At 41.8% G+C, this 288,358-nt stretch overlaps 4 protein-coding genes, 1 long non-coding RNA gene, 1 other non-coding gene and 2 pseudogenes across 21 annotated transcripts; 5 read left to right on the top strand and 3 right to left on the bottom strand.

Moving 5' to 3' along the window:
* The first annotated feature begins 6,336 nt into the window (after positions 1-6,336).
* LOC107127581 (olfactory receptor 13D1-like) lies at positions 6,337-7,356 on the top strand. The gene is given in 3 exon segments (XM_015436743.3): positions 6,337-6,437; positions 6,439-7,118; positions 7,121-7,356. Coding segments are annotated over 3 exon segments (1,017 nt in total).
* Positions 7,357-31,020: 23,664 nt separating this feature from the next.
* Positions 31,021-32,469, top strand: LOC107127560 (olfactory receptor 13D1-like; annotated as a pseudogene).
* A 5,195-nt stretch (positions 32,470-37,664) lies between these two features.
* On the top strand, positions 37,665-38,295 carry LOC135967399 (interferon-induced transmembrane protein 3 pseudogene; annotated as a pseudogene).
* A 17,415-nt stretch (positions 38,296-55,710) lies between these two features.
* NIPSNAP3A (nipsnap homolog 3A) lies at positions 55,711-68,382 on the top strand. Of its 2 annotated transcripts, none has more exons than XM_045373552.2 (6): positions 55,711-55,880; positions 58,963-59,020; positions 60,895-61,053; positions 62,543-62,692; positions 67,354-67,440; positions 67,529-68,382. In XM_045373552.2, the coding sequence occupies exons 1-6, from the start codon at positions 55,821-55,823 to the stop codon at positions 67,603-67,605; spliced, it is 591 nt and encodes a 196-aa protein (XP_045229487.1). In that variant the 5' UTR covers positions 55,711-55,820; the 3' UTR covers positions 67,606-68,382. The 2 variants fall into 2 exon arrangements, with proteins under 2 accessions (XP_045229487.1, XP_005581202.2); XM_005581145.4 differs by having other exon boundaries at positions 58,963-59,173.
* LOC102119521 (uncharacterized) lies at positions 58,388-63,763 on the bottom strand. The gene is made up of 3 exons (XR_010581488.2): positions 63,665-63,763; positions 61,977-62,076; positions 58,388-59,216 (listed from the first exon to the last, which is right to left on the bottom strand). It is a non-coding gene; the product is annotated as an uncharacterized protein (transcript).
* Positions 68,383-76,784: 8,402 nt separating the features above from the next.
* Positions 76,785-105,380, top strand: NIPSNAP3B (nipsnap homolog 3B). 4 transcript variants are annotated; one of them, XR_012424499.1, is made up of 8 exons: positions 76,785-77,157; positions 80,905-81,115; positions 83,747-83,905; positions 85,702-85,851; positions 86,091-86,173; positions 87,695-87,781; positions 87,870-88,049; positions 102,496-105,380. XR_012424499.1 is itself a non-coding variant. In XM_065530277.2 (7 exons), exons 1-7 carry the CDS (start codon positions 77,098-77,100, stop codon positions 87,891-87,893), a joined length of 774 nt encoding a protein of 257 aa, XP_065386349.1. In that variant the 5' UTR covers positions 76,785-77,097; the 3' UTR covers positions 87,894-88,703. The 4 variants fall into 4 exon arrangements, 2 of the variants coding, with proteins under 2 accessions (XP_065386349.1, XP_005581203.3); XR_012424500.1 differs by lacking the exon at positions 86,091-86,173; XM_065530277.2 differs by lacking the exon at positions 102,496-105,380 and having other exon boundaries at positions 87,870-88,703.
* Positions 79,572-90,363, bottom strand: LOC141408623 (uncharacterized). Of its 2 annotated transcripts, XR_012424502.1 has the most exons (6): positions 90,161-90,363; positions 89,950-90,058; positions 85,140-85,234; positions 84,667-84,767; positions 80,974-81,158; positions 79,572-80,432 (listed from the first exon to the last, which is right to left on the bottom strand). It is a non-coding gene; the product is annotated as an uncharacterized lncRNA (long non-coding RNA). The 2 variants fall into 2 exon arrangements; XR_012424501.1 differs by lacking the exon at positions 84,667-84,767 and having other exon boundaries at positions 79,765-80,432.
* ABCA1 (ATP binding cassette subfamily A member 1) lies at positions 95,839-244,338 on the bottom strand. 11 transcript variants are annotated; one of them, XM_005581143.5, is made up of 50 exons: positions 244,107-244,338; positions 219,398-219,555; positions 203,879-203,972; positions 199,160-199,301; positions 197,771-197,889; positions 178,014-178,135; positions 174,538-174,714; positions 161,251-161,343; positions 156,105-156,345; positions 153,303-153,442; positions 152,853-152,969; positions 148,430-148,627; positions 147,470-147,675; positions 146,795-146,971; positions 144,750-144,972; positions 142,789-143,010; positions 141,519-141,723; positions 140,304-140,417; positions 138,345-138,516; positions 136,908-137,039; positions 135,471-135,613; positions 135,131-135,268; positions 134,208-134,428; positions 132,867-132,939; positions 131,702-131,904; positions 129,987-130,035; positions 129,678-129,791; positions 128,132-128,280; positions 126,354-126,478; positions 124,993-125,091; positions 121,772-121,961; positions 120,138-120,232; positions 118,783-118,815; positions 117,554-117,659; positions 115,992-116,066; positions 114,969-115,138; positions 113,217-113,394; positions 111,171-111,286; positions 110,916-111,060; positions 109,253-109,376; positions 108,045-108,174; positions 107,660-107,780; positions 106,813-106,875; positions 105,789-105,895; positions 103,284-103,425; positions 102,799-102,933; positions 101,743-101,846; positions 101,072-101,164; positions 100,169-100,412; positions 95,839-99,270 (listed from the first exon to the last, which is right to left on the bottom strand). In XM_005581143.5, exons 2-50 carry the CDS (start codon positions 219,461-219,463, stop codon positions 99,130-99,132), a joined length of 6,786 nt encoding a protein of 2,261 aa, XP_005581200.3. In that variant the 5' UTR covers positions 219,464-219,555; positions 244,107-244,338; the 3' UTR covers positions 95,839-99,129. The 11 variants fall into 11 exon arrangements, 7 of the variants coding, with proteins under 7 accessions (XP_005581200.3, XP_015292390.3, XP_073873054.1 ...); XM_015436904.4 differs by lacking the exon at positions 132,867-132,939 and adding an exon at positions 132,761-132,839; XM_074016953.1 differs by lacking the exon at positions 199,160-199,301.
* Between the last annotated feature and the right edge of the window lie 44,020 nt (positions 244,339-288,358).

Here is a 288,358-nt window from a genome sequence, read left to right as displayed (position 1 = left end):
TTTTGAGAGTTTCTTTGGTTAAAAGGAGGGAATCTGGGTGAGTACATATGTTTTACAGGCAAAATACTACTCTTTCTTATTGGTAAACATGGGGAGAAGGGTGAGCACTTCAAAATCATATTTCTCAAGCAGAGTTTGCTTTTCATCTATAGATGATATTCGATGCTGAGCATCAGTCTAAAGACCAAACCGACCCTTTGGAGAGAGATGTCCAGAAAAACAGAGAGCCAGGGGCACTGGAACTTTACCCCTTTTTGGAAGAAATGAAATCGAGGTAATAGTAATTGCTATTATTCTCCTACCCCTTCCCATCATGGGTATCTCCTCTGCCTCCTCTTTTTACTGTATGATACAGTTGGGTGTCTTATCATCCTACCTACACTGCCCACTTTAGCCACTTCCTAAGTGGTGAGCTCTAGAATCCTAATCCAAGAATTGGGACTGTGTTAGTGTGTCTTCTGAGTGAATATATTTGTGAAGTTGATCTCTTAAAGTCAGAACATTCAATGGCATTAAGTCAGTTTATGTCATAAATCAATAGAAAGCCTTTCTCCAATTTCCTTTCCAATAAACATTCTCACTCATTCTTCGGTATTAGTGAAAATTGGACCAAAATTCTTCAAACTCTCACCACTGTTTCCTTCAAAGGAAAATTTAAAATAATATGTATTTTTATAATCAGAAAATATACATTCTTTTCAAAAAATTAGAAAATGAGGCAAAAAGAAGAACAGTAATAATCCCTCCAAGTACCACATTCCAGGGGAAAAAACAAAACAAAACAAAACAAAACTAGTTAAGATTTCTATGTAACTTCTTTCAGTCACATATATAAAAACTGTGATCATTTATATGGTTATGAGACATTTTTTTTTTTCTTTTCATGAGACAGAGTCTCACTCTGTCGCCCAGGCTATAGTGCAGTGGCACAATCTCAGCTCACTGCAACCTCCACCTCCTGGGTTCAAGCGATTCTTCTGCTTCACCCTCCTGTGTACCTGGGACTACAGGCGCGTGCCACCACACCCAGCTAATTTTTGTATTTTTAATAGAGACAGGGTTTCACCATATTGGCCAAGCTGGTCTCGAACTCCTGACCTCATGATCTGCCCACTTCGGCCTCCCAAAGTGCTGGGATTACAGGCGTGAACCACCGTGCCCAGCCAAGACATTCTTTTTAACACAATATTATATCATGGGGATTTTCCTTTTCATTTACTATTCTCCAAGATTACAACTTTCATGGTTGTTTAACATATGAGAGGATGTATTCTTATGTGTATATTATAACCTACCAACCCCACAAACCAGAATTCCAGCAACCTGGAGGTAAAAAAAAGCAAAAAAGAAAAAGCACAGCAACTGTTTAAATCATGATTAAACTTGAAACATAATAGGACATATGGATCCAATCCATGGATATGCTATTCCATTTGGTTGGATCATTCTAGTGAAAAATTGTTCAAATAGTGCTAACACTATCTTTGCGAACTTTAAGAAAAAACACTGCTAGAGTTTCACCATTTTGAATTATGCTGCCCAATGATTTGAGAGTAATAATTTTTATCATCTTCATTCTAGATCCTCCTATATCTAGATTACTCAGTCTGACCAAGAATGAATGCTGTATTTTACCAAATGTACTTCAGCATCTTGTTAGAAGACCATGTGTTGGGTTTTTTGCTTATTTGTTTAGTAAACTGATAGATTTTCAAGTATTAATTTGGAATCTTATCAATCCATGAAATAAATTACATCACTTTAGTATATACAGTTTGGATGTACTATAATTATGATTTTACAACCATTCGTAAATAAGATTATCTATAGTTTTTGTCTATCTTTGAAAGTTTGGGAAAACAAGACTATTTTTGCTTGATAAAATGTTTCTACAAAATGTTCTGTAACTTTTTCACATTGAAACATATTATACAGCACAGAAATTTTTTTCTTGAAAGTGTAAAATAACTATTGTAAGCATTCTGCACTCAGTGCAAAATCCAGTCTTAATTTTGAAAGTCAAGATCTCACAATAGGATCTCTATTACCTACCAGAGTATACATGGCATAGTTTCTGTTGAATAAATGAAGAATTGTGCAAGACAGATAAGCACAGTTTTATGATAGTATATAAAAAGGGCATCCTCCTCACAATACGAGGTGAGAAAGCTTTCCTAGAAAGGGTAATAGATAAGTTAAGAACAGTCCTTCCAGTTCAAGAAGACAGCACGCACAAATGCAGAATGAAAATGCAGGCCGGGCGCAGTGGCTCAACGCCTGTAATCCCAGCACTTTGGGAGGCCGAGGCAGGCGGATCACCTGAGGTCAGGTGCTCGAGACCAAACTGACCAACATGGTGAAATCCCAACTCTACTAAAAATACAAAAATTAGCTGGGTGTGGTGGCAGGTGGCTAAAATCTCAGCTACTTGGGAGGCTGAGGCATGATAATTGCTTGAACCCAGGAGGCAGAGATTGCAGTGTGCCGAGATCGCACCATCGCACTCCAGCCTGGGCGACAGAGTAAGACTCCATCTAAAAAAAAAAAGAAAAAAAAAGAAAAAAGAAAAGAAAGAAAATGTAGTATTATGGGGAGACTGAACAAAACTCACCATGGTCAGTGCAGAGCATTTGGGGTATCAGTAGTGGCTCTAGAGTTAGAGAGAACCAGAGGTGACAACGTGATTAGAGGATGAACTAAAGGACTTTCCTTGAAGCTGCCAAGCAAGCACATATTTTCCTTTAAATTTCTCTATTAGGATGTCTTTTGTGGGGAGACTGATGATGATCATGGGGAAACAAAGTCCTCCTAGTAATTCCTCCTTAACACAGTCATGGGAGGAGACATGGTATAAATTGGAGAAAGATACCTAATAGGTTAGGATAGTCATGTGTAATGGGTTGATTCAGTGTCTTTGGTGAAGTTACTGTTTCCCTTTCTCTTGTTTTGTTCTAAATCCTGAAATATTTCACTAATAGTTACAAGCTGAAAAGAATAAGTTAAAATTTAAAATAAATTCTGAAATATGGACTTCTTCACCTGGGATCTTTTCTGAATAGAAAGAAGGACAGCCATTCTTCTTCCTTCACCTTTGTATTCTCAGCAACCCCACCTATAGGGTAAACACATCTGATAGCAATAAATAAAGCGTAACCTTAGAATTACTCTGTAATGGCAGAGGCACCCGAATGTGTGTTCCGATCTAGGGAATTTAGGAGTGGCCAACCCAGAGATTCGTTCCTTCTCTGTGATAAACATCTGAGTTCCCAGCCTGTCCTGAACGTGGGCCGTGCGGGGAATTGGGTCCCTAAGCTTTTGGTTGGATGAAGGTTGCCAGGTGGAGGTTGTTAAGGAGAGGATTAAGTGAAAATGCCAAATAAAACTGCATGATTTTACAGGCAGTTGTGGTTTTTCTGTCCAGTACACCACCCCTGGACTCTCTCCCCTGTATGTAATCCCCTAATAAACCCCATGTCTCCTTTGCTGACTCTGAGTCTCTTGGCCTTTTGAACCTGGTGCTAGCCCTATTGAGATTAATAGGGGTTTAGCATAACACCATCGTCCTAGATACAAGTGGTAAGTTTAGTGCTGTTTCTATACTAGTACAAATTTGTTTTTTCTCCACCTCTTCTTTCCTTCCACTTTCCTCTACTTCAAAGCAGCTATACTCTATCCAATTAAAACAGCTACCTTCACTGCCCACTTTGTGGGAACAAATCCACGTGCTGATGTAGACACAGGAAAAAGAGGTGCAGGACAAAGGGAATATTTTCCAATATACCAACACACTGGTATCATCTATTTTTTTAATCTCCTCCCAAATCATTGTCTAGGTAGTACTCTCTGAGAGGATATGGAAAGGGAATGGAGAGACTTTTTTCCTTCATATCCCTGGAACCAGTACTCCACTACTCCCTGGAGCCACTACTGATGCCCCAAATGCTCTGCAAAGACCATGCTGAGTTTCTTTCAGTCTCCCCATAATACTACATTTTCAACGGGGAGCTAGGAGGGCTTGCTATCTATGACTACCCAAAGACTAAGCATTCATCCTGTCTTCAAAGTCTCTGGATATGAAAAGGTCAAAGCAAAAGTGTGGTTGTAGGGTCAGAATAAGATCAGTAAGAAATATTCTCATTCCACAAGGAGAGTCCAGTGTAAATACAGTTCTTATGGCAATAGAGTAACAATGTATGAGACACAGCCCTTTATATAAGACATCTTAACACGGTATTTGGACATGTCAATGTAATGAATATCAAACAAATGGAGCACATTGAGTTTTCAAAGATGTGGCACTAACGTTATAAATGGGAGTAGTTTCTCAAAAGACTCTAAGTTGCATTTAGATTTGCAGAGTGAGGGCAGGGGCTATGGGATTTTAGGTATGTGACTGATAAAGGGAGAGGTGGGCCAGGTGTAGTGGCTCACACCTGTAATCCTAGCACTTTGGGAGGCTGAGGCGGGTGGATTACCTGAGAGCAGGAGTTCAAGACCATCCTGGCCAACATGGTGAAATACAAAATACAAAATTAGCTGGGTGTGGTGGTGCGCGCCTATAATCCCAACTACTTGGGAGGCTGAAGCAGGAGAATCGCTTGAATCTGGGAGGCGGAAGTTGCAGTGAGCGGAGATCACACCACTGAACTCCAGCCTGGGCAACAGAGTGAGACTCTGTCTCAAAAGGAAAAAGAAAAGAAAAGAAAAAAAGGCAAAGTTTATGAAAAGGACTTTTGCGTCATTATTCTTGATCACACTTTTTTTCATAGTTGTGAAACTGGCTTCTACACATAGAAAACTGAGCAGGCCAGGCAAGGTGGCTCATGTGTGTAATCCCAGCAGTTTGGGAGGCTGAGGTGGGAGGATCACTTGAGGCCAGGAGTTCGAGCCCAGCCTGGCCAATATGATATGACCCCCATCTCCACTAAAAATACAAAACTTAGCCAGGTGTGGTGAGGCATGCCTGTAATCTCAGCTACTCGGGAAGCAGAGGCAGGAGAATCACTTGAACCTGGGAGGTAGAGGTTGCAGTGAGCTGACATCACGGCACTGCACTCCAGCCCAAGCGACAGAGCAAGACTCCGTCTTAAAAAAAAAAAAAAAGAGAGAGAGAGAGAGAGAGAAAAGAAAAGAAAACTGAGCAGACCACAATCAAAGACTACAGGAAAAAGTAAGTGGTCCATATGATCAGAATCACATATGATCAGAATCACAAGTAAGTGCTGTTTGCTGTCTCACTGTATCCCAACAGAAGATACATTTTTGTAATAGTCTTCTCTTGCATGGAATCTATGTAGTAACCAGTGAGAGAGAGTAGTGTATTATGGGTAAAAGGGTTTATTCTATAGTGTATTGTGGGTAAAAGGGTTTACATCTATAGCCAGATGGCTAGATATTGAATTCTGGCTTTATTTATTTACTATCTGTATGACCTTGAGAAAGTTACTTAAACTTTTCTTTGTCTCTGTTTCCTACTTTGTAAAATGGGAGTAATACTACACTTAAGAAGAGAGACTCCCAGTCCCTGGAAAAAAGCTGTACATGCTGGGACCTAGACTCCTTAATCTCTGGAAGCTTCTACAACAGTCCTCTAATGATTCTCAGACTCCTAACAGGTTTTTGAAAGAAGCGCAGTAGAATGTCTTACTGGGAACAAAAGTGTTCACAGTCTGTCAAGTGTGGTTTCAAACTTTAAACCTTTTACCTTTAAAAAGCTAAATCTATTTTTTCCTTTTGAGATTGGTAGATCTAAATATTATACTATAATTCATAATATGCATGTATATAAAAATACATTTAATATTATATCTCATATAAGGTAAATATAATTATATTACATATATGCATACACACACACACACACACACGCCATGTTGGAACCATTAGGTTCTAGGCACCTAATATTTTAACTAATTTAATTCTAACTATAAGAAATAATCATTGCTTTTTCCAAGTTTACTATGAACTATCTGCGACTCAGAAAAATAAGCAACTTACCAAAGCTACATCCAGGTTAAATGATGTCACTGGCAGTCTATAAATAACATTTTAAACAGAGGCGAGCTTCATCAAAAAAAAACAGCTTTAAGTTCAAAATATCTTCTACATTGGAAAGGAGCATGTTCCTAAACTTTATTTGACACTTCCCAAAAGAATTCTGGCAGTATTGGTAGCTTTGACTGTGCTGCTGTGTAGTCCTAAGATATACTGGGTTTCTCAATGTCTCACTTTTCATAATCAATAAAACTAGTACAATATCCATACTGTTTTGCTTACTAGGAGTATTCTAAGAATCAAACACAATATTGGAAGCAAATTTGTGTTCAAAATATGTAGATGTACAGATTTACAGAGTTTGGTGTATCAAAGATTTCAATTTACCTGAATCATGTCCTTTTCTATACCCAGCAGGCAGGTGACCTAGAACACATGGAGACAAGTGACTGAATTCTTTCTGGTGGGGCTTTCCCAATATCCAGAGCTCCAGCTTTTTCTGTTCATGCTCTGCCTCATCATGTACCTGATAATCCTCCTGGGAAATAGCCTCCTCATTATCATCAGGATCCTGAATTCTCGCCTCCATACTCCCATGTATTTCTTTCTTGGAAACCTCTCCTTCTTGGACATCTGTTACACATCATCATCCATTCCTCCAATGCTTATTGTATTTATGTCGGAGAGAAAATCCATCTCCTTTACTGTCTGTGCTCTGCTGATGGTTGTGTTCCTTGGCTTGGGCTCCACTGAGTGTGTCCTCCTGGCTGTGATGGCCTATGACCACTATGTGGCCATCTGCAACCCACTGAGGTACTCCATCATCAGGAACAGAGTGCTGTATGTGCAAATGGCTGCCTAGTCCTGGATCATAGGCTGTCTGACCTCCCTATTGCAAACAGTTCTGACAATGACATTGCCTTTCTGTGGAAATAATGTCATTGATCATATTACCTGTGAAATCTTGGCCCTTCTAAAACTTGTTTGTTCAGATATCACCATCAATGTGCTTATCATGACAGTGACAAATGTTGTTTTACTGGTGATTCCTCTACTGTTAATTTTCATCTCCTATATGTTTATTCTCTCTTCCATCCTGATAATTAATTCTGCTGAGGGAAGAAAGACTTTTCTACCTGTTCAGCGCACTCAATTGTGGTCATCTTACTCTATGGTTCAGCCCTTTTTATGTACATGAAACCCAAGTCAAAGAACACTAACATGTCTGATGAGATTATTGGGCTGTCTTATGGAGTGGTAACCCCAATGTTAAATCCCATGATCTATAGCCTCAGGAATAAAGAGGTCAAAGAGGCTGTAAAGAAAGTCCTGAGCAGACAGCTGCATTTATTGAAAATGTGAAAAGCTTTGGGCATGCGATATCCTCAAAGGAGCAACAGAGCTTGTCTTTTGTATTTAGATACTGCAAAACCTACTGTCACGAGAGCTTGTGTGTTTGCAAAACCAAATATTAGATTCCCATTCTTTTCAACATAAAATTTTCATGGTCATGTAACCTTCTTAATAGTGCCTTATCTGCTGGGTTTATAGCAGTAAGCAGGTCTGCAAATTGGCCCTATAAAAATGTTGATGCTGTTCATTAAAATGAATCTCTCTTTCACTCAGTCTCCTCTTCTCTTCTCTTCTCTTTCCCGCCATGTGTGTGTCTCTCTCCTCTCCTCTGATTTTCTGTACTTTCTCTATATTCTGCTCCTCTCTCTCCTCTCCTCCATACGTTTTCATTCTCTTCCTTTCTCTTCTCTTCTTTGTTTCCTTTCTCAGTCACTTTGAAGTGGATATATATTGTTTTTGTTGTGCAGCATCCCTGCACAATATTGCCATCCAATTGACAGATCTGCGTAATATATATTAATAGAAATATGCATATTTTTCTTTTGATGAACCAACAGTCCCCCACTCTTAGTCTATGTTGTACATGGTGGGGCTGACCCAATCCTCTGAAAATAAAGATAAACATGGAAGAGGTCTTGACCCAAAAACAGAGGATGTCTAATTCCTCTAGCCATAGTGATTGGTATAGTGTAGGACGTGACCCGAGCCATACTAATCAGACTCAATCCCAGGAATGCTGCCTTTGTCAGAAAGACACACTCTTTTTTGAAATGGTGTCTAAACTGGTAGAACATTAACTCAGAATTCCTACTGGCAACCATTGTCAATATGTGAGGACAGCATGAGAATGAAAGCAGAGCTGAGATAGAGAGTGTGCTTGATGGTGTCACTTTAACTCTTGAACCCAACTGTAGCTAAAGCCGGATTCTCCATTGCAGATTTTATTTATGAGTCAAATTAGCATTTTATGAAAAACTAATTTGACCTGGATTTTACCACATATGACAAAATAAATCCTAATACATTCCTTTGTCCTATCTTCCTCTCCATCCACTTACATTTTAAGGCAATAATAATAATAACAAGGTACGTAATCTGAGATGTTCCAAGTTCTTCAGACTTTAGGAGTTCCCTTTCTCTTTAATAACTAAATTACAATAATCTAACCTCTATTCTGCATTACTTCAGGCATTTCAGTCATCTCCCCAATTACTTCTGTGGAGTATTTACATGTTTCTAATTTTTTGCTCTTATATTTTTCATCAAATGGATTTATGGACTTTTACCTTTTTTCTCTGTGCTTCAATCAATATATTAGTACTTGAAATAATTGCACTTTGCTTTTCTACATAATATTTTTTAGTTTAATAAACATTATCATTTGGTGGATTATGGTAGATTACTGTGTTACATGTAAATACACATAAGTAATAATAAGCCAAATTGAGGCAGAATTCTCTTAAACGTGTTGCATATCTGATTTTGTCCACTCTGGGGACCAGAATCATAACTCTAATAGATTAGACAGGGCTCATTTAATTCAGTTATACAGAGATATAATTCCTAGATTATATTGAACTGAGAATTTGACAAAAACAAAAATAAAATAAGTAATCTATTAATCAACAGGATAAAAAATTTTAAAGCCTGGTATGGTGGTGCATGCCTATAATCCAAGCTACTTTGGAGGCTGAAGTGGGAAGACTGCTTGAGCCCAGGAGTTCAAAACCTACCTGGGCAACATAATGAGATCCCATCTCAAAAAAGTGAGAGAGAGAGATTTTAAAATGTTTTAAATTCCTTACCATGGTATACCATATCCATGTAATCTTAACCCCACCTACTTTTACAACTTCATCTCCTACCACCTGACGATATTCATTAGACTCTCATTAGACTCTCATTTCACTATCTTCTTCTTGTTTCTCACATATGCCAAAGCCTTTTCCTTTATTATTCCATCTACCTGGGACACTCCTCCCCTCCATCTTCCAAGGGTTCTCTTTGTCATTTCAAATAAGTTTTTGCATAAATGTCTAATATATTCTTCTTATAAAAGTTGTAACATGTTTTTCTTTTTTTCCACAGCATTTCACTCCTTTAAACTGCTGTATATATTTATCTTTTTTATGAATTTATTGTCTATTTTCTCCATGAAAAGTTCCTTGTAGGCAGGGACTCTTCCTTGTCTATTGCTGTCTTTTCCTAGTGTGCAGATCAATGTGAGGCAAATAATAACTAATACATAAGCCCTGGATGTGAAAAAGCGTTTTGTAAAGCAATATTGTGCACTTACTTTGGAGTATATTCATACATAAAGGTAAGCCTCCTTCTGACTAAATAACAAGCAGGAACCCTAAGGCCAGTAGTTAAAGGACTATATTCTATACATTCCCAGTACTCTCTTCTTTCCATACACTTTTCAATCCAGGTTCTGTTGATTCTCTTATATATTGACATGAGCTTCTTGTTCCATACTGTCTGTGCTGAAATCAGCCACTACATCTTGCAGGAATTTGATTTGTCTCGAGAAAGTGATTTGTCATTGCATTTGAAAATATAAAGGCAATTTCAATATATGCTTTATTAATTGATTTATTAATTGAAAATGCGTTATTGATTTTATTTACTGATTAATTGATTATTAATTAATATATGCTTTATTAATATATGCTTTATTAATTGATTAATTGAAAGCATACAATTAATATATGCTTTATTAATTATAAAATCAATTGATTAATTGATTTTAATATATGCTTTATTAATTTTAATATATGCTTTATTAATTAATATATTCAATTTATTAATTGAAACAAATTGAAGGTTTTTTTCAGAGTGTACTGCAAATTACTGCATACATATTGCCCATTGCTATGGAAGTACTTTTGTTTTATTTTTCCCTTCTCTTTTTAAAACATCATATTAAATTTGTCTCAAAATTGATCTAAGTGCTTGTTATCTTTTTTGCGGACTCTATCATAGTCAATGTTTTCTTTTTTTTTTTTTTTTTGAGACGGAGTCTCGCTCTGTCGCCCAGGCTGGAGTGCAGTGGCCGGATCTTAGCTCACTGCAAGCTCCGCCTCCCGGGTTTATGCCATTCTCCTGCCTCAGCCTCCCGAGTAGCTGGGACTACAGGCGCCCGCCACCTCTAGAGACGGGGTTTCACCATGTTAGCCAGGATGGTCTCGATCTCCTGACCTTGTGATCCGCCCGTCTCGGCCTCCCAAAGTGCTGGGATTACAGGCTTGAGCCACCGCGCCCGGCCTCATAGTCAATGTTTTCTATTGTGCTGTTGGTTGGAGAGGATAGTAATATAATTCTATGCTGTACAGAGTCCCTTCTTGATTAAAGTCCAGGCAGTAAGTTTCCTATTTTACACTAACATACTACTTTCTGGGAAACTCCATTTGGCATACCCTCTGATAGAAATAATTCAGTGAAATACCAATTATTAATGTAGCAACTTCTTGAAAAAGTAGAAGATAGTATTACTAGACTCTAAAAACATTTAAAAATATAACATCCTTGGAAGAAGATTTGATTTTTGATTCCAAATATCTCTTACACGTAACGTTAAAGATATTTTACGTGTAAGAGATATTTGGGACAGGCGCAGTGACTCATATCTGTAATCCCAGCACTTTGGGAGGCCGAGGCGGGCAGATCACGAGGTCAGGAAATTGAGACCATCCTGGCTAACACGGTGAAACCCAGTCTCTACTAAAAATACAAAAAATTAGCCAGGCATGTTGACACGAGCCTGTAGTCCCAGCTACTCGGGAGGCTGAGGCAGGAAAATCGCTTGAACCCAGGAGGCGAAGGTTGCAGTGAGCCAAGATCGTGCCACTGCACTCCAGCCTGGGCGACAGAGCAGAGTTCGTCAAAAAGAAAGGTAAGGGAAGGGAAAAGGGAAGGGAAAGGGGAAGGGAAGAAGAAGGGGAAGGGGAGAGGAGGGAAAGGGGAAGGGAGGGGAAGGGGAGGGGAGGGGAAGGGGAGGGGAAGAGGAGGGGAGGGGAAGAAGAGGGGAGGGGGAGGGGAAGGGGAAGGGAAGAGGAGGGGGGAGGGGGGAGGGGAGGGGAGGGCAAAAGCTCAAATGTCTCAAAACTATAAATAATTCTTAATTGAGAGAAATATACTCACACCTTAAAAAACAAATCAACAGTACTAGAGATGAAGACATGTAAGTGAAAATTTTTAAATGTATCAATAATGAGGGCTACTTTTATAAGGGAAAACGCATATACTATTGTCAAGAATAAAAGCTTTTTACAGACTGATAATTTCAGAAAAAATTTGAGAAAGAATATACGTGTAAAAAAAAGACAACTGAGGCCGGGCGCTGTGGCTCATGCCTGTAATCCCAGCACTTTGGGAGGGCGAGGAGGGAAGATCATGAGTTCAGGAGTTTGAGACCAACTTGGCCAACATGGTGAAACCCCATCTCTACTAAAAACACAAAAATTAGCTGGGCGCGGTGGCGCATGCCTGTAATTCCAGAAACTCAGGAGGCTGAGACAGAAGAATCAATTCAACCCAGGAGGCAGAGGTTGCAGTGAGCCGAGATCGCACCATTGCACTACAGCCTGGGTGACAGAGCAAGACTCCGTCCCAAAAAAAAAAAAAAAAAGAAATAATTTTGGGTTGTCATGTTCAGAGTGAATTTAATAGTATTATCTCTAGTTTTTTTTCCTCCATAAACTGGATTATTTCAACTAGAGGTTTTACGGAAGTATAGGTAATTCCCACAATACATAAAAATACTTTAAATAATCCATGATAAATACTACATAAAATACTTTTAAAATAATGTGTATCATATTATTTTAAAACTGAAGCTAAGAATAATGGGTACCCTTGTAAAATCCTAATCTGAAAGAGAAAGTAATGTTAGCTATTATTAATGTCTCTCATCACTTATTTCTAGAGGCTGTTGTGTGGAACTCAGTCATGGGAAGAGTATCCTGCTTCTCATCACTTGTGTGCCTCGCTGTTTAAAAAGCATAAAAATCTAAATTTACAGCATTAAAAAAATGACAGAGGGAGGAGGGTAAGCTTCTTTTATATTACCTATAGATCTTTATTAAACTAGACTTCATAAGTGTTTCTGATATATGAACTTTTTCTTGGCATGTCATAAATGGTTTTCCAAAGAAATTTAGGATGATCACTTCCATTATGGCCATGTAAGCGCCTAACTCTACAGCATATAATAGTATAATGGATATGGATATGGACAAAGTACATAAAACAAACATTAGTCAATGTAACAAAGCAGACAGATTCAGGATAGGATTTGAAACTCAGAAAAAGGAAAATTATGAGTTGAGTTGGAGAAGAGCAAAGATCACCTGGTGGCCATCAAGCAGACCATCCAGAGGCAAAACTCCTTATCTGAAGAATTTAGAAGTTATCAGACTTCCCTATTATCTAAAGTAGGCATCTGGTACCAGGCTTCTTTCTCCCAAATTAATAAATAACTAGAATTTCTATATATCTCAAGAACGCATGCATGTCGAAACTCGTTGTGCAAACTTTGCTGACATCAAAGCACAAAAATGCCTACAAATGTAATCATTTATCATGATCTACAGGACTAATGAGGTTCATATCATCCTTAAACTTCCGCTTTGAGGTACACACATACCTCTAAAGAAAAATCCACTGCGGTGCACTCAGTCCTCTCTTGCCGAAGCGCCCTGCCACACTCTTCTGCAGAGCTCTCTCCTTCTAATAACACTTTCCTTTTCAAACCTATACTGTTGTCAGTAAATTCTTCTTACCACCTGTGAACCAACCACTTTCCACTGCCAGGGCTCTGACATCTTGCCCTGCAGTGTTGTTCACATTTATGGCTTTTAGCCCAAGGGCAGTCAATGCTGCATAGGATAAAACTCTGAGAGAAAATTGCAGAGGCAAGTATAACCACTTTAAAATGGCAGGGAAACCTGAAAAAGAGAAAGCTAGAGAGAAAAAGCCACGAATTGGGCAATATACACTCTGGCCAAATTCTGGTTGCCCCAAGCCCTGCATGCATGGGGAAGACGTAATAAGCCCAGCCACCATAAAGAACTGAAATAAGATTCAAGACAGAGTTTCTCATTTGAGTAAAATCAACTTAATTACTTGTTAAAACAAAAACATCAACATGTTTAAATAACAGATTCTACAGTCTTCACAACATTACATCCACAATGTCCAAATACAATCCCAAACAACTCCATGTTTAAAAACAAACAAACAAACAAAACAAAACAAAAACAGAAAAATGTGTCCTAATATAAAATAAAAGAGAATCAACTGAGACCAGTGTTGAATAGAACCAGATTAGCAAAAGATTTAAACAGGCACTTCACAAAAGGAGATATACAAATAACCAATAAGCACATGAACACATGAGTGTTCAACACTGGTAGTCGCTATGGAAGTGCAAAGTAAACCACAAGAGTTTCACATCATCCAGAATGCCAACAATTAAAAAGACTGACAGCACCAAATATTCATAAGAATGGGAAGTAACTCTCTATATTCCCAGTAAGAATGTAAATGGTACATCCACTTTGGGAAAAGGGCTAACAATTTCTTATAAAACTAAGCATATACCATATACCTATAATTCATCAATTATGTTCCTATGTATGTACCAAATAGAAATGAAAATGTCTTCAGAAAGACTTACACAAGAATGTCCATTGCAGTTTTTACTTAATAGCCAGTCACTCAATATAACCCAAGTGCCAATCAATATGCAAATGGATTCACAAACTATGGTCTAATCATACAACAAAATGCAACAATGTGAATGAATTTCAAAACCAATGCTAGATGGAAGAAGCCTTCAAAATAGAGTACATACTCAAGTTCTGAAATAGGTAAAAATAATCAATGGTATTAAAATATCAGAAAGGTGGTTGCCTTGGTATAGCTGGGGCGCAATAATTAATATGTTTTAACAAGCATGTTTAAGTATTTACATTTAGTGTGAATGTTTATGTTTGATTATTTCATACTCATTTGGTGTTTGTTTTTAAGATACTGTGCTTTTTAATTTTTTTGACAAGTTTCCTGCCTTCTATTGAATTGATGAGATTTTCTTTGCTTCCTTTTATTCCCTTGACTGCTTTAGGAGTATTATATCCTATTTTTATTGTTGTAATATTTCCCTAAAATTTTTATGATAGTTGTTTAACTGAGCAAATTCTCTAGTTAATATCTCTGCAATCCTCCTGAATATTATAGAACTTTAAGATGTTTATATCTGATTTCTAACTGCCACAGTCTTCCATGTTATTGATGTTTAAACTTTCATTTTTACTTTGTATTCTCCCCCAGTTTATTGCTATCTTTTTAAGTAAAATTAGTGACCATTTGGATTTATCCATATATTTACCAATTTGTTTGCATACTCTGATTTTTTTCATGCCATGACTTTCATCTGGGTACAATTTCTTTGGGGGCGCAGCATTCTATGTATGGTAAAAATCTCTTGATCTAAAAGATTCTTTATTTGGCTTTCTCTCTCTTGAAAGATGGTCTAGTCTGGTATAGAATTGTAGGTTTTCGGTTATCTTTCTTGAGCAATTTAAAGATATGTTTACTTTGGCTTTGGGCCCCTATTCTAATTGATGACACTTCTACTTTATTCTTTGTTTTAAACTATTTGACAAAATAAATACTATAGATATTACATGATATTAAAACTTAATGGGATTATTCATCATTAAGAGGAGTCTGATCCTCATTGTTTTTATTTCTATTTGGATGCTTTCATACATTGTTTTATTTAATCCTCAAAATAATCAGTATCTTCATTTCATACAGAAATAATAGTATATGGCCGGGCACAGTGACTCAAGCCTGTAATCCCAGCACTTTAGGAAAGGCTGAGGTGGGAGGATCACCTGAGGCCAGGGGTTGGAGACCAGCCTGGCCAACATGGTGAAACCCTGTCTCTAATAAAAATACAAAAAGTTAGCCAGGTGTGGTGGTGTGTGCCTATAATCCCAGCTACTCGGGAGGCTGAGGCAGGACAATCGCTTGAACCTGGGAGGCAGAGGTTGCAGTGAGTTGAGATCACACCATTGCACTCCAGCCTGGGTGACAAGAGTGAAACTCTGTCTCAAAAAATAAATAAATGAATAAATAAATAGGTGGTGGCCGGCAAGATGGCCAAATAGGAACAGCTCTGGTCTGCAGCTCCCAGCAAGATCAATGCAGAAGGCAGGTGATTGCTGCATTTCCAACTGAGGTACCCAGCTCATCTCACTGGGACTGGTTAGACAGTGGGTGCAGCCTACAAAGGGTGAGCCGAAGCAGTGTGGGGCGTTGCCTCACCCAGGAAGTGCAAGGGGTCAGGGAATTCCCTCCACTAGCCAAGGGAAGCCATGAGGGACTGTGCCCTGAGGAACAGTGCCTTCCAGCCCAGATACTATGCTTTTCCCATGGTCTTCACAAGCCACAGACCAGGAGATTCCCTCAGGTGCCTACACCACCAGTGCCCTGGATTTCAACACAAAACTGGGCAGCCATTTGGGCAGACACTGAGCTAGCTGCAGGAGTTTTTTTTCATACTCCACTGGTGCCTAAAACGCCAACGAGACAGAACCGTTCACTCCCCTGGAAACGGTGCTAAAGCAAGGGAGCTAAGTGGTCTAGCTCACTGGACTTCACCCCATGGAGCCCAGCAAGCTAAGATTCACTGGTTTGAAATTCTTGCTGTCAGCACAGCAGTCTCAAGTCAACCCAGGATGCCCAAGCTTGGTTGGGAGAGAGGCATCTGCCATTACTGAGGCATAAGTAGGTGGTTTTCCCCTCACAGTGTAAACAAAGTCACCAGGAATTCGAACTGGGTGGAGCTCACTCCAGCTTGGCAAGGCCATTGTAGCCAGATTGCCTCCCTAGATTCTGCCTCTCTGGGCAGGGCATGTCTGAAAGAAAGGCAGCAGCCCCAGTCAGGGGCTTATAGATAAAACTCCCATCTCCCTGGGACAGAGCACCTGGGGGAAGGGGTGGCTGTGGGCACAGCTTCAGCAGACTTAAACATTCCTGCCTGTCGGCTCTGAAGAGAAGAGTGGATCTCCCAGGACAGCACTCAAGCTCTGCTAAGGGACAGACTGCCTCCTCAAGTGGGTCCCTGACCCCTGTGTCTCCTGACTGGGAGACACCTCCCAGCGGGGTCAACAGACACTCATACAGGAGAGCTCTGGCTGGCATCTGGCAGGTGCCCCTCTGGGAAGAAGCTTCCAGAGGAAGGAACAGGCAGTAATCTTTGCTGTTTTGCAGCCTCCGCTGGTGATAACCAGGCAAACAGGATCTGGAGTGGACCTCCAGCCAACTCCAGCAGACCTCCAGCAGAGGGGCCTCACTGTTAGAAGGAAAACTAACAAACAGCAAAGAATAGCATCAACATCAACAAAAAGGACATCCACACAGAAACCCCATCTGAAGGTCACCAACATCAAAGACCAAAGGTAGATAAATCCATGAAGATGAGGAAAAACCAACCCAAAAAGGCTGAAAATTACAAAAACCAGAATGTCTCTTCTCCTCTAAAGGATCACAGTTCCTCACCAGCAAGGGAACAAAACTGGACAGAGAATGAGTTTGATGAATTGACAGAAGTACACTTCAGAAGGTGGGTAATAACAAACTCCTCCGAGCTAAAGGAGCATGTTCTAACCCAATGCAAGGAAGCTAAGAAACTTGAAAAAAGCTAGAGGAATTGCTAACTAGAATAATCAGTTTAGAGAAGAATATAAATTACCTGATGGAGCTGAAAAACACAGCACTAGAACTTCGTGAAGCATACACAAGTTTCAGTGGCCGAATTGATCAAGCGGAAGAAAGGATATCAGAGATTGAAGATCAACTTGATAAAATAAAGCATGAAGACAACATTAGAGAAAAAAGAATGAAAAGGAATGAATAAACCTCCAAGATATACAGGACTATGTGAAAAGACCAAACCTATATTTGATTGGTGTACCTGAAAGTGACGGGGAGAATGGAACCAAATTGGAAAACACACTTCAGGATATCATCCAGGAAAACTTCCCCAACCCAGCAAGAGAGGCCAACATTCAAATTCAGGAAACACAGAGAACACCACAGAGATATTTCTTTAGAAGAGCAACCCCAAGACACATAATTGTCAGATTCACCAAGGTTGAAATGAAGGAAAAAATGTTAAGGGCTGTCAGAGAGAAAGGTCAGGTTACCCACAAAGGGAAGCCCATCAGACTAACAGTGGATATCTCTGCAGAAATCTTACAAGCCAGAAGAGAGTATTCAACATTCTTAAAGAAAATAATTTTCAACCCAGAATTTCATATCCAGCCAAACTAAGCTTCACAAGTGAAGGAGAAATAAAATCCTTTACAGAAAACCAAATGCTAAGAGATTTTGTCACCACCAGATCTGCCTTACAAGAGCTCCTGAAGGAAGCACTAAACATGGAAAGGAACAACCAGTACCAGCCACTGCAAAAACATACCAAATTGTAAAGACCATTGACACTATGAAGAAGCTGCATCAACTAATGGGCAAAATAACCAGCTAGCATCATAATGATAGGATCAAATTCACACATAACAATATTAACCTTAAATGTAAATGGGCTAAATGCCCCAATTAAAAGACATAGACTGGCAATATTGGATAAAGAGTCAAGACCCATCAGTATGCTGTATTCAGGAGACCCATCTCACATGCAAAGACACACACAGGCTCAAAATAAAGGGATGGAGGAAGATTTACTAAGCAAATGGAAAGCAAAAAAAAAAAGCAGGGGTTGCAGTCCTGGTCTCTCATGAAACAGACTTTAAACCAACAAAGATCAAAAAAGACAAAGAAGGGCATTACATAATAGTAAAGGGATTAATTCAACAAGAAGAGCTAACTATCCTAAATATATATGCACCCAATACAGGAGCACCCAGATTCATAAAGCAAGTTCTCAGAGACTTATAAAGAGACTTAGATTCCCACACAATAGTAGTGGGAGACTTTAACACCCCACTGTCAGTATTAGACAGATCAACGAGACAAAAAATTAACAAGGATATTTAGGACTTGAACTCTGCTCAGGACCAAGTGGACCTAATAGACATCTATAGAACTCTCCACCCCAAATCAACAGAATATACATTCTTCTCAGTGCCACATTGCACTTATTCTAAAATTGACCACAGAATTGGAAATAAAATACTACTCAGCAAATGCAAAAGAACAGAAATCATAACAAACAGTCTCTCAGACCACAGTGCAATCAAATTAGAACTTAGGATTAAGAAACTCACTCAAACCTGCACAACTACATGGAAACTGAACAAACTTCTCCTGAATGACTACTGGGCAAATAACAAAATTAGGGCAGAAATATGTAAGTACTTTGAAACCAATGAGAACAAAGACACAACATACCAGAATCTCTGGGACATAGCTAAAGCAGTGTTTAGAGGAAAATTTATAGCACTAAATGCCCACAGGAGAAAGCAGGAAAGATCTAAAATCAACACTCTAATATCACAATTAAAAGAACTAAAGAAGCAAGAGCAAACACATTCAAAAGCTAGCAGAAGACAAGAAATCAGAGCAGAACTGAAGGCGATAGACACACAAAAAACCCTTCAAAAAAACCAATGAATCCAGAAGTGGTTTTTTGAAAAGATTCACAAAAAAAGATAGACCACTAGCCTGACTAATAAGGAAGAAAAGAGAGAGAATCAAATAGATACAACAAAAAATGATAAAGGGGATATCACCACTGATCTGATCCTACAGAAATACAAACTACCATCAGAGAATACTACAAACACCTCTTCAGAAATGAACTAGAAAATCTAGAAAAAATGGATAAATTCCTGGACATATACACCCTCCCAAGACTAAACCACCAGGAAGAAGTAGAATCCCCAAATAGATCAATAACAAGTTCTGAAATTGAGGCAGTAATTAATAGCCTACCAACCAAAAAAATCCAGAACCAGACAGATTCACAGCTGAATTCTACCAGAGGTGAAAAAAAAAAAAAAAAAAGGAGTTGGTATCATTCCTTCTGAAACTATTTCAAACAACAGAAAAATATGGACTCCTCCCTAACTCCTTTTATGAGGCCAGCATCATCCTGATACCAATACTTGGCAGAGACGCAACAAAAAAAGAAAATTTCAGGCCAATATCCCTATGAACATCAATGCAAAAATCCTCAATAAAATACTGGCAAACTGAATCCAGCAGCACATTGAAAAGCTTATCCACCATGATCAAGTCAGCCTCATCCCTGGGATGCAAGGCTGGTTCAACATACACAAATCAATAAACATAATCCATCACATAAACAGAACCAATGACAAAAACCACATGATTATCTCGATAGATGCAGAAAAGGCCTTCAATAAAATTCAACATCTCCTCATGCTAAAAACTCTCAATAAACTAGGTATTGATGGAATGTACCTCAAAATAATAAGAGCCCTTTATTACAAACCCACAGCCAATATCATACTGAATGAGCAAAACCTGGAAGCATTCCCTTTGAAAACGAGCACAAGACAAGGATGCCCTCTCTCACCACTCCTGTTCAACATAGTATTGGAAGTTCTGGCCAGGGCAATCAACTAAGATAAAGAAATAAAGGGTACTCAAATAGGGAGAGAGGAAGTCAAATGGTCTCTGTTTGCAGATGATATGATTTTCTATTTAGAAAACCCCATCGTCTCAGCCCAAAATCTCCTTAAGCTGATAAGCAACTTCAGCAAAGTCTCAGGATACAAAATCAATGTGCAAAAATTGCAAACATTCTTATACACCAATAATAGACAGAAAGCCAAATCATGAGTGAACTTCTGTTAACAATTACTACAAAGAGAATAAAATACCTAGGAATACAACTTACAAGGGATGTGAAGGACCTGTTCAAGGAGAACTACAAACCACTGCTCAAGGAAATAAGAGAGGACACAAACAAATGGAAAAACATTCCATGCTCATAGACAGAAAGAATCAATATTGTGAAAATGGCCATACTGCCCAAAGTAATTTATAGATTCAATGCTATCCCTATCAAGCTACCATTGATTTTTTCTTCACAGAATTAGAAAAAACTACTTTAAATTTCATGTAGAACCAAAAAAGAGCCCATATAGCCAAGAGAATGCTAAGCAAAAAGAATAAAGCTGGAGTCATCACACTACCTGACTTCAAACTATATTACGAGGCTACAGTAACCAAAACAACATGGTACTGGTACCAAAACAGATATATAGACCAATGGAACAGAATGGAGGCCTCAGAAATAACGCTGTTATTATCTACAACCATCTGATCTTTGACAAACATGACAAAAACAAGCAATGAGGAAAGGATTCCCTATTTAATAAATGATGTTGGGAAAAATGGCTAGCCATACGCAGAAAATTGAAACTGGACCCCTTCCTTAAACCTTATACAAAAATTAACTCAAGATGCATTAAAGATTTAAATGTAAGACCTAAAACCATAAAAACCCTAGAAGAAAACCTAGGCAATACCATTCAGGACATAGGCATGGGCAAAGGCTTCATCACTAAAACACCAAAAGTAATGGCAACAAAAGCCAAAATTGACAAATGGGATCTAATTAAAGAACTCCTACACAACAAAAGAAACTATCATCAGAGTGAACAGGCAACCTACAGAATGGGAGAAAATTTTTGCAATCTATCCATCTGACAAAGGGCTAATATCCAGAATCTACAAAGAACTTAAACAAATTTACAAGAAGAAAACAACACCATCAAAAAGTGGGCAAAGGACATGAAGAGACAATTCTCAAAAGAAGACATTTATGCAGCCAACAAACGTATGAAAAAAAGCTCATCATCACTGGTCATTAGAGAAATTATAGATACACTCAAGCAAAAAGCAATAAATTGACAAAGACTGACCATGAGATAACAGAGATGATACAATGAGCACACAAGAATTTTCAGTAGATATTATAGCTATGCTCAAGAATGTTTTAAATGTTCATATGAATAAACAAATATGAAATTTTAAGTAAGAAAAACCAAACTATAAAAAAGGAACGACTGAAAATTCTAGAACTAAAATGTGCAATATCTACTATTTTTAAAAAAACTGGAAAATTTAACAACAGAGTAAAGATGGCATAAGAAAAAAGTCAGTAAAAGTAGATCAACAGTATTTATGCAATTAAAAAACAGAGGAATAAAAAGACTTGCCAGAATTGCCTGTACAACAGTAATCTCCTTTCTGCCTTGAAAAACCTAGATTTTTTAAAAAAAACTATCAGGCAGCATCATGTTCAGGAACGGTGGAGCCAGAGAAGCATGACTATTTTGGGCTAATATGTTAACATCATCTCCTTTGTAACTGATGTTTTAGAGGTAGGCTTATGACCTAGTTCTGGAAAATGAGAATGAGAATGAATGAGCTGGGGCTTCTGGGAATGTTTCTCGCTCTGAAAAAGAGCATTAAACAGGTACATGACCTATGTTCCTGCGTCTTGAAGCACAAGGATTTGATTTCTGGAGCTGCAAGCGTACCAACAATAGCCAGGAAAAAGGAAAAGAAAAAAAAAAAAAACCAGCAAAAGCCTTGTGTCCTTGATGATTTTTCTGAACCTTGAAACCACCAAACTATGGACTTATTATGTGAGATAATAAATACTTCACCATACAATACACATTAAGGTTGCATTTTCTCTAAATTGTATCCAAGGAATCCTTGCTGACAGCAAAACTTACTCAAGGCCTACTTCTCTAAGAATTCATTGAGTCCCATGATCACATAAGGTGACAACTTCTTCCTCTGAGCCAGGACTTTTTCTTTTGAACACATGTCCTACTTTGTCTTGAATAGTCATGGTTTGTCTTTTTCCAGCGTAATTATTAATTGCATTCCCTTTCACTCTCAAAAAAAAAAAAAAAAAAAAAAAAACTGCATTTGGAGGAAACTTTTAAAATCTCCATATCTATTTTATTTTGACCCTTCTAATAGTTTCATTTTAGATTATCTTCTGCTTATTTATGTACTCCCCACTAAATGACAGGGCACGAACTTGTATTTTTTTGTTGTTCTATATCCCCACAACAACGAGTGAACATATTTGGCATCAAAATTTAGCAAAAGGTCTGTCACATAGTTGAATATTAAAAGAAAAGGTAAATAGAACTGAAACAGAAATGATACATATTCCATATAATTCAACCACAATTGTTACTCTTTTCAAATTATAGGTTCCATCCTCTTATTTCATGATGTATTTACTATAGATGTGCTGACGTTTTCACGAAAGTGAATGTTCTCCTAACTAAGGCCTACACAATTGCAGACATGCTGGAAAAACATGAGTGGGACGGAATTAAAACACTAAAACCTGGGGTTGGCACAGCAGGGTCAGGGGCCAGAAGAGGACAGAAGATAAGGAGAGTTAGAGGAGCTGGTTGAGAAGCCATGGCAGGAGTGTGTCCATTCCCTTGAGGTTGTGCTTTGGTTATTACACCCTTATGTCTGCTTCATCCCACTAAGAAAAAAATGTACATCACACTCATTTTCCATTCTATAAGAAGGACATTAGGAGAATTTCTGACAATGAGAATTGGCTTTTATTCAGAGAGAATTAGAATAAATGGAATCTCTGATTCCAGTCTTCCAACAGTATCTTACCTTCAAAAAGTCAAAGAAAAGTATAAAAGTATAAAAGAATTCTCATATTCTAAGAACGCAATAGAAAACGGTTTCACTTCCACTTGTTATATGTTTTTACCCTCTCCATTTTCCTTTTTAAAATATTATAACATTTATTAAAATTGCTTAATAAAATAACATGAGAAAACACATACAACATATTGTTTTTTGTTGTTGTTGTTTTGTTTTTTTTTTTTTTTTGAGACGGAGTCTTGCTGTGTCGCCCAGGCTGGAGTGCAGTGGCTGGATCTCAGCTCACTGCAAGCTCCGCCTCCCGGGTTTTTACACCATTCTCCTGCCTCAGCCTCCCGAGTAGCTGGGACTACAGGCGCCCACCACCTCGCCCGGCTAGTTTTTTTTGTATTTTTTAGTAGAGACGGGGTTTCACCGTGTTAGCCAGGATGGTCTCGAACTCCTGACGTCGTGATCCGCCCGTCTCGGCCTCCCAAAGTGCTGGGATAACATATTGTTAATGTTAACAGCAGGTTATAAAAAAGAATATGCAGTCTGCTTTTAAGGTTGTTTTGTTTTGTTTTGTTTTAGATGGAGTCTCGCTCTGTCACCAGGCTGGAGTGCAGTGGTACAATCTTGGCTCACTGTAACCTCCACCTCCTAGGTTCAAGCGATTCTCCTGCCTCAGCCTCCCAAGTAGCTGGGATTACAGGCACGCAACACCATGCCTGGCTAATTTTTGTATTTTTAGTAGAGACAGTTTCACCATGTTGGCCAGGATGATATTGCTCTCCGGACCTCGTGATCCACCCACCTCGGCCTCCCAAAGTGCTGGGATTACAGGCATGAGTCACCACGCCCAGCCTAAGTTATTATTATAGGTAGTATATGCATAAAAATATGTCAAAATATCAACAGTTATATCTGAAATTATGGGTGACTTTCATTTCCTCCTTTGGGCTTTTCTGAATGTCCCAAATTTTCTACAATGAATATGTGTTATTTCTACAATCAGGAAAAAAATGAATTCAAAGTTAAAGAAAAATTGCTGTTTAATAAGTAAGGTACTCTTAGGTCTTTGAGACATTATTCTTAATATATCTAAAAGTTGCCACCTTTATCGTGACTTAGTGATTCAACTTTAACTCACTTGTGGGATTACACAGTGTCTTAGAAGAAAACAAGGGAGGATTTAAATTGGCTACCAGGCTACTGGTGGGTCCTCTGGAAAAACTTAGGACCCAGAGGTTAGAGGGTTCTTAGGTCGATGCAGATTGATTTGCTATTGATTCAAACTTATGACGTGAATTTCTAATGGGGATGAAAGCTTTATTTTCAGTCTGCCCCCTCACCGCTACTAACAGACATCTGGAACTGAGGTATACTTGCCTACGGTTTCTACAGCAAGACTGTAGTACAGTGAGAAAGTCGCTATGATTCAAACAAATCTGAACACAAACAGCCACAGTGACTTCTGTAAATAGACAGAAAAAGATAGTGACACACTAGAGAAAAAGAATGCTGAAGAGAAATATCTGTGCTTATGTCTACAATGGCTTTGTTGTTTTGAAGACTGAAGTTGCAATAAGCCATATTATTTATTTATATGGCAAATTTGAGGATTTCTACACTGATGCCTAAATGAGGACAATTAGAGCAGAGTTTATTTTCAGAAAGGAGAGAGAATATGTGAACTAGGAATTAGGAATGCTTATTTTATTTGAAAAATCTGAAACACAACAGTGGAAAAAATCAAGCGAAATAAGGTATTACTGGATGAAGAAAATACTTGGATATTTATGCAGCTCACTTTAAATTAGTAGTTTTTCCTCACCATGGAAAATGAAAGAATAGAGGCCTTAGGAGATCGGATTAAACTAACTTTGTGTATGTGCAGTCCCTTTGTGCCAAGATCTTTCAGGTATGTTATGTTAATCCTCACAACAACCCTACAAAGTAGATACCGTTACCTCATTGTACATCATTCTCGCTTCCAACAAGACTGCTCTTTCCATTAAAACAGAGTACTTCTCCATAAAGATGCCTTACTAGCAGGAAGAACAAAGGGGTAAGAGAAATGGATCACACTAGGCTTCCACGGTGCAGCCCTAGAAATGATTAGACATAATATCCTGCATGTGCTAACAAATCCCAGAGGCATCCCCATGACTCAGATAAAGACTCCTACAACATAAGGGCTTAAAGCTTCGGCTGTATTCCTAGCAATGTTAGTGAAAAAACACAGAATAATCTTAAGGCTGTGTAAAGAAAGGAAAAGATAATTTAATTCTAACTCACCCAGTATTGCTTATTATCAGCTTCCTTCAGGGCTCGTAGAGAGTTATTTATTTGGACAAGCATTGGGGATCTCCTTGTTTTTCTCATATTGTGAACAGCAAAGTTGTTTTATAAACAGTAGGAAAAATCTGGATGAAGCAGGATATAGGATGTAATATTTAGTGCTGAAATTCCCTCCTGAAGAAACCTTTCCTGGTGGGTGTAACATACCCTGCTTCAAAAGGTTCCTTGGGTTAAAAATCAGGCAATCTGGGTGAGTGCTCATGTGTTACAACTACTCTCTCCTGCTAGTAAACATGGGAGAAGAAGGGTGAATGCTTCACAATCCACAGTTCTCAAGTGAAGTTTGCGTTCTTCCCATAGGTGATGCCTAATACTGAGAATCGATTTTTGATGGAGACTTTGGGGAGAGATGAATAAAATCCGGAGAATCAAGAAACTGAAATTCTACATTTTTATAACAAAGAAAAAACCAGAGGTAACAGAAGCCCCTGATGTTTCCCTAGCCTCCCTCCCACCCACCAGGCATTACCTCTGTCTTTCTTTTTCTTGTGTGATACTGCCGGATGCTCTACAGTGCTTCCTATTAGCACTGCTAAGTTTGATCACATTCTAAATGGTGGGTTCTAGAATCTTTTTGCAATAACTGAGGCTGTATCAGTATGTCTCCTGATGATGAATATACGTGTTAGATTCATTGGTGGATGTAAGAACACTAAATGGCATTGAATTAATCTATGTAATATGATATAACATAAAGCCCCTCTCCAACTTCCTGTTCATTGTCTGTTTTATTTCCTACTTGGTTTTTAGAGAAAACTGTCCATTCTACACATTTTTGCCACTATTACCTTCCAGGAAAAATGTGAAAACACTATTTCTGATATATATAATAATAACATATAGGTTAATTAAAAATTGTTTGGAAAATATGGAGAAGATAAATTATTAGTGCCCTAAGTCTCACATTCCAGAGAAAACCACAGTTAACATTTTGGTGTTGTTTCTTCAGACACATTAGTACAAAATTTCAATCATTTATATTATTAGAAACTTCTTTTTTTAAATATTATACATGTGCATTGCCCCTTGTCCTTACTATACTCCAAGACTACAATCTGCAGTGGTGGTACTATCTGACAGATTAAATAGTCTCACATGTATACCATGCCCATCACATGCCAGAGAGTCAGCATTCTAGAAGAAAAACTTAGAGCAACTGTGAAAGCATGATTGAACTTGAAATATGATAGTACATGCAATGATATTTTTTCTATTGTTGGATCATTCAAGGGAAGATGTTAAATAATAATGCATTTTTGAATGACTTTTAGGAAAATGCCTCTAATGTCTCACCATTTGTAATTATACTGACCAATTGTTAAAGAGAAATAATCTTCATTATCTTAATGAATTATTCTGCTAAGCTTACATTACTGAGACATTTTATTAAGAGTGAATGTTATATTCTATCAAATGCTTTTTGGCATCTAGTTAGATGACAATGTGTTTTACTTTTGTTACCTATTTGCTTCATATATTGATAGATTTCTAATTTGGAATTCCATGTATTAATAAAAACAAATGACATTATTTTAGTATACAGTTTGGATGTACTCTGTATTTCTGTACATGTATTTCATAAATTGGATTGATCATAGTTTTATTGAGAGTTTTCAGTAAAAGGCTATCTTAGGTTGGTAAAATAATTTGAAAAGTATACTATTAACTTTTTTTTACATGAGAATAAGTTACATAGCACATAAATTATTTGTTTCTTATAAGTATAAAATAATTATCAAAACCATTCTTTACCCAGTGTCCATTTTGGAAGTGTAGTACTCACAGCGGGACCCCTATTAGGTATCACACAGTATATATGGCATAATATGTGTGCAATAAACGAGTAAGGAAGGTTGCTGTGGGGGCAAAAAGCACATCGTAGAGACACCTACTCAAAGAGGTGAAAAAGTTTTCCTAGAAAATATCTAAATTGAGAGAAGTCCTTCCAGCTTAAGAAAAAGGCATGTACAAATGAATGGAGAAAAAGGCAGTATTTGGGGAGGGAAAAAGAAACTCAGCATGCTCATTGCAGAGCATCGGGCGTGTCAACAGGAACTTTGGAATTTCTACATTAGAGCGGCCTAGGGATGACAGTGTGGTTGGAGGATGAGCTGGGGGCTTTTCTTGAAGTTGTGTTGCATAGCAGGCGTACTGTTTTTCCTCAGACCATATTTCTCTGCTTACATGTCTTTTGTGGGGAAGCTGGTGAATATTATTGGGAAGCAAACCTACTCAATAATGCTTTCCTTGACATTATCATGGGAGAAGAAATGGCTGAAGTGGGGAGAAAGAAAGGGAACTGAAGGAGTTTTGTGATAGGTGAATGGTTTTTTTGTGAAGTTATTTTTGTCTTCTCTTCTTCTCCCTTAATTCTGGAAAAATATGCTCCCTTACCTGGGACCTTTTTTGAACAGAGAAAATGACAGTCATTTCTTCTTCACCCATTTCTCCTCAAGCACCTCACTCCAGGATAGAAGTATTAAGGTTAGTACACTTTCTTTAACAGTAAAAATTGGCTCCTTTTCCTTCTCCTCCTTCTTTTCTCCTTCTCTCCCTTCACAACAACTATCTTCCAACAAATTAAAACTGCTGCCTTAACTGATTTCTTTGTGGAAATAAGTCCATGTGACTAGAAACAGGAAAGGACGTGTGGAAGAAGGAAATATTTTCTAATATACTAAGATAGTGGTACCATCGTCTCTCTCTTCAACTTTACTAAAATCACTGTTCAGATGATATTCTCTAAGAGGAAGAGAAATGATACGGAAAAGGAATGAAAAGGAAATAACTTTCCTGTATTGTCCCTTATAGGAAGATAGGAATGCTGCTGTCTATGACCAGACAAGAAATAAGCCCCTCATCCACGTCTTCAAGCTCTTTGGATACAGAAAGGCCAGAGAAAATGTGTGGTTTGGGGCAAGGAGATGATCAGCAAGAAATATTTTCATTTACCACCAAAACCCAGGGAACTCTAGCTATGACAGAGACAGGCTAACAAAGTTACACACATAGTATACAAAGTATCCTTTATATAGTAAGTCCATACTTTTATGGCACTTAACAGAATAAATATGAAACAAATGCAGGATGACTGAGTTTTTTCTGGTTTGTTTTTGTTTTTGTTTTTTTGAGACGGTGTATGGCTCTGTCACGCAGGCTGGAGTGCAGTGGCGCGATCTCGGCTCACTTCAAGCTCTGCCTCCCAGGTTCACGCCACTCTCCTGGATGGCTGAGTTTTTAATGACATGGGGCTAAAGTTATAAGTAGGCAGAACTAGCAAAAGATGAGTCAGGATGGAAAAGGTAGAAAAGGCAGGTATTAGGACAATTAAAGATCCTGAAATGCATACTGATTTGCAGAGTAAAAACAAAGGCTAGAGGATTCCAGGTGTGTGGCTGGTAGAAGCAAACGTGATAGTAAGAATTCTCATGTCATTGTTCTTGATTATGCTAATTCTCATAATTGTGAAACTGCCTCCTACATGTAGACAACCAAAAAGACCACATAACAGCCGGGTGCGATGGCTCATGCCCTTAATCCCTGCACTTTGGGAGGCCGAGGCGGGCGGATCACGAGGTCAGAAGATCGAGACCATCCTAGCTAACACGGTGAAAACCCCGTCTCTACTAAAAAGACAAAAAATTAGCTGGGCGTGGTGGCGGGCGTTGTAATCCCAGCTACTCATGAAGCTGACGCAGCACAATGGCGTGAACCCAGGAGGCGGAGCTTGCAGTGAGCCGAGATCAGCGGAGATCACTCCAGCCTGGGTGACAGAGCGAGACTCCGTATCAAAAAAAAAAAAAGAAAAAAAGAAAAAAGAAAATTCCAAAGGCTACAAGAAATAAAGGGCTGTGATCCAGCTTTCAGAGTTTACTAGCATATCATGTGTAATCAGAAATAAAACAAGCAAGTGATGCTTGTTATGTAAGTTTAACACAGCAAGAAACATTTATGTAACTGTCTCTTGCTTGGAATCAGTGTAGGAATCTGTGAGAAGTAGTATGGTCTAGTGGGTAAAAGGGTTGACTCTGGAGCCAGGCAACTGAATACTGGATTTTGGCTTTGGGATATATTATCTCTGTGACCTTCTAAAAGTTACTTAAACTTTTCTTTGTCTCTGTTTCCTCTCCGTAAAATGGGAGTTAAATGTGGTATCTGTGTCAGTGACTTGCACTGAAGATTAAGTGATTAATACATTCAATGTGCTTACAGCAGTGAAATGTGCTTGCTAAAAAGTGCTCAATAAAAATTAGCCAGTGTCAGTTCTGTCACACATGGAAGCTTCCTGGCCAAAATTTAAATTAGTATGGAAGACCTGGGGATGCGTCCAAAGCACTAAATACAAAAATCGAAAGAAAAGTATATATTAATAAGTACTTGTAAATGATAAAAACTTGCCTGCAAAAGCATAAAATATGCATCAAAAAGGTAGAGAAAAAAGAATAGAGAATTTAGGCCAATTGGAAAATTACAAAAGTTAAGAAGAAAGGTAACACTTGGTGACTAATATTAAAGGGTGAATTCTAGGCCCTAAAGAAAGCTGTACATAGTAGCAGTCCAAGATCCTTAGTTCCTGGGAACTAAACACCAATGATTCCCAGACTCTTAACTGGTTAGATGTCCCCTTTGGATCAGAAAATTGTTCATGTTCCATCCATTATGCTCCCAAATTTCAATTCCCTTGCCCCAAAATTAAAAAGAAAAAAAAAATTTCCCTCTGACCCAGTCGAGTAGACTTGAAAGATACGATTTATAATATATATGAACATATATATACTTGCTGCTATTTTGATTCAATCATAATCTCTTTATAATTTTAGATGACATGCTGGAACCAGCTACTATACCTGCCACCTAATAGATGTTATCTAAGTTAAATCTCACAATAAACTACCAAAGAGTTATAGCTTTCCCCCCATTTTCCTAGCTGAAACTAGTAGCTTAGCTAGCTTAGACTCAAAAATGTTAAGTAACTTGAAGGTCATAGTGAGGATAACTGGCATGGTTCAAAATCTCCATGATACTTTAAATTAGATACATCTTTATAAAAATAAATATTTCAAAATATTCATCAATAGAGATTCTTATGTACCCACCTTTGAAAGTAATTTGTCCCTAAATATTATGTAATTAGAGGACTGGCACTTCCCAGTATAGCCTCTGCTACTGTGTGATACTAAAAAGTATTGGGCCGGGCACAGTGGCTCCCGCCTGTAATCCCAGCACTTTGAGAAGCCAAGATGGGTGGATCACGGGGTCAAGAGACGGAGACCATTCAGGCCAACATGGTGAAACCCCGTCTCTACTAAAAATACAATTAGGTGGTCATGGTGGTGCACGCCTGTAGTCCCAGCTACTCAGGAGGCTGAGGCAGGACAATCACTTGAACCCAGGAGTCAGAGGCTGCAGTGAGGCAAGATTGTGCCACTGCACTCCAGCCTAGGTGACAGAGTGAGACTCCATCTCAAAAAAAAAAAAAAAAAAAAAGTACTGATCTCAGTGCCTTTTTTATCATTAGCAAAGTTAATAGCCCTGCTCTTGCTGATGCCAGGGCATGTTCTAAGAATAAAACAAAATGATGAATGTGAAACTTATTTGATAACTCTACATCAAAAATTCAAATTTTCCTGACTCATGTTCTTTTGTAAACTCTGCAGATGACATGAACACATGGAGACAAGAAATTACTCTGCCGTGACTGAATTCTTTCTGGTGGGGCTTTCTCAATATCCAGAGCTCCAGCTTTTTCTGTTCATGCTCTGCCTCATCATGTACGCGATAATCCTCCTGGGAAATAGCATCCTCATTATCATCAGGATCCTGGATTCTCGTCTCCGTACCCCCCATGTATTTCTTTCTTGGAAACCTCTCATTCTTGGACATCTGTTACACATCATCATCCATTCCTCCACTGCTTATTATATTTAATAAGCATTATTACCCACCACCAGTCCCTCTCCACACTACTCAGCTGATGCTTTCTGGAAGATGACACCTCCTGGCAGGAGGCCAACCAGAACAAAAATAGAGCATTAAACCACCAAAGCTAAGGACCCTCATGGAGTCCATTGCACCCTCTGCCCCCTCACAAGAACACGCACTGGTATCCACGGCTGAGAGACCCATAGATTTCTGAGAGAAAATCCATCTCCTTCATTGACTGTGCTCTGCAGATGGTTGTGTCCCTTGGCTTGGGCTCCACTGAGTGTGTCCTCCTGGCTTTAATGGCCTATGACCACTATGTGGCCATCTGCAACCCACTGACGTACACCATCATCATGAAGAGAGTGCTGTATGTGCAAATGGCTGCATGGTCCTGGATCATAGGCTTTCTGAATTCCTTAGTGCAGACAGTCCTGACAATGGTGTTGCCTTTCTGTGGGAATAACATAATCGATCATCTTACCTGTGAGATCCTGGCTCTTCTTAAAGTCATATGCTCAGATATCTCCATGAATGTGTTTATAATGACAGTTGAAAGTATTGTTTTGGCCGGGCGCGGTGGCTCAAGCCTGTAATCCCAGCACTTTGGGAGGCCGAGACGGGTGGATCACGAGGTCAGGAGATCGAGACCATCCTGGCTAACCCGGTGAAACCCCGTCTCTACTAAAAAATACAAAAAACTAGCCGGGCGAGGTGGCGGGCACCTGTAGTCCCAGCTACTCGGGAGGCTGAGGCAGGAGAATGGCGTGAACCCGGGAGGCAGAGCTTGCAGTGAGCTGAGATACGGCCACTGCACTCCAGCCTGGGTGACAGAGCAAGACTCCGTCTCAAAAAAAAAAAAAAGAAAGTATTGTTTTATTGGTGATTCCTCTTCTGTTAATTTTTATCTCCTATTATTCTCTCTTCCATCTTGAGAATTAATTCTGCTGAAGGAAGAAAGGAAGCCTTTTCTACCTGTTCAGTGCACTTGACTGTGGTCATCTTATTCTATGGTTCAGCCCTTTTCATGTACGTGAAGCCCAAATCAAAGTTCAAAAAAGCATCTGATGAAATCATTGGATTGTCTTATGGAGTGATCACCCCAATGTTGAACCCCATCATCTACAACCTGAGGAATAAGGAGGTTAAAGAAGTTGTGAAGAAAATCCTCGGCACTTGCATCTGTGGAAAATATGAAAGAACTTGAGGCATGTGATGTTCTCGACAAGGGATCAGATCAGGTGTTTTGTATTCACAGATAAAGTCACAGAATCTGATATCAAGAGAGTGTGTATGTTTGTAAAGACAACTTTGGGATTTCCATTCCTTTCATCACAGAATGCCCATATACGCCTTCTGAATTCAGTGTTGTGTGCAGAGTTTCAAGCTGTAGGTGTCTATGCTCATTGATCCCATATAGGAATAAGGTTTTTCATCAAGATAAATCTCACTTTACTCTTTATCTCTTTCTCTTTCTTACTCATTTTTCTCTCCCTCTTCTCTGTCCCCTCCTCTTTCTTGACCTTCCTCCTCTTCCCTTCTTCATCTACTTCCTTTCTCTTTCTTCCTTCTGTCTTCTCGGTCTCCTTTATCTGTCATTTTGAATAGAACATCTATTGCTTTGTTGTACCGCATCCCCTCTTCTGGTAAAATAATATATCTTTTTTTTTTTTTTTTTTTGGATATATCAACAGTCCCTTCCTCTGAGTCTATGTGGTCTGCATGGGACTAACTCAACCTTCTGGATATAGTGGTAGATGCTGAACAAAAGCCTAGCCAATAAAAAAGCAAATCCCTCTCGCTACAGTGACTCATTCAGGGTAGCAAGTGAGCCAAGTCAGGCTAATCAAACTCAACCCAAGAACGCTGTGCCACTAGGGAAAGAAAAGAAAAAAGGCACTCTTTCCACTAGGGTTGCTTAACTGGAGAAATGTAAGCCTGGAGCCAATCTTTGGCTGTATGAAGAGAGAGCCTAACTGAGATGCAAAGGGGAGTTCAGAAGGAGAGAGAGGGTATCTGATGCTGTTAGCTCCTCAATTCAGCTGTGTCTAAAGCCATTTTCACATTCTTTTTAGTTCATGAGTCAATAAATTATCTTTATATGAAAAGCTAATTTTAACATGAGGGGGATCATGGCAGATGGGAGGCAAGACTAGATTGCAGCTCCGGACACAGCAGCATGCAGAGGCTTACACTGTGAATGTCAGCTCCAGATGGACTGCGTGAACAAACCAGCAATCCCGAGACGACCCACAGACCCTCTGAAGGAAGGGGACTGCTCCTGCAGGACCCAGGAGATGCCCCAATAATGTGGGTGCCCCAACTACAGAAATGGGAAAGGGAGACCCTCCTCTCCCAAACACACATCCCCACTAGAGAAGCTGAAGGTTTGTTTGCAGAAGTTTCTGATTTTACCTGGAGCTGACCTCAGTTAGAGAGCCGAGCGAAATACAGGCGTAGAGGAAGTGCAGAAAGGCCCCAGGAGCTCACTGGGTCCCGCAGCAGCCCATTCCTGCCTGGCACCACAGGGATCCATCAGCAGGGTGGCCAGAGAAGCACAGAGTAAAACACCACAGGGACAAGGAATTCTCTAACTGAACTTTGTAACAATTTGAATGGGATGAGAAGCCTTCTGGCCAGAACTCAGGGGAGAGTAGGAATCAGGTGTGCAGACTTCACAGGCAGGGGAAGATCTAAACCCTTTTCTCTCACAGCTGGGAGGCAGATAGCCTCGGGCAAGTTTTCAAGCCTGTCTCACCCTCTGCCTGGACGCAGACTCAGGGCTGTTGGGGGTGGCGGGGGCAAGGTGGGAGTGAGACCAGCCCTTCAGTTTGCATGGGAACTGGGTGACTGCCAGCCTTACCCACTTTCCTGACAAGCTGCGTGACTCAGCAGAGGCAGCCATAATCCTCCTAGGTACACAACTCCAGTGACCTGGAAATCTCACCCCCATCCCCCAGGGCAGCTGCAGCAAGACCCACCCAAGGAAAGTGTGAGCTCAAATGTGCCTTGCCCTGCCCCCACCTGATGGTCCTTCCCTATCGACCCTGGTAGTGGAAGACAAAGGGCATGTAATCTTGAGAGTTCTAGGGCCCCGCCCACCACCGGTCCCTCTCCACACTACTCAGCTGATGCTTTCTGGAAGATGACACCTCCTGGCAGGAGGCCAGTCAACACAAAAATAGAGCATTAAACCACCAAAGCTAAGGACCCTCATGGAGTCCATTCACCCTCTGCCCCCTCTCCAGAACAGGCACTGGTATCCATGGCTGATAGACCCATCGACAGTTCACATCACAGGACTCTGTGAAGACAATCCCCAGTACCAGCCCTGAGCTGCGTAGACTCACTGGGTAGCTAGACCCAGAAGACAGACAATAAGTACTGCAGTTCAGCTCACAGGAAGCCACATCCATAGGAAAAGAGGGGGAGAACTACATCAAGGGAACACTCCGTGGGACAAAAGAATGTGAACAACAGCCTTCAGCCTGAGACCTCTCTGACAGAGCCTACCCAAATGGGAAGGAACCAGAAAACCAGCCCTGGTAATATGACAAAACAAGGCTCTTCAACCCCCCTGCAAAAAAAATCACACTAGTTCACCAGCAATAGATCCAAACCAATAATAAATTCCTGATTTACCTGAAAAATAATTCAGGAGGTTAGTTATTAAGCTACTCAGGAAGGGACCAGAGAAAGGCAAAGCCCAATGGAAGGGGAAAAAAAAAAGATACAAGAAGGGAGAAATATTCGTGGAAATAGATAGCTTTAAAAAATCAAAAATTTAGGAAATTTTGGACACACTTTTAGAAATGCAAAATGCTCTGGAAAGTATCAGAAATATAACTGAACAAGTAGAAGAAAGAAATTCAGAGCTCAAAGACAGGGTCTTTAAATTAACAAAGACAAAAAAGAATAAGAAAATATGAACAAAGCCTCCAAGAAGTCTGGGTTTATGTTAAACCACCAAACCTAAGAATAATCGGTGTACCTGAGGAATAAGAGAATTCTAAAAGCCTTGAAAACATATTTGGGGGGAATAATCAAGGACAACTTCCCTAGCCTTCTGAGAGAACCAGACATCCAAATATAAGAAGCACAAAGAACACCTGGGAAATTCATTGCAAAGAGATCTTCACCTAGGCACATTGTCATCAGGTTATCCAAAGTTAAGAAGGAAAGAATCTTCAGAGCTATGAGACAGAAGCAACAGGTAACCTATAAGGGAAAATCTATCAGATTAACAGCAGATTTCTCAGCAGAAACCTTATAAACTATAAGAGATTGGGGACCTATCTTCAGTCTCTTCAAATAAAACAATTATCAGCCAATAATTTTGTATCCACCAAAACTAAGCATCATACATGAGGGAAAGATACAGTCGTTTTCAGATAAACAAATGCTGAGAGAATTCACCATTACCAAACCACCACTACAAGAACTGCTAAAAGGAGCTCTGAAACAAATCCTGGAAACATATCAAAACAGAGCCTCTTTAAAGCATAAATCACACAGGACATATAAAATGAAAATACAAGTTAAAAAGCAAAAACAAAGGCTGGGCGTGGTGGCTCACGCCTGTAATCCCAGCACTTTGGGAGGCCAAGGCAGGCGGATCACGAGGTCAGGAGATCAAGACCATCCTGGCTAACACAGTGAAACCTCGTCTCTACTAAAAATACAAAAAATTAGCCGGGCGTGGTGGCGGGCACCTGTAGTCCCAGCCACTCAGGAGGCTGAGGCAGGAGAATGGCGTGAACCCAGGAGGCGGAGCTTGCAGTGAGCTGAGATCACGCCACTGCACTCCAGCCTGAGTGACACAGCAAGACTCTGTCTCAAAAAAAAAAAAAAAAAAAAAAGGCAAAAACAAAAAACAAAACCAAAGTACACAGGCAACAAATAGCACAATGAAAGCAATGGTACCTCACATTTCAATACTAACAGTGAATGTAAATGGTCTAAATGCTTCACTTAAAAGTTACAGAACCACAGAATGGATAAGAATTCACCAACCAACTATCTGCTGCCATCAGGAGACTCACCTAACACATAAGGACTCACGTAAACTTAAAGTAAAGGGGTGGGAAAAGGCATTTCATGCAAATGGACAGCAAAAGCAAGCAGGGGTAGCTATTTCAGACAAAACAAACTTTAAAACAACAGTGGTTAAAAGAGAGAAAGAGGAACAATACATAATAGTAAAAGGCCTTGTCCAAAAGGAAAATATCACAATCCTAAACATATATGCACCTAACACTGGAGATCCCAAACTTATAAAACAATTACTATTAGACCTAAGAAATGAGATAGACAGCAACACAGTAATAGTGGGGACTTCAATACTCCACTGACAGCAGTAGACAAGTTGTCAGGACAGAAAATCAACAAAGAAACAATGGATTTAAACTATACCTTGGAACAAATGGACTTAACAGATATATACAGAACATTTCATCCAACAAACTCAGAATACACATTCTATTCAACAGCGTATGGAAATTTCTCCAAGATGGACCATACAATAGACCATAAAACGATCCTCAATAAATTTAAGAAAGTTGAAATTATATCAAGCACTCTCTTGGACCACAGTGGAATAAAACTGAAAAACAATTCCAAAAGGAACCTTCAAAACCATGTAAATACATGGAAATTAAATAGCCTGCTCCTGAATGAGCATTGGGCCAAAAACAAAATAAAGATGGAAATTTAAACATTCTTCCAACTGATGACAATAATGACACAACCTATAAAATAAAAACCTCTGGAATACAGCAAAAGCGGTGCTAACAGGAAAGTTCATAGCCCTAAACGCCTACCTCAGAAAGTCTGAAAGAGCACAAACAATCTAAGGTCACACCTCAAGCAACTAGAGAAAGTAGAACAAACCAAACCCAAACCCAGCAGAAGAAAAGAAATAACCAAGATCAGAACAGAACTAAATGAAATTGAAACAAAACAAAACAAAACACAAAAGATACACTAAACAAAAACCTGGTTCTTTGAAAAGATAAATAAAATTGATGAACCATTAGCAAGATTACCCAAGAAAAGAAGAGAGAAAATCCAAATAACCTTACTGAGAGATGAAACAGGAGATATTACAACTGACACCACTGAAATAGGAAAGATCATTTAAGGCTATGAACACTTTTATGCATATAAACTAGAAAACCTACAAGAAATGGATAAATTCCTGAAAAAATACAACCTTCCTAGCTTAAATCAGGAAGAATTAGATACCCTGAACAGATCAATAACAAGCAGCAAGACTGAAATGGTAATTTAAAAATTACCAACCAAGATTTTTTTTTTTGACAAATGCCAGGAAGAGGAAACTGCTGAGAAATCGAAACTACTGGGGAAAGGGAGGGCCCAATGAGAACCATCCCACTAACCCGACCACTACTGGCCTTCGCAGGACACCATGAACCACACGGTCCAAACCGTCTTCCCTCCTGTCAACAGCGGCCAGCCCCCCAGCTATGAGATGCTCAAGGAAGAGCATGAGGTAGCTGTGCTGGGGGCGCCCCACAACCCTGCTCCCCCGATGTCCACCGTGATCCACATCCGCAGCGAGACCTCCGTGCCCGACCATGTTGTCTGGTCCCTGTTCAACACCCTCTTCATGAACACCTGCTGCCTGGGCTTCATAGCATTTGCCTACTCCGTGAAGTCTAGGGACAGGAAGATGGTTGGCGACCTGACTGGGGCCCAGGCCTATGCCTCCACCGCCAAGTGCCTGAACATCTGGGCCCTGATTTTGGGCATCCTCACGACCATTCCGCTCATTGTCATCCCGGTATTGATCTACCAAGCCCATCGATAGATCAGGAGACATCATTCAGGCCAGGAGCTCTGCCCATAACCTCTGTCCCACGTGCTCCACCTTCCATTCCTGGTCCTGCCCCCAGAGCTGAGTCCTGTATCAGCCCTTTATCCTCACACACTTTTCTACAATGGCATTCAATAAAGTATACATGTTTCTGGTAAAAAAAAAAAAAAATTACCAACCAAAAAAAGTCCAGGACCAGGCAGATTCACAGAATTCTACCAGACATTCAAACAAGAATTAGTACCTATCCTTTTGACACTATTCCACAAGATAGAGAAAGAAGGAGCCCTCCCTAATTCATTATATGAAGCCACTATCACCCTAATACCAAAACCAGGAAAGGACATAACCAAAAAAGAAAACTACAGACCAATAGCCTTGAGGAACATAGATGCTAAAATCCTTAACAAAATATTAGCTAACAAAATCCAACAACATATCAAAAAGATGATCCACCATAATCAAGTGGGTTTCAGACTCGGGATGCAGGGATGGTTTAACATACTCAAGTCAATAAGTGTGATAACATAAACAAAATTACAAACAAAAATCACATGATCACCTCAATAGATGCAGAAAAAGCATTCGACAAAATCCAGCATCCTTTTATGATTAAAACTCTCAGCAAAATCGGCATATAAGGGATATACCTCAATGTAATAAAAGCCATCTATGACAAACCCACAGTCAACATGATACCAAATGGGGAAGAGTTGAAAGCTCTCCCTCTGAGAACTGAACAAGACAAGGATGCCCACTGTCACCACTCCTCTTCAACATAGTACTGGAAGTCCTAACCAGAGCAATCAGACAAGAGAAAGAAATAAAGGCATCCAAATAGGTAAAGAGGAAGTCAGACTGTCACTTGTTTGCTGATGATATGATTGTTTACCTTGAAAGCCCTAAGGACTCCTCTAGAAAGCTCCTAGAACTGATAAAAGGAATTCAGCAAAATTTCTGGATACAAGATTAATGTACACAAATCAGTAGCTCTTCTGTACACCAACAGCAACCAAGTAGAGAACCAAGAACTCAACCCCTTTTACAATAGCTGCCAAAAAAAATAAAATACTCAGGAACATACCTAACAAAGGAGTCAAAAGATCTCTACAAGGAAAACTACAAAACACTGCTGAAAGAAATCACAGATGACAGAAACAAATGGAAACACATCCTATGTTCATGGATGGATAAAATCAGTATTGTGAAAATGACCATAAGCGTGACAATGCTTAGGCCAAAAGCAATGTACAAATTCAATGCAATCTCCATCAAAATACCACCATCATTCTTCACAGAGTTATAAAAAACAATTCTAAAATTCATATAGAACCGAAAAAGAGCCCACATAGCCAAAGCAAGACTAAACAAAAATAACATTTTATAATGTGACTTTATTAAACGTTTTGTTAGAATGTATTTATTCAATGTGGCATAGTTTTTTAAAAGGAAGAAATGGGGACAAACTCTAACACTGTAGTTTGCTAGGATTATAAACTTTAACCTAGCAGAGTCTCCATTTCCCTTGACGTAAAATGTGGCATTTAGTCCCTAGCTTAAGGGGTCTTACGGGAATTGAATAAGGAAAAAAAATGCAAAATGCCTTCTTCAGTGTTTAACTAAATGTCATGCAACAAAAAATATACATTCCCCTTACATTTCTCCATATATATCTATCTTGCCTAACAGACTGAGGGGGTTCCCTGAGGGAAAGATATGAAAGTAGTATGTACTTAAGAGTCCTTGGTACCCAGAACAAAATAAGCATTTATTGTAAATGTGTGTTGAATGAGTGAATGCGTGATTCTCTTTGTTATGCGAAGTTAAACCATTTTATTTGCCATTGCCTGAATAATCCTTACGATTGCTGCATCTGCATTTTTGCTAATACCATTCTCTCCACCTAAAATTGCCATTCCTGTAATAATCTACTATAAAAATTCAAGGTTCTCCTCAAAAAAAGTTTCCTCTGACTTTAAAGCCTTTTTAAATCATCCTAGCAAGACTCTACTTTATCTTCCTCTAAGTTAATTTCTTATACATCTACTTAGGCTTTGGGGTGTTTATTATGTTTTTATTATGATTTTGTGATTTTTATTCCTTCAATTATATATACAATATATCTGTTATTTTATTCAAAGGTCATCAGACACACAGGCTGTGAGTTATGTGTCCTTATAATACCACAAATGTTAACAGTGGGCTTCAATGAATAGATTCTTTGGATCATTGCATTTTGCTTTGTTGTATAAAGTCTATTTGTTAATTAAGAGAATTTTCTTTTCATAGAATGTGAGCAATGTGACTGTATTGTATGTAATACATATAGCTAGCAATAATCCTGCTTAACATAATATTTCCTTTGTTGTATATATGCTTTTGTTTATTCTGGGCATCAGAGGTTTGACTGTAACAGATCAGCAAAGTCCACCTAACCTAGTTACACATAGATATAATCGGTGAACTACTTTTATTATGCTTACACTTTGACAATGACCAAAATAAAATATTAACTTATAGAACAGTGACTCCTATATATGTATCTCTAGCCCTGAGACACACTCTAGTAGGCATTTGAAATATAACATGTCCAAAATAGAAACCTTGATTTTCCTATCCCCAAATTACTTCTCTTCAAGTGTTCCCCATCTCAGGTAGTGGCATCAACATACACTCACATCCAACCCCCTAGTGAATTCTATCAGCTCTACATTCAAAATGTACTCTAAGTCTGACCACTTCCACCGCTACCACCCTGGTCCAAGCCATCATCATCTCACGTAGGCTACTGCAATGGCTTCCCAAATCACACCCCAGACTCCCCTTTCGTTCTCCTACAATTCCTTCTCTGCACAGCAGCCAAAGTGTTTTTAGAAGAGTGTAAACTGAAGTAAAAACAAGTTAATGGTGCTTTAAAAATTAGAACAGGGGCTGCCCATGTGGAGGCAGAGTTACAGCAGGTATCAACGGGAATGGGGAATGAGGACACTTTTCTGAGGTCGTGTTAACGTTCTATATCTCAGTAGCAATTTGAGTGACAAAGGGATGTATTTGTCAAAATTTAATAGTTAGGATTTATGAATTTCATGTATATAAATTTTAAATTAAAAAACCACAAACAAATATTAAACTCTAGTTAATGATACACACACTAAAGTATTTAAAAGTGTACAATATCTGCAATGTACTTCAAAAGCATCCAAAATTAACATGAATTTAATGGGAGGATAGAAAGATGAATAGAAACATAGATATGAGGCTGGGTGCGGTGGCTCACGCCTGTAATCCCAGCACTTTAGGAGACTGAGGTGGGCGGATCACCTGAGGTCAGGAGTTGGAGAACAGCCTGGCCAACATGGTGAAACCCCATCTCTACTAAAAACACAAAATTAGCTGGGTATGGTGGTGCACGCCTGTAATCCTAGATATTCAGGAGGCTGAGGCAGGAGAATCGCTTGAACTTAGGAAGTGGAGGTCGCAGCGAGCCGAGGTCGCGCCATTGCACTCCAGCCTGGGCAATAAGAGCAAAACTCTGGAAAAAAAGAAAGAAAGAAATGATATAAGCAAATCAAGTAAAATGTTAGTGGTAAAATCTAGTTGGTTGGTATATGATGTTCAATGTAAAATTCTTTCAGTTTTGCTTTATGTTTGAAATTTTTCATAATAGAGTGTTGAAAAAACTGTATAAAATCTATCAAGATTTGTCAAAGATCAGATGGCTGTAGATGTGTGGTATTATTTCTGAGGACTCTGTTCTGTTCCATTGGTCTATATCTCTGTTTTGGTACCAGTACCATGCTGTTTTGGTTACTGTAGCCTTGTGGTATAGTTTGAAGTCAGGTAGCATGATGCCTCCAGCTTTGTTCTTTTGACTTAGGATTGTCTTGGCAGTGCGGGCTCTTTTTTGATTCTATATGAACCTTAAAGCAGTTTTTTCCAATTCTGTGAAGAAACTCATTGGTAGCTTGATGGGGATGGCACTGAATCTATAAATTACCTTGGGCAGTATGGTCATTTTCATGATATTGATTCTTCCTATCCATGAGCATGGAATGTTCTTCCATTTGTTTGTGTCCTCTTTTATTTCACTGAGCAGTAGTTTGTAGTTCTCCTTGAAGAGGTCCTTTACATCCCTTGTAAGTTGGATTCCTAGGTATTTTATTCTCTTTGAAGCAATTGTGAATGGAAGTTCATTCATTATTTGGCTTTCTGTTTGTCTGTTACTGGTGTATAAGAATGCTTATGATTTTCACACATTAATTTTGTATCCTGAGACTCTGCTGAAGTTGCTTATCAGCTTAAGGAGATTTTGGGCTGAGATGATTGGGTTTTCTAAATATACAATCATGTCATCTGCAAACAGGGACAATTTGACAAGAAATGGGGAAAGGATTCCCTATTTAATAAATGGTGCTGGGAAAATTGGCTAGCCATAAGTAGAAAGCTGAAACTGGATCCTTTCCTCATTCCTTATACGAAAATTAATTCAAGATGGATTAGAGACTTAAATGTTAGACCTAATACCATAAAAACCCTAGAAGAAAACCTAGGTAATACCATTTAGGACATAGGCATGGGCAAGGACTTCATGTCTAAAACACCAAAAGCAACAGCAACAAAAGCCAAAATTGACAAATGGGATCTAATTAAACTAAAGAGCTTCTGCACAGCAAAAGAAACTACCATCAGAGTGAACAGGCAACCTACAGAATGGGAGAACATTTTTGCAATCTACTCATCTGACAAAGGGCTAATATCCAGAACCTACAAAGAACTCAAACAAATTTACGAGAAAAAAACAACCCCATCAAAAAGTGGGCAAAGGATATGAACAGACATTTCTCAAAAGAAGACATGCATACAGCCAACAGACACATGAAAAAATGCTCGTCATCACTGGCCATCAGAGAAATGCAAATCAAAACCACAATGAGATACCATCTCACACCAGTTAGAATGGCGATCATTAAAAAGTCAGGAAACAACAGGTGCTGGAGAGGATGTAGAGAAATAGGAACACTTTTACACTGTTGGTGGGATTGTAAACTAGTTCAACCACTATGGAAAACAATATGGTGATTCCTCAAGGATATAGAACTAGAAATACCATATGACCCAGCCATCCCATTACTGGGTATATACCCAAAGGATTATAAATCATGCTGCTATAAAGACACACGCACACGTATGTTCATTGTGGCACTATTCACAATAGCAAAGACTTGGAATCAACCCAAATGTCCATCAGTGACAGAATGGACTAAGAAAATGTGGCGCATATATACCATGTAATACTATGCAGCCATAAAAAAGGATGAGTTTGCGTCCTTTTTTTTTTTTTTTTTTTTTTTTTTTGAGACGGAGTCTTGCTCTGTCCCCCAGGCTGGAGTGCAGTGGCGCGATCTCAGCTCGCTGCAAGCTCCGCCTCCTGGGTTTACGCCATTCTCCTGCCTCAGCCTCCCGAGTAGCTGGGACTACAGGCGCCCGCCACCTCGCCCGGCTAGTTTTTTGTGTTTTTAGTAGAGACGGGGTTTCACCGTGTTAGCCAGGATGGTCTCGATCTCCTGACCTTGTGATCCGCCCGCCTCGGCCTCCCAAAGTGCTGGGATTACAGGCTTGAGCCACTGTGCCCGGCCAAGTTTGCGTCCTTTGTAGGGACATGGATGCAGCTGGAAACCATCATTCTCGGCAAACTATCGCAAGAACAGAAAACCAAACACCGCATGTTCTCACTCATAGGTGGGAACTGAACAATGAGATCACTTGGACTCGGGAAGGGGAACATCACACACCTGGGCCTATTATGGGGAGGTGGGAGGGGAGAGGGATGGCATTGAGAGTTATACCTGATGTAAATGACGAGTTGATGGGTGCTGACGAGTTGATGGGTGCAGGACACCAACATGACACAAGTATACATATGTAACAAACCTGCACGTTGTTCACATGTACCCTAGAACTTAAAGTATAATAATAAAAAAATAAAAAAAATAAAAACCTGTCAAGAATACAGCTCTTGAATGAATGTTGTATGAGTAAGTGAGGCAAGGGTAGAAATTGGATTAAAAATGGTATTATAAATTATCTTAAACATACTTTAGGAAAAAGTTCTAGTTTAAAAGGGTAAAACTTTTTAATAGGTTATTTACAACTCTTACAAGAGAGAAATCAAAAATAAATTTTAATGGTCCCTGTGAAACTTAATTTCCTATACTGAATGCTTTTCAGGGTTTCCATTGCTATTCCTGGGGGATGGGTACAAGGGAGGAGAGGGAAAGGAGAAATGAAATACATCAGAAGACTTACCAGAATCAGGTTGTAACGTAGTAAGAAAAAAGAAAACAGCAATTTTTGGCATAATGTGCTTTTTGTGATATTCCTTCATATATTTTTGGCTATTTCTGAGGGGATTACTGATTCCTCAGGCGTATCAGATAACCTTAGCAAAAAGAAATGTATTTTCTCCTACAACACTTATTCTGCAATTTGACCTTTTCAATACAATGAAAACAATGAATTTTTTGATAATGCCATTTCTATATATCCACATAATTTCTCATAAATCTTTTTTTTTTTTTCTTGAGATGGAGTCTCGCTCTGTCTCCCAGGCTGGAGTGCAGTGGTGCGATCTCGACTCACTGCAAGCTCCGCCTCCCCGGTTCACGCCATTCTCCTGCCTCAGCCTCCCGAGTAGCTGGGACTACAGACGCTCGCCACCACACTGGGCTAATTTTTTGTACTTTAGTAGAGACGAGGTTTCACCATGTTAGCCAGGATGGTCTCGATCTCCTAACTTCATGATCTGCCCGCCTTGGTCTCCCAGAGTGCTGGGATTACAGGCGTAAGCCACCACACCAGGCCTCTTACAAATCTTGTAACATTGCTACAAGATTGATGTACAATAACAAAGGCTAAATGAGGGGATAGATACCCCATCTTCCATGATACGATTATTACACATTGCATGCCTGTATCAAAACATCTTATGACCCCATTAATATATATACCTACTGTGTACTAACAAAAATTAAAAATTAAAAACGAATTTATACACAATTACACAATCATTCACATTTCCCGGGGCCTTTTCCAATCTGGAACCTTAATAAAAATTAAAAAGCTGAAGTTCAATTCAAGTAATCTCTAAATTGGCTGAGCTGTTTTCTATGCTACTCATATTTTCACACCAGATGTGGGACACAAAATGATTTAAAATGTGAGGCAATATTGGTTAAGGGCAATGTAAGTAAATAGTATTTGTATTATAATAATGATTCAGGTAGTTAAAGAATACAAATATTAATATGCATGTCATAATGTATAAGATTATTTTAAAATCGGAAGTGAGACTTTACTCAATATAGCGAGCACCTCTAGTGTTAGTGATGAAAGGACTACTGAGAATAAGTTTTACACTTTTGATCAAAAGCTTTAAATTTCAAAGCATTTTTTTAATAGCAAAAATGCATAATTCAGTCACTGAATAACAAACAAGAGAAATTATTGAAGTAGATCAATCAAGACAATTAAATGGCAAAGACCTTAAATCATATTTATCTTGGTTCAGAAGGAAAATATGTCTTGAGAAAAACATGCAGATTTAGATATCTCTGTGTTTAAAGTCTTTAACTTTCTTATAGGTAAACTGAAATTCTGGAAAAGAAGCTAACTTTAAAAAACAGTGGAAATAGAGACAAGTAAAATAATTCTATATAAAAGGCACAAGGCAAACTCTATATTTCTCAGCTTTGGGTTAGGCTGGAAAATTTTACCACATTTTGAAACTAATTATCTTACCATAACAGTGAAATTATTAAAAGTCCTAAGAATGATTGAGCAGACATATATAGTGTATGCAAAACTGCATTATGTTTCAATATGTGTGTATATTTATGACATTAGTATTTGCTTTAAATCTCTTCTCTAAGATACTGAATTATGAAAGACAGAATTTATTTTATTCTTAATTAATTAATTAATTTATTTATTTAGGAGACAGAGTTTCACTCTTGTTGCCCAGGATGGAGTGCAATGGCGCAATCTCAGCTCACAGCAACCTCAGCCTCCCAGGTTCAAGCGATTCTCCTGCCTCAGCCTCCTGAGTAGCTGGGATTACAGGCACCCAACACAACCCCCGGCTAATTTTGTATTTTTAGTAGGGATGGGGTTTCTCCATTGTTGGCAGGCTGGTCTGGAACTCCCAGCCTCAGGTGATCCACCCACCTTGGCCTCCCAAAGTGCAGGGATTACAGGCATGAACGACCATGCCCAGCCTCCTTTTTATTTTTATAACATAAAAAGAAAAATGATAATCATCAAAATAAACCTCTATATAGATACTTCAGAAGACACCTTCCTTTTTGTTCTTTTATGTCTGTCATTCAGTCTAGATTTTGCAGACTTATTTGGTAGGCACACTTAAATTTCAAAATCTAAAACTTACAAAAAGTGGTTTTCAATAAATATTTTTAAATATTTTTAAATGTTTACAATAAAGTATATCACTTTTTAAAATTAATATATAAATATATAAGCATATTTATAAATAAGCAAAATGGTAAAATGAGTATCTAAAAGGAAATATGGAAGTTGGTCTAAGAATGTCATAATGCTTCCCACACAGACTATTTATTACAGTTTTTAATAAATGAAGCATAGTCTGCTCTTCATAATGAATAATCCTATTATATTTTAATATCATATAGCATATAGTGTTTATTTTCTAAAATGCTTTTCATAAAGTAAAAATGCCATCAATTAAAACAGAAGGCAAAAATCAATGGAATACTATCTTAGATTGTTTAAGCAAAAGCAATGAAAACTAGAATTCTGTATAAAATTATCTTTCGAGAGAAGGCAAAATAAAGACAATTTTGGAAAAAAACGATTTTTTTAACACTCAGAAAACCCTTGAAAGAAAGAAACTGTCCCTTAATAAAATGAATGGAATGGAAATCACTTTTCATAGAAAATAAGGAAATTGATAAATACATGGGTAAATCCAAACTGTCACTGACTTTGTGAAAAAAAGAGAGAGAGCAATTAGGGGACTTAAAAACAAAATAAAAATGAAACCTAAGATACAAATAACATGGAATATGATGAGAGGGGTTAGAAATCAGAGATGAACATTTTGAAATCCTTCTACTATTCAGGAGGATTACAAATATATTAAGTAGAGATCGCATTAAGTTAAACACCCATCTTAAAAATTGCAACAATCTGTGTGCGTGTGTGTAACTCTGCTCAAATAGTAGAAACTGTTTTAAAATCCAATAAAATGTTTATAAAACTAAGGATGCATTGGGAAAGAAAGCAAGTCTCATTGAATACCAAAGAATCAGTATCATTCAAATCACAACCTATGTCCAAAATACAACATATTAGAAATTCATATTAAAAAAAGAAACTTGAAAAATGTCTTTTTTTTTTTTCTTTTTTTTTTTTTGAGATGAGTCTCACTCTGTCGCCAGGCTGGAGGGCAATGGCGCGATCTCGGCTCACTGCAACCTCCACCTCCTGGGTTCAAGCAATTCTGCTTCAGCCTCCTGAGTAGCTGGGACTACAGGCGTTTACCACCACACCCAACTCATTTTTGTATTTTTAATACAGATGGGTTTTCATCATGTTGGCCAGGATCTCGATCTCCTGACCTTGTGATCCACCCGCGTTGGCCTCCCAAAGTGCTGGGATTACAGGCGTGAGTCACCTCGCCCAGCCCAAAAATGTCTTTTAAATGTGGAAATTAAAGACCTACTTTTAAATAATTCACAAGTAAAAAAGATCATGATAGACATTTCAAAATATGTATAACTTGATAATAATTACCATAAAAATTTGTGATAAAGAAATACTGCAGTCAAATACATACACTAGGAAATACGAGAGATTAAAAATTAATACACTAAGAATCTGACTCAGAAAAAAAGGAAATGGCCTACATTCACCATATCTATTCAACATAGTACTGGAAGTCCTAGTCAGAGCAATCAGACAAGAGAAATCAGAAATGAATCCAAATCAATAAAGAGGAATTCAAATCGCTGCTGTTCACTGGTGTGATTGTATACCTAGAAAACCCTAACGACTCATCCAAAAAGTTCACAGATCTGATAAATGAATTCAATAAAGTTTCAGGATACAAAATAAATGTACAAATCAGTAGCATGCTATACACCAACAGCAACCAAGCTGAGAAACAAATCAAGAACTCCATACCTTTTACAACAGTTACAAAAAAATAAATAAATAAATAAAATACTTAGAAATATACCTAACCAAGGAGGTGAAAGATCTCTACAAGGAAAACTACAAAACACTGCTGAAAGAAATCATCAACAACATGAACAAATTGAAACACATCCCATGCTCGTGGATGGGAAGAATCAATATTGTGAAAATGACCATACTGCCAAAAGCAATCTACAGATTCAATGCAATTCCCATCAGAGTACCATTATCATTCTTCACAGATCTAGAAAAAACCATCTTAAAATTCATATGGAACCAAAAAAGACCCCATGTAGCCAAAGCAAGAGTAAATAGAAAGAACAAATCTGGAGGTATCACACTACCCAATTTCAAACTACACTATTAGACAAGGCTATAGTTACCAAACAGCATGGTACTGGTATAAAAATCGGCATGTAGGCAATCCGATTCACTGCCTGGGAGCATGAATGGCTACTGTGCACCAAAAAGTGTAAAGTTGACTCATTAATTCCACTTACAGGGATGTACCCAACGACATATCTACAAAATTACTCATTGAAGCATTATTTATAAACATGTGGGAATATTTAAGTATCAAAAGAGGAAAGAGGAACAACGTTTCAATATGCTCAAATATTGGATTGTAAGAGAGCAAATAAAATGAGCCAACCAGCTCTAAATGGCTTATTTTTTTACCTTTGGCAAACCTCCTAACTTCTTTAAGCTTCCTGTTTGCTGTGTGTTTTAGTCTAAAATGTAAATATCAGCTTTACAAAGTGAAATGAAAGAGAGTAAGAAAGGACTTAAGTAAAAGGTATACTACATAAGAGCATGTAAGAAATATCAGATATAATAAAATCTGATCCTTTGTCAGTAAACAGGCATCACTGACATTCTCTGAGAAAAAAAGGGATGAGAACCAAACATATGATTTGAGAATATTAAGTAAATATTTATTAAAACCTTTAAAACCCTTTACACCTTTAAAACCTTGCCTTTCGGGCAGCCAAGTAGGTATGAGAATTAACCAAAGAGGGTTCAGTTCTCAATAAACAGGTAATTATAAAAGAGACTTTAGTAATATGGATTAAGAAATATGCTTCATTCCAAAAACAAAAAAGAAAAAACAAAAAACAACAAAGAGGCAAAGGACCAATTGTTTTCGTTTGTTTTTGAAACTCTCACCCAGGCTGGAGTGCAGTGGTGCATACTTGACTCACTGCAACATCCACCTCCTGGGTTCAAGCGATTCTCCTGCCTCAGCCTCCCAAGTAGCTGGGATTACAGGTGCCCGCCACCACACCTGGCTAATTTTTGTATTTTTAGTGGAGACAGAGTTTCACCATGTTGGCCAGGCTGGTCTTGAACTCCTGACCTCAAATGATCTGCCAGTCTCTGCCTCCCAAAGTGCTGGGATTACAGGCGTGAGCCACAGCACCTGGACAGACCAACTGATTTTTAATAAAAATAAACAGGACTTATACTGAGGTACCCTCTAAAATTATGACTTTTATTAACTTTCTTCCCAGTTTTCATTTTGTGCTAAGTGAAAGCTTCAGATGACTCCAAGGGAGTATGAAAATTGGGAAATGTATTTTTTTTTTTTTTTTTTTTTTTTTGAGGTGGAGTCTCGCTCTGTCGCCCAGGCTGGAGTGCAGTGGTGCCATCTCGGCTCACTGCAAGCTCCACCTCCCGGGTTCACGTCATTCTCCTGCCTCAGCCTCCTGAGTAGCTGGGACTACAGGCGCCCACCACCATGCCCGGCCAATTTTTTGTATTTTTAGTAGAGACAGGGGTTTCACCATGTTAGCCAGGATGGTCTCGATCTCCTGACCTCATGATCCGCCCATCTCGGCCTCCCAAAGTGCTGGGATTACAGGCATGAGCTACTGCGCCTGGCAGGAAATGTATTTTTTTAATACTCAGTCTCTTTATATGAGAAGAAAATAATTTTGGATATGAAGGCGACTTCTAATAGCACTATTAAGTTATCATGAAAAGACAACTTAGAATGTTTTTCAGAGGGAATATTAATCTGAGAAGTTCTAGTTTCCCACAGACTATTTCTGTTAACCTTCAAAAGAGATAGTGAGGCATTTGAACTTAGATCAGAAAGAACGTATGGGAAAACCTTAGGCAGTATCCTGAAACACCTAACAAGGAGCAAAAGAGGCAATAGGCCCCTTTTGGTTGGACACAGCCTACTTGCCCCTTATATGAAAGTTCTAGCTCTCAATACAACATTGAGAATAAATAAAATACAACCAACTTAAAAATGCTATAAAAACAATCAATGAGGGCCAAGTAAATCTAACTCAGATTAGAAAGTTAATCAATTACCCAGCTAGCAGGTACCTGGGACAACTTGTGGAGGTAAAGAAAACACTGGAGAGCACTGAATAATGAGTGTTCATTTGGAAGAGGAACTTAATGAAAAAAATATGTACAAATAAAGTGTGTAAGTGCTTAAAGCTAGAAGATGTCTCGACTTAAACACCTAGAAAAAAAGCCATATATAATAAGAAAAATCTGAAACAAATATTAAAAGGTTCAGGAATATTTGTCTAATAAAATTTCTCCCCAACTCCAGTTGTGAGGCACAGGGATTATTCAAAGAAAAGATCTGCAAAGCCTATTTTAGGAAATAATTGTATTCACTGATGTCAGGTTTTAAAATGTCATTGGCCCTAAAATTCATTTTCCAATGGAAAACGTAAAGAAAGTCAATTAATTTTTATATATAGAAAGAGGTAATAGATATATAAACATGTTTATGTGTTTTAGAAATAAAAATACTTTATAAATAGAAAAAATTTAAATAAATTTCTAGTATATTTAAATATTAAGCTATTCACAAATCTTTACTGCTATTTACTCTAAGAACTCTAGTTGAAAAGAGACTAATACAGAAATATCAAGACATGCTGACCCCCTCAGAAAGCAGGAAACAGTGGTGGTTTTTTTCTTTTTTCTTCGTTAAGGCATTTAATTCAATGTTCAACATACAACAGGTGCTTAACAAATATTTGGTGATATTTTAGGTCTCTTTTTAAAGAAAACTGAAAAACATTGATTTGCATTTTTATTACTTTTTATTATTATTAACCCACTTTATTATTAGTAGTAACCTGCCTTTACAGAAGTTTTTCTTCTATACACAATCCAGTATCACACACAAAAAAACTAAGTCCACTCTATAAATACCTATAACTTACATTACAGGAACTCAAAAGTAACAGAAATAGACATATGCGCACAGTTGACGCCTAATGAAGGAAAAGTGAGTCTATGCCACCATCTAGTGGCTGCAGAATAATAAAGCACCAAAAGAAAGTATACCCAGGGATGTAGTACCAGAATATAAGCATCTAGAGTTTACATGTAGAGCTACTGCCCTACTATTCAGTTGGGCCACCATTGGCACTACCTGGCCTATTCGGTTGGGCCAGAATTGGGTCTACCTGCTTGCTTCTGCATAAGTCTGACCTTTGAAAAAACCAAGCAGGAACACCACCAAGTAGATTGTTTCCTTTGCTCACCTCATACAATTTCCACCATCTTTCAATGGATACCTATTTGTTATGAAAGGTAAAAAAAAAAAAAAAAAAAAAATGCATCTTCACACTCATCAGACCAGATGGGCAATAATAAAAAATTGGTCAGGAAAACCTCATAGACTGCTATCAAACAGTCTAGCACTATTTAGTGAAGATGAATATGTACCTCACTGATTACCCAGCAATTCCACTCCTGGGTATGTAATCCAGAGTAGTGATTTGTAATCTCCAGTACACAGATCCTGAGTGAATCTATGAATAGAATTCAGAGAGTCTGATAAGTTGGAGGGATAACAGTTCTGTCTTTATTGGCACCAACTTCTAACTAAAATTAACAATTTCCTTTGTTTGTGAAGGTAGGCAACAAACTACAATATTAGCAGGACCTGTGACTTTGTAACCAATAAATATCATAGATAACGTCAAATTCCATTTATAGTTGTTGCAAATATACAAAAATTTCTTCCACACTTATCACTACTTCAAAATTACGTCTTTTACCCCCACCATTAGATACTGTTATTTAGTGCCCTAATAAAGAAGCGTGTCTATTTCTTTTTTAAAAGTTTTCTTTTATATTTCATTATTCTAGTTCAATTTTTCATATTTGTTTTTTGTATTTTGATTATTCTAGTTCAAGTTTTTTTCACTGTATTTGTTTTCTTTGCAACCCTATGTATTTGTTACACATTTAAAAACATTTGGGGTCCATAAATCTCACAAGATTTTGAAAGGACTTTAAGACACAAAAAAAGGTTAGTAATACCTGCCCTAGAGAAATTCTTCTGGCAGAACCAGGACACATCTACAAATAAATTCAAACAGCTTTGTTTATAATAATCAGATGGACAAAACAACAAGGTATTTTCATGTAATAGAATAGCATATAAAAGGGATGTGAATTATTACAACTGCATTAATGTGGGTGATTTGCAAAATCCTAAAGTTACAACTAACAATTATGTAACAAAATAATAAAATTAGTTAATAAACAATCTAAAATAGGCAAACCAAAGCAATATACTCTTTAGAGTTATATACAAATGTAGTTGGATTATTTCAGAAAAAATCAATGTAATAACACAAAATTTGGGATCATGGTTACTTGAGGGAATTGGAGGAGAGGGTGGTAAGAAGAATGTGGCCAGGAATTAACATGTATTGAGCTTCTGAGTTGCTGGCAATACCCTTTTTCTGAAGCCTTGTGGAAAGAGCACAGATATTCACTTTTTTATTTTCCTGTAAAGTGTACAGGTATCTCATGTACACTTTCGTGCCTATGATAAATGTTTGATGTTACCTTCTTAGGTCATCTCTGTCTATCCAATCCAAAATAACTACCCAGTTACTCTATATCATATGAGCCTATTTTAATAATCTAGTATTTTTAGTATGATTTTTCTTTGAATTATCTATCCTTTGGACTATTTGTCAGAATGTCAAGATATGCAACAATAATTTTCAAAATATTTATCCTATACATTTTCCAGGCAGTTTAGGGCTATGTTTTTTAAAATAGCCACAGAACATTACATTTTATTCTGTCTAAAAGCTATTTTCCACTACAAATCTAAAATTACCTTAATAATCACATATCTTTTAATAATAAATGGTAAACTGAACTGGTTTTACAATTGGGCTTCAAAGTCTGTGCCACTTTGTAGCAATGAACCTGAGAAAATTCTCTCTTCGGACTTCACCTTTCTCATTTACAAAACAGAGATAAAGCTTAACTCACAGTATTTTGATGATATTTAAAACCCGTGAGAAAGTGAATAGGAGAATATTTTAGCTACTTAGTAGCACTTGACAATGTTTAGCCATCTCTAAATTGTAGCCATGAATTTTGCCCCTATCTGTATTTTCCTCTTGGAAGTTCCCTGTATCTTTCTGCTGAATGGATGAAGTTTATGATGAGACTAGGGAATGGCAAAGCTACAGGGTAGAAGCCTGGCTCCCTAATTTACTGTGTATAGAAGAGCTACCTGCCAACTAGAAAAACCCACTTTGTATTCTTATAAAAAAATAAAATCCTATAGTCTTTGAGTAATAATACACTTTTTTGTGTGTTGATTTGCAAGAGCTATTTAGTCTACCCTAATTAACATATAGTTAAAAGATACTATCAAATGCTGAGTGTTCTGACCTTCTTCCCTCCTCAGCCTCAGGAAACTGGCAGCAAGGCTTTTCCCACACAGATAGGATACTGGAAGTTTCCCGTCCCTAACACCGACTACACAAATAAATAACTTGCAGATAACAGTTTGGGGGAGGGGATACAGCCTTCAATGAAATACCCAGGTCAGATCACCTCACAGTGAAGCCCACTATTTGAAGAGATTCACCTGTGCTTACAGTGCTTTTAACATTTTTTCTCACCCCAAAACATACTTTTAATGTAAACATCAATAGATGCAGGAAGGAAAGTGTATATTGAGGGAGTGGTATGAAGAAACCTAAATCCTAAATATCCAAGTCAATAGCTAGAATCCTAAGCACTTTTAGAATTCCACTAGCACTTTTATTCTTCGTATCTTACTGTATTTTTCTTTATATTATTTGACAAGCCCTGATATATTTACTCTTCATTTGTTTATCTGTTTCCTCCAACCTGGATGTTCCAAGAGGACGGGACTTTGAATTTTGCTCAATTCTGTACCCATTTATGGAAAAGTGCCTGGAACATGGAAGGAATTTAGTAAATATCTGTTGAATAAATAAATGGATTGGCAATTACAGGGTTAAAAAAAGGTCTAATAAAATAATTTACTCCTACAGATCTGATACAAATGATTTCTTTAGTCTTGCACGGTTACAAATGGCTGTCTCTCTTCTAGAAAAACTGAGGCAACCCTTCCGAAATAACTAATTTTAAAAAGCCTCCCTTCCTGTGAACAGACAATTCCAAAGCTCTTCCACAAGGCACAACCAATACAACCACAGGTCATGGGCCTATAATACCTACCTAGTCCTCATGATGTAAGCAATATTACATTAATGTGTACAATAATGTAATTATTAGCAAGAATAATGTAAACATTAATATAGATTACTGTAAATTAATAATGTAATTACTGTAAATTAACGTAAGCACTATTAGATGCAGGATGACAAGTGAATTTGGGGGCAGTGGCATCTATGAGACAGACATAAATCCTCATCTGCCACAGAAGGAAGTCAACACATACTATCCATAACTGAAAATGCAAGAAGCAGCAGAAAATACTTCTTACTTAAAAATACGGAAACAAGCATTAAATGAAACAGCTTAAAATGTTGAAAGGTGGTTACTATGGGAACTAATACTCCAGGACTGGGAGGACTAGACCAGGGTATGTTTAACTTTGACTTTTCTATATCAGGCTCGGGGCTGCCATTTCTCTGAGTTCGTGGAAAATTTAATCTAAATCTTTATTAGGAGCCTTATAAGATGGAGAACACATTTATTGCAGAGAGGTCAGGCTCAAGTAACACGTCTATCACAACATCTAAAACTTAAGAAAAAACCTCCACGAGTTTAAATACAAAGCACTGCACATGCACGCACTCAACACCTCTCCTTCCTTCTCCACGGACAACACACCCACAAACCCCGCACATTTACCAATCTACACAACTGAGCATTGGAGCGAATGAGGTGAGGGCCCAGAAAGTTGCAGCAGGAACGATCCGAGCCCTTCAGTTAATTCTAACGTCACTTCTAACGTTTGGGGCAAGAACGTTTCAGGAAATCAAGGGGGACCAACGCTCAGCGCAGGAGAGAAAGGCAACAAGCTACTGGACCCGCCGCGCCTCCCGCGCCGGGGTGGAGCTGACCCCGCAGAGCCCCGCCCCAGCCTGCGTCTGCCAATGGTCCAGGAGCCGCTCCTCTCCACTCGGGAAACCTTCAGAGGAGTCTCAGAAAGGACACGGCTAGCTGCTTTTCTCAGCGCCGAAGCCGCGCCATGCTAGTCCTCAGAAGCGCCCTGACTCGGGCGCTGGCCTCACGTACGCTGGCGCCTCAGGTACCGGCCGCGGGGGCGCCCAATCCTTCACCCGAGGGGAGGGCAGGGGTTGTTCCGGGATGGTGCGAGTCATGCGCATGCGCTCTCCGCCACACGCGCCCAAACTTGGGGTCCCGCGCCGCGGCCGAGGCTCTAGCGCGAGCCCGGGAACCCCGAGACAGTGGTCCCCGGGACGCACGTGAGGAGGAGGCCGCTGCTAGGGGAATACCCCCAGCCGGGGTCGTCTCGCGGGCAGTCGCAGTAAGAGAGCTTTTCTAGCCTGGCTGCCACACCCACCGGGACACTCCCATGGCGTCGTTGCTGCGTTTTTGCCGCCCAGCTAGGTCGCGGCTGCGGCCCAGGGAGCGCTCCCACGTTGTCGTCTGGCGCTGTCGAGCCGCCGGTGGAGTTGTGGCTTTCCAAGCCTCCGCCCTCTCTAGACATCAGCTTGAAGGAGGGGAGGGAATTGCCAACCAGCCGCTCGCAACGAAACCGGCCGCCCCCTTTTAAATGAAACACAACTTCCGAGCATTTCTCGGAGACCCTTGAAAAGGAGGCCCAGGGTCCCGGTGGGGCTGGACCCTGCCCGCCACCCGCGCTCCGTGTGGCCGCTCCCCCAACCAGGTGGGACCGGAGCTTCCTATCAAATAGGACGATGACAGACTCTTTTAACCTTAGATGAGAAATGGACAAAATGGAGCTTGTGATTCTGCCCTAACTTTCGGGAGTGGCCTATTCTGTGGCTCCAACCTAGAAATTTCTTTTCCTTTTCATGTGTAGGACTTTACTCCTTTATGAAGGGGCAGGATAGGAAGGGGAGTAACCTATCCTAGAGACAGACTGAGGAACACTAAAGAACAGCAGCTAATGTCCATTCACCCCGGATTAACAATGCAGTCTTTACCCTAATGATTCTCCAGTGGCGCAGGGCCAGGAATTACATCCTTATGGCATGATTCTAAACTTTGAGTTTTTAAAAATGTCCATCAGTTGTTCTCTTGTAAGTGAAGTGGAGGTCGTTGCTGGTGGGAATCATCCCTAACTTGGAGATAAGGGAGAATGGACGACTCATGATTTCTGCCCTAGTAGTTGAAAGTCATCCCTGCAGCAAAATTCTCAACTCCCATCCGGGCCCCCCACCATACCCTGCTCCCCTGCGGTCTTCCTTCTCTGGCACCACCAGTCTACACCTCTCTCTCTCTCACTGTAGGTTCCCTACTATATATTAATACTGTCAAAAATTGTAAAAATGTGTACCTTTGATGAACTATGTTATCCTCCAAATACAAATTCCTCGAATCAACCTGAAATCTAGTTGTCACAAATGCCCCATTGGCCTATCTCCTGATATATTTTATTATAATAATTTTGAAATTATGGATACTAGGCACTTGTTTCTCTACCAACATTGTTACTAGAGTTTGGTTTAAAAGCACAAAAAGAGTGTCCATGAAAGTCAGGGGCAGCTGCAGTTGTTTTTGTTGGTAGGCTTAGTCATTTGAGCAATAAGAATATAACTCAGACACGAACAGAATTAACCCTAGATAATTATTATTAAGCCTTTTCATACACAGTTACATAATTTTGTATTTTGTAAACAAATATATCAGAGCAAAAGCCTACTGCTTTCAAACAGACATACTGGCTAGTCAATATAAGCCCTAATTTGTCCATAGCTTTGTAGGTATCAAAACTGTCTTAATAGATTATTCTGGTGTAATCAACTTCAGGAAATGGCACATGCTAATCAAACTTACATAAGATGGATTTTATAAGAATATCACGAGTGCCTGTGTGTATACCATGCATGTATATATATATGTGGGGGTGTGTGTGTATACATATTACACATAGATACCTACATAGAGGATAACCTTTGGTGAGGTATTTCTTACAGAAAGTTCAACCAGAACACAAATTAGAAATTTACAGTGAGTGTATGACTATTACAAAAGGAATTAATGGTTCTTAAGCAATATTTGTATCAATGTGGTATAAGTGGATTCATTAAATGTTGTTCACATTACATCGTAATTAGAAACTAATAATCAGAAAATTTTGACTCTGAATTTTTTTTCTCAGCATTCATGTTCTACCACTATATTACAATACAATTGGATAGGTCAGAGCTTTTTGTTGCATTAGTTACATTCCAGTCCTATTTTTGATCAGTGGTTTACTTCATTGCATTTAGGAAATACTTTGACCTGAATTGTAATTTCCGTTTTTTTCAAGAACCTAAAAGAGTTTTCTGCTAGTAAACATTTTTTTTCATTATGCCTGCAAAAAGTTACTTGCGTAGTTAATAAAGTTCTTTGATGTGCATAACTGTAACACATATGCTTTTGACTAAAGATGCAATATTGGCTAATAGGAAAACTTTTGTAAATTTGTTGGAATCCTAATTGTAGTTCTTGGATAAAGAAGTACCATTAAGATCTCAGCGCCTTCTTATGAGCAATTTCTGAAAAAGTGGCTAAAGTTGACAGTGAACCCCCACTAGGAAACAGTAACATACACTCAGCATATTTAAGAGTAGTTGTCTTTATTGACGCCTCTATGTAAACAAATGTATATGGGAAGCAGGAGAATAGGGCCTCAAGGCAGGGGACCTAAGGACTTCCTAGAACTAAAACACTTCAGCTATGACAAGAAATATCATCTTCATTTACATAGGGTGTACACAGAGTAAATGACTTTGTAACTTTATGTCATCCTCTTCATTTATATATGGCTTACACCAAGTAACCAATGGGACACCTCTAGAGGGTACTGAAATCCCAGAAAATTCTGTAACCAGGCCTCCTGAGCCACTTGCTCAGGCCCACTCCTACCCTGTGGAGTGTGCTTTCATTTTCAGTAAATCTCTGCTTTTGTTACTGAATTCTTTCCTTGCTTTGTTTGTGCATTTTGTCCAGTTCTTTGTTCAAACACCAAGAACCTGGACACCCTCCATCGGTAACATACTGAGAATTGACAACAGAAGTACAAACATGAGTAATGAGTCTATGAATGTCCCTTATACCAGATTCAGATTTGGTTTTAACACAGTATAATGAATCCTTTCTTCTCAGGGTATTTACATTTGTCTTATCTTCTTCAGGTGTGCTCATCTTTTGCTACAGGACCCAGACAATACGATGGAACATTCTATGAATTTCGTACTTATTACCTTAAACCCTCAAAGATGAATGAGTTCCTGGAAAATTTTAAGAAAAATGCTCATCTTCGGACAGCTCACTCTGAATTGGTTGGATACTGGAGTGTAGAATTTGGAGGCAGAATGAATAAAGTGTTTCATATTTGGAAGTATGGTAAAGAGTCATCCAGTTTTGGCGTTCAGTATAGATTTTCATTCTGTTAAATGGAACATAAAACTTAGTTCTTGGATCTATATTATTATAGATACATACAGGATAACTAAGACTTTTGAAAAGCAATACCAAAAAAGTAAATTCAGTTCTTATTCTTCCCAGTGGCATACCTCTAACCCCTTGCTTAAACATTACATTATATTACATTATAAATTGGAAGACATGGCGTCTCATATATCAAGCCATAAAATTGAGAACTAGACTTTAAACCTCAGAAAAATGTTAAAATGGTTTGCTGTAAAGACAGTTCATCAAAAATTTAGAGCAGCAATTTTTAAAGTCCAAGTGGGTTAAGATCAGAAAAGGAAAGGAGAAGTACCTTTTCTTTTTTTGAAGCTAGGGGACTGTATATCAGTATTTTAGCAGAAATACTTCAACCATTTAAGGGACTTTACGGATATGGAGGTTTATAGGGGATGATGGTTAACTTTCAGTCCTCACTGAACTCTGAGATTTAATAATTCTGTTATGTTTACAGACCACATTTGTCTCATATCTGTACCCCCAGAGTTTTGAAGAATTCACTGTTACACTACTCTAGGGAGGTAAAAGAAAAGGAATGAGGGAGAGTTCTTCCCGTGTTGAAACTAACCTACGCCTGGTTTAGTAGAGGAAGGAGAATAAGTTACAAGAATGCCCAGAATGCTTGTTACTCCAGTGTCTACATCAGGACTTGATGATACCTAAAGAATTTTTAATAATTTCATTTAGTGTTTGGTTTAGGGTTTTTCCCTATTATAATAGAAAAAGCCCCATTAAAATACAATTTATGCTTTAGATGTGGTACAAGTTGTGTCACAGCCCATTTAAAAAAACTAAGTTCTGATATACCTCACTTAAGTTGTAAGATAGGTATTCTTCCTTATCCCAATGTAAACCATATGAAACTCTCTTACCATTAGTATTATGAGGTCCTAACAGTAAATATAGTACTAGGCCCATATGTTGGCAAATGTATATAACTGTTTGGGTAACTTAAATAGAAGAAAAATAAGTGCTGGGGAGAAAGAATGGATGACGATAAGAGAATCAGCATTATTTCTTTGAAATCTATTTGTTCAAAGGAGAAGAGGCTTAAAAAGTACAGTTTAACTTCACTCATGTTAAATTGGATTCAAGGTGTTTTAACTTCACTCGTTAAATTTGATTCAGGGTGTATCTGGACTTGACTACCCACCACCACCAAAGGAAAACAGTCTTTCTCTAAACTAGCACTGTCAGTTAAATGCCTCAATCAAGTAAGAATAGTTCATATATACTGAGTATTAACTAGGTGCCAACCACTATTCTAAACTCTTTTCATGTGTTAATTTAATCCTCATACAACCCTGGAGGTAGATGTCTTATTATCTCAATTTCACAGAAACTGAGGCACAGAAAGATTCAATAACTTAACCTAATTCACAAAACTGCCTACTACGTGGTCGAGCCTATAAAGCTTATTATGTGACATTACAATTAGTTTGCATTTCTGCTGCCCTTTTTGTCCTTGAGCAACTTCAGGGCAGATGGTCACATCTGTTTAGTTGGTGTCGCCAAAGGCCTAACGCAAGGTTCTTATATGGCATCAATGACCATTGCTGATTTGAATGAAATCCAGAAAAGTATAGGTGATTTAAAACTGAATTTTTTAATTTTTCCTTATTCTTTTCTTCCCACAGATAATTTTGCTCATCGAACTGAAGTTCGGAAAGCCTTGGCCAAAGATAAGGAATGGCAAGAACAATTTCTCATTCCAAATTTGGCTCTCATTGATAAACAAGAGAGTGAGATTACTTATCTGGTACCATGGTGCAAAATAGAAAAACCTCCAAAAGAGGGTAAGTCCTTCCTTCTTAGTGAGTTTTGATGAACAAAATACTAAAGAACTTAAGTGATATAAACTGAAGTTCCTTTGGAAAAAAATAAAATTAATCCTTTGTTTTATATAGGAACATACAGTGATTGTTGAGGTAAAAATAAATGGGTGCTCTTACCCCATCCTTTAAAAAAATGAGCATAAAATAATGAGATATTTTTCAGATTGAGACCTTGCAGATTTGTAAGCTTAACTGTGTTATAGAAAAAGCTGACATGGTCAGTAGAAGTTGAGAATTTGTGCACTGGGAGCAGGGAACGTGTTGATAGGTAAGGGATAGCGTATGAAGTTTTGCCATAATTTTAAAATAATATGATCTTTAAAATGTGAAAGTATTTCCATAAATTATAACTAATCTTAAATCATTAAATACAGCTTTGCTTATAACATTGACTATTTGGGGGAAACAGATTAAGTGAAACTGCCAAGCTATATTACTTTAGTCTAACTTTTTTGTCTTCTTTCTTGTTTCTCAGTTTGAAAGTAATTGCTTAAGATTTGTCTTCTTGCTGATTTCACTTCTTGCTGACTTAAAGAAACTATTACCTCAATCCAGTTTTAAACAAAGGTCAGATTAGAAAAGCATAAACTCAGTTAAATGTTATTTTACTTCCCCCATTATTCCCAACTTTGTAGTGTATTTAGGTTACAAAAAATTTACAAACTCTTCTTTGGATCTTTACCTACTTAGGTGTCCCCTCAGTTCTCAGTACTATCTAAATAAAATAGTTCACTTCTCTGACAGTGTCAAATCTTAGTTCTCCTCCTCTGTGTACATCATTGCTTGGAAATTTCTGCATGTTTTTCCTACTTGTCCCAGAGTTTCTTTCTCTCTACCAGCTCTATACTTCTGTCCAAAGTGTACAATACTTTTCAAGTATTTACCTGGATATTTAGGACAAATAAAACCATCTCTTTAGGTTTGGTTTTTTTTCCTACAAAATTCAGAGACATCACTTCGGGTCCACTCTTTCCTTTGCTGTTCCTGTTAAAAATGGAAACTTATAGGGAGAAATTATATGAAGAAAAACATAGTGGAAATTGGAAAGAATGAAAATATAGATTGGAGAATTCTTCTTTTATTCTTTTATTTTCTAAAAGCATAGACTCATGCAGCTCAAAATTCTATTTCATTATACATTCTCGACAGTTTTTTAACAAATTTTATCGATTAAAAATATTTTAGATAATAGTTTATAATAGCTTCCAGTTCTTTTTCTTTGTCATCTGCATGATTAAGCATAACAACTCACTCTTAAACATGGGCAAGGACTTTCTAAGCATAAAAGCAAAGAAAGACAGTGCAAATATAATAAACATGTCTACATAATACATATGCATGTCTCGTCCTCCAAATCTGTGTGTGTAGATAGTGAAAGACTTTTCACTGAGAAACGTGATTAGATATTGCTTGAATGTTTTCTGAAAAATTCTTTTTCTCCCTATTCCAGGAGTCTATGAACTGGCCACTTTTCAGATGAAACCTGGTGGGCCAGCTCTGTGGGGTGATGCATTTAAAAGGGCAGTTCATGCTCATGTCAATCTAGGCTACACAAAACTAGTTGGAGTGTTCCACACAGAGTATGGAGCACTTAACAGAGGTACAGTTGTCCATTTCTTCTTATATGAAATTGTAATATATATTGTGACCTAAGTTCCTTGGGTCAGTTTCTCTCTTTCTCATTATAGAGTATATTTTATTATTTATTGCCAAATGTTTAGTTTTTTGTAATTTTTAAAATTGAGAAAATCTGTTTTACATCTTATTTATGTAGAATGTTAACTTATGAAACCTTTTTCAAATGCTGAATAACTATTTTCCCTGATACATCAAAATGATTAAAATTTTTAAACTGAAGGAACCTCAGCTGGGCACGGTGGCTCAGGCCTGTAATCCCAGCATTTTGGGAGGCCGAGGGGGGCGGATCACCTGAGGTCAGGAGTTGGAGACCAGCCTGGCAAATATGGTGAAAACCCATCTCTACCAAAAATAGAAAAAATTAGCCAGGCATGGTGGTGGGGGCCTGTAATCCCAGCTACTCTGGAGGCTGAGGCAGGAGAATCACTTGAATCCAGGAAGCGGAGGTTGCAATGAGCCAAAGTCGTGTCATTGCACTCCAGCCTGGGCGACAAGAGCAAAACTCCATCTCAAAAAATAAAAATAAAAATAAATAAATGAAGGAACCTCAAGAAATAATCTGTTACTTTCATCATTTCTTTTTCCTCTGAATGTACTTTACTGATATTTTTTTAAATAATATTACTTGGGGTAGGGAGATTATCTCTAAGTAAAAAGGTAATATATGTTTTATATAAAAATTAAAGCCCTTCATAAAAATTTACCCATTTTCCACCACAGCTTTATATATATCTATATAGATATAGTAAATATATATATATATTGAGGTAAATTTATATATGGATATATTTATTTAATAAAACACATATTTGGGGTATTTAACTTGTAATGTTGAAAAACATTTCAATCAGAATTTCAAGATTTGTGGCAAATTCAGAAAAACATTTGTAAAGTTTATCTGAAAGGATAAAAGAACCGAAGAGGCAGCTCACACCTGTAATTCCAGTGCTTTTGGGAGGCTGAGGCTGGAGGATTGCTTAAACCCAGGAGTTTGCAACTAGCCTGGGCAACACAGCTTGTCTCTACAAAAAAAATTAAGAATTAGTTGGGCATGGTGGTAAACACATGTAGTCCTAGCTACTTGGGAGGTGGAGGTGGGAGGATCTCTTGAGCCAGGATTTCAAGGCTGCAGTGAGCTATGATTGCACCACTGTACTCCAGCCTCTGAATGGCATAGTAAGACCCTGTCTCTTAAAAAAAAAAAAAAAAAGTAACAAAGAAAGGATAAATGTCTAAGAATAGCTAACAAATATTTGAAAGACTCATCATAGTATCCTGTTGCCTTTCTATTATCTATGTCCAATGGACATCTCAAACCTAATATACCCATCTTTATGCAGAAATTCAACTTTTTGTAATAATCTATCATAAGAAAATAGAATATATAAAAATAGATGTATATTCAGGTTGGAAAATACATGGAGGAGAAACTGTTAGGAAAATTATTAGAGGCCGGGCGCGGTGGCTCAAGCCTGTAATCCCAGCACTTTGGGAGGCCGAGGAGGGCGGATCATGAGGTCAGGAGATCGAGACCATCTGGCTAACACGGTGAAACCCCGTCTCTACTAAAAAATACAAAAAACTAGCCGGGCGAGGTGGCGGGCGCCTGTAGTCCCAGCTACTCGGGAGGCTGAGGCAGGAGAATGGCGTAAACCCGGGAGGCGGAGCTTGCAGTGAGCTGAGATCTGGCCACTGCACTCCAGCCTGGGTGACAGAGCGAGACTCCGTCTCAAAAAAAAAAAAAAAAAAATTATTAGATGCCTGTCTCAGACCATATGTGAAAATAAAGTCAAGCTGGATTGTGTATTTTAATGAAAAAAATTTAATCCATAAAATTGGTAAAACAAAATGTAGATGAATTTATTTAATAATGTGGATTGGGACTATATTTGTAAGCCAAAAGCAAATGAAGAAACTATGAAGAAAAAAAAAATCAATTTATGATTTTATTATACAAAGGCTCAAACTTTCTGGATGCCTGAAAATCACCATAAATGAAATTCAAAGGCAAAAATAAAAATAAAAATTTATGCAAAAGTAGACATGCACGTGGCTACTAAATATATATTAAAGAAAATGCATATTAAAACAATAATGAGATGCCATTTATTTACCTAACAAAAGGCATACTTACATGGATATAGTATTAGGTCAGGAAAAAATAAGTACTCAAATACTGTGCAGGGTTCATATTAGCTTAATCTTTCCCCAAAATTTGACAATACAAATAAAAGCCTTATTTTTATTGTTTTTGCCAGTATTACTTCTAGAAAATATGCCTGGGTGTGTATGTGTATAGGTGTGCTAAATTATATAGAAAAGAAATTTGAAAGTATATAACATACATAGTAGTCATATTTCAGTGAGATAAATGGTTAAGTCTCTATGTTAATATTCTTTTTTTTTTTTTTTTTTTTTTTTTTTTTTTTTGAGATGGAGCCATGCTCTGTGGAGTGCAGTGATGCGATCTCAGCACCCTGCAACCTCCGCCTCCCTGGTTCAGGAGATTCTTCTGCCCCAGCCTCCCAAGTAGCTGGGATTACAGGTGTGTGCCACCACGCCCAGATAATTTTTGTATTTTTAGTAGAGACAGGATTTCACCAGGCTGGTCTCAAACTCCTGACCACAGGTGATCCGCCTGCCTCGGCCTCCCAAAGTGCCGGGATAAGAGGCGTGAGCCACCATGCGCAGCCTCTACCTTAATTTTCTATACTGCACACATATAACTTTTATTTTTAAAAACAACTACTGAAAATGTGTGTTCATACACTTTTTCATCTTAAATTCATTCTCAGTGTTAGGAGAATTGGTAATCAGTACATCATTTCTGGAGGACAGTGTATACTATATACACTGTATGTAAGTATATATATATAAGACATGCTTCTCAGTTCTCTCAACTTAAATTCTACTTTATATTAAGGAAATAATCAGATTCAGACTGCCTGGATTTAAATCCCAGGTATACTACTTACTTTTTGACTTTGGGTAAGTAAACCTCACCATACCTTAGTTTTTTCATCCATAAAATGATAGATTATTATGAGGACCTAGATTATTATGAGAATTAAATGAGTTAATACATTAAAATGCTTAAAACTAGGCCTGACACATAGTTGTCATTCAATAAACATCAGTAGTTGTCATCGAAAGTATAATTATAAACATACAGTTGTGCTCAAATGAAGTTTATGTTAATATTGTTTACATTAAAGAAACATTGGAAATGTAGTATGACCTTTAATACATGTGTAATACAGAAATCCAATATACATGTACATCATATGATATATAAGCATAAGCAAATATGCTTATATATGTTTATTTGTATAAATATACAACTATATATAAAAATTCAGGCTAGGCATGGTGGTTCACGCCTGTAATCCCAACACTTTGGGATGCCGAGGCAATAGGATTGCTTGAGGCCAGGAGTTCGAGACCAGCCTGGGCAACAAAGTGGGAACCTGTCTCCACAAAAATAAAATTAAAATTAAAATTAAAAAATAAAAATACATATATACACAAATAAAGAGATACACCAAAAATAAAATTACAGTTTTTTATCTGCATTTTCCTGTACATCTAACATTTATATATTACAATTATAAAAACTTCATAAGCAATTTTGTACAAGAAGAACATTTATTCCAGTATTTTATAGAATACTGAAATACTGGAAATAGTCTAAATAGTCAACAATAAGGGCTGGCATAATAAGTTGCTGATTCTCTAAGGAGGAATTTATATAACCATTAAAAATTAATATTGCCATAGAAAATACTGTTGATTTTTAAAAACCTGTTACTAAATCTGTTATTACAGTATACATTCAGACCCTGATTTGGTTTTACTCATATTTTCCAAAGGAAATACAATAAATTTCCATAGACGTTTTCTCTATACTGTTAACATTATGCCACTTTTAATTTTCTTCTTTGTATATTGTAAATTTTTAATAGTAAACACAATTTCCTCATAATTTTGCTTTTTTAAAAATTAAAGGAAACTGTAGTAGGAAATCATAAAATTTGGGTCTTGTCTTGATTGTGCCTCTGTTTGACTTTAGTACTTCCCTTTTCCAGCCTTCTATTTCTTCATCTATAAAACCAATTTGATTAATTTATCAATTTCTCTAGCAAGTCTCTGACCCCTCTGAAATCTTATCAGTAACATATTTAGTTTTACCTTTTTGATATCACTATTTTGATTTAAAGAATAGGATGGTTTTGGCCAAGCACGGTGGCTCATGCCTGTAATCCCAGCACTTTGGGATGCTGAGGTGGGTGGATCACCTGAGTTCAGGAGTTCAAGACCAGCCTGCCCAACATGGCAAAACCCCATCTCTACTAAAAATACAAAAAAAAAAAAAAATAGCTAGACATGGTGGTGGGCACCTGTAATCCCAGCTACTCTGGAGGCTGAGGCAGGAGAATCTCTACAACCCAGGAGGCGGATGTTGCAGTGAGCTGAGATCGCGCCACTGCGCTCCAGCCTGGGTGACAAGAGTGAAACTCTGTCTCAAAAAAAAAAAGAATAGGATGGGTTTGATTCATTTTTCTGTTATTTCTTATTTGTTAAGGCCCTGTTTTTTTAGAAACTACTTGTGGTTTGTTTCTGCAGTTCATGTTCTCTGGTGGAACGAGAGTGCAGATAGTCGTGCAGCTGGGAGACATAAGTCCCATGAGGATCCCAGAGTTGTGGCAGCTGGTAAGCTGTTTGACTAGGCATGAATTATTTTTAGAACAAATGTGATTCAGTCAGTAACTCTATATGCCTTTCTGAAATGTTTTTCCAGTTCGGGAAAGTGTCAACTACCTAGTATCTCAGCAGAATATGCTTCTGATTCCTACATCGTTTTCACCATTGAAATAGTTTTCTACTGAAATACAAAACATTTCATTAACTGCTCTAAGATGTGTCTGCTAATGGTGCTTAAATTCTCCCAAGAGGTTCTCACTTTTATTTGAAGGAGGTGGTAAGTTAATTTGCTATGTTTCTTCCATTTTGAAGGCTACATCTGTGCTTTGTAACTACCACTTCAAAAAATAGTTGTGTTTACTTTCTCCACGGTATTTCAGTATCTGTCATACATTAAAAATACTTGTCACTGTTTTAAGATCTTGACTCTTCATTTGTTTCAGAATATCTCTTCTACTTTATTCTGACAACTCTTTGCTTTATAGCATTTTCTTGTACTCAAATGATAATGGTAACATTTCCATGCTTGTGACAGCATTTTTAAATAATATATTTTATTAACCTTTCCATCATGTCTGTTTTCCTGTTTTTTTGTTTTTTGTTTTTTGTCCAGTAACATTTATTTTGTAATACCAAATAGCATTAATGAAAATTAACATATTTCTTTACTGTGGAAAACTACATTGTCATTTGTGACATCTATATTAAATACGGTTTTCACATTAGTTATTTGTCACTTACTTGGAAAATGATGCTGTTAGGTCCTGGTATTAAAAATCTAGAAAAGATTTGTTGGTTTATATGCTGAAATGTCTTTATTTATAATTAATTTTAACTAATATTTACTTCATTTTGGATCCTGTTTAACAAAGATACTTGAGACATCCATTTGTTTTAATGAAATCTTTATGGATATGGAAATGTTTGCCCTAATAAAAGCCTACATATACATTCTGGTTCTTTTTATTAAGAGTTTTATATATTTATCTTCTCTGAAGCTATTGCTGTGTTACTGTAAGGTAATGAGACAGTACCAATTTACCATCTTTACTGTAAATATTGTTACCTCAAGAAAATTGCATACCACTAACCCCAGAATCAGTTTCTTTAGTACTGTCACAGATGTGGTAGGGTTTCCCTATAAACAACTTAAATTTTTGTTTTAATTGAGTGTTTCCTATTAAAGTAGATTTGGTACTTCCAAGACTATGAAATCTATATTTACAGCTATGTTACTTTTACATTTCTATGTTATTTTATATTTCTATTTTACACTGCTGTTACATATAGCAAAGGGAGTAAATTATGAATTAGCTATCTGAGGGAAATTGGAAAAGCAGAAAGTATAATCATCCCTCATTTATCTTGCTCCCTGGGATTCAAAGGACAGATGAGTTTCCTACTAAGGCAAAGAAGACCCAACACTGGAGGTAAAAACCTATCACGGAAGTTAGAGGCATTGGCTCTGAGTTTTGTCTAAGAGTCTTCCATCTCAGTGTTTATTTGGAAAGTTTTCACTCAGGAAATTTAAGCATCTAGAGTTTACGTGTATAGCTGCTGTCCTCCTACCCAGTTGGGCCAGCATTGGATACACCTCTCCTGCTTTTGCATGAGACTGACCTTTAAAAAAAAAAAACAATGCAAGAACACCATCACAATTGTTCCTTTTGCCCACGTCTTATAATTCCCGCCATCCTTCAACTAATACCTGTTTGTTATAAGAGGTGTAAAAATGTGTCTTCACAACTCATCAGATCAGATGGGCAATAATAAGAAATTGGTCAGGAAAACCTCATACACTGCTATTAAGAAAATACATTTATAGAACAGTTTGGCACGATTTAGTAAAGATGAATATGTACTTAACTTATGACCTAGCAATTCCATTCCTAGTTATATACTCTAGAGTAGTGGTTTGTACACAAATCCTGAAGGAGTCTATGGCTAAAATTCAGAGTCTGATAACTTGGATGGGTAAAAGTTCCATCTTTATTGGCACCAACTTCTAAGCATTTCCTTTGTTTGAGAAGGTAGGCAACAAACCACAATATTATTAGCAGGACCTGCAACTTTTTAGTCAATAAAAATCATAGATACTGTCAAACTCTATTTGTAGTTGTTGCAAATACAGAAAATTTATTTTACCTTGATCACTACTTCAAAATTATGGTATCTCTTACACCTACCATTAGATATTATTTAATATCTTACAAATAATAGGTCTATTTCTTTATCAAGAATTTGCTTTTAGCAGTCCTAAGCAAAAAGAACAAAGCTAGAGGCATCACATCACCAGACTTCAAAATATATTACAAGCTATAGTAACCAAATAAGCATGGTACTGGAATAGAAACAGAAACAGACCAGTGGAACAGAATATAGAACAGAAATTAATCCATACATCTACAGCCAACTGGTTTTTGAAAAAGTTGCCAAGAACATACATTAGGGAAAAGACAGTCTCTTCAAAAAATAGTGCTAGGAAAACTGGATATCAACATGCAGAAGAGTGAAACCAGACCCCCACCTCTCACTCGATACAAAAATTCAGCTCAATGGGTCAAAGAGCTAAGTGTAAGACCTGAAACTACAAAAGTAGTAGAAGAAAATATAAGGGAAACGCTTCGAGACATTGAACTGGGAAAAGATTTTACGAATAAGATTTCAAAAGCACAGACAACAAGAGCAAAAATAAATGAGATTATGTCCAACTAAAAAGCTTCTGCACAGCAAATGAAACAACAGAGTGAAAAAACAACCTATAGAATGGGGGAAAAAAAAGTATTTGCAAGCTATTCATCTGACAGGGATTCATATCCAGAATATACAAGGAACTCAAATATTTCACCAGCAATAAAAACCAAACAAGCCAATTTAAGAATGGGCAAATGATCTGAACAGATATTTCTCCAAAGGAGACATACAAATAGCTAATAAATATATGAAAAATGTTCAACATCACTCATCATCAGGAAAGTGAGAGTGAGGTATTGTCTCACCCCAGTTAGGCTGGCTATTACAAAAGTCAAAAAACAAAGCTGGTGAGGATGCAGAGAAAGGGAAAATCTTATACACTGTTTGGAATGTAAACTCTTAGAACTACTATGGAAAACACTATGGAGTTTCCTCAAGAAACTGCAAATAAGATAACCCATTACTGAGCATTTATCCAAAGGAAAAGAAATCAGTATATTAAAAAGACATCTTCCCTCCCCCATGTTCATTGCAGCACTATTCACAATAGCCAAGATACAGAATTAGCCTAGGTGTCCAGCAAGATTAATGGATAAAGAAAATACTATTCAGTAAAAAGGAATGAAATCCTGTCATTCACAGCAACATGGCTGGAACTGGTGGATATTAAGTGAAATACGCCAACAAGAGAAAGTTGCACACCACATGTTCTCACTAATGTATGAGCTTTAAAAAAAGTTGATTTCAGAAATAAAAAGTAGAACAGAGGATACTAGAGGATAGGAAGGATTAGGAGGAAGAAAAGGATGGGAGACATTTGTTAAAATTATAGCTAGATAGGAGGAATAAGTTCTAGTGCTCTATACCACTTTAGGATAACTATAGTTAACAATAATATGTAGTTTCAAATTGCTAGGAGGATATTGAATGTTCTCAACACAAAGAAATGATAAATGTTTGAGATGATGGATATTTTAATTACCTTGATCTGATTACTATACATTATATGTATCACATCACCATATAACCCATAAATATGTACAATGATTCTGTCAATTAAATAATCATCCCAGTTCTAAAACAGGCAAACCAAAACAATATACAGTCGGCCCTCCGTTTTGTGGATTCTGCATTCCTGGGTTAAACCAATCGCTAATGGAAGAAATTAAGGGGAAAAAATGGATGGTTGTATGTGTGTATTGAGATTTTGTAAAAGTGCAATAATGCAAAGCGCAATAAAACAAGATGTGCCTGTATACATTTTTGTACCTATGATAAATGCTTCATGTTACCTGTCTTAGTCTCTCTAATCTAAAATAACTACCCAGTTCCTCTATATCATGTTAGCCTATTTTAATAATACAATGTTTTGGTATGATTTATTTAGTTTTGGATTACCTATCCTTTGGAATTCTTGTCAGAAGTTCAGTATATGCAACAATAATTTTCAAAATACTTAATCCTGTATATCTTTGAGACTTTTTAGGGATTTATACCAAAAAAGAAGTCACAGAAAAACATTCTTTTTCAATGCGTTTAAAAGCTCTCTTCCACCACAAATCTAAAACTGCCTTAAATATCATGTATCTTGGCTGGGCGTGGTGGCTCACGCCTGTAATCCCAGCACTTTGGAAGGCTGAGGGAGGCGGATCACAAGGTTAGGAGTTCGAGTCAACCTGGCCAACATGGTGAAACCTCGTCTCCACTAAAAATACAAAAATTAGCCAGGCGTGGTTGCAGGTACCTGTAATCCCAGCTATTCAGGAGGCTGAGGCAGGAGAATCACTTGAAATCGGAAGGCGGAGGTAGCAGTGAGCCGAGATCGCACCACTGCACTCCAGCCTGGGCAACAAGAGCAAAACACTGTCTCAAAAAAAAAAAAAAAAATCACATATCTTTTAAAACTAAATGATTTTACCATCTAGCTTCAAACCCTGACTGTGCCACTTAGCAGACGTGAACGTGAGAAAATTGTTTCTTTCTTAGAACTTCAGTTTTCTCTTTTATAAAATGGAGACAAAACTTAATTCAGAGAGCTTTGAGGATAATTAAAACCCATGAGAAAATGAATAGAAGATTGGCTTAGGCACCTAGCAGTACTTAGCAATGTTTTTCCTCTCTAAGTTTTAGCTATGAATTTTATTCCTCACTACTTACAAGCATTTTCCTCTTAGATGTTCCCTCTACCTTTTTGCTGGCTGGACGCAGTTAATGAAGAGGCTCCAGAGACAGCAAAGTCAGGAGGCAGAAAAAGCTTGCATCTTTAATTCACCATATAAAGAGGTGACTGCTGACCAGGAAAACCCACTTTAGATTCCTAAGGAATAAGAAATAAAAACCTATTGTGTTTGAGACAATATATAGTTTCTACAGTCATCCCTTGGTATCCATGGGTGATTGGTTCTAGGACCCTCGCAGATACCAAAATCCACATATGCTCAAGTGCCTTACATAAATGATGCCTTACATAAAATGATGTGGTATTTTCATATAACCTAAGCACATCTTCCCATCAACTAAATTATAATAATAGATCACTTATAATACCTCATACGATGAAAGTGCCATGCAAATAATTGTTATACTGTATTTTTTATTTGTATTAGTTTTTTTCCAATTATTTTCTATTCCAGTTGGTTTAATCCATGGATACAGAACCCATGGATACAGAGTGTCACCTGTATATGTTACTGCAGTTTAGCCTATCCTAATTAATAGGATATGGAGTGTCAACTGTACTTGTTACAGCAGTTTAGCCTATCCTAATTAATAACAGTCTTGAAAAGTTGAACCACATGCAAGAATACCATATACAGGGGAAAGTATCTACCAAATATCAAATACTGAGCCAGCTTCCTTCCCTCCTCAGTCACAGGAAACTGTAACAAGGTTTATACCGGACACATTGGACACTGGAAGTTTCCACAAAGGGTAACAGACTAGACTAGGAGAAATGACAGATAATAATGGAGTGGGAGGGTCACCTCAAAAAGAGATTACTCAGGAAACCCTACAGTGGAGCCCACTAACAGGTGCCACTCATGTGCAAAGAGCTTTCAAATTTTTTTATTGTCTCCAAAAAAAAAGCTGATTCCCAATGATCATGAACACAAAAATATTTTAAGAAAAACTTTAGTACCAAAGGCAGAACATAAGTAGAAAACGTAACACAACTTGAACAAAACAGAAACAAAGCTGGGAGAAGACCTAAAACAGTAACTATTTTAAAAATAAAACACCAGTAATTCACATCCTCAAAGAGACAGAAATATTGAATTCACAAAGCAAAAAGAGGATACTCTTTCTGAAAACAGAAAGGAAAATACATTAACCTTCTGGGAATGGAGTACAAAAGAAGCTCTTGGAAATAAATGCAGTGAAAGTGGAAATTTAAAATTTCAATAGTTATAAGATAAAACTGGTATTTTCCTCCAAAAAACTAGACAGAAAACAGAAAAAAAAGTAGAAAATTAGAGAATCAAGTGGAGGCACATGTTTGAACAACATAAGTTAAGATCAACACAGGAAGAAAAAAATCCAATAAGTACAATATATTTTTCAATACTGAAGAGTGTCCATATGTCTACTGAATGAGGCACAATAGATGAAACACCTTCTCCAAGGCACATCATTGTGAAATTTCAGAATACCAGGGACACAGACAAAAACACAAAAGCTTCCAATGAGAGTAAAAAACAAGTCACATACAAACTATCAGCACTCAGAATGGTATGAATTTTTCACTAGAAACTATAATATAGTGGACCATTGCCTTAAAAAAAATGTGAGAAAAAAATATTTCCAACATAGAATTTTATACCCATCCAAACTGAGAATTAAGAGGGTTAGCAGGATAGAGGCATTAGAGATACAAGCTTCAATACCCTCTGCTAAAATCTGGGAGAAAAAAAAAAAGCTTTAACATCCTGAAACAGGATCCACCAAGAGGTGAATGAGATTCCCCAGCATATCAGTAAAAGGAGATCCCAGAATTACGGCCATGATATCTTAGAGAACTAGTCCACACTGAAGCAAGAGAATTAGGACTTTGGAAAGATTAGCTCCAAAAGAAGAAACTGAAACTGATTAACAGGTTTAATCACAGAGAAAATTTACACTTCTGGCAAATAATTTGGTAGTTAGTAAATGATAGCTAAAAGAAAAACTATAAACAAGTGAGAGTGAGAGAGAAGAAATATTCACCCTTGTGTTGACTAAAATTGTAGGTTTAAGCCATATAACAGTGGCTTAAACTAGAAGGCGATTTCACATGTAAAAGAAGTCCAGAGAAGGGCAGCCCAGGGTTCCTAGTATGGTGTTCCATGGTGTCAGAAACCAAGGCTACTTCTCTTTGTTCCACCATCATCAACATAAGCCTTCTACCTCATAGTCCAAGAACTCAAGGTATTACATCATATTCCAGCAAGCAGAAATTAGAAACAAGGTAACAACCCCTCCAGCACTCCTTTAAGGTCACTTCCAGGTCACTAATATGCCAACATTTTTCCACTGTCCAGGATTTAGTGCGGGGGCCACAACAAACTGCAAAGATTCTATTATTAATTTTTAAAAAGGGCAGGGGTTGGGCTAGGGGAGAGTAGATACTGAGAAACAGCCAGGAGTCTGTGCTACTTCCTTCCACCACTTTCTGTTCTCCATATCTTACTGTACTTTACTTCATACTATTTATTAATCACTGATCTATTTTCTCTTCATTTATTCATCTCCTTCCCCCAACCTGTACATTCCAAGAGGACAGGAACTTTGTCTTGTTCAGTTCTGTACCCCCGTTTCAGGAAAAGAGCATAGAAGGAATTTAGTAAATGCTGTTTAAATGAGTGAATGCATTAATTCCAGGGTTTAAAAAGTCCAAGAAAATAGGTGGGTGCAGTGTGGCTCACGCCTATAAATCCTAGCACTTTGGGAGGCAGGCAGATCACTTGAGGTCAGGCGTTCACTACCAGCTTAGCCAACATGGTGAAACCCTGTCTCTACTAAGTAGAAAGTACAAAAAATTAGCCAGGATGATGGCGCGCACTTGTAATCCCAGCTACTTGGGAGGCTGAGGCAAGAGAATTGCTTGAACCTGAGAAGCGGAGGTTGCAGTGAGCCGAGATCATGCCATTGCACTGCAGCCTGAGCGACAGACTGAGACTCCGCCTCAAAGAAAAATAAAAGAAGTCCAAGAAAATAAATCATATAGATCTAGTGCTGACACAAATTATATTTTGTTTAGTCTTACTTGGTTAGAAATGGGTATCCCTCAGCTGCAAAAATTAAGGCATCTCCTCTGGAATTGCTAATTTTAAAGAGCCTCCCTTCAAACTGATGATTCCAAAGCCCTTCCACAAAATTCCCTAGTCCTCGTGATGGGAATGTTACATTAACGTGTGCAATAATGTAATTATTAGAAAGAATAATGCAAACATTAACACAATGGAGATTTCTGTGAAATTAATATAATCAATTACTGTAAATTAACTAATGCAAGCATTATTAGATAAGGATGTATGTCTCATAGAAGCCACTCCCCCAGAAAGTGAATTTGGGGGCAGTGGCTTCTATGAGACGTAAATCCTCACCTGCCACAGAAGGAAGTCAGCACATACTATCCATAACTGAAAATGCAAGAAATAGCAGAAAATGCCTATTATTTAAAAATACGGGCCGGGCCTTGTGGCTCACGCTTGTAATCCCAGCACTTTGGGAGGCCAAGGCGAGCGGATCACCTGAGGTTGGGAGTTCCAGACCAGCCTGGCCAACATGGTGAAATGCCGTCTCTCCTAAAAATAGAAAAATTAGCCGGGCGTGGTGGTATGCGCCTGTAATTCCAGCTACTCTGAAGGCTGAGGCAGGAGAATGGCGTGAACCCGGGAGGCGGAGGTTGCAGTGAGCCGAGATCGCGCCACTGCACTCCAGCCTGGGAGGCAGAGCGAGACTCCGTCTCAAAAAAACAAACAAACAAACAAAAAAACAAAACACGGAAACAGGTATTAGAAGAAACAGCTTAAAATGTTGAAGGTGGTTAGTCTGGGGACCAGTACTCCGGGACTGGGAGGACTAGATCAGAGGTCGGCTGTTTTGCTGTTAAGGCTTACAGAACAATCTAGTTTCAAACTATGTTTAACTTCGACTTTTTCCTATCATGCTCGGTGCTGCTAGTCCTCTGAGCTCATGGAAAATTAAATCTTTATTAGGAGCCTTCCAAGATCACGCTGGGGTGGCAATGGGGACAGATAACACAATGGAGAAAAGCGAAGGCTCGCTGGTCTACAAATACACATCTATCACAACGTATAAAAGTTAACCCTGTCCCAGCCTGGCCAATATGGTGAAACTCCGTCTCTATTAAAAAATACAAAAATTAGCCGGGCGTGGTGGCGGGCGCCTGTAGTCCCAGCTACTCAGGAGGTTGAGGCAGGAGAATCGCTTGAACCCGGGAGGCGGAGTTTGCAGTGAGCCGAGATCGCGCCACTGCACTCCAGTCTGGGTGACAGAGCGAGACTCCGTCTCAAACAAACAAGTTAACCCTGTCAACATCTCGACTTTAAATGCAGAGCACTGCACATGCACACGCTCAACACCTCCCCTTCCTTCTCCAGGGCAACACACGCACAAACCCCGCACATTTATGAATCTACACAACTGCGCATTGGAGCGAATGAGGTCAGAGCCCAGAAAGGTGGAGCAGGAACGATCCCAGCCTTCAGCTAATTCTAATGTCACCTCTAACGTCTGGGGCAAGAACGTTTCAGGAAACCAAGAGGCACCCAGGCTCAGCGCCGAAGACAAAGACGCCAAGCTACTGGACCTGTCGCGCCTCCAGCGCCGGGGTGGAGCTGACCCAGCCGAACCCCGCCCCTGCCTGCGTCCGCCAGTGGTCCAGGAGTCGCTTTTTTCCACTCGGGAAGCCTTCAGAGAAGTCTCACAAAGGATTCGGCTGGCTGCTTTTCTCAGCGCCGAAGCCACGCCATGCTAGTACTCAGAAGCGGCCTGACCAGGGCGCTTGCCTCACGGACGCTGGCGCCTCAGGTACTGGCCGCGGGAGCGCGCCCCAGCCCTTGCCCGAGGGGAGGGGTGGGGCGGGGGGGGTGTTTCAGGAGCGTGCAAGCCACGCGCATGTGCGAGCCACGCGCAGGCGCTCCCAGACCTGGGGCCCCGCGCCGACGCCGAAGTTCTAGCGCAGTCTCCGGAGCCGTGTGGCGCGCAAGGAGGGGGCTGCAGACAGGGATCGTCCCGCCGGCAGTCGCAGTCAGAGGGCTTTTCTAGCTGGATGCCAGGGATTTTGTGTGTTTTGTTTTTGTTTTTGAGACGGAGTCTCGCTGTGTTGCCCAGGCTGGAGTGCAGTGGCGCGATCTCGGTTCACTGCAACCTCCGCCTCCCGGGTTCTGGCGATTCTCCTGTCTCAGCCCCCTGAGTAGCAGGAATTACAGGCCTGCGCCAGCACGCCCGGCTAATTTTTTTTTGTATATTTAGTAGAGTCGGGGTTTCGCCATGTTGGTCAGGGTGGTCTCGAACTCCTGACCTCGTGATCCGCCCGCCTCGACCTCCCAAAGTGCTGGGATTACGGGCATGAGCCACTGCGTCCGGCCTGATGCCAGCTGTTTTCTAGCCTAAATGCCACAACCCCCGGCCACCCCGTGGCGCCGGCTGTTGCGTTTTTGCCGCCCGGCTAAGTCCAGCTAAGCTAAGTGGCTGCGCCCAGCTAAGTGGCTGCGGCCCAGGGAGCGCTCCCATGTTGTCACCTGGCGCTGTCGATCCGCCGGTGGAGTTGTGGCTTTCCAAACCTCCCCCCTCTCTAAACATCAGGTTGAAGGAGGGAATGGCCAACCAGCCGCTCGCAGTGGAACAGGCCTTCCCCTTTTGAATGAAACAACTTCGAGCATTTCGCGGAGACCCTTGAAGAGGAGACCCAGGGTCCCGGTGGGGCTGGACCCTGCCCGCCACCCGCTCTTCGTGCGGTCGCTCCCCCAGCCAGGCTGGGACGGGAGCCTCCTAGCAAACAGGACGATGACAGACTCTTTTAACCTTAGATGAGAAATGGACAAAATGGAGCTTGTGATTCTGCCCTAACTTTCGAGATTGGCCTATTCTGTGGCTCCAAGCCAGAAATGTCTTTCCTTTTCACGTTTAGGACTTTACTCCTTTCTGAAGGGGCAGGATAGGAAGGGGGTTAACCTATCCTAGAGACAGACTGAGGAACACGAAAGAACAGCAGCTATTGTCAATTCACCTCGGATTAACAATGCAGTCTTTACCCTAAATATTCTTTCTCTAGTGGCACAGGGCCAAGAATTACTTCCTTATGGCATTATTCTGAACTTGGTTGAGTTTTTTAAAATGTCTGCCAGTTGTTCTTTTTTAAGTGAAGTAGAGGTCATTGTGCTGGGAATGAGCCCTAACTTGGAGGTAAGGGAGCACGGAAGACTTATGATTTCTGCCTCCAGTAGGTAGTTTGCTGTGCAAGAAAAGTCTCACCGCCCCACACATATCCCTCTCTCCCTGCAGTTAGCCTTTCCTGAGCTTCTCTATGATATATTTCTCCCGGGAAAGAGAATAAAAATCTGTCCATTTGACCACCTATTTTCTGTGAAAGTTGCAGATACCCAGATGAAATCACTTTTGTCAGATCCAGACAGAACAGACTGGGAGGGCAGGAAGAGAGGAGGCTCGTGCTTACATATCTGAGATAAGAGCTGTTGCCAAGGACTTTAATTTTAATTTTAATTTTTTGAGACAGAGGCTTTTTCTGTCACCCAGGCGATCTCGGCTCACTGCAACCTCCACTTCCCAGGTTCAAGCGATTCTCCCGCCTCAGCTTTCAGAATCGCTGGGATTACAGGAGCCCGCCACAACACCCGGCTAATTTTTGTGTTTTTAGTAGGGATGGGGTTTCGCCATGTTGGCCATGCTGGTCTCGAACTCCTGACCTCAAGTGATCTGCCCCACCCTCGGCCTCCCAAAGTGCTAGGATTACAGGCGTGAGCCACAGCGCCCAGCCCAAGGACTTCAAAACCCCCACAGGAAATCCTTTCACATCCTACACCCATCTCCTGCTTTGACAAAGTTTATCATTAGGCCTTCTTTAGGACTGCAGTAATTCAGATAAGATGTTCTTGAAAGACCGCTTTCCTGGTAACAGCATCTCTACCACTGAACTGGCAACTCTGGCTTTGAGTCTCTGGAACCAGTCAACTCTGTTTGTAAGCAACCTATGTGAATCTCTCGCTTTTTGCTGATAAAAGCTTCCCTTTACCTTTCCCTGACTGGATGCACTGATGGCTTTCTATCCCATACATTTGCATCTATAATCCTCATTTCTCATTCCCAAGTAAACACAACATGTTTGTAGATAATTTTTTTCTAATATCTTTTTTTAGGATAACATCTCTAGATACAAAACTCTGAAAATTAAAAACAGTTGTTTCAAATACCTCATTGGCCCATTTTCTGAAATGTTTATATTTTATATTATTTTTAAACTGTAGATACTAAACGGTTTTTTATTTTCAGAATTTGATTAAATTGACCCAAAAAGAATGGCCATCGAAAGAAAGGATAGTTGCAATTATTTTTTGGTGTGAAGAAGGGTTTTCCAAGAAAACTAAGACACTTGGACAATAAGGGTATAACTCATACTGGAGATGAATGAACTCAAGATAGACAATTATAATTAAGACGTTATGCACACAAACTACATAGACATTTGTATGTTGTAACCAAAAATATGTCAGTGAAAGATGCCTACTGAAACTGTTGTGATACATTATTCTAGGTAGTGAGCCTCAGGAAGTTGTCACATGCTAACCATATCTAAATGAATGGATTTGTAAACTAGAATGCCACGGGAGTGGTCTGTGTATCCACGTGTGTTTACATAAATATTTGCATGTACATACACACAGACTCTGGATAATTTCTGACAGGGCATTTGCTACTGAACATTAAGTTCACTCAGGCTCAGAGGGCCAGAATAGGACAGAAAATTTACCTATTTGGTGTATGACTATTACAAAGAGTGGTCTTAAAGGATAGTTCCATAAACTTGGTATAATTGGGTGCACTAAATGTGCATACTTCTTGATATTGCATCTGTAATTAGAAACAATGATGCAGACAATTCTGATTTGTTGAGTTTTTTTCCTTTTCAGCCTTTATGCTGTACACGCCCATAGTACAATGCAACTGGATAAGTCATAGCTTCCTTTTATATTAGTTACAGTCCAGTCCTGTTTTTGACCAGTAGTCTTCGTCAGTGGATTCAAGAAATACTTTGACCTGAATAGCCTTCCTGTTTTTTTAGGAACCTAAAAAAAAGAGGTTGTTATTAGTAAATGTATTTTTGGGCCTGCCAAAAGGCATGTGTACTTAATAAATTTTTTTCAATGTGTAACTAATACATATGGTATTGAGTAAGATGGAATATTGGCTAAACAGGGGAAAACCCTTTGTAAATTAATGAGACTAAGTCTTAAATGTACTTCTTGGGTAAAGGAGTATCATTATGATCCCACGGCCTTCTTATAAAGCAAATTCTCGTGAAAAAATGGCTAGAGGTAGACCCCTGCTAGGAAACAGTCACTATATATTCATCAGAATTAAGAGTAGTTATCTTTATTGACATCTCTATGTAAACAAATATATATGGAGAATTGACAACAAAAGTAAACAATGGATAATGAGTGTGTGTGTGTTCCTTGTACCAGACTCAGATTTGGTTGTAACCAAATCTGTAATTCTACCTTCCCAGGATATTTACATCTGTCTTATCTCCCTCAGGTGTGCTCATCTTTTGCTACAGGCCCCAGACAATACAATGGAACGTTCTATGAATTTCGTACTTATTACCTTAAACCTTCAAAAATGAATGCGTTCATGGAAAATCTTAAGAAAACCATTCATCTTCGGACAGCTCACTCTGAATTGGTTGGATTCTGGAGCGTAGAATTTGGAGGCAGAATGAATAAAGTGTTTCATATTTGGAAGTATGGTAAAGAGTCATCCAGTTTTAGTGTTCAGTATAGATTTTCATTCTGTTAAATGTAACATAACACTTAGTTCTTGGATCTATATTACTATAGATACATACAGGTTAAGTAAGACTTTTTAAAAGCAATACCAAAAAAATAAATTAGCAGATCTTCTTCCCAGTGGTTCACCTCTAACCACCCCTTGCTTGAACTCTTATGTTATCATAAAGAGAAAACATGGAGTCTCATATATCAAACCATAAAATTGTGAACTAGACTTTAATCCCCAGAAAAATGTTAGAATTGTTTGCTATACAGATAGTTCGTGAAAATTTAAAGCAGTAATTGTAAATGTTCAAGTGGGTTAAGATCACAGTTGGGCCTGCCAAAAGGCATGTATATTTAATAAAAATGTTTTAAATGTGTAACTATATATGGTATTGACTACGATGGAATACTGGCTAAATAAGGGAGAATGCTTTGCAAATTTGTGAGACTCCTAATTGCAGTTCTTGGGTAAAGGGGTATCATTAGGATAAGAGAATTTTTTTTCTTATTATTATTACAGCTAGGGCTGGATATCAGCATTTTTGCAGAAATAATTCACCCATTTGGGAGTTTTATAAAAATGGAGGTTTTTAAAGGATGATCATTAACTTTTAAGCCTTACCCAACTCTGAGATTTAATAATTCTGTTATGTTTAGAGACCACTTTTTTTTTTTTCATTTATGTACCCCAGAGTTTCAAGGAATTCACTTTCGTACTACCCTAGGGAGGAAAAGGAATGAGAGAGAGTTCTTCCCATATTGAGCTGACCTACCTCTGATTTAGTAGAGGAAGGAGAACAAGTAACAAGAATCCCCAGAATGTTTGTTACTCCCATGTCTGTTCTTAACAGTCCACATCAGGACTTGAGGGTACCTAAAGAACTTTTAATAATTTCATTTACTGTTTAGTGATCAGTGTCCAAGGTTAATAGTCATAAAGTAATTTAATATGAAAAGAGTTCATTCTATACTTGACGTAACTCTTTAGTTTTTCCCTGTTAATAAAACAGACCCTATTAAAACATAACTTATGCTTTAGATAAACCATAAATTGAAACATGTCCCATTGAAAAACCTACTAATAAAGTCTTTATAATTCATTTATATGCTTTAGATAAACCACATATATGATCCACTTATGTGCGTTAGATGAGCCACAAGTTTAATCATGTCCCATTAAACTGCTCATAAAGTCTTTATAATTGACTTAAGTTGTAAGATAGGTGTTATTCCTTGTCCTCAGCAAAAATTATATAGTTCATTTACTATTAGTCTTAGGAGGCCCTAAAAGTAAATATACTATAGTTTTCCCTCTGTATTTGCAGGAGGTTGGTACCAGGACCCTCTGTAGATACCAAAATCAGCTGAAGTCCCTTATATGAAACAGCATAGTGTTTCCATCAAACCCACACACATCCTTCCATATACTGTAAGTCATCTCTAGATTACTTTTAATCCCTAATACAATATAGATACTATGGGCCGGGCGCGGTGGCTCAAGCCTGTAATCCCAGCACTTTGGGAGGCCGAGACGGGCGGATCACAAGGTCAGGAGATCGAGACCATCCTCGCTAACACGGTGAAACCCCGTCTCTACTAAAAAATGCAAAAAAACTAGCCGGGCGGGTTGGCGGGCACCTGTAGTCCCAGCTACTCGGGAGGCTGAGGTAGGAGAATGGCGTAAACCTGGGAGGCGGAGCTTGCAGTGAGCTGAGATCCGGCCACTGCACCCCAGCCTGGGCGACAGAGCAAGACTCCGTCTCAAAAAAAAAAATTAAAAAATAAAAAAAAAAATAGATACTATGTAAGTAGTTGTTATACTATATTATTTCACTTGTATTTTTAAGAATATTTTTAATCTGCAGTTGGTTGAATCCATAGATGCAGAACCTGTGGAGAGGGAGGGCTGACTATACAAGGCCCATATCTTGGTAAATGTATATACCTGTTTGGGTAACTTAGAAAGAAGAGAAATAAGTTGTGGAGAAAAAGAACTACTGACAATAAATAAAAGAATCAGCACTATTTCATTGGGAGCTGCTGTTCAAAAAATAGGCTTAAAAAGTGCATCTTAATTTCATTTATGTTAAATTTGATTCAAAGTGTAGCTTGACCTAATCACCGACCACCAAGGAAAAATTGTCTTTATAAATCAAATGCTTCCATTTATTAATAAGAATCGTTAACATATACTGAGTACTAACTAAGGTGCCAAACACCATTCTAAGCTCTTTTCATGTATTAATTCATTTAATCCTCACAACAACCCTGGAGGTAGGTGTTATACTATTTTCTTCACAGAATAAGAAACTGAGGCACAGAAAGATTGAATAATGAACCTAATTCACACAACTTCCTAAGAAAGTCTTAGAGCCTATAAAGCCCATTCTATGTCAATTAAGTTCATTTTTTACATTTCAACTCCCCTTTTAGACCATGAGTAACTTGAGAGCAGTTGTCACATATATTTATGTTGGCATCTCCAGTGACATAATAACATGGGGTCCCCATATGGCCTTGCACATTTGCTGAACTGAGTACAATTTAAGTAAAAATATGGGCGATTTTAAATCAAAAAATTTTTTCTTATTTTCCTCCCATAGATAATTTTGCTCATCGAGCTGAAGTTCGGAAAGCCTTAGCCAACTGTAAGGAATGGCAAGAACAATCCATCATTCCAAATTTGGCTCACATTGATAAACAAGAGACGGAAATTACTTACCTCATACCATGGTCCAAATTAGAAAAGCCTCCAAAAGAAGGTGAGTTCTTCCCTCTTATAGACTATGAGTTTTAATGAGTACAATACTATAAATCTAAAGCTATAAAAAGTAAAGTTCTATAGGAAAAAAATATGTAACTCTTTGTTTTCTATAATAATATATGGTGAGTCTGGAGATAAAAATGAATTAGAGACTGGGCTCACACCTGTAATCTCAGCACTTTGGGAGGCCGAGGTGGGCGAATCACTTGAGGTCAAGAATTCAAGATCCACCTGGTCAATGTAGTGAAGCGCCATCTCTACCAAAAATACAAAAATTAGCTGGGTGTGGTGGTGCATGCCTGTAGTCCCAGCTACTCAGGAGGCTGAGGCAGGAGGATTGCCTGAACTTAGGAGGCAGAGGTTGCAGTGAGCCGAGATCGCATCACTGCACTTCAGCCTGGGCGATGGAGCGAGATTCAATCTTTAAAAAAAAAAGAGAGAGAGAGAGAGAGAGAATTGGAGCTCTAGAGCTCTTTGCTTATCCTTAAAACATTGAGCACAAAAAAGTGAAGTATTTTTCCGAATTGAAATCTAGCAGATGCCTAACAAAAGTTGACATGGTCAGTACAGGTGAAAAAGTGGGGCTTGGGAGCTAGGAAAACAGGTGTAGGTAGATGAGTCGTAGTTTATGAAATTTTGTCACAGTTTTAAAATGTATAAACTTTTAATATAAAAGTATTTTTCCACAAATTCAGCTAATCTTAAATCATTAAGTATATCTTTGTAAACTGACTGTTTTGGGGGAATGAATTAACTTACACTGTTAAGCTACATTATTGTAGTTTAACTTTTGTGTCTTCCTCTTTCTTGTTTCTCAGTTTGAAAAGATTTGTCTTCCTCCTGATTTCACTTCTTGCGCACTAAAGGAAATAATTACTTCAGTCTAATTTTAAACAGAGGTCAGATTCAAAAAGCATAAACTAATTTAAATTTCATTTTATGTCTCCCATAAACTCAACTTTGATTTTATTTTAGATTATACGAGATTTGAAAAGTCTTGTTTGGATTCTAATGTACTTAAAACTCCCCTCAGCTTTCAGCACTAAGTAAAACAGTTGGCTTCGCAGTGTCAGGTCTTACAAATAGTTCCCTTCCTCTATGTTGTTCATAATTCTTTAGTAACTTTGTATTTCTTTCCTTTTTCTTCTCCAATCTACCTTGTCCTCTGGTTTCTTTCTCTCCACCCATCTTATACTTCTGGCCAGAAGGTAGAATGGTTTTTAAGCATTTACCTCGATATTTAAGAAGAATAAAACCATCTCCTTGAGGGTTTTCTTTTTTTCCTTAAAGACTCAGACATGACTTTGGGTCAGCTAGAAATAGAATCCTATAGGGGAAAATAATACAAAGGAAAAAGTTATTTCCTCTTAAAATTGAAAAGGAGAAAGAAATGTAGGATATCAGAAAGTACTTCTCTTACTCATTTCTTTTTTTTAAAGTGTAGACGGGCAGCTTGAAAATTCTGCTCCATTATAAATTCTCAATATCTGTTTTTTTGACAAATTTTATAGATTAAAAATATTGCAGAGTGTAGTTTATATATAGCTTCCAGTCTCTTTTCTTTATTTTCTTTATGATTAATTTTAACAACTGACCCTTCAACATGCACAAAGACTTTCTAAACATAAAAGCAAAGAAAAATAATGCAGAGAATTAATAAATATGAGTGCATATGTATGTATACATGGATTATCCTCTAAATTCATTGGTTAGCCTTCTGATGGAATCAAGAAAACCTGGTTAGAAATTATTTGAATGTCTTCTGTAAAATAATTATTTTTCTCCCTATTCTAGGAGTCTATGAACTAGCTGTTTTTCAGATGAAACCTGGTGGACCAGCTCTGTGGGGTGATGCATTTAAAAGAGCAATTAATGCCCATGTCAATTTAGGCTACACAAAAGTAGTTGGTGTTTTCCACACAGAATATGGAGAACTCAACAGAGGTACAGTTGTCCATTTGTTTTATGAAGTTGCCATGTATATTAGATCAGTTTGTCTCTCTTTTTCATTATGGTACCTGTTTTAATTTTTATTTCCAAATTTTTAGAGTTTGTTGTTTATAGGACTGAAAAAACCTATAAACATCTTATTTTACATCTTATTTTTTTACAATGTTAATACTTTATGGAGCCTTTTTCAAATGCTGAACTGCTGTTTTTTTTTTTTTAAACTTTTATTTTAGGTTCACGGGGTACATGTGAAGGTTTGTTACCTAGGTTAACCCATGTCACGGGGGTTTGTTGTACAGATTATTTCATCACTCAGGTATTAAGCCCAGTACCCAATTGTTATCTTTCTAATCTTCTCTCTCCTCCCATCTTCCATTCTCAAGTAGACCCCAGTGTCTGTTGTTTCCTTCTTTGTGTTCATAAATTCTCATCATGTAGCTTCCACCTGTTAGAACACGTGGTATCTGGTTTTCTTTTCCTCCGTTGGGTTGTTGAGGATAATAGCCTCTAGCTCCATCCGTGTTCCCACAAAAGATATAATCTGGTTCTTTTTTATGGCTGCATGGTATTCCATGGTGTGTATGTACCACATTTTCTTTATCCAATCTGTTATTGATAGGCATATAGGTTTTCATGAAAAGATTCCAAGTCTTTGCTGTTGTGAATAGTGCTGCAGTGAACATTCACATGCACATGTCTTTATGGTAGAATGACTGATATTTCTCTGGGTGTATATCCAGCAATGGGATTGCTAGGTCGAATGGCGGTTCTGCTTTTAGCACTTTGAGGAATCACCATACTGCTTTCCACAGTGGTTGAACTGATTTACACTCCCATCAACAGGGTATAAGTGTTCCCTTTTTTTATAACCTCACCAGCATCTGTTATTTTTTGACTTTTTAGTAACAGCCATTCTGACTGGTGTGAGATGGTATCTAGTTGTGGCTTATATTTGCATTTCTCTAATCAGTGATATTGAGCATTTTTTCATAAGTTTGTTGGCCTCATGTATGTCTTCTTTAGAAAAGTGACTGTTCATGCCCTTCACCCACTTTTTAATGGTGTTCTTTGTTTTTCTCTTATATGTTTGTTTAAGCTCCTTATAGAGGCTAGATATTAGACCTTTGTCAGATGCATAGTTTGCAAAAAATTTTCTCCCATTCTGTAGGTTGTCTGTTTACTCTGTTGATAGTTTGTGGTTTTTTTTTTTTTTTTTTTTTTTTTTTTTTTTTTTTTTTTTTTGCTGTGCAGAAGCTCTTAAGTGTAATTAGATACCATTTGTCAATTTTTGTTTTTGTCATGATTGTTTTTGTTGTCTTTGTCATTCAAAATTAATATCATTGACATAGAAAATTATCACATTGTTGCAACATTTTAAAAAAATCTGTTACTAATACACAGTAAGACCCTAATTTGTTTTACTCATTTTTTTTTAAGGAAACACGCCATATGTTGATAAAGGTTTATCTAGGCACTTAAGGTTATACTAATTTTTATTTTTTCTTTGTATCACCTAAATTTTCTACAGTAAACAGTTTTTTTATAATCTGCTTTTTAAGAAAAAAAAATAGTAGGAAGTTGGGTCTAGTCTTAATTGTACCTTAAGCTGTGTTTCTTTGCATTCTCTCTTCAGCCTTATGTTTCCAGTTTAACTTACAAATTTATATCCCAAATTTCTGATCCCTCTGAAATCTTATCACTAACATGTTTAGTTTTGCCTTCTTGATATCACTAATTTGATTTAAAGAATAAGACAACATTTCTGATTCATTTTTTCAATATTTCTTATTTGCTATTGCCATATAGTTCAGAAACTACTTGTGGTTTGTTTCTGCAGTTCATGTTCTCTGGTGGAACGAGAGTGCAGATAGTCGTGCAGCTGGGAGACATAAGTCCCATGAGGATCCCAGAGTTGTGGCAGCTGGTAAGCTGTTTGACTAGGCATGAATTATTTTTAGAACAAATGTGATTCAGTCAATAACTATATGCCTTCTTATGAAATGTTTTTCCAGTTCGGGAAAGTGTCAACTACCTAGTATCTCAGCAGAATATGCTTCTGATTCCTACATCGTTTTCACCGTTGAAATAGTTTTCTACTCAAATACAAAACATTTCATTAACTGCTCTAAGATGTGTCTGCTAATGGTGCTTAAATTCTCCCAAGTGGTTCTCGCTTTTATTTGAAGGAGATGGTAAGTTAATTAGTTAATTTGCTATGCTTCCTGAATTTTTGAAAGTTACATCTTCTCCACTGCTTTAAGAAATAGTTCAGTTCACTTTCACCTTGGCATTTCAGTATGTTACACATTAGAAGTAGTTGTCACTACTTGGTTTTTTATTTGTTTTAGAATACCTCTTCTGTATTTTGATAACTCATTGCTTTATAGAATTTTCTTTTATTCAAATAAGGATTTTACATTTCCTTGCCCGACAGTATTTTTGAATTATTTATATAAAATATCTGTCTTTTCATCATATCTACTTTTCCTGAGATTTTTTTAAAAAATTGCTTAGTGAAGTTTATTTTGTGATATCAAATGGGATTTATAAAAATATTAGATTAAGTTTATTTCTTTACTGTGGAAAAGTACAATGTCATCTGTATTAATTATTGCTTTTACATTAATTATTAGTCATTCTAACTTGGAAAATAATGCAGTTGGGTCACAGTGTCAAAAATCTAGAAAGTCTTGTTGGTTTATATGCTAAAATTGTTCATTTATAATTAATTTTACTAATTTCTACTTAGTTTGGATCACTAACAGAGATCTTGGGACATTTATTTGTTTTAAAGAAATATTTGTGATTATGGAAATGCTTGCCCTAATAAAAATCCTACATATTCATTGTTGTTTTAAATTCATATTTTATACTTATATGATCTCTAGAGCTCTTACTATGTTGCTATAAGACAGTAATATAGTGATAATTTACCAACTTTGTTGAAAATGTTAAGTTGCATCAATAAAATAGCATGCTGGGAACATGAGAAGGAAGGTTTCTTTAGTACTGCCACAGATGTCCTGGAGTTTTCCTTGAAACATCTTTCATTTCCATTTTACTTGATATCTCTACCTTATAAAACTAGATTTGGTACTCCTGATAGTGTATATTTACAGCTATATTATTTTTACATTTTTACAGACTGTCTCCTAATAGTCTATATTTACAGCTATATTATTTTATATTTTTAAAATCTTATAGCTATAAAATAGTAAATTGTGAATTAGCTGTCCAAGGGAAGTGTGGAAAACAAGATGTACAGTTTCCTCTTATTTATCAGGCTGTAAGCGATCTGCAGTTTATCTGGGCTATTATGCAACGTCAGATATTATTTATGAGAGGCAGGCAGTGGCAGCTTAAACAGACATGCCGCCTCAGCATTCTTTTCCATGCAGAGTTCAAAGAGGCCTAAGACATCTCACATTTACGTGAAATAGTTGGGGCATAAGTATGTGGTTAATTACACATAAATTACCAATTAAAATTAAAAGTTAACTAAAATACTACAGAAGACATTTAATATTTTGCTTCAGAATGTTATGGTACCTTAGGGTTATGAGTATCAATTATTTTTGATCCATACCTTATTTAAAAGGAAGGGGAAGCTGACATTTTTATCTTTTTTAATGGATATACTCTAAGTTATCTTAAAGGCTTCCCTGGATTAAGCAAAAATAGAATTACATGGTTTAAATCATATACCATATTCTTCATACTTAGCTCCAAGTGGATTATGACTTTTTCTAAAACTTAACATGACAGAGATCTGCCTTCCAGGGGGTCTAATTTGAAGAGGAAAGTAATTTGCATGTACAGATTTATATCATAGCATTATGTTTTTCTCTATTTTATTCATTCTTTCATTCTCTTCAATGACTCCCAGCACCTGCTCTTCCATCTTCATTCTTAGCCAATGACCTTTCCTTTTACTTCACAGAGAAAATAACAATCAGAACAGTCTTCATAAGTTCCCACCCCGACCTGTGCCCGCTTTCTGCAGCCAACCCCGCATGCCCTGCTTCTCTCCTCACACTGTGGATGAATGACCCGTGCGCCAAGCAAACACAAACCCTCCACTTGAACACTCACTTGCTGAAGGATGTGGCTCAGGCAGTTTTCCTCTCTTGTTACCTGAAGCCACAGTATTCCCCTTCAACTGGATTCTTCTCCTCAGCATACGAATATACTATTATTTTTCCTATATTAAAAAAAAAAAGAATAAAATTACCCCATTTTTTTTACTTTACAATATGACTCAAAAAAGTAGTTCATACTTCCTGCCTCCATTTTCTTCCCTCACATTATCTCTTAAACATTCTCTGATCACGCCAGCCAAATTGTGCTTGTCAACTCATTTCCCAGTTCTCATTTTACTTGACTTGTTAGCAGTTGACCTCTCCTTTCTTCTGGAAACAGTTTCTTCGTTTCTCTGCAACACTGACTGCACAGGCCTTCGTATCTCCTAGTCTCCACCTTGTCTCCTTGACCTCCAATGTAAGGACTGAGTCCTTGGACCACTTCTCTTTTCTATTTATACTTACTCCCTATGTCATCACCCCCAGTCTTGTGACTTCAAATGCTATGTGTGTGTGGATGGCTCCAGTCCACACCTCTTTTCTTTTTTCAAATTCACACATGTGAATTTGAATTCCAGGCTCATCACATCCAGATGTGTTCCCCACACCTCCACCTGAAGGTCTGTTAGAAATCTCACACCCCTCTTGTCCACAACTGAGCTCTTGATCTTTACCCAGAAACTTGATCGCAGCTAATGGCAACTCCAGCTTTCTGTTTTGCTCAGGCCACAGACCGCAGAGTCATTCTCACACTGCCTTTTCTCTCTCACACCATTGTGTACCTGTCAGCAGATCCCAGATAGCTAGAATTTGATTGCTTCACATCCCTATAGCAACTATCCTGGTTCAAGCCAATCATCATCTGGATTTTTGGGAAGTGCTCTTAACTGGTGTCCTGCCCTTCCCCTCTGCTCTCAACCCTACTTTCAACATAGCAGTCAGAATAATCTAAAATATAAAGCAGATCATATCACTCCTCTGCTCAACAGCCCCTCCCAATACCTTCATCTCTTCCTCAGAATAATTGTCCAAGCCTCTAACTGTGGCCTACAAGTCTTTACATGATCTGTCCTGTTACCTTTTCCATCCTCACTCCAGACCTGGCCTAAGAGGCTTTTCTTTGAACCTGCTAAACATGCTCTTACCTGAGGGCCCATTCCCACTGCTTCTGCCTGGAATGCTCTTCCCTAGACAAGCATCTGCATGGATCATTTCCATGCCTCCTCGGGTCTTTGCCCCCATGAAGCCTTCCCTGACAACCCTATTTAAGATTGTAATTTCCTCCCATGGTGGCCCCTATCTGCTAGAGACCGAATGTTTTTGTCCCCCAAAAATTCACATGTTGAAGCCTTAATCTCAACATAGGAGGTTGGGCCTTTGGGAGTTAGTTTTAGATGAGGTCATGTGGGTAAGAGAATCGATGCATTTGTAAGGGCATAAAGAGTCCTCTCTGTGAGGAAACCAGAATGTAAGCCTTCACCACAACTTAATAATGCTGGCACCCTGGTCTTAGATTTCCCAGCCACTAGATCTGTGAGAAAAAAAATGTTTGTTGTTTAAGCCACCCAATCTATGGTACTGTTGTTACAGCAACCTGAACTAAGACACTATCCCTCTCCCCTGCTTTATTTTTCTGTTATCACCATAATTAATGTTTTACTTATATATGATTTGTTAATGTCTCTCTCTTCCCACTAGAAACCAAATTCTGTGACAGCAAGGGTTTTTGCTTTCATTGTTGTCATATTACCCTTGCCTGGCAGGTGATAAGCCCTAAGTACTTGTTGACTGAATTAACATATGAGATGTGTGAGTTTGAAAAAAGAAGTACATCATTCCTCCACTCTCATTTTGTGCCACCGTTAACAGTAGATTGCGTAATTGTTATTGGAGGTGCCTCACTACTACATATGGAAAGTATTCCTGGAAAACACGGCGAATGACTCAGTAGAAGTTTTGGCTATGGGGGGGTGCCATCAATAAAAATAATACCATTGCCTGTTGGTTATAAGTTTCTGTCACAGACTATGAAGGTATTTGAATTGTATTTCCAGGAAGAGAAACAGATATGCAACCAATCTGATTCAGTTCTACCTGCTGCCACAGAACTCCCAAAGGATAAGCAAATGCCACTTGTAGACTCAAACTCTGAACTTCATTCTCAGCACCAGCTTTTAACCTACTGAGTAAATCCTATGAGCCTGAGTAGTGTTGCAACTGAAGTTGTAGTACTTTCTGTCATCAAAGGAGTGTGAACCTGGAGTATGTTGGAAGAAGAGTTAGGTTCATTAGCGAGACCTCTTTCATAACTGCTGTCACCTAGAATGTCTGTTCTCTAAGAATCTTCTTGAAAGAAGCACATTCCCCCAGGAGAAGGAAATGGTTTGTTTTCTTTAGTGACAGATAGTTGGCCCAGGACCCTGAGGTAAAGGAGTATGGGCATTAGACAAAATGAGTTTTATAATAGTTGATTGGAAGAAATGGAAGTTTTTTAATCATAGGCTTCTGCCTTGAAAGGGCAAGTCTGTAGTGGTTGTGAACCAGCCAGATTGTGTACAAGCCTCCTGCCAGAAGAAATGCCTGTAGGATTAAAAGCAAAACAGCAAAATCAAAAAGGAAGGGCAAGATGATGCCCAGGTGCAGCCTATATTATTAACAGACAAGGAAAGGATCCAAATAAAAGTTCTGTAAACCAGCTGTTGTCCTGTTTTCTGCTTCCCTTCAAAGCAAAAATATAGATTTGTGTATATTTGCAGTCTCCCCTTCCTTGCCTCTCATTCTTCCCTGAAAATCTATTCCAGTTAGGTCTGCATCCTTGTCATGCTGAAATGACTCTTTTGAAGGTCACCAAGGACCACTGTCTTCTCAAATTCAATAGCCATTCCTGCCTTTACTCATTTACATTCCTTACTCATCTTCTCAGCAGTGTTGGATATAATTGATAACTTCTGCCTTCCTGAAACAGTAATTCTCTGCGTTACAATGTATGGCATTATACTCTTCAGATTTTCCTCTTTCTCACTGGCCAGTCCCTCTCAATTTCCCTGGCTGGCTTCTCTTCTAAATGTTAAAGGATCTCAGGCTCAAGAATGTTCCCTCTCTTCATTCTCTCCAGGTAATCTCATTCAGTCCCAAGGCTTAAATATATACATACCGATAACTTGCACATTTTTTTTTTTTTTTAGATGGAGTTTCACACTTGTTGCCCAGGCTGGAGTGCAGTGGCGCTATCTCTGCTCACTGCAACCTCCGCCTCCCAGGTACAAGCGATTCTTGTCTCAGCCTCCAGAGTAGCTCAGATTACAGGCATGCGCCACCATGCCCGGCTATTTTTTTTGTATTTATTAGAGACGGGGTTTCACCATGTTAGGCTGGTCACAAACTCCTGACCTCAGGTGATCCACCCGCCTTGGCCTCCCAAAGTGCTGGGATTATAGGCATGCGCCACCATGCCCAGCCAACTTGCACACATTTATCTTATTTTCCATCATTGCCCCTGAGCTTCAGACTGAAATACCAACTGCATTTTTAACACAGCCATCTACCTAGTTCAGGTCACAAACTAGAAGTCACCTTGCTAGCTCTCTTTCCCTCGGTCCCTACATGGAGTCTGTCAGCAAGTCCTGCTGGATCTGTCTCCAAAGTGGATACTGAACGTTACCATAGCTCCCTATCTATTGCTACCATCTTAGTCCAATCCACCATTATCTATTAGTCTTCCTACTGTCCTTTCTTCCCATAGTAGCCAGTGTTCTTTCTGAAACAAAGTAGGTCACACCACTACTGTTTAAAACTCTCCGGTGGCTCCTTGTTGCACTAACAATAAAATCCAAATACCTTAAAAAGGCTGGCAAGATCCTGTGAGACGTGGTCCCTGCTCTCTCTCCAGTTCCACCCCCTGCCACTCTTCTCCTTGCTAACTCAATACAAGAGACATTAGTACAGATATCTTTTACCCCCTCAGCTTGCCAAGCTTTTTACCACTGGGCTTTTGCAACACTTATTCTTTCTTGCGGGAATATTCTTCGCACCCACCTTGAAAGGTTGCTCCTGCTCTTTTTATTCGGTTCTCAGCATGTCACTCCTCAGAAAAGGCCATCTCTGACTTCTCTCCATTGTTATCCGATTACCATGTCTTATATTCTTCTTAGCACCGATTGCTGTCAAAATATATTAGGTGTGTTTGTCCACACATCATCTTTCACCACTGAAATATAAATTCATTAGAGCAGGAATTCTATTTTCTTCTACATTGTACCCCCAGTACCTAGAGAAATATCTGGCATACAATAAAGTTCAGTAACTATTTGTTAATGTATATTGATGCTGATGTGATTTTACAAGGTCGATTTTAACTGATACCTAACTTCAACAAAAAGAACCCTCTGCCACTTGACTGTCCCGGTACTTTTGGATGAGTTTCTTATCCACGGAGCTGTAATTTACTCGTATGTAAAATGGTACTTTTTACCTTATAGGGCAGGTATTGAGAATTAAATGAAGTGTATAACAACACAGTAAACACTTGAAAACTGAAGCTAAGGGTTTTTTTCGTACTTCATGTAGACATTACCATTACAAAGCGTCAAGTTTTTTGAATCTGGGAAAGTTCTTTTGGGCTTTTCTACAGATAGAAGAATATTTTGGTCAAGACTCATGGGTAGGGCCAGGCGAGGTGGCTCACACCTGTAATCCCAGCACTTTGGGAGGCCACGGTGGACAGATCACCTGAGGTCAGGAGTTCGAGACCAGCCTGGCCAACATATAGTGAAACCCCATCTCTTCTAAAAGTATAAAAATTAGCTGGCATGGTGGTGCATGCCTATAGCCCCAGCTACTTGGGAAGCTGAGGAGAACTGCTTGAACCCGGGAGGCGGAGGTTGCAGTGAGCCAAGATCATGCCACTGCACTCCAGCCTGGATGACAGAGAGTCTGTTTCTCAAAAAAACAAAAACAAACAAACAAAAACAAAAACAAAACTCATGGGTAACATTTTCATCTAAATTACCTGCCTTTTTATTTTTCAATAAAGTTTTTTCTTCTCCCTTGTCATTGTTCACAAAGAAACAGTGTTCTATGATTTCATTAGAGTCACTATAACGTAAACTTCAAGATAGGAGGATGAAGTTGTGATGCTGATGCTCACTTCAAGCTCACTTGAAGCCAAGATTTTTCTGCACACAAAGTTCAGATCTGTGCCACAGAAAAAGGAATGCTCACGACACTTTGTCACAGCCGTTCCCAAGGGGTCACAAATAGAGCCAGCCTCTTCTACTGCCTCAAAAGGACTGTTTGACAGGGATTCAAGTAGCAAAATAAGCAGACATCTTTTTCTGAAACTGATTCCTAATGAGCTATGAAAAATACATTTACATTGTCTCAGCACTACTCCTATGTTGTCTGCACAGCACTTATTACAGGAGAAAAGAATCACTGATATTAGTATCATTTCTGTTTCCACATCTACTCCTTCCTGCTCACCCTTGCCACCACCCCCTTGCCAGTATACCTGCTACATCGTGTCCTTATATTTTTGGTTGAATTAAAAAAAGGGCACTGAAGGCTGCCTTTGTAGCTTCCCCTATACCAAGTGAACATTTATTAAATAAGCTCAGCTACAGAGCATTTTCAGAAATCTCAGTGCAGCTTCACAATCATTAAGCAGAGTATTTATCTAAAAACCTCTAACACTTAATACCAGTTACTCAGTATCTTAACCAACATGAAAATACAAAACAACCTTTTATTTACGAGTAGTCCCCTCAGTTCTCTTTTATGATTAAGGGAACATTTGAATCTTTTCTCAAGTTTTTCCTTTTGATCCAAATCACTTCCCCTCTACTTTTCTAATGGCTTTATAACCCTTCAACAGTAGGTGGTGCCACAAATGCACAAAAGTAAATTTCTGTAGACCAACAGAACTGTCACAGCTTTATTTTGTGACTCATTATATTACAACATAGAAATATGCACTTTTTAATACTTCATATAAAGTTATTGACATACAAATTTTTTTTTTTCCTTTTAATGAAAATGATTTAACTTAGAAATCTGTTGTGAAACTTTTGTGTAGTTTTGCAATTCTCAGGTATTCCAGTGCAAAAATAGATCCCATTACAGACAGCGTAAAGTGCTTGGAATGAGGGCCAATGATGAACAAAGAGCACAAAAACAGCTTCATCTTGGGCTATAAGAAGGGATAATAGCATACCTAAATCCTTATCGACATAGAAACATTCTATAAAAGGGGATGCAACAATTTTGAAAAGAATTAGAGTAATATTTCTACAGCATTACATTATTACTAGTAGATAATAACAAGGGTACAAATTAATGTCTCAATATCAAAGTGGTTCAGTATTACATGACACATGGCTCTTTGGAAAACATTTTACCTGATATATACAACCACAAGAAGAAAACACAGACAAATCCCTTTAGTCAATGATTACTATACAGTGAATGAATGATGTGCAACATTTAATAGTCACAAAGCATTTGCTTTCAGTACAGATAATGAAATACAGTAGTGTGAGGTTTGGTTGTTTTTTAACAATGAATTGTGCTGGGCATTTATGTATAGAGGGCTTATTATTTTCTTCTATATTTACCATATTCACAGTTGTTAATTAGTTTTCTGAGGTGTCCAAAAGATGCACAAGCAGAAACTTTTGGACGTGTATTTTGAGAATTTCTGAAACTCACATAGTTATATCCCACAGGGAATACACAGAAATTTTGCTTGATTGAGTATGGAGTTAGTAAAAATTTCTGCCACAATTAGGTTTACACAGGAAAATGTAAAAGATTACTATTTTAAAAGGTAACACAGTATTAACGAAGATGTATAACCGTAGATTGTTTCTAGCTTCAGAAGAGATCCTTTCAATCTGTATTAAAATGTTGTGTTTTCTTCAAAATAGTTCACAGTGCCTTTTGATTTTTTAAAATATGGCCTTGAAGTCAGAGAAACTGAAGTAAGGAGTTGCTCATGGATTTACTATAATGAAGAATTAGAATATGATTTTAGTAAAATGAGAAAACCAACAGAAGTTTGATTTTGAAAAATATTAAATGAGGAGAAATTATTCTATAAATTCTATATTTTTGAAGATAGTGTAAAATGCAATGATGCCATATCACTAGTTATTGGAAATATGCCTTCATTACTTATATTTAAAATCAACATTGACTTTAACTTCTAAAACAATCATTTTTTTTCTTTTTCAGCAGTGGGTTATATAATATTCTGTAAATTTAAAAAATATATAGAGATTAATTTGAAATCTGAAGTCTTACGCCTTTAGAGTTAATATTCAAATTTTGGAAAAGGTAGAAGTTAGTAATGATATCGAAAGATCGCTTGAACTTGGCCAAACAATAGTTCTCTCCTATGTTTCTTTTCTCTCAAGACAGTTAACAGTAAGCATTAGTGAAACTATTTTAAAAAATGTTTACTGACTAGAAAAATAAGCCCAGGTTAGAAAACTGAAAAATGCTCCATATGGAAGCATTTGTTGTTTTAATATTTTTCTTGATTAGTGATTGAAGAGATGAAAAATTTGAGATTGTCAGATTTAATGGGGTGTCCAATTATTTGAAGGTACTAAATGCCATAAACAAAAGTTGTGTTTTTCAGCAAGTTCTCAAGCTAGCTGTCTTCCCTGCTGAAAAATTCATTGCTTATACTTGTGACCTTTATACTTTCTTGGCTTTTGCATTGTTGCAATTAAAAAAAAAAAAAAAAAAAGGCTGCCCAATATTGTTACAGTGGGCTCCTACAACCACAAGACAACCTATATTTGTAAACCAGTGAGCTGAATAACATGGCACAATCTACTGAGACTTAATTTCTCTCTATCCTTATACATACGTACATACTCTTTCAGCTACAGCATACACCCAAAAAATACTTGATTGATGGATTGAGATTAAAAGTATCCTAAATGATCTGAAAGAAAGTCAAATATAATGTCATGAGATCTTGACCATCACATTGCTTTCTAGGCACTAGTCATGACTGATATGCAAACTTACATAAGAAAATAAAAATAGTGGGGCAGTGGCCATACTCCTCTATACCACAGGGTTCTACAGAGGGGGCATTTTAGGATTCAGAAGTCACTGATAGAACTTAAAATTCCAAATAACATTAAAAAGTACAAAGATTTTCATCAAAATACAACTCCATCTTTTCATTTTCTAGATTAATTCAAAAAGCCAGAAATAATAATATACTTGTGTCAGATAAGAAACATCTTGAGGTGCAGTGTCCCATGTGAGTCGACAGTCAGGACAAATGGGTACAGGCTTCCTTAGGTTTGAACGCACAATCTCTTTAATCCCATGCCCTGGCTTCAGCAGCTTGCAGCCCCAACAGTTTGGCTGTTGATTCTTTGCCTCTTACCGGGATCTAAGTATATTTAAGAGTCTCATAAGGATGACCCTGCAGACCCATGGCTCGAAGCACAGGACAATGTAACAATGGCACCAAGTTTCCTGTGCCTAGAGACACCCACATTTTTGTTGCATGTTACTGCTACCAGAACAGCTCATCAAAGAGGGAATCAGAGCAGGATGTTAGCCACACATGGCACCATTTTGTCAACTGATATTTAATGATGTTGATAGACTCTGAGCAGAGCAGCTTTCACAAAAGTGAGCATGACACACCATGGTGCTTCAAACTTTCTGAAAAACTTGGCACTAATAATTCTGGCACACTCATTGCCAGCAATGGATGTGTCACCGGGAAACCAGTCTCCTGGCATGGCATGGCTTAGTGAATGAGGATGTGCATGCCTTTTGATTTTGATCAATAATCACTGGCCATGATTACTGGATGAATAATTGTTGCAACCCCAGTGAGAATACACAGGAACAACAAAAAAAAGTATGAGTTCAAACCCATATGTCCACTGGGTTCCATAATAGAGTTTCACATAGGTATAGGTAAAAAACTAAATTCAAGTCTTTCACTTGAGAGCCATGTAAGACATAGGCTACAAAGGCACTGCCCCTGTAATGGAATTTTGTTTTCATTGCATTGAATTGCATTGCATTGAATAGTATCAGTACAGTATCCAGTTTATTACTTCCCACATCAACTTCTGGCTCTTTTCTCCGGAACACTTCACATGGTGCAAAGGAAAGTCTAGTTCCTCTTTCAGCCACCCCGTATGAACAGGATTCTTCATACATAGCTTTCTTTCACTTTCTCATCCTGTAGAAAAGATGTGAGAACCGCAACATCCACTACTGTCTGGTTTTTGTGTAATGAGAGGTCCTTCAAGTGGTCATCATCACTTTGGTCCTTGGCAAAGTTCACAAATACCTGTTAAAAGATCAAGATGGACCTTTGTAAATACCACTCAACTTGTTCATTGTTTATTCCAGTTCTATTTTTCCCGGTGTTGAAATTAGGTCAAGTAGGAGCATACAGAATTGCATAGATTAACGAGAAAACTGTGTGTGAAGGAGGCGAGAATACTTGAAAAAAGCAATAACAACTTAAAAATTGACTTTCTCTTTTTTTTCTTTTTCTTTTCTTGAAATGGAGTCTCACTCTGTCCTCCGCCTCCTGGATTCAAGTGATTCTCCTGCCTCAGCCTCCCGAGTAGCTGAGATTACAGGTGCGCACCACCATGCCCAGCTAATTTTTGTATTTTTAGTAGAGACGGGGTTTCACCATGTTGGCCAGAATGATCTCGATCTCCTGACCTCGTGATCTGCCCACCTCGGCCTCCCTGAGTGCTGGGATTACAGGCATAAGCCACCATGCCCAGCCAAAAATTGACTCTATATATCGCCCCCCACATCACCAACTGCTCAGTCATCCATTTACTTTGGCACATACAGTCTTGATTAAAGGGAAGAGGGAAGAAAATACTTACTGAGTACCTATTAAGTGTCAGGACCAATTTGGTACTTTATTATCTAATTTATATAAGATTAGGCACAAAGTAAAATGCCTGGCCCATGGTAGGTACTCACTAAATGGTAGTTATTATGGTTATTACAATAAATTCTCACAATAATCCCATACAGTACATAGGCATCATCTCCCTTTTCAGGTTCAGAGGTTTAGTAAAAAGCATAGCTAGTAGTAATAGTAGATCAGGAATTCAAGCACCGACTCAAGCATACAAACTGCTCTTGGACCTATGGGCAGGAGTGCGTGGGCAGGAATCCACACCCTGAGAAGTAAATCTGTTTTGACACTCAAAGCTTACTTGGTCAAGTGTTGTCTGAGAAACAGAGTAGTCTTCTATGTGGAGTCGCTTTTTGCTCTGGGAGAGGATGCTGAATATCCTGGCCAGAGAAGATAACGAAGATGGAAGCTGGTATTGTAGCATGTTCCGGTGTTTCTCTTTTAGAACACTTCCAGGAAAGGCAAGTCCAAAGAAATCCTGGACAGGCTTCAGGTCCGGGTTGGACCCTGCTATTCGTACTACTATTGTATAACCATCTCCAAACCTGAAAGCAGGAAAAAAAATATCCAAATGGAGGATCTCCAGGAAACTATTTAAAAGAATATTTAAACCTGGGAACCCAACTTGTGCCATGAAAAAGGGCGGCCCCTGGCAGGCCCAGAAATAAGTTTCTGAGAGAAGGAATGAGTTATCATTTACTAAATACTTATTATATGTGAAGCGCCACGCCATGTGCTGTAAATACATGATCTCCTTTAATCCTCACCTGGACCCATGAAGTCTGACAGATGTTACAAAGAAACTGAGGCCCAGGGAGTTAGTCACTTGCCCATGGCTCAGAGCTCATAATTGGTAGGGCCAGGATGCAAACCCATTTGTGTTGGACTCCAAAGTTTGCGCTCTCACCAGTACTGGCACATGTAAATTTTTTTCATTTCATCTATAGAACAAAGCCTGGAGGTAGATCTTCCAGGGAGATCGACTCTTAGAGAAGTTAAGTAACTTGCCCAGGAGTCACAGACCAGTAAATGGTAAAGACAGAATTCAAATGCACTTCTGACTTCAAAGCCCTCATTCTTTCCGCTTTCCCATTTTGCTCAGTTTTATTTTCCTTTATTTTAGAGCCATCGTTTATATACTCACAAAAGAATAAATATCAAGCCTTCTCACTAGGCACTATCCCCAAGAAATTATCTTTGTTACCTATTTTTTAGATGCTGGACACTGCCAAGGCACCTGAACCTTCCATTGACCATAATTGCCATCCTAGTGCAAAGAGCTTCACATTCTTCCATACTGCGGTAAAAAAGAAAGAGGTTTTCATTTTAGAGAGATTCTCTATAACCATCAGAACATCACCATGACTTCCAGCATTCCAGCTTCCTAGGGAATCATATCCTGTTACAAGTACATGTGGATATAGGGATGATGCTGTTCACTGTAGTGCTGTTTATAATTGTGAACAAGTTGGAAATAATCCAAATGGTCTACAAAAAGGGGAATAGTTAAATGAGAGTATAGCCTAATGGAATACTATCCAGCTATAAGAAATGACACCTACATGCACTGACCTGGAATAATGTTTACAATATGTTAAGTGAAAAAGAGTGATATTTATACTGGGCATGCATTTTTCTAAGAATACATACACACACACACACACACACACACACACACACAGATTTGCATAGGAAAATTCTGCAAACATAAACAGCCCAGTGAAGACAGTAGTTGTTTCCAAGTTGTATAATTTCAGGTAATAATTGTTTTACTCTTTGCTTTTCTGTATTTTCTAATTTTTACAAAATGATTGCATATTCTACTTGGAAAGTTAAAACAGCCCACAGTGTAGAAGCCAAGACTTTACTACGGACCTATGAGATGTAAGCACTACTGATCTCCCCTCCTTGACAACACTTAGGGCACAATTCCACAAGAACCGCCGGGCTTTGGGATCCATGCCTGTGGTGGGTTCATCCTGTAATTAGAATAAAATAAGTCTTATTTGCTGGGGGAAAAAAAATCAAAGATAAATTTGCTTTTAAATGAAGAAGCATCTTTGAAACAGCTTAAATTTTAACTTACCATTCTGGTTATTCTTGATGGACCAAAGAATTAAAGTTCCAAATTCATTTGTAAACAAGGTCATCATTATAAATGTCTTATTGATGCAGGAAACTCAGATATTCTGAGTACTTTTTTATAGAATTAAACAAATTTCTCCAAATAAATAGGGAAGGAAAAAGCCCATTTAATTGTAATTATCTTTTCATGACTGATAAGTATATACTAAAATAACTTTTTGTCTGAAATCTCTATTGAAGTCAGTATAAGATTGGGGTGAAATTCCTTTTTTTTTTCTTTTTTATTCCAGCTCACTCAGATTACCCTAGTATATTGCAATTGTTAGCCTTACAGAAACAAATTCCAGACCCATGTGGTCTGGAATACATAAAAGCCTCAAAGGCTTCTTCTGGTAATAACATCAATGCTCTGGTCTACAAAAGAAAATGGGTCAAGGCCCACTGCCCAGTCTGATCTGTTTTTCATCTATCCATGTGTAAGGAACTATGACCTAGTTGCTACCCTGGGGATTTTAAAGCTGTGTCTACACTCTCCATTTTCAGGGAATGAACACAAAGATGATGAGAAAGAATGTTCCAGAGAAAGATCAAATCATATATCCAGCCTCAATCACACTCAGAAACAAAGTGCTTGGAGTGTCTCTATTTGGGAACATCTGCAGGCATGGTACAGTGCTCCCAGTGTATGCCAAGGGAGAAGCTTCCCTCAGCTTCTCCAAGGTGGCTCTGCTGTCCCTGGTGGGAGACAAGCCAATCACACAACAGCCCTGGACGTATAGGACTTTTGAAAAGTCATGTTTTCCACTCAGGCCGGAACAACAGTTTTCAATCCACAGTGACACTCACCAGAAACACCACAGGAGGCCCGCCGATCAAAGCCATGGCTGTAGAGAGCTTGCGCTTGTTGCCTCCACTGTAGTTACCAGCATATTTTTCTCCATACTTCACGAGGCCCAGTTTCCGAATCGCCCACTCACCAACCTACAGTGATGAAAAGCACCTTGACTTTGGTCTGGCTTGGGAATTTTATCATGCTGTCCTACACATATATATATGAAAGTTCTTTCACTGAGTAGGACTAGATTCTATCATCGTAACCCAACAACTGGTGAGGAGCCAAAACAGGGAGGAGCACTCCCTCTCTGCCCACCCAGCCCTGCCCCACCACCATTACAGGTTCCCACCCTGAAAGCAGATACAAAGAACCAGCATTTCGTGCTGCTGCATTCATGAGGAAAAACAGCCTGAAGTCGATGTGTGTGGAAAAGCCATAAGGTACATATTGTCAGGATGCCAAAGGAGACAGGCTGGCTTTCAGGTGCCCACAGTACCTTGCCAACTTCTTTCTCTGGGACTCCTCTCAAAAGGGCAAAGAACTCCACATGTTCTCTCCCAGTCAACAGCTCTGTGATGGCATCAAACTGAGGGCAGTAGCCCATGTTCTGATGTACTTCATGTATGTTTGATAAGATACTGCAAAGGATAAGAAAACTACTTAGATTTTAAGCAGGTAGAGATACTCTGGTCAGACAATCTGGCCTAATGTTCCTAGAAAGTATGCTTCTCCATTACAAAGATACCAGTACATCTGCTGCTACTTGAAAGGACAGCCTCTCTGCCCCCAGGATGCTAGTTCTTCCTGGCAGGCAGGGTTCCTGCCTCTGCCCTGCCCAGTCCTTGCACCTCCCTGGCTCTCTCAACACTTCAGTCTGCAGGTGCAGTCCCATTTCAGAATTTCTGAGGTCATGCCAACCACTGCACACTCTTAACCAACAATCTCAGTCACACTACCCTGGGGCTTTAACGCTAAGGCCCCATCCTAGACTTCGCTCATATGCACCATTCATACGCACCAAGTGAGAAGGCCCAGGAATTTTGGGCGTGAGCAACACAGAACCTAGAGACACAATTTATGTTGGTGGGGTGGCTTTTGGGTTCTATGAATCCAGTCAAGTGAAGAATCAGATGTGAGAGAAGTTCCGTGTCCACATTCCAGACTGATGACTGCACCTCAGCCACAGCGGCATCGCCATGAACCTGGCCTTTCGGCAGCATGCATTCCTCTCTGTGTATCTAATTAGCACTCCCAGGGTCAGCCTTTTTCAGAATTAGGATTGAGGCACACATGGACACCGTGCCAGGCCCTCACAGCTATACCAACCAAATCAGTTCTTACAACCAGTCCCTGTGCCAAACCTTACTATGAGCTGGTTATGACTGCCACTGCTATATGCGTCAGGAGCTTGGTACTAGGGTCGAGCCTAGGAAAGCAGTTGTGCAGCGGTAGGCCTGCTATTCCCAGAATGTCTGTTCTCTTAGGACTCCTTTACATTGCTACTGCAAAAATGTAAGAGACAGGAGAGGAGATCAGGAATACACTAATTTCCTTGCTCTTTTCAATTGGCTATCCCCCATCCAGTGTGCTCAAATTGTGAGTCATTGCTCACTAGTGGGTTGGGAAATAAATTTAGTGGGTCATGACCAGCACTTTTTTAATGACGCAGTATAAAGTAGAATAAGAAACAGCAGAGTGCACTACAATTAGTAACAGTAGGTACTGCTTTATGAAATTCTAGGTTATACACGTGAGTGTCTACATGTCTGTGTGTACTTACGAGGTTGAGATACAAAATGTATTTCCCACAAGGGTCATGGCCAGAAAACTTTGAAAGCCACTGCCTTATACTATCTCGCCACATAGTAAGTCCAGAGAAGCCAGGCACAGTGGCTCACGCCTGTAACCCCAGAACTTTGGGAGGCTGAGGCAGGTGGATCACCTGAGGTCAGGAGAGCTCGAGACCAGTCTGGCCAACATGGTGAAACCCCATCTCTACTGAAAATACAAAAAAATTAGCTGGGCATTGTGGCAGGCACCTGTAATCTCAGCTACTCGGGAGGCTGAGGCAGAAGAATTGCTTGAACTTGGGAGGTGGAGGTTGCAGTGAGCCGAGGTCGCCCCATTGCACTCCAGCCTGGGCAGTAAGAGCAAAACTCCATCTCACAAAAAAAAAAAAAAAAAAAAAGCCCAGAGATACCCCACGTAAAGTACTTAGAGTAACATTATCTAAGAGGCCTGTAAAATGTAGTTGTATTCCCAAAGATCAGATTGCTTTGTGACCTGTGCAGTCTCAGAAAATGGCCTAATGGTGTCTCTGTCAATGTGTATGCTCTTTAGAGAGGGCAATTTACTTTGTAGGAATTGTTCCTGAGGAAATAATAAAAGATGTATACAGGGACATGTTTACATAGTGAAAAATGGAAACTAATATGTGTCCAACATTTATAAGGAATTTATTAAATAAATTATAGGTACATGTACATAGGGAAATTTTATGTAGCAATGTAAAATTCTGTGTCTTAGGAAATGTAACCCATTGGGAAATATTCATAATACACTCATTAACAATAAAAGCTAATTTTAAACTCTATATACAGTATGATCTCAATTTTGTGGCACATTTATATGTGTATATAAGATAGATTTGGGGTGATGGAAAAGTTCTAAAACTGGATTGTGGTGATGGTTGCGAAACTCTCAATTTACCAAAAATCACTGAATTGTACTCTTAAAAAAACAAGTAAATTATATGGTATGTAAGTTATACCTGAATAAAACTGTTAAAAGAAGAGAATGAGACTGAAAGGAAAATGTAAATTGTGATTATCTCTAGATATTGAAATTGTGGATGATTTTATGTGCTTCTTTACCCTTTACTACATTTCAACATTTTTATGAACTCTAAAAGTACCACTGTAATCAAAAATAACAATCTATTTATTTAAATAAACTAAAAACAAAGTCTTTGCAGCAAAATACAGGCCACTTCTTTTCTCACCTATTTTTGTTAAGGAAAGCATCTCCTCTGGTAACAGTGGTATCTCCTGTTAACATCTTGAAAGTTGATGATTTTCCAGCCCCATTAACTCCCAGGAGCCCAAAGCACTGAAAAAGAAAGATTAAGTTGTATAAGCAAACTCTAAAAACATGAATATAAATGCCCCCTAACAGGTAACCACCTCAAACCTTCATTCTGAAATATCAGCAAATAATCAAATATTTTCTTGGTTTTAAGACATCGTATAGATATTTAAATATGTATTTCATAACGGGACTATTTTAAGTATGGCTGTATTTATAAATATTATTTGAGTTGTCAGGTTGAGGCCAAAGTTAATGTGTGAAAAACGGTAATGAAAGCCAGCTATCCAAATTGCACCACCTACTCTGGCAAAAGGGCATAAAAGAACACAAACAGAAACCAGAAAGGAGAAAATCTATTTTTAAAAATCAATTTGAACGTCATCACCACCTGAAATGTATCACAAAAGCATGTTTTAGATGTGCATGCTTTTTCTGTTTTTGTTGTTGTTGAGACGGAGTCTCACTCTGTTACCAGGCTGGACTGCAGCGGCGCAATCTCGGCTCACTGCAACCTCCCCCTCCCAGGTTCAAGCTATTCTCCTGCCTCTGCCTCCTGAGTAGCTGGCACTACAGGCACACACTACAATGCCTGGCTAATTTTTGTATTTTTAGTGGAGACGGGGTTTCACCATGTTGGCCAGGATGGTCTCAATCTCCTGACCTCGTGATCTCCTCGCCTCAGCCTCCCAAAGTGCTGGGATTACAGACAGGAATCACGCGCCCAGCCCCATGCTTTTTCTTAAATTGCATTGGATTCTCTAAAATCATTCTCTTGACATACAGGGTCCCTTTCTTCTCGATGACTAATTGCTCCATCCTGGCATAAATAGAGAAGCCTTTAAAATCTGCTTTTACCCCGTCTCAAGCATTGTCGCTTGACTGGGTAGAGACAGTCTGAATTAATAGGGACAAACACAATACAGACAGAGTGTCTTTACCTCACCAGGAGGAATGCCCACACAAATCCTGTCAACAGCAGGCTTCCGCTTCCTTCTATATATCTGCAACAAACAAAATGTAAACATTCGTGAGCCTCAGTGACTCACAGCTCTCCCAAGCAACTGTGGAAAGCAGGAGTATAAACCACATACACCACAACATAAGACTTGTCAATAAGCCTAAGCCATAGGCATATCTGATGTGCTAAGAGCCTAGGTCTGTGTTTGTCGCAACTGGCTTCTGAATGATTCTGAAGCTCAAAATAAAAGTGAACTTAAACTTTTTAACCTGTCTTTTTAGAACCATATTGTTCATTAATATCTACATAATTTTTCATTTATTCAACATATATATGTGTTGCAGGTATTTTAAAAATTAAATTCCACAGAGTAGAAATTTGTAATAAAAATATTGCAAATACTATACAGATTACAAAAAAGTAAAATTTGGAGATGCTGGCATCTGGAGAGCTGATATAGACCCTCTTGGGCACTGGCAATATAGCAGCTTTTTGGACTATGAAACTCAAAATCAACCATTTATTCTCCCTACCTCAGTTTTGACTAGATATACAATACTAGTATGTTTTAACAACTAACACATAAATGTAAGCATATAAAACCAATATATTCAAGAACGGGAATTCATATTACAAAAGTATTCTCAGTAAGAATTCTTTAAGAAGTCTCCATGGTGTTTTTAAAATAAAACCGACAGAACCTTGGTACAGATGTACATTTTGGGAACATATGCCCTTTTATTAAGCAAGTCAGCAAACTGCAGGGTTACAGCACATAAAGCTGAAAAAAAACTGAAGGTGAGCTATTGTAACCTTTACACTCTCACCTTCGTCAACTCCTTGATTTCTAAGATGTCATTCTGGCCTCCACCATCAAGAATTCTCTGTCTTTCCCGCCTCACATCTTCATCTTCATCATTCAGAGGAGGGAGCTTTGCATTTACAGGTCTTAGGGGGGAAAAATAAGACAACTGAACCTTTCAAACTATTTTTCAGGACAAAGATTCAGTCTCTAACGGAGTATCATAAAACCCACTCGCCACAGTTTCCAGGATGGGCAGGGAGGGGCTGTGGGATGCCCGCGCCAGGAAAATCAGTTTTATCACATATTTTGAGTTCGGTTCAATCCAACCCCCGTTGGTGAGTGTTTCCCTGTGCGCTTCCCCTGTGACCCTCAGCCACGTGCTCCATGGGTTCTAAGACAAAGCTCACCTGGGCCTGATGAAGAATCTGTACTGGATCAGAACAGTAATGAGGAAGAACACCACCCCTTCCACAGCCATGGCGAAGAGGTTTCGTCCCACCAAGTCCCAAGATAATGGTGACACAAAGCGGTTCTCCCCTAGTAGACATAATGCAGAGATCCAGTCAGAATGGAGGGATCAAAAACCATGGCCCTTCCTCAAATTTGGGTCTATGTTCCTAAAAATTCACCAATCTTCCAATAAACACCAATGGCTATCACCCATGACAAAGAGGAAAAAAAAAGTAACAAGCGAATGATCACTTTCCAAGTCTGATATGGGAAAACATTTTATGGCCCAGTAGCAATCAGAATTTCAGAGCTAATGTGTATTAGATTTGTGACTTCACCGAAGATATCTAGTATTTTTTTAATGAAACATGCCAAAAATCCTTTTAAAAAGGCAAACAACCCAAGTAATTTTTACAGTATTTTTAAGAAATTCTAAGTTTTAGTAATAAGAAATATTAGCACTTTAAGCAGATGCTCCTTTCAGGAGCATATATCCTAATGAATCAATTTAATCACTAGATTCCATTAAATCTAGTTCCATGTAAATATTCCTTACATTTCTTATATATCTCCTTTGTACCCCAAGTTGGAAAAAGCCCCTCTTCTATGACCACTAAATAGTATGGCCCATTTGACTATATTAGCTAGTGGATGAATAATAATCATATGGCTACAGGAGAAATATTTTTAACCATTCTAAATGTAGAAAAAGATGTAATACATTATCATTTTATAGACTGTGTAAAAGATAATATATGACCTCATCTGCAGACACATGATTCGCCTAATAGATCCAAAGTTAGCATCTTTCCTTCTGATTCCCTGACCTTCTAATTCTCAAAGCTGTGGTTTGACTTTTCCAGGGCATCTGACCAACCCAGTCAGTGGCATGAGCCAATGGATCCAAGCAAATGCCACTATTTTCCTTACCTTCAAAACTGCCCTTTGACTTTTCTCAATGCTATTGGAGACACAGACAAATGATTGTGTCACAAAACCCATGCCACAACCAGCTGTGTTGGCATGAGCCCTATCACTGGGCATGGGGGTGGGGGAACATCCTGTGCTTAGTCACCTGCTTCTTTCCAAAACAAAGTCCAGGGTACCAAGGCCTATGCAGAGTGCCATCCCCATTAAAGCATCCTACAACCACTGCTTCACTCACCAAACCTTTCCAGGGCATCAGCCATTGCCTGGTTTTTCACCATGTCAATGAGCCCTCGTCCCAGGCAAAAATGTGGGAAGATCAAGAACACAGACTTCAGGATATCATTGATATTATTCAGCTTCTAAAATAAAAAGAAAAGGGAGGGAAGGGAGGGCGAGGGAGAAGAAATGGAAGTCATTCATGGTTTATCCTAAAAATGTATCAAATTCTGAAATATGGGAGTGAAGAAAAATTTGATTCTCTAGGGACAAACTGGACCTTTTAATTCAGATACCAATGAAATAGCAGCAGGCATAGTGGATGATATGTGGCAATAAAATTCTCTTCTTTAGAAAATCTGGAGAAATGGTCTGAGTGTGGAGAAATCATGAATAAAGCTTAGAAACAGCCTATATTTAATCAGAAGCAAATCCATTAAAAATCCCTTAGCATTTTAAAAGCAAATTGCTCATGTCTGGGTCAATATTTGAGTTTCAGGATTTTGTCAGAATTTTAGAAATTCTTCTCAAATACATCAGAACGTATGACCCCAAAAGACAACAGTGGCCAAATATCTAGCAACTGAGTAAGGGGCTATATGCTGGATGCACTGTGCTAGGGCATGGGAGAGGCAAAAGTTAGTAAGAAACAGACTCCACTCCGAGTAGGAAAAGTATGTAAACAGGAAATTACCATGTAAGTGGATGTGCACTGTACTGGAGGCATGGACTGAGGACTCTGAGAGCACAGAGAAAAGAGAGAACACCTCCCAGCAGGTAAGGAAAGCTTCACATTTAAGCTAAATCTTGAAGGGTAAGAGATGTACTACTGGACCCTGTGACAGAAGAAGGGCATTTCAAACCAGGCTTACAGGAGCACGGTGGTTGGGGACAACTCATCTGAAGCTTACAGCTGGGGAAAGGGTGTGGTGGGTACGGACAGGAAGAGTTGTGCATCTGTAAAAGGCCTTGTGTGCTGTGTTTGGACAAAGGCAATGCCAACCGGAATGGAGAGGAAGCCTTATTTTAGAGGTCCATACCTGGAAGAACTGACAACACAACCAGTCGAATGTGGGAAATCTGCAACAGCAAAGCAAGCATCTAGGATAACTCTAAGAGCCAGCTTGGGCAACCGAGTGGATGGTAGTGCCACTGAGTGTGACAGGGATGGTAAGAAAAGCATTATGTTCCAGGGGCGAAGAAAACTAGGACCTGTCCAGTTTGGAGTATCTATATACTATCTAAATGGAGCACTCCACTAGGCAAGTGAGAATGTGAGATTAGAGTTCAAGGTTATGAACAAGGCTAAAGGCGTAGATCTTAGAGATAACAATAAAAACACCAAGAGGGGTGATGGTAAAAGTCTTGGGATTGAATGGCGTCGCCCAGATCTCATGTGCAAAGTGGAAGGCAGAGGAGCTACTCTTGGTAAAAGCAACACTGAAAAAAGAAAGAAAAAAAAAAACTGTCAAAAGAAACTGAAAGGCTTGACCAGCAAAATGTACGGCACAGCAAGAAAGAAAGGTGCTTTGCCTTCTCGGGGAAGACAGACTCTGAAGAAAGGACAAGGCAGTCAGCAGCGTCAATGCCACTGACAAGTAGAATAAGATCACAATTAAACACTGTCCTCTGGCTCCCAGAGATGCTCATCCCAGCAGGAGTGTTCTCTCTGCATGACTCACATTGTCGGTGAAGAGCTCCAACACAAAGGTGGCCACGCTGCCATTGATGCCGATGAAGAGGTTCACGCTGGTGAGCACCACATAGGCTGTGCTGGGGATCTTGAACACGAAGGAGGCTGGGTACATGAGAGGTGTGATTGACCACCTGGTGAGACACAAAAAGGTAAGTGTCTACTGAGTCCCCTGTCCTCCTTCTGACACTGGGCACCAAATGCCTTATCCACTGTGCAGTTCCCTCACTCAGAGGTGACTTACCCATACAGCAAAAGTAGAAGGGCTAGCACAGGCAGGTTGGTGGAGGACACATAGGACTTCTGCTGGAAGCAGATGAAGATGATAATGACCAGTGTGGCAGGGACAACGTAATTGCACTAAAAGTGAAAATAAAGACATACAGTTTACCCCTAAATCAAATACACAATGCATCACACAAGTCTTCACCATCATTAGACAAGAAAGGGCAGATAAACATATTGGAAAGTAACTCTGAATTAATGAAGCCATATAAACTATTAATCAAAATACCGGACAATACACTTTGACAAGCATTTTCCCCTTGGCTGATTTTATAAGCTACATGCCCTTTCTGTCTTTCCAACAGCCAAGCCAAGGTGTCACGCTCAGTAAACTGAACGATGGATTCCCAGTCAGAGTAATTTCAATTTCACAGGCAGCAAATAAGCTTCCATTCTTCTTCCCGAAGATGATTGTCTGTTTCATCATTAATGCTATATTACAGTCTGCCCAAGTTCAATCTCACATGTAATCTATTTATGAGGTAACTGCTCATAACATGAATGTCAGAATTGTTTCATCGCACTGAGAATAATTTTAAAGTCTGTCCTGACAGTGTATCAAGCAGTAAAATGCAGAAATAAAGACTTGACGATAGGACAATTATGAGAATTCATAGCTGGCAGAGCAAAGCACAGGCAGGGAAGTGATAGTGGGCTTGTTAGCTGCTAGAAGAACTGCAGCTTCTGACTACAGGACTCTGCCTCAGTCCTGTGCTACTTGATGTGTTTATCAACAACTTAGATGAAGACATGCTTCTAGCAAATTTCAGGAGCTACAGATAATACCCAGGAAGATAAGAGATGGGTTCAGGGACTTGACCTTTCATCTCTGAATCACCTATGCCTGGCATAAGTCAGACACATAGCATTCAGTCTGTGTTTACTGACTGGAGTAATTACTGAATCAAGCTAAAACAAAAATAAAACACATGTAATTTAATATGGATAAATATAAAGTTTAGGTTCAAAAAAAATGAATTTGTATAGAATGAAGGAGACCCGAATTTCACAATCATTTGTGTGAAATGGAGGTTTTTGGTTTACCACTAAGTTGCCAGTAAGACAGTGCTCCTTCCAAAATGCAAAGTCTTTGTGCTGTAGGAATAGAAGTGTGGGCTAAAGATTAACTCCCTCTAGGCTCATAACCATTCAGACCACAGCCTGAACACGAGGTTAATTCTTGGCTTTGCTTTTGAAACGGGACATTAACAATATAGAGCATGGCCATACAAGGACAATCGGATCAGAAGAGTGACAAAGTCTAAGAGCCTTGGTATGAACAGCAAAGACCTCATCATCATCTCCACCATCACTGCTCACATTTGTACAGTGCTTTGGAGGTTACAAGGTATATTCTCATATATCATCTTATCTGGGGAATACTCAGGTTAAATGAGAGTATGAGAGTTGTTTTTAAATATTCAGGGACTTGTTCAGTGGGAGAAGAATTACATTTGCTCTGTGTAGCTTATAGTTAATGGAAGTTACAGGAAGATATATTTCAACTGTACTTTACAACAATTAGAACTTTAGAATTCCTTCAAGTCCCCCATATTGGTCAACATAGAAGCAATATATTGTAGCCGGCACAAAAACATATTTGCAATGGATGGATAAGCTGCTGATAAAATGTATAGAGTTTTCAAATGACAGATCGCTTTCCTAGTAAGGCAAAGAACATTCTGACTCTGGAGGTTAAAACCCATCAGAAAAATTAGAGGCATTGACTTGGAGTTTTGACTTGCATCTCTCTGATTCTTGCAGCAGTGGTATTAATTTTCATCATTGTGTATAGATTTTTCCCTCTGGTGTGACATGAACTCTGGTACCCAACGCTGTGTTTGGTGTCATGAAAGTGATCACCTGCCTCTGGCTTTTCCTTTTTCATATATCTTTAGAGTAGCTGGAACATTTCCTGATGATAGCCAGGGCTCTTTTCTTCTTATCCCTGTGAATCCATGGCCCTGACAGACATTACAAAGATACAGCAGGCCTGTGTCCTTACCATATCCCAGACAAAATTAGAGAGCCAGTAGATGACAGGCTTCACGCCACTGATGAACTGTAGGTGTTTTGCTTTGCTGACCCGCTCCTGGATCAGGAATACGACAAAGCTGGCTGGGACGAAGGACATCGCAAAGATGACGCAGATGGACACAAGGACATCCACTGATGTGGTCATCCTGGAAAGAAAAAGGGTGTGAAAATCTGAGGGGTCTTTGATGCAATTGGGGCTCAATCAGCGAGGACACGGACACACGGACACACGGACACACAGACACACACAGATATGTGAGGCACAGCCCAAGGAAAAACATCTGTTCACCAGACACATTTTATTCAGGGTTAAGATGATTATTTTTAAGTCAAAAAATATGACAATGTAAATGCCAAACTGATACTACTGAGGTCAAGTTGTGATACCACTGCCACAATAAAACTATTGAAGGAAGTCAGAGTGGTTAATGGTATTCACTTTGGTCCACTGTTCGTGACCTTGTAAGAGTAGTAAGTTGTAAATTTTCACACACAACTAGTGTGTGAACTAGGACTAGTGGGGCTTGAAAACTAAATGAGAACAGAAATATTACTGTGCAACTACTCAAATAAATTAATTTTTTCTGGCTGTAAATCAACTTGAAAATAACAGTATGTAGCCTATTGATTTTTTTTTTTTTTTTTTTTTTTTTTTTTTGAGACAGAGTCTCGCTTAGTCGCCCAGGCTGGAGTGCAGTGGCGCGATCTCGGCTCACTGCAAGCTCCGCCTCCCGGCTTCACGCCATTCTCCTGCCTCAGCCTCCCGAGTAGCTGGGACTACAGGCGCCCGCCGCCTCGCCCGGCTAATTTTTTGCATTTTTAGTAGAGATGGGGTTTCACAGTGTTAGCCAGGATGGTCTCGATCTCCTGACCTTGTGATCCGCCCGCCTCGGCCTCCCAAAGTGCTGGGATTACAGGCGTGAGCCACCGCGCCCGGCAGCTATTGATTTAACACATACAAAAATTTTAACAGATTCTTATAAGAAGAATGGTCTTATAAGCCCATTACACGGGGTCTTGGTATAAAGATCCTAGTGTCCTATATTAGTATCCTGTAGGAGTTAAGCAGAAACAGGAACTGCCATGCTCCATGTACAGGAAAGGCATCTAATGTGTGCTAAATATCAACTCTGTGCTGAGTGCTGGGCTTGGCAATTTACATGAATTGCCTCAGTTAATATCATACATCTATAAAGTTTAGAGACCAGATTCAAACCCAGATCAGTATGACTCCAAAGCCTGCATACTTTAAAAACTAGCTCATCCTGGCTTTAAACTTCTCTCTCTCTTTCTCTCTCTCTCTCTCACACACACACACACACACGCACACACACACACAGCTTAACTTAGGAATTAAAGATACAAGCTAATAAAAACATATTCCACCAAGTTTAAAACAGTGGTTTTTAAACAAATCAAACTGATTAAACACTTATAATTAAATTATAATTTACTTAACAATTTTTGAACTCACTTTATATGAATTCACTAAATGTTATGATTTTTACATATCAGTATCATTTTCTCTTCTGCAGTTCAAGAAGCCCAACCAGCCAATTCGTAAACTTATCACTTCTGCCCAGAGCCTGGATCAACCCAGATTTATCATAATGTAATGGTCTCTGCAGCTGTTCCCCTACGATGAGCTTCATATTTTTCTGCCCTCCTCCATGACCCTCTCCTTGCCGCACTCCATCCATTCAGACACAGCTACACTTACAGAGCCACCTCTGAGAGCTGCTGTTTGGTGAGATTCAGGGGATGATTGAAAGCAGTAATTCCATAATGGCTAGGGTTCTCTCCCTTTTGCAGGTTGGCCCGGAGAATGGCATTGTTGATCACATTCAGAAAAGAGCTGATTGCATGCCAGCCCTTGTTATTGAACCACACCTGAAAGAAAACATACCAGGTACAAGGTAATGCCCCCAAACCCTCCTCCTGCAGGCAGGTGCACACACGCCAACCATGCACAAAAACCTCAGAAAGAAATTCTAGTCACGTACCAAAGCAAAACACTATGATCAGAGAACATGGCGAAGAAATTACAGTGTACAGGACACAGTGATCACTGACTATGTGGGTAGGCACTGTGGGGAGGACCTTCTACCTTTAACTCATTGAATTCTCACAACAGTTTAGAGAGAGCCATGATTATTGTCTCCATTTCACAGATGAGGGAACTGAGGCTTAGATAGGTTAAGTGACTTAGTCAAGGTTACCTGGTATGTCTGGTGGCAAAGCAAATTCTCTGAATCACTACACTATACTGTACTGCCTCGCTGGTAAAGCTAACAGTTTGCTCTTTTCTTTTTTTTTTTTTTTTTTTTTTTTTTTTTTTTTGAGACGGAGTCTCGCTCTGCCGCCCAGGCTGGAGTGCAGTGGCCGGATCTTAGCTCACTGCAAGCTCCGTCTCCCGGGTTCACGCCATTCTCCTGCCTCAGCCTCCCGAGTAGTTGGGACTACAGGCGCCCGCCACTGCGCCCGGCTAGTTTTTTTGTATTTTTTTAGTAGAGATGGGGTTTCACCGTGTTAGCCAGGATGGTCTCGATCTCCTGACCTCGTGATCCGCCCGTCTCGGCCTCCCAAAGTGCTGGGATTACAGGCTTGAGCCACCGCGCCCGGCCCAGTTTGCTCTTTTCTGTTCTGAATGCCCCTGCCAACTTTACCATGAGTTCAAAGTGCTCCGGGAAACATAAGGATTATTGCTCATCAAAAAGCTACTAGAACAAAGACAGTGGTTTACCTTGACATTATTTTTGGTGTCCAGTCCTGTCATAAACCTTCCCAAGCTGTTGAGAAATCGATCTGCAGAACTGTCCTGTAAACAACAGAAACCTGCCTCAGTTGTGACTGTTCACATAGATAAGGGGCAACAGTCAACCTGGAACCTGTGGACAACAGGACGGCCCTGTGAAGCTCAATGCCACTACTACCTTGTTCACTGAAATTAAATGTGAAGCCATTAAATAAACGGCTCCTGAGAACCAAGTGACCAGAAATCTACAACAGTGATGCTGCCATGATGCCACCAGTCTAGAAGGAATCACAGAGAAATCCAGGGATGCAAAGCCCCAAGATTTTAATGTCTGGTTATCACGGTGGGGTGAGGACTCCTCCAAGTGCTCCACCGGCATCATGTGAAGAGCCAGAATCATGCTCCGCCTGCAGATGTGCCAGATACATGGGTCCATCACTCAAAAGCAGAGCTGTGGATTCTAGGACTATCACTGGTGTCCACAATCCTAGGGTGCATTTTATCGGAGCCCCTTAATTCTCACTTAAAAATGGGACACTTGAGACAGAGAGAAATGAAGTGAGTACTTATCAGGTCCTGCAGACCAGCCTGCCAGCTTCAAAAAGAAAATGATTCATTTCCTATTTAGTCAGTGATTGTTTCAGCAAAGTAGGTTGGAAACCCAGTTTATTTACCAACTGGCCAAATTTGTAAAACTGGTTGTTCTGAGACCTTTTTTTGAGACGGAGTCTTGCCCTGTCACCCAGGCTGGAGCACAGTGGCACCATCTTGGCTCACTGCAACCTCCACCTCCCGGGTTCAAGCAATTCTCCCACCTCAGCCTCCCGAGTAGCTGGGATTATAGTCGCACACCACCATGCCCGGCTAATTTTTGTATTTTTTTTAAGTAGAGACAGGGTTTCACCATGTTGGCTAGGCTGGTCTCAAACTCCTGACCTTGTGATCCGCTCACCTCGGCCTCCCAAAGTGCTGGAATTACAGGCATACGCCACCACACCTGGCCGCTGAGAGCTTTTAAATCTCTGAATTTTTAAAAAATATTTTTTGAGACGGAGTTTTGCTCTTGTTGCCCAGGCTGGAGTGCAATGCTGCGATCTCAGCTCACTGCAATCTCTGCCTACAGGGTTCAAGCGATTCTCCTGCCTCAGCCTCCCAAGTAGCTGGGATTACAGGTGTATGCCACCAATAGCCCAGCTTTTTTTTTTTTTTTTTGTATTTTCAGTAGATACGGGGTTTCACCATGTTGGCCAGGCTGGTCTCGAACTCCTGACCTCAAGTGATCCACTCACTTCCGCCTCCCAAAGTGCTAGGATTACAGGCATGAGCCATGGCACCTGGCCTCTGGATTTGTTTTTGACCTACACTTTTAAATGTACAACTAAGTAATTCAGTTTTGTCCGGCTCAAATCACTAAATGCCAAAGATGGCTCTGTATGCCAACATATTCAGAACAATGAGCTGCCAGGTGATCCATTTAACCTGCCAACTACTCCTACATCCCAGCAGCTACACGCCCATTTTTCTGATACGTCTCATGATAGATATTGTACCTTGGCCAGCTTTAGGTGTTTCTTCATTTGTTTGATGGCATCATTAACTTCTTGACTCGGAGGAAGTGCTTGAGTATTACTGACACCCAGGGAAAACCCGCCATACCTAAAAGAACAGCCTGACATTAAAACCCAGACAGTGGGGTGCACATACCACTCAGCAGCAGACTCAGTGCGAGTGTGGACAAGGTTCACTGAGTCAAATTCCTATTCAAAGGAGGGCTAAATTTTGCCTCAGAGAAGTTACACGTCAGCTTCCTCTAATAAATGCTGGCAATCTCTTAATTCCCATGGTTTCTGCCCAGCAGGGAGGACCTGGCCTGATTACACACACAGTTAGATAGCTGAGACATCGAGGAAAGAATGGTGTTTCATCTCACAGATGCTCCTCCGACCCAGTGACTCGGGCGTGAACGTGGGTCTGGAGGCAAGCAGATGGGAAGTTGGGAGAGTGGGAACCCTGCACTGTCCAGAGTAGGCTACACTGGCCTTATACGCAGGTCCCGGCTCCTTTCTAGCCTGAGGGCTATTATAGGGGCCTGCGTCTGCTCTGCCCAGAGATCCAAGGGTCCTGGCCCTTGGGGAAAAGGCAGACGGAAAAGGTGGAAATCAGTAACAAGGAGCCTTCGGGCCCCCTGAGGTAGCCACATCAGCTATCTCATTTTTCATGATGGACAAACTGGCCTCTAGAATTCTTCCGTCCCCAGTCCCACCTGTTCCTTCAAAACCCAGATGGAAAAATGGGTTGAAATACAGTGCAAAGAGATGGTTTTGGTGCTTCTTATTTCCTCTAAGATCTTCTTAGTCCCTTGCTACATGCCTAGAAATTGTCCTTGAGTCCTTAAGAAGCCTTGAGAATCTGGTTTGGGGGGAAAGTACACGTAGGTATTCCCCTCACAACACTACTTACTTGAACTCCCTAGACACCCACAGGAGATTTCTGATTCTCCTCAAGGAAATCAGTACATCAGATATTTCAGAGGCCTCTGGAGGGGCCACTAGGCACTGAGCTACGATGCTCTAGGCAGAAGCTCTATAAAGCAGACCTAATCTAAATCTGTCTGTGCCCGTGTGCTCCACACGTTCACAGGGCTTCTGTCCTCCTTACGGTGAGGTGGCACCCGTTGAGTGTGTGAGTGACAAACAATCTCCAAAGCTTTCTTCAATCCAAGACACCTACAACACCATCCTCCTCCTGAGCTAAAGGTGCCAGAAAGACAGCAACTTACCTAAACTCATTCACCCAGATCTTGTTCTTTAAGCTGCAGAGACAAAGAAACAAAAAATCAGTTCAAAGAAAGCACTGAGCCTATTCCTGATGATGCAAAAGGAGTAAATACCCACCTGAGGATATAAGGAAGGGACAGAAATAATCCTAGAATCAGGCTGGCCTTGTAGGGTTGTGCCAGAGAAAAGAAGCCTGTGCTCAGGCCTCATCCAGCCTTCTCTCCATCATAAGTACCCTATTACCTATATGAGAATCAGGCCTTGGGTTAAACCAATTTACAAACCACCTTATAAACCAAGATGTAAGTGAACTAGAAGCTTTTTCTTTCTTTTTTTTTTTTTTTTTTTTTTTTTTTTGGAGACGGTTTCGCTCTTGTTGCCCAGGCTGGAGTGCAATGGCGCGACCTCAGCTGACTGCAACCTCCGCCTCCCGGGTTCAAGCAATTCTCCTGCCTCAGCGTCCCAAGTAGCTGGGATTACAGGCACGTGCCACCACGCCCAGCTTATTTTGTATTTTTTGTAGAGACGGAGTTTCCCCATGTTGGCCAGGCTGGTCTTGAACTCCTGACCTCAAGTGATTCACCCGCCTTGGCCTCCCAGAGTGCTAGGATTACAGGCGTGAGCCACTGTGCCTGGCCTAGAAGCTTTTTCAATTAACAATAATATTTCAATTGTGGATGACATACGGAGAAGTTATGCTTCTTTCTTGGAAACTCATGGTCACTATCATTCCAGCATGCCCGTGCCACTTAAAGGCACTGAGAAACTCCTAAGTGAAAGACCCCAACTGACCAAGTTGATGGGAAGGAAACCAGAACAAACATTTGCTGAGCTAAGCATTTAACACTAGACTGCCATGTCCCGGGAAGCTAGACGGCTCTCCCAAGGCTCCACAGCCAAGGCAGGCTCCTAAACCTTCCCAGGGCTCCCTCCATGAGACCACAAATTATCATGGAGTCCCCTATCAGAGAGTACCCAAGGCACTTTATGTACATCATTTAATTCAGTCCTCATAACAAACTTACAAGAGCAACATTAATATCACAATTTAGATAAACTAAGGCTTTAAAAGGATAACCAGTTACCTGGTCAAGTTGCTACTAAGTGGCAGAATTTGACTTTGAATCCATTTCTATTTTCATTCTAGACCAGGTTGCCTTAGCCTTGAAGCTGACAACTGAATGTTCACAGTCCCTCTCATCATCTTTTCTAGTTTGGGATAATATCCTAAACTTCCGATAGATGGAATCAGGCCATAATCTGGCACTTCCTCCACTGTTCCAGTCTGTTATTTGTAGGTCTTTAATTCCTCTAATTAGTAATAATAAGGCAGGGGACAAGTTTAGTAAAAAGTCACCTTTTGGCTATGATCTGCACATACGTCTTCACCAGATAATCCGAAATGTTTCTTCCCGTCAGGTCCTGAAGGATATCTGCAGTGTTTTGTTTTCTCTGTCATCACATGAAAACCAAGCATACGGGTCTTTATAGACAAGAATTGAAACAGAAAACAAATCAAGGACAACAGTGACCATGTCCACAGTGCGACCAGAAACCTGACTACAGGCCCCAGACACTGCCCTCAGTCAACCAGCACCGAGACTTGGTTCACCCTACCCCTCGGCACTGGTAATTCACTTACACCAAGCCAAGGTCTTTCCCAAGAATTTATTCTGAACATCTAACAATAAACATTGAAATGAAATTCTTTGTAGTCAAGAGATTTTTAGGAAGCATCATCATTCCCTATGCCTAATAAATCTTTTGTTCATCGGAGTTATACCGATGACTAGATTAGCTGTTATTTTATTCATTTTATTTTTTGAGACGGAGTCTCACTGTGTTGCCCAGGCTGGAGTGCAGTGGCATGATTTTGGCTCACTGCAACCTCCACCTCCCAGGTTCAAGCAATTCTCCTGCCTCAGCCTCCCAAGTAACTGGGATTACAGGCACATGCCTCCATGTCTGGCTAATTTCTGTATTTTTAGTAGAGACAGGGTTTCGCCACATTGGCCAAGCTGGTTCGAACTCCTGACCTCAGGTGATTCGTCCGCCTCAGCATCCCAAAATACTGAGATTACAGGTGTGAGCCACCCTGCACCTGGCCTAGCTATTATTTTAAAGAGTGGTAACCAAGACTTATTTTAGTTCTTGTACTCATTTAGAATTGCTTGTCCTCACCCTGCAATTTGGATGCTGATAAAAGCAGCAGAGAGCTATCATAAGGACTCCTCTTCCTGAAATTCTCAAAAAAAAAAAAAGTCTCAGGACTCCTTCCCAAACAGAGTCTCCAAGAATGCCAGAGTTGACATGATCCACAGGAGTTTTCTGATCCAGCCTCCCTAATTCAGAGGTGAAGAAACAGGTCCAGGGAGTTAAAGTGGCCTGTCAAAGGCTACCAACTCATTTGTTGCAGAGCCAAGATTGGAAGCCAGGCCTGTCACAGTCTGTCCTGTGACTTCACTGCTGTGGGAGAGGCATGGGCACAGTGTGGTCCAAACCCTCTCCCCTCAAAACTCACATGCTTTTTCCTATGACAAGAAGCAAGTTAAAGACTGAAACAGGGCTGGGCTCTCACCTGTAATCAGGGGTAAACAGGTGGCTCTCACCCGTAATCCCAGCACTTTGGGAGGCCGAGGCGGGTGGATCACCTGAGGTCAGGAGTTCCAGATCAGCCTAGCCAACATGGCGAAACCCCATCTCTACTAAAAACACAAAAATCAGCCGGACATGGTGGTGCGTGCCTGTAATCCCAGCTACTTTGGAGGCTGAGGCAGGAGACTCGCTCGAACCTGGGAGGGGGAGGTTGCAGTGAGCCAAGATCATGCCACTGCACTCCAGCCTGGGCAACAGAGCAAGACTCCACCTCAAAGAAAAAGAGAAAAAAGACAGACCCTCCCAACATGGCATCTCACTCATTCCTGCTTCCAAGCAAAGCTACCAGCCCACCCTCTACCCCTTCTGCCCAGTCACACCCTGAAAGTGACGTACTTGCGGAGGAGGCAGCCCCCCCGCCCCTGGGGGACACACGGGCAGCATCTTCTTGATTTTGTCGCTGCTACACTGGCATGCAGGTGAAGGATTCTGCATCGTCCAGTTCCCATTCTGGAAGAGGTCCTTGATGGTTTGGGGAACTGGGGCAGTGGTCCACTCTTCCTCCCCTGCCTGGCAGGGCATGTCTCTGCAAAGGGAAGACAGCAAGAGGAGGATTACCCGAGAGGGCCTGGCCTTTCTGTTGCCTCAGGAGCACAGGATCATTCCATAATGACCACAAACATGCATCTACTCCCTCACCATTTGGAAAAGACAAGCATGATCTCATTTGATTGCCTGATCCCACAACAGCCTTGTACACTGTGACATCATTTATATCATCATTATGTATCATCATTTTATACATAAGTAAAATAGAATGCAAAGAGGCCCTAAACGTTTACATACTGAACTCTGTTCAGTCCAATCAACCAACCATTTGCTCACACAACAAATATTCATTGAGCATCTACTATGTGCCAGATGCTGTCCAGTATATTTGAGGGCCTAAGGTGACAATACCTGCCTTCATGGAGGTATATGGCCATGGAGGAGCCGAACAACAAATAAACTAATAAGATAATCTTAGATGGCCCAAAATAAAGCAAAATAAAAAGACAGTGATTGGGGAGAATGGACCTACTGAAGAGAAGACATTTCAGTCAAAACATAAACAATGATGGAGAACAAGCTGGTCAAAGATTTCACGAAAAGAACATAATGAGCAAAAGCGATGGCAAGTGCAGGAACAAAGGCCCTAGGAAGAAATGCGTTTCTATTTTTGAGCGATAACAGGAAGACAGCACGGCTGGAGTAGGATAAGCTACGAAGAAGAGTAATGATAAACGAGGAGGAAAGGAGCCAGATGACAGAGGCCTGGGAAACAGTCTCGATCTTATGCTCGATGTGCTGAAAAATGAGTAGAGAGTGGCAAGATCCAATTTACGTTCTCAAATGAGTAGAGAATTGGGGGATGCCTGGGGTGAGAGTGCTCGGCACATAAAGAGCTAGGCTATCTACAAATTTTCCCTGGAGATAAGACACAAAGCCTTTAACCTTGTCTCCAGCTGTGAATTACTGTGGGACATCAGTAAGTTCCCTGCTCTTTTGGGGGCTTATTTTTTCCACTGGCAAAATAAAAGTTTAAAATGACTTGATTCAACAAGTCATTTCCAGTTCCCTTCCAGTTTCGGAATTCCACAATTTAAAGTAAAGCTACAGCGATTATTTCCTTATTATTAACTATTAAATATAATTGCCGGGCACGATGGCTCATGCCTGTAATCCCAGAACTTTGGGAGGCCAAGCCAGGTGGATCATTTTAAGTCAGGAGTTCAAAACCATCCTGTCCAACATGGTAAAACTCCATCTCTACTAAAATTAGAAAAATTAGCCAGTGTGGTGGCACATGCTTGTAATCCCAGCTACTCAGGAGGCTGAGGCAGGAGAATCACTTGAACCTGGGAGGCAGAGGTGGCAGTGAGCCAGGATTGAGCCACTGCACTCCAGTCTGGGCGACAGAGCAAGACTCCATCTCAAAAAAAAATATATATATATATATACACACACACACACACACACACACACACACACACACACACACACACACATACTTTTAAACTATTTCTTATTGTTTTCTTACGTATTAAAAATTCAAATGAACAGTTTTCCAGATTGATCTCTAATTGTCTCCTTAAAGCACCTGAACTGACTGGAAAAGTCACACAAAGACACGCTGCCCTCCTGAAGCTCACACTCTGAACATTCAGAAGGGGACTGGCTGGGACAAATTTAAATACTGTTGAGACATGCTCCTGTCAAATTTCTTTCATGTCTACCATTTTTTGGCAAAACCTAAAAATCTGAATTTCAGTAAGAGTTGCCAGGATAAAGGCCCTCCCTTCCGACCACCTCTGGCAGACTGTAGGTGGGGCTGTTTGAACCCTCTGATGTCAGGGCTGGGCCTATTTTGTCTCTACGGGCTGGCTCTCAACGCAGTTCTGGCTCCTACAGAGCCTTCCTAAGCTGGCATCAATCCATGAGTTCATATGGTTCAGCTGGCCAGCGACGAATCCAGATAACTATATTATCATCTCATCTCATGCTTCTATCTTTCCTATACAACCTTCGTGTGGAAAATCAAAGGCACCATGAAATCCAGATAGGCCATATCTGTGTCCTTCTCTATCCTGGCCATCTGGTTATTTGGGAACCAATATTGGCTGCTAAGATTTACCACCTATCACGTACTAACTACTAAGTACTAACAAATATTTAGCAACTATCCAATACTAATTAAGAACAAACAAGCACACAGTAGCTACCCATTTAGAAATCGTCTCTAGAACCTTGTATAAACAGGTTATCATGCTCACTGTTTTATGGTGTGCAGAGTCACCCATCTTCCCATTAAAACTTGAAAGTCAAGTTTACCCCCCTCTCCAACTCTCCAGCACCTTCCCACCTTGCCATAATTTTTCAGAGATCACTGTTGTTTCATGACCTCAGCTGAGATTCTGCCGAAGCCTGGAAACAGTAACCCACCTCTACTAGCCTTGAGCACTGCCTCATAAGATCCTCATCTCTCCACCATCTTTACTCACAGTGATTTAGTGACCTCCCTTCCCCCACACACACTTAAGAGTCATATGGATGCTTCACTGAATTTATTTACCCACTGCCTACTTTTGAAAAGGGGGTTTTGAAGGAAAGTACAATACCTTATACAATTTGAAAAGAAGAAAGTGTCATTTTTATAAAAATTCATATGTCATCTTTACAGATTATAAAAGCGAAGAAGCTGATAAACAAAACCTGAAAATTATATATAATGAGAGCCTACTGAAGCACTTAAGTACAGGGAATGGGAGAGAAAGAAAGGAAAAGCATTTGATCAGTAAGTCTAAAGTGCTATTTAAATTAAATATTAATGTTCTAAATCAGTAAACAAATGTCTGGAATGATGTGCTTTGCATGGTGTTAGAAGACTCTCCAAACGTTTGCTCCTAGATAATTTAGCTAGGTTACTACACTGGCTTTTTGTAATTAAAACATAATAATAATTCAAAGGGCAAATACTGGTGGTCACAATGTAGCATGCAGTTGATAAATGCAGCATATTAGAAATCAAACCAGGTGACAAGCACAAGAAGCCAGCTGATGGCTAAAGTGACACTCACGGGATGGGGTTTCCTTCCATACAGCGGGTGCCAAAGCCAGGGTCTTTCGTGAGGGCGTTTAAGAGTTCCAGGGTTCCCGTGTCCTCAGGAGCATCATTGCTGTGGGTACATAAGAGGCAACCAGCTTAGGAATTCATTAAAACCAGTCATCAAGAGATACAAATGTTTTATAAATTAAACACTTTAGGAAGCATTTCTCTGTGATAGGTTCTTAAAACAGAAATGAACAAAACACAGAAACCACCCAGAAGGATCTCAGACTCTGGCCCTGTATTCGGCATCAGGGTGACATAGAGCACTCCAAAGTGGAGCTTGTATAAATGGGCTATATGTATAAAGGTGTGTATGTGTACATGCATGTACATACACGTATACATTTATATATTTTTTAAATTTGAAGTAAATCAACTCATTAAGTATTTCAAAAGTGCTTTTGTGATTATCCCTTTGGCACAGACAAGCAGGATTTTCCAAGAAAGGGCAAGAAAACTTTGCACTCTGCATGCACAACTAGAAAGCACAAAAATAACAGGCACAAGTCACAAACACATGCTATGTTCCACGACCACGAGCAATACAGGGTCAGCAGCTGGAAAGGAAAAAATAAAGTAAACCTGAACTATGTAAGAAGAAAATGTGGGCTTAGAGAAAAAGAGGCCAATTCACATTTACATAAATATATATATATGTGTGTGTGTGTATATATATACATATATATATATATATATATTTTTTTTTTTTCCTAATGCTTCCCTTTTGTATCACTGATACAGTTCCCCCATCTACAGGTCTACAAATCCTTCAGGACTGAAGAAAGCTCCTGCTAACAAGACCCAGAAATATCCTTTATCCTTTTCTTTGATGTAATGTATTGTTATGGAGAGGAGGAAATTTTTGTCTAAAGAACAAACACTAGCTAACATCCCAAATATAACAGAATAGATAATAATTATATGAATTATACTTTGCAGAAAACAAGTCTCTGGAGGTTCTACGCTTTGATAGCGTGCCCTGTGAGTCAATTACAGAATTAAAACACAGCTCCACAAATTCAAATATTTTATAACTTAATCGTGGATTTTTGCAAGGGCAGATTATTTTACCTAAAACACATATGGCTGTTCCTGACAACAGTAGGATAAAGAGGAGAGAGGCTGAAAGGCTCAACAGAAGACTGGCCTATTATTCAGGGTTAGTTCGCTGCTGTTCTATGCATGCAGTATTAGCTTATACAGGGACCTGAGTCACAGAAGTAAAATTTATTCCACTGTGTAATTCTGAAGTCCATTCCCTTGGCCCTCGTAAACATCTTTGGTCTGCTTGAATCTTATCCCCTCCTGGGACATAGAAGACAAACATACCTGACAAATGTGTACTGTTCGTTGTACATCCAGGGCTGAAGTTCCAGGCTGGGGTACTTGCCAAAGGGTGGCACGATCAGGCTGAACACAAGGGCAATGCAGACAAACACAGCTGGCAAGACAATCTTTACCCAGGCAGTGGAGGGGGCAGGGGGACAGCAGGAAAATGGCAAGTGTTAGAAACAAGGCCAAGGGGCAAATCCCTACGAGTCCAGCCAGCCTCCCCGACCAACCAGCACGGCAATGAGGAGTGCAGAGCCTATGACTGTGCTGAATCAAGGCATTCTTGGCAGCTGGGAAGCAATGGAGCCTGAAAACTAAACCTCTTCTCTGGCAGCACAAGGCCAGAGGCTATGGCCACCTGGCAGAGGCACTAAGCCAAGAAGTTCACAAAGTAAATAGTGCTCACATTCAGGGTGACTCAGAACACTGGGTCCTGCCCTTCTTCCCCCTGAAGACAGAAAGACCACATTGGGCGCCATGAACCCAGGACCAGGAGCCAGAAGTCCTGAATCCTGGTTCTGTCTCTAGTACAGGTGCACCCATGTGAAGTCACTCTCCCCACTGGCCTCAGTTTTCTCACTTTAATCTGAGGTCTGAGAACACACGGCCCATTCAAATCCTACACTATCATAAAACCAACTCTACAGCAATGGCTCCAATCACGGACAACCATAGTCATTGTCTCCCGTGACAGTCTCAGAAAGAATAAATATCCAATTCCTTCTTCAACCTCCTAAGACTTTCTACCATATCTTCTCTGAAAAAAAAAAAAAAAAAAAATGACTTGGGCATACTTTGTCAGTAAACCCAAAGCTCCTCCCATTTATTGTTGAGAAATGTATCCCTTATAACCTTAAAGATTCAAACAATGCCCCCAATTCTAATGTTCTGGGATTTCAATGCAGAAAATTGACATTGAGTGAATAAGTCTGTATAGCAAGTACTATAATGAGAATTATCTCTGTTGTCATTATTTATGGTTGTGTTATCAATGATTATCATCAACAAACAAAGGTAACTGAGGATCAGAGAGATTAAGCAACTTGCCCAAAGTCATACGGCCAATAAGCAGCAAAGTCAGGATTTAACTCCAGCTCTGTATGCTCCAAACTCCTGCTCTTAACAGTATCCACATCATCAGTGTGGAAGATTCTCTGCAGACCTTTTCTCTACATTTCTTGATTTTACAGAGTGAAAAAATTTAACCCTTCTAACTAAGCAAGTTAGCATGCAAACACTGACATGCAGACAATAGTGTAAGAATCTTCTCTGTTGGCCAGCTATATTCTGACCTACCTTTTCTACCAGTTTGAGTTAAACATCAACTCAGAGAAAAATCAAGTTTCTAATAAGTTCACATGTCAAGTGCATCTGGGTATAAAAACTCTCATGTTACGACAGCTGAATACACCCGATCAGTTTTTCTAGACTTTGTCCTTTTTATGTTCTCCTCCAAAATAACATATACACACACAAAAGTAAGCACTTGCTCATGTCAGGCCCCATTCTAAGCACCTATTCGTTTTTATTTTCGTAACAACCCTGTACTGCAGGTAATATTATTATCCCCATTTTACAGATGAGGAGATTGAGGCATAGAGAAGTAACTTGCCAGCAGATACAACACTGGCAAGGAATAGAACTGGGATTGAAATACAGATAAATCTGGCTCCAGCATCCATATCTTGACCAAGATGCTATCCTGCCTTCACTGGTCACAGAGCCTGCAGCCCACCCATGAGGCCAGAGTCTCTAGCCAAAACAGCACATCTCACCTGAGCAAAGAATCCTTTCCGACTCCGTCTGGCAATTAGCAGTCTTTTCCACAAAAGGGCCACAAACTGTTGCTGTGTAAGCTTCCAGCCCTTCACCTGGTAGGAGCCTTTGCCATCCATCCCGCTGAGCAAGTCTGTCTCTCTGGACTCTGCAAGAAGCCAACACTGAAGGTCACCTATTATCTTAGGTGTTTTCGGCATTGCCATGCTCCTTCTTCTGGTGTCTTCAACAACTATCTTGGAGGCGTGTGTCTGAAGCTAAAAGTTTCTCAGAAGTAAACTTTTAGGACAAAGCTATGTCCAAGGAAGAGTTATGACTCAAAATGTCTAACAGGAGCAGTCTCTGCCTTTCAGTCCTTGTCTGACAAGTACAGAAAACAAAGGTGTCTTGAGACAACTGAAAAGATGTGTTCATGCATAACCAGGTATTACAGCCAGCCATTCGGATGAATTGAGTCATCAATTTCTTATAGACTATTCTATGAAACAGGCCATGTACATCGCTTGACATATTTGAGAACACACAATGGCAATTAGCTTCTCAGCTTCTCACCCTATTATATTTTGGTAAAACGTGGACACATTTCAAATGATCTAAGTACTGATACTGTATGAAGTCAGGCAATTATATATAATGTAAGAGCCATGCACTCTTGTGAGCAGGGGTGAGAGAACTGGAAAGTTTTCTGTTCCTAAACATTTTCTAGAAATCCTTGTCTTAAATGAATGATACCTAACTGATGTGCTTTTACATCTTAACAATATTTGTTTGATGCCTTATCTCTCCTCTCCATCTCAGTTAAACACACAAAGACACACTCATCTAAAATATCTAAGTCTTTTTTTTTTTTTTTTTTTTCAGATGGAGTTTTCACTTTTGTTGCCTAGTCTGGAGTGCAATGGCGCAACCTTGACTCACTGAAACCTCTGCCTCCCAGGTTCAAGCGATTCTCCTGCCTCAGCCTCCCAAGTAGCTGGGATTACAGGTATGTACCACCATACTCAGCTAATTTTTGGTATTAGTAGACATGGGGTCTCACCTTGTTGGTCAGGCTGGTCTCAAACTCCTGACCTCAGGTGATCTACCCACCTTGGCCTCTCAAAGAGCTGGGATTACAGGCTTGAGCCACCGTGCCCGGCCTCAAATATATAAGTCTTAGGGTACAATTAACTCTAACAGCAAATTCCCCTTTCTGACTCTTTCAAAATAATTCATCTACTTGAAAGAATATTTGTTCAACAATTAAACACCTAATATATACAAGAAACTAGGACCCTGCAGAAAAGATAATAAATACATGGGTTCAGAGGATTGAGGCACCATCTTTACGTCTTTAAAGGAAGTGATATGGATGGGCTCTTTCAGGTTTGATCACATGCACAACGCTGCAAAGAACAAGGGGCTTTTATCATTTCCTCACATCTCTTTGGTCTCTGTAGGGATCTATCACCTTGGCTAAAGGCCATCCCAAGAAAACAGCTGGGAGCATGAGAGAGAATTTCACATTCAAACAGTGGGACACTGATTGATCTTGCCCTAACATACCTGGGTCTACGTCAGAATCATTTGGATCAACAGCATCATCTTCAGTGAACGGGCGAAGACAGCTCTGCTTGTCCCCGAAGGCCCGCCTGTTTCGTCTTGCTGGCAAGGTACCATCTGAAGGCACAAGGAAAGAATCCCATACTTTATTTTATTTACAACAAAACAAACTTCCCCCATCTGCAACAAACCTACACTCTCCAAATGAGAATGCAATAGAACAATTCAAAGGGAAAGGAACAATACTCATGCTCTGAGAAAGCCAGCTGGAGGCACTATCTTAAGTGTGCCATTCCCCCTCAAGGCAGTTACCTGAGGTCTCAGCATCCACCCCACTCTCTTCAGCCACCTTGAGGAATATCTGCAAAATGAGAGCAGGTGAGAACATTATAAGCACCAACATTACGAAAGCAGTCATCACTGCCATGATTATTACATTATTGAGTGGCATGTTAGCCCCTTAAGACAGAGAAAGTAGAAGCCACATTTCTTAATAACACTTTGTCAGAGTCACTTGGGAGAGAAGCCGTTTTTGCCAGAGAACATTTCCTCAGTGGTGAGAGCTATCAATCTAGACAATCATTTTTAAATTAAAGCTATGGCTGGGCGCGATGGCTCATGCCTATAATCCCAGCACATTGGGAGGCCGAGGCGGGCTGATCACCTGAGGTCGGGAGTTCGAGACCAGCCTGACCAACATGGAGAAAACCCGTCTCTACTAAAAATACAAAATTAGCCAGGCGTGGTAGCACATTCTTGTAATTCCAGCTACTCGGGAGGCTGAGGCAGGAGAATCACTTGAACCCGGGAGGTAGAGGTTGTAGTGAGCCAAGATCGCACCACTGTACTCCAGCCTGGGCGTAAGAGCAAAACTCCCATCTCATCAAAAAAAAAAAAAAAAAAAAAAAAGCTATGACAGTAGGACACTGCAGCAGAAGAAATTTGTTCTGAACCTACAGGGAATGAGTCAAGTGGCTTCTTTCAGGACTGTGGCTCTAAATCTTTGAGTAGGCTAGCACTATGACAAGTTATCCAATACAGAATGAGCAGGAGGAAATAGAGCACTAGAAATACGATGGCAGAGATTCAAACATCAGAAGAGAATCTGAATGAGCGCAATAATTTCCAAACTTGAGTCTATAGACCACTGTGTCCGAAGCATGCAACGGAAGTACAGACTTCAAGGCCTTACCTCCAGAAATTCTGATGCACAGGCCCTGAAGCCAAACCTTAGAATGTTTACTTTTAGTAACATCCCCAGGTGATTCTGCTGCACTGTCAAACTTGGAGACCACTGAGCCAGACAGCTTTTATATCCCCTTCAGCCCTCAAGGTCTGTGATGTTGGATCTCTAAGGGGAGGCATTACATGGATAAAGAGAGGATGGGCTTTGAAGCCCCAAATCCCTGATTCTGAATCTCATGTCAACATTCCTGAGTGTTCATTTTTTCATCTTTTTATGAGAATTAAATGAGGTCACAGTGATTTAAAAAAAAAAAAAACAAATCTCAGCACCTCGCATAAGTAGACTATCCATTCATAAATGTTGGTCATTTCCTATGTATGAGAATCCAGTTGATACCTGGCTGTGACACAGTCACACCAGGGAATTGCTCCTGATTCTGATTCAGTAGGTCTGAGCTGGGCCCAAGTTGCTGAATTTCTAACAAGTTCCCAGGTGATCCTGATGCTGCTGGTCCTCACACTGTACTTGAGTAAAGAGGCTCATTAAAACATAAATAAGTGGATAGGAGTTTAAGGTTGGGATGTAAATCTGTTAGGTACCACTGTTTTCAACATACAAATAAATCTCAGGCATGTACTGTGGTACAGAGGAAAATACTTCTTTCCTGCTGTCTCCCACCACCATCTTAAATGGCTAACTGGAGTCAACATTACTCAGATGTCAATGACCTAAAAACCCAATGACTAACTCCATGATAATCCTGCTCCCAGTGCAGGCTACTGGCCTGGCCTTAGGACATTTGGCCTTGCTATATATTCCGACAGTCAGCCACTTAACTTACTTCTTCCAGGGTCGTCTCTGAGATGCCATAACTAGAAATGCCCAGGTCTGAGAGCCGGTCATCAATCTCATGAAAGAGTTCCACAAAGGCCCCCTCCTTAGCAGCTTCATATGGCAGCACGTAGGTCAGCTCATGCCCTATGTCTTCCACCAGCCGGGCTTCAGACACATGCTTCCTGATGAGATTGGAGATAGCAGAGACATCTGCAGGGACCAGAATGCAAAGATGGCTCAATCAATGCAGAGGGGCTCCAGAGTGAGGGCTGGCCATCCCCCACCCTCTCCTCAGAAGCCTGCTGCTCATACACCACACCTGTTCCAGGTATTTTAATCATTCCACATGTTCATCTCTGGTCTGAGGGTTGGGGGCAAAGGAAAGGACTATGTCTTATTCACCTTTGTATCACCAAAGCCAGGCACATTGTAGGTACTCAGTGTAGGATGGGTGGATGGGTGGATGGGTGGATGCGAGGATGGGTGGGTAGGTGGATGGATGGGTGGATGGATAACTGAGGCTCAAAGTCTGGTGTCTATTGCCTAAGCTCTGGGATTCTTCAACAGAAAACTTGAGTAAAGGAATCTTAGAAGATTCTTCACCCTTTCCTATACTTGAAAAGTAGGCTCCCTCATTTACCTAAATAGAGGGTTAATCTAACAGTTCATGGAAGCAGAAGGCTTCCTGGGAAAAGCCAGCCATTAGGACTCAGCAGAGATGGCAAGGGTCAAGACTTCTGTTCCACATATGCTACTGGTGACACTGGCCTCCTACACACGCTACCCAAGAAAAATCTGGAAGGCTGTGCCTGATCTCCTGGGCTCTCACTCTTCTTATATACTAGACTCAAATCCCAGCCCACTGGCTTGGCCCTCAGCTCCTCATCCCCGGTATTCAGTGTCCACTCCCCTAAGGGATTCCCCAAATCCCAGTCATCTCAGCTCTCTGGGACACTGCCCTGCTAGCTCCCAGACTGAGCCCCAGGCACCCCAGCAAGCATTAGGCCAACCCACCACCAAGCTGCACCCGCCCCCACAGCCACCCAGCCCCAGCCCAGCAGCAAACCTTGAGTCAGCGCCACCAGCCTCTGCACCTCTCCTCCTCTGCCTCCACTCTGCCCAGCTGGGGGAAGCTCAGGCACCACCTGAATAAGAAACCCCAGAGTCCTTACCGATGGTCAGCGTGTCACTCTCATGGTCGCTGCCCAGGCCAGCATCAGAACTGCTCTGAGAAACACTGTCCTCCTGATGGCAAAGAAGGAGGTGAGAACGGATCAGGGACTGAGCAAGGCAGAGCCACCAGCACCTTCGCCAGGGAGGGCTTCCAAGCAGCTCTGTTGTGTGAGAACTAAAGGAAAAAGCTTTCCCTGGGACACATGCACTGGCAGCCGTGGCTTCAGAGGACCCCGTCTGGCATGTGTGTGCTGTGTGAACAGCCTTGCTTCCTGAGGGTGAAAGGTCAGGAAGCAGAGTTGCCAGAAGAACTGTGGCCTCCCAATGAATGCTGCAACAAGGCCTTTGCCAACCATCTCAGGCAAGGCCTTTACCTGGCTACATGTCTACTCTTCAATGCTTCTCAAGCTTCAATGTGTGTTCAACCACTTGAGGACCTTGTTAAAATGCACAGATTCTGATTCGGTAGGTCTGAGCTGGGCCCAAGTTGCTGAATTTCTAACAAGTTCCCAAGTGATCCTGATGCTGCTGGTCCTCAGACTGCACTTGAGTCAAGAGGCTCATTAAAAGGTAAATAAATGGATAGGAGTTTAAGGTTGGGATGTAAATATGTTAGGTACCACTGGCTTCAACACACAAAGAAGTCTCAGGCATGTACTGCGGTACAGGGGAAAACATACCTGGTAATTGAGTCTGGTCCTACCACTGTTATTTACCTGCTGGGTGACCTTGAATAAGCTACCAAATCCCTATAAGCCTCACTTCCCTCATCTGGGATAATAAATATAGTTACCTTCTTCCCAGGGTTTCTCTGTACTTTAATTGAGATGATAGAGGTTTAAAAAAAAAAAAAAAAAAAAAAAAGGTTGTAAATGGTAACAATGCTATATAAAATTAATGATTATCATTATTTTCTTTTATGCCCAGAGTCTCTCTGGCATGAAATCAGTGCCTAATAAATATTGGCTGTTTTATAGTTTAAAAGTTAAGGTCAATGAGATTGAAAAGTAATGAACAGGAACACCAGGTCATTTGTAGCCAAGGCTCTTACCTCTTGACAAGTCTCTTTTCTTTGACATAATAATGTCCTATAAGGACCTTCTCCATCACTCTCTGTGCCTCATAGGAAAAGGAAAACGGGATTCAACAGAACTAGCACAATAGGAACAGAGGGCTCCTTAGCTTTCCATGCCTGAGGTATGATATGATTTCCAAGGGGCAGAGCAGGAAGATGGTGGCTTCAACATGGCAAAAGGAGTGGAGGTGGGGAAACCATTCACAGCCAGCAAGTCCTGACTGCCCAGACCCAACACCAGCCCAGCACCAAGACCGCAGCTCACCTTTTTCAGGTATGACACAGTGCTACTACTGTTTCTGCAGGAACTGAGGGAGGATTCCACATCTTTCTTGACCAGGGTCAGGTAGTAGCCTGTTCCCAGCTGGTTCTTCAGAAACAGGGAGGAGCCCACACAGCACAGCTTCCCATGGGAGATGATGGCAATTCTGTCCCCCAGGATGTCCGCTTCATCCATGTGGTGTGTGGAGAGAATAATGGTGCGGCCTGCCAGGCACAAACACAAGGATGTGGGATAGGTGAGGCCTCTCAGTTCTCATTTATCACAGTGGCAGGGACTAGAGAGAGATTAGCAGGGGTAAGCAGGGCAAAGAGACCTGGAAGCCACCTTTAACCCTGTATGGCTGTGACCCCTAGAATGGCAAAGCTTTGGATATGTATATAGGTACCGCATCGTGACACAGGTAAGAACAGTAGCATTTATTTGGGAACTTGTTATATGCCAGGCATTGTGCTAGGTGGTTTGTGTGCATTCTTATTTAATTTAATCTATGACGTAAGCACCACTATTATTATCGGCAAAGAAAGTGAGGCAAGTTGTGACTTTCCCAATGTCTCAGGACCAGCCAGGGTTGGCTCAAAGCCTGCCTGTGCTCCTCATACTGTACCACATCAGATCTCTAACCAGAGAGCCCAATCGTCTCCCCGTCCCTCTCCCATTCCATTCATTTATGCATCCACCCTTTTGACTAACCATAAATTTAGTACACCATGTTGGGGACAAAAAGATGGATAAAGACACAGCATCTCCTCTCAAGAATCTCAGTCTCAATGCCCTTTATCTCTTCTGTGATAACAGAAGAGAATCCCATGGCTTCACAGAAGAGTAGCCAAGCGATACAACCATACTTCTTAAAAAACCCCGCTCTCTCTCAGCCCATTTACTCAGAATAAATATACATCAGGCACCTTGTCGGTATTTCAGCAGCAGCTCCCATATTCCCCTGCGGGAGTAAGGGTCCACACCAGCTGTGGGTTCATCCAGAATGACGACCTTGGATCCCCCGACAAAGGCCAATGCCACAGATAGCTTTCTCTGCATTCCACCTACAAAAAAAAAACAGTGAGACAAACTCCAGGACCAGCCCGTCAGTGAGTGAAGGCAGAGGACCTGGGGACACAGCCAGGGACAAGTTTCTATTACCCACCTCACCCAGCCTGGGACCCTGGGGCAGTGCTGATTTTCCTCTGCGTGTGTGTAGCTGGAGGAGGAGGGGAGAGGAACAGGGAAGGTAGCTCTGGGCCGCACCTGACAGCTGGCTTGTTTTGCTTTTCAACTTGCTTGATGGCAAACCAACATCCAGGGCCATCTGCTCCATCTCCGCCTTCACGTGCTTCTTGGAGAGCCCTTTCAGGCGGGCATAGAACCAGATGTGTTCTTCGACAGTCAGCCTGGGGACAGGGAGGCAGGTCAGCTCTGGGCTCTACTGGATACCCCAGAATACAGTGTCCCCTAGCTCAGAACAGATGAGAATAGGCATATTTTCCTCTCCCCTCACTTTTTTTTTTTTTATCAATTTCTGAAAAACAATCTTCAAGATTCAAAGTAGAACAACAGTGAGCAAACACATGAGCTGCTCAGGAAATCAAAGTGAAAGGTGACAGATCGCTTCCAACCTGTTTCCAGCAGGCCTGGCCACCATGCACCAGGCAGTTCCAACTTTCAATTTCAGTGCCCCAAGATGTTGTCTTTAACGGGCTGTCCCCACAGCACGTCCACCAAGAAGTCAGCTCAGCACTCACCTGGAGCAGCCCTCCTGAACCTCAGGGGACCCCAGGCTCTGAAAGCAGGGAGGACCCTGCACGTGAGCCCCATGTGTTCACTTTAGATGAGGAGGGAGCATATGAGCCCCAGCTGTTCACTTTAGATAAGAAGAAACATAAGGGAAAAGCCTTGCCCAAGATTGCAGAGCTCAGGTCTCTCTCTGGCTCCATCACACGGGCTCCCTGGGGGCCTTATTGCTGATGGGACAACCTGAGTGGGAGCAAATGTCTTGAGCAGCAAATACGGGTCCATCATACCAGGGCCCTGAATCACTACCAGGTCTGGGAAGTCTGCTCCAGGCCTCAATAAGGAGTGTGGCGGGGGAGAGCATGGGCTAAAGGGCCCTCCAGCATGACAATAATGGAAAGCAATGTTTCCCAAGCCCCCATCCACTGGCTGTGCTGAAGTCACCTCTCAGCTCAACCATTCACCTCCCACTTCTTCTAAAATCAAAGAACAACTAGGTCTCGAGGTGTTCAGGGAGGTGAGCCTGCCACATTCAAAGAAAGTAAAATGCGGCCAGACGCAGTGGTTCATGCCTGTGTTCCCAGCACTTTGGGAGGCCGTGGTGGGCAGATCACAAGGTCAAGACATTGAGCCCATCCTGGCCAACATGGTGAAACCCTGTCTCTACTAAAAATACAAAAATTAGCTGGGCATGGTGGTGTGTGCCCAGAGTCCCAGCTACTCGGGAGGCTGAGGCAGGAGAATTGCTTGAACCTGGAGGCCAAGGTTGCAGTGAGCACCACTCTGCACTCCAGCCTGGCTACAGAGCAAGACTCCGTCTCAAAAAAAAAAAAAACAAAAAAAAAGAAAAAACAAAAACATAACAAAGTAAAATGCCTAAGTCCCACTCCTCCCACGATGGCATGACAGACACATCCAGAAAGGGCCTATTCTTAACGGGCTGCTGGTACTCACATGTCAAACAGCACATTATGCTGGGGACAGACCCCCAGGTTCTGCCGGATAGTGCTCATCTCAGAGCGAATGTCTTTTCCCAGGATGTAGGCTGTGCCCGAGGTCGGGGGGAACAACCCAGTCAGGATTGACCTGAGGACAAAAATTTAGAAGTACAGGAGTCAGGGTTGACCTACCCTTAACTCTAGATGCTCCATTCAGGCTGCAGAGAGAACAGAAAACCAACCCTCCCACCAGCCCCATTCCTTTCTAATGAACCCTACCAGACCCAAACAAAGCAAAGCAGTCCTTTTACTTCAGTAAATAACTACAAGTGGGCCTATGTGTTAGAAATGCCAATTTTAGTGTGAGCATTTTTTAAATGAAGTTTCCAATTTGCAATGAAAGTATACTTTAAAAAATATATTTTGTATGCCTAACATCGCACACACGGAAAATGGACAAACAAGAACATATTATTCAAAGATAATTTTTTTTTTTTTTTTTTTGAGACGGAGTCTCGCGCTGTGTCACCCAGGCTGGAGTGCAGTGGCGCGATCTCGGCTCACTGCAAGCTCCGCCTCCCAGGTTCACGCCACTCTCCTGCCTCAGCCTCTGAGTAGCTGGGACTACAGGCGCCCGCCACCACGCCCGGCTAGTTTTTTGTATTTTTAGTAGAGACGGGGTTTCACCATGTTAGCCAGGATGGTCTTGCTCTCCTGACCTCGTGATCCACCCGCCTCGGCCTCCCAAAGTGCTGGGATTACAGGCTTGAGCCACCGCGCCCGGCCAAAGATAATAATTTTTATGTTAGGTAGTAGGATTTCTGATTACCTTTTAAAAATCTTCTGAAAAGCTCATAATATATTAATTTTATGTTTTAACAAAAGATTAAAAGGAAACAGGAAGGAATGTCACCCCCCAAAGGTACACCCTTTGGAACGGCTGAGGAATCATGCTGGAAGCCACTGAGGCTAACGCTGGTGCTTTACAGTCCCTGATCCCTCCTGACACTACCTGCTGTAAGGTCCTTGAGGTCCCAGGGAAGGCAGTCAAGCCAGTTGCCCAGCTGCTTCTCACAACTGCTTAGAGACAGAGTTCCTGGGAATTGCCAACTCCCTCCAACATATGTAATCTATCTTTTCGTGACTGCAGGTTCCAAGACCACTGCAGAATTCTGTGAACTACATGGGAAGGGTCATCTGAGGCCCCAGCCTGTTTTAGGCTGAAGAAATAACATCTAGAGGCCCCAGACTGTTTTAGGCTGAAGAAATAACATCTAGAAAACTAGCACGTGGAAAGACACTCGTGATTACGTAATATTTTCACACTCGGCAACTCCTCACGTGCTCCTCCCCTTGTCCCAGGGACCAGCATGGTTTCCTAAGGTATAAATTTCTAACTCTACTGCAGAACCCTCCTGTGGCTGATTCTGTGGGAACCACACCCTCTTCTTACATGGTGGTCGTCTTCCCCGCTCCATTGTGGCCCAGGAAGGAGGTGATCTGGCCCTCATAAAAATTCAGTGCCAGGCCATCGACAGCCACCTTCATCCCATCTCGGTAGACTTTTACCAGGTTCTGAATGGACACGCCCAGCTTCAGATGGGTGGGCTCCTCCTCCATGCAGACTGTGACAGGAGAGAGGACAGAAATGAACCCACAGAAAGCACTGAGGAGTGGAGGGTAAGGACGCATGGCGCTGCGCTCGTACTCTCAGCAATGCCTTCTCTCCATGTCCACCCTGGTTTCACAGGCAGGCAGGAGGCTACAAATGTTTATGTAAGGCCTATTTGGATACTGATGTTGGTGATGGGAATACAATGATAAAGGAGCATTCAGAGTCTGTTGGGAAAAGGACTTGATGAACAATTAAAATACAGGATGCTGAAAGTTGTTTCAAAAATACATCTAAAAACGCCATGGAACTGTGATATCTCCCTCCCAGGGAACACTACTTAGCAGTGAAGAGGAATGAACTGTTGACACATACAACTTGGAAAGATCACAAGGGAATTCTGCTGAGTGGAAAAAAAAAAAAAAAAAAAAAAAAGCCAGTATCAAAAGGATACCTACTGTGTGGTTCCATTTACGTAACATTCTGGAAATAATAAAACTGTAAAAATGAGGAATGCATCAGTGGTTGAGAGGTGTCAGGAACTGAGGAAGAAGGGAGGTGGCTGTGGCCATTAAGGGGTAGCATGAAGGAGCTTTGTGACAATGAGACATTTCTGCAGCTTGATTGAGCTAGTAATTACATGAATTCACACATGATAAAACTGCATAGAACTAAATACACACACACACACAAATGAGTGCACATAAAGCTAGTGAAATCTGAAGGTTTGTGAATTGCACCAATGTCAATTTCATGGTTTTGATATTATTCTATAGTTACGCATGGTGCTACCATTGGGGGAACCCCCTCATGTAGCTTTTATTACTTCTTGTGAGTCTATAATTGTTTTTAAAAACTAAGATTTTCTTTCACATGCCATGGAAGTTCAGGGTAGAGAGTGACTGACTACCTGAGAACCAAGGAGGGATGCTCAGGGGTGGGGATCCTGAACTAGATCTTGGAGAGAAAGGAGGAATTGAGAAGATAGGCAAGTTAGAGAGAAGGTTCTCCTGTGAGAGCAAACAGTACATACAAAGGCATGGGGGTGTGGAAGAACATGACATATTCCAGCAACTGTGAGCATTTCTAGGTGACTGAAATAGGAGCTAGGTGTAGAGAGGAGGTAGGAGAAGATGATTAGGAACAGCAGGCAAGCGTGCTACATTCAGGAGCATCATACTTTTACCAAGGGCAATCAGGGGATGGGCACAGAAGAGACTGGCAGAAAAGGGACCTATTAAACACTTAGGAAGCCACTCTAAGCACAAAGAACCCAGAAGGCAGAGCCTTTGATGAGCTGTGGACTTCTCTGCCTGCAGTCAGGAGCCAAGAGAGGATTAGGGATCTACGTAATGAAGGATGATTACGTTACGAAGCATAGGCTGAGCTCTGTGGTAGCCACTTGGTCTCAGCCCACACAGGCTCACACACAGGTCACCATGACAAGGTAGGCAGCGAGGTTACGGTTCCACAATCATGCTTGTCTTTACCTCTTTCTTCTAGTTTGTTAGGAGAGCACGAAATGTGCGTTTGGGAGGGGGCAAGTAAAAGATACTTTTCTAGAAGCCAAGACAACAAAGAAAATGTCCCTCAGGGATCCAGACCGTGAACTCCCAACAGGTCAACAGCATTGGACATAAATGGCATGGGAGGATTTGGAAAGGGACACTGCATGTGATTTCTCTGCCCCTAGAGTGATTTCAGAGTCTTTTAGAAAGGCAGGAGACGTCGCTTGCCCCAACAGTTAGCAGAGGCAGCAGCACTAGGTTAAAGAAAGAGCAGGAAGTCAACAGCACTTACTTTCTGACATTCTCTTCTGGTTGGAACCAGGGTGGCTCTTCTCATCACTTTCCTCACCAAACCAGTAGGACTTGGTGCAAGGAAAATACCAGGGCCTGGGAATTCCGTACTGGCCTGAAAGCAAAGCACAGGTATGAGCCAAGCTCAGCGCCATCCCAGTATTCTGAGGGTTTCCCAGCCAGGTCCATTTCCTCCTTGACACATCTTTTGGGGAAGGAACAGATTGGAATGGATGTAGGGAAAGGGGGAGCAAACATTTGTTGAAACCTGCTATGTACAACATACATTCTGCACCTCTGTAAGTCCTTCCAACAACCCATGGGGCAGGTGCCATCCCCATTTTAGAAATGAGGAAAGTGAGGGATAAGGAGCCTATCCAAGGTCCCTCAGCCAGTAAGTTCAGGACTCAGAATTTAAATCCAGAATCTGCATGCTGCAAAATTGCATATTCAATGAATGAAGTTCAGGCAGGAGTAATAAATATTTCATGTACACCTCCTTAGGGGAGGATCAGAAGGTGAACCAAAAAGAGTTAAATCTTGCTGTCTCAGAATTTGATCTCATATGAAAGTTTGTCCCAAGGCAGGTTCCTCTTGGACTTGGTCGAGTAGATGTATTAAGAAAGAAGTACTAAAGAAAAATTCAACATGAATTTTTACTGAATGCTAATTAAATCACAGGCAGGCCTTAGAGCTAGTATATTTAATTATTAACAACCTGTACTCAGGAAACAGAACATCTCCTAGTTGTACCCCCTCTGGGGACACAGAAATACAGAATTGGGTGAGCATTGAGAGGATTTGCATGGGCTTATGACCCAGTGTAACCAAAGTGGATTCTCCTCCATGTACCAACACTTAACAGTTGTGTGACCACAGCTGGTTACTTAACATCTTTGAGTCACAGTTCTCTTATTTGAAAATTGCTGGTTATTATAGTAACTACTTCAGAGTAGCCTTGTGAGAATTAAATGAAGCAATGTGTATAAAACATTTTGCATGCTGCCTTGCACACAGTTTTCAAGAAACAAGTGCTATACAAGTAGTGACAATTGTACTTTCAGCATCAGCTGCCTGTCCTTAGACTATCTGTTTACTATAGATCTTTAGCCCAAACCACTTCCCAGGGAGGCCCATGCACTGCAGAGATTCTAGCACAATGAAAGGAAAATAGCTAGAAGTCATATTTTCCTAATAGATGCCCAAAGCAGTGTACCTGGAAAGACAGCCTCGATGTACCAAGTCATCACCCCATAGAGGAAGGTGTCAAACAGCATCATGGAAACTGAAGTGGTGAGATTGAAGCCATCTTCCTCCATAGGACTTTCAAACAGGTTGTCCCATTGCACTCCAATGCCCTGCTCCTCAAAAAGGGCAAAGTACTCACAGCCAAACCCGAAAGCCACAGGAGACAGCAGGCTCTGTGAGAAACAGGCAAAGTCACCTATCCATTTTCTGGTCTCTCTCATTTTTCTATCTCTTCTAGTGTAAATTACACCTGGAGAAATTTGAATTTGCAAAATGGATCAGTCATAAGGTACAGAAGTAGTATTTACCTATGGAGTCCCTTTAGGGGAGTGGTGGGCTACCAAGTAACATATAAAATGATTCAACTTGTAACCACTCATTATACACAAACATTTCAGAAATGCATATACAATGAAGTATAAAACTTTTAAAACTTTATGTTTCCAAAGATACCCCAAGGCTCAGCAATCCTGTTCCCCCGCACATGTGTGCATACCCACAGTCCTCTGAGGCTCCCTGCTCAGCCAAGGATGGCTCAGGATCAGAGGTGCCTGGCTGGGGCTGCTGATGCCCACGGAGCCCAGACTGAGGCATCAGGAGCATCCTATGAGTGATTCACAGCTTTCCTTATAAGTGACCTGGGGACATCTGACAGCTTGCACTTGTAGGGGCTCACACACTATCCAAGATTTCCCCCTGCTCTGTACAAGGGAAGGAAGGGTCCAAGTCAGGAATTTGTGGGAAGATGAGGCACTCGCTCCTCAGTTGTGTTTAGTTCATAAAATATTACTCAAGCAAACACCATACTGGACACAAGGAAGACAACAGAGGCCATCTCTGACCTCAAGACTTTTCAGTTCTATCTGTGGCCTTGACTTTGTCATGAGCTGAACATGGCCAACAGAGCTGGGAGATAAAGGGGCAGAGACGGTTATCTGTTGCCTGAAGCCATTCCTCAAGGCCATTTATCCCCAGCCCAGTTCAAGATGAAGTCTGGCTCTCGGAAAAATTCCATTCAATTCAATTCAACCAGGATTCACTGAGAAGACTAAAGGTAAACAAATTAATAAAACACAATCCTTGCCCTTAACCCTTAAAGAGCTTAGAATCTAGAGCAAAGGTTCACGTCCCATTGGAAAGAGACTATCAATTCTGTTCTCAACTCGCTGCTTTTATTCAGGGACCCCAAAGGAAGGTCAAATGCCTACAGCCACTGAAGAAAGACCAGAGGTACTTACAGCGAAGATCTTGAGTGTGAAGCCCACATAGTCCTGCCACGCCACACACAGAACGTAGGGCAGGTACAGCGTGAAGTAGATGATGCCCCCACAGGCTGCCGCCAGGTTGGCTCTGGAGAAGAGTGTGCTAATCAGAAAGCACTGCAGGATGGTCACCACAGCAAACACGGACAGGAAGACAAACACCACGCTGGGGTCACTGTAGGGCAGCAGGTTTCCTAACTGGGAAGGAAGAGACACATCAAATGCGCTGCCTCAACAATCCCGAGCACTCACTTGTATGATCTACAGAAAAAAGACAGGGTTTATTCCTAGTCATGTTAGAGACAACGCAGAGGTGTAATGCTGTTCATCTTTCTGATGAGGAAACTGATCATAACCATCATAAAGAAGATAAGTGATTTACCCAAGACTACACAGAAAAATAATGGCAGAGTTATGAAGACAACAGACTCTAGGGCTTTCTACGCATCTCAGTGGGCGAGTTTGCTCTTTGTTTCTTCAATAGGTAATTTTAACTGGTTTCTCCTTATATAAGGACTAAGACTGGTGGCACCACAGAAGAGCTGTGGGAGATAATGTCCCACGTAACTTTTCTCCCTAAAAGTCAAGGGAAATGGCCCGGCAACTTGACTTTCCCCCTTGATCACTGTGGATTCTGCATTCCCACAATCATCCAAACTCTTGTGGATATTTTGAGCTTACCTCTGGCTGATGGGTACACAACTGCAGGACCCACCATCATGCAGTTGTCTCAGAGCAGCTCTTATGCACCAATCAGGGGACCACCACCCCTGCCACTGACCTCGCCCTTGCAGTTAGATATCAGAGCAGGAGGGAGGGGTTGCTTTCAGCAAGAACTGTATCCTGCTGTGGAACCTCAGTAAAGTCCTTGACCTTCCTGAGCCTCATTTCCTTATCTGTTAAAAGGGTTAGTGAGGATAGAATAAGACAGCTCATGTGATGTGTTTAAACAGTCCTTGGCAATCAGTAGGAACTATTTGCAACAGATGGTATCTAGTATTAAATTAGTTAGTTCTTATCTCTTTGTACTCCCTTTGCTTTAAAAACATTTATTTTTACCTGATGCATCTTTATATGAAATGCTTGCAGACAGAGAAAATTTGGATATAAATATATTAATGTATGGTGCAGACACAAAACTGCACTGCCCAGAGTCCCCATTCAGGGAAGGCTTGCCCAGCTGAGACGGCCTCAGGCATCAGCAACTCTGGGTTTGTCACAGCAGCAGAGAGCCATGTAGGCCCTGGGGCATGACCTTCCCAGGGCAGCCCACATCCAACAATTGATTGCGAGGGCTGGGGTAGGTGGTGTCAGGAGGGAGGCCTTGGGGGAGCACAAAGGGCTGGATGTTTCAGCTCGATGAAGAACAACTCCAACAAGCTTCATATTCTCTAGAGTGCCCCACGGGGTTAGCCCTGTATCACAGTTCAACTCCTCCCTCTGCCCAATCCTGCATCTTCCATATCCCTTCCACAGGTATTGAGCCCTCGTAAATACCCATACATCAAACTCTATTTCAGCCTCTGCTTCCAGACAGTCTAACCTGCAACAATATATATCCTTCTGATTACTGTTCTTAGAAACTTGGGAAGAATCGCCACCCAATATATCTAAGAAAATAAATAGCTCTCAGATGCTGCCATGAACCACTACCAAGTAGACAGCATGGCACAATTGAGCGTGTGGTTATCTGGAAAGCATGAACCCTGCACTCTCGTCCTGCTTAGCTGCTACCCAGCTGGGTTGACCCTGGGCAAGTCACTGCCCCTCTCTGGGCTTCACTTTCCCCAACTATAAATTGACGAAATTGCAGAAAATGATAGGTATGACCCCTTCTCTACACGAGGCTTCGATTTTTTTTCTTCTTCTCCTCCCTTACCCTGTGTTGAGCTATTTTGGAGTTCCCTGGCAGGGAACAGGGGGTGAGGCTGCCTTACCTTCAGGATGACCACCAGCAAGCCAGCGCTCACAAGAAGAGGAATGAGGCTACTAATGAACCAGCTAAACCAGAGGATGCTGTTGTCCAGGCCCATGATCCGCATGGTCTCTTTCAGCCGCGCCTCCTTCTCATACACAATGCCCTTGATGATCACGGCCACTGAGTAAATCCAGGCCAGTGTCATGAAGAGGGGCATTGACCGGCTCATCACCCGCAGAAAGCTGGAGGCCCCAAGGAAGGACAAGGGGAGAAAGACACACGTGAGCCAGGGTGATGGGCCAAGGCCTCTGAGCCTGCATGCTAGAGGGAGCACCACATCTGGGCCACAGAAGGAAAGGTGCTCTGGACTCCGAAATGTACATATGACCCAATGCTTCATAAGCAATGCAATGTAGAGAGAAAAACGAAGCTAACAAAATGTTGCCAAACCAAATCTCTTTGGGGGCTTGCTTCAGTAACTAGGTAACTGTGAGCCATACTTAAACTAAAGGTAGATTATTTTAAAGTACTAAAAACCAAACCAAAATACCAACTCATTCTCTCACAAAAGTTCAACATCTCAAAAGTCATCTCACTATTGACTTGCTTATCGTAACTCTACTCACAGCACAGACATACACTTCAGGCAGCTCTTGTCAGTAATGTTGCAGATTCCAAGCTAGAGTAGAAAATGCAGATGTGCAAAGTAAAAGGGACACAGATTCTGGACCCTGAACTTGAGGCTCAGGTTAAAGCTTTATCATGCAGGCACAAACTCACTACATGACAACAGCCACCAGCTCTTAATGCATGTAAACTCCTGTGCCCTGTCTTAAGACATCCTTTCTAGAGTAAACCTTGGCTTAGGGGTCTTTGTAAAAATCTTCCTTTGAAAAATTCCAGCTAATTGTTTAGAAGGTAAAAAACAGGATAATTTCTGGTGACCTGGAAAAGCTACAGATAGCCATACAAGGAAACAGACTGTTCAATGCAAAACAGACAGCCAATATAAGGAGAACCCTGCTCCTCCTGCATCCTGATCCTCACACACACACACACACACACACACACACACACACACACACACACACAGGCACACACATACACACATCCCATCACCACCACCATCGCCAACAATAACAGGGAATAAGAGAATTTCCAGAATCTGGAAGAGACATTACATATTTCAGATGTTTGCAATAACTACACCTCTGCCCATTCTCTTAGAAGAAATCATTACATCCAAAGGCATAGTTCCCACAATGAGAACTTGGCAGCTTAGTGACTCAGCACTAAAAGATTTTCTAAAAAATCTAAGAGGAAGAAGCTTTGTTCAGTTTTATTTGGGTTGTTTTGAAATGTGGTTTACCACCTAGGGAGAAGTGCACACATTTACATAAAGTGTGCTTTTTTAAGTTTAGATGCTGTTTCTGCATCTGGAGGTATGTGTGAGTATGTGCTTGCATGTGTTTGTCACGACACATTTTAAGCTTGCAGATTGAGCAAATTTTGACCAAAAGGGTAGAGTGTAAAAAATTGAAGTGGTGGGCTCGGTGTGGTGGCTCATGCCTGTAATCCCAGCACTTTGGGAGGCTAAGGAGGGTGGATTGCCTGAGCTCAGGAGTTTGAGACCAGCCTGGGCAACAGAGTGAAACCTCATCTCTATTAAAATACAAAAAATTAGCCAGACGTGGCAGCATGCACCTGTAGTCCCAGCTATTGTGGAGGCTGAGGCAGGAGAATAGCTTGAACCTGGGAGGCGGAGGTTACAGTGAGCCAAGATCAAGCCACTGCACTCCAGCCTGGGCGACAGAGCGAGACTCCATCTCAAAAAAAATAAAAACAAAAAAAATAAAAGTGGCAACTATGGATGAGAAGCAAAGAGGTTTACTAGTGTGTGCACATATATGTATGTCTGTCATATGGCTGCAACTGTTGACAACTTACATCAGGCATCTTATTTCCAGATCATTCACACGTGCATGCACACGCTCACACACATACACACACCCCCATCTGGCCCAGTATAAACTGGTTAAATACAGTGGCTTGCAGGTAACTTACATGTCATCAACATAACAGGGATAGGGCATCTGTTGCATATAGACACCAGTTTTCTTCTCGGTGCCTGTCAGCACCCTGATGATTGCCTGTTCCACCACATCCTGCAAGTAGGAGAAGCCGCCCCAGACGTACCGCATGTCCTCAAAGGGGTCAGCTCGAGGACCAGGGTCCCAGTACCTAAAACCAAACCACAGGTAATCAACCATTCCTTTGGAACCATACAATAAAAAAACCAATCACCCGAAGTCCCGCTAGCCTTACCAAGCCCCTGTTTCTATTTTTGTATCTTTTTTTTTTTTTTTGAGATGGAGTTTCACTCTTATTGCCCAGGCTGGAGTGCAATGATACGATCTCAGCTCACTGGAACCTCCACCTCCTGGGTTCAAGCGATTCTCCTGCCTCAGCCTCCTGAGTAGCTGGGATTACAGGCGCCCACCACCAAAATTCCTGGAAATAATTCCCTTGAGTAGAAATGCTAAATCAAAAGGTACTGACATTTTATGAGCTTTGAAAAACCTTCCAGCAAGGCATGTACCAATTTCACCAAAATCATGACACCAAGTTGAGTTTTTTTGTTGTTGTTGAAATTTCTACCAAATTCTTAAAGTACCTTTTTTCCTAGTAGGTGCTCTGGACCTCCCTAAGACCAGGCTGGTGTGATGGGATTCCACTTACCCATCCTTGATTTTATTTGTCCTCTCCACGTTGTCAATGTCCATTCGGATCTTGTACTTGACATGGTGGGGCAGCTCAATGCTGCCTGGAGTAATTCCAGTGAACACAATACCAGCCCAGAACTTCCTCTCATCCAGCAGCTCCATGGACTTGTTAATGAGCCGGACTTCTGTTGCTATGGGTTCCAGCTTATTCAGGTTGACACACTGGTAGAAGAACAGCCTTCGTGAGAATGCTGGCAGCCAGGACAGCAAGCAGTGGCTGAGACAAATCCTACCCTAGGAGGCAAGGGCTGACTACATGACTGCTTATCCTCCCTCTCTAAACCTCTCTAACGTAGTTTTCCAATCGTCAACCAAGGATGGAGGATTTTGGTTTTTCACTGTAATTTAAGAGAAATTCTGAGAATAATTTAGAGATATGTTATTTATTGACTTTATGGAGGAAAAGAGGTCAAAACAATGATCTTATCTTACTTTTCTGTTTTCTTAGCAATTCTGAGTCACAGCAACTAACCAGCCAACCAAACAGACCAAAACACCTCTTACCCATCCCTACTGATATAATTTTTAATATAAAATTTAAAAAATTTAATTGACCTGAATTAGATTTTAGGTAAGTTTCACAAATAATGCCTTTTATTAAGGGAATGCTTTGCTGCCATTAGTCACTGAGATAGGAAAACCTAGAAGAAAATGGGTAGAAACATTCTCTTGAGCCTATATAGAATAAAGCTAGAGTTCATTTACTAAAGCTAGAGTTTATTTACTCATTCAACCACTCAACTAACATTTATTGAGTGCCTTTTGTTACCAAATCCTGCGTTAGGCTTGAGGGATACTTTTGTAAATGAGACTATACATTATTTCTAAAATTGCCTCCTGCCTGAACCTTATTGTAACGTCTCAGAGAAAGCAGCCATTAAGTCTTTTCTAAATGATCCAAGCAACAGATTCTCACCTCCATGAAGCGAGATATGGTCCGGATTGCCTGGTTAGTCTCGTTGAAAGCTTCTCTCCAGGTGTACACAGAACCATTACTGGACTGGACATCCTCTGGGTGCTTGGCCAAAAATGCCACAATGTCTTGGGCTGTCCAATCTAAGCCATCCAACTGCTGTTCCCAAAAGTGGTCATTGCCCCTGCTGTCCAACAGCGTCTGCCATTCCAGTGAGAAAGCACAAGAAGTAAACACCAACTAAATGTTGATGAGCACTATATAGCTTACAAAATACTTGCATATACACTGTCATTGTTTTATCCTCATAGAAAACTGTGAGGTAGATGACAGTGTCCCTATTTTACATGTGAGAAGACTGGGGTTGAAGAAAAAAGAGTATGATTTTAACGAGGACTTGGTCATAGTATTACTAGATATGGAGCTGGGACTCAAAGTCAAACCAGTCTGAATTCACAGTCCAGGTGCTTTCCACTATACCAAACAGCTCACTTAACAGTATTAACTACAGTAACAACACTACTTCCCTTATATAGTTACTATGTTGAATAGTTTATATGCTTCACCTCACACAAGTCCATGAAGAGGGCACTTTTATTTTCTTGCCTTTTGTTGTTGTTGTCGTCATTTTGAGACAGTGTCTCGCTCTGTTGCCCAGGCTGGAGTGCAGTGATGGAATCACAGTTCACCGCAGCCTTGACCTCTCAAGCCCAAGGGATCCTTCCATCTCAGCCTACCAAGTAGCTAAGACTACAGGTGCACACCACCATACCTGGCTAATTTTTAAATATTTCATAGAGACAGAGTCTTGCCATGTTGCCTGGGCTGGTCTTGAACACCTGGGCTCAAGTGATTCTCCCACCTCAGCCTCCCAAAGTGCTGGGATTACAGGCACAAGCCACCAGCACAGTGAGTATCCTTTTAATATTTCCCATTTTATAGATGAGAAAACTGAAGTTCAGAGAGGTTAAGTCTCTAAGATTAGGTTACACAGCTATTAAGCAGCAAAGCCAGAATGAAAGCATAAGCCCTCTGTTTCTAGTGCACCTCCCCTCCGCACTGTGTTCTATCACCTTCCTCTTTTGAGACCCAGTCTGTTGATCCTACATAAAAACCCTAACCCTAGACTCAATTCCTTCTTACTGCTTAGTTTAGAAAAATAATGCTGTTGGTTAAACCAACTAAAGTACAATCTTTTCCTACTGCAGGACGTACAGGTCATGATGCAAACGAGGCCTATTTCCATTTCTTGTTCCCTTGCTGGTTGGTTCCTCACATAGGTCAACGCGAAAGAGAAGGACAGATCAATCCGCTGCTCAATCAGCAGATCCAGAGGGGCCGAGGCAGAGGCCTGCACAGATGTGCTGCCAGAAAAATAGCAGCTGCAAACTCAGCAAAAAGCAGACGCAACTCCTGTCACAGCGTTGAGAGAGAAGATGAAGCCCTGGTTCTACTGAACTGGAGTCTCCAAGGGTCTGAAAACTGCTGCTTTATAAAAAAATCGGTCTCATTTTCACTAACATTATAAGCTTTTCCCCATTTGCAGCTTTGTATTTATTATTTTAATGAGAACATAATGACTTTATAGAGTATATATAATTTCGTTAATTATTCCTATAGTGCTGAACATTTAGTCTATTTCCAATTTCTCACAATAACAATATAGCAATAACATTTTCTCTCATACAGTGACTTCTTTAAAATTATTTCAGTAGGCTACATCCCTGGGGTGGGTGGAATGGAGGTATGCAGGATAGGCACGTTTTCAAATGGTTCTTGAAATTTTCATTCCAAATTGCTTTCCAGTAGAGAACAGCAATTTATACCATCACCAGAAAGATATGCATGTATTTTTGTTAACATAACAGACACAAAATTGTACCTCACAAGTTCACAGAGGCCAGGGTTAGCAATTTTGAAGCCACTTTATTGGGAACAAACAAAAGCAGAGTGAAGAGACGCAGCCTTTAGGGTGAAGTCGGCCCTGCCCAGTAAGGCTTCTAAAAAGAACAGCAAGACTAGAAAGATGTGCCCATTGAGCTCACTGAGCACGTGGCCCCTCTAGGGTGCTTGCGAAGGGCAGGAGACCTAAGACTGCCCGCGGGACTGGAGGCAGCAAGAAATCAAGGTCCAAGGATGAGGGGCTAAAAGCAGCTCAGAAAAGAGAGCAAATCAGTGTCAGAGGGTTCCAGGACTCGCCCGAGAGAGGTGCCCTGGGACCGATGGGGTGAGGCAACAGGGGTAGACAGTGCCAGAGACAGCAGAGAGATCAGAGCTACCCCCGAGCAGAAGCAGAAGCCTCAGCCATCACCTCGTGTAGGAGATGCCAGGCTGCAGGGGGTGACAAGCTCATGTTTGTGGAATTAAATAAACACTCTTTAAGAGAGGGAAGAAAGGCCAGGCATGGTGCCTCATGCCTGTAATCCCAGCACTTTGGGAGGTCAAGGCAGGTGGATCACCTGAGGTCAGGAGTTCAAGACCAGCCTGACCAACATGGTGAAACCCCATCTCCACTAAAAATAAAAAAATTAGCCAGGCAGAGTGGCATGTGCCTGTAATCCCAGCTACTCTGGAGGCTGAGACAGGAGAACTGCTTGAACCCGGGAGGCGGAGGCTGTGGTGAGCCAAGATCATGCCACTGTATTTCAGCCTGGGTGACAGAGCAAGACTCTGTCTTAAAAAAAAAAAAAGAGAGAGAGAGAGAGAGAGAGGGAAGAAAACAGTTGGAAAAAGTTCCCTTTTCTTCCACCCACCGGCTGACAACTCCCTCATCACCTATCTCCAGCCCAACCACCCTCCTCCACTGCAGACCCCAGTAGCCACTGGCCTACTGGACATCCCTACCATCCATCCATCCAGAAATCAAGACTTATTTTGATGCCTCCCTCTCTTTCACTGTTCCACAGCTAAGCAATCACCAGGCCTCACTTCTTGCTTTATGCCTTGGCCACTTGGAGAGCCTCCTCCCTGGTCTCTGCCTTCATTCTTCCCTCATCCTTCGATTCATCCACCCTATCAGAGAAATGTATCTACATCTCCCCTGCCTGGTCCCCTAGAGCTTAAAGTAAAGGTCCTCAGCTTGACACACAAGTCCCTCCAAGGCATAGCCCATGCCTTTCTCTCCAGCCCCAGCTCCCTCATTTCCAAGCGCACACACTGGATTTTCCCAGCTAGACTCCTAATAATGCCACTGCCATGTTTACAAGGGTCTTGTCCTCTAAGAACTGGGAACTTGTGAAGAGTTGGTGCATCTAAGGCAAGCTCTCAATTTCAGACTAGGGAAGCATCTATTTGCCCACAAATCAAAACTCACTGAGTCACTTCACGGACCTCCTATCATCCTCTGAGAGCCAGAAAAAGAGAAAAAGTCCAACTAGTAGAAATGTGGACTCGAAGAAGAAGACCAGGAAGAAAAGGCCTGAAATCACACTTAGGTCTACATGGCTAGATCATATAACCCTCCTTTAGAGGAGAGACCCACACTTGAATGGCATGAGCTATTATTATTAGTCAGTGTGAATCCATACAAATCACTGTTTATGCTTTTCTCAGTATAAAGTCCTTTGTTTTTAAAGGGACTTCCTCAGTAACCTGCCTCCCAGCGGATCAGGGACTAGTACTAAACTTCGGAAGTGTTCCCTCCAGGTAGGTACAGCCTTTAAAACCCAGCTACCCTTAAAGTCAATAAGGTTCAAAACAAGAAACCTGGCAAAATCCTCACCTGCTTTTTAAAGGGAGCAGAGACAAAAGGAAGAGGCCTCCCTCACCATGGAAATAGGAAATAGTCTAACGATTCTCTGACTCAGCCCAAGGCAGGAAGATGAGATTAAACAGCACTCAGGCTCAGGCAAGGGAGACATTCTGTTCTTGCTCAGCCTGCTCCACATTTCAATCCAATTGTCTCTAGAGCACTTACCCCTTTCAAGTGGCTCTGAAGCATTAAGTGCATTTCCCCTCCACACAGTAACAGCAGCTCATCATTCACACAGTGCCCTGAGAATGAGTCTCTCAGGCCAGTCTACATGTAACATGATGCTTTTGCTCCCACACCTCTTTCCAAAACCTACCAAGGCACAGGGAGGTAAAGAAGATGCTGTGGCTGGCTGAGAGGCCGCAGCCAAACATGAAAATAGTCAGGGTCCTGCAATTACCCAACTCTACTTCCGAACACCAGCCCTCACTAAGTTTTGCAGAAAACTGCTATTTGACCATGAGTGGCATGGATGCTGATATGCACAATATTTTCTCTGCACCATGGCCTGTACTTCTGGAGAGGTGGTGCCCTGTGACTCTACCTATGCTCACTACATTCCCCCAGCTAGATAAACTGAAAGAATTCTCACCTCAGTCACACCTGGGAAAGTGACCAGAAACTCACCTCTCCAGTATCAAGCAGGCACATGCTAATAATAGGAGGGACACTCACCCGGACAAGGTCCATTTCTTGGCTGTTCTCCATGAAGGTCCAGATCTTGGGGCTGAGTTCCTCCCACATGCCTTCCAGATCATGGAACACAGCCAATTCCTGGAAGGTCTTGTTCACCTGGAGTCAGGTGGGGAGCCAGGGACCGCAGAAAAAGGAGGAGAAGCAGAGACGATGAGCGCTTTGGCTCCTCCCTGAAAAGATACCCCATCACAGCAGCCCTGTGCCAGTCCTCCCCCATCGCCAATAAATGCCTGCTTATAACTATGATTCTATACCCAGGGCTGGGGAGCTGGCCCAGCTCTGGTTGGCATCAGACTTGAGGTTTTCACTCTGGGAATCCCAGAAGAGCCATAAAAATACTTAGTGCACACCTCTGAAGCTACCTTGAGTTTTTTGCCCCCAGTTCTGGGAAGATTCTGGGGAGGGAGTCTTGGGCTGGGAGTAGCTTACCTCAGCCATAACCTGCCTTGTGGCTGGAGTGTCAGGTGTATACAGGATCTTCCCAACAAGCAGAGGCTTCAGAGCTTTCCAAATAATGCGGGAAAGAGGACTAGACTCCAAATTCTTCATCAAATCATTGCAGTAAGGAGCTACAAATAATAGGAGAGACAAATGCTCATATGCATGGTCAGATACTGATAGAAACTTACAAGGGCTTTGGAGCCAGACAGTTCTGAGTTCAAATTCCAGCTCTACCACTAATATAATAAGTAACTTATCTGACCCTCAGTTGGCTCCTCTGTAAAAGTAAAATTCGTAACATCTATTTTGAGAGATGTGGAGAAGATTACCTCAGATTAAACTGATATATTATCTGTAAAGAATGCAGCTTGATAAATAATCAGAGCTCATTATAAAATCAATGATGGATAACTCACAACTGAGCTCATCTGGAAAAATGTTTTCACAAAGCACAAGCCTTCACAACTCCAGATTCACACTCTTATGACAGCCTTGCCACTGTTTTCACTGACAACATGACCAACATTTAAACCAGCTCTTGAGGGGCAACCACAAGACTCACTTCAGCCCTCAGTTTTAAAGCAAAAACCAAAATTTGGGGCAGGGCGCCGTGGCTCACACCTGTAATCCCAGCACTTTGGAAGGCCAAAGCGGGCAGATCACCTGAGGTTGGGAGTTAAAGACCAGCCTGACCAACATGGAGAAACCCTATCTCTACTAAAAATACAAAATTAGCCGGGCATGGTGGCACATGAGGCTGAGGCAGGAGAATCGCTTGAACCCGGGAGGCAGAGCTTGCGGTGAGCCAAGATCGTGCCACTGCACTCTAGCCTGAGCAACAAGAGCGAAACTCCGTCTCCAAAAAAAAAAAAAAATTCTCTTTGATTAACATAAGCAGTATATGTACACTTAACAAAAACCCAAATACAAAAGTCATAACAGGCAAATGGGTTTGATTATCTAGCAGGATCCCTGATTTTTAAAAATTCATTCAAAGTTTTTCAGGGTTTTTTAGATACTAAGTGTCCTCTATACGCTGGAAAGATAATCAAATTTTTTTCTTTTTAATGAGGCTGTCCTCACAATTATGTCTGTCATGGAAATGAAGGCTTCCTTGGGTCAACTTGCAAGCTGGGGGACCGGAGAAGATGGGATTTCATTAAAGCTGCCTACAATCCCATCCTCTTCGGGCTTGTAAAGCAACTTGCGAATGTCTGGAGTGCTTTACTCCAGAGAAGAAAAGGTTCTTGTGTTACAAAACCTGCCTCATGGCCGGGCGCGGTGGCTCACGCCTGTAATCCCAGCACTTTGGGAGGCCGAGGCGGGCGGATCACAAGGTCAGGAGATCGAGACCACAGTGAAACCCCGTCTCTACTAAAAATACAAAAAATTAGCCGGGCGCGGTGGCGGGCGCCTGTAGTCCCAGCTACTCAGGAGGCTGAGGCAGGAGAATGGCGGGAACCCGGGAGGCGGAGCTTGCAGTGAGCCGAGATCGCGCCACTGCACTCCAGCCTGGGCAACAGCGTGAGACTCCGTCTCAAAAAAAAAAAAAAAACCTGCCTCACTCAGTGTCTGAAAGACACACCTGTGGTTGGAAATGGAGAAAGGTTCACCTGCATCAAGTTTTCAAGGAAAAGGATGCCATTGCCTAAAACTGTAACACTGGATCCCTGCTGCCACCAGGCATATGGCACACGTGCCCACAAAAGTGCTTAAGTGTGGGGAGTGGATATGGAGATACAAGGTTCTTTAACACTGCCTTGCAGCTAAGAATGGGAAACAAAGAGCAGATCAAATATCTGACTGTGAGAACACACACACCACCACTAACAGTTATTTTAGAGAGCATAGATCCAGGCAGATTTGGGCTTGAATCCTGGCTCTTGTGGATTAACTCTGATGTGGCTCTGACCAAGGCACTTAACCTCTCCAAGCCTACGAAATGTGGGGTTAAAGAATCTTCCCTACAGGGTTATCATGACGGTAAAATGAGATAAACAGAATGCAGGGTGCATAAGAAATTCTACTTAAATGTTAGTTTTTTGTTGTTGTTGTTGCTATTATTACTGTGTTTTTTTTATGTTATTATAAAGCTTATCTCGATGGTAATATTAAAACCAGTATATCATCCTTTTTAAAAATGTTTTTCCATCTTTTTTGAGTGATAAGTGACAAATAAAAATTGTATATTTAAGGTATACAATGTGATGTTTTAATATATGTATACACTGTGAAAGGATCACCACAATCAAGCTGTTAATAAATCTATCACCTCATAGTTACCTTTTTTGTGTAGTCTGAACACTTCAGATCTCCTCTCTTAGCAAATTTCAAGTATACCATACAGTGTTACTAACTATAGTCATCTCAATGTACATCAGATCTCAGGAACTTATTCATCATGTGAAACTGACACTTTGCACACCTTATATATATTCCATACATAAGTGAGATCTTGCAGGATTTCTCCCTCTGCCATTATCTCATTCTTGACTGCTCTGGAAGCCACCTTTCTACATCCCCCAGAAAACCAGGAGGCTGGCTGTCAATCATTCATTCCATTGATAAACACTACTGTGCACCTGAGAAGTGCCAGGCTGCGTTCAGAGCACTGGGGATAGGTAGCTCATCAAGAGAAGCCTCTCTCCTCCAGGAGGAGCTCAGTCTGGTGGGTAAATGGGCATGCAGACATCTAACGCTGCTACAGAGGGAGGAGACGACACAGGCCAAGGCCAGAACTAAGGTAGGGATGGGGTTGGGGACAGGTCTGGGGTCGGCACAGACACTCACTTGTAGAGTTGTCGTAGAAGGTTTCAGCATCTTCCTCAGTGCCATTGCCTCCGAAGAGGGCTTTGTAGTTATTGTCCTCATACCAGTTGAGAGACTTGATCTTCAGCCCCCCTCCCTCGGGATGCCCGCAGACAATACGAGACACAGCCTGGTAGATCTGGGTGGAAGAGCTGGAGCTGTTCACATTGGTCAGAAACATCACCTCCTGTCGCATGTCACTCCAGCTTCTCATGCTGAACAGCTGGCGTCAGGGATAGGGAGAAAAAGGCGGGTAGGAGAAGGGAGAAAAGGGCAGTGCAAGGGTTTGGGATGAGAAGAGAAAGAAACATCTTATTTTCTTGACCTCTCAAAAGCCATGTCCCAGAACATATTTTGTCAGATGTCATCTCAAAGCCTTGGCATGGGCTTGCCAGAACCTGGCTACCCAATCTGTGGTCCAGGGACGAGCAGCATCAGCATTACTGGAGACACTGTTGGAAATGCAGATTCTACGACCCCTCCGCCGACCTGCAGAATTCAAATCTACAGCCCCACAAGATGCCCAGGTGATTCCTATGCTCACTAAAGTTTGAGAAGCACAGCCTGGAGTTAGTGAAGGCCCCTGGAGCTGGGCTTTGTTTCACTGGGATTATCTTCCAGTTTATAGATGAGAATGCTTTCTCTGAACAGCTACATCTGAGGGTTGTTGAGCCTATCAGGATCTGCTCTCACCCTCGATAACTGACTCACTTCTAAAACTCCTCGAACTCCAGTGTGGAAATTGAGTAGCCCTGTCCCCCTTGGGAGAAAAGGTACTGTATGTGAAGTTCCCTATCTCGGTCTCAGTAAAGTATCAGGCAATGAAAAAGCATAAGACGAAAAACTCGAGTCTAGGCCAGGCGTGGTGGCTCACACCTGTAATCCCAGCACTTTGGGAGGCTGAAGAGGGTGGATCACCTGAGGTCAGGAATTCAAGACCAGCCCGGCCAACATGGCAAAACCCCCTCTCTACTAAAAATACAAAAATTAGCTGGGTGTGGTGGCATGTGCTTGTAATCCCAGCTACTAGGGAGGCTGAGGCAGGAGAATCACTTGAATCCAGGAGGCAGACGATGCAGTGAGCAGAGCACCACTACACTCCAGCCTGGGTGGCAACAGCAAGACTCCATCTCAAAAACAAGAAAGAAAGAAAAAAAAAAAAAAGAAAAACTCGAGTATGAACCCTAGCTACATCCCTCGTCAGCTTACAGTCTTTGAAAGGTCACACCGTGTCTCTGAGTGCTCAACTTCTCCATCTTTCACGGAGCTCGCTGAGACACAACTTGGCTTGGTTTTGGCAGACTTGGGGAGCAGTAGATGCTTATACCATGGTCTGGACACTGCCCTCTATTCATCATCAAGACAAGAAAGCTAAAACAGTGTGTGATGAGGCATAAATCCTATGCCACACATGAGGGTGCCCTGCAGAGAACAGCTCCAACAGGGTGAGTCAGAAACCGCAGGCAGCCAGGGGTGCGTCTGTGACTGCCACTCAACAAATATCAATGAGCCGGGCGGCGGCGCTCTGTCTTACATACAAATGTATTCCGGCACTTTGTGGAGTTCTCGGCCCCAATGCTATTATGAAATATTTATAGAGCACTTTGTATTTCCAAACATTTCACAATAAATCATTAATAAATCCCTGCATTCCTTGAAATGTCACTGCATGTTCACACCGCCTGGGAAGACTGAGCTATAGAGCACAGAGGGGAGGGGCCACGAGGCCCTGCACCCAGCCTGGAAAGCTCTATGTGCCTAGCTTTCGACCTCACAGCCTGCTGGTTCCTGTAAGTGGTGTGGTCCAGCACTCTCTAGGTCCTAAGCTTTGCCCCTTCTGCCTCCCGATGGGAACTAGGCTCTCCAGAGGCGAGTCAGAGGTGGAGAAAAAGGATTTTTTTTTCTCCAGAGAGGGGGCATCTAGCACACTCCACAAGAACCCAGTTAGGTGACGTGGACAGCTTTTCCCAACTTTATCTTTTCATAACCTGTAACAGCCCTAGAGATTTTTAAACAATAGTGAGTCAAAGCACTCACTTCTCTTTCCAAAGGCAGCCTCACCACCATCCCACCACTCCCCAATCAAATAAACAAATTTCTTCCCACATAAAGCCAGCAAATCTTTCTAAAGAAGCACCATAAATTACTGAGTTATTCCAAACCATTGGCTCTTCCCAGCACCCGTTTTAGGGGCAAACTCTTGCTCTTTCTCCTACATCTCAGCTCACACTCCAGACTTTATCTGGGAAGGGCTCCCTGACTCTCAGGGAGGGATGGCTCTTCATCCTTTAGCCCACAGATAATGGTGGTATTTGAACATCATCAGTTGAGTGAATGAATGAAACTGACTTACTGCTTTCTCAATCCAGCACAGTGTCCTTTGTCCTCCCGTTCCCCCATCCCAGTCTCTTCTCAATCCAACAACCAGAGTGTAAACAGTCTAAACTCTAGATCACATCATGTCCCCCTCCCTCAAACCCTCCACTGGATTCCCATCTCACCCAGCAGGAATCCAAAGTCTTGCCAGGACTATATGGAACTCACCTCCTCCTGCTCTGAGCTCCTCTCCTCCCCGCACCACTTGCTCACTTTTCCTGGTCCTTAAACACATTCCTTAGGCACGCTCTAGCATCAATGTCTTTGTATCTGCCATTCTTCCTGCTTGGAGTTTCCCTCCCTCTCCACAGACATGCTGTCATCTCCTTCAGGTTCAACTGTCACAAGAGGGCTTCCCTAATCACCCCCTTTAAAATAGCACCTTCTCATGCTCTATACCCCTTACCCTGCTTTTTCTTCACTGCATATATCCCTCCTGTGGCATTGTACACTGACCTGTTTGTTTCTGTCTCTCACTCCATATGTGCCCCAAGAGAGCAGAGAAGTTAGTGTGTTCACTGCTAAGTCCCCAACACCTAGCAATGCCAGGCAGCTGGTCGGTGCTGGGTGGACATCTGAGATGCTGCCTCCCTGTCCTCCCATCCCATCACCCAGATGTGAAACTCATGTCAGCTTTCATTCATCTTATTCCTCAAGTCCTCATTTCCTCCCAATTTCCAGGTTCTGCTAGTGCATATTTTCTTTCTTGGAAGGGTCTCCTTTCTATTCCAGTTCCTACTGGAGTTTTTCACGAAGCAGGCAACAACACAGGCTTTGGAATCCAACAATTCTGGGTTCAAATCCCAGTTCTGTCAATTAACTCACTGGGTGACTGGAAAAGTTGCCTAACTTTTCTAAGCCTTGGTGCCATCTGCAAAATGGACACAATGAGACCTACTCAGGTTTGTCACGTGGAGTATACAGGGAAATGGGCGACACTGCCTAAACCAAGGCAGCTCCTCAGAAGACATTCACTCCCTTTTTCTTTTCCTTTCAAGGGTTGTGCTTTGGTCAAAATTATCAACTTTCCACACACTGACCGGACAAACAAGGGCATTTACTGATCTTCTCCCATTTGTCTCACAGAAATAGCAAGTTAGACAACGAGTAACTTGTGATCAAAGGGACTTGGAGGTGTTCTATTGAAAGAAGCAGATGGTCCTTGCTTGTCCTGGACCAGGAGCAAGCAGGGCACAAGAAGCAGCTGCCAAGAAAAATGTATATTGTTCACTTGGAGAGTCTCCAGCACATCAGCAATGGGGACATCACCTGCTTCCAAGTTTTTTTTTTAATGCCAGAAAAAAAAAAAAAAAAACAGGGCCAGTGATGTAAGTGAAAACAGCTGTAACCAAACCCTGAGTTTAGAGGCATCCTCCTGCGTTACAGCCTCTGCTTTGCTTTCTCTAAGGCCAGAAATGAACAAGGGACAGAGGGCTGGGAGGGGATCTGCAGAGCAAGGCAAGGCATGTCAATGTCAGCTAACAGGGCCCTAGAGAAATAGCTACGGACTTGCAAAACAGTTTATCCTTCTCATACTCCCCCTGGAAAAACCCTAGTTGGTCCAGCTTCTCTACCTAGTAAAAAAGGTCACAAGCCTTCATAACCAGGGTAACAAATGGCAAGCTGAAAGAAGGCTTCTCCTCTGGAAAGGGAACCCAAAAGTCAAACCTCGTCAGTCAGAAACACGTGAGCAGAAATCAAAGAAAGAAAATAGAACAGGATAGGAAGAAATACACTAAGGGGTCAATAGTGTTTAATCTCAGCATTTTTGGTATTTTCCAAGTGTTCTGCATTTTCCACAATGAACAGGCAATACTTTCACTGTTAGAAAACAGAAAGTTCATTTTGATATTTGAAAAAATGATGCAAGCACCAAAAAATGGGTAGGTTAGATACAAGCACCAAGAAAGGAAAAATGAATTAGAGAAGCAGCTAAAAATAAGGGTGGACCAAGCCTGAGACATTTTCCCCACAAATTATTATTTTCCAATATCCTATAAGTTTAAGTCTATATTGTTTGTGACCACTGCCCCCTGGCTCAGCTTCTTATGCAGGGGGACACCAGACAGTTCCTCGCTTCCAAGTCTAATTTGAAACAAGGCTGGGAGTCAGAAAAGTGGAGTGTGCACTGACTGTGAGTCAGAGCTAACTGCTTTTACAAGTGCCTACAGGCCCTCTGATCCTAGGACAGAGATTACAGATTACTCTGATATATTTGTCAACATGTGGACCTAAAAGGCAAACTCAACTTAACGTTCATTAAGAGATCATATTCCCACAGTTGAACCTCAGAAGCCAGATGCCTACAAGGGAAAGGGCTGAAATAGGGGCACCATGTTATTCCTGTTAGTTAGCAAGCATGTGTGTTGGTAAAATGATTGGCCTTGCTACTGAAGAAGCAATATGAAGCAGTTGCTGGTCAGACAAAAGCAGTGCATGGGCGGTGACAGAGATAATTCTCCTCTTTACAAATGTATGATTACCTAGGGGCAAAGAGAAAAAAGGGAGAAGGTTCTAACCTAGATATCCAGCTGTTAGCCACTAACTAGCTCTGAGACATCTATGCGTTTTGGTTGCTTCATTTCTAAAATAAGGAAATCAAAACATTATTTTCTACATCACTTATACTTTGAAAATTGATATTACATCCCATGTGATATTCAAATCCAAAGGACCTCTTGCCAAACTCAGGAAATGAAAAAAATGATACAGCGAACCGTCCGCTTTCTGGTACTGGAAAGACGCAACTTACCTCCTGGGCCAGAGTCCCAAGACTATGCAGCAATGTTTTTGTGGCTTCAGCCAGCTCCTTGCTTGGGAGGGGAGATGAAGAGTTTAGTCCTCTCTGTAATGAGAAAGAAAACTGTTTTTGAGTTCAAATGTAAACCTGAAATCTCTATTGGAAATAAACAAGTGAATTAAAACTGTTCACAATCTTGAGTTTAACAAACAAGTAACCAACTCCTAACCAAAACTAAAGACACTACAGTTATTTCTAACTGTAAGTTTGCATTGTGTTTATTTTCAAACTCATTGTTTGATTAATGGTTTTAAACGAAGCAGGAATATTGTACTTAAAATTAGTTAATATGTAATAGATAAAAAGGATCTCATGTGGGCTGGGGGGATGTGTCCAATACAATTCTGACCGCAAATTCCCAAATCTGTCTGAGTCCACAAGATGAGTAATACGGGAATGGCTTTGAGAAACAAGTTAATGATGGCTCACAAGAAAGGAAGGAACTATAAAGTTTAAAGCTGTCAAAAACAGGGAAAGATGGAATTCTGTCACTCTGTTCAAGTCAGCACTGTTTCTAACACTGGAAATTTAACGTAAAACACTTAGTTTTACACCGAGTTTTAGTCAAATCTTTGTATGTACCAATTCATATATTTAATTGCTGTTATATGTCACCTAACTGCATAACAGATACAGGACAATAATTCATTAGAACAGGGAAAAGATAAATTAGGGCAGAAAGCATAAGCTAAAGAAAAAAAACAATAATTTACAGACTATGAAGTCAGAATTGCTATAGCTGAGGAGCCTCAAGTTGGGTTCTGAGCGTTCAGGCTTCCAAAGAGAAAAAGATGAGTCAGTTTCATTATTCTTATTTGTCAAGTAGGAAAAAAGTATCCAGGGAAAATCCACCTTTCTTGATGTTTCTATGAGCATTGTTTTATTCAATATCATATCAGACATCTCTGAAGTTTAGAGAAGGTTGGGCTATCTTGACATTTGTAGTATCAGAGACTGCTGTGAAATTATAATGTAGACTACACAAGAAAATGTCTAGAAGTGGTTAGGACTCACTATCTCTTGAGAAATAGCAGCCTGGGATGTTTTCTTTTAAAGAGAACTCCAAATGCAGAAGGGATTGAGTATCATTCTGATCAAGCATAATCCTGAATGTGCATTTCTGAGAAAACCTGCCTAAAGGTTCTATGAAAGAACTTGTCCAGCTGATTCATCTCTTCTGGAACGGGTTCTTCACCAGAGTCCCAGTATTCCCACATTCACAGTCCTCAAAGGGACCCACGTGGTCTCCCTAAAATGCCAGACTCATGTAGACCTCTGTGACACACAGAGGTGTTCATGATTGTTCCTTCCATAGAAAGCAATTCATGAGCAAAAAACAGGTGAGGTGTTTTGTTTCTACTTTCTCTCTTTGGGTTCACTTTATAACTAAAGGTTAACACACTAGAAGCCGAACCTACGGAGAACTTGCCTGAAAAACTATTACAAACACAAACTGAGAGATCTTAATTGAAAGCTATAGGAGGTAAAATGTTTTTGTGTTTAACATTAGGCCTACAAGATGACAGATGTTCAAGATTGTGTAGCAAAAACAAAACAAACCCAGGACAAAACAAGAAATGCCCGACTGACGTAATGTAAATTTAAGTAAAAACAAAATGTGGTAGTTAATCCACTTCTTTTATAAAGACTGAATGGAGATAAGATTCTTAGGATTCTTGTCACTCACTCTCCCCTGCCACCCTGTGCCCCAATTCTCCAGTCATGGGAACCTGGGGTAGCTATAGAACCCTGGGCAAATGACTCAAATTCCCCATCCTTCCATTTTCTCAACTATACAGCAAAGTTTAAAATGCTGTGCACATATCACAGAGTTTTTATGAGCACTAAAACTAGAGGATATGTACAAAGCCCCTCGCACAGTGCCTGGCGCATGGTAAGTGCTCACAATTGTCAACAATGTCATCCCCTGCCTTTTTCTTCCCTTGCATGAAAGTTTACTGCCAAAACTGGAGGGCTTTTGTCTGCAAACAGGGTTTTCAAGTTCTTAAAAAGACAAAAATCCTTTCTCTGTTTCTCGGCAAGGTCTTGAACTTTTTCTTCTATTGAAATGTCCTTCCTCTGCTAGGCAGAGACTACAACTACCATCACACAGCACATCAGCCACACTCCAATGTGCTGTCTCTAATAGTATAATTACTCCTCACCGCAAGGTGAAGACATCCTCATCCTAATTCCTGAAGGCTTGGGATAAAATGTCTTTCTCCCCTTCTAACCCTTTTCTTTTACTGAGCATTTGCCAAACTGCAAAATAAAAGATAATACTAAGTGGATGAAATATACATGATATGCATAATAGGTTGTGTATAGATATACTATATGTATTCATGTATGTATTTATGTATAGGCTTATATGTATAGACATATACACACACATATATCTTACACATATTAACTGACCTCAAAGTTGACATTTAAGTTGAAAAACCTGAAGGAAAACTCATTCCCTATGGTAGATATGTGTATGCTTATATGTGCACACACACAGACATACACATTTTTATCTTAATGTATATTCATTATGCACCTTCTCTTTAAAGCAGGTGATGTTTTTACAGCAGTGGTATAGCTTCCCTTGTAATTAAATTTAATTATCCAAAAGAAGTGACTTTATTTTAAAAATATATTAACTAAAAATGGTACCAGCTGCACTTGACTATGACCAAAATCATGGCAGAGTTGTGAATGACTGGGATTCACTAACACCATGAGGTTTGGGGAGCTACTGTATCAGAATCACCTGTGGTGCTTGTTAAATATGCAGATTCAGGCTGGGTATGGTGGCTCACGCCTTTAATCCCAGCACTTTGGGAAGTCAAAGTGGGTGGATCACCTGAGGTCAGGAGTTCAAGACCAGCCTGGCCAACATGGCGAAACCCCCTCTTTACTAGAAGTATAAAAATTAGCTGGGCGTGGTGGCATGCGCTTGTAATCCCAGCTACTAGGCAGGTTGAGGCAGGAAAACTGCTTGAACCTGGGAGGTGGAGGTTGCAGTGAGCCAAGATGGCGCCAATACACTCCAGCCTGGGCATCAGAGTGAGACTCGGTCTCAGGAAAAAAAAAAAAAAAAAAAATGCAGATTCTCAGCCACCTGAGACCTACTGGATGAGAAGTTTAAGAGTGTGATCCAGGAATCCTCAGGAGATACTTTTGAGCGCTGAGGTTTGAGAACCAGCACCACGTTCACAAAGTCTCCCTTCCCAGTACACTTTGCGCCAATGTGCTTGGTGGTACATTCTGTGTCTGGTCCACATACTATAATCTGCTTCAGACTCTGAAGTAGTGAAGAGGCCACTCAGTTCACCTGGCCCTAAGTAGGATCCAAGATGGTGCCAAACACAAGGGGTGCCAGGTTTATCACACCAATTAGATACAGTAGTCACCAAGTGCAGATGTTTCTAAAAACCCCAAACCCAACATTCACCCATTGCCACCATTACCAGTCATCTGTCTCCTGAAGGGTACAAATCAGTGAATGGGTCTGTTGTTTTTACAACATGTCTTCTCCATCTGAATAAATTTAAATCTTCAAGGGCAACAGTTTTTCCAACATCTTTAGGATTTTTAGTTTACATTTCTTAACTCTGGAGCAAACTCTGGAGCAAGTTTATTCTTCTTGTCTTAAAAGCCCCACACTTCAGCAAAACTCCAGGCACACAGCAGGGCCTATAGCCTGACTGTTTAACCCAGGAATGTAGTTGACCATGGATGTAAACATAGGTCCCTGTTAAATTTGCTGTGGGCATCAGACCTTTACATTAGCAGACACCAATTCAATGCCATATCTTATGATATGACCTCCTTATCAGTAGTCTGTATGTTGGGTTTGATTGCTTGTTTGACTTGACTGTTTTTGGTTTTGGTCTCTAACAGAAACGTTGGCTCAACCCACCCATAAGTAATAAGGTGGAACAGTCAATGCCATTGTTAGAATCCTTTTTAAATTAGTTCTTTATTTGAGATTAAGTGCTCAGTATTCACTAATAATATTGGCAATCTGTAGTCAATACAAATTTCCATTTTCAAAAGAATATTGGTTAGAGTTACACAATCAGGCATGGATTGACATCACAGGGTTCACAAAATACACACAATTCAAATTTAGCATCAAGTTGAAAGCTTGGATTACCCAGATATTTTGCTCATGACTTAATTTTACTTTTCTGTGCAACAAAACATACCATAACCTGAAAAAATAAGCCAAAGACTAGAAGCATGAATTTTTAAAAGTTTAGTATAAAAATAGAATATTACGGCAAAAATTAACCAGATTCCACATGTATCAACACTGATAAATCTCAAGAACATAATTCCGAATGAAGTGGCAGGCCACTATGCACACTTACACAATGTGAACACATTTAGGCCAGTACCAAATAGTGTTATTCATAGAATGTAAGTATACATGATATAGAGGATTAAAACATCCAACTGCAAGACAGGAGTTATCTTTGAAGAAAGAGCTAGGGAAACAGAGGTGGCATCAGCTGTACCTGTAATGTTTTATTTCTTAAATAGAACCTGGAGTCAGCATGGCAAAATGATGGATGACGGTACAGGAGTGTTTTTGTTTGTTTGTTTTGAGATGGAGTCTCACTCTGTCACCCAGGCTAGAGTGCAGTGGTGTGATCTCAGTTCACTGCAACCTCCCCCTCCCAGATTCAAGCAATTCTCCTGCCTCAGTCTCTCAAGTAGCTGGGATTACAGGTGCATGCACCATGCCTGGCTAATTTTTGTATTTTTGGTAGAGGCAGTGTTTCATCATGTTGGCCAGGCTGGTCTCCAACTCCTGACCTCAAGTGATCTGCCTGCCTCGGCCTCCCAAAGTGCTGGGACTGCAAGCATGAGCCACCACGCCTGGCCAGAAGTGTTCTTTATGTTATTCTCTGTACCTTTTTTCATGTTGAAACTATTTCATAATTTTCTTTTTAATTCAATGAAAAGATAAAAGAGGAAGGATAGTTCAGCAGGAAGAAAGGAAGGGTAAAGAATCTATGTTGGCCTGAGCACATATCAGATCTAACAGACAGATAACTTCCTTGAATAAAATTAACCCCAGCAAAGAATTCATGCCTTGAAACTAGACCACAAAATACAGCCTGAGAATCATGTGTCTGCACCTACTATTAACTGTGGTCTCCTGCTCATGCTTACTTGCCAAATCCTATTTCCAAAGAGCTTCAGTAAGCAATTCACAGCTTGGAATTCCTACTATTATTTTTCTAACCAAAAACATTCTCTTGGCTATGGATGAAATATGACTCGTACAGGTCTCCACTGCACCCAGGAGGCAAATGACTTTCTTATACGAAGTAAAGGAAATGGGAAAATGAAGGAAAATAAAACCTTTAGTGAGGGACTATATTTTCTGAGTTAAGCTAACAGGAGTTCATGTATGACTCAATATTTTCAGATCATAACTCATTACAGTTAGATCCTAACTGTAATGTCATTACAGGAAGAATGCACAAATGCTTATTGTTATTATTTGAAAGCTCCCACCCACTTCCGCAAAATGTGTTAGTCACAACATACAACGTTTCCTAAAAGCATGACGTTCGGCGACTCTGGCCCCAGAAAGACAAAGGCTGTTGTGCCCCATTCTTTCTAGGTCTAAGAGATGGCTTCATTATATTCTTTCCATCCTCATTAGCTTATGAGTTAAGTCGAGAAGGACTGAAAAATTGTTTAAAAGCTATAAGCTGGCAAAGTCAATTTGGCTTTAATCTTTGAGATGGTGTCTTATTTCAACTCAGTATGTAGCACAGTTCTGGGCACTTAACAATTAGATACCCAGTAAGTGTTTCTAGAAGAAAAATGAAAAAGAAGAGAGAAGTGCATGAGTCATGGAGTAATGTGAGTTACTCCAAAAGATGGAGTAATGTGAGTTCTGCTCCAAAGGCCATTAACATTCACAGAAATGCTCTGTTTCGTATTCACCTCATCAAGTCACTCAGCCTGTGGAGCCTTTAATGGCTCCCCTTGCTCTGAGAATGAGGCCTATATCCTCACATGGCTTGTGAAGAAAGACCTGCCTCAGCCGATCTTTGCCCACCTCCGCAGCATCATATTTCATCATTCCTTCTCTCATCAAACTCCCCACAGCTATATCTGCTCCATGTTGAACTATCTCGATTAGGTACAGTTCCCCTAAATGCCACCATCTCTTCCCTCTCCTCTCTGGACCAATGCATATACTATGTCCTCTACCAGGAACATTCTACTCCCTGTTCTTTACTTGGCTGACATCCATTCTTTAGGTCCCCATTTAGAGGATGCTTCTTTTCTGACTGGAAAGACCGCAGCAGGAGGCCCCATCAAGGCCTATATCGCACCCAGCCGAGGGTCTCCTGCTCCATACAGCAGCTGCTCCTTTCCTGGTCTGTCCCACCCATTCCCCAACCAGGACAGAAAAAGAGAGGACTGGACCTTGCACATGACTGCCTCCCTGGCCTAGAGCATGGCACTGATTAGGGCTCAATAAACGTTTGCTAAGTGAATGAATGTGTTTGTTAATCCATTATCACTGCACAAAATGAACACTGGAAGATAATATTACTAATGCATTAGGAGGCACAGCCAAATAGAAGTAGAAAACACATCTGTGCAATTAAAATGCAACTGAAAATATTTTCAATTTATAAAAATCTCATGTACATTCCAATTTTTCAGGAATTCTCTGACAAAATGAGAAGTGGGTATACATACATTGGAATAATATTTTCAACACAATACACAATTTTGTTTTCCTCCTGGGAACGCATGTTACAATGTGTTCACTGAAACATTTCAAATGTCCTTTAAATGTCTTCATAAAGTAGACACAAATCTCTACTTCACTTTGCCCACATGCAAAATCCAACTCAGGCTGGGATTAGTATGTTTAAGTTCAAACTGAAAACAAGTAAACCACAAATCAAAGACTGTCACCACCCAGAAGTCATCGCTATCTCCTTCTGGTGATTTCTATGACAGTAAAGATTTCCTCTGGGAAACATTTTAATATTTTTTATTGAAATAGGAAATCATAAAACTACTTTTCTAAGGAACATTCTAATCTTTTAATAAATAATTCAACAAGCTAAATATTAACTTTTAAATTAGATGTGTTTAAGGCATCCAAACACTTCATTTTTTGCTGTTTCTAAACATAAATACATCTACTACCACATAATTCAGAGGAAAAAATTAAACCTGTATCTTAGATATGGCAACAATTTTCAATGAAGAAATAGTATAACTGCGGTGAAAATGTCTGTATAAATGGAGTTGAGCAGTCATATTAACACATTGCTATATCTACCAGCTAGCGCTCTTCTTTTCCCATAAGAATTAGGTGAACACAGAGTCTGAAGAGTAAATCTACACAGTGTGTCATTCCACCAATGACCAACCAATGAGGATTGCGGCTGCTTGCTGGGAGAAAGTAAGTAAACAGGTGGGCAGTAAAATCACACAAAGCCAAACAAAATCTGATACTTTCCGACAATGTCTGGGTTCCAGACAGGAGAACACGAAGAGCAGGTGTTCTCTCCTGCAAAAACCCACACAGACGCTTTAAGGACTGCATGTAACAAGTTGAAGTATCTAGCCCTAGAAAGCCATGAGGCTGAAGGTAGCAACGAGCCCCATCTGTATTCTGGGTCCTTGTCTAACAGTCAAGAGGAAGCTAAATAAAGACCCCTCAAGACAAGGATGACTTTGTTCACTCCTTATCCATCTGCTTCTTCGATCTATACACAGCCCAGCTGTGACATTACTTGTCTTCTGGGAGCCTCAGGGCACCCTCACTTTACCACCTTCTCTCATGAACCAAGATCCACCTTGGTGGGAATGTGCTGGGCACACTGGAAAACACGTGGACAGTTTCTGTGGAACCACTGGTTCCATGAAAACAATTTCCTTTTTTCCCCCACGTTACTGAGATGGAGATAAATCTGCATGCCCGGACTTCCAACCTTAAGGAGCACACACCATTTTCACATCACTGAGGCAATGGTGAGTCAAGGATAGAGCCCAAATCTAGCTCATTCAACCCAACATTCCTCCCACTACAGCCCACAGTGTCCACGTTGGCAAAGACTGCCTTGAGGGAGCTGGTCGAGAGGTCATCAGTGAAACTGGAACGAGAGGACAGTTCTCACTCTGCAGACCCAGGACCTACGAAGAATTCCTCGAATTCCCAGACTCAGCCTTCAGCCTGGTTCTCAGTGTCCACTAGAATGAAAGCTCCAAGTGCATCACATCTGCCTTGTTCGTGGTTGAACTTCAGTGCCTAGAACACGGCTGGTATAAAGCCGACATACAATAAACATTTGATGGATTTTTTCGATGAATGTCTCATACCTTGTTCAGAGATGTTCTGCTCCCAAAGTCACCTCTGTGTGGTTTGTACCTTAAAAACTCTAATAGGTAACGCTTATTATGCTTTACAGTCACTTTCTGAATATGGGCAAGAGAAAGTGGACAGCTGCAGAGGGGTCAATAAAAGCCAAAGGCACTGAGGGAACACTTCAAATACATGCTAAACTATTCCTTCCAGGCAAGAAAGCTGTAGCAGGCTGAATATCCCCCGCAAAGATGTCCACACCCGAATTCTGGAGTCTGTGAATATGCACATTTCATGGCAAATGTACTGTGTAGATGTAATTAAAGTTATGAACCTCAAAATAAGGAGATTATCCCGGATTATGTGAATGGGGCCAAACTGAACACCTGAGCCCTTAAAAGTAAAGAACTTTCTATGACTGGAGACAGTTCAGATGAGACAGGAGGCGTCAGAGATTTAAAGTGTGAGAGACATTCAACCCACTTGTGGGAGAGGGGTCACACGAAAAGCGTAAGAAGGAATGACGGCAACCTTTAGGAGCAAAAACCAGTCCCTGCTGACAGCCAGCAAGGAAATGGACTTCAGTCCTACAACTGCAGGGGACTGAATTCAGCTGATATCCTGGATAAGCTCCAAAGCAGATTCATCTTCAGAGCCCCCCTAAAAAACACAGCCCCACAAACAGCTTGATATCAGCCCTGTGAGACTCTAAGAAGTAGACCTAGGTACGCTCTGCTGTACCCAGACTTCTGGCCTTGTGAAATAATAAATTTATGTGGTTATAAAATGCTAAGTATTTGGTGACTTGTTACAGTAGCAATAAAAAAAAAAATTAAAAATACAATCAGTGAGGACCCTGACAACAGAAGTAAATCAACCTCTCTGGCCAAAATTTGCTAGTCCACTACTATGGCTCCTTCCTGCAGTCCAAAACAGATTGGAGGTTTCTGTGGGACAGAAGAGTGGCCCTGTCCTCACTCTGGGAAAGGTACATGCTGCTTTAGGAAGGACCCAAGGGAAAGTTAGGAAAAGTTCACCTGCCCAGCACACCCTATAGCCAAATACACCTTGTTGAGCAGCAAGACAATAGAAGCTCCTGCCAGGTGGCCCTGAGCTCCTCCTAGAAGTTGTTAACTCAACAGTACAAATGCAATGAGCACTCCGTAACAAGTCTCCCTCATGACTAAGCGCATTTATCCCACAGATAATATTTCATACATCCACCTACCTTTGTTCTCATCAAAAGGGTATCTTTTGAGTTGAGTCCAGCTCCCAGAAAATACCTGACACATAATAAGAACTCAACAAATATTGCTCAATGCATGAGTAAGATTTTTAAGTAAAAAGCAGAGAACACCTAATGGAAACTGCTCTTAACCCCAGGGAACTTTAAAAACACAACAGCATTCTGAGATCCAGTATTAATCTTCACACAAGGTACAGACTAGGGCATAAATAAGAATCTTTGGGTGAAAGGCCTTGATGATATCTGAGCCAGAATGCAGTTTTTCATGGAAATATTCGCCAGGACCACTTTGCTTGGTATGATCTAACACTAATCTACAGAAGAAAACTTCCATCTCTTTTGAGACAGTCTCACTCTGTCACCCAGGCTGGAATGCAGTGGAGTGATCTCAGCTCACTGCAATCTCCACCTCCTGGGTTCAAGTGATTTTTGTGCCTCAGCCTCTGGAGTAGCTGGGATTACAGGTGTGTGCCACCATGCCTGCCCGACAAATTTTTGTATTTTTAGTAGAGAGGGGGTTTCACCATGTTGACCAGGCTGGTCTTGAACTCCTGGCCTCAAGTGATCCACCCATCTCAGCCCCTGCAACGTGCTGGGATTACAACAGACATGAGCCACTGTGCCTGGCTGAAAACTTCTATCTTGAAGCAACTGTTTTCAAGGACATAATTTCTATTACTCACGTCAATTAAATTATCAACTTCTATTTATTGAGCACCTATTGTGTGCCAGGCCCCATGCCAGGCTCTTCATATGTATAACCAATAATCACAACAAAGGGTCAAATATATTAAGTGAATGTAGAAGAAGAGATAACTGAGGCTTACGGGGACTAAATAACTGATCCGACGTCAATGCTAGTAAAATATTCGAATGCGATACTCAAACCCAGATCCAGCAGACCCTCCCACACTGCCACACTTTCCCCATGTTGCCAAAACACTGCTTTCCAGAGCACCCAGATTCTGAAAGAGGCCCAGGAGAAAGTCACAATACCCTTGGCTGGAAACAGGGAAACACACACAGACACACACAAAAGAAGTAGATATGTTTCAAAATATGTCTCTTATGAAATTCCACTTTTGGTTCAGAAGCACATATTGAAGGAAGAGTTTCTCTCCCTGTCATGTTGGGCCTTGCATCTGCTTGCTGCTACTGCTGCTGTTCTTGGCGCAGTTAACTGCCCATGTGCAAGTTACCACATGTCACATCCATCTACCGTCACACATGTTGAAATTACAACCAAACAGCAATAGAAAAAGGCTGCTTAATATAAATCAAGTATCAGTCCCTGCATTCCAATTAAGGCCATGCTTAATTCAGTAAGAGTCACATTTCAAAATGTTTGGAAGTCATTTCATCCCAAAGGCTTCCTCAAAAATCATCTCTACACAAAACAATCCTGATAACTCATTCTATTCTAACTCAAGAGCCCCATTTTGAAGAGAGGTCTCTTGGTAACAGCAGAGGGGTAGAAGCAGAACCTGAGATGCTCCACAAACCCAAGCGATGTGCAGAAATCACCTGGTAGCAGCCACCTTAATCAACACTTGATCATAAACCAATGGATCCACAAGGCACAACCACAACACAGCAAGATGGGACGCAGTGTGGCTGATGGTTCTGAAGGTGCATTACCCTGCACTCTGTCATGCTGCTAATCCTCCCAGAGAGCTACTGTCAGGTTGAAACGTGAGCTGTTAACTGTCAGATGATGAGGGTTAAACAGTCATTCTACTATGAGTGTAATTCAGGCATTACGGGAGTGGAGGGATTTTACTGGGTTGTGTACACAATAGGTGTTTAAAGAGTAAACACAAATGAAAGGGAATGAATGGGCACAGCACCAGAACAAATTATGACGTCTTCTAACAACACCCATCTTTTCCAAAATTTCCATCATTCCAACTGAAAGGGTGAGCATTCCGGTCGTGTAGTGAAGCAGCCCAAAACAGTCCAAGAAAATGGTTTCGTAATGAATTTTTTTACCATTCATAATAACCTTTGACCCTCTATGACTCGCAGCACAAAAAAGACCAACAGGCTGCAAACGTCTGCACAAGTCAGCTTCCCTAACTTTTTAGGCCAGTTCCTTAGGATTGCAAAGATCCCCATAGAGAAATATACCTTAATTTAAATTATAACATGGGACCGGGCACAGTGACTCATGCCTTTAATCCCAACACTTTGGGAGGCCGAGGTGGGCAAATCACTTGAGCTCAGGAGTTCGAGACCAGCTGGGCAATGTAGTGAAACCCTATCTCTACTAAAAATGCAAAAAATAGCTGGCGTGGTGGCAGGCGCCTGTAGTCCCAGCTACTCAAAGGCTGAGGCATGAGAATCACTTGAGCCTGAGGCGGAGGTTGCAGTGAGTCGAGATGGCACCACTGCACTCCAGCCTGGGCAACAGAGTGAGATGGATCTTAGCTCACTGCAACCTCCACCTCCCAGGCTCAAGCAATTCTCCTGCCTCAGCCTCCCGAGTAGCTGGAATTACAGGTACCCGCCATCATGCCGGGCTATTTTTTGTATTTTTGTAGAGACAGGGTTTCACCATGTTGGCCAGGCTGGTCTCGAACTCCTGACCTCACGTGATCTGCCCGCCTTAGACTCTGAAAGTACTGGGATTACAGGCATGAGCCACTACGCCTGGCCAATACAAAAACTTTTTGATTGTCAATCAAGGGTATGAATCCCGAGGTATGTTTCCAAGGTCACATTCTAGGGTATGATCTGGCAACAGGGTCCAGAAACTGAATATTCTTAATTCCCTGGGAAGACCAACTCTCTATAAAGAATTCGTGCTATACACAATCCAAGAGTATTACAATTTCATTTTATTATAATAAGGAACATCTCTTTCCAGAGACATTCTTCCTCCAGGAATCTTCCTCTGGTTTTAAGAGAATCTAGCTGGTGAGTGGAAAATCAGAATCCCGGATATTAAATTATGATGTTTGGGGTAAGGAGAGGAATTTCACCAGAGTTCTCAGAACACCTAGAGACATATTTGTTCTGGAACTATACAAAACACTCTGATCGCCAAACTGCTCAGGCTCACCTGCATTTTTTGGTTAAGAATGAATGGGTATTCTCACAGAGTGCTTCTCTGAACTATTGCTTCCTAGGCTGAAAAAACTTTGTTGGATTTTTTCCTTGCAATTTTATTACTAATTAAGCTAATTAGTGTGGTCTCATCTAATTCCAGGGCCTTCCAACTGTTGACAGCCCCACCATGTCATCTTTATGATGGGTTTTTAAACATAAATAGATATCCATCTTCCCATCAATGGTTTCAAGACTTTATTTTTTTAAATATGAAGAACCTGTTTTCAAAAGAACTCTTGCTTAGTATTATAATAGTAAAAACATGAAAATGCAGGTCTTCTCTGATGGAAATAAGCACAAAAAACTTTTGGCTTAAACTCAGCCACACCCAGCTTATTCCTCCCATTCACCCTTTGGGAGATGGCCCAAAAGTCTGAAAGAACACTAAGAACACTTGGAATACCACTGAACTAAATTATATCACAGACTCCCAGCCAGCCATACTTTTCTACAAAACAAAGTCATGTTGTCCAAGGAAAAACCTCACATTCCAAAAGCATTAGTGTTTGAAGTTTCTCCACTGAGCAAGTCTACTCACCAGGATTGGCTTCAGGATGTCCACGTTGGAATGAAGTACTTGCCCTGCTGCAGCCAGTTTCTCCCTTGGTAGGCCACAAAGCTCGGAAACTTCTTGGTCACCAAGTTGAATCACCTCTTCTGATTTTGATCCGTTGCACAGACTGGTCAAATGTAACTGGTAGCCTTGCAAAAATACCTGGAAGCATTTCATGCAAAGAGAGACAAGCACAACAGGATTATGAAGATCGGAAGCTGGGTCCTTGAAGTCTTTGGGAGAACTTCTTATCGATACAGCTTTGAAGATCTTAAAACAGGTACCATTGCAACAATCCAATGCATCAGGTCTCTTTACTGAACCTCAGAATGTGTCAAAGCACAAGGCACAATGACAGGACACTTAAAACCTGCAGGTTGCATTAACTCAATACCTCCCATACTCTTGTCCCTCTTGCAAAGAAAAATCCAGAGTCCAACTCATTTTCTTAAGAGTGGGACACATGATTTGGCAAATAGGAATCCAGAGTCTGAATTCCTGGAACCACTTTTATTAGAGGAACAACATCCTCACTATTTTGCAATTTATGTTGTCTTTAAGTAGTATTGGGCTGAAATATGGGGAGAAAGCATTTATGCTGTTTATCTGTAAGTATAGATACTTAACTAAGACACAGAACTATGTTCTAACAATTTCAGAATTTGGAATTCTCCATTTTACTTGCCCTAGAGCATAGTGCCAGAAAGCCAGGCCTCGTATCATCTCATTGAGAGGCCAATTCTAAGTCATTCTTATATTTTCTTTATACCAAACCCACTAGAGAGCCTCTTCTTGGTCATATTTTACTTAACTGCCTTTCTGGGCCTCAACAATTCTTCTTCATACATGGTCTAATGGACCACAAGCTTTGAAAGAAGAAGAGCCTATTTATCGTGCTCACTTTGCATCTACAGTGCTGAAACATTATAGCCAGTATTTGTTGAATGAATGAACAATGCAGACTCTTTATTATACCATTACTAACTGCCCTGTTAGTTTAAATTGGTGCAGGCTGCTGTGCTTATAAAACCACCTAAGGTAAGCGATGGACCAAAAGCCTCTCAAAACCCATGTAGCTTCTGAAATACAGCAGAGCATTTGGCCTACCATGATTCCCATTAAGTTTTTGCTGACTGCCAGAGACACTCAAGCACACTTCAGTTCTACTTGTTTCTTTAACTGGTCCTTGCCGCTAGGCTGTCAGCCTACAGTTAGCGTCTGTGTTTAAGAATACTGACAACAGGCCAGGTGCAGTGGCTTACGCCTGTAATCCCAGCACTTTGGGAGGCCGAGGCGGACGATCACCTGAGGTCAGGAGTTCAAGACCAGCCTGGCCAACCAACATGGAGAAACCCCGTCTCTACTAAAAATACAAAAATTAGCCAGGTGTGGTGGCGCATGCCTGTAATCCCAGCTACTCAGGAGGCTGAGGCAGGAGAATCACTTGAACCCGGGAGGTGGAGGTTGCAGTGAGCTGAGATCATGCCACGGCACTCCAGCCTGGGCAACAGAGCAAGACTCCAATTCAAAAAAAAAAAAAAAAAAGAATACTAACAACAGAGGGCCTTTGTTGATGTTATCTTCTGCCTCTGCCCAATCATGCTTTGTTCCCTTTCCTTTCCTTACACAAGTACTGATCCCAAGAATTTTTCAATAAATGTCTTGTGTGCTCAAAAAAAAGAATACTGACAACACAGAAACTCCAAGGACCATTCAAGGACCATCTCCATGCTTAGGATGCCCCTTATTTTAAACTAATTAGATGTGACAGATATGAAATTGGAAGAGGGCAATGGAAATTATGCTAAATGCAACTACTTTCAAAAGCCTGATGCCTTTGGCCCCTCTCCTGACCACACAATTGGTAAACATAAGGCATATTTTCCTAGTTTCAGAAGGGCAAGCAGTAAGCACATTTTTCTAATTTTAAAAATTCTAGATCATGTGAAGCAAAAAGGTTATTTGCAAGAATAAACATTTCCACTACTTCTGCTTCTTGTAAAGACAAGCTAGTATGCAGACATGAGACAGGGGAGGAAGCAGTTCCCCTTTCTGCCAGAGAATATGCTCGAAAAGTATCTCTGAAAAATCAATAACCATGCAAGCTGGGTCTGGTGCTACCCATTGCACAAGAGCTGCCTAATAATGATGCCAGAGGAAGTTTTCTATGATTCTAAAGTTAAAATTCAACAAAAACACTAATATTATTTCCTGATTTTATAAAAATTCCTTTTTTTTTTTTTTTTGAGATGGAGTCTCGCTCTGTCACCCAGGCTGGAGTGCCGCAACAAGATCTTGGCTCACTGCAACCTCTGCCTCCCAGGTTCAAATGACTCTCCTGTACTTCAGCCTCACAAGTAGCTGGGACTATAGGCGCATGCCACCATGCTTAGCTAATTTTTGTATTTTAAGTAGAGACGGGTTTTCCCATGTTGGCCACGGTGGTCTCGAACTCCTGACCTCTAGTGATCTGCCTCCCTTGGCTTCCCAAAGTGCTGGGATTATAGACGTGGGATTATAGACCTTTGAAGTGATCTCGCCCATCCCACCTGAGCTTTGTGACACTAGTCCATTCATTTCTGTCTCCCCAGTGCCGTCTCACAGAGCTAAAATTGGAGAGATTTAAAGCCTTATTCCCACAAGCTGCAGGGACTGATCTATTTAATGCAAAGCAAGCAACGGTTCTCAACTCAGTGCCACTGCATCTGGCCCTGATTTTATAAAATTCTTAAAAGTCGGCCGGGCACGGTGGCTCATGCCTGTAATCCCAGCACTTTGGGAGGCCGAGGTGGGCAGATCACAAGGTCAGGAGATCGAGACCATCCTGGCTAACATGATGAAACCCCGTCTCTACAAAAAAATAGAAAAAATTAGCTGGGCTTGGTGGCGGGCGCCTGTAGTCCCAACTACTCAGGAGGCTGAGGCAGGAGAACGGCATGAACCCGGGAGGCGGAGCTTGCAATAAGCCAAGATCATGCCACTGCATTCCAGCCTGGGTGACAGAGCGAGACTCCATCTCAAAAAAAAAAAAAAAAAAAAATTCTTAAAGTCTCCAAATATACCCTTATCTAAAGTCTCCTGTCTTCAATTTTTTAGACAGAGTTCCTCCAGATCAATAATCCTTAACCATGGTTATTGTCTCAGAACTGTGACTATTTTAAGTTTAACTCAACTTAAAATATATCCCTTGTAGGAGGAAGTCATCACAAATGCCAAGTGACAAGCCAGAAATCAATTTTATTTCAACCAGCTGGCCCATGACACCAGGTTGCATATTCCACTCCTGGATGGTCTGGCAATTCCTGCCTGAATAGGGAAGTAAAATTAAGTGAAGTTGAATTCGAACCACCTCCCTCCCCTTCACCACCATTACGAGGACAGGGGCTTATTCATTTCTTTCCAATAGCTGCACAACGTAATTGCCATCAGCCCCACTGAGGAAGCTGGAGGCGTCAGCTTACCTTGTGGAGAATGACATCAGCCCTCAGCATCTTGTCCACAGTAGACTTTGGGAGAGACAGGTTATGATACAGGAACCCAGAGAAGGTTTCATTGTCCACCAGGAAATCCTGAAGCTTCAAGTCTATTGAGAAATAGTGTTTTGTTTTTATTTAGTAAGTAACTCCAAAAAAAAAAAAAAAAGAAAAAAGTGGGCACAACGGGACAGTGGAGAAACATATCATAATATTGACGATCAACAGTCGCCTGGCTAAGCGCACACAGGAATGAGACAGGGGAGCATTGCCGTATCAAGAGAGGCATGAAAATATTGCTTTCTGGTAACATGTTGAGCCTCACCCAGCATGTGCTCCTCAACTCAAACAGTGTGATGGTGCCATTACACACACACACACACACACACACAGCCTTTCCTTTTCTTTTTTTTAATTTTGAGATGGAGTCTCGCCCTGTCGCCCAGGTTGGAGTGCAATGGTGCGATCTCGGCTCACTGCAACCCCCACCTCCCGGGTTCAAGAGATTCTCCTGCCTCAGCCTCCCAAGTAGCTGGGATTACAGGTGTGCACCACCATGCCTGGCTAATTTTTTTTTTTTTAATCTTTAGTACAGACGGGGTTTCACCATGTAGGCAGGCTGGTCTTGAACTCGTGACCTTGTGATCCACCTGCCTAGGCCTCCCAAAGTGCTGGGATTACAGGCGTGACCCACCACACCCAGCCTTCCTCGCTTTTCAAGCAAGAAGTCAAAACTTTGAAATGATCTCGCCCATCCCACCTGAGCTTTGTCACACTAGTCCATTCATTCCCGTCTCCCCAGCGCCATCTCACAGAGTTAAAATTGGAGAGATTTAAAGCCTTATTCCCACAAGCTGCAGCGACTGATCTCCTACTTAATGCAAAGCAAGCAACGGTTCTCAAACTTAAGTATGCATCAGAATCACCTGGAGGGCTTGTTAAAATGCAAACTGCTGGGCCCCACCCCCAGAGTTTCCAATACAGCAGGCCTGGGATGTGACAGGAGAATCACTTACAGGTGATGCTGATGCTGCTGACCTGGAGACCATGTTTTGGCAAACACTGGCAGAGTGCATTATGCATATCAAAATGCCTTCACAGACATGGTCTCATTTTAATTCCAAACATAAAACATGTGATACAAAGCTCTAAAACCCAGGTCTGCCGGGCTTTAGGAAAACACATAAACATATATTTAAACCATCAGCCCTATTGAATGATTTGATTGCTAAAGGATTTCATACAGAATCTCTCTAAATAATAGGACCTCTTGGTACATTTAGAAAAGGCTTCAATCCAGTGCAGCAAAACAGAAAAAGCACCACTAAGAATCCAGAATTGTAGTCCCTAGAGTTGGAGGCTGTGTCTGGTGGCGTCACTGTGTACTTCATGTCATCTTTTTGAACCTCAGTTTCTTGATCTCCAAAATGAGAGGTTTCTGACCAGATGCTTGGTAGGAGCCCTATGACTCTGAAACAGTATAGTTTTCCCTGACTCATTTGACTGTCTACCTCTCCTCCTTCCAACCCACTCTCCTAACAGCCTAACTTCTTTGTAATAACGATGAAACCAGCTCATCAGGACCACACGAACTGAGTCCACAGGCCCAGGCACTAAGCAACCTCTAGAGGGCAAACTTTGCAAACTGAAATCATTTACTGGAAGAGAAACAGGTTTCATCTGAAAATGGGGCTACAGTGTGAGGCTTAATGAGGACAGGAGTTAATCCTCGGAGCTAAGAGGGTCACACGCAGAGATAAAGTAGCAGGAGGGCCTGACAGCCCAGCCAGTCTCTCATCAATGCTGCATGACCCAGGTGTATTCTGCTATAGGCAAACTTCAGTAATATTGAGTTATATAGACAGGACACATTGAGCAAGATTCACATCGCTAGAGAAATGATTCACTGCTACCCCTCTATGGCTAGCTCCTAGTCATCCCTCATGACAGCCAGTAGCTGTTCCTAGACCCAGTTAGTGTCCCTCAGAATCAGTGCTCCTGCAAACTGCTACGTACCTGATGCTTCCCATCACATATGACTGTACACTGTTACCATCGGGTTCTCTACTACAGCTGTCAAACCTCAGAGCACCTGAGCTTCATTTAGAGAGCATGCTAAAATGCAGTTTCTTGGGCCCAATCCCCAGAAATTCTGAAATAGTGGGTCTAGAATGCAGAGACCACGAATCTACATTTTGAATAAGTATCCCTTGCACTTTTAATGTTCAGGGAGGGAGGTGTGGAACCACAGTTTAAGGAACATTGTTTTACTTGCATGCTGCCTCCACCAGACTGTGCCTACAGGATAGGGAATAAGTGTTCTCAGTACCACCAGTGCCCAGATCAGACCTGGCACAGAATTACTGCCCAGTGAAGGGTAGCTGAATACTAAATACTAGGAGATGGGATTAGGGCTGACAAGGTTCCAAAAGTATCTGAGCACCATCACAGGAGATTTCCTTTTAGCTGATCAGGTCCAGGAAGAGCCCAGGGATGTCAGGACCATCCCCAGGCCACACCCCAGGAGTGAACAGGATGGCTAACCACTAGAACTGCCTTCCCAGGAACAGCAAGCGACATCCGGGGTCACTTTCTGTTCTTGGGAGAACTAGGAAGGAAGGTGTAAGCTGGTGGCTTCAGCTGAGGACTGGTGTGAAAAGGTAGACACTGATCACTGTACAACCGTGGACAAAGCACCACCCTGGGAATCAGAAACCTGGGTTCTATATCCATTTATTTGTCGGGTCATTTCATGTAGTTGTGCCTCCACTGCCTTACCTATAAAATGAAGGGTCAAAAAAGGCCTCTGTGAAACCTCAACAGAAACAGAATACAGGTATTAGCTAACGCTCACTGACTAGGTGGGCCATAGAGTCCTCCTGAGCAGAGCCAGAGCAATACATCATATTACACCAGGGAACTTCGAAACAGCTCCCTCCTTCCTAAGCAGGGTGGCAGAAGTGTGGGAGGGTGACCCAGGCCACCCTTGCAATGGGCCTAGGTCATCCTGCAACACTCTCCAGACCAGTGAGTGTGCTCAGCATGTTTATAAGACTATTCTGTTCCGAAGATGAGAACATCTGGATGTGATCAAGCTCCAACCTCCTATCAGTGAATTCCCCGATAAGACATAAGAACCCAGAGGCTGATTAAACAGTCAACAACCCTTGGCTGTGCACGTGCGTGGTATGGTAGGTTCGCTGGGTGGGGAAGCAGCAGGGAGGGCCAAAGATCCTCAGCTACAAAGAACTTGCAGCCTGATCACGTGGAAATCCACCCGTGTAGGCTTCGAGTCACGCACTAGCACCAACCTGTGTGAAAACAGGAAGGCAACATGGTGTAGTATACTGGTTCTCAAACATGACTGCCTGTTAGACTCAGCTGGGGGCTTCACAAAAATCCCAAAGCCCAGGCCACACCATGGAGCAACTAATGAGAACTGCTAGGGTAAGACCCAGGCATCAGAATTTAATAAAACTTGACTGGGCACGGTGGCTCACACCTGTAATCCCAGCACTTGGGGAGGCCCGAGGTGGGCGGATCACTTGAGGTCAGGAGTTCGAGATCAGCCTGGTGAAACCCCGTCTCTATTAAACATGTCAAAATTAGCTGAGTGTGGTGGTGGGTACCTGTAATCCCAGCTACTTGGGAGGCTGAGGCAGGAGAATCACTTGAACCTGGGAGGCGGAGGTTGCACTGAGCAGAGATTGCACCATTGCACTCCAGCCTGGGTGACAGAGCGAGACTCTGTCTCCAAAAAAGAATTTAATAAAACTTATCAGGTGATTCCAATCAAGTCTGAGAAACAATGATGTGGAGGAAACATCAGGGTTTGGGACCAGAAAAACCTCAATTTGATGCCGTACTCCACTGTGAAATAGCTGTGTGATTGTGAGGAAGTGACTTTACCTCCCTGAGCACAAATTCTCTTACCAATTAAGTGAAGGTAATAGTATCCACATTTCAAAGATATGAAGACCAGAGATATTCATCATGGTAGGTGCTCAATATATGGTAATAATTTGTGATTACCAAAAAGATGCTTTCATTCAACTCTACCACTGTACGACACTGCCATTTATAGAAAAGATGGAACACAGTCCCTGCCTTTGAGGAACTTTCAAGGCTGAAAGGGGAGATAAAGAGGCAAATCAATTCAAGAAGGCAGAAGGAAGGATAAGAAAGCCAAAAGGAGACAGTAAATGGAAGCGCTGGCCCAAGATGAGGTTTATCTGTAAGTGCTTTATGGGGAGCAACCAGACTGGAGCCAAGTTCTGGAAAAGGACAGAGTCAAAAATCACTGGGAGCTGTGGCTGGACAGGAAGGGGCAAGACCTCTCATGATGACAATGACCAGGGCATTTTGTGGTCATAATGCTATGCACATAGTAGATTCTCAACAAATGAATAAACAAGCAGATAATCAGAGGGGAGATTTCTCAAAACCTCAGATTTGGGTGGTAGGAAGGGGAGAAAAAAGGAGGGGGTGAGGACAGAGTACAGTGGCTTTGTACCTGCTGGTCTCAGTCTTCTCCACTATGTTGCTGGCAGGAAAACGGGTGAAAAGCCAAGAATATCTAGAAAGTCAGATGTCTGAAACGTACCTTCTCCTCTGACCTCATCCTCATGACATGGTCCATGAGTCACCTCCTCCAGGAAGCCTGCCCGGGCCTTCCCACCCTCAAGCTGGGTTAAGAGCTGGCTCTTTTTTGTGACTTTCTTTTTTTTTTTGAGACAGAGTTTTGCTCTTTCACCTCGTGTGAAGTGGCCTGCTCTTGGCTCACTGCAACCTCCACCACCTAGGTTCAAGCAATTCTCCTGCCTTGGCCTCCCAAGTAGTTGGAATTACAGGTGCCCACCATCACACCCAACTAATTTTTTTTTGTTTTTTTTTTTGTATTTTTAGTAGAGACAGGGTTTCGCCATGTTGGCCAGGCTGGTCTTGAACTCCTGACCTCAGGTGATCCACCCACCTTGGCCTCCCAAAGTGCTAGGATTACAGGTGTGAGCCACCGCGCCCAGCGTTTTGTGACTCTTTTGTGCCCAATATCCTATGTTTCCCACTAGTACCACACAGATCAAGCTGCAGTCACCGTGATATATCCTGCTCCCAGAAGAACAGAAACTCCTTGAGGGCCAGAATTTGTATTTCCAAAGCCAGCAGTGCCTGGCACAGAGGAGGCACTCAGTGAATTGGATGAATGAATGAATGGATGAATGGATGAACTAATAAATGAATGAATACAAATGAGTGAATAAATTAATGACTTGATGTGATTTGGGGAATTGCCAATTGCAGAGAAGTAAATTCACCTTGCAGTGAGTTAGGGAAAAGATGAAGCAGGACATGAACTTGAAACAAACCAGGTGAAGAGGACGCAAGAGTTCCGCTAAGCCCACTCAGCTGCGTCAGCCCAGGTCAACAGGACAGAGGAAGGCTGAGTTAATTAAATGATAAAATGGAGATGACAATAGCATCCGCCTCATTGGGCTGAGCTAGGTGTTAAATGAGAAAATGTACCTGCAGACCTAGTATAATCCAGGCAATGAGTAAGGTACCAGGTAAAGGATGGCTAATATCTTCATTTTCAGGAATGACTGATCTGAACAGATTTGTGGCTAATTTAACCGTAAAGCATATTCAGAATAGACAAGACACAGAAGTGGCTTTGGCAGCTAAGCTGAGATGTTGAATTTGTGATCTAACGTATGCACATGTGTGTATGTGTGTGCATATGTATGTGTGTATTACAATACATATTAGCCTGGCTGAGTTCCTAAGACAGAGTTATTGAGTTCTTTCTGCTGATACTATCTATAAGGTAAAGGAAAGGTTGAAGCTGACTGACTTGTCTATTCATAACTTTATAAAAGAATAAATAAATCTAATATTTTACAGGGAATCACCAGGAATGATCATATCTGCCAGTCACTGGAAGGACAGATATAGGTGGAAGGTGACCTGGACAAAAGACCAATCATTCCACACAAGACAGGGAATACTTCCTGAACAGGATAGTCATTTAGCCATTTAACTTTGGCCAACGAGTTAATGCAGACCCGGATTTTATAATCAGTAAAATGTGTGGGTTGGAGAAGATGATCTCTGAGATCTTCTCAACCTGACATTGAAAGGAACACAGGGCAAAACAAAATCAGCACTGGATGCAGCATCGGAGGGTCTGAATTCAAGAGTCAGCTCTGCCATTTCCTGACTGTGTAATCATGAAGCTTACTTTCCCCCTTATTTAAATCTCCTTAAGCCTCAGTTTCCTTGGATATAAAATGAGGCTAATACAGCACTTTGGGAAGCCGAGATGGGCGGATCAACTGAGGTTGGGAGTTCGAGACCAGCCTGACCAACATGAAGAAACCCCATCTCTACTAAAAATACAAAATTAGCCGGGTGTGGTGGTGCATGCCTGTAATCCCAGCTACTCGGGAGGCTGAGGCAGGAGAATTGCTTGAACCTGGGAGGCAGAGGTTGCAGTGAGCTGAGATCGCGCCATTGCAATCCTGCCTGGGCAACAAGAGTGACACTCTGTCTCAAAAAAAAAAAAAAAACAAAAAGGGGGCTGATAACATTCACAGGTTGTTGCGCAAACCAAAGATCAAGAACGTGAACGTGCTCTTTCAGGAGAAAAAGCTGACTTGCTCCAAGTGTTTGCTCGGGTAACTGGAAGGTATGACCTCTGTCACAGGATGCGGAGCTGGGCTACTGCTGCCAGCAGAAAAGAAAGTCACTATCCAGCAGAAGGTCAGGAGAGCTCTCCCACCACAATCTCTTCAATACCGAGCAAAATACTCGATCTGCTGAGCTCAGCCTCCTTGGTTTTGCCTGGAGGAGCAGTGGCCTACCAACTAGCCAAGAGCTTCGCTGTGTGCACCATAAAGTGGGGCAAAGGAAAGGAAAAAGCACAAAGCACAGGTGAAATGTGTGTTTGTGGGCTGGGGAAGAAACGAGGCAGAACCCTCAGTTTCTTGCCACACATCTAAGCCTCTGGGACCAAGCTGAGGAACGCACTTGCACGTGCAGGCGGAGGGGTGTGATGTGGGGTGGGGGCGAGGTCCTGCTTTCCCAGCCATTCAGTGTTCCTTCAGTTCTCTGAGCATAGAGGACCAGGAAGGTGGGAGGAGGGAAGAGAGGGAGGAAAGGGGTTAGGCTGTCTGCGGGGAGGCAAGAGAAGAAGGAGGAGAGGAGAGGAGGGAGGGCAGCTCAGGAAGGCGGAGGAGGGAAGCCGTTTGCTGAGCTGAGCTGAGCCGAGCCAGACGGGGTTACTCTCGGTCAGTGCCCTCCAGTCCCCAGCTCGGGTTTCAAGATCTCTGTCTTCTCTTTTGCTCAACATGAAAAGGAACCAAAGCAATCAGCTGCTTTAGAAGTGGGTGGAGGAGGCAAATGAAAAAACAGAAGTAGGGAAAATCGCATCAGTATCCCAGGTCCAGATGTCTTCTTCAATGGACCCCCTGGGGTGGGGGTGGGGGTGGGGTGGGGGTCTCCCAGCCTGCTAGGAGCTGTCAACTGGGCAGGGCCTGGGAGGGGGAGGCAAATTCTAACTCGTGGTTTTAATCACACTGAGTTTGTCCAGCCTTATAAATAAGACCTTGAAACCTCTGCTACACAAGGGCTAGTAACAAATACAGTCCAGTGGCTTTATGGTATTTTTTAGTGTTTTGTTTTCCTGATGCTCTGCTGTCTTCTTGAAGAACAGATGCTGCCTGCTTCACCAATAGCTGAGCACTCTCTGGGAAGACCAGGTTGGTGGGTGCTCAGGAGAAGGGGTGAGGCAGGGTGATGCAGCTGCTCCTTCAGGTGACTCCTTAGGGCAGGGGAGAGTAGGCCAGGGGTGTGTGGTGCACGCAGCCTGAGGACACCCATGCTGTTCATCCCAGCCTGGGCTTTCCAACCCAGGAGATGCTTCCTTCTCTACAGAGAAGGCTTGCCAAGGGATACCAAGACAGACCTGAAAAAACTCAGTTCCAGAAATTTCCAGTTATATGACCTTGGGAAAGTCAGTTAGGCTCTCTGAGGGCCCCTATAAAACGGCTTGAGGGAGTGGCTCCAGTTCCTTCTGCCAGTTGAGGAAATGCTGTTTGTCCCCTCCTAAGAATGCAGCAACAAGGCACCATCCTGGAAGCAGAGAGCAGCCCTCACCAGACACCAAACCTGCCCACACCTTGATTTTGGATTTCCCAGCCTCCAGAACTGTGAGAAGTAAATTTCTACTGTGTATAAATTACCCACTCTCAAGAATTTTCTTCTAGCAGCACAAACAGAATAAGACAATACCCACGTCTTACTGAGAAGAGGGAAGGTGGGAGAGGTTACTGGAAGCCCCTAGAATGAGGGTTGAAGACCCTGAATGTAACAAGTCCCCCAAAGAGCCAGTGCAGCCCCAGAGGGAAAGGATGTCCTGGTCACACTGGCCAGGGCGTGGAAGGACACAGTCAGGCTGGCTTGGAAGCTCAGAAGGAAGTGGAAGATAACACTAAGACATAACATTGACCCAAATGAATTTTGGATCTGAACAGAAAGAGAAGAAGAAACAAAGAACCAACATCAGAAAAAGAAAGAAGATAGCTGAGAAGAAAACTCCGCCTGAAGACCAGAGAGGCAGAAAGACGAGAGGACACGTGGAAGACAAAAGGAGTGAAGAGAAGGTAAGAGATAGAAAGTATGAAGAAACAGAGTCCAGAATCAGGAAAGACTACATCAAACAGAAGAGGCAGAGAGAAAAAGAAAAGAGAGTTTGAGGCATTGAGTTCTCAAGGATGAGCTGGTCTCTGACTGAAAAAAGGGGCCAGACACTTCAAACACCACACAACATGGGACTAGAATCAGCCTGCATGGCCCTGAGAAATCCAGGCACAAAGAGAATGGAAAAAAGATGAGTTTACAAGTTAGGGATGAGATCCTTCCTAAGGCTGGTCTAAGGAAGAATTAACATGCACAATGTATAAATAGTTTAATTTTTTTCTAACTTTTAAAATTAACGGGCTGGACGCAGTGACTCAAGCCTGTAATCCCAGCACTTTGGGAGGCCCAGACAGGCGGATCACGAGGTCAGGAGATCGAGACCATCCTGGCTAACCCGGTGAAACCCCATCTCTACTAAAAAATACAAAAAACTAGCCGGGCGAGGTGGCAGGCACCTGTAGTCCCAGCTACTCGGGAGGCTGAGGCAGGAGAATGGCATAAACCTGGGAGGTGGAGCTTGCAGTGAGCTGAGATCCGGCCACTGCACTCCAGCCCTAGCGACAGAGCGAGACTCTATCTCAAAAATAAATAAATAAATAAATAAATAAATAAATAAATAAATAAATAAATAAAAATTAACAAAATGTATTAAGGGACATAGTAGTGCTTTGTGGGCATAGAAAAGTGACTCATATTTACTAAGCATTAGGCACACTATTAGCATTATTTTCCAGAATCTTTAAGAACAGCTTGTAAACAAAGGTATTATTATTCCCATTTTTCAAATGAGGAAACAGATCTGGAGAATATCTTGCTCAGAGTCATAGAACAAACAAGTGGTAAATTTGAACCCAGACAGCTTTGGCTGCAAAACTTTGGTTCTTTCCACTATATCAGCAATGTAATGGTATGTTTTAAAAATGCTTCATCATGATTTTGGCCTCAAAAGCTGGGGATGGCACCTATGCTTCCTAATGTTGGAATAAGCAACATGGCAGCATAGTGTGGGGAGAAAATGCTGAGTCTGGGAGTCAGACAGATCCCGATTCAATGTACAGGTTTACTCTGTAATCTTGGACAACAGATATTACCCTTTTGAGCCTCAGTTTCCTCACCAATGAAATGGAGATAATAATACCAATTTGCCCCTGCTAGTGCTGTTTGAAGCCTTCAATGTAATAATATATGAAAAGTGCAAAATGGCATCATTATCCAGTGCAACTCAGTCTGTTGAACAGTGTCACTGAGATTGCCTTTTGGTGCCTCAACGCAAGAGTGACTAGAGGACCAGAAATGGGAAAGCTTTCAATGAGAAACAAACTGGACTCCCAAATTGCTCTTTGCCACCCACAGAATAAATAAACCTTATGTTGGAAAAGCAGGAGACATGCAACACTGTTCTTGATGTTAAGAATTCAAAACCTTTTAAAGGCAGTCTGATATTTGTGGGGGTTCATGCTGTTCTGTAATCGAATGCAATTGTGTTTTCTATTCGTGTCTGAGTAAAGCTGACCTTTGATTTGATTTAGTTCAAGCAATATTTCAACATTGCAGTGGAGCATTGCACCCCACCCCCACCTGCTTACAGCCCAGCTGAGGCCAGGCCCTTGCCCTGGATGGAAATCAAGGACCTGGTTTCTGAGATGCAGCCTGGCTTTGACAGGTCTGGGAAAACTCATGGTACGTGGAAAGGTTTCAAAACATATAATTCTAAGGCCTCAAATCAAAACTTTTGACAAGTGCATACATATAGAATGTGAATTGCAATCACCTAAAGATTTCAAAGAATTTCCATTTTGATGACATTATGTTGACACGTGTGTCACCAGATCTCCCAACAAGATGACACACTGGGGGTCCACAAGGACAGAAAATATAGTCTGAGGCTGCAACCTCAACTTTAGCGGCTGCCTGAATGGGTGAGGGGGTTCAGGCGGAAAATGAGAAGTGACTGTGAGTCACAGGTTGTTCTTTCTAGATGGGCCTTGGGAAACATTCCAACAGTGCCTGAAGACAGGAAGGGGAGTGAATCCGCCATTTCTTTCCAAAGCCCTCTTGTCTCCTTTCTCATCCCAGCGAGTCCATACCCCATGTCCTGTGACTTTAGGGAAGCTTCTGGCTACCCAGAGCTGCTCTCTTTAGGATATAACAACAGAGCATGAGAAACTGAAATTCTGGTCGTACTACTGCTGCTTGCCAGCTGTGCTTTCTTCGGCAAGTTACTTGGCCTCTCTGAACTTCAGCTCCTTCATGTGAGTATCCCCTACATTTTACGATGATTATGAAAAAGCAGTGAGCTAAAGAACAAGCCTGGTACCTATGCTGGGCCAGGCACTGTACTAAGTGCTTCCCCTTATTAGTCCATTAATTTGCCACGACAGTCCTGAGGGAGGTACTACTGTTATCCCATTTTGAGGAAACTGAGGCACAGAGATGTATGGAATTATCCATGGTTACACAGCTGATAAGCATCAAGCCAAGATTTGAACCTAGAGCAATCTGGCTGCCAAGTCTGTTCTCTTAACACCAAATTGTATTTCCCAGGGAATATTTACAAGACGTTAATTTTCTACCCACTTCCTTCAACTCCCTGCCACAGCCAACTATCTTGCCATGTCACCAAAGCCACCCTGCTCCCTGGAGCTCATATCTTTTTGATTTTCAAAAATCAAACCAGAATCAAAGGTCCAGAATCAAACCCCACTGAGTCCTTAGTACTATCAGTAAATCCAACAGCCAGAGAGGCATGACCTTTTTCCCTAAGTAAAATCCAGTATAACCCCGGGGACTAACTTCCAAAAAGTATTAGTCACAGCCATATCACAAAGGTCAAACAGGCCGGGCATGGTGGCTCACACCTGTAATCCCAGCACTTTGGGAGGCTGACGCACCTGACGTCAGGAGTTTAACATGACAAACATGGTCAGGAGTTCAATTGGTCAACACGGCATAAACCCCGTCTCTACTAAAAAATATAAAAATTAGGCAGGCATGGTGGCTAGTGCCTGTAATCCTAGCTATTCAGGAGGCTGAGGCAGGAAGAATTGATTAAACCCAGGAGGCAGAGGTTGCAGTGAGCCAAGATCGTGCCACTGCACTCACGCCAGCCTGGGTGACAGAGTGGGACTCCGTCTCAAAAAAAAAAAAAAGGCCAGGCGCAGTGGTTCATGCCTGTAATCTCAGTACTTTGGGAGGCTGAGGTAGGTGGATCACGAGGTCAGGAGTTCGAGACCGGCCTGACCAACATGGTGAAACCCCGTCTCTACTAAAAATACAAAAATCAGCAGGGTGTGGTGGCACACGCCTGTTATCCCAGCTACTCAGGAGGCTGAGGCAGGAGAATCACTTGAATCCGGGAGGCAAAGGTTGCAGTGAGCTGAGATCGCACCACTGCACTCCAGCCTGTGCGACCGAGCAAGACTCCATCTCAAAAAAAAAAAAAAAAAAGAAAGAAAGAAACAAAAAAGAAAAAGAAAGGCCAAACAAGCCAGATTCATGCCATGAACATAAGGGAAGTGGCAGCTGAGCCACTGACTCCACACAAAAGTCTGGCTGAAGGGAGAGAGAAACTCCAGACCCAAGTCAGGATGGCAGGCTGCTGCCCCGGATCTCTCTGCCAGTCCTGTCCCTTGCCGCCCCTTGACCTCAACAAGTGATATGTCCTCCAAAGGGGTCCTCTCCAGCCCAGTGACAAAACGTCCAAAGATATTTTTTATCTTTTCCTGGCAAAATCCTTTTAAGCTCCAGAGAGCTTCATATCCTTAAAAACAAATATTTCAGAAGCCCCCAAATCAGGAGCCATACCAGGCCAGTTGCAGCCCTAGTCCTCACTGGAGAAGGCAAGATAAGGAACTCCAGGCCATGGAAGAGAACCATGTATGTTGTACGCTATCCAACTCAAATCATCACAGTTCTCACGCAGAGTGCCATTCACACGGACTGCAGTATGTATGTACCCCCAGAAACGGCTTGTCAGCCCTAGGAACAGCTCGAAAGCCACCCCTACCTGTTCTAGCCAAATTCAGCAGGTCTAGAAAATGACCTTTGCGGTCCCACACAGCACTCACTGGGCTTCTGGAGTTAAAAGGTACTGGTGTGGCCGTAACTTCGGACAGGGCAAGACACCTGCAGAGCTAAGATCTTGACTCAGAAGTTGCTGAGTTCCATGTACAGTAGAGAGAGAGGCTACCTGGCTTCCAGCCACACCACAGAATCCACAGCCCTGCCCACACCACTTGGGTCATGCCAGCTATAAAAAGATGGAGAACTTCCCCAGGTGCCCCACAAGTCTAGGTTCTGTTTCCAGACCAGCACAAGCAATGGCAAGGCTAAGGGATTGGCTATGGGGGATGTAGCAGTGGACAAGGGCCTCGCTAAATGTGGAAATGGGAAACAGAGGGGAGCTGGGGAACTTCTCAGAGGGGATGTAAGGATGGCCTACCACAGGAAGGCAAGAGGCTTCAGCTCCAGCATATGCACTTCCCAACTATGAGCCAAGGAGGACGTCCTAACCACTGTAAGGAGGTACCTGCTCAAGAGCGGACTGTGTGCACAGTGCAACTTGGAGTTGAAGGAGAGTCTGTAGTCAAGATTTCAGGATGTGGGAGAGGAGCAGGCCTTGGGACCAAGTGGATGTCTGAGCAGAAATGTTCAGTAGGAAGCAGGCTAATGGACCCATTAGGTATCACTAAGCAATACATTTTAAGTAGCTGAAAAGGAAATATACAGTAAAAATAAGACAGCAAAGGGTCCTCTCCTTCTCCAGCCCAGCCATGATTCTCAGCAGCAACAACCCCATCAGAAAGGCCTTAGCTTGGGTCAGTCTGCTTCTCACCCCACCTGAGAATGCCAGATTCACCAGAGAGGGGGCACAGCGATGGCAGGTGGCTTGGAGTGCGGAGTGAGGATGACTCCAGGGCAAGGGAAGAAGCTTTGGAAGGGGAGCAGTGCTTCTTGGCCCACCATGCCCTGGCAGGAGCAGATGCAGATGGGGGCCTGAGGCTGACACAAGTTGGTAGGGGGCTCTCTTTTAAAAAATATATATATATACACATATATATATTTTTTTTTAAATCCTACTTTTGCAAACTTTATAAAAACATACCGCTGTGTAAACATATTGCTAAGACCCCCAGAGAGGACCTTGAAAATGAAAGGGGCTATGAAAAATAAAATATTTTTAGCTTCCCAGTAAATCTACTTTAGGCCTCTGGGTTCATGGCTGCCCTTCTAGTAAAGTTCTGGGAGGCAATTTTGTGAAAGAAAGAAGACCAAGACTTTCTGAAGAACTTCTGTCATCATTATTATTCGTAGGCTCTGTTGACCTGGGTTCACACAAGGGAATAAACTTTATAATACAATTTTTTAAAGCACTTTTACTTGACCCTCACAATACCCTGCCGTGTGAAGGGCAGGTATTTTATTTTCTCCCACCTTCATTCCACAACGATTCACTAACGGCTCACCATGCACCCACTACTGTGCTGAGGCTTGGGATGGAACCAGGAACAAGGAGCCCACCACCTTGCCCTCAAGGGGCTATAGTGTAGCAGACAAGCCCACATCCTGGGGTAGTCCCAGGTGATCCCCCATGCAAGTACTGACCAAGTTTCTGGGCTGAAGCATTTTCTGGTTGTTTCACCAAAGTTCCAATTTCAAGGCAAAGAAACTTAAGGCCCAGAGAGGCCGAACAAATGGCAAAGGCCAAACAGTCAGCCAGGAACAGAAGGGGAAGCAAAGCAACTCGAATTTATTATGTGTCAACTGTGGGCTATGAGCTTCACTATCAGTCATTCACAGACATCATCTAATTTAATGCTCAGTGACCCTCAGGGCAGCTAATCTTCAGGTAAACTCTAGGTCAGAAAGCATCAACACACGCCCAAAGTTCACACTTAATGAGGGACGGAGCATGGATTTCTTCCCAAAATGAATCTTAATACAAAGCCCCACACTTACTTTTATTACAATGTTTTCCAATCTTCAATCATTTACAAACTACTCTCACAAGTTTTACCATATTCACATAAAATGTTTCTTTTGAATTAACTTTAATCATATTTTTCCTGCTGAACATCCTCCTAAGCAATAATTTCCATGAAACTGCAATTTGATGTGGGTTAAAATTAAAAGTTCTCATCCACGTACTGCCTAAAATCATCCCAGATACCACACAAAACTCACCCAGAGAAACACTTATCTGTGTCAGTCTGCATCTCACAGAGACAAAATACAGGCATGTCACTTTCCCTAGGGTTTCTGAGGATTTATCCAATTTTTACATCTGAGTTGCAGTCATCATAGGGATTTAAGATGAATGAATGCTTTTCACACTGCCTTGCAAACATTAATTAATTTAGCCACCACTCAACTTGTGTGCCTGTACTCTGGTTTGGAAAGAAAATAATAAAATGTCTAAAAGGTTCCAGTGATGAGAAAAGTGGGTGAGGCACCCTGTAAGACTTCCTCCTTGGATTTCTTATTAGGATGATTTCAAGGATAATTCAAAGATTTGTCCACGGCTTAATTCCTGCAACAGGAGTTCTTCCCAGTTGAAAGATTATTAAAACAGCACAATAGAGCACTGTAGAAGGAGAACTGCCTGGAGCAGCAGGGGAGTTTAGCCATGATTTATTCCCAAAATATCCCTTCTGTGGGTTGTGTAGACTTGGGACAGTCACTTCCCCCTTCTGGGTCAGATCCTTCTCTAGAATAGAAATTCCATACGGAGAGGAGCCATATTTGTTTTGGACACCTCTGTGTCTCGGCACTTAGAACAATGATTGGCATATAGGAGATGCTCAATAAATAAAGGTTGAATGATTGAATCAACTCATTTATCTGTAAATGAAATCACCGGTCTCTAACGTCTCTTCCAATAAGCGGAAATAAAACAATGTTGTAGCCAAGGAAGTCATGAGAGTATCTGTGTAGAGACCCCCATATCTACAGATCATCTGGGGATAGTCCAATGAATTTAGCAGATGCAACTGAAGGAAAGAACAGGATAAACTTTCCAGCTGCAGCACAGAAGCAGGAGCTCAGTGGCCCGGCACTGATTACAGCATAGGCCTGAGCGGTAGAGTCTACAGGAGAGGTTGGTCTCCACTGGACTGATCCAAGCTTCGAGTCTTTGTCCCCCAGTTACCAATGACTTGAATGAGGCCAAAGAGAGTTGTTTATCACATCTCTAGATGACAAGAAAGGAGTAGCAGATAAAACACATGGCAAAATCAGAATCTAAAATGGTTTTGGGAGGATGGCATAGGGAATCCAAACATGTAAAACAGAAAAAAAGACATTTTTCCCTTTAGTCCAAAAAGCCAACAATACAACAAAGAAATGGAGACCAAGTAACTTGCAATTCTGCATATTTAAAATAATCACAATTTTGTTTGAGTACACACGGAATATGAGTCAACAAGGTGACGTGAATGCCAGAATGCCTAATGCAATCTCAGACTGCATTAACGGAAATGCAGCACTCAGAACAAGGGAGGCAAAAATCCCTTTCTCCTCTGTGCCAGACTACTTTTGTAATTTCCAGTAAACTTCAAGAAGCACACAGACACACTGAAACACAACCAGACAGGCAGAAATGGGGAGGAAAAACATTCCGGAAGAGGAAGGGAGGCCATTTCGCCTAAAAAATCATGGACTTTGGGAAAACAGTGAAAGAAAAACATGAGAGCTGTCTTCAAATATTTCAAGGAAAATAAAATTAGACTTGTTCTCTAGAAAGCATAACAGGGTGGTGAATAGCTTCTAACAATTAGAGATGTCAACACTCAGGATGAGCTACTTAGTGAGCGGTAGGTCCCCGCCCTGGGAAGGTGGGTGTGTGGTAAACAAGGTGAATGAGGACAAAGCTCCAAACCAGATCAGTTTCAAGGATCCTCCCAGCCCTGAGAGAGACAGCACAGGAGGGCCAAGTTCATCATGCTGTGATGGGGGGTCAGTGCAGAGAAACACAGGTCTCTAAGTGGGGATCCAAACTGACATACGCCAGTCTCGGCTTCTCTCTGAAATCAGCAGAGTGCTATTCACAATCAGCAAAAAGTTGGCCAGGTGCAGTGGCTCATGCCTGTAATCTCAGCCCTTTGGGAGGCCAAGGCAGGAGGATCACTTGAGTCCAGGAAGTCGAGGTTGCAGTGAGCTGTAAGTGCACCACTGCACTCTAGCCTAAAAACAGAAAGAGACCCTGTCTCTAAAAAAATAAAAATTAAAAATAAAAATAAATTTAAACAAATAAATAAGTAAATAAAAACAAAATCAGCAAAAAGTTACTGATTTCCTGTAGGAAAAGGCAGTGTTTCTGTGTATTTCCCCCTATACTGAGGCCTGCTTTGTGCTACAAGACAAGCAAAGAAAGAAGGAATTTAAGAAACAGCTAGGCTGGGCCTGGTGGCTCACGCCTATAATCCCAGCACTTTGGGAGGCTGAGGCAGGTGGATCATGAGGTCAGAAGTTCGAGACCAGCCTGGCCAACATAGTTGAAACCCCGTCTCTACTAAAAATACAAAAAATAACTGGGCGCAGTGGCAGGCGCCTGTAATCCCAGCTACTCAGGAGGCTGAGGTAAGAGAATTGCTTGAATTCGAGGGGCGGAGGTTGCAGTGAGCCGAGATCACGCCACTGCACTCCAGCCTGGGTGACAGGTGAGACTCCGTCTCAAAAAAAAAAAGTTAAAAAAGAAAGAAACAGCTGCAGGGCAGAAAAGGGGACATACTTAGTGAACAGAGAGATATGAAACAAGCACCAACATAATAATACACTCAAAATCCAAGGGACCTGCTCTCCTCAGAGCTGTGCACACAACTGTAGAGTTTTTAGACACAGATTTGGCTTCTCTTCTCCACCTAACTCATGTCTCCAGTTTCTCAAAGAAAGCCAGGTACAGTGGCTCACGCCCATAATTCCAGCACTTTGGGAGGCCAAGGTGGGCGGATCATGAAGTCAGGAGATTGAGACCACCCTGGCCAACATGGTGAAATTCCGTCTCTACTAAAAATACAAAATGTAGCTGGGCATGGTGGCACATGCCTGTAGTCCTAGCTACTCAGGAGGCTGAGGCAGGAGAATCGCTTGAACCCAGGAGGCGGGGGCTGCAGTGAGGCGAGATCGCGCCACTGCACTCCAGCCTGGCGACAGAGCGAGACTCGGTCTCAAAAAATAAAAGAAAGAAAAAAAAAAGAAGAAGAAGAAAAGAAAACTAGTGGTGTTTTAAGGCAGTCTCCTCCCCTAAGATCAGAAAGTCTGCTTGACTACTTAACCCATCAGCCAGTCTATTTCAACTGCCACACAAACTGCAAGGCAGAAGAACAAGGCCAGATGCTTAGAAATGCATCGCTGTCTTATAAGAATACTGGCTCGCATTTATTGGGAATCTACTATGTGCCAGATACTGCATTAGGTTTTATAGTTTACACTTCAAGTTAGCTGCTATTTTATAGTTGAGGAAATTAAGGCTGAGGGGTTAAATGGCTTGGTTGAGATGTCACCACTCCAAAAAAATCATAATTCATATTCACTAAGTGCTTCCTATGTGCCAAATATTGTTTTTAAGCAATTACATGTGTTATCTCATTAACAGGTAAGAAGAGGTGTCTGAAAGGGTGCTAACTAACTTATTCACAAAGTCATGCACCCACAAGGTAATTGTGCTAGCACTCTTTCCTCTGCACCATGCTGTCTCTTGCTACAGAAGTAAAGGAAATATCCCCAGTTCTGCGTCTGGTCAACCAGCAGGGGCTCTCCAGTAAATAAGGAAGGACTGAGGCTTTGATCAGGGGTTGCTACCTCTCTGTCTCCTGCACCAGAAGAAACGCCCATGTGCAAGACCAGGACCTGCAGGTCCAGGAAACAGCATCTCGATGGCCTGGCTGTGCAGCCACAAGTGGTGTCAGTGGAAGCTCCAAGCATAGCCATACCTCTCTCTGCTGTGAAGCAGCACCTCCTCCATGCCACCCCTAAGACAGCTTTGCTTCCCTTTGTCATCAGGTCCCACATTGCCCATTGCCTCTTTTCCTGCCCGAGGAAAGCACAGTTCTGTGTGCCTTTAAAAAAATCCCTCAAATCAGAGTCTGGTTTAAACTCTAGCTTTACCATTTCTTCTTTTGCCAAATGGAAAACAAACTGGTAGGCCTTTCAGCAAAGGCCAGCCAATTCCATCCCTCCCTAAGAACCAAACAGAATAAAAAGCACTTCCCTGGAGCAGTGGTAGTCATTGGTCCATGATGGGGAGGAGTAATTTATCACTGACATTGTTTAGAACCACCGGCGCATGATAATAATAAAATGCAAACCAACTTTTATCGGCTTCGTTATTGCTTCTATATTCTCTACAGACCATGCACGTGCCATTACTGACTGCACTCAGCCAGCTGCTCCCACCAGCCTCTGTCCCCTTGCCAGGCCACTGCCTGGGAGGCTGCTCTGATGCTATGGCAGCCAATGCCTCAGTCAGCAAATGCCCACTCCTCAGATACTTCCTGGATGGCACGCAATAAATTGCCTGGATACTTACCAGATCAGAGGTACAGATTTCACTTTTTAAAGATAACAAGTTCAAATGCGCATCAGACTAATTTAAATGACTAGGGGAAAATGAATTGCATGTTCTTTTTAGACATAAGTGCTTAACTTTCACTTATCCATATCAAGTTGCAACTTTAATTGCTCTTATATGCACAGAAACACCCTGTCTATAAATCTATCCATTCATTGCAACCATATGGCCAACTCCAAAAAAATGCAGCAGGCAGCAATCTGTACCCCTAGCTGTCCCTAAGGCCAAGACTGTAATATTCTTCTCTGGGGACTTTTCTTCCGTCTTCCCAGAGGAGATTAGTACATCACTGTCTGTGGCAACCAGCTCCCCTAGTTTCTTCACCAATGCCTCCTGCAGAGGGGCCCTACAGGCCAGCCACCAAGGAGAAAAACCCCTTGGGGAAGATCTAATGGGAACAAGCCCCAGACACCTGGGCTACTCTCTTTCCCCGGTGCAGGTCAATTTCCAATTATAAACTGATGCAGAGAAGGTTTTCGCTTACTTGAGCTGGATTTCTTGATCTGCTGTAATGTTCTCAGAACTTTGCGCATGTCCTTCATGCTGGTGTCTTTCCGGCTGTATAAAAGAAGCTTGCGAGCATCTGAGAACAGGCGAGACACACTGTAAAGGGTACAAGAAAAGGAGAAAGGCTCTTGTTAGGCCAACTGCCTCTGCTGCTTTACAAAAGTGACTGCCAAGTGCACACGACTCAGCCTGGCTCCCAGGTCCTCCACAGTCTGGCCGTGGCCCACTCCCATGGCTCCCCACACCCAGCTCCATTCATCACCATGTTCCCTCCCTCACCCATCATCAGGGCCCCAAATGTCCTTCTCCATTGGTCAACATACCCAAATCTTACCACCCTTCAAGGCCTGGCTCATCATGTGTGTGCACACACATGCATGTACACACATGCCCCCAGGGCTGACTTATCCATGAGGCACAGTAGGCTCAGTGGCCTGGGCCTGGGATACTCTTAAGGGCATATTAAAATGTTTTAATTTATTTTAAAAGCAGAATTAAAAGTTAATACACTAAAAATGTATAAATAATCATGAATCTGGTCTGGATTGTATTCATCTTTATACCAATGCAGTCATGAAATACAATTTTTAATACTGTTGTATGGAAGGGGCCCGTGGAGGCTACAAAGCCAGTCTAGGGTCCATGAACATGACAGTGTGGCCCTGCGTGCCACAGCTGCAGCTTTCTCAGGATTGTCCTGAGCCACATCCCATAGTCCTTAGTCCATCCTAAGTCACATCACGGTCCTGTGCATTTGAAGAAACCTCAATGTCTCATTTGGGAGACATTTATTATGCCCATACTTATGTCCAGGCACTGAAGCCAGGAGCCAGGAATACAAAGGGAAGGGGCAGCATCCTGCTTTGCTCAGGGAGCTCACACTCAGGGGAGAAAGACCTGCAGACATTGTAGTCTGATGGGGCAGTGACAGAGGTGAGAGAGGTGATCTGATGCAGAGAAGACAGAACTCCCCTAGCCTTGGCTGTCAGCTCCTCGTGGGCAAGGACCCTTCCAGCGTGCGTCTCTGTGCCAGCCCCTACCCCCTAGCTCCTAGAGCCAGCCCATTCAGATGCACGTCTGCTGAATGATATCATTAACAACATATAGTATATTCCAAAATAGCTAGCAGACAGGACTTGAAATGTTCACAACATACAGAAATGATAAATACTCGAGGTGATGGATACCCCAAATACCCCAAATTCTCCCCAAATTCTCCCTTCCCTCATTCTGCAGACTCTATCACACAAGCATTTACAAAAGCAACTTCACTTAAATCCAGCCATTCAAAATTCTCCAGAGGACAAGAAGGGAAGGAAAAGGATTAACCGACAAGTTTGGAAAGAAAACCTGATCTGATACTTACATGGATTTGTTAAAGTTTCCAACAACTCCGGGAGCCTCCCCAGGAGTCGGGTAACGGAAACAGGGGTTGTTGGCATTACAGATAATCCCCTGAACCCAAGGAAGTGTTCCTGCAGAGGGCATGGCTTTATTTGGAAAATGGCCTGTTGAAATCGAGGAGTAGAAAAACACAGGGAGAAACATTAATTCTCTGAAGCGATTCTGAGGCTCCATTTATACAATGCTTCATGCCAAGTCTGTCCGTCCCATTCCCCACATCCCAGAGACCTGTCTCTTCTGAATAAATCTGACTCTCAGGTGGAAACTTGGCCTTAGATGTCATTCTTAATCTAGCGGACATCATCTGTAGAACGGAGTTCATGACACCAGCGTTGGAGAAGTGATGACAGAGGTCCTAAGCAGAAAGTCCCTGGCAGCCTTAGTTCCTCTTGATGGCCAGCCTCAGCGTTCAGACATGGAGGGGACTTGGGGATGCCCTAAGCCTATTTTTTCATACTCTAAGGAGGTAACTATGGTAAGATAAAGTGGGCCGGGCACAGTGGCTCACGCCTGTAATCCCAGCACTTTGGGAGGCCAACATGGGCAGATCACCTGAGGTCAGGAGTTCAAGACCACCCTGGCCAACATGGTGAAACCCTATCTCTACTAAGCATACAAAAATTAGATAGGCTTGGTACAAAAATTAGATGGGCTTGGTGGCAGGCACCTGTAATCCCAGCTACTTGGGAGGCTGAGGTAGGAGGATCACTAGAACTCAGGAGGCGGAGGTTGCAGTGAGCCAAGATAGCGCCACTTCACTCCAGCCTGGGCGACAAGAACAAAACTCCATCTCAAAACATAAATAAATAAATAAGATAAAGTGACTGACAAAGAACACTCGCGGAGTCAGCTGGCACAACTGGGAGTAGAACCCCCATCTCCATGGTCCCAATCCAAGCCTCTTCCTCACACCTGCAGTTAGACTGGAATTTAGCTCATATCACACCCCTCTGGTACTCTCCTCAGTTTGCCAAAGATTTGTCAGTTTCACCTCCTCTGCCAGCTCTAAAGCTCCTCAAGGGCACCAGAAAAACACACGGGCTTGGGGTCTGACGTCATCTGTGAAGCTTCGGTGTTTCATTGTTACTATTGTTGTTTTGTCCCTATATTAAAACAAGGAGGCCCCATGCACTAGGCCATCCTCTTGCTCTTTCTGTCTTTCTTACAATGAGCTTCTTACCAAAAGGATGATGGGACATATTTGGGCTCAGTCCTAGGATTCAATTTGGCACAGTTGGGTTTGTGGCCGTAATACATGGATGCTGCTTATAAGGATCAAGATTAATAGGCCCTGGACCAGGGGTTCTTAACCCAAGGACCTGTTCAGGTGTGGACAGAAAGGCCAGAGCTCCAGCTTCTATCATATTCTCAGGGTTATCTGCAACCCCAAAAAAGTTCACAGTTATCAAGAACCACAGCTCTAGGTGGTGAAGAACAAGTAGCTTCACAAACCAATTGGAATTCACATCCAGTCCCTGCAGCTTGCTAAGCAGCGACTTTGGCCAAGTCACTGGCCCCATACCCTCAGTTTTCTCATCTGTAAAGTGGTGATAAAAGTACAATTAACTTCACAGAGCTGTGGTGAGCATCACATGAGATTTTGCAGGCAAAGCATTTTTGCAGAGAGCCTGGTGCAGGACAAAGGCTCAACAAATGGGCCTATGAGGATTTTTCAGGCACTGTGGGAGTGAATCTACCTAAGAGCACTTAGTCTGCTATTGCCCAACAGAACACTCCTTCCATCTCACAGCTACCACCTCCCTCGAAAGTGGGAACCTTGTTTTATTCATCTTTTTATTTTCATACAAATGCGCTGAGTCTCCCCAGAAGTTAACCCAAAGTCAGCACTTGCCGCACTTTGCATTTCAGTATAGGGTCTTTCTCTTCTATCCATACTCCAACCAGAGAAGCAACATCCAAAGCAAGGATGTGACAAGATCTGATCACTGTGGCCACCCTCTGCAGGGACTCTGGCCTATGGAACATTTACACAGTTAATCTCCCTATCTTCCTGTTAATAGTTCAAGGAAAACCAAACAAGGCCCCTTTGCCTAAGTCAGCTGCTCTTCATTCAGGGAGATTTATGTAACCCAACCAAATACTCAAAGGACCAAAAGATTCTCCCCTTTCAACGCCAGGAGATACTGGCACTGTACACAGAGTGGCATAGGTGAAAAGCAGCACAGGGCAGTGATGGTGAAGGTATTTCAGGTTATCCCTTAGCAGGGGCGGCAAAGGCCCTTCCTCGTACGTTGTACCCCATCCTATTTGCAAACAAAAGTAGGATCAGGACTAAGCAGTGAGTACACAGGAAGACAAATAATATAATGGACTCTCAGGACCCAGGGAAGGTTTTAAGACCTTGATAACTCTGGTTTGAACTGGGGAAGATTTACAGAGAACTTCACACCAGTCCTTTGTTCCTAGGGACAAGACACCTCTTCAAGTTTCGCCTTAACTTTTAACACTGCTCTTCCAACTAGGTCCCTGGAGGGTGATGAGAACAGAAGGTAAGGTTGCAAGAAGTACATGGATGTGGCTGGGCATGGTGGCTCATGCCTGTAATCCCAGCACTTTGGGAGGCCGAAGCGGGCAAATCACCTGAGGCCAGGAGTTCAAGACCAGCGTGGTCAATGTGGTGAAACCCTGTCTCTAGTAAAAATACAAAAATTAGCCGGACGTGGTGGCCCATGTCTGTAGTCTCAGCTATTTGGGAGGCTGAGGCAGGAGGCTCGCTTGAACCTGTGAGGCAGAGGTTGTAGTGAGCGGAGATCGTACCACTGCACTCCAGTCTAAGCGACAGAGCGAGACTCCGTCTCAAAACAAACAAACGAAGTGCATAGATGTAAGGAAAAGTCTCATTTACCATCTATATATACAAGAATTTCAGAACTTTTCTGAAAATTTATGATCTGGAGTCAGAGGAATCTAGGTTAAAACTCAACAACTTGCCCAAGCTCACAACCTCGGTGAATGGCAGAGGCAGGACACAAACAAACTCCAACTTGTCTGATGCCAAAGACATTTGCTATTTCCACTACACCATCCTGTCTGCTTGTAATCATTCCAGAAAGAATAGTCCAGTAGATGAAAAAACTGAGTTTGCCCTTGAAACTTATACTTCAGTGGCGCTTGGCATAATGCTTAAATAAAATCTAATATGTATTTGCTCATCAATCAAAAAAATCTCTTTGGGGTTCCAAAAGAGAAAACAATTATCTCACAGGCATATAAATTGTGTATAAATTTCAGTTTATGCTTTTTTTTTTTTTTTTTTTTTTTTGCGACACAGTCGCGCTCTGTTGCCCAGGCTGGAGTACAATGGCATGATCTCAGCTTACTGCAACCTCAGCCTCGCGGGTTCAAACAATTCTCCTGCCTCAGCCGCCCCCCCCGAGTAGCTGGCATTACAGGTGTGCGCCACCACGCCTGGCTAATTTTTGTATTTTTAGTAGAGATGAGGTTTCACCATGTTGGCCAGGCTGGTTTCAAACTCCTGACCTCAAGTGATCCACCCACCTTGACCTCCCAAAGTGCTGGGATTACAGGCCTGAACCACTGTGCCTGGCCCACTCTTTTCTTTTTTGGTGAAATCAGGAAATCATGTCTGAGAAAATGTTTTTTGAGCGGGGTGTGTGTGTATGTGTGTGTGTGTGTGTGTGTGTGTGTGTATTTCATATGACTATGTGTGATGTGCACTAGATAATTAGCAAGTAAATACTGTTGCTGTGTATTGTGAGAAAGATGGGACCAGGCCAAGAAACACAATTAAAAGGTGGCCCTGGCCCCATTGCTTTCCTGGAAGAAGAGTATCTCGTAAGCTTGTGGGTCTCGTAGGGGTATGGACTGAGCTGCTTAGCAGTAGGAAAAATCACTGGGGCAGTGAAACTGAAGTCCCAGCTACATTTCTCACATAAATATTGATCCTTTAGATTTAGCCATTTCTGCAGTGTCAATCCACCCACTGAGCCCAGACCTAAGAGAAAGACTGTGATTGTAAGATGATACACTGACAATAATAATATGAGGTAGGTATTACTATTCCCTTTTTAAAAGAAGCTGAAATCACTTGTCCAAGGTCATATGCTTAGTGAATGCTGACACCAGAATTCATACCCAGGTAAGCTGACATCTGGAGCTTGCGTTCTTAGCCACTACTGTATTTTCTATGCTCACTGTAAAGGCTGTTATCAAAATACATGATCGACAGTCAGATGATCTCAGTTCTATTCAAGGTTGTTATGCGAATAAAATAATATTAGTAAAACTGAGAAGTTCTACACAAATGTTGCTTAAAATGATGTGTTCCATGATTTGCAATGTGTGATTAAGACATCATGCATATGGAAAAGACTAGGTGTTAAGGCATTATCTTAAATGTGCTTTTGAATCACCACTTTCTAAAATTATCAGTAAGGTTATTTTATTTTCATGGTTTAAAAATGTGTAAAAGAGATGTTGGCTATTGTTATAATTACAATTATCACCATTCACTAGGACTGAAAATAGTCTCCTGAGTTCATGCCTTATCAAAAAATGAGAAGCCTAGGTTTTTCTGATTCAAACCATGCGTGATGTTTCTCAAAGACGGCATCTTTGGAAAAGTCCAATTTAGCCCACGTTCATTGCCTGGATTTTCCCTGCCATTGGTGAGTCTCAGGTAACATCCACAGTTACTTACATTCATGTTGTTCATAGGGTGGGTAGCTCAGCCGAACAGAGATCAGGATCAGGAAGATAAATAGAGGCCAGGCCACTTCCAGCAGCAGCTGACACTGAATGGAAAATAAGACAGAACACTGTAAATTTCAAAATAACATGGAGGTCCAATGCTACTGGGATTTAGGAAATCCACAGAAAACTTCATCTACTAATTAATCAATTTCTCCAGTCTCTCCCACCACTCTCTAAACTTTAACAGAACTGTTTGGAGTTCCGACCTTTTAATACACCATTCCATATACCTCTGTGTCTTCCCTTAGGTAAGGGAAGATGCTTCCTATCCTGCTTTATCTGGTTCACTTCTACTCATTCTTCAGGATGCATCCTGGCATAATTTCCTTTACTAAAATCTCAGCCTGAGCTAGAAGCCCTTTTCCCGTGCTACTCCAGTAACCCAGGCACACTCCTCCTGTAGCATTTTCCTGGAGCTCTTGAAATCATCTGTTTCTATTGCTGGCTTCCTCAGCACACTGAGCACTCTGAAAGCAGGCACCCATCCGAGTCTCTCTGCATCCCCAGCCTTAGCACAGTGTCAGGTACGTGGTGACTATGTTGAAAGGACAGGACCAGGGCAACCTGCTGTGCTAAATACACACAACCCTTGCTCCTCTAATTGCACAGAAAGCTGCTCCCTATGGGGCAGAGAAGAGGGCTCTCAACGACAATGAAAATTCACACATAGTTCCATATTGACCTGTGTGCACGCAGGACTGTAAAGAGAGAGGGCGAAGTCCTTCCCCATCTGTCCAGGTCTGGTCACCATCTTCTCCAATGAGTTAAAAGATCATTGAACTTATAAGCAAGCATGATACACTGGTTAAAGCAATGAGGTTTCTCCAAAGGAAAACCCTGCCTCAGTGAGTTACTAGGGGATAAATCAGCAGAAAGACAAGATGGAAATCACTAGACGTAATGTAACTGAGCCAGTAGTGTTCAGACAACTAGTTACATTGCCTGAAGTCATCACCTCTCCCATTCCTTTCATTTCCGTATTTCAACATTGTAATCAACATAAATACCAAAGAGCCCAAAAGAGTCACGGGGTCTTGTGTTTAAGAGTAATTATACCTTATAACTGTGGCTTCAGAGTCACAGAGCCAAGAGAACACTGGTATGAAATCCCTTTTTGTCTTATTTTTTTAAAAAAAAGCAAAAGATTGGGCCGGGTGCACTGGTTCATGCCTGTAATCCCAGCACTTCGGGAGGCTGAGGTGGATGGATCACCTAAGGTCAGGAATTCGAGACCAGACTGGTGAACATGGTGAAACCCTGTCTCTACTAAAAATACAAAAAAAGTAGCTGGGCATAGTGTTGGGTGCATGTAATCCCAGCTACTTGGGAGGTTGAGGCAGAAGTGCTTGAACCCAGGAGGCGGAGGTTGCAGTGAGCTGAGATTGTGCCACTGCACTCCAGCCGGGGCGACAGAGCAAAACTGCGTCTCAAAAAAAAAAAGCAAAGATTTTTTTTTTGAGACAGGGTCTTGCTCCACCGTCCAGGCTAGGCTATGATCTAGAGATCACAGCTCACTGTAACGTCAAACTCTTGGGCTCAAGTGATCCTCTCCCCCAGGGCTCCCAAACTGCTGGGATTACAGGCATAAGCCACTGCACTCAGCCGATGCAGAAATTTTTCTTGATCTTCGAGTCCTTATATTTTTACGGAAAATTTGAAAATAAAAAATACAGAAAAGTTTAAAAAGGTAAATATAAATCACCTTAATCCTACCTCTAAGAGATAATCCCTAGTAAACTGAACTAAAAATGGTTCTCTGTTAATATCTTTTGTCTTTTTTCACGCTTACATAAATAATATTTTTTCTCTACAATATTGAGACTATGCAGCACATATACTTTTGTATTCTGCTTTTTCATTTAACATCATACTGGGAGAGCATTTCCCATGACATAAAATATGCTCTTAAAACATGTCTTGTAATGTCTACTTGATATTCCACTCTGTGAATAGATCATAATTTAACTTTTCTGCTCAATTGCTGGTGCTTGAGATTGTTTTGGGTGTTTTTTTTATTATTTATTTATTTGTTGTTTTATTTCTGATTAAAAAAAAAAAAACAGTTTTTTATTTCCAAAGACCTCTGATATGGTTCTACATTAAACTCTTTTAAAAAATCTTTTCGGGGATGGATGCAGTGGCTCATGCCGGTAATCACTTTGTGAGGCCAAAGCAGGTGGATCACCTGAGGTCAGGAGTTGGAGACCAGCCTGGCCATCATGGTGAAACCCTGTGTCTACTAAAAATACAAAACTTAGATGGGCATGGGGGTATACGCCTGTAATCCCAGCTACTTGGGAGGCCAAGGCAGGAGAATCTCTTGAACCCAGGAGGCCAAGGCAGAAGAATCGCTCAAACCCAGGAGGCCAAGGTAGGAGAATCACTCGAACCAGAAGGCCTAGGTTGCAGTGAGCCGAGATCACGCCACTGAGTGATCAGAGTGAGACTGGGCAGAAGGAAATATAGCAAGATAAACAGTGGATGTACTAGGATGATAAGAATATGGGTGTGGCTGGCACAGTGGCTCGTGCCTATAATCCCAGAACTTTGGGAGGCCAAGGCAGGCGGATCACCTGAGGTCAGGAGTTTGAGACCAACCTGGCCAACATGATGAAACCCCATCTCTACTAAAAATACAAAATTAGCTGGGCATGGTGGTGCATGTTTGTACTTCCAGCTACTTGGGAGGCCAAGGTAGGAAAATTGCTTAAACCTGGGAAGCAGAGGTTGCTGTGAGCCAAGATCGTGCCACTACACTCTAGCCTGGGCGACACAGCAAGACTCTGTCTCTAAATTTAAAAAAAAAAAATGGGTAATGTTTTTAATACTTTCCTGTCTTTTCTAAATTTTCCACAATGAGCATGTATAAATTATCTCGTGGTACAAAAAAACACTGTTACCATAAAACTATCAAGAATAGTTGGCACAGACAGCACAACAGAACGAAAAATAAAGGCAAATGGATCCCTGTCTGGAAGAAAGCATGCTGACAGTGGAGTACTCAAGACCAAAGATGGGGCTGGTCTTGCTAAGATTTCTGTAAATAATCCCAAAGAGACAACGTACTCCAAAGCTTGGGAATGACATTCAACCTTTTCTTTCTTTTCTTTTTTAATAGCAAACACCTTTTTATTCTATAGCTTATTCTTTAAGTTCAGATACACATCACATTCCATATCTTAAAGATATACAATTTTTATTTGTCAATTATACCTCAATAAAGCTGGGGGTGGGGGTGGGGGTGGGGAAGAAAGCAATTTTCTTTCTGCCAAAGAACAAAACCACGACTCTATGAAAATAAACTTTTCTCAGGCCGGGCGCGGTGGCTCACGCCTGTAATCCCAGCACTTTGGGAGGCAGAGGCGGGTGGATCACGAGGTCAGGAGTTCGAGACCAGACTGGCCAACATCGTGAAACCCCGGCTCTATTAAAAATATAAAAATTAGCTGGGCATGGTGGCGTGTGCCTGTAATCCCAGCTACTCAGGAGGCTGAGGCAGGAGAACTGCTTGAACCAGGACCCGGGAGGCAAAGGTTGCAGTGAGCCGAGATCACACCATTGCACTCCAGCCTGGGCAACAAGAGTGAAACTCTGTTTCAAAAAATAAAAATAAAAAAAGGAAAGAAACTTTTCTCCCAGCTGAGACAGGACTCCCTCATCTCAATTTCCCCAGGTACTTTGTGTCTGTATCAGCTCTTGGTACACCTGAGACCCTATTTATATATGAGCTTCTCCCTTAGGGTCACTTTCTTCTTACTAAGCCTACCACATGATAATGGCTTTGAAAATGTTTGGTGAGTAAGTAAATGAGCTGAAGTTTAGAAAATAATGAACATGGGGCCAGGCGCGGTGGCTCAAGCCTGTAATCCCAGCACTTTGGGAGGCCGAGACAGGTGGATCATGAGGTCAGGAGATCGAGACCATCCTGGCTGACACGGTGAAACCCCGTCTCTACTAAAAAATACAAAAAACTAGCCGGGCGAGGTGGCGGACGCCTGTAGTCCCAGATACTCGGGAGGTTGAGGCAGGAGAATGGCGTGAACCCGGGATGTGGAGCTTGCAGTGAGCCGAGATCTGGCCACTGCACTCCAGCCTGGGCGGCAGAGCGAGACTCCGTCTCAAAAAAAAAAAAAAGAAAATAATGAACATGGAAATATAAATCAGTTGAACCCTTTGGGAAAGCAATGTAACAACATGGATTCAAGAGCCATGTTTATCCCATTTGCCCAATTACTATTCCTGGAAATTTATCCTAGGAAACTGAACTTAAGATACCAAAAAACTATATGCATAAAGTTATTCACTCATTGAAACATTGTAATTGCAAAATATTGGAAACAATTGCACAGCAATGGGGAAATGTTTAAAGTATGGTACATCTACTCAACAATATATCATGCCATCATCACAACAATGTTTATGAAACACAGAAATCATTAGCCATATAATATTAAGTGAAAAAAGCAGAACATAAAATTATATGCCGTTCCAAGCTTGTAGCTAAATAAAATCACTTACAAATATTAACGAAGACAGGAATACAACTATTTTTTTGAATGGTATGACTGTAAATAAATTTAGAAAATACTAATGAGGCCGGGTGTGGTGGCTCACACCTGTAATCCCAGCACTTTGGGAGGCCGAGGCGGGTTGATTATGAGGTCAGGAGTTCAAGACCAGCCTGGCCAACAGGGTGAAACCCCATCTCTACTAAAAATACAAAAAATAGCTGAGCTTCATGGCGGGAGCCTGTAATCCCAGCCACTCAGGAGGCTGAGGCAGCAGAATTGTTTGAATCCAGGAGGCAGAAGTTGGAGTGAGCCCAGATCGCTCCATTGCACTCCAACCTGGGAGACAATGCAAGACTTTGTCTCAAAAAAAAAAGGAAGGAAGGAGGGAGGGAGGGAGGGAGGGAGGGAGGGAGGGAAGGAAGGAAGGAAGGAAGGAAGGAAGGAAGGAAGATAGGAAGGAAGGAAGGAAGGAACTAATGAAATTAGGGGAAAAAAACGAAACTAAACAAAGAGTATGAGTAAAATAAATAGTCATCAACCTTGAAGCTCTGAAACTACGATTTGTACTTTCAGGATAAATAGTAGCTACCGTTTATTTAGGACCCAATATGTACAAGGCACATTTTATATTAATTACTTAATTTAATCCCCAGGACAACCGTGTGAGATAGGAGACATTATTGTCTTCATTTTATATGTAGCAAGGCTAAAGCTGGAGGAAGGGTAAATCACAGAGATAGTCAGTAGCAGGGTTGAGATAAGCGGCCAATTCTACCCAAGTCAGGAGGCCACATGACATTCTATTTGACACCATGGGAGACTCAGGTAGGAAATGGCCCCAGTAGGTGGCATGGTCTAGAAATATCAACAGGATCCACAGAGGTAAGATGAATTCACAGCTTGTAGATTTAAAATACTTACAGCCAATACTGGGCACCTACTGTGTACTCAGGACGTTTTGTGTATCTCATCTCCAGTATTTAATTCATAATAACTCTGTGGGGTAGGTTGTATCATTACCATTTTAGAAGTGAAGAAACTGAGGTTTGAACAAGATATGAGCCATAAGAAACTGCACCAAAGTTTGAACCCAGATCTACTGACCCTTTAGTGTGTGCTTTTGTACCCACCATGCTGCCATCACAAAGCTACGTTTGGGACATATACCTATGCCACTTAAAAGAAACCTAGCATTTGCCAGTCCTGCTGAGCAGTGATCTGACCCAATGAATCAAGGCTTATGTTCCTGGACATCTCTACAGCCCCCATATCTAGGATCCTGTAGGGCAGCAGATGCTCAAAATATGTTGGTTGACTGAAAAAAATGAATGGATCTTCCCCATGGCAACTGACAGCAAAAGGCAAACAAAGAATCTTACAAGCCATTTGTAGCAGCTGAATGGCGAGTGTAAGCAGATCAGGAAAAGGGGTTAAAAAAAACTGATGATGATAATAATAATGGCTAACACTTAAAAAGGTCTTACTATGCACCAGGGTTGTGAGTGCTTTATATACATTAACTCATTTAATCATCAAACAATCCAATTAGTACTCTTGTACACATTTTACAGAAGAGGAAGCTGAGATTTAAAGAGTACTGCCCGATGGTCCAAGATTGGCAAATGGCAGAACCAAGATTCAAAGCCACTCTGACTGAAGGGCTCCTTTCTCTTCGCCATTATGGACCCCAACCTCCTTATGCACTTTGCCTTCACTTACCAGGGCATACAGACGCCTGCTCTCTCAAAACCCTTGCTGAGCTGAGACACTAGCATGTATGACTGAATTAAAGAGACTGTCTCCAAAGTTCACGCCACCTCAGCCAAAGAACTCACGAGAGACAAAATTCAATCTTTGCCCTTTTACCTTGGACCTCTAAAATTCTTCCCATCATTGAACCTAGAACTCACCTTCCAAACTCAGGGGAATGTTCCATGTATTTCTTTTCATAATAGCCTCCCTCTAGAAACCAAACTTGACTTCTGCCAGGATATGCCATTGTGGCTACACTCATTAATAAAATCAGATTTCTCCTCCATCTCTAAGCTTAGCACTTTTCCTAAACATAAACCCTCATAAATAGCTTGGAAATGAAGTTGATCCTTTACCATTATAAATTCCTATAGAAAACTCTTCTAAACCTTGCTTTGGTACCTACCCACCCAACCCCACACCTCCCCATGGGGTGGGAAGATGGGGAAAAACATTGTTTTCAAAAGGCGTTTCTCACCAAAATCAAAGCTGCTCTAAGAGTACTAAAGCACCACTTTGCACTTCCCATCTTGTTATTTCAACATGGGGATAATATGAGTAGGCACCGCTGGAGCAGATTTTCTTGACAGCGACCCTATTGACATTTGGGGCCAGATAGTTGTCGTGAGAGACTCTCCTATGAATCCTAGGAAGCTTAGCAGCATCTCTGACCTCAACCTCTAAATATCAGCACACACATTCCCAGGATTGTGACAACCAAAAATATCTCCAGATGTTACATCCCTGGTTGGAAGGGTGAGGGTGGGGTGGGGTAGGGGGATAACTGCCCCCACTTGAGAACCACTGCTTTAGAGTTATTATCAGAATTAAATGTATTTCACATAGAAGGCTTACCACAGAGTCTAGTACTTATCATCATGTTATTCAATATGCATAAAATCAGTCTTGAATCATCATTCATAGTTATGCCAACATCTCACACACTACAGATGTTCACTGTCCACTTGATTATTCACGCCTGACTTTTGCTGCTGGCTGCAGAAGTTCACAGACCACAATCCAGTCACTCTGAACCCATTTCACTACCTAGCCTGCGGACACAGTCACGGTGCTCTTAAATTCTTGAGATTTATCCACGTTAATTCAAGGTTAGGGCAGCGCAAGGACCATGGACAAAGAACAGAGAAAACTAGCAGAATAAAATTGGGCCTTGGGCAAGAGGCTTCTGAATCATGGTAGCCAAAATAATGCACTCCATGCTGAAAAATGAAGTCGCCATTTCTTAGTATTGAGAGATTCTTGACAATACAATGGGGCATGAAAAAGGAAACAAGAAGAATAAACATCAGAAAGGAAGAGATGAAAATATCCTTTCTGTTTATAGCATGGTCATAAATCTAAGAGAACTCACAAAGTTAACTAAAAAGCTGCAAATGATTTGCAAGTATGGGCAAATTAATCAGAACCAAGGTAAATTCTCCTAAATAATAGCATTGCTATAAGCCTGTGAAAACAAGTTAAATTAATATAACGTGGGGAAAAGAGAATACTATTCACAGTGACAACAGAAACATAAACAAAAAAACCTAGGTATTAACTTAGGCAAACATGTGCTTCTTATATAAAAGAAAACCACAGAACTTTAGTAGGAAAAATAAAGGAAGACGAGAATTAAGGAGAGCTAAGCTCTGCTTCTTGATGAGATCATTTAATATCCAAATTTCCCAAGCTAATTTATAGATTTAGCACAATTGCACTTAAAATAGCGATAGGGTACTTTTTTGAGCTTGATAAGGTAATAACACTCAATGGGGAAAAAATAGATGAAAATACGAAAAGATATTCTGAAAGGCAAAAAGGTAAGTGGGGGACAATGAGCTCCTCCATATATCAGAATGTTCATCAAATTGAGGGCACATTCTGGGCTCTATCAGCACCAAAACTAAAACTACATATCAAATGACCAAATGAGTAACTCCCAAAATTGCTCCCTACATTTTTTTTTTTTTTTTTGAGACAAGCTTTCACTCTGTTGCCCAGGCTGGAGTACAGTGGTATGATCATAGCTCGCTGCAGCCTTGACCACCCAGACTCAAGCAATTCTCCCACCTCAGCCTTCCAAGTAGCTGGGACTCCAGACAAGTACGGCCATGCCTGACTGATTTCCTTATTTTTATAGAGATGGAGTCTTGCTATGCTGCCCAGGCTGGTCTTGAACTCCTAGTCTCAAGCAATCCCCCCACCTCAGCCTCTCAAAGTGCTGGGAATACAGGCATGAGCCACCATATCCAGGTTTTAATAAATGTCCCAAAAATAACTAGAAAAGGAATCACTATTTAATCAATAGTGATTATTTATTAAATAATCACTGGGATGACATGATATGAATATGAAGACAAATTAATTTTAGACCCATCCCTAATAGCATACATGGCAATGAGACCTGGGAAAACTAAAGTGAAATCTGAAGGATCACATCAGAAAAATGCTAGAGAGGGGAAACGATTTTTAAAACCAGGCCTGCCTTCCCTGAACCACAAAGTCTCACACATTGACGGTGGCTACTTAAATTGGCTGGATCCTCTGGAATGACATCTGATCACATACTTCACGGGCCATTTCCCTTCAACCTAGTAATCCTGTTCCTCAGATTTTGGCCTACACCAATGATACAAAAATAATAAAAGATTAAATGTATAGAATCTTTACAGTAATTTATTTGTAGCAGCACACATAGAACAATCTAAATGTTGGCAACAGGGTTTCAACTTCTAAAAACTGTGTTGATGGATTACTGCAAAGCTATCAGGAATGTCAAAGGCATCATCCTACAGCAGATTTGGAGCCAAAAGATCCCAGCCCTCCTCTTAGCAACCTTTTTTTTTTTTTTTTTTTTGAGACAGAGTCTCACTCTGTCACCCAAGCTGGAGTGCAGTGGCACAATCTTGGCTCACTGCAACTTCCACCTCCTGGGTTCAAGCGAATTCTCCTGCCACATCCTCCCGAATAGCTGGGATTACAGGCAAGTGCTACCACGCCTGGCTAATTTTTGTATTCTTAGTAGAGATGGGGTTTCACCACGTTGACCAGGCTGGTCTCAAATTCCTGGCCTCAAGTGATCCGCCCACCTCGGTCTCCCAAAGTGCTGGGATTATACGTGTGAGCCACAGTGCCCGGCCATTAACTTATTAACAATACTCTTTTTATCTGTGAAACAGAAATTGCAATGCACACACCTCAGAACTGTTGTGAGAATCAAGAAAATAATGGATATCAAAGTATTACTTTCAAAACTATAAAACACAGCCTACACATCAGAAATCATTATTCTAAATAAGAAGATGATTTAGAAATATGTGAACATGCACACTAAATAATGTTAAATGAAAGAAGAAAACAGAGCATAAAATGGTCCATGTATATGTAATGATTACAATTGCTTTCTTGGGCCATTGTCATTCAAGTTCCCTCTATCCCAAGAGTCACAAGACAATGTGGCCTATCTCAGGGGATCCTCTTGCATATAAAATAAAAGTAAATTCTCGCGGGGCACAGTGGCTCACGCCTGTAATCCTAGCACTTTGGGAGGCCGAGGCGGGCGGATCACGAGGTCAGGAGTTTCAGACTAGCCTGGCCAATATGGTGAAACCCCATCTCTACTAAAAATACAAAAATTATCTGGGCATGGTGGTGGGCATCTGTAATCACAGCTACTAGGAGGCTGAGGCAGGAGGATCGCTTGAACCCGGAAGGCAAAGGTTGCAGTGAGCCGAGATTGCTCCACTGCACTCCAGCCTGGGTGACAGAGCTAGACTCCGTCTCGAAAATAAATAAATATATATATAAATACATAAATAAATAAATACTAAATTAAATTCTCCTTCCCCAGTTTCAAGGCCCTGAATGATCTGGTCATGTCTATTACCAACTCATCCCCAGTCAGTCTTATTCACTCCACCAGTGCCACTGGTTTTCTTCTGTTCCCTGACCTAGGGGACAGGCACCCCCAGTCTCTCTGCCGGGAATGGATTTCCCTATCTCTAGGCCTCCGATCTTTGCCTGGCTCACCATTGCTCGAACTTCAGAGCTCTCAGCTTTAATGTCACGATCTGTCATTCTAAATGAAATCCATAACCACATCTGCTAGTATCTAACACCAGTACCACAGTTTGTCGGTTTTTTCCCTTCATAATCCTCATCACAGTTTACAGTTATATCTTTACTTGCATGATGATACGTTTCACATCTGCTGGCCTCACTGAACTGTAAGCTCTATGAAAACAGTACTCATGCCTGACTGCTTCACCACTAGATATCCAGCTAACCATCCCACAAGTAATACGTGCTTAATAGATATTTATCCAAATGAAACAATAAATTTCTATTTGTTTTAACTTTCTTCATTCCGTAGAAAACTAAAGCTCTGGAGAAAGGAGTTTTCCTAGGCCATTGAGACAGATGGTGGCCAAGCTGGGATTGGAATCATGACCACTGCTGCCGGTCCAGGAGTAAGGACAGGGAAGAAATGTGTCAGGTGAAACCAGAAGTGGGGAAAGGAAGCAGAGCGTTTCCATCTACTCTGCAAAATTCTCTAAAAGCTCATAAGTGAGGAGTTTTAATTTTTGGATAGTTCATTCTTTTTCATTAAAGAATGCCCAAATAGTGGTACTCTGGCTGGGGGTAGTGCCTCATGCCTGTAATCCCAGAACATTGGGAGGCCGAGGTGGGTGGATCACTCAAGGTCAGGAGTTCGAGACCAGTCTGGCCAACATGCTAAAATCCCGTCTCTACTAAAAACACAAAAATTAGCCAGGTGTGGTGCTGTGCGTCTGTAATCCCGGCAGGCTGAAGCATGAGAATTGCTTGAACCCGGGAGGCTGAAGCATGAGAATTGCGTGAACCCGGGAGGCAGAGGATGCAGCAAGCTGAGATCGTGCCACTGCACTCCAGCCTAGGTGATAGGGTGAGACTCAGTTTAAAAAAAAAAAAAAATCACAATTAACTACTTTCCCAGCCACATGACTAGTCAGATCTATTTAAGAAAATTAATAATAAAGGCAAAAGAAAAGAGGCGATATGGCCACTCTCACTTTGTCCAGTTTGTTCCATGGGGACCTTGGCCTCTGGATCAGCCTAAAACCAGATGAGGATCCCGAAATCTCTGACGTTTTCTTCCCTTTCCTGTCCCCAGCCCTGTTTGTACTGAATACCTACCACCCACACAAGTTAACTGTTACTTTGGAACCAAACTGAGCTTTGCACCCAACTTTCACAACTCAATTCAATTTATTCTTTGCCTAACAGAAACAGCGGAAAACTAACCCTGGCTGATGGTCCCCCGTGAGTCTGCATAATGGGGGCACAGGAGAGGGGGGTACCCAGGAGTTACCAGCAAACCAGGACACAGAATGAAAAGGCAAGCACTGCCTTTCAATAGGGTTGCTCTGGGGTATACTGTTCGGCTCCAGGCCAAACATAGTGTTTCTATGTTCCTGGCAGCAGCAGACAGGCTTTACGTATTCTTACTATTCTTCCTAGTGCAAGGGAGCCTCCTCAAGGCCTACAGACTAATGGGCCTTAAGACATTTCCCACTCATTCAGTAAATACTTACTAAGCATGTCCCAAGGGCCAGGCTCTGTGCTGGGCTCTGAGGCCAAGCGTATACACTCCAGGATCTCAAGAGACAGGAACTGTGCAATGAACTTCCATACACTGCAGGCAACAGCTATCATGGACTGCTAACTTCTTCCCCTACCTAATGGGCAGGGCTGGTTCTCACTATGTGAGCTAACAAGGTGGCCCCACAACCCTTAAGAGGTTCTGATGTCTAAACAATATAATCTAGAAATCTAAACCAGGTGGATTGGGAAGCAGCCATCAGTCAAAACTTGAGATTCCGAGACACAGGAGCTTTAGCATACAGAGAGAGCAAAGCAAAAAAGGATCTGCAACTGGAGGGCCACGAGGAGACTGGTTCTGGTGCTACTTTCTTGACTGACCAACGCTGGACACCAGTGCCCCCCTGAAACCCAGTTCTGTCAATTGTACAAGGAGCGAGCCAGATCTTTCCAACTCTAACAATCTAAGCATCAGCAACCTGAAATAAATCACTTTTCTTTCTGATTCAGCAAAATACACTTCCTTTAGAAATCAGGGGCCGGGCGTGGTGGCTCAAGCCTGTAATCCCAGCACTTTGGGAGGCCAAGACGGGCGGATCACGAGGTCAGGAGATCGAGACCATCCTGGCTAACACGGTGAAACCCCGCCTCTACTAAAAAATACAAAAAACTAGCCGGGCAAGGTGGCGGGCGCCTGTAGTCCCAGCTACTCGGGAGGCTGAGAAAGGAGAATGGCGTGAACCCGGGAGGCGGAGCTTGCAGTGAGCTGAGATCCGGCCACTGCACTCCAGCCTGGGCGACAGAGCGAGACTCCGTCTCAAAAAAAAAAAAAAAAAAAAGAAATCAGGAAGGGAGGTAAGGAAAACAGGCTAGCAGGCAGTGGTGTAACAACTTAAGCCCCTTTGTGTCAGGGTGTTGCATCCCACTTCCTTCTTTAACAAGAACTCTGCCATAAGGCTACAAACTGCCTTTGGCTAAACCTGCCTATCTCTCTAATCCTAACACTTCTAAACCCATCTGCAATACCCAGCAAGAAGCAACAAGACCAGTGGAGTCTGGCCCAATTTGAATGACCCAACCCCACATCCTGTTGCAGGATTCCTTCCCTGGCTAAGCACGGAAAACCTCTTCTCTGCCCTTTCTGCTACCTTCAAGTTGCTATGCAGTTGCAAAAAAATAAAAAATAAAAATAGTTTGGAGGAGGGAAGAAAAGTCACTGTGATGGGACAGACTGAGGCTTGGCCCTAGTCCTAGGGATCTCAGCTTCTGGTTGCAGCTCAGTGGCTGGCTGGGTGACCTTGGCGAAATCCCTTTCCTGCTTTGTACCTTAGCTTTCTCATCTGTAAAATAAGAGGTTCAGACTAGACTACCCCAGAGCCATAGCCCTCCTTTCATTGCCAAGATGATAGGATTCTTCCCACTACTCATTAACAGACACATAACGTGGATAAACCATGGCAGAGACAATTTCCCAGCAAATGGGCCCCTTCCACCAGGATAAGAAGGGGCAGGAGCCCTGGACCACACCATAGTGAAAGAATAAGAGTAATGACGGACATAGAGGACTAGAACACCAAGACTTGGGAATAACCATGGAAGGCAGGGAGAAAGGCAAGGAAGGAATCAGAAACTTCAATATTCTCAGATGGGGGATAGGCAAAATAATGATACCACTGCAAAGCAATCTGGCACAGTGAGTTAGAGTGCTCGCTCCAGAGTCAGATGATCTGGATTTGAACCCTAGCTGTGCTCCGTGTTAGTAGTGTGGACCTCAGACAAGTTATTTAACCTGAGTAGCACGTTTCCAAATAACAGTACATTACAGGGCCTTAAAAGGAATAAATCTAGTTAATAATGCCTAATCAGGTAGTGCCTCGCACATGGAAGCTCATTCTAAGTGTTTGCTTTTATTATATTAATATAATATTATCTTATTATACTTTACATTACAGAAAACAGATAGGATCCATAGATTCTAGTCCATGTTCTCTCACTAGAGACCTGCGAATTCAGGTTCCCCATTTGTAACAGGAGAGGCGGAACACAATCAGTTTTTCTCAAATGAAGACCTGTATACACATTGCTGAGGGATTATATTTAAGTTCTCTAGGAGGATTTTAAACACTTTATTTTCATTTCAATCGTCACCTAAACCAAGTCTAATAAACACATATGGATTTTTTAAATGCTTACTTTAAAGCCAAGTTCTGGCACAAGATTTCAAAGCCCAAGTCTACATTTGTGTTTATGATTGTGTTGGCACCAGTATAATTGTAGCAAACTCATGAGAATGGAACAGGTGCGGACTCAACTTATAAAAGATGAGACTGGACCCAATGAAAGCCAAATACCATCAAATTAAGGTTGTACAAGTAGAAACATGGGTGGAGAATTCAATCATTAGTACATGATAATATAGACTAGCCAAACTCCAAACGTTCAGCACGATGGCATTTACTGCCATGCAACTTATAATTTGGTTTCGGCTGAACAACAACTGCCTCACCATATTTAAGGTATTAATTTGAATGGTATTGATTGGATAATTTTGTTTGCACTTAATTTGTAAATATGTGTGGGTCATGTAGTTGTATAATAATAGCCTATAAGTTTATATCTACTTTTACATATGTACATATTTAAGTAACACTATAATAAAAAAGAAATTTAGTGAACAAAAGGGTGCTTTGACACTTTTGTTCTTTTACAGACAGTGCAAGCATTATTCTAGTTTAAGGAAAACTGAATGAAATTCTCTCCAAAGTCCCGTGTAGCCCTTTGAATCTCAGAAAGATGATCATTTTTGTTACAGACATGTGAAGCTGCATTAAGATAGCCAAGTGGGGATACGGGCTTAGAATCCAATAAAAATAAATAAATAAAGGCGGACCAGGAACAAGAGACGTAGAAACTAACTACAGAGAAATGCATCCTAGAGATGGGATCTCTAAGGAAGGGTGTTCAGAGATAGAGAGACAAAGAGCTGACGTCTGAGCTTCAGGGAGTTCACTCTGCCCTACAGCCCTCACATCCGTCTGTGGAACAGTTCCATTCACCTGCGCATTAAACATGATCTCCAGATTACTCAAAGCATTATTGGCTCATCTGGGAAGTGAATGGCTTAGAACCCTCCGCAGAAATAAAACAAGTCTCAGTTATTATATTCCTCCAGGCCTGACACAAATCTGTAAGGAAAGAATCCAGATTGACACCAAGATACCCAGTATTGATCTCTAAGAGTGGGGCCATTAACTCGCTTTACTCACAGCTTTCAGAAACACAGGGGCACATTAGGGGCTTTTGGAGAGCCAGGTGGCTCCCAGGGCTGCGGCAAACGGAAAAAGTGGGGTGGTCAGGCAATTTGGTGCCAGGTCTTAGGGATCAGAACTCATGCCTGGGCACCAGCACAAACCAAAGCTACTATTTCTACCTGGCTGTAAATCTGCCCTCTATGATAAGCCACACGCCATATCCGGACCACACAGTCCTCTGTCCATAAGAGCCAGATTCCATCAATCCCTGTGTGAAAACCAAACAGCTTCCTTCCCTCCCTCCCTCCTCCAATTCGCAACTCAAAACCACAAAGAAGAATGACAGAACCCCCCCGAAAAACCCAAACTTACTGTTTGTCTTTTTCTGAAAGTGAGGTTCTTCCACAGCAGCAACCTCAGCTGAGGCCAACAAGCCATGTTCCCTCAGCCAGCACCCACAGCGTGTGGCTCAGGAGCCCTGGAAGGCAGCGGCCAGAGCTCACAGCAGGGATGCCGTGGCTGGTCATTAACTGAAAGATAAAGCAGGAGGGGAAACAGCCGTCAGTTATTGCTGCAAAGCCATACACCAGTGAGGACTGCTAATCCAGCCCTCTCAGCTGAGACCTCCAACACACAGCTCTGCGTCATGACTGCTTCTCAATGGGTCATGAGTCCCCAGCTCCCAGCCTCTGGGTTCACCCACAAAGAGGGATTCGGGAGGTGTTCCGACAGCAGGCTAGAAGCTAGTTGTTAGGGTCCTAATCATTTTAGTTCCATGGATGTTATCATTTGGGAATGAAGAATGCATTTCTGAAAATAGACCTCTCTCAGGTGGCCAGAACACTGAGGATGGAAATGGCATAGTGGAATCCCAGAGATCTAACTCTTCTCTAAGAAAATGCCTCCCCTTACTTAGAAAGTCAGCAGCATTTGTAAATTTTGCCTCAAGCCTGGAGTGACTTATACTATTCCCTGAACTTCCTTACAGACTAAAGTTTCAGTGGGTTACACAACTGAGTCCTTCAAATGATAAAAAGCACCATTGACCAGGCATGGTGGCTCAAGACTGTAATCCCAGCACTTTGGGAGGCCGAGGCAGGAGGATCATGAAGTCAAGAGATCAAGACCATCCTAGCCAACACAATGAAATCCCATCTCTACTAAAAACACAAAAATTAGCTGGGTGTGGTGGCAGGCGCCTGTAGTCCTAGCTACTCGGGAGGCTGAGGCAGGAGAATCGCTTGAACCCGGTAGGTGGAGGTGCAGTAAGTCAAGATAGTACCACTGCACTCCAGTCTAGCGACACAGCAAGACTCCATCTCCAAAAAATAAATAAATAAATAAATAAATAAATAAAGCACAGTTTTGTCATCTGGAAAGCCACAACATGCCTTAGATGAGTGTGAGTAAACACCAAGAAAATGCCACCAATACCTGGCTCTCAGGTAATAAGGACAACCCTAGAGCTGTGTCTCTGGAAAGAAAACAGTATCCCATGGAGAAACAAGTCTGCTACGGCAGGCTCAGGGCATCAACTGTGAAACCAACAAACAAGCTCCCACAGTCAGCACATATGCACACTTCTGGCCTCGTTCCACCTGCACCTGAACACACCGCCCCCTACTCCGTTGGGTGTCACAGGTGACTCCTTGGAAGACTGTTTGCCATGCTAGGGCAAGAAGGTCTTCTCATGAACAAGGGATACTACTTTCTGTGTGTCCCAGCCACCCATGCAGCAGTTGCCCTTATTTAATGCTGGAATAGTCCCAAGTAGTTATACTAAAGTTAAAGCTGGGGATGGGGCAAACGATGAAAAATGGAAGGGAGGACACACAGGTGAAAATTCGGCCCCGCTGGCACTTGGTAGCCATGAACTCTCCTAGCTCTGCTTATAAAATGGCTCAGTGAATCACTGTGGCCTCTAGAGGAGTCGGGGCAAGGGTAGGGTGGGACACTGGGCATGAGGAACAAAAAGCAGAAGGAACTAAGAATGCAGTAATGAGGTATGGATATAAAATCAAGCACTAGACTAGAAATCTGTGAGTCCAAATGAGATCTCCATGCCAAGGTCAGTCTCTAGTAGAACGATACCCTTTTATCTCCCACCCAACAAGGACTTGAATTAAAACTTCTAGAAAAGTCAAGAGATTGGAGGAAATTGCAGTGTCTCAGAAGAAAAGATAGCCTACCACTATGTATTCTAATTCATTCACTGACAGTCCAATAAATCAAGAAATTCTCTGAAACAGTCAAGCCTTAGGACCTATTTCTTTTCTTTACCATTTGCTCAGCAAAATTCTAGAAGGACACACACCTCCAAAGTTTCTTACTCCAAAAAGAGGACGAATTAAAGCAGCACTGCATCAGTTTGTTCAAAGATGACAACTAGCAGCACAGCACTGGCAGCCAGAACAGCATTGTGAGACACATGCTTGTCATCCCAAATTGTCTTCTAAATGGCTCAGGAAGGAGCTTGCATTCCAGAAACACTGAAATAATTAGCTAGATTTTTCTCATACGGAATCTGCTCTCCAGGAATCACTTCGTTGACTTAGAAGCTACATGAACCTTTTCAGATCCCCAAGGTAACATTGAGGAGGGTACAATTAAAAAAGGAAAACTACCAGAAAGAGGCCAGGCATGAATTAGCCCCAGCTTCCCAACTATGTGCCCCTGGCCAAGGCTTTATGCTCTCTAAGCATCAGTTTCCTCATTGTAAAATGATAACAATACTTACCTTGTATGGTGTTCTGTTGATTCAACATGATAATATAAATAAGTTCCCAACACAGTACATGGCTTAATGTAAGTGCCAAAGCAATGTGAGTTCCCTTCTCCCCATTTATCTTTCTTCATTCCAACAATATCCTCTAGTTGAGAAATGGTTATATCCTGTCTAAACAGGACTTTCCATTATTTCTAGCAAATCCATTGTGGGTTTCTGGAAAGGTAGGAGGGGCAGGAAGGATGAAATCTAAATAGCTTAATGTTGCAGTACCCAGAGCCAAACCCAAATACAGAATATCACCTCCCCTAAACCCTGAGTGGAGAAGCTCAAAGAAAGAGAAGACACACCTCTACACAATGTTCATGAGAAGGAGGGAAGGATGAGTTTTCTTGGATGGCATTTTCTTGGAAGTAAAGTGTCTGGGTTTCCAAAAAAAAAAAAAAAACAGGTTCTGACTCCAAGGACTCTCCAGGAAGCACACGGAGAAGGTTGGTAAGAAGTAGCATAGAGCCACAGTAGAAAGTTCTACTGTGGCTTTGCTGGGCACAAATAGGCACGCTTCCTGCTCCAATTCCTCCTGCCCACCTTGGCACTGACCTGGCCTCCTGCACAATTTGCTCCCTCATCTCAGAGCACAATGATCAATAGTGGGAGCAATTCTGTCCTAAGAGGAGGGATTGGCAAGGCCTGGCCCCTTCTGCTCAGGTAACTGAAGCCAAAGGGACATTTCCACATCAGTTTTCCAAGTTAGTGAACAAACAAACCAAAACCAAAAAAAAAAAAAAAAAAGAAAGCTATAAAAGAAACAGTACTATGTACTAGATTTCTCAATGTTTCAAATGCAGCACACTCACTTCTGCCTTTATACACATTTCCAGTTACTGGCTGGAAAGGATCCCACTTCACAGACATCCCAGTCAATAGGCCACTCTGATCCTGCTCCTAGATGACCACAACCGCCACCTCACTGGTCTCCCATCCATTTGCCACAGAGCACCCAAAGTTACTCAGCTAGACCAAATATCTGAATATGCCACTCCCCCACTTAAAACCTTTTGCCAGCTCCTCAGCACCTGAACATAGAGTCCAGTGCTCACCAAGGTCTACCTGGCCTCCCTTCTGGGACTCCAGCCTACTCTCTCACCACTCCCTACCTGCTAAGCAATGCCCTGGGTGTGTGTACAGGCTCAGAATATGCTGCACACTTTCCTACCACTGGGACTTCACTGGTGGCTTCTCTTGTCTTAAGACACCTTTTCAAGCACTACTGGCCTGGCTAACTCCTAGGTCTTAAACTTAGGTCTCCACTTCTTCAACATCCTTTCCTGATCTCCTCCCCCGCAACTGACATGTGGGTTCAGAGCCCTTCCTACGTGCTCCCTAGGAAGGCTTGGCTGTGAAAGAGGATTTCTACCTTTTGAGTCAGAGCAGGGACCATTCCTGCTTCCTTCATCCCTGTTTTCCTTAGTATGCAAAAGGGTCCTGGCTTGTCGTAAACTCTCGGGGATGTCTGCTTAATTAATTAAGAGATGGACAGGAGAAATAGGGTACCAGAATTCAAGGGTGGTGGCACTCCTGGGCCTGTGGTAACTCATTTCTCAAGCTTGATTAAATGATTTGGGCAAATTATCCCCAGAGAGGGAGCTCTGTATTCAGCAGCTTCTACCATATGCTTGAAAGTCACAAAGGACTGCTGAGCTGCCCAGGTGACTCCTGGGGCATCCGGAAAAATGCAATAGAATCTAAGTCTGCTTCCCATAACCGCCAGGTTTAGCTAAGGACTGGGCAGCCCCCAAGGCCAGCAGGGCTATGCAGTCGACTTTCCGCCCGTCCTCACCCTCAAGCCCAAGGCGCACTCTCTCTAGGTCTCATCAGTCACCCAAGTGATCACCCCTTTGCCAAAATGTGACCATCTCCACACCTCAGCCTTGTTTCATACAGTTTGGGCATGGCAGAAGTGACTGCTGGAAACCTTTGGCCAATTTTTTAAAGAAATTTTAACTGCAAATGCCACTGATATTTTGAAGTTCTTAATATCTACAGAATACAACAGACTGCTAAATTAAAACCTTCCCAAATAAGCAAAAACACTCATCATTAGTTGCAGAGAAATGCAAATTAAAATCACAATAAGGTATCATTGCATGCCCACTAAATTAAAAATTAAAAGTGCTAGCGTGTGTATGGAGACACTGGGACTCAAGACACTGTGGAATTGTAAAATGGAAGAGCCACTTTAGAAAACAGTTTGACAGTTTCTGCTAAAGTTATGTACAGTATTATGATATGACCCTGTCATCCCATCCTTGGTATTTGTTAATATTCATAGAAGCCTTATACAGAATAGCCAAAAACTGGAAACAATTAGTTGTCTAAAAGACCATCAACTGGTGAATAAATAAAACTGGGGCCAGGCGCGGTGGCTCATGCCTGTAAACCTAGCACTTTGGGAGCTGGAAGCGGGCGGATCACCTAAGGTCAAGAGTTTGAGACGAGCCTGGTCAACATGGTGAAACCCTGTCTCTACTAAAAATACAAAAATTAGCTGGGCATGGTGGTAGGCGCCTGTAATCCCAGCTACTGGGGAGGCAGGAGAATTGCTTGAACCTGGGAGGCGGAGGTTGCAGTGAGCCAAGATCGCGCCACTGCACTCCAGCCTGGGTGACAGAGTGAGACTCCTTCTCATAAATAAATAAATAAAACTGGGACACTTACTCAGCAAGAAAAAGGAACAAACTACTGATACATGTGACAACCTGGATGAATCCCAAAAGCCTAATGCTAAGAAAAATAAGCCAGACACAAAAAACTACACACTGCATGATTCCATTTATATGACAGTCTGCAAAAGGTGAAAAGAAGGGGACAGAAATCACTGCAGTGGTGACCAGTGGTCATGGGTGGAGGGGACAACAGACTGAAAAGGAGCATGGCAGTGACAGATACACATGTGTATCCATATTTCAAAACTCATCATGCTTTTGTAAAGGGGAAGTCTTACTTTGTGTAAATTACATGTCAATAAATCTGAACTAAATAAACTGCCTTCCATTATCATAATTAACATACCTCACAAGTCATAACTTGTAAGACCTAAGAACTGGATAGTATAAAGCCTGATTATTGTGTGATCTCCTTGGAAGAGGAATAGTAGATAAATATTCATTACCACTTATGAATTCCACAAACAACTGCAGCATTAACTCTGCAGGGCTCCCATGAGCCACAACAAATATTTATCGAGTGCCTATCACATGCCAGGTGTGTTCCAGACCTCAGAGATTCAGTGGTGAACAACAGCAGCAAAGTTCCTTCATTCATGGGGCTCCTATTCTACCAGGGATGGGGAAACAGACAAATAATAGTGGGTTGTTCAAGCAGTGGGTGGTGGTGGTAGGATTGATGAAGAAAAATAAAGCAGAGTAAGGGGACAGAGGGTAATGGGGCGGAAGTCATTCCTTTCTGATGAAGCATCTTTAGGACAATGAACTGAGACAGTGGACCATATGCTACCCACAAAGGGGTGGTTTAAATGACAGCTGGGATTATAAATTATTTTTACTTTTCCCTAAACCAAAACCTGGAATACCAGACAGCAGACAGATTCAGTGATGCTGGCAAAAGAAACACACACACACACACGTTCACAGGAAGCTGGCTGGGAAGGGAAAATGATGACCCTAGTTACCATCCGTCACCTGTTCTCCCACTTCTTCCTCACCAAAACATTGTGCCCTTTTGAACTTGACATGAACGTTTCCAGGAGAGATGAGAGATGAGAATTATAAAGAAGAAGAAAGGGGCCAGGCGCAGTGGCTCACACCTGTAATCCCAGCACTTGGGGAGGCCGAGGCAGGCAGATCACGAGGTCAGGAGATCAAGACTATCCTGGCTAACACGGTGAAACCACATCTCTACTAAAAATACAAAAAAAAAAAAAAAAGTAGCGGGGCGTGGTGGCGGGCGCCTGTAGTCCCAGCTACTCGGGACGGTGAGGCAGGAGAATGGCGTGAACCCGGGACGTGGAGCTTGCAGTGAGTCGAGATCCCGCCACTGCACTCCAGCCTGGGCGATAGAGCGAGACTCCGTCTCAAAAAAAAAAAAAAAAAAAAAAAAAAAAAAGCAGCAGCAGCAGCAAGGGGGAGAGAGGATGACACCAAAAAGACAAGCTAGGAGGAATTTTCCCCATTTGGCATAGCCAAAAGAAAAACAGGAACTCCTTCCCGTGACCGCCCTCTACCCTTCTGCAGCACTAAATCTGTCTAGGGAAATACAGTGAGGAAAGAAAGCGCATGTGTCTGTACAGCTACCAGAAGCTGTTTGCTTGTGCAGTAACAAAAGGGCTGGCCGGTCTTCTTCCTTCCTGCAAGAACACTGTCAACACGTGAGCTTTAGTGCTGAGCTCCCATCTAAGGGTGACAGTCAGCCCTCATGCCTGAGCCAGGGCAGGTTCCAGAAGAGGGAAGTCTCCAAGCAGGGACCATACAAGTGTCACATCTCACTGGGACACAGAAATGGGCCCCTCCGGGTGGAAGAGGAGAGGCTTCCACAAAGTCATGCTCCATTTGACTGTCGTATTAGTAGATAAAATCTCTGAAGACTCACTCCCACTACACCCCTGCTGCAATCTTATAGAGAGAGCAGCTGAGGCCTCCCCCAAAGCAAGTGACTTGCCTAGCATTAGAGCTGGTTTCTCAAGAAGTAACTTTTTCAACAACTCTTATATGCCCCTTCCCACTAAGCTATGATTAGCTTATTTATTTTTGAGACAGGGTCTTGCACTGTCTCCTATGATTTTGTTTGTTGTTCTGAATGCATTTCTCAGAGTTCTATCCAAATAGTTCACATACCCAAAATGTACAGTTGGCAACTAATTTTCATCTTTCAAAAACAATGATTATATGACGGCTATTTCATTAAACCTTAAACAAATAAAAGAGTGTGTGTGTGTGTATGTGTGTGTATTCCACTTTGTTCAAACTTCCAAAAAGTTACCAGAAGTGAGATGGAAGTTGAAATTTCCAACAACAGCTATCAATATATCTCTTTTTTATTATTTTATTTTATTTTATTTTTGAGATGGACTCTCACTCTGTTGCCCAGGCTGGAGTGCAGTGGTGTGATCTCTGCTCACTGCGACCTCTGCCTCCCTGGTTCAAGTGATTCTCCTGCCTCAGCCTCCAGAATAGCTGGGATTACAGGTGACCACCACCATGCCCGGCTAACTTTTTTGTACTTTTAATAGAGACAGGGTTTCAACATGTTGGCCAGGCTGGTTTCGAACTCCTGACCTCAAGTGATCTACCCACCTCAGCCTCCCAAAGTGCTGGGATTGCAAGTGTGAGCCACCACGCCTGGCCTCAGTATCTCTCTTGATGAGATTGCTTCTACATGTCTTTTTCGTAATTGAGGTATAATAGAGAAATGAAAATGTTACATATTTACAGTGTTCTAGATGCCTTATATCAAAAACAGCTTGCCAGTAAACTACAAAGCAGGAGGTGGATTTCAGTATACCAGATATGAACTGAAAATACATTGGTGCCAAAGCTCTGATTGCCTATTCATGAGATGTTGATGCAAAAGCAAGAATCACAGATGTGACTCATGTGCCTCATCTCCAGAGAGATGCACAGGGTCCTACAATATTAGGACATGAAACTTCTAAGCCCAACAGAACATGCTTGCTTTGGAAAAGGTCGGTTTTCTAATTGCCTCTCTGATCATGTGTCTTTGGATCGGTAGCCACGTTCGGGGACAAGCCTAACAAGGTTACAGAAGGCCAGGAAACCTGGAAAGAACCCATGATTGAAGATGGAATGTGGCTGCTGCGGGGGCGGGAGGGGATTTTGAGTCATCCTGCAATTTCTCCCAGTGTGACCCATCAGCTTAATTGAACCTGAAGCTAATTTGACTGCCTCAGTTTAACTTCTGGTCTCCAGATGCTACTAGGCCCTCTATCCCTAAGCGTATCCTTGCTGGGATAGCCTTAAATTGCACCTCCTCACACTCCCAAAACATTCCATAGATCACGATTCCAGGGAAACTGCCTTGAGTTAGGAGGCCTTGCAGAAGGGTCATGGGCTGGTACTCTCCCCTGAAACTATGTTCCTACTTTTAACGGCAGCATTTTAATAGTCAAATTTGAGAAGCCAAGAGGGGTAAGAAATCTTCCAAGGTAAAAGTCAAGGATGAAGTGAAGTTATCCAATCATTCCAGAGGAATTCTATCATTCTAAAAGAGGTTCTGCTATCACACTGCCCATTTAAAAATATATAGATCCAATGAATTGTATTAATTCCAATAATCTGTAACTTGGGTGCAGTTTTTAAAGTACTAAATGCATCATACTTACTTGTTAGTTACAACAAGATAATAGGTAACTGTACCTCCTTCTTTCACTTGAATATATATCCAATTTCCTAAACAAAATTGTTGCTAATAGCTAATTTTCAAAATAAAGGCTATGAATTTGTAAAAACTGAAACAAGAAATCCATGAATATTGTACAAATCTATAACTAACTTGTGAGAAGCATAATTCTTCATGTTGTCTGTCAACAATATAATTTTACAGGAGATCCTGACCGGGTGTGGTGGCTCATGCCTGTAATCCTAGCACCTTGGGAGGCTGAGGCAGGAGGATCACTTACGCCCAGGAGTTTGAGGCTGCAGTGAGTTACGATCACGCCACCATACTGCAACCTGGGTGACAGTGCAAGACCCTGTCTCAAAAATAAACAAACCAATAAATAAGGAGATCCTAAAGGTTTAACTCCATCTATATCATGTCACTGATACTTGGACAACCAAAGATCCTATTTATCACCCTCAACATTCCCATTGCCACCAGCTAAAATGGTCCCAGGGCTTCTAAACCTCACAAGAGCCAGGATTTCTGAAAGCAGATCTGTCCTGTACCCAAGTCCTTGTTTCATCACTGTAGAACTACGAAGAAACTCTAACAAAATGTTAGAGACAGGCTCTCTTCCCCTGCTGATTTCCACTAAGCAAACACGGAGCAACCTTCAAAGGAAGACTTCAGCAAACAATACCACTATTTGCCTTTTCCCTGGTCGGGGGTATGTAGCACATAGAAAAAAAGAACCTTTCCTCCAGAAAAGAAATCAACCTTTCAACATTCTATGTCATAGAAAAAAATCAATTTTTTTCAGCCACAATCATAACACCAGAATAAAAGAGATCTGAAGGGAAGGGATTAGTGAATTCATAAACACCCTAAGCTACAGAAACACAAGCAGGCAAGCCTCTATCAGCAATCCCTTATTTGCAGAAAAACTTGGTTGGATAATGTTCCCTGCTGTTATAGGATGGTTTTCCAAGAGAATTTTGGGAGAAATGGTTTAGTGACTGTATCACCAAAGATCATTTTGTTTGGATTACATCTCTGAAGAATCAGTGTCTTCAGATGTTCAACCTTCTCTCAGCCTGAAGGATTTATATTCATTAAAGTGCTCAAAGCATTTCGGTGGGACAGGCAAACCCAAATCTTAGTCACTGTCTTTATTTCTTTTCCTTTGGGTCTATTCTACTATGCAGAAAACTCCCCAAATCCTTACTCCTTTGTTGTCTTGAGTTAATTGTTTCAGCAGGAAGAAAGGAGGTTTTAGAGTCAGAGAAAGCTGGGTTTGAATCCTGACTCTGCTACTTACCAGCTCTGGCACCCTAGGGACTCTGAGCCCCTGTATCTTCTCCAAAAAATAGAGCTGATAATGTATGTAAAACATTTATCCAGTTCCTGGAACAAAGTAAGTGTACAGTAGCTATTATCATCATTAATGCTGCAGTATTCATCAAAGGTGGGGCAGAGAGTGGATGGTTTATTAAAGGAATCTCTTTTCTGTCGTCTTTGTCCACAGAAAGACACTATGTCTCTTAAGGGCCTTTCCAGAGCAAACTGGAGCACTCTCTAGTACCCAGTGCATTGGTAGAGGTGAAAGCATTACAGGGTATCCTGTTGCCACTTCTGACCATTGTTTTACTATAAAACCCCCTCTTGGGGGTCCTCGCCACTCACTTATCCTATTTTCTCTACATTCTCACGGAGGTTGCTCTTACTTTTCATAGCACACTGCCACCTTCCTACACGTTTTTAGCACCTGACTCAGTTTTCCTGTCCATCCCATTTCTTCCAACCTCTATGTCCATTAGAAATCTCTATTAGAAATCTGAGCCTTGGCCAGGTGCAGTAGCTCATGCCTGTAATCCCTGCACTTTGGGAGGCTTAGGCAGGTGATCGCCTGAGGTCAGGAGTTCGAGACCAGCCTGGCCAACATGATAAAACTCCGTCTCTACTAAAAATACAAAAAAGTAGCTGGGCATGGTAGTGGGTGCCTGTAATCTCAGCTACTCAGGAGGCTGAGGCAGGAGAATCACTTGAACCCGGGAGGCAGAGGTTGCAGTGAGCTGAGATCATGCCATTGCACTCCAGCCTGGGCAACAAGAGTGAAACTCCATCTCTGAAAAAAAAAAAAAGAAATCTGAGCCTTATAATTTCTCCATCTTTTCAGCTCTGCCTACAGTATTCTCTAGTGTACTAACTTATCAGTGATCCCTGATAAATTAAGCCATGTGCAACAAGCTACTGTGTCTCACCATCTTCCTACTCTCCACTACACTGAGCCCACGATGACCCAGTGCTCCACAAACATGTGTAGAATGGAAGTAAAACTTCAGGGATAAGAAAAGATAGTTAAAGCAGATTCACTACAGTAACAAACCAATCAAGAAATTGCAATGAAAGTAAAGGTTTGGGTGATAAAATTTCCAGCTGTGTTCTAAGAAACATAACTTCAAGCAGGAGTGCATTTAATCTGATTTTCCTCAAAGCCTCTCTAATTTGTAGGGAAAGGCATTCATTTTCATTAACTTCATGTGAGCTACAGAGAATCTGTGACTGAGGCTCTAGAACCCCTGGTAAACATGCCAGCAAGCAAGGGCACCTTCCCTGGAGGTTCAATCTAGAATGTAAGACTGTCAGCATTGGTAAGGAGTCTTGAACTCTAAACCCACAGGCTCAAGTCAGGAACGCAGGAAGCCTATCAACACCTGGATACAATTTTGCCACCTTAACACTTTATTCCCTTTACTGGTGCCAAACTGAGTCATCCAGTCTCCAGGCTCTTGTCCAGTTCTAGTTCATACAGTATCAGCAGCCTTCTCCAGAATGTCCTTTCACCAGCCAGCTCTTGAAACAGTCATATGTCATATGTGCAAGACACTTCTATTTCTGCAGCCCGGCGACGGCCAGCTAACTCGGTTAGTGAGAATTTAATCAAAGTTCCAGGGCAAGCACAGAGACACAGAGTCTAAGTCTTGCCCTCCAAAACCTGCAACCAAACTCCTTCTTTAGAAAAACCAAAACAAACCTTCTCGCTGGCTGCCTCACTAAATTAAGAGAAGAAAGGGGAATAAGATCACAGGTTGAAATCCACCTACTTGTGATTCTGAAAAACAAAAACTTAAGGGTGTTTTTCTTTAAACGTTGACAACATGAACTCTATGAGGTCTGAGAGGATCCTACAAAAGGATCTGTATTATTTCAATATTATCAAGATTCCGAGTGTTCCTTATAGAAAGAACTACTGTTATTAAGATTTTCACAAATCAAACATTCTGTGTGCCAAAGAACAAAGTGGGAAAAATGAAACTGAATTATTGGGTTGCATTTTTGCTAGCCTCCTTTTCTCAACCGTAGTTCTGAAAAATTCACACAATCCAATCCCCCAAGCAACAACATGCTCTCATCAGGTGAGAGCTGGTGTTGGTCACACACTCTATGAACTAGAATTGGACAATGTCCCAAAATGGAGTGCCATCTGGGGTCAGAGTGCCATGCTCTTCTCTGCAGACTCCAGGGACATGTCCACTCTGCTTAATGGAAGCCACTGGAACCAAGTGTCAGACAGCCCTCTATTTGCTCCACAGAGGAGAAAGCCACGCTCTGATCATGTGAAATGTGACTGGAATTGTAAACTGAAAAATGGCACTAATTTCACTAAATTTGCAAATCCTGCAACAAGACCAACAACTGAATAAACAATACTTGACCAAAGGCTTTCTTTATCGTGAACTTAAGGTTTCTACTATAATTAACACAATCACTGAAGTAAAAAGTAAATAAATAAAAACGCTGCCTTGATTCACAGTTAATTTTAAGCAGCCAACATCAACATCAGGTTCCATGCTTTTGCATAAAGAAACAGCCTTTAGGAAACCCTCAACATTCAGGATTTTGTTCTGATTCAAACTTACAAAGAACAATTTGTATTTGAGAGAAACAAAAAATTCCAATTGAAAAAATGCCTTAAGATTCAAATTGGACCAACAGACAGGAGAAATAAATGAGGCCAGTCCATTTAACATTTGAGTGTCCATTTTAAGCTGAAAGGAACAGACGTCTAGAGACACAATTTCTTTTTTTCTCTCCTATAAAGGGCGCTGTAATAGTTATCCTAAATTCTGATATAGTATGAAGAAGCCTGGATTAAAGAGGCAAGAGACTAAGATTTTAATTTCCAGTTAATGGCATCTGGAGAATAAATTTAACAAGCCATTCTACCACTGTGGGTAATGGAACACAAAACAAGTCTTTTTTTTTTTCTTTTCTTTTTCTTCTTGACACAGAGTTTTGCTCTGTCGCCCAGTCTGGAGGGCAGTGATGCAATCTCGGCTCACTGCAACTTCAGCCTCCTGGATTCAAGCAGTTCTTCTGCCTCCACCTCCCAAAGTGCTGTGATTACAGGTGTGAGCCACCATGCTCAGCCAGAAAACAAGTCTTTTTGATGAAGAAGCTGAAGTGGATGATCTTCTGAGTCTAAGAAAACTGCTTGGGACTTGGGTATCCAGTAGCCACGGAATATACATCCCAAAGAGCATAAGAAACTGTAACACTAGACCCCAACATCAAAAATATGTTGCTATTTCCTCCCACATTGTTGGTAGGGGTGCAAACTGGGACACTTTGGCAACTTACATTAAAATGCTATGAGAGAACAGGGGAAGCATTCCTTAAAAGTTCTAGGAAAGGTGTTATGGAGGAGGTAGCATGAGAAATTCAGCCAAGTGGGAAAAGCACAAACTTGGGAGTCAGACAGACAAGAGTTTGAATCTCTGGCTCTGCCATTAGCCAAATATGGAACCATGAGCAAGTTATTTAACTTCTCTTTGTGTCAGGTACATCACCTGAAATATGGGGCTAATATAATAATAGGCAAGCTCAGTATTTCCTCAAATGTGGGAGAGTTACACAGGATGAATTTAAGTGATATTCAGAGGATTTTAGGAGATGAACAAGCACAATATTAAACATTGAACCACATCATGAGAAAATATGGTTCTTTTCAGCACTTCTTCAGCCTATATAACATTCTTATTACATTAAGGAGTAAACGGCCGGATGCGGTGGCTCCTGCCTGTGATTCTAACACTTTGGGAGGCCGAGGTGGGTGGATCTCCTGAGGTCATGAGTTCGAGATCAGCCTGGCCAATATGGCGAAACCCTATCTCTACAAAAAATACAAAAATTAGCTAGGCATGGTGGCATGCACCTGAAATCCCAGCTACTAGGGAGGCTGAGGCAAGAGAATCGCTTGAATCCAGGAGGAAGAGGTTACAGTGAGCCAAGGTGGTGCCACTGCACTCCAGCCTGGGCAACAGAGCAAGACTCGTCTCAGAAAAAAAAAAAAGGAGTAAGCTTTTGTTTAGTCTTCCTTTTGACACCTCTTTAATGCTTACTAATTCCCTTTTCAACAAAGTAAGTTAAGTCTCATGGTCAGCTGGGGCCTTTGGGAACCAATAGTTTATCTTATACATACACTGTAAGAAAAATAATTTGTCTTCATCCTAATTATGTTTAAAATTACCTTTCGTTTGTAACTGATACTGGTTTTCCAATTACAGGTCAAATATAAAGTTATTTTTAAATATATTGATGATTACAAAAATGTGAGTCAATTTCTATAATTTGAGTGGGCCGAAATGTTACCTATCTCAGAGTTCCAGTGAAAATTAAATGAGATCATATATAAGAAGAACCAGCCCATGCTGTGTTCCATCACCCACGGTCTGGGTGATGGGTAAAATTTCAGTAGGTGAGGAATATGAGTAGAGGATCGAGTGTGAACCAAGGCAAATACAAGAGATGGACATGAGATTCCAGAACAATGAGGAGCCAAACAATACCAGGAAGGGGTTCCTAAAGTAGAAGATGAAAACCTGTAGAGAGAGACTCCTTTAACAGGTACCAAACCACACTTATGTTAATCAGTCTGGTGAGAAAACCAGCTATAGTTCCTTCAAGCATGTGTCTTACAATCCAGGACATAACTGCCAAAATGGGTCACAGCCTTATTTCAAAGAGGCTTGAATGCCAAGCAAAAAGAGATAATCAATGGTGGCAGATTCTTAAAAGTCTTCCGACCTCTGTCCAGCACCTAGTACTTTCCACAGTACATGGTGTTGAGAGGTGACAATGTGCTAGCAGCCCTCACTCTCAGCGGCTCCTCGGCCTCCGGCCTCGGCGTCCACTCTGGCGGCGCTTGAGGAGCCCTTCAGCCCGCCAGGGCACCATGGGAGCCCCTCTCTGGGATGGCTGAGACCAGAGCCTCCGACCTCTGCTTGCAGGAAGGTGTGGAGGGAGAGGCGCGGGCAGGAACCCGCGTTGCGCTCGGACCAGTGTGAGTTCCGGGCGGCGCGGGCGCGGGCGCGGGCTCGGCGGCCCCGCACACGGAGCAGCCGGCCTGCACCATGGCCCAGGGAGTGAGGGGCTTAGCACCTGGGCCAGCAGTTGCAGAGGTTGCGCCGGGTCCCCCAACAGTGCCTACCGGCTGGCGCGCCACACTCAAGTTCTCGCTGGGCCTTAGCTGCCTCCCCGCAGGATAGGGCTCGGGACCTGCAGTCTGCCATGTCTGAGCTTCTCTCCCTGCAATGGGCTCCTGCCCGGCCTGAGCCTCCTGCTCCGTGGCTCCGCCCCCTCCTCCGTGGCGCCTGGTCCTGCCGACAGCCCAAGGGCTGAGGAGTGCAGAGTTGGCTCCACCTGCAGCCCCCATGCAGGATCCACGGTGAAGCCAGCTGGGCTCCTGAACTGGAGGGGTACTTGGAGAACTTTTATATCTAGCCAGAGGATCCTATGTGCACCAATCAACACTCTGTGTCTAGCTGAGGGGTTTGTAAATACACCAATCAGCACTCTGTGTCTAGCTCAGGGTTTGTGAATACACCAATTGGTACTCTGTATGTAGCTAACCCAGTGGAGACTTGGAGGACTAGCACCCTGTGACTCCATGTCTAGCTCAAGGATTGTAAACGCACCAATCAGCACTCTGTCAAAACAGACCAATCAGCTCTCTGTAAAACTGACCAATCAGCAGGTGGGGCCAGATAAGGGAATAAAAGCAGGCTGCCCTAGCCAGCCAGCACTAACCGTCTTGGGTTCTCTTCTGCGCAGTGGAAGCTCTGTTCTTTACCTGTTTCTAATAAATCTTATTGATCCTCACTCTTTGGGTCCATGCTGCCGTTATGAGCTATAACACTCAGGGTGAATGTCTGCATCTTCAATCCTGATAGCAAGACTACGAACCCACCAGAAAAAAGAAGTTCCAGACACATCTGAATGTCTGAAGGAATAAATTCTGGACACATCATCTTTAAGAACTGTAACACTTACTGCGAGGGTCCGCGGCTTCATTCAAGTCAGTGAGACCAAGAACACACCAATTCCGGACACGGTGTTTAACAAACATTTGCTGAACAAATAAATTTCTGTTTAATAGCACTGTGTATTAGTGCATTTAATTTTAATATATATATATGTATTGTTGTTGTTAATATCATATCTTCCTCTTCCTTCTCTCTCCCAGTACCAGAGAATAGCCTAACCCCAACTAAGGTAAACTCTGCCACCAAACATGCCTGGGAGTGGAGAAGGGTCTGCAGGTCAGTGTAAGCTCATCGGTCTGGGCCTTCACGTTCTCCCTGCCTTTCCAAGGAAAGCTGCTGCTTGCTTCAGTGTTGCCTTTATGTCAAAGTGGATCACCTAAATACCAGATCCAACAGATTTCAAGCCACCACCCTCCAAAGACTTGCTTCTTCCAGAAAACAAGCTTGGTTTGACTCTTGTCAAAAAGAATTATTCCCAACCTGGCATCCTATAAGAAGTTTGCAAAGCAAGGGTGAACAGGGATACGACATCCAAACATCTTCTTAGCGGCTCCTTCCCCCTCCCTGCCCCTGGCCAGAAACCTCTTCCTCCTTTTACTCCTCCTCCTTATGATCTCTCAAACAACAAATTCAAGACAATGCTTTAGAAAGCTTTGTGTCTTACCCACCTACCCCCAGTGAGGGTCTTCTGAGATACTTAAAACTATCCTCATGAGGTATAGTCCAATTCTCCTCCTAGGATGGGTACTAGCATTCTATTATTGAAGGATGAATGAGCCTGAAGAGTTGCTTATGTTTTCCTTTGATCACCTATTGGCTTAACAGGACTCCACTATAAGAAGCAAAACTTAGGCTGGGCGCTGTGGCTCACGCATGTAATCTCAACGCTCTGGGAGGCCGAGGCGGGCGGATCACAAGTTCAGGAGTTCAAGACCAGTCTAGCCAACATAGTGAAACTCTGTCTCTACTAAAAAATACAAAAATTAGCCAGGCATGGTGGCACATGCCTGAAGTCCCAGCTACTCAGGAGGCTAAGGAAGGAGAATTGCTTGAACCTAAGAGGCGGAGGTTGCAGTGAGCTGAGATTGCGCCACTGCACTCCAGCCTGGGCAACAGAGCGAGACTCCGTCTCAAAAAAAAAAAAAGCAAAACCTATACCCAAAATGATGTCTGAGATGGAGAGTCCAATTTTATTTTAGAGAGATTTTCCAAATGGTGAGTCAGAAGCAAGAACAGTATCTCACTAAATCATGTTTACTCAGCTGAAACTTATTGAATTAAACCAACTCCTCCTTCCTTTGCATTTCAGATGAGAACCCCTTCTGGTTCTATGATTCAAATCTTCAGTCAAAGCAGGTAAATAGGAAATTTCAACAGTTTTCTCTCCTCCCTCTCATTCCTTTCTTCTGTCATCAATCTAATCAGGAATGCTCTGAGGCATTCCCTGGATATTTCTTCTTTACCTCTCAAAATCCACATGGCATGTTACACTAATGCTCAGCATGTTCCTCAGATCTCTAGATGGCTCTAATTAAAGGATCACGTCTTCTTCTAAATACAGACCTGGGGTTAGAGGACATAAGAGCCTGAAGGACTCTTTAAAAGTCAAGTAGTAACATTTTATAGACCAATAACCTGAAAAACAGAAAAGTAAAATGACTTGTCCAAGGTCACACATCTTCTTAATGAGTTTGTGGGCATTCACGAACACCCTGTAATTACACATAAAATTTGGATTATATGAGCTCATGTGTATTTTTTCTTTAGAGAAAATCCAAATCTTTTTTCAAAGAAGTCAACAATCTCTTCCCCAAAATATAGTAACCACTGACAATTATATGCATATTTGGAATAAAGTTTAACTAAAATCTAATTGTTCCAAGTCTGAATAGTAATATGAATTGGTGATCTAGAATAAGAGTGGAACCTAATTTAATAACTGTTATTGTTATCATCTTTTTTTCATGTCTGGGACATCAATGCAAGTAACATGGGATAAAGACAATTTGATGTGGAAGTAAACTATAAAGCAAGCTTTTTTTTTTTTGAGATGGAGTCTCGCTCTGTGCAGTGGCACGATCTTGGCTCACTGCAATCTCTGCCTCCCGAGTTCAACCGATTCTTCTGCCTAAGCCTCCTGAGTAGCTGGGATTACAGGGTTGTGCCACCACGCCCACCTAATTTTTGTATTTTTAGTAGAGACAGGGTTTCACCATGTTGGTCAGGCTGGTCTCGAACTCCCGACCTCATGATCCACGCGTCCTGGCCTCCCAAAGTGCTGGAATTATAGGTATCAGTCATTGCGCCCAGCCTAAAGCAAGCTTTTAAAATCACTGAAAACACTAGTATGAATAAATATCACTATAGGCCAAGCATTATATTATATGGTTCACATTATACACACACGCAAATGCCTATTTTACAGATGATGAAACTGAGGCAAAGAGTGATCAGCAACTTGCCTAATGTCAGATATCCATCAGTAATAACCAGAATTCCAATCTATATTAATTTGATTCTGAAATCCATGTTCTTTTCCACCAATATTTGCATCTACACTTCAAGATGTCCTAATACTAATAATATATTCTATTTACTTATTTAGGAAGAACTAAACTCTCTAAGGTAGCTTCAAGGAAGTCTTTCATAAACGGTTCAACTACTAAAAAGTTCTTCCTGGGAAATGTCATAAACTAAATACCAGCTATCACAAAATATCTGGACTTTAAGACTAGCCAGATAAAATGCTTTGACTTCCAAATGCTTCTTGGAAGTTGGATTTGGCATAGAAAACACTGGAGAATGTTAAACACCCCCCAAGAAAAGACTTCAGAGAAGAATAGATCCAATGCATATGAAGTTACTCTGTTTTTTTAAAAAGTGTTTAAATATCTAAATTACTTAGTGAGTCATCTCACTCTTATTAACAAAAATAAACTAATATACAACTCAAAGTACTTGAATATGGAATGCCACAGACTAGAGCATTTTCTTAAATCACAGCTGCCTCAGAAACGGAAATGAAACTGAGCGAAACAGAAATGTTTGTTCTACAAAAAGTAACCTGGCCTAAATAACTTAAGTATGCACTAAAATTTCTTAATCTAACATAAACCTAGCCTTAACTACAGTTGTTTCTCACATAATTCTATTTCTAATGCTTTTCTGTGATTATCCTGTTATCTCAAGTAGTCTTTTAGAAGACAGGAAGCAAACATGAGTTTCCCACTCTCCTTGTTGGACTTACTCAAGTCAGCATTTATTAAACTTTTTCCATATTAGGTGGGATGAATTAAGGCCAGGGGAGAATGAATCAAAGACCTTCCTCTAGAGAAGCATACACTCATGAGGAAGACAAATAAACGTTAACTATAATAAAAAAACAGTATTAAATACAAGACACAAAGAGTGCTGTAATCCAAGTCTAACGGAAGTAAAAAGAAGGGGATGTTACTTTCAACTCAGTGATGGGAAGGAGTGGATCCAGAAGAGCTTCATGAGGAGGGGAGCATTTAAATTGGGTCTTAAAGGAGGTTTGCAGAAGCTAAAGGGTTTTGTACCAACTTTGTTTTCAACATGGGAAAGACAGGATTTCAAACTTTGTTTTGTTTTGGGAACCAAATCCGATGCTCCTCCGCTGCTGGAATAAATGCTCTTTGCCTGAATGCTATTTGTGGTCTTCGTAGAATGGAGAGTAACAGAAGGCCCTACTGGAAATCAATTTTATGTAAGCTTTTCATTCTCTGGCTTCAAGTATTTCTAAAATGTACCTTTCTATGCAGGCTACTTATTCAGGCAACTATTTTCAGGTGAAGATACTCAAATGAAAATAGAGAATCACTTTTGGCCTTTTGCTAATATTTCATGCATCAAAATTTTGATAGTCTGACAAAGTGTTTACCATGAGATTGGTAAACTCACGGAAGCCAAACTGTCTGGGATGCAACTTCAGCTCCACTACTTACAAATTCCATAATCATCTACCTAGCCTGCCTATACCTCAGTTTCCCCATCTATAAAGACAATAACAGCACCTATCTCACATGGTTCTCTTGAGAATGAACTGAGTTATTACATGAAAAACTTAAAAGCATATCCAACATACCATAAATCAACAGTAAATGAAACTATTTTTACCAAGAGGTGTTTTCAAAGAGTTTATTTCTAATTTGCTTTACCAATTAATAAGAAAGGCACTTTCTCATCCTATTTCACTTTTACAAGGCAGACATTTTTTTTTCAAGACAGAGTCTCACTCTGACGCCCAGGCTGGAGTGAAGTGGCACGATCTCGACTCAGTGCGACCTCTGCCTCCCAGGTTCATGCAATTGTTCTACCTCAGCCTCCCAATTCCAGTAGCTGGGATTACAAGCACCCACCACCACGCCCAGCTAATTTTTGTATTGTTAGTAGAGACAGGATTTCACCGTGTTGGCCAGGCTGGTCTTGAATTCCTGACCTCAAGTGATCCTCCTGCCTTGGCCTCCCAAAGTGCTGGGAATACAGGAGTGAGCCACTGTACCCAGCCAACAAGGCAGACTTTGAAACTGTGTATATTTTCCAAAAATATATATATCTTAAGAAAAAACTAAATTTGATTTCTAAACAATAACAGCAGTAACAGAGAAATAGCTTATTTCAAAAAGTCCACAACATCATCAAGGATAGGACAAGCAAGAATCATATTGTATTATAACAAATTTTGACAATCACCAAAGTTAGGATTTACAACTAAACTAACAGTTCACTTCTCTTTTTCCTGTGTTTCTTATGCCCTTACAGCCTAATACTCTTATCATTCCATTTTCTATAGATCACACGGGAAAATGTTTTGAGATCACACAGCTATTCACAAACATCTGACTGAAGCAATAGTATAGTTTTCATTATGAACCAAGTAAAAAATTAGAGTTGAGTAAATTTTATGCTATTATTTCCAGGATGTTGCAATCCCTACGCAACCAAGGTTTCAAGTTAAAGAGAATTTGGCTGATCCACTCACAGCAACAAGGAAAATATGATGCAGGCTGTAGATTCTGATAAGGAATTATAGCAGATGAATGTAGAGAATGTGGTGAGCATCCTTGAAAAGCTCCCTGGTTGCAGCAGCTGAAATGTTAACACGGGAGTTAAGAACTCTGGAGTTTACTGGCTGCGTTCAAGTCTTAGCTCTACCTCTTGCAAGGTATATGGCCAGAGACAAATTAGCCTCATCATTTACTTAATCTTTTAAACTAGGGACAATAAATGGTTTTGTTGTGAAAATTCAATTAGCATTTGATGACCTGCACAGTGTCTTATGCCTGTAATCCCAGCACTTTGGGAGGCTGATGTGGGAGGATCCCTTGACCCCAGAAGTTCAAGACCAGTCTGGGCAACATAGTGAGACCTTGTCTTTACAAAAAATTTAAAAATTTAGCCAGGAGCAGTCGTGCATGCCTGTGGCCCCAGCTCCTTAGGAGGCTGATGTAAGAGGATCACTTGAGCCCAGGAGGCTGAGGTTGCAGTGAGCCTTGTCTGTACAACTGCACTCCACCCTGTGCAACAGAGCAAGACCTTATCTCAAAATAAATACAATAAATGAATAAACTTGTGAAAAACATTTCAAATAGTACTTGCCACACAGTGCTATATATGTATGTATTAAACATTGCAATAACTTTGGCCATTCATGGTGATACCCACATGTAGATATGAAGATGGTTGCATTTTTTAGAGTAGGCCTTCTCTCAGCATAGTTAAACAAAACAAGTGTTCAGAATGATCTTTTAAATTTTGATGCTAAATGACCATAACAACTATTATAATCATATTATTTATTTAATATCTGGATAGTTAAAAAAAAAATGTATTTGAGGCCAGGTGTGGTGGCTCATGCCTGCAATCCCAGCACTTTGGCAGGCCGAGGCTGTCGGATCACTTGAGATCAGGAGTTCGAGACCAGCCTAGCCAACATGGTGAAACCCTGTCTCTACTAAAAACACAAAAATTAGCCAGGCGTGGTGGTGTGCACGTGTATTCCCAGCTACTCAATCGCTTGAACCCAGGAGGTGGAGGTTGCAGTGAGCCGATATCACGCCACTGCACTCCTGTCTGGGCAACAGAGCTAAACTGCGTCTCAAAAGAAAAAAAAAAAAAAAAAAAAAAAACGTGTACAGGGTACATTATAGGACTGCACTCATAGAAATATGAGGGTGGAGATTTCAAATGCTCATCTGCAGAAGAGACAACATATCACAGGTGTCCAGGTTACAGTCAGCTATGTCATTCTGGAACACTGTGCAGGTGGCTCAAATACAGACTCTTAAACTGCTCTGACAACAGTAGCAATTCTAGTCCCTTAAATGGCTTATAGTCATCATGAACGCTGAAGACCCTCTTCCCCGGTGGGTCTGATCATACTGTTGGTTCTCAAGCAGATGCTGTGTATCCAATGTTTTCCTAAAATTCCCTAGCATTAATTATTTTAATGGTTTGTGGAATGATTTAATGGTTTGTGGAAGCACTGGGGAAACAGGCTGACAATGGAAACTTTGTATTTGAAAAATATTGTAATATCTGTAGAGGTTCTACTCAGGAATACTTTCCATGCTTCCATACTTTCTCTGATTTAGGAGAAAGTTTCTCAAGAGAATGATATTCTCAACAGAAATGGAAAGTTTCTCAACAGAAGGCCTCCATCATTTTTGTGGTAGGTATGAGAAGAATAGGCTGAAATAAAAGGGGAGATGAAAACTTAAGGACTTTAAGTTTTGTTTGAAAAGAAGATCATAATTTAAGTCTGGGTTCTAAACTATGACCGTTAAAAAAATGAAAAAAAAAAAAATCAAGAAAATTCCACTCTTTAACTCGGGGGAAATTTTTGTGAGGTTCTCTTCGTGGGAAGCAGGGATTCAGCCATGGAGGACAAGTGACTTGCTGATTTCAGTACCCAGAAAGTTTTTTTAAATATGAACTTTGTCCACTGTGAGATGAATGTGTATATACTACCCATTCTCTTCTTGGGATGTCATTGAAAAGTCGGATTTTAAAAGCTAATGGTATCAGTGCTGCAAAGGCAGGCCAATTACAGACAGTGGCATACAATTTTTTCTTTATTTTCTTATTTTTAATCTTATTTCTTTCCTTCTTTTTGATAAAAGATATACCTAAAGAGGCACCTACACACAACCCTGGCACCGTCCGCCGCCCCAAGAACCTTCCTTATTTACCAGCGGCCTGGGAGTTGGCAAACACGCTAACAACAACAACAAAAAAACCAAACGGGCTTTCGCCTCAACCTCATAGTTCCTCCCCATCTGCACTCACCGGTCTTCACCGGATTCACAGCGAGCAGACACCTAGTACAGCCGGCCGATTCCTAGGTCCTCCGGCCAGGAGGCGCTGCGGGCTAGTCTCCGGGGGCCACCGCAGCCCGCGCGCCCAGCACCCCCACCCTCAAGGCAGAGCCCAGCCCAGCCCCGCGGCGGAGCTCCGAGTTCTGCGCCGCCCGCCGGGGTTATTCCCGGTCATTCCACAGCACCACCTCGCCCCAGCTTCCCCATCTGCGCCCAGGCAGAAGCTGCCCCAAGAGACCAACGGCAAGGGTCTGGAAGATGGGGCGGCAGGGAACGTGGGGGAGGGAGGATTGGGCACCCCACCTCCGGGTTTCCGCAGGCTCTCCTAAGTCTTGTATTTAGAAGAAACAAAACTCGGCCAGGCGCGGTGGCTCACGCCCGTAATCCCAGCACTTTGGGAGGCCGAGACCGGTGGATCACCTGAGGTCCGGGGTTCGAGACCAGCCTGGCCATCAAGTTGAAACCTCGTCTCTACTAAAAATACAAAAATTAGCTGGGTGTGGTGACGCGCCTGTAATCCTAGCTACTCAGGAGCCTGAGGCAGGAGAACCGCTTGAACCCGGGAGGCAGAGGTTGCAGTGAGCGGAGATCGCTCCATTGCACTCCAGCCTGGGCGACAGAGCAAGACTCAAAGAAAAAAAGAAAAGAAAGAAACTCGTTCCGCGCTCTGCGCCAGGGACACCAGCTCGGCTGAGCGCACCGAGACTGTAGGCAGGACCTCCCTACCCCTCAGGTCACAAAGCCCCAAGGCCTCTAGTGAGTAATAGCACCACGGACCCCGTTTGGGACACCTCCAACTCGAGTTCTCGGGAAAAAGGACGCGCTGCTCCAGTCCCGGGGTGCATACAGCAGATTCCCAGGTCAGAACAGACCAGCTTCTTAAGAACCGAGTGAGAACTCAGTGCTGGCATTTGTCTCCGTAGGTACTGGCCGACCCGCAACCAGAGGGGTTTCTAGCCAACTCAGGCCCCTCCGAACAAAGAAGCGCTCCGTGCCGGACCTGCAACTCTCCCCACCCGGCAGCAGCGACCTCAGCATTCCCGGGCACCCCCGACCCCTCTGAGCCCGGGGTACTGCGCCCGGGTCTCCACGCCCAGAGATGCTCCCCAGTCTCCACCGCCGGGCGAGTCCCGAGCGCAGCAGCGCAGTCCTGGGGTCGCCAGAGCTCGTCCTAGGACATCCTCTTCCCATTTACGCCGCCCCGGGTCCCATTTGGGTTGCAAGTGGTGGGCATGCGGGGCTCCGGATCAAAGTCCCCGAAACCGAGAGCTTCCCGAAGCTTCCTTGGCCTCGCAACAAAACAATAACGCCCAATAAGTCACTGGAGAGCCTCTTACCTGTTTTCCACTTTTGTGTTTGCGTCTCTTTCTCCTACCCCTTGACAAGCCTTCCGGAGAAGGGGAGAAAACAGAACGAGGGGAAAAAACAAGGAGCAAAGCGCCCTGAGAACTAGTCCTGTTGGTGCGCAGAGCCCCCCGCCCTGCTCTGCCCTGCCCTGCCGCAACCCGGGAGAGAAGGGTCGGCTCGGCTATGCTGGTCCCGGCCCCACTCACTCTCGCTCGCAATTACGGGGTTTTTGCCGAGACTAGTTCCTTTTATAGATTCGGCTGCCCGGAGCGCAGAGGTTACTATCGGTCAAAGCCTGTTCTCGCCTTCCTCCCCGCCCCCTTCCCGGCCTCTGTTTATGTAGTTCAGTCACTCAGCAGAAAGCACGTGGAGCCGCGGCCCGCCTCTTAAACGGGCGACGTTCAGCCGCCCGCGAAGCTGCTAGGGAGTTGGGAGGAGGTGGGTGGGGTGGGGGTGGGGGTGGGGGTGGAGGGTGCATCAGGTGTCTCAGGGTCCGCGGTCTGCGCCCCCGCTCCCCGCCCGGGCCCGCCGGCCTAAGACCCGCGGGAAGCGCTGGGCTCGGGGCTGCGCCGCAGACTCTCTAGTCCATGTTCCCGGCAGCCAAGGGCACCAGTGGAATTTGCTTCCCCTAAATCGTGCTTTCCGCAATCTTTTTTTCCTTTGTTAGTTTCCTCAGCCGGAGGGAGGGATTGGGGGAGAGCGAGCTCCATACTGAATCCCCCTCAGGACGCCAATCATTTTGTCTTTTGGTACCTTTCAAAGACCTAGGCTGGTCCTCTGGGTAACCGGCTGCTTCCCCCCCCGCCCCACAACAAACCTTGACTTTAGTTTTTGATAGCGGCCTACTGCCTTAGAGATTCCCAGCCTGAGCTCCCCAGGTCCCTCAGAGGACCTGAGAGGAACATCTTACTGCTTCTCTTCATAAATTGAGAGGAAGGAGGCCACAAAAACAAAAAAAGAAACAGACAAAAACACAGAACAATATGGACCAGCCCCCTTTTAATTTTCATTATATTGATCAGCCTCCCTGTGATAAAAACACAGGACTTGTATTTAGCTTGTATACATTTGTAAAGTGCAGCCAGAGAATTGCAGTCGTGTAAAATTATGTAGCCACTCCAGACCTCCAACTTCTGTTTGCCTTTGCCTGTAGGGAGCAAAACCACCCAAAACATTGGAGGGGCCAAAAAAAAGGCAAGAGTAAGAATGCAGGCCTACACACCATATGTCTAAATATTTAAGTCATCCATCAAGCCAACAAACTAAATGTCTCCTGCCTTGACAAAGATACCTTTGTAACCACCTTGAAGGGTAGATTCACGTTTAGACTCTTCACAGTTTGGCCTGAGTTTTGGTCAGAATGAGGTGGCATGAGAGAGCGCCCCAAGCCTACTTCTCTTCCCACCTCCAGCTCCATTATATTCCAGAACTCCCACCACCTGCATGCAGACACTCAGCTGCACAAGCCCCCTCCAGGCTACAGTCAACAGGATCTCCAGGCTACAGCTCAAGCCCAGGTACCCACATCAGTGGTTCTATCAACACTCAGGACAGACCCATAGAAGAGGCCCAAGCAGGCCCTGGAAGTGCACGTGGAGGCCACAAGGCAAGGAATTCTGGAGTCCCAGGTACTCATAACTCTGGGTGGCATGGCCCCTTTGCACCATGGACTGTTTGCCCTTAGAAAGGGATGGATCTAAGCCGGGCGCAGTGGCTCATGCCTGTAATCCCAGCACTTTGGGAGGCCAAGGTGGGCAAATCATCTGAGGTCAGGAGTTCGAAACCAACCTGGCCAACATGATGAAACCCAGTTTCTACTAAAAATACAAAAATTAGTCAGACATGGTAGCAGGTGCCTGTTATCCCAGCTACTCAGGGGGCTGAGGCAGGAGAATCGCTTGAACCTGGGAGGCAGAGGTTACAGTGAGCTGAGATCACACCACTGCACTCCAGCCTGAGTGACAGAGCAAGACTCCGTGTCAAGAAAAAAAAAAAAAAAAGAAAGGAAGAGAGAGGTGGATCTCAGAAAGGCCAGAGATGAGCTTTCTAAAGTCCAAGGCCCAAGAGAGGGGACCCCCTTGCCTCAGTCAAAGAATAACCTTGGTCAATAAATTGAGTTTTGGGGTCAATCTTGACAACCACATGATGAGCAATTTAGGTAAAGTCTTTCTGCCTCTGTTTCATCTTTTTTTTTTCTTTTTTCATCTTTTTTCTTTCCTTCCTTCCTTCTTTCCTCCCTCCCTCCCTCTCCCCTCCCCTCCCCTCCCCTCCTCTTTCTCTTTCTTTATTTCTTTTCTCTCTTTTCTTTCTTTTGACACAGGGTCTTGCTGTCTACCCAGGCTGGAGTGCAGTGGTCCAATCATGGCTCACTGTAGCCTTGACTTCCTGGGCTCAAGCGATCCTCCCACCTTAGCTTCCCAAGTAGCTAGGACCACAGGTGCATGCCACCTCACCCATCTAATTTTTGTATTTTTTTTGTAGAGACAGGGTTTTGCCGTGTTACCCAGGCTGGTCTCAAACTCTGGAGCTCAAGGGATCCTCCGGCCTCAGCCTCCCAAAGTGCTGGGATTATGGGCATTAGCCATTGTGCCCGGCCTGTTTCTTCATCTTTAAAATGGAGAGAAGATGTATGTTCTGTCTTCCTCACAGGGGTTTTCTGAAAATAAACTTTGTTGAAACCGTTGAGCTCCTTGGCAGAATGGTGTTATAAAAGCAGAGAGCGTTATTAAAAGCTGGTATCTTTCCTAGCATGATTTTAGAGAGTAATTAGGTCTCCCTGACACTCCATCTCCTCTCTCCTTCTTCTCCTACCTCTCTGAAGTCGACCACCAAAATCATTCATTTTTGTTTTCTTTTTTTATTGAGATGGAGTTTCACTCTTGTTGCCCAGGCCAGAGTGCAACGGCGCGATCTCGGCTCACTGCAACCTCTGCCTCCTGAGTAGCTCAGATTACAGGCACCCGCCACAATGCCCGGCTAATTTTTGGTATTTTTTAGTAAAGACAGGGTTTCACTATGTTGGCCAGGCCGGTCTCAAACTCCTGACCTCCGGCGATCCACTCGCCTCAGCCTCCCAAAGTGCTAGGATTATATGCATGAGACACTGTGCCCAGCCCAAAATCATTCTTTTTGGAATTTTGAAGCATATAGTTCCAAAAGGTATGAAAGTAATCGCTTAGATTGCTCTAATAAGGGAATGGGCAACAGTTAAGTCCTATACAAATAAGACAAAGATAAGATACTACAGAAAGGGGATGAGCCCAAGAAAAAAAATCAAAGTCCCAGAGAAAGAACAGCCATTGATTCTAAATACATAAGTCTATGGCCCCAAGCCAAACTTGTGTCACTAAGAGCAACCTGTGGTTTCAAGAATCTGGTCATCCCCCACAGTGAATACATGAACACATTGTAATGTTTGAAATGTTTATTTTTCTTGTTGATCTCTACTGTTAGAAGAGCCCAAACCTCCAAAGTGACTAAGTGATTCGGCCAGTTTGTACACAGGGATGTAAGTTTGCTGACACCAAGCTCATACTTTACAAATGTAATATCTTTATAAGACAAAAATACTGGCCTAGGCACGGTGGCTTACGACTGTAATCCCAGCACTTTGGGAGGCCGAGGCGGGCGGATCACGAGGTCAGCAGATCGAGACCATCCTGGCTAACAGGGTGAAACCCCATCTCTACTAAAAATACAAAAAGTTAGCAGTGTGTGGTGGTGGGCGACTGTAGTCCCAGCTACTGGGGAGGCTGAGGCAGGAGAATGGTGTGAAGCGGACGGGGGAGCTTGCAGTGAGCTGAGATCACCCCGCTGCACTCCAGCAGAGCGAGACTCAAAAAAAAAAACAAAAACAAAAACAAAACCATATACTCAATATCAAAAGCTAGAGCCTAAGAGATGCCCCTTGAAAAAGAAGCTTACAAGTGTGAATTATCTTCCCTCCAGCCCTTAGATTGGTTTGTCTTTTAGTATATTTCAATGAGCTTCCGCCTCCGCATCCCATCCCTGCCCCCGGCTCCAACACCAAAACCCCAAGCCCCTCCTCTAGGTGACTCCTTCCAAATACACAGGAAGACCCTGCTTTGTTGCTGTTTTTCTGGAGAGTCTGATTCTGTAAATGTAGCCTGGGTGGCTTGAGGTTCTATTCTGAGATGACCGTGGCATCTTCTAATTACAGAATCAACCTTCAGGCAGCTGTGGCCTTGCAGACTCTGCTGGAGGTCATGGAACTACAGAAAAGCTCAATCTTATCATTCTATTGAGGCTTTTAAATTGGAGATTACCTAAATGGCATTGCTTGGGGGTTGCTTTGCTATATCTCTTAACTCATCTGCGTAAATGTACATGTACACATTGTATAAAATACAAATGATTTTCAATGTCCTGAGTTTTTTTGGTTGATACTCATACTGGTTGCTAGAAACTCTGAAAAAAATAGAGTAATGCAGGAAGTCAATGAAGAATAAAAAATAATGTATTCTAAAATGATGTTTTAAGATGAATTTATTATGATTAAGAAGACCCGGTGGGGCACGGTGGCTCACGCCTGTAATCCCAGCACATTGTGGAGCCAAGGCGGGCAGATCTCTTGAGGTTAGGAGTTTGAGACCAGCCTGGCCAACATAGTGAAACCCCGTCTCTACTAAAATTACAAAAATTAGTCGGGCGTGGTGGTTTGCACCTATAGTCACAGCCACTCAGGAGTCTGAGGAAGGAGAATCACTTGAATCAGGGAAGTGGAGGTTGCGGTGAGCTGAGATTATACCACTGCATTCCAGCCTGGGTGACCCAGCGAGACAGTCTCAAAAAAAAAAAAAAAAGAAAAGAAAAAAGACGAATACCTAATAGATGAAGTCTTGGAGAATTTCTGGAGAGTGAGAAATGCCTCAAAATAAAATAAATAAATAAATAACAAATAAGAGGGATAAAAGGACCTACAGTTCAAATTGAGTCAGCTTAATTCCAATACACAGTTAGACATAGAAACAAATCGAGCAATCAATGGTCAAATAAAAATGTACCAGGAATCATCATTATTTGTGCAGTAGACCATGTATTGCAGAGGCTCTCAATCAATTCAATTTAATTGGACCAATGTGATCCTATTCTGTATTAATGTGGCTCCTGTTGACACATAAGCAAGATTCAAAATTATTATTGCTTCTGGACTTGAGTAAGATGTTTGTTCCGTTTGTCATTGGGATCAAGAGGTTAGCCTTGGCTGGGCACCAGTGGCTCTGGCACCAGTGGCTCCGGCCTGTAATCCCAGCACTTTGGGAGGTCAAGGCGGGTGATCACTTGAGGTCAGGAATTCGAGACCAGCCTGGCCAACATGGTGAAACCCATCTCTACTAAAAATTAAAAAAAAATTTAGCCATGCATGGCAGTGCATGCCTGTAGTCCCAGCTACTTGGGAGGCTGAGGCAAGAGAATCGCTTGAACTGGGAGGCAGAGGTTGCGGTAAGCCAAGATCATGCTGCTACACTCCAGCCTGGATGACAGAGCAAGACTCCGTCTAAAAAAAAAAAAAAAAAAAAAGCCTGCTGGATTACAGATAAATGCTGTATAGTCCACCGGATTTCTAGTTGATTAGTGAGTGATAATTCTTTTTAAAAGTCACCCTTCCAACCCTCTTTCTTTCAGGTTAACCCCTTAAGAGCCAAACTGCTAGAAAGATTTCATCTCTACCCCCTCCCTTTTATTAACACCTCAGCCACTGCAGTCAGATTTTCACTCTCACAGCTCTGGATCTATTCTGTTTGAATTCATTAATGACCTCCTTAGAGACAGAGAGGCCAGGGACGGGTTGGGGGGCAAATGAGATCTCTTTTTCTCTTTTTCTTTATAAAATATTTTTAACATAAAAAAATACAGAAAAAATATCTTAAGCTCAGAAAAACCACTTAATTGGTAGTGCTGTTGACCTCTTTTAAATCCTTAGGCTATTCAGTCTCTGGTATTTGACACTACTGACCACACTTTCCTTCCGGAAACTGATTCCTCTCTTTTATTTCATGAATATGGTTCTCTTCTGATTCTTCTGCCTCTTTAACCACTCTTTTTCTGACTCTTCTTTCTTTCTAGATCTCCTAATACTGGTTTTCTCTTTTCATTTCTACTTGCTCTCCTAATCAATATTATTCACTCCCTTGGCCTCATTTAAGCCCCGTACTGCCAGCTCTTACCTCCTTGCCAGGCTCACCCACCGTGTGCTCTGTGCTGCCTGGTACAATATCCAGCAGCCTGGTGTGTTGGAGCCAGCACAGAAGTTCACAAGAGTTGTTTTTGCATATCTATTTTTTTTTTTTTTTTTGCATATCTCTACCAGCTAGCTTGAAATCTGCCAATGGCATGAATATAACACTATTAGAAATCCAATACAAATCAGTGTCGATGAAAAGAGTAAAACTCTGTAAAATATTTAAAGAGATTTATTGTGAGCCAAATATGAGTGATCTTGGCCCATGACACAGCCCTCAGGAGATTCTAAGAACATGCACACAAGGTGGTCGGGGTGTAGCTTGGTTTTATACATTTTGGGGAGATATAAGACTTCAATCAAATAAGTTTAAGAAATACATTGGTTCAGTTCAAAAGGCAGGGCAACTTGAACTGGGGGCTTCCAGGTTATAGACAGATTTAAAATTTTTCTGGTTGACAATTGGTTGAGTTTATCTAAAGACCTGGGATCAATAGAAAGGAAATGTCTGGCTTAAGATAAAGGATTGTGGAGACCAAAGTTCTTAGTGTGCAGAGGAAGCCTTCAGGTAGCAGGCTTCAGAGAGAATAGATTGTAAATTCTTATCAGACTTAAGGTCTGTGTTGATGTTAATACCAGAGAGGCATAATGAGGCCTGTCCGACCCCTACTTCCCGGCATGACCTGAACCAGTCTTTCATGTTAAATTTTAAGAGTGCCCTTGCAGAGGAGGAAGTTCATTCAGATGGTTGGGGGCCTTAGAATTTTATTTTTGGTTTACATCAGGGTTTTGTTTGGTTTGGTTTTTGTATGGAAAGCCACTTGTTAACATTTATTAGGACAAAATTTTGCAGGTCATTCTACAAGTAAATCCAAAACAAACAAATTTCTCGTCTTTCCTTCAAATCTCCTTCCACCATCTGCCTTTTTAAAAATTTTCATTTGATGACATCATCATCCAAACATTCACTATGGGAAATCATAGTCATCCTTGCTTGACTTTTTCACCTGTCTCTATCTTTCTCTTCTCATTTGAAAAAGCACCAAGGTCAGGTCAAGTATACATCCCAAATATTTTTTTAATTCATCATTTATTTTTCATCCGCAGTGTCTAAGTCCAAGCCAAACATCTGGACTTCTGTATTGCAGAACCTCCAAACTGCTGTTCCTGTCTCTAGTTTCTTCCCCTTCCTATTCGTCTTCCCTACTGCAATAAAGTGATTTTTTGTTTGGGCCGGGGGGAACAAGCAAACCAACACAAAAACAATCTAATCATATCTTTTTTCACTCCAAAAAAATTTTTCTTTTTTTTGAGATGGAGTCTCACTCTGTCTCCCACACTGGAGTGCAGTGGCACAATCTCGACTCACTGCAACCTCTGCCTCCCAGGTTCCAGCGATTCTCTTGCCTCAGCCACCCGAGTAGCTGGGGTTACAGGCACACACGACCACGTCTGGCTATCTTTTTGTTTTTTTAGTAGAGACGGGGTTTCACCATGTTGGCCAGGCTGGTCTGAACTCCTGACCTCAAATGATCCACCCGCCTCTACCTGCCAAAGTGCTGGGATTACAGGCATGAGCCACTGCACCCAGCCCATCCCTCAAAATTTACTATGATTCTCCTTTGCTCACAAAGGAAAAACATCCTCAAAGTTCTGTAAGAAGACCTACAAAGGCGCTGAAAACACGAAATTGGAAGGCCTTTGAAGCCTGATCATATGACCTACTTCCTCCTCCATCCTCTTCCATCCACACCCCACCCCTTAGTCACCCCCGTTCTACCAACTTATGACTCTCCTCCTCATACATTCCCATCGCTTGGAAACCCTTCCTCTCATCTCCACTCCTGTCGTCCTGTTACACTTTTATTCTAGGAAAGAGGGGCAGAAAAAAATAAGAAATTCACTTCCTTCATTAAATGGAAAGTTGTGAGATAGAGGGTAGATAAAGAAAGAGAGATTTTTAAGTATCCAAATTAATAGGCAAATATTACCCCCAACTCAGATCCAATATCAAGTGTAACAATAGATTCACAGAAGGCAGTAACCTTAAATTTGCCAAGAAAATAATTGGACTCACGGGATTAAAAGAAATCAAGCGCTTATAATACAAGTGGTGCATCCGCATTTCTTTCCTTATTCAGAGTACTTTTTTGACACTTAAGAATCCATATTCCTGGTTGTGATTTCTGGGATGAGGGACTGTTTTATTTCTTAGCCAGGAGATTTTCTTCTCCCTGACATATTAACAAGAGAGTAAGTCATTAAAAAAAAAAAAAAAAAAAAATCCTAGGAAATGTTCCAGATACCCTTTTCTATTAGACTTCTAGAGAGACAATCCTCTTTCTCTTTCAGCGTTTTGGGAACGATTTCTTCAGGAGTGCATGGTTTTTCCTTTGTTGTCCTCAATAGTCTGTGTTGTTTTGACCCATCCTTGCCGAGTATTCTTTATGACTTCTGAAACTGTCTGGACAAAAGAAATACTTTTGCCTTATCAAAGGTTAAATGTGGAGATGTGCCATGACCCCACTGTGGGAGCAGGACTTTTCTTTCCCTTCTGTATTTCCATTTTTCTGGTGACTGATGTCCATTGAAATCTGAGCAATTTCTTAGCTGGCTACTTGTCCTGATATGTAAATTAGTGGGGAATGAGCTCCATTCATAGAGGCCTGGGCTTGCCATAGAGCTGACCCCAAAGATGGTTTCCTCTTGAGTGGCTCAATCACCTAGCAGAGGTCCAACAGGAAGCCCCCACATCTGCCTACTCACCACTGGGATTGGAAGCCCCGGACACACTGCCTGAATGAGAAAAGAAAGCTAAATTGGGGGTGCAGTCTTAAGGTAACTAAGGAAAATAGAATAGGAGGTTGGGGGAAAGAGGGAAAATAATGTAACCATACTCATAAAAACTGAGGGTGTGAGTAGGGTGCAAAGTGGCCCAACATTCTGATAGTCAGTTTAGCAAGACATATCAAGAGGCTTTGGTCTGGGACCAGTGGCTCACACCTGTAATCCCAGCACTTTGGGAGGCCGAAGTGGGAGGATCACCTGAGGTCAGGAGTTCGAGACCAGCCTGACCAACATGGAGAAACCCCGTCTGTACTAAAAATACAAAATTAGCCAGGCATGGTGGTGCATGCCTGTAATCTCAGCTACTTGGGAGGCTGAGGCAGGAGAATTGCTTGAACACGGGAGGAGGAGGTTGTAGTGAACTGAGATCACACCATTGCACTGCAGCCTGGGCAACAAGAGCGAAACTCCGTCTCAAAAAAAAAAAAAAAAAAGTCTTTGGCCCGCTAATTTTACTTGGAGGAATTTATACTAAGGAAATATCCAATAGTATGGTAAAAAACTTATCTTCAAGAATATCATCACTGTTGAACATTTAAAAAATACTTAATCATGTGATAGCAATTCTAAAATACACATTGATAAATTCACATATAGAATGCTACATAGCCATGAAAGGTGAAAATAATGTTTTCAAAGAGTTGTGATGTAGGAAACTGCTCATGGTAAATGTTAATTGAAAATAAAAACAAAGCTATATTTATGTGTATGATTCACATTCAGTTAAAAAAAACTGTTACTATATCGAAAACCTTTTTCATTGAATATATGTGCCTAGAAAAGACTAAAAAAAATAAAAAACAAACCCAGATAGGTGCTAACAGCAATTACCTGTGGATGGTAGGATTAAAGGTAATTTTTTTCATATATGTCTGTATTTTACAAAATTTATAAGAAAAACACATACTCTCTCTCTCTATGTATACACACACACACACACACACACGTATACATACTATATATATATACACATTTTTTTTTTGAGACAGGGTCTCACTCTGTTGCCCAGGCTGGAGTGCAGTGGCCCCATCTCGGCTCACTGCATCTTCAACCTCCTGGGTTCAAGCGATTCTCCTGCCTCAATCTCCCGAGTAGCTGGGACAACAGGCACCCACCACCATGCCCAGCTAACTTTTTTTTTGTAATTTTAGTCGAGACAGGGTTTCACCATGTTGGCCAGACTGGTCTCGAACTCCTAACCTCAGGTGATCTGCCCACCTCGGCCTCCCAAAGTGCTGGGATTACAGGTGTGAGCCATCACACCCAGCCTCATATGCTATTTTTTAATTTAGAAAAATGATATGAAAAATAGAGTTTGTCAAAAAAAAATAGTTTGTCAATAATTACTAGGAGGAAATAGTTTATAAATGCAGAAAGGCAAACAAGAAATCACCACATGGAAACAGCAAATCCTAACATATTTTAAAGCATGTGTACATAGTAACAAAGAAGAGAAGAGAATTTGGAGAGACAAAAATAGTTAAGACAGATTTGATGAGTAGGTAAACTGTGAAAGAATATAGAATTTTAGACCAATCATAAGAGTTTACTACTAAATGAAAGTCCTGTGTGTTTAAACCTTTCTGCTTATCTGATCTTCTGATTTATCCTTCTTATCTACAGAACATATCTGGGTGTCCATCAGCATGTTACTTCACATCTCTGTGCTTCAGTTTATTCATCTTTCAAATGGAAACAATATATAGAAGCTGCCTTATAGGGTTGCTCTGGGTATTAGACGTATAATACTTGTGAACTGCTTGGTACTCTGCCTGGTATATAGTATGTGCTCAATCAATGATAGTTGTTTTATTATTGTCATTTATTTTCATCATCATCATAATTAAATATTATCCTAAGCAACAATATGTTTTCCTCATAGTCCAACAATAATAATTGTGACTCCTTTCCAAAACTCCAGTCTGCAAATTTTAAACTAATATTTTCTTTTTTTTTTTTTTTTTTTTTTTTTTTTTTTTTTTTTTTTGAGACGGAGTCTTGCTCTGTCACCCAGGCTGGAGTGCAGTGGCCGGATCTCAGCTCACTGCAAGCTCCGCCTCCCGGGTTCACGCCATTCTCCTGCCTCAGCCTCCCGAGTAGCTGGGACTACAGGCGCCCGCCACCGCGCCCGGTTAATTTTTTGTATTTTTAGTAGAGACGGGGTTTCACCGTGTTAGCCAGGATGGTCTCGATCTCCTGACCTCGTGATCCGCCCGCCTCGGCCTCCCAAAGTGCTGGGATTACAGGCTTGAGCCACCGCGCCCGGCCTAAACTAATATTTTCAATTAAATTAATCAGTATGAATTATTCACCAGCCTGGAGTTCAAATATGGTCTCCCTCTCTCCTCTCTCTCTCAGACGTGGGAGTCTTGATTTCTCACCCAGGCTAGTGTAAAACAGCACGATCATAGCCCACTGCAGCCTCTAACTCCTGGGCTCAGGGGATCCTCCTGCCTCAGGCTGCCGAGAAGCTGGGATTACAGGCGCCCACCACCGTGCCCAGCTAATTTTCGTATTTTTAATAGAAACAGGTTTCACCATGTTGGTCAGGCTGGTCTCAAACTCCTGACCTCGTGATCCACCCGCCTCAGCCTCCCAAAGTGCTGGGATTACAGGGGTAAGCCACCACACCTGGCCTAATCCCTGTTTTCCTCCAACAGTCTGCCTTACTCCTTTATACTATATCCCTCCTACGTAGCTGGGATGACAGGCATGCATCACCACGCTTAGCTGATTTTTTAAAATTTTATGTTTAGAGATGGGGTCTCACTATGCTGCCCAGACTGATCTCAAACTCCTGTTCTCAAACAATACCCCTACCTCAGCCTCCCAAATCACTGGGATTACAGGCACAAGCCACCATGCCCATCTCTCATATTTCTTTTTAATTTCCTATCTACTCACCCAAATACACATTTATTAGCAGAAAGTCCAGTATCTCTTTGATATGATACCGCTCCCTCCTCTTTCTCTCTCTCGCTCCCCCTCTATCTATCGGAATTGCCTCAAAGCCCTGGGGTTCTAGAGATATGGGAAATCCAATCTGTTCACTATTGTGCTCCATATTTTTAGGGGTCAGTTTGTGCTGTCACTAGCACACAGTAGCATCACTGAAGAGTGGTTGCACACCAGGGGCCCACTGGCCACACCCAGCTCTCTGACACATGGTTTGGGCTGAAGAGTGTTAGTATGTTGTTTGAAAGGACCGGGCGCGGTGGCTCACGCCTGTAATCCCTGCACTTTGAGAGGCCTAGGCAGATGGATCACCTGAGTTTGGGAGTTCCAGACCAGCCTGACCAACACGGAGAAACCCCGTCTCAACTAAAAATACAAAATGAGCCAGGTGTGGTGGTACATGCCTCAGCTACTCAGGAGGCTGGGGCAGGAGAATCGCTTGAACCCAGGAGGCGGAAGTTGCAGTGAGCCAAGATCACGCCGTTGCATTCCAGCCTGGGCAACAAGAGTGAAACTCTGCCTCAAAAAAAAAAAGAAAAAAAAAAATGAAATAGCCAACAAGTTTGGAAGTGTCACACGGAAATGTTTGTGTTTCTCATTTCTTTTGAAAAGGTAGAAGATCTGACCATACAAGATGTGTTTCCACATAGCAACAATCAGCTGGTACTGAAAAGCTCTCTTTAGATGGAGTATGCTGTTTGCACTTTTCAAAGTCCTCACTAATCCCTGTTTTTTGTTTCGTTTTGTTTTTGTTTTTGACACAGAGTCTCACTCCGTCACCCAGGCTGGAGCGCAGTGGCATGATCTTGGCTCACTGCAACCTCCGCCTCCTGGGTTCAAGCAATTCTCCTGCCTCAGCCTCCCGAGTCGCTGGGATTACAGGCACCCGCCACCATGCCCAGCTAATTTTTGTATTTTTAGTAGAGACAGGTTCCACCATGTTGGTCAGGCTAGTCTCAAATTCCTGACCTCATGATCCACCCGCCTCAGCCTCCCAAAGTGCCGGGATTACAGGTGTGAACCACTACACCTGGCCTAATCCCTGTTTTTCTCCAACAGTCTGCCTTACTCTTTTATACTATATGCCTGACCCCTTGTGGTCCCTTGGCCTAGAAGTTCATGGGGAGTAGAGGGAATTACACGAGGTGATGCTAGTGTATACTGCACCCTGAAAATGTGATGAGGGAAGTGGCTGATAATATAAGTGCGGTAAGGACTGAATTACCTAAATCTTGGTAAGGTTAAACCTAGCTGATTGTCCTTTTACAATACTATATAACTAAATTTTCGTTTCTGTGACAGTAATAAGAATTGCATCTTGTTTTTGAGACAGAGTTTCACTCTTGTCGTCCAGGCTGCAGTACAATGGCGCAATCTAGGCTCACTGCAACCTCCACCTCCCAGGGTCCAGCAATTCTCCTGCCTCAGCCTCCTGACTAGCTGGGATTACAGGCACCCACTACCACACCTGGCTACTTTTTGTATTTTTAGTAGAGACTGGGTTTCACCACGTTGGCCAGGCTGGTCTCGAACTCCTGACCTCAGGTGATCTGCCTGCCTCGGCCTCCCAACGTGCTAGGATTTCAGGTGTGAGCCACCACACCCAGCCCCAAGAATTGCATTTTTTCTTAAAGAATGTCACCCTGAGTTTCTACTTTTGCTAGTTTGTATCTGATTTTTTTAGGCACATGCTTATGATTGTAACTGAACACAACTTGAATCACAAAGCAAAGAAAGACATTACAACCCCTAACAAAAACAACAGTACTCCTCAAAAATCTCACCCTTCACCAATATCAAAGGCATAGTAAATTCAGCAGGGAAGAGTCAAAGAGATCAGAAGCAACACTCTGTTGGTAACTGAAAGTGAGACCAAAGATTACATCCAAACCCACAAGAGCCTAAAGTTTGACTCAAGTGCCTTTGTTTATTGAATGGAACCCTGTAGATAAACAAAAGAAGCAAAATGAGAAACACTACCCCTTCACTGGGGGTGCACAATAAGACAAAAGCATTCCCAAATGAATCTTCAGTGTGTGGGAGAGAAAGAATTTTGAGTGACCTAAGATTCAATGAGATAATAGCACCTTATATTTCTGTGAAGTATTTGTCACCTTATATTTCTAGGAAATGACCGGTGTGTCATTACAAAATGTAATACAATGAAAAAGAAGTCTGAAGTTTCACACTCCTCATTTTCTTAAAACCATGCAAAGGCAAACAGAAATGTGATACTATGAGATTTCAAGGAAACTGCAGAGTCACAGTAATTTGATTCTAAAAACAGATGCTTGACAAGAAGTTATATTTAAATCAACCATCAATCTATCAAGACATAATTTCTAAAGTTAGTAATAAATAACCTTTCCATTACATCCTCCCAATCACCATATACATATAATTATGCTTTATGCTAAATAAGGTACATTATTTGAGGTTTTTTTTTTTTTTTTTTTTTAGACAGAGCCTTGCTCTGTTGCCCAGGCTAGAGTGCAGTGGCGTGATCTTGGCTCACTGCAACCTCTGCCTCCCGGATTCAAGCAATTCTCCTGCCTCAGACTCCTGAGTAGCTGGGATTACAGGTGCCTGCCACCACACCCGGCTAATTTTTGTAGTTTTAATAGAGACAGGGTTTCACCATGTTGGCCAGGCTGGTCTCAAACTCCTGACCTCAAGTGATCCGCTCTCCTCAGCGCCCCAAAATGCTGGGATTACAGGCGTTAGCCACCGTGTCTGGCTGAATTTACATTTTAAATATCAAAAGCAATGCCTCAAAAATGTGGAAGAGTGTAACCCACACATACTGGAGGGTAAAAATTTAAGCCATGCAAATAATATTGTTGATCTTAGCAGTTCAAAAAATATGCAGCTAAATGCTCTCTTTTGTAGTGTATTTTGGCAGGAAACTTTGGAGGATGGGGTACAAAATATTTGAATAAATCTGTTTTGATCCAGGAAAATTTTAACATGGTCTAAAATACGAACCCTCAAGCTTTACATGAGTGTTTGTAAAAATTAAAATAAATTTTTAAAATATATCCGTAATACATGCTCATAATCAAATGTCCAGACATTTGATTTTGACATTTGAACAAAAGTAGAAAGACTATAAAAAAGACCAGGAAGAAAATGAGAATCATTATAAACCCACTTCCCAGAGATAATTCTGTCCATTGTACCTTCTTCTAGAAATTGTTTCTAAACAAGTTTATTCCATATATATTATTTGTAATCTATTATTTTGACTCCATTATAGTGGATAATTTTTCATGTAAACAAATACAGATTTTATCATCACTTTAAATGAATGTATAATATTTCACTGTACCTGTGTATCACGACTTAAAAACAAATTCCTACAGGTAGACATTCTGGTGTTTTGTTTTGTTTTGTTTTGTTTTGTTTTGTTTTGGGGACAGGGGTCTCACTATGTTGCCCAGGCTGGCCTGAAACTCATGGACTCAAGTGTTCCTCTCACCTCAGCCTCCCAAGTATCTGGGACTACAGGTGCACACCACTTCACCTGGCTGGTTGTACCTCTTTTTTATAGTCATTTAAAAAATGCAGCCATGATCATCTTTGTATTCTCTTTGCACACATACACAAAGATTTTTTTTTTTTTTGAGACGGAGTCTCACTCTGTTGCCCGGGCTGGAGTGCGGTGGCACGATCTCAGCTCACTACAACCTCTGCCTCCTGGGTTCAGGTGGTTTACCTGCCTCAGCCTCCTGAGCAGCTAGGACTACAGGCGTGCGCCACCATGCCCAGCTAATTTTTGTATTTTCAGTAGAGACGGGGTTGCCCAATGTTGGCCAGGCTGGTCTCAAACTCCTGATCTCAGGTGATCCACCCACCTCGGCCTCCCAAAGTGCTGAGATTACAGGTGTGAACCACCACACCTGGCCCCCAAAGATTCTTTAGCATTGTTTTGCAAAACTGGGATTGCTGAATAATAGAACAGACAAACTTTACATATTGATACACATAGCAAAATTGCCCACCATAAAAGTTGGCATCAATGTGTATTCTCATGAACAAGGTGTTAGAATGCCCAGGCTTTTTTTTTCATTTTCAGAGAGTAAAAATGACTTTTTTTCTTTTGGTATACAGTATACCACATGTATAGATTTGTGTTACCATGACCATAATCAGGATACAGATCCATTTCATCTGCCAAAAAAACTCCCTTCCATGCTTTTTATAGCCACACCCTCTCCACACACCTAACTCCCTGGCAACCACTGATCTATTCTCTGTCCCCATAATTTTGTCGTTTCAATAATGTTATATAAATGGAATCCTAGAGTATGAAATCCTTCAGACTAACTTCTTTTACTCAGCATAATGCTTTTGAGATTTATCCATATTTGTTGCAGGCATCAATAGTTCTGGGGTTTCTATTATTATTATTGTTATTGCTAAGTAGTATTTCATTACATGGATGTTGCACTGTTGGTTTATCCATTCACACATTAAAGAACATTTTCTCTCAGTTTTTGGCAGTTATGAATAGAGCTGCTATAAAGATTCACTTACAAGTTTTTTGTGTGCAAGTATAAATTTTCCTTTTCCTAGCATAATACCCAGGAGTGAGATTGCTGAGTCATATGGTAAGCGCATGTTTAACTTTACAAGAAACCGCTAAACTGTTCCCCAGGGTGGCTGTACCATTTTGTATTCTCATTAGCAATGTCTGAGGGTTCCAATTGCTCCATATCCTTTCCAGCACTTGATATTTTCAGTATTTTTTACTGTAGGCATCCTAATTGATATATATAGGTATGAGCAAGCCTACTTTTTCATCCCCTTGTCAATAGTCTTATCAGTCTTTAACTTATGCCCACTCTAATGTATTATTGTTTTGATTTATATTTTCTTTGATTATACTGAAAAATAATCAATATGGATTAAATAAAGATTTGAACATATTTTCATGTTTATCGGTGTTTAAAATCCAATGTTTATTCTTTTCTTATTTATTTGTTAAAAGCTCTTGCTAAACCAAGTGTTTCAACTTTCTCACTGTTACATATGTTGCAAATATTTTTACGAGATTGCAATCTTATTTTAATCTGTAAATCTTTTCCTTTAGGGCTTCCGGCTTTGCTGTTTACAGATTCCTTCTCCATTTCGAGATGATAGAAATACTCAACCTCAAATTTCTTCACTTTCATAAATTATGAAGCATTTGACTTTATTAGTACCAATCCCCTCCGCCCAAGTCCAATGAGGAGAGACTCAGAAACGGGTTAAAGGTCACCGGAGTCAGCTGTACTTACTGTTTGATGATGAAAACTTTTTTCAAAAAGTGTTTCCTTGTCAGCAGCGATGATTGTATACAACCACATCAAAACATTAAGTAAAATATTCTGCTGAGATTTAAAGTAAAAAGTCAGAGATACAGCAGGGGTAGGAGGGACACTGTCCTGATTCTTTGTGGGAAGGATGGGGTGGGGGTGAGGGGAGACTCCCTGGTGAAACTTTGCTAAGAATTAGATCGCTTTAGGCCAGGTGCAGTGGTTCCCGCCTATAATCCCAGTGCTTTGGGAGGCCGAGGCGGGCGGATCACTTGAGGTTAGGAGCTTGAGACCAGCTTGGTCAACATGGCAAAACTTGGTCTGTAATAAAAACACAAAAATTAGCTGGGCATGGTGGTGCACGCCTATAGTCCCAGTTACTTGGGAGGCTGAGGCAGGAGAATCACTTGAACCCAGGAGGCAGAGCTTGCAGTGAGCCGAGATCAGCCATGGCACTCCAGCCTGGGGGACAGAGGGAGACACCATCTCAAAAAAAAAAAAAAAAAAAAAAAAAAGAATTACAACTAATTACAGATTTTGCCTTTGCTACAAATATAGCTCAAATCTCCCCCTAAACAGTTGCTGGCGTAGTCAAGGATACCTGGGTCAGTGCCTCAGAGTCCTCAACTTCTTTGATCTTTTCTCCTTTTTTGTTATGGGGCTTACCATCTCCTGCTGCAATGAATTAATATCCAAGCATTTGCTTTGTAGAACATCCTTACAGATGCCTTTCTCACAGGTAGTGTTTCCTGACTGGGTTCTTTTCCTTTGTGCTGTTTACTCTCTTGCATATTAATCTTTTCTCTTTTCTGTAGCTTGCTTCTCTGGCTCTCCTCAACACCAATCCCAGTCATGGAGCCTCTTCCTCTGCCTTTATCCTGAAGATCACTTTTAGGGAAGCCTCTGCTTAGTTCACGCCATTCTCCTGCCTCAACCTCCGTAGCAGCTGGGACTACAGGGGCCCGCCACCACACTCGGCTAATTTTTTGTATTTTTTTTTTTTTTTTTTTAGTAGAGACAGAGTTTCACCGTGTTAGCCAGAATGGTCTCAATCTCCTGACCTCGTGATCCACCCGCCTCCGCCTCCCAAAGTGCTGGGATTACAGGCGTGAGACACTGTGCCCGGCCAATTAGTTATAACTCTTTAGTAAAATCAACCAATGGTTTGTCTGTATGTTTTAAATAAATTATAAATAAATAATTCCCAAAGGCATTCTTTTTTTTTTTTTTTTTTTTTGGAAATGGAGTTTCACTCCTGTTGCCTAGGCTGGAGTTCAATGGCACAGTCTCAGCTCACTGCAATCTCCAAGGCCTCCCGGGTTCAAGAAATTCTCCTGCCTCAGCCTCCCAAGTAGCTGGGATTACAGGCACCTGCCACCACGCCTGGCTAATTTTTGTATTTGTAGTAGAGATGGGGTTTCACCATGTTGGTCAGGCTGGTCTCGAACTCCTGACCTCAAGTGATCCACTTGCCTCAGCCTCCCAAAGTGCTGGGATTATAAGTGTGAGCCACCGTGCCCAGCTGTTAAGGCATTCCATTTTTAAAGATTGTTTAAGAATCCCGGATGTTCGTCATTTATGTCAAAAATTCCAAGTGCCTGTCATATCCAAGATGGAAACAAAAACCATATCCTCTCACAAGTTCTACCTGCATACTTGCCTACCTAGTAGAATGGAAAGAGAGGATTCCATGATTGGGCCTGAAAATAAAGATGTTACCAGCGTATATGTTATCATCATCATCTTTAGAATGGTTGCTTAATTCATATTTTAGTATCATCATTGTCAAATAGTGAAATGTTTATAAAATGTCAACAATTTATCCACAAGCTACAATAAGTGAAAGCAATGAGAAAATTATTAGGATAATTAGAGCTAAAAATAAAGTTCTTTATATAAGCTTGAAGACAGAATCTCTGAATGCCCATAATTATCTATCTGATGATGTTAACAATTGCTTTAGGCATTTTTTTCAGTAAACACTTATGGGGTACTACCCATGTCCCATACACTGTGCTAGGTCCTACCCATGCTTTGAAGTAGCTCACAGCTTAGAAAAGGGAGAAAGAAAGGAAGAATTAATATTACGTGAAACAAGCTATGATGAAGGTAGAAGCCAGGAACTGAGGAAGCAAAAATGAGCGACGATTCAGCCTGAAAAGTCTGAGAAAGTTTCACAGAGGAGTTCACAAATGAGCTGAGGATTTCTTTTTTTTCCTTTTTTTTTTTTTTTTTTTTTTGAGACAGAGTCTCGCTCTGTTGCCCAGGCTGGAGTGCAGTGGTGCAATCTTGGCTCACTGCAACCACCGCCTCCCACGTTCAAGCAATTCTCCTGCCTCAGCCTCCCGAGTAGCTGTGGGATTACAGGCATGCACCATCACACCCAGCTAATTTTGTATTTTTAATAGAGACAGGGATCTCTCCATGTTGGTCAGGCTGGTCTCCAACTCCTGACCTCAGGTGATCTACCCACCTCAGCCTCCCAAAATGCTGGGATTACAGGTGTGAGCCACCGCGCCCGGCCCTGAGCTGAGGATTTCTCCAGCGTGCCTTTATGCCTTTACCCATTCAAAGGTTAGAAGAGCTTTCCAGGGTGGATGGGTAAAGGCATAAAAGCACAGGGAGCAGAGCAAAATAAGGTGGGTGCAGGCAAAGTCACTTACTGGGGCTGGAGTCCAGGAAAGTCGCTCAGTAGGAAATGGCATCAGTGAGGTAGGAAGGCCGTCCCAGGCCAGCTCAGAAAGGGCTGAGGAGCCATGCCAGAAGGCCTGGATTCACTGTGTCCGCTTCCCTTCTATTTTAGCCCGAAATAGGCTTATAATGAAAAAGGTCCCTATCTTCATTTGTCAAGTGAGCCAAAACGTCCTCGCTCTTGAGACACTATAGTAGGTAAGTGTGAACACTCTGAAACCAAGTGATCTGGTTTTAAATCCCAGCCTTGACCCTTGAGTAGCCGAATGACCCTGGTCAAGTTATTTACTGTCTCTGTGCCTCAGTTTTATCATTTATAAAATGAGGGTAACAATAGTACTGCCATATAGGTTTGTGGTAAGGATTCATGAGTCAATAGAGTCACGCATTGCTTAACTACAAATATATTCTATGAGTCTTTAGGTGACTGTCATCATGCAAACGTCATAAAATACACTTACACAAACCTAGATGGTATAGTATACCATATCCCTAGACTGTACAATATAGCCTATTGTTCCTAGGCTACATAACCGTATTGCATGTTACTGTACTGAATAAAGTAGGCAATTGTAATACAGTGGTATTTGTGTATCTAAACATAGAAAATGTACAATAAGAATACAGTATAAAAGATTTTTTTTTTTTTGAGATGGAGTCTTGCTCTGTTGCCCAGGCTGGAGTGCAGTGGTGTGATCTTGGCTCACTGCAAGCTCTGCCTCCTGGGTTCATGCCATTCTCCTACCTCAGCCTCCCGAGTAGTTGGGACTACAGGTGCCCACCACCACGTCTGGCTAATCTTTTCTATTTTTAGTGGAGATGGGGTTTCACTGTGTTAGCCAGGATAGTCTTGATCTCCTGAGCTCATGATCCACCTGCCTCAGCCTCCCAAAGTGCTGGGATTACAGGTGTGAGCCACCGCGCCCGGCCTAAAAGATTTTTTAAATGGCACACCTGTATAGGACACTGACCATGAATGGAGCTTGCAGAACTGGAAGTTGCTCTGGGTGAGTCAGTGAGTGAGTAGTGAGTGAATGTGAGGGCCTAGGATGTCACTGTACACTACTGTAGACTTTATTAACACTGTACAGTTACACTATACTACATTTACAAAAAAACTCTTTAATACTAAATCTTAGCTCACTGTAACTTTTTAACTTTATAAACATTTTAAATTTTCAAACGTATTTAGTTATTTATTTATTTATTATTTTTTGCCCAGGCTGGAGTGCAGTGGCACTATCTTGGCTCACTGCAACCTCCGCCTCCCGGGTTCAAGCAATCCTCCCATCTGAGCTTCCTGAGTAGCTGGGACTACAGGCACACACCGCCATGACCAGCTAATTTTTTGTATTTTTAGTAGCGATGGGGTCTCACCATGTTGGCCAGACTGGTCTCAAACTCCTGACTTCAAGTGATCTGCCCACCTTGGCCTCCCAAAGTGCTGGGATTATAGGCGTGAGCCACTGCACCCAGCCTTTATTATTATTTTTTGAGGCAGAGTCACCTAGGCCGAAATGCAGTGGTACAATTATAGCTCATTGCAGCTTCAACCTCTTGAGTTCAAGCAATCCTCTCACCTCAGTCTCCTGAGTTGCTAGCACTACAGGCATGTACCACCACGCATGGATAATTTTGTTTATTTTTTGTAGAGACAAGGTCTCACCATGTTGTTCAGGCTGGTCTTGAACTTTGGACTCAAGCTATCCTCCGTCCTCGGCCTCCCAAAGTGCTGGGATTACAGGCATGAGCCACTACACCCCACCTGATTCATTCATAATAACACTTAGCTTAAAACAAATACTTCATACAACTGTACAAACATTTTCTTTCTGGCCAGACATGATGGCTCACGCCCGTAATCCCAGCACTTTGGGAGGTCGAGGAGGGTGGATCACCTGAGGTCAGAAGTTCAAGACCAGCCTGGCCAACATGGCAAAATCCCATCTCTAGTAATAATACAAAAAACATTATCTGGGCATGGTTGCTCACGCCTGTAATCCTAGCTACTCGAGGGACTGAGGTAGGAGAATCACTTGAACCCAGAAGGCAGAGGTTGCAGTGAGCCAAGATTGTGCCATGGCACTCCAGCCTGGGTGAAGAGTGAAACTCCATTTCAAAAAAAAGAAAAAGAAAAAGAAAAAGGTGATCCCAGACCCACAGGTCACTTCTGAACTCTAAGGGCAGGAACCAAATAATGGGACATTCTCTAAACCTCAGTGCATCCAGCAGCACTTTTTTGGTGAAAGAATTCTGGTTACCTTAATATTAAAAAGAACCTTAGGGCTGGGCACCGTGGCTCACGCCTATAATCCGAGCACTTTGGGAGGCCACAGCGGCCGGATCACTTGAGGCCAGGAGTTCGAGACCAGCCTGGCCAACATGGTGAGATACCGTCTCTGCTAAAAATACAAAAATTAGCTGGAGGTAGTTCCAGCTACTCGGGAAGCTGAGGCATGAGAATCGCTTGAACCTGGGAAGTAGAGGTTGCAGTGAGCCGAGATGATGCCACTGCACTCTAGCCTGGGTGATAGAGTGAGACTCTGTCTTTAAAAAAAAAGAAAAAGAAAAAAAGAAAAACCTTAGCTTCACTTACCCAGTGAGGATGTGTTAGTCCATTTTCACACTGCTGATAAAGATATACCCATGACTGGGTGATTTATACAGAAAAAGAGATTTAATGGACTCACAGTTCCATGTGGCTGGGGAGGCCTCACAATCGTGGCAGAAGGCCAAAGGCATCTATTTATTTTATTTTGTTTTATTTATTTTATTTTATTTTATTTTATTTTTGAGACGGAGTCTGGCTCTGTCACCCAGGCTGGAGTGCAGTGGTGCGATCTCGGCTCACTGCAAGCTCTGCCTCCCAGGTTCAAGCAGTTTTCCTGCCTCAGGCTCCTGAGTAGCTGGGACTACAGGCACCCACCACCAAACCCTGCTAATTTTTGTATTTTTAGTAGAGACAGGGTTTCACCATGTTGGCCAGGATGGTCTCCATTTCCTGACCTCGTGATCCACCTGCCTCGGCCACCCAAAGTGCTGGGATTACAGGCGTGAGCCACTGCAACCCAGCCTCAAAGGTACGTCTTACACGGTGTTGGCAAGAGAGAATGAGAACCAAGTGAAAGGGGTCTCCCCTTGTAAAACCAACAGATCTTGTGAGACTTATTCACTACCACGAGAACAGTCTGGGGGAAACCACCTCCATGATTCAATTATCACCCACTGAGTCCCTCCAACAACATGTGGGAATTATGGGAGCTACTATTCAAGATGAGATTTGGGTGGGGACACAGCCAGATTATATCAGAGGACATATAAAAAGTGAGGGAAACTGAGGCACAGAGCAGTCTAGTGATTTGCCCAAGGTCATTGTCAGTGACAGAGGTAGAGTCTAGGATATTTGACTGCCAGGCAGTCTGCAGACAGGATGATTAAGTCATAAAGATGCCAGCATATTTATAGCAAACATTGCATAGTTGAATAGCTCAGGTTTCACCTGCCTGTGACTAAAAATTAGGTCGCATTATGAAAATCTCCTAATCTTCATCAGCTATGTAGCTTTACCTGCTTATTCAAGAATTTACCCCCCTCCCAAAGGCTCCCCTACCCATAGTCTTCTGCTTTGTCCTACCCAGGCACTATCTGCAGCCCCACAGCCCCTTATGGAAGGTGCAGACTCTCTTAGACCCGCTGTGCCCTGCAGGTAGGGCAGCTCCACTGAGTCTTCCCTGATTTGCCATCGAGTTCTGCAGACATTTCTGCTGCCCAGTCTCTGAGCCAGAATGAGCACTATGGCCTGGGGACTGGGGCTGGGGCCAGAGTGGAAAGGAGGGCACAGGGCTTGCATCAGCCACATGCCTTTGACCACGTTGGTCCTGAAGCAGGACTGTGTGTATCGCAAGCCTCCCCAATTTTTCATGAATTCAGCTTCTCAGTTACTCACCCTGGTGCCATTCCCACAGGGACTCACAACCAGACCCTCAATCGTGAGACCTTGCCTTCCTGTCCTTCCATACTCTTTATCTCCCCCATACTTCCCCAAATGCCTCTGTATACACACACACACACACACACACACACACACACACACATATGCACACACACACACACACAAACATACACACCAGCAAAAAAAACGCCTTTTTCCCCAGTCACCAGAACAGAAAAAGTGCACACGAATGTGTTTGAACTTGTACAAAGAGGCCTTTGGAAGAATGTAGTTGCCTAACTTGAGCACCAGAAGTATCTGAGTCCTAGCTCTGTCTTCAAGAAGATGAGTCCCTATAGCTGTTGAAATCATATCATAAATGGATAAGAAGCTTAAATAAATCATTTGTGTGTGTGTTGGGGGTGGGTGGGGGGTAGGCATCATTTCTAAGCAATGCCTGCCTTAGCTTGAGTCTCCCCAGAAGCAGGAGCTGAGAAGGAATTGGGTATGGGTGTTGTCTTTGAAGGACGCACCAGCGAGGAAGCAGAGAGTGAGATAAGAAGAAACATCAGAAAAGGATATTGCTGTGGTCTGAATGTGTTCCCCAAGATTAATGTGTTGGAAGCTTAATCCCCCATGCAACAGTGTTGGGAGGTGAGCCTTTTGGGAAGTGTTTAGGTCATGAAGGCTCTGCCCTCATGAATTGATTAATGCTGTTATAAAAGGGCTTGACAGAGGGAGTTTGATCCTTTGTATCCTGTCTTCTACCACGTGAGAACACAGTGTTCCTTCCTCCCACAACTGCAGCATTCAAGGCACCATCTTGGGGACAGAGGGCAGCCCCCACCAGAAAACTAAACCTGTCAGCACCTTGATCTTGAACTTCCCAGCCTCCAGAACTGTAAGAAATTTATTTTTTCAATACATAGTGTATAAATTACCCAGTCTCTGGTATTTTATTTTAGCAGCCTGAATGGACTCTGACAGGCATGTTAATAAGTAGAGTATTGAACTGTGGGCTCCTGGGGCTCCACTCGGGACCCTCCTCCCAGAAACTATGAGGAAATTGCCTCAAAATCAGAGCCAGGACTAGGGTAGAGTGAGTGAGGTGCCTAGGGAGAAAAACTTAAGGGGACACTCACTCTCAGGGTAGGCCAAGTTCAAGTCATGCAAAAACAAGGTTAGCCCTGCTCAGAATCATCCATGAAAGAAGAGGAAGACTGAGGATGTATCCACTGATTTCCATCTCCCATTGGTTGTGAATTTCCCCCCAGGTACCAATCCCCCTGCACTCCTGGACTGATCCTGTTTGAGGCCTTGTCAGCTCCTCATGGTGCCGAGAAAGCCCCTAGGCAGAGAAAAACAGAGTTGCAGGTGTGCAAGGTGGGAAGCTGCCCATGTTCTCGAAACTGCCTGCAACTGCTGCCAGTGAGCATGGGTGGCAGAGGTGAGAGAAGCAGAGCTTCATCTGCATCTGCTGTTACCCTGCAAGTGCCAACAGTATTTTGAATACACATCAAAATTATGAAACCCATGTGTAGACTCCAGTATTGCTAAGTAATTGGGCCTCCTATAACTCAGCGTCTCAAAACTCAAAGCAGGTTGAAGGTAAAGACATGTTGCACTTAAAAGTACAAAATATAAATGATAATGCTAAGATTTCAGAAATATAAACCTTAAGAAATTAAAAGTATTGGCTTCCTAGTCATTTCCTTGGAAGAAAGAAGCCATATTTTATTGTTTTCTATTTTTTAGGGCTTTGGAACATTCAGCGGGTCTCACAATGCACATACTTTATGCAAAATTCAAAGAGGGAGAAATCCCTTTACCTACCTACACTCTCTCTGTTCCTCTTTCAAATTAGACCTCGGCCTCCACTACTTCACGGAAAAAGGAGGCTTAACAAAAATGCAAAGAGAAACACAAGATAAGTTTTTCCTTTGAGCTTACAAGAGCTTGGTTTTAAAGGTGATTTAAATGGTTTACATCAGTAATTTGATTATACCTCTTTTCCCCAGAGTTTCTGTGAAAATTCAACTGTAGTATACTCTCAGTGAATGAGTGAATGAAAAAATTAATGAAAGAAACAATTGCAGGTTATTATAATAGTGAATTAGTGGTAGAAAGAAATTTAGACAATAAGAGTTACATAATATTAGGGTCTGTAATTTGCAGTGCTGGAACCGGACAAGAGGTAGGGTTGGAAAAGAGTCAGTGGTAGCAGATGGGGGACTCTGATGTATCTTGTGGTAAGTTGATTATTGGAGGCCTCTAATTACAGAGACTCAAGTCTCTCCTGTTGTGGGTCACTCTGTACCTCCCTGAAAACAAACTTAGTCTTTCTTGGTTTACTCTCTTTTCCATGGAGCACACCCTCCAGTAGCTTCTTGAGAAAGGTACCATTGGAAATAAATTTTTCAAGACCTTGTATATCTTTATTCCAATCTCTTATGTTATTGGAAGTTTGAGTAGAGGATTTAAGGTTGGAAAGCAGTTTCCCTAAGAATTTCAAAGATACTGCTTCATGGTCTTCTAATGTCTAGGGTTGTTATTGAGATGTTAAATGGCATTCCAGTTCTAAGTGCTTTGCACATGATTGGTTTCTTGTTACTTCTCCTTTCACTGGAAGATTTTAAAATCTCTTTAATTCAGTGTTTTGAAATTTCACAGTAGTTTGCCTGGGTGTAGGTCATTCTTCATTCACTGTGTTGGACACTCAGTGAGACCTTTTATTTTGGAAACATGGACTTCAATTCTGGAGCATTTTCTTCTACTTGATAATACCCCCTTTTCTTCTCCTTCATCTCCTTGTCCTTCTTCCTCTTATTTCCCACCCCCCCCCACACCCCGCTTTTTGTTTTTTGGCTCTTATTCTGGATATTGCTTTTAATCACATTTGGATTACTGATCTTCCCATTTTCTTGCTTATTCTCTTTTCTCTTGAGTTGCTTTTATGTTTTGTTTGTCTATTTGTTTCTTTCAGAGGGTCAGTGTATGAACTGGTGGATTTTACTATATGATTGGACCTAGCTCTAGGATTGCATTTGGGGGATTCCATATAATGTTATCTCTAGTTATTTTATTTGGGATAGACCAGTTTCTCTGAAAAACAATCCTTTAATCTCCTATCTGGGGAGATATAAGCTTGGCTATTGACATTCTGAGAACCTCTCATAAGGAGAGAGCTGCTAGTTACTAGGAATTGGGGAAGTCATTCTTACCAGTTTATGTACTTGCTGTTAATCCCCCTCTCCCTGGGTCTGGTATTCCCAAGATGGGCATCTCTGGCCTTTTTACAGGGTAGGGGGAGAGGTAATTCATTTGGATTTTTGTAGTGAAGGGAGAAACTGGGTGATTTATTGCTCTTCACGCAGACTTTTTGACCAATCTTCTTCCTATGTTCAGCTGCTCACCAGGGCTTCCTGTCTCTAATTCTTGAGTCTTTTGGAGATTCTGCCACACAAATCAGCTTCCTTCTTGTTGACTAGCCCCTCTGCCAGCTCCTAGTCTCCACCTTTCTTTTGTCTAAGTCTGTTACCTTTATCCACCAACTTTTCATCTTCCAGAATTTTGTTGACATGTCTCTCTTGAGGTCATCTTATCTCTTTTTCCTTATGAATTTTTGCCTTTTTAATTGTACTGCTGTGTTAGTTTGAATCTTTTGAAAAGCAGATGCCATGTTTGGATTAGATATATAAGAAATGTATTCGGGGGAAGGGAAAGCAGGACAGCCTCTGACTGCAATGCAGGTCGGATGCCTGCAGAAGGGAGAAAGGAAGAAATCAGGATTGGGTAGGAAGAGTCCAGGACTATCTTACAGTTCCAAGGAAAAGTTGACAGGCAAATGGGAAGGCTTCAGGCCAACATCACTCACTGGAGGAATCTTGTGTCTCACAGTAATGGGCTTGCATTAGTAGTCCCACCATGCACCGTCAGAAACCGCTCACAGAAAGTGTCGCTTCACGTAAGTGCAGTGAATCTAAAGAGGCAGCACCTAAAGCCACTGGTGACTTATACCCTTTAGAGCAGAAGTTCTGAAAAGTACATTTCCATGGAAGCCACCATTATCATTTGAAGAGGGAATGAAAATAAATGTTTAATCCAACACTTTTTTCTTTTCGTTGTTTTTTTTTTTTTTTTTTTTTTTGAGACGGAGTTTTGCTCTTGTTGCCTAGGCTAGAGTGCAATGGCATGCTCTCAACTCACCACAACCTCCGCCTCCTGGGTTCAAGCGATTCTCCTGCCTCAGCCTCCCGAGTAGCTGGGATTACAGGCGCCCACCACCACGCCTGGCTAATTTTGTATTTTTAGTAGAGATGAGGTTTCTCCATGTTGGTCAGGCTGGTCTTGAACTCCTGACCTCTGGTGATCCACCCACCTCAGCCTCCCAAGGTGCTGGGATTACAGGCGTGAGCCACCGTGCCTGGCCTAACATGTTTAATAAGAAGTCTAGTTTATTCTCAACAACTATAACCTGCCCTCTACCCCTACTACTACATTAAAATTGTTGTTGGTCTAGTTAGCAATGAACTTCTGGGTTACTAAATATAATTGTTATTATTAATAAATAAAGTATTAATTATTAATGACCCCTTAGAACAAAGTGCAAAAGAGAGAGAGAGAGCAAAATAAGAAAAGAGATAAAAGATTGGGAGGTAGTGGTATTGAGGAAGCTGGAGAAAGAGGCGTATGTGTATAGAAGAGGCAGAAAGGAGATAAAGGAAGAGAAATTTTGGAGAAAGAACAGAGATGGGTAAAAAAAGATTTCTATCAAGTTTTGTTCAGTAGTGTGCAATTACCCCTTCATCTCTCCCACAAAACCTTCAGTAAAATTCCATGTTATTCATTGATAACATCGGCATTGATTTTGACAGTTATTTGGGACACCCATTGCCCAGAGATTCACGTTATAGAGAGTATAAGGGAGAATACAGAATGTCAGGAGTCTAATTGCCTCAGTTACTCAAGAGCCTCATCAATTCTCTACAGCCTGTATTACCGGTCACCTTTCTCCTCTTCTTGAAACAGTCTTCCCTTGGCTTCTATGATGCCACACTTCCTGGTTTTCCAAAGACTTTTCTAACTTATTTTATCACTCATTTTGTGCAGTCCTCTTCCTTTTCCTCATTCTTCAAATACTGGTGGACGTCAGGGTTTCTTCATGGCTTCATTTTCCCCTGTCCACCCAACTCTTCTATTGCTATCTATAAATTCAACACCCTGATGACTCCCAGATCTTTTTTCAAAGGCTAGGCTTCCTATATGAGTTCTAAACACTTATATCCAATAGCCTACTGGACAGTTCCACTTGGATGTCCCATAAGCATTCCAAACTCAAAACAGGATCCATCAGCATCCCATTATCCCATGTCCCAAAACCATTCCCCTTCTTGCATCCCCTATGAATAACCACACAGTTACTCAAGGCAGAAATCTTGTTCCTATCCTTGGCTCCTTTCTCCCTCTCCCACCAATCAGTAATCACCAAGTCCAATCAATCTTAACTGTTCAGATCTCCAGACTTTGCCATTTTCTTTCCACCCCCTCACCAGTACCTTAACCCACTTCATCATCACCTTTCACCAGATTACTCTAACAGCCTTTAAACTGGTCATTTATTGCTAGTCTTACCTCCAACCCTCCTCCATACTAAGTTCTTTATGCTATAGCAATAGTGTTTTTTATAAAAGGTAAATATAACTATCAACCCTTGCTTAAAATATTTCAATGATTCCTCCATCGCCTGCAAGTTCAAGTCCAGACCTCTACAGTGGTATACAAAGTCATTCATAACCCACCTCCAGCATCATGCCTTGCCATCCATTCTCATAATCTACATCTGGTTCTACCAAATTCACTCTATTGTGAACTTGCTCAGGTCTTTCTTTCTTCCACAAGTACCACTCTTCTCACCGTGCTGCCCCCATTCTCCTGGCTAATTCCAACTCACCTCTCAGAGATTAGATTATATATAATTTCTCTGACCCCTACCATTGAGTTCAGTGTTAATCTTAGGTTCTACCCACACCCCATTGCTTACACTTTCTACTCAACACTTTTCCCACTGCGTGATAATTGTCTATTTTCTTGTGGTGGTTTTAAAACACATCTGCATATTGACACTTGTCCAGTGAAGAGGTGGAATCTAATTCTCCTCTCCTTGAATATGAGTGGGATTTTGTCACTGTCATGAGAAATGGAATCCAGCAGGAGTGATGCTGTGTGGCTTTTGAAGCAAGGTCAGAGGAAGCCATGCACTTTCTGCAGGTTTCTCTTGGAACCTGATCACTCTGCACTGAAGAAGGGGAAAGGCTGCAGACAGACTACATTTCAGTCTTGTGGCCACAGCACCAGCCAGGTCTCAGCTGACAGCCAGCATCAACCTCCAGACAGGTTACTGAGCAGGCCTTCGGGTGACCCCAGCCCTCCGCCTTTAAACTTCCTCAGAAGACATGGAGCAGGAATGAGTTGATGACATGAGCCCTGCCCAAATTAGAGATTTGTGAGCAAAATAAATTATTATTTTTTTTCCAGTATTAAGTTTGGGTGTCTTTTTATGTGGCCATACATGCCAGAAGCACTTTCCATTTTCCTAGCACATTCCTGAAGGTAAGGACAGTGGCTAGTTAACTAACGTATATCCAGCACCTGGCACGTAACAGGTTCACATAATGTGAATAGAACATGGATGAGAGCATAAAATGTGGTTTCAGATTTTGGAAAGTAAGTTCAGGCCAGGTGTAGTGGTCATGCCTTTAATACCAGCACTTTGGGAAGCCGAGGGCAGGTGTATCACCTGAGGTCAGGAGTTCGGGACCAGCCTGGCCAACATGATGAAACCTGTCTCTACTGAAAATACAAAAATTAGCCATGGTGGTAGGTGCCTGTAATCCCAGCTACTTGAGAGGCTGAAGAACGAGACTCACTTGAACCTGGGAGGCTGAGGTTGCAGTGATCCAAGATAGTGCCGCTGCACTCCAGCCTGGGTGACAGAGTGAGACTTTGTCTCAAAAAAACAAAACAAAACAAAACAAAAAAAGAAAAAGAAAAGTAAGTTCAGGCCAGGCATGGTGGCTCATGCCTATAATCTCAGCACTTTGGGAAGCCAAGGCGGGTGGATCACCTGAGGCCAGGAGTTCAAGACCAGCCTGGCCAACATGGTGAAACCCCGTCTCTACTAAAAATACAAAAATTAGCCGGGCATGGGGGCGTGTACCTATAATACCAACTACTTGGGAGGCTGAGGCAGGAGAATTGCTTGAACCTGGGCGGTGGAGGTTGCAGTGAGCCGAGACTGTACCACTGCACCTCAGCTTAGGCAACAGAGCGAGAGTCCATCTCAAAAAAAAAAAAAGTAAAAGAAAAAAGAAAAGTAAGTTCAGAGGAAGAATGAGTTCCACTGAAAAGATGGAGACCATTTTGAGATTTGGGGAAGGAATATGAATAAAAACAGATGCTATTGACATAGGTTTCATAGCTAAAAGTGGGCTTTTGCTTTCTGTATCATTCTTTTTTTTTTTTTTTTTTTTTTTTTGAGATGGAGTCTTGCTCTATTGCCCAGGCTGGAGTGCAGTGACCCAATGTTGGCTCACTGCAACCTCTGCCTCCAAGGTTCAAGCGATTCTCCTGCCTCACCCTCCCAAGTAGCTGGGATTACAGGCTCACACCACCATGCCCGGCTAATTTTTGTATTTTTAGTAGAGATGGGGTTTCACCATCTTGGCCAGGCTGGTCTTGAACTCCTGACCTTGGGTGATCCGCCCGCCTTGGCCTCCCAAAGTGCTGGGATTACAGGCATAAGCCACCGCGCCTGGCCCTTCCTGGACCATTCAATGTTTATGGGAGAAGAAACAATATGCCAATCTTTATTTGACTAAAGGTTTGTTTCAGTGTCCTTAACTGTAGAACTTAGTTGCCCAGAATGAGAAAAATCACATCCTGCTATAACTCATGGTCTCAGAATGTACAGATATGAATCTGAGGAACAATTTATAAAATAATTTCATTTATTCTATATGAAGAGGAGAGCCTTAAAGACTGTATAAAATTTAAGAGCTATGAATAGCTGATAAAAAGCAGAATCCCTAACCTTCCCTTAGCTCTTTGGGGATTTTCTTTGCTTTCTTGAGTTAACTTATAGTTATTGCCTGTCAACTCCCTTCCAAGAACATTACCCATAACCTTCTGTGGTCTATATATAAAATCCTGGCTTCCATTCTTTCCTAAGACAATTTCCCATGAGGATATCTGTGGTTAATTGTGTGTGTGTGTGTGTGTATTTGTGTGCGCGCATGCTGCTAGCAGCTGTACAGATTAACAGTTTGGTAAAACTAGAAAAACAGCCTCACCATGCACTATCTAGTCATATTGTCTTTATCTTACATCCAAAAGGCACCTTCTCTGGGGAGAACCACAATGTCAAGATTTCAAGCTGGCCAAGCCCAAGCCAGACAGTCATGGATCAGTTGGTTATCGGGTACCTCTGGGGATATCTGAATGCTTCCTGTCCACACCTATAAATGGCTATAGGAATCCTGAAGACTAGATTTGTCTGAAAGTTGGATCAGATGTAGCAAGAAGTATTGCTAATTGGAATTCACAAGGGTAGCTGCTTAGTGAGTCAGCGCATCACAGGAAAGGGAGTGAGATTTCACTCCTCTGAGAAATACCTTTGGCAGAATTCTATCATTATTTATGACTTGGATTCCAGGATACATGAAGAAGGGATGGGGGACAGAGTGTTTGCAGATGGAAGAAATAACATTGCCTCAGAGCCAAATGTTCAATTTTTCTCCGACACCAATCAATATGCGATTTGATTGCCATAGTTAGTGCTAATGTTTATTCAGTGACAATCTAGGAGACGTTTCCACCTGAAGAAAGAAAAAAAAGTATATATACTTTTACACGTTTATAAAAAAGTATGTAAATATACACACATATACATATACATATGAATATGTACTTATTCACCTTATTAGATAATTCAGATTCCTTTGTTGTTCATAATCAATTGGAAAATCTGTTCTGGGTACAGTTAGTACATTATTTTATTTTCTTTTTATTTTTCAAGGTGGAGTCTTGCTCTGTCACTCAAGCTGGAGTGCAGTGGTCTGATCTCAGCTCACTACAACCTCTGCCTCCCAGGTTCAAATTATTCTCCTACTTCAGCCTTCCGAGTAGCTGGGATTACAGGCGCCTGCCATCATGCCCAGCTAATATTGGTATTCTTAGTAGAGATGGGGTTTCACCACGTTGGCCAGGATGGTCTCGAGCTCCTGACCTCAAGTGATCTGCTGACCTTGGCCTCCCAAAGTGCTGGGATTATAGGCATGAGCCACTGTGCCGACAGTACGTTATTTTAATTCCTTCCTCACACATTCAGCAAGCGTTTGGAGGTCCCGTATGTGTCAGGCACTGCGTTAGACACTTGGGAAACATGAATGAGTAGGGCAAAGTTCTAGCCCTCAGGAAATTTGAGAAAGCCCAACATCTGAGGGAAAATTTTAGCACAACATTAGAATCTTTAGCACATAGGATCTTTGATTATTTGGTATTCCAATAAATCACTGAATAAATAGATTTCATAGTCTTAAAGACACATAATAGGTACAAGACAAAAATATTCCTTAATTTCATGAGTCTAATTAGAGTACCTTTTGGCCACTACTCACTATCTTCCTGCATGGGCATGGGGTGTGGTTAAATACTTAGCAGTAATAGTAAGCATTCTTCAAGTTACTTCACGTAACAATAATGAATAAATAATACAGATAGGCTGGGCGTGGTGGCTCAACGCCTGTAATCCCAGCACTTGGGAGGCCAAGGCAGGTGGATCACAAGGTCAGGAGTTCGAGACCAGCCAGACCAACATGGTGAAACCCCCATCTCTACTAAAAAAATACAAAATTAGCCAGCTGTGGTGGCACATGCCTGTAATTCCAGCTACTTGGGAGGCTGAGGCAGGAGAATCGCTTGAACCTGGGAGGCAGAGGTTGCAGTGAGCTGAGATCATGCCATTGCACTCCAGCCTGGGCAATAAGAGTGAAACTCCATCTCAAAAAAAAAAAAAATATATATATATATATATATATACACACACACACACATATATATATACACACATACATACATATATATATATAAAATCTTGATAGTCATTGTATTTGTTGTCCCTCAAAATGTTGTGTAAGGGCATGTATACATTTCATTTGAGTTATTGATAAAACTGCAAAGTTTTAGAGCCCTGTGGCATGCCATTATAGACCTCCTTTGAAGTTGCATTTGGCCCATTAATAATGTTTAATTAGCAATGGATCTGTCATCTTTTTTTTTTTTTTTTTTTTTTTTTGGACTGAGTTTCACTCTTGTTGCCCAGGCTGGAGTGCAGTGGCACAATCTCGGCTCACTGCAAGCTCTGCCTCCCGGGTTCACGCCATACTTCTGCCTCGGCCTCCCCAGTAGCTGGGACTACAAGCACCTGCCACCACCACTCCTGGCTACTTTTTTGTATTTTTAATAGAGATGGGGTTTCTCCATGTTGGTCAGGCTGGTCTCGAACACCTGACCTCAGGTGAGCAGCCCACCGTGGCCTCCCACAGTGTGGGATTACAGGCGGGAGCCACCACGCCTGGCCTGGATCTGTTATCTTACCATTCAGTTTGAGTTCACTCCATCTTGTCTCAAGGAAACATTTTATCCTGACTGAAATCAAGATACACTATTTTAAAAAATCTATCTTCTCTCAGTGTCAACTCTATCGTGAAAGGAAACAAGGTTAGTTTGGCATGGCTTGTTCTTAGTAAACCCATGCTGTTTCCTGTGCTATGTGTTTACAAACCATCTGTTCACCATCTGATGCCAGAGACTGAACATCAAATTCACCAATTTTATGATTTTTTTTCCTGTCTTAAAAGTAAGATTTATTGCATGCAGAACTAAATTTAGTTTTATTTTTATTAATAAAACATAACAGATTTGGGCAAGACTTTGAATATAATACATTTGCAGATAAAAATATATGTTTATGGCTTGCGAGGGTCCTGATTTATCACTACTTGAAAGTTGAGAAAACATGAGGCTCTAACCCATATGTTGCACCCCATGGGTTGCTATGCCACTATATCCATCACTGTGTTTGTGTGGTGTTTCCTTTGGTGTCCTTTGATGCTCCTATGTTTAATACTGGTGATAAGCACAAAGGCAGAGCCTAAACCTCAGACATACACAAGGGGTTGATGCAAATGATTTAATAATTGGTAGGAAAAGCAAGGTGACATACTAGAAAGAAATTGCACCAAGATAGCAGCAGCCAAACAGCAGCTGTCCTATTCCAGTGTGGATGCACAATAAACACTACCTAGTAAGATGAGAAAGGCCAGCAGCAGCCTATATTATATTATTATATTGTACCCCACCCTGACCCCCAATATGTAATGTAAATTCCATAGTTTATGGAATGAAACCAAATAAGCCCACATTTCCAACCACTACCACCTTTTTTTTTTTTTTTTTTTAATTAAAAGCAATAATTGTGAAGGGAAAGTGAAGGTAAAATTTTGCTCTTGTAACATTGATTTTGTTTCTTTTTTGAAACAGAGTTTCGCTCTCATTGCCCAGGGTGGAGCACAGTGGCGCAATCTCGGCTCACTGTAACCTCCGCCTCCTGAGTTCAAGTGATTTTCCTGCCTCAGCTTCCTAGCTGGGACTACAGGCATGTACCATCATGCCTGGCTAATTTTTGTATTTTTAGTAGAGACGGGGTTTCACCATGTTGACCAGGCTGGTCTCGAACTCCTGACTTCAGGTGATCCGCCCGCCTTGGCCTGCCAAAGTGCTGGAATTGCAGGCGTGAGCCCCCACACCTGGCCTTTATTTTTATATTTAATGTGCTCTGGATCATGAAGATAAGAGCAGAAAGAGTGACGGAAAGTAAAACAACTAACTCCTGCTGCACCTTGAGCTGGTCTGCCCGCCTCAATGAAGCAGGCAGTTGAATTTGTGTGTCAATCCAAACAAATCCACACTGCATTGGTTTTCCCTCTCATGCCTTGCAATTTCATGTTTCAGGAATTTTCTATTCCTTCATGTAGGAAGCTGACAATCACAAATGAGCGCCCTTAGAGTTTTTTCTAATTTTTATGTGCCTAACTATGCTTCATCCCACACCCTTTTTATCTTCTCTCCTTCAGAAAAATTCTAACTGGACACCATGGAGTGAGTTTGCCTCTCTAGTTCAGATTATATTTACAAAATTGCTAGAAAAACACCAACATGGCCGGGCGCGGTGGCTCAAGCCTGTAATTCCAGCACTTTGGGAGGCCGAGACGGGCGGATCACGAGGTCAGGAGATCGAGACCATCCTGGCTAACACGGTGAAACCCCGTCTCTACTAAAAAATACAAAAAACTAGCCGGGCGAGGTGGCGGGCGCCTGTAGTCCCAGCTACTCGGGAGGCTGAGGCAGGAGAATGGCGTAAACCCGGGAGGCGGAGCTTGCAGTGAGCCGAGATCGCGCCACTGCACTCCAGCCTGGGTGACAGAGCCAGACTCCGTCTCAAAAAAAAAAAAAAAAAAGAAAAACACCAACATTGCCTCACTCCCAGAAAAAAATATTACAAAGCAAGTCTCCTCTGTACAGCCAAATTACTGTCATGATCACACAGGAAACAAATGCACTTACCCTCTCTTATCAAATTCTTAAGTAATCGAGGGCAAGGACCAAGAGAAAGAAAAACAAAAGTTGCTTTGATTGGGAAAAAAAATTTTTTTTTTTTGGGAGACAGAATCTTACTCTGTCGCCTAGGCTGGAGCGCAGTGGCACCATCTCGGCTCACTGCAAGCTCCGCCTCCCGGGTTCACACCATTCTCCTGCCTCAACCTCCCGAGTAGCTGGGACCACAGGTGCCTACCACCACCCCCAGCTAATTTTTTTGTATTTTTAGTAAAGACGGGGTTTCACCGTGTCAGCCAGGATGATCTCGATCTCCTGACTTTGTGATCCACCCGCTTCGGCCTCCCAAAGTGTTGGGATTACAGGCGTGAGCCACCGCACGCGGCCGGGAAAAATATTTTGAGAAGCATTACGAATATGTGCGGTGTCTGACATAGTAAATTTTACTTAACCAGAATATTCAGGGAATTGGGGCTCTGGTTTTTGTTTTTGCTTGTTTACTTGCTTTTGTTTTAAATTCCCTAGTTTAAAAGATGCTGGATTACTATATGATTCCATTTTCATGTTATTCTGGAAAAGGCAAAGCTAAAGTGTCAGAGAATACATCTGTGGTTTCCAGGGTTTAAAGGTGAGAGGAAGCGTTGACTACAAAGAGACAGCACAAGGTGCTTTTTCAAGTGTGGAGCAATTCTGCGTTTTAATTTTGGTGGCGATTCCACGATTGTGTGCATGTTTCAAAACACGTGGAAATACACACTAAAAAGAGTGAATTTTTCTGTAATAAAATTAAAAATAAACAAATGAGGTAAAATTTTAAGTTGTGTGATGAAGAAGGAAGACTACTGAATTGCGATTCAAGTGACCTAAGGTGACTCCTGCTAGTTCTATCCCCCTTTCTAGCACTAAAGACAAATGTACTTTTGCTTTTTTCTTATCACTAGAAATCTTTCTAAAATTACTTTAGGATATGTGCCTGCTGTAGGAAGTAGAACATTCAAGACGAAAACATCAACTGCCCTTGGTGTTTCAGTCTTTGGGACCTCTTTGTCACATTCTGGGATATGGAAGGTAACTTCCAGTATCCCAGTATCCAGCTGGGAAGCCAGCTGAATGCTCACCCCTCCCTGTCCTTCCCTGGTGCTTTACACCTCCACAAGCTATCATATTTTAACAGATTTACCAAAGTCTTAATGCATTTAATTATTTATACGTTTTATTGTAAGCAAAATTAACAATTCCGTTCTTAGATGCACTTAATGAGTTCAATAATCAAGCACTTGAGAGAGCAACATATGGTTCTGTGATTGGATTCAGCAACACAGAGACAGCTAGACTGAATTGTCCTCCTGCACACATTCTCTGCAACTCTCAGCTCTGCCTCCTTTTCCTGTAAACAGCTCTTATGCTAGAGCAGGTATCTCCAACAGTGGATCAAGAGAAATCCTCCTATTAGACAGTCATGCATTGTTAACTGTCATGCACTGAGGTGTTCTTTGTTATAAAAATATTTCTCGTATGCTTTTACAGCTTCATGAATGATATATCCTCGGCATTTCTATGTAGTTAGTCCCAGGGTATTTTTATATATCTCATTCCCAATTCGTTTTCTATTTCATCAGTGTTCTCTGTCTTTAGACTTGGTCTCCTGGACTCTCTGTTCTGTTTCACTAGCTTGTCCTGTATGATTATTTTAGGGCTCATTTATACAGTTAAGCCATTTTTGCTTCTGATAACTTTTGATGATGTAAACTGGTACGCAATCACTGGATGATAGCATATTGATTGATGACAGTTATCAAGTGAAAATTTTGCCCAGCAGAACCTTGGTGCAGTGTGTCTAAGCATTTTAAAGATAGATAGATAGACAGACAGACAGACAGATAGATAGATAACAGTATCTTTCACCTTTTATTTGTTTCTGGTGATACCCAAGTTCCAGAGTTTCTAGCAGCGACTGTAGATCTATACAAAATGGGGAGGAAAAGTCTTCCAGTCAGAGGTTATCCCTGGCTCCTCCTTCTCCATCACCCTTCACCTCCTACTGGTTGCCACCTCTTGTCAGCTCCCTCACTTCTCTGTGTCACTCTGTCCCTGCCCCCCTGGAAAAGGCTTCGACCCTCTCTATTCCTGGACCACAGCCACTTGCCTAAGGAACCTGGCCATGGAAAGTACTCAGTAAATATTGGATGGATGGCTGGCTGCATGAATGGATGGAGGAAAAGGAAGGAAGGGAGGGAGGGAGGGAGGGAGGGAGGGAGAGAGGGAGGGAGACTGTAAACAAGAAAATAAGAAAAATTAAAAAAAAGGAATAGTTCTTTTTTATGTCATGTGGACAGAGTACTTGGAAATCAGAAATGACCAGGCTATGAAGCATCTAATTTCCCAGCTCTCTGGACAGGAGAATGAGCCCAAACAAATAATTTTTTCCCACCCCAAGGTTTCCCACTATTCCCGCTATCCATGTGGATAGTCAGCATTTGGCGATTAACAGTATTTCACATTGCACCAACACAAAGTAGAGAAACAAATCAATCTCTCACGTGGTCCTCTGGGAAGGTGGTGGGGCGTGCCTCTTACTGGCAGGCTCCGCCCACCTCCATACTCACAGCTCCCTATATAGCCCTCATGCATATGGCTGCATGAGTCATCCTGACCCTTAGTAAGCTTTGTTGCCTGATTTCCTGTTCTTTCAAATGAGAAAGCTCTACCACATCATTTCTCAGAGAGACCTAAGTCCTTCTCACCCGCCTGGGAGTCTGAAACCTCTTCCCTGGAAAGCCATGCTAGCCAAAAGATCAGCAGCCGGGGCTACATATTGATAAACTAACTAAAGTAACAAGGTTTAAGCGAGAAATTCACTCTTAAAACCATCGCTCTCTTTGTTGGTAGAAATGGAGCCCCTCACATAAAACTATGTTGATCATAGTTCTGTTAACTAAGAATTTTTTTTTTTTTTTCTAAACTGCTGCTGTTTATTCCAGTGGTCTGATACTAGAACTTGATCATGTTTATACAGGTCAATGTTTTTTGGCATTACTTCATATGGGAGTAAGCCCCATAAAGTGAATTTAATGTGTGTAGGTGGATGTTATTAGCTGCTGACATTGTCTTTAATATTTTCTGTTTGCTGCAGCTGTATACCATGGTGTAAAGAGGGACTACTTTTCCCTTCTCCGGGTGCGAGTGTGAGGCAATCGAAGTAGGCTGTATCCGGCTTTTTGCCTCACAGAGAATCTTCTGTGTAAACCAGCTAAGAAGGTGAAAAGTCAATTGCCCATGGCCAAAAGCTTAGCAGGCTTTCCCTAAAGACAGAGAAACTCTTTCCTACCGCCTTCAGCCAAGGCATGAACGGGGTTATAGTCCTGACCTCAAACAGTTCCAACAATTTAGAGGTTATACAATGATCAGCAAAAACAGTATGGCCAAAGAGGAAGACTGAAAAGTTCATACAATTCTAGGCTATATGAGGTAAGGACAGTGTCTTTTTTTTTTTTTTTTTGAGACGGAGTCTCACTCTGTCCCCCTTGCTGGAGTGCAATGGCCGGATCTCAGCTCACTGCAAGCTCCGCCTCCCGGGTTCAGGCCATTCTCCTGCCTCAGCCTCCCGAGTAGCTGGGACTACAGGCGCCCGCCACCTCGCCCGGCTAGTTTTTTTGTATTTTTTAGTAGAGACGGGGTTTCACTGTGTTAGCCAGGATGGTCTCGATCTCCTGACCTCGTGATCCACCCGTCTCGGCCTCCCAAAGTGCTGGGATTACAGGCTTGATCCACCGCGCCCGGCCGACAGTGTCTTTTTTAAAACCTACTCATAGGCCGGGCTCAATGGCTCACGCCTGTAATCCTAGCACTTTGGGAGGCCGAGGCGGGCAGATTGCCTGAGCTCGTGAGTTCGAGACCAATCTGGGCAACACGGTGAAACCCCGTCTCTACTAAAAATACAAAAAACTTAGCCGGGGCGTGGAGGCGTGCACCTGTAGTACCAGCTACTCGGGAGGCTGAGGCAGGAGAATCGCTTGAAGCTGGAAGGCGGAGGCTGCAGTGAGCCGAGATCATGCCACTGCACTCCAGCCTGGGCGACAGAGCGAGACTCCATCTCAAAAAAATAAAATAAAATAAAATAAAATAAAACCTACTCATTAGGTGCTCAGTAGTGTGCAAATGTGGGTTCCTAATTAATAAGCCTTGTTTGTTGATAAATGGAAAGGCATTCTCATACACATTACTGATAATCCAGGAGGAACTGTGATTCAAGGTATAAAGTTGAAGGTGGAAACCAGAAAACAAGTCCTATGTGTTCTTATTATGAAAAAAAGACATTTTTCAATAGCCAATTATTATAGTGACAATGTGTTACCAAAATAATAAGAAAACAAGTGTTAAAACATTTTAGCAGAACTGGATTTTCAGTTAAATAGATCTCTTGCTGTTTCAATCCTTAAAAAAAAAAAAAGTACAAAAAGTATCTTTTCTAAAACTGAAAACTGACTGCAAGGGAGAGAAGAGACTCTCATGTAAGAATTTGGCTCACCTGCCAACTCACCGGTATATATAATTCCAATAGATTAATCTGCCATTTTGATTTGAAGACGCCAATGGAGAGACGTATTTAGTGCTTACAATTGCACCTTCTATCTGCATTCACCATAGACCTGTAGTAGAAAGCCATGCTCTCAGCCTGTACCTGCTCCATTCCTAGCGTAAAGATTTTTTGGCCAAATTTAGGACCCTTAGTGTCAGCTAACCATGTTGTCTCCACTAGTCCTACTGTGTTGCAGGAATGTGGAGACACAAAGCTGAGCAGACGACCGTCAGTAAGATCCTACCTGCTTTAGTTCTCAGTGCCAAGGAGATCCTGTAGTGAGTGATGGCTCGTTGGACTGAATTATAAGACAAACTCAGAAAGTTATTTGAAAATATGAGTGTGGCTGGGCGTGGTGGCTCACACCTATAATCCCAGCACTTTGGGAGGCCGAGGCAGGTAGATCACCTGAGGTTGGGAGTTCAAGGCCAGCCTGACCAAAGAAAGATGGAGAAACCCCGTCTTTACTAAAAATACAAAATTAGCCAGGTGTGGTGGCACAATGCCTGTAATCCCAGTTACTCAGGAGGCTGAGGCAGGAGAATCGCTTGAACCCAGGAGGCAAGAGGTTGCAGTGAGCAGAGATCGCGCCATTGCACTCCAGCTTTGGCAACAAGAAACTCCGTTTCAAAAAAAAAAAGAGAAAGAAAATGTAAGTGTAACTTCAGTTCCCCAAACTGGTCAGTCTTTTCTTTCCTTTTTTTTCTTTTTGATGGACAATTTCAAGAAATAAAAAAATAAAATGTAACAGACATGTTTGAAGTTCTTTCCAATTTTATTTCCTTCCTCTCCCCTGAATTTGGTGTTTATTAATCCCATACAAGCTTTTTATATTTTCTATATAGAAGTGTCCATAATCAATAACTAGAATTCTTTTGTATGTTCCAGTCTTTATATGTGGTATCATACTGACATTGTAGACATCTTTCTGTAACTTGCCCTTGCACAAATTATATTTTTGAGATTTATACTGTTGATAATGCAGTTACTCATTTTCTTTATAATATTCATTTTCTTTGTAATTTCATTTGCAAGTGGCCAGATGCAGTGGCTCACACCTGTAATCCCTGCACTTTGGGAGGCCGAGGCGGGTGGATCACTTGAGGTCAGGAGTTCAAGACCAGCCTGGCCAACATGGTGAAACCCCATCTCTACTAAAAATACAAACAATTAGCCGGGCGTGATGGCAGATACCTGTAATCCCAGCTACTCAGGAGGCTGAGGCAGGAGAATCGCTTGAACATGGGAGGCAGAGGTTGCAGTAAGCTGAGATCACGCCACTGCACTCCAGCCTGGGCCACAGAGTGAGATTCCGTCTCAAAACAACAAAATAAAATAAGTAATTTCATTTGCTTTGTAATATTCCAATGAATGAATTAATCAACTATCCATTCTTAAGGGACATTTTATATTATTTTCTATTTTTGGTTCTCATCATCATAACTGTCATGAATATTTTGACATGTCCTTTTATGCATATATACAAGAGCTTCTTTAGAATGTATGCCCAGAGTGAACTTGCTTTGTAATCTTGACTTTTATAATATTGCCAAACAGAATCAAGTTACACTAATATCAACAGTAGACGAGATTTTCTGTGGCTCAGCATCTTTGACACTACATACATAAAAATTTCTCTTTGTAGAGTTGGGGTCTCTCTATGTTGCCCCGCTGTTCTTGAACTCCTAGCCTCAAGTCATCCTTCCACCTCAGCCTCCCAAAGCTGGGAATCAGGCCTGAGCCACCACACCTGGCTGACAAAACTTGATATTATTGGTCTTTTAAATGTTTCCAATCAAATAAGTGTGAAACAACTTTTTGTTGTTTTAATTAGTATTTTTCCATGATTACCAGTGAGGGTAAAAATCTTCTCACATTAGCCATTCAATTTTCCTCTTCCAGGAATTGCCAAGTTATGTCTTGTTTCATTTTATATTGTATCATTAAAATGTATCACTTGTCTTTGTTTTATTGATTTATAATGTTAAATGTTCTGAACACTAATCCTTTGTCTGTCTTTGAGTTGTAAATATCTTTCTAGTCTGCGCCTTGTCTTTTCACTTTCATGTTTTCTATTGTTAATGCACAGTTTTGTGTGCTTACTCATTTTTGTTTGTTTGTTTTTTGAGGCGGAGTCTCTCTCTGTTGCCCAGGCTGAAGTGCAGTGGCGCAATCTTGGCTCACGGCAACCTCCACCTCCCAGGTTCAAGCGATTCTCCTGCCTCAGCCTCCCAAGTTGCTGGGATTACAAGCACCACCACCATGCCCAGCTAATTTTCTGTACTTTTAGTAGAGATGGGGTTTCACCACAGTGGCCAGGCTGGTCTCAAACTCCTGACCTCAAGTGGTCTGCCTGCCTTGGCCTCCCAAAGTGCTGGGATTATAGGCATAAGCCACCGTGCCCAGCCTATGATTTTCAATAAAGTTTTATATTTTGCTCTGTAAAACTTTTGCATGTCTTTTTTTTTTTTTTTAACCATTGTAAATGGTATCTTTTATCAAATTAATGTTGGTCCTTTGTTGGTGGTGATAGAAATAAAATTGATTATTGTATAATTGCAGTTTTTTTCTCCCAGCTATTCTCACTTAAAAGGGTAATTTGTTAGTTATCTTGAAATTTTCTTGTACACAATAACATTGTCTTATATCTTATGACTTCTTGTCTTACTGTGGGGGGCTAGGACTCGATAAATTAAATGTATAATAGAAAAGCAAGTAGCCAGAAGGCTTGTTCTATTCCTGATTATAAAGAGAATTTCTGGCCCAGCACAGTGGCTCACACCTGTAATCCCAACACTTTGGGAGGCCAAGGCGGGGGGATCACTTGAGGCCAGGAGTTTGAGACCAGTTTGGCCAAAATAGTGAAACTTCAACAATTAGCCTGGCATGGTGGCCCGTGCCTGTAATCCCAGCTATTTGGAAGGCTAAGGCATGAGAGAATCACTTGAATCTGGGAGGCAGACGTTGCAGTGAGCTGAGATCCCACCACTGCACTCCAGGCTGGGCAACAGAGTGAGACTCCATCTCAAAAAACAAACAAACAAAAAGATTTGAGAATCACGCCTGTA

The sequence above is a fragment of the Macaca fascicularis genome, chromosome 15 (assembly GCF_037993035.2).
Source record: "Macaca fascicularis isolate 582-1 chromosome 15, T2T-MFA8v1.1".
NCBI lineage: Eukaryota > Metazoa > Chordata > Mammalia > Primates > Cercopithecidae > Macaca > Macaca fascicularis.
The sequence above is the reverse complement of the archived record's forward strand: the minus strand, read 5'-3'. Positions and strand labels throughout refer to the sequence as shown.

Bases quoted from the DNA above. Each gene is read 5' to 3' on its own strand.
- ABCA1 (XM_015436904.4), bottom strand. From the start codon at position 219,463: ATGGCTTGTTGGCCTCAGCTGAGGTTGCTGCTGTGGAAGAACCTCACT. The intron at 146,972-147,469 runs GTAAGTGGAATC...GTTTGGTTTTAG, and splicing joins ACAAATAAAATCAAGGATGG to GTACTGGGACCCTGGTCCTC. The intron at 108,175-109,252 runs GTGAGTGAAGCA...TATGTCTACTAG, and splicing joins TGATGCCCTGGAAAGGTTTG to GGGAGAACCGCTTTGTGTCA.
- NIPSNAP3A (XM_005581145.4), top strand. From the start codon at position 55,821: ATGCTAGTCCTCAGAAGCGCCCTGACTCGGGCGCTGGCCTCACGTACG. The intron at 55,881-58,962 runs GTACCGGCCGCG...TATCTTCTTCAG, and splicing joins CACGTACGCTGGCGCCTCAG to GTGTGCTCATCTTTTGCTAC. The intron at 67,441-67,528 runs GTAAGCTGTTTG...ATGTTTTTCCAG, and splicing joins TCCCAGAGTTGTGGCAGCTG to TTCGGGAAAGTGTCAACTAC.
- NIPSNAP3B (XM_065530277.2), top strand. From the start codon at position 77,098: ATGCTAGTACTCAGAAGCGGCCTGACCAGGGCGCTTGCCTCACGGACG. The intron at 77,158-80,904 runs GTACTGGCCGCG...TATCTCCCTCAG, and splicing joins CACGGACGCTGGCGCCTCAG to GTGTGCTCATCTTTTGCTAC. The intron at 87,782-87,869 runs GTAAGCTGTTTG...ATGTTTTTCCAG, and splicing joins TCCCAGAGTTGTGGCAGCTG to TTCGGGAAAGTGTCAACTAC.